Source organism: Heloderma suspectum, chromosome 2 (assembly GCF_057233095.1).
Source record: "Heloderma suspectum isolate Gila_16-S chromosome 2, 16-S_ref, whole genome shotgun sequence".
Classification (NCBI taxonomy): domain Eukaryota; kingdom Metazoa; phylum Chordata; class Lepidosauria; order Squamata; family Helodermatidae; genus Heloderma; species Heloderma suspectum.
Window position 1 is genome coordinate 139460654 of NC_139459.1, and position 274586 is coordinate 139735239.

Sequence of the window (274586 nt, forward strand, 5' to 3'; positions counted from 1 at the left end):
CTCTGTTTGTGTCTGTTAGTGGCCTGTTGCTGATGAGTACCTCTTTTTGATTAGGGGGCTGACTATAAGCAAGGACAGGCTTACTACCCTGCCAATTCTGTCCCTGATCCACTCAGGCAACTCTATTACTGGACATAATAACATTACCCATACCATCAGGGCTTCATTCACCTGCTCATCCCACAAGGTGCTGCATGCTATAATCTGCCAACAATGCCCTTCTGCATCTGCACAAGGGAATAAATAGACACAATCTAACATTAAAAACTGCAACATTTAGAAACCAGTGGTAGAACATTTTAGTCTCCCAGGTCACTGATGCTAACCTGAAAGTTGCCATTCCCCAACAGAGGAATTGCGAAGGAAGACTGCAGTGTGAAACAGCTGAGTTATAACTTACCAAAAAGATTTATTTATACATTTAAGCCTGGATTGAAACAATGGTTTCTTCTCCAGCTACAGGTGGAGCTGCATAGCAAAGCTAGGGCCAATTACTGCTGTTTTGAATGATCAGTTTGCTTATCTTAAGCTTTACATAGAGTTGTCACATACTGTACTTTTTGCATTTCATTGCAATTTTACCCCAATGTTTACATTTTTCTCTCTATACCTATGTATGTATATACTTGCCAACTGAAGATAACGCTTCATGCATCTAATGTGGAATCTAGTCCACAAAAGCTTATGCTATAATAAAACTGTTAATCTTTAAAGTGTCGAACAGTTCAGTGCTGTTTCTGTACAAACTGTTCCTTTCAGCAATGAACTTGCAGGTAGGTATGACTTTGGGTATTTTCCACAATAGGCTTTTAGGTATTAGTATGATTGTTCATTAATATTGAGCCTCAGCTCGTTGATTCACTCTCAACTAGCAGGCTAGACGTGTTGATTGATAACACTTGGAGCCAGTTCACATTACAGCAGCTTCTGTGAGAGTGCAGCAAGAATGCACAAACTCAACATTAAAAAAACGAAGATCATGGCATCTGGCCCCATCACTTCCTGGCATATAGAAGGGGAAGAAATGGAAGCAGTGACAGATTTTACTTTCTTGGGCTCCAAGATCACCACAGACGGTGACTGTAGCCATGAAATTAAAAGACGCTTGCTCCTTGGGAGGAAAGCTATGGCCAACCTAGACAGCATAGTAAGAAGCAGAGATATCACCTTGCCGACAAAGGTCCGTCTAATCAAAGCTATGGTTTTCCCAGTAGTAATGTATGGCTGTGAGAGCTGGACTATAAGGAAGGCTGAGCGCCGAAGAATTGATGCTTTCGAACTGTGGTGCTGGAGAAGACTCTTACGAGTTCCCTGGACTGCAAGGAGGTCAAATCAGTCAATCCTAAAGGAAATCAACCCTGAGTGCTCATTGGAAGGACAGATACTGAAGCTGAAGCTCAAATATTTTGGCCACCTAATGCGAAGAGAAAACTCTCTGGAAAAGACCCTGATGCTGGGAAAGACTGAAGGCAAAAGGAGAAGGGGATGGCAGAGGATGAGATGGCTAGATAGCATCACCGATGCAATGAATATGAACTTGAGCACACTCCGGGAGAGAGTGCAGGACAGGAAGGCCTGGCGTGCTATGGTCCATGGGGTCACGAAGAGTCGGACACGACTGAACGACTGAATAACAACAACAACAACAACTGCATGATTATCATGGCAGACCCCTCTGGGGTCAAACTGCTATTGTGCTATTAAGAACATAAGAAGAGCCCTGCTGGATCAGACCAAGGGTCCATCCAGTCCAGCATTCTGTTCACACAGTGGCCAATCAGCTGTCAACCAAGAACCCACAAGCAGGACACGAGCGCAACAGCACCCTCCCACCCATGGTCCCCAGCAACAGGGCTCACTGCCCCTGGTACTGGAGGTAAGCACATAGCCATCAGGACTAGTAGCCATTGATAGCCTTTTCTGCCAGGAATTTGTCTAACCTCATCTCAGTGCATGGATGAGACCATGGTGCAGGAAGGAGGGGTTCAGATTTGTTAGGCACTGGGGAACATTTTGGGACAAGCTGGGCCTGTGCAAGAAGAACGGATGCCACTTGAACCAAAATGGAACCAGACTGCTGGTACTAAACATAAAAAGGGTGGCAGAGCAGCTTTTAAACTAAATTCTGGGGGAAAACTGATAGGAGCTGGGATGCATCTGGTTCAGGTTAAATCATCCCAAGGGGATGAAAATGAAAATGTTTCTGATTTCCCAAACGAAAGGGAGAAAATAGACCAGGAGTACATGGTAGAACATAATAGCCAAAGTCCCATAGTAAAAGATGCACACACCAGAAACATCGGGGGGTAGGGCATGTATAGGTGTTTTTATGCAAATGTTAGAAGCTTCCCAGTCCAAATGGGAGAGATGAAGTATTTGGTTTTAAAGGAGAACCTGGATATAGTGGGCATTACAGAAACCTGGTGGAATGGGGAGAACCCGTGGAATACCATCATCTCTGGGTATAAACTCTACTGGAAGGACAGGGAAGGGCGTATTGGAGGAGATGTTGCCCTGTACATCAAAGAGGGCATAGTATCAAGCAGACTGGAACACCTAAAAGGGACAGGCTCTTCCACAGAAGCACTGTGGGTGACAATACCAGGCTCCAAAACTAATTTAGTGCCAGAAACATGCGATCATCCCCCATACCAGAATGCTCAGGATGACCTTTAGATGGAAAATGAAATCAGGGAGGCCTCCAAACAAGGAAGTGTTGTAATAATCGGCAACCTCAATTACCCCCAAATATACTGGATAAATGCATGTCCCAGTCACAACAAAGAGGTTACATTTTTTCATGCCCTAAACGATTGTGCCCTAGAACAGTTGGTCATGGAACTGAGCAGAGGTGAGGCGACCTTGGATTTAATCCTAAATGGTGTCACCCAGGACCTAGTATGAGATGTAAATGTTGTTGATCCACTTGGAAACAGTGACCACAGTGCTATCAGAGTTAATATATATTGAAGTGGAAAATTGCCCAGGAAGTCCAGCACAGGGGGTGTCTCCATGAATGATTTACTCTGAGCCAGCTGCATGTGGAGGTTGTTATGAATACATGACGTCGTGGCCACCCCGGAGCTTATCATGGAAAAACTGGATTTCCTGAGACTGCTTAAACTCTGATTCTTTTCCTTAGGTCAGTTTCTCCTTGGTATAGTTGCTGTGTGCCCCAACCCCTGCACGGGTATGCTAGCCCTGCCCAGGGGTGTGCCTTTCACTGTGACCCCAGTCAAGGGGTGTTTCCTGTGTGCTTCCCATCCCTGCACAAACTAGTTAGTGTCTCCGCAGAAGTAACTCCCATTGTGCTCAATGAGGCTTGTCCCCTGAATGCCCACATCAGAATTTACAGAGATCACCCTCAATTGGCACAGTTTAAAGCACAAATTCCCTAAATGCTGTAAATCTCGATGCTCCAATTCTCTGTTGTTTGGTATATTGCCTTAGGAAGTAACTACTTCACACCTTCGTTATAGAGATCCTGTGCAGCATCGGGTTAGAAAGGGGGCTGGTTTCCCATCTCTGTGTCCCCCTCATTTTTCCCAGCATAAGGATATGTGTGTCTACTCAGAAGTAACTCCTACTGTGCTCAGTGAGGCTTGCTCCTGAAATGCAGGTGCATCTGGAGCTTCAGGGGAAAGGAGAAAGTGGGGGGAGCAGTGGGGGAAATCTCTCTTATTGGTTGAGCAGCCCCTGCCAGTCAGATGACATTCATTCCACACACACCCCAGAAGTATGCTCTGTGAAGTGATTTTTACTGGTATGGAGCACTCACTCGTGGAGCCCTGCATGGGCCAAAGCGCAGCAAAGCCGATTCCTTTTTAAAAAAATCTGGTACACCTCCATTTGCTTCTCCTTCTGTTGTTGTGGAAACACCCCACAGTCACAATTGACTTCAAAAGAGGAAACTTCTCTAAAATGAGACAACTGGTGAAAAGGAAGTTAAAGGGGGGAGTCAAGAGGATTAAAACCCTTCAAAATGCTTGGAGATTACTCAAAACTGCAATAATAGAAGCCCAGCTAAAATGTATACCACAGGTTAGGAAAGGTAGCATCAAGTCCCAGGAGGTCGCTGGCATGGTTAACGAACAGTGTTAAGGGAGCTATTAGAGAAAAGAGAGCTTCCTTCAGAAAATGGAAGTCTTGCCCAAGTGAGGAAAACAAAAGCGAGCACAAGCTTGCACAAAGGCAATGCAAGCAGACAATAAGAGATGCAAATATATATATATATATATATATAGAGAGAGAGAGAGAGAGAGCATATTGCTAACAATATCAAGGTCAACAATAAAGAATTCTTTAAATGTATCAGAAGCAGAAAACCAGCTAGGGAGGCAGTTGGACTGTTGGTTGACAATGGAGTTAAAGGAGTACTGAAGGAGGAAAAAGAGATTGCAGAGAAGCTGAATGAATTATTTTCATCTGTCTTCACTGCAGAAGATATAGGACAGATACCTGTGCCTGAACTGACATTTTCAGGAAGGGAGTCTGAGGAACTGAGGCAAACAGTGGTGACAAAAGATGAAGTTCTCAACCTTATTGATTAATTGAAAGCAAATAAATCACCAGGCCCAGATGGTATCCATCCTAGAGTTCTCAAAGAATTCAGATATGAAATTGCTGATCTTCTAACCAAAATATGCAACATGTCCCTAAGATCAGGGACCAGAGGACAGGAAGATGGCCAATGTAACACCAATTTTCAAAAACGGATCTGCGGGGACTCGGGGAAATTACAGGCCAGTTAGCTTAACGTCTCTTCCTGGTAAATTGGTTGAAGGCATTAAAAAAGATAAAATTAGTAAGCATATAGAAGGATAAGCCCTGTTGAAAAAAAATCAACACTGCTTCCGCAAAGGTAAATCCTGTCTCATTAACCTTTTAGAGTTCTTTGAGAGTGTCAATAAGCTTGTAGACAGGGGTGATCCAGTAGACATTGTTTATTTGGAGTTCCAAAGACTCCTGAGCAAACTTAGCAATCATGGAATAAGAGGACAGGTCCTCTTATGGATCTTAAAGAACAGAAAGCAGAGGGTAGGATTAAATGGTAAATTCTCCCAATGGAGGGAAGTAAATAGTGGGGTCCCACAAGGATCTGTATTAGGACCAATGCTTTTCAACCTGTTCATAAATGATCTGGAATTAGGAGTGAGCAGTGAAGTGGCCAAGTTTGCCGATGACACCAAATTATTTAAAATGATTAAAACAAAAAGGGATTGTGAAGTGCTCCAAAAGGATCTCTCCAAAAGGGGAGAATGGGCATCTAAATGGCAAATGTGGGGCAAAAAATCCCATCTTCAAGTATAACTTGATGGGATCTGAGCTAGCAGTGACTGACCAAGAAAGAGATCTTGGGGCTGTGGTGGACAGCTCAAAGAAAATGTCAACCCAGCATGCAGCCACTGTACAAAGCAAACTCCATGTTACGCATAATTAGAAAAGGAATTGAGAATAAAACTGCCAACATCATACTGCCCCTATACAAATCTATGGCGCGACCACACTTGGAATACTGTGTATAGTTCGGGTCACCACACCTAAAAAAAGATAAGGTAGAGCTGGAAGAAGTGCAGAAAAGGGCAACTAAAATGATCAAGGGGCTGGAGCATCTCCCCTATGCGAGAAAGTTACAACAGCTGGGATTGTTTAGCTTGAAAAAAAGGAGAGTCGGGGGAGACACGATAGAGGTGTACAAAATTATGCATGGTGTGGAAAATAGCAATGAAGTGTAATTCCAGCAGTATATGCAAATGGGCACAAGCCTCCCACACACACACACACTACAATGTCTGGCTCACTAGCACAGCGTACTCTGCCCTCGCCAACCAGTAGTCCCTGCGTAATTTCTACCTCTATAGTCTGCCTCTAATTACACATTTTTACAAGCAAGTTTCCCTATCATAATGCATTTTTGAAAGTTCTTTTCACTAATACACAGATTTGTGAGCATACGTTCCACCTAATATATGAATTTTTGTACACATCTTTGGTGAACACCATTGCAAAATTTGTAGAAGTGCAAATTTCGAAGGACAACTGAATGTTGGTGTGTGGCTAGATGTGACAGTGTTACATTAGGTGAGTTTTCATTAAAATGAATACCAGATAAATTTCTCCCCCATCCTGAGATAACGGCAACATATTCCATTTAGTATAAGGAACTGATACTAATGTTTAGTTCCCTTTTTCTCTGCCCTGTGCTTCAAATCTGAGGAGTATGTACTTACGAGAAGAATAGTCATTCCTGCTATTTCCGGTGTTCACACTGTGTGCCATTGCTTACACAGCCAAAATAACACCACCAGTGCATAAGCAATAGTGTTTTGAAGGGGAAGGGAAGGAGTCTGGAAGAGGCTCAGGATAACTTATATCCTGGCCTCTCCAGTCTCCTCACCCACCGGAATGCCCCCTTTTCCCCCTCTCTAAGCTGAGGTGAATTTTCGGCTCAGAGCCCAGCCGGCGTGATTCATTGCATGCCAACTGCTAGAGTGGGGGAGGGTGGATCGGCTCCCCGACTCCCTGTTCCAAGGTGTGGAGCACTTTCTCCAGCCTCAGAGGGGGGATCCCCACTATCCTATGGCCCCCCAGACAATGACTGGGCCTGTAGGACTGAGCCCTAATGGTGTGTATAGCTCAACAGTTCCCCCTAGAGCATCTGGTAAGTTGGCAGCATGCAGGATGCCTGAATAGGCTTATCTGACTGTTTTAGGGTGCAATCCTATCAAGATAGGGGGCTGCCTCCAAACTCAGAGGCGACCGCCTATCCAAAGCAAGGCAGGAGAGGCATGGGCAGGATCGTTCCTTCTGTGCCTCTCCTGTCTTGCTATTTATCGCTAGACAGCCGTTTTCAGCTGTCTAGCGGCGGGGGGGGGGGGGGGGTGACGACCAGGAGAGGAAGCTGCTGTACAATACATTAGATGTGTCATATGCGCAGCTCCACTCTCCCCACCCCAGAACGCCCCCCGGAACACCCCTTTTCAATTGCTCTGCACTCCTTTTCCGAGCGCGGAGGATGGGGCTTCTCCGTGCTGCCTCGGAGGCAGCCCAGACTAGGGGGGAAGTCAGTTTTCTGGGAACCAACCTCGGAGCATGGGCTCCGAGGTCGGTTCCCAGAAATGAGCATATCCTATGGCCCTCTAGACAGTGTCTAATGGCCATAGGATTGCTCCCTTATTCTCCAATACAAACCAAAAAATTAAGCTCTATTTTAGAATAGGCTGTGTGTTTTGAGATGTATGTTTAGAGTTGTTATGAGGGTGGGTGCAACCATTACATAATTTTCTGATTTCTTGGCTGGACCACTGACATCAGAAAAGGAGACTATTGCATTACTGGACAAAACAACAGTAAGTCTCTGCTCGGAGCTGGCATTTACTGAACTCAGGTTCCCATAAAAGTAAGAGTTTGCTCACTCCTGAGGAGCCATCCATATATTTTATTTATTACATTTATATCCCGCCTTTTTTCCTCCTTAAGAAACTTAAGGCGGCATACATAATCCTCCTCCTCTCCATTTTACCCTCACACCAACAACCCTGTGAGGTAGATTGGGCTGAGAGTCTGTGACTGGCCCAAAGTCACCCAATGAGCTTCATGGCACTGGAACCCAAGACTCTGCTCAGGTAGGAAACATGTAATTAGCAGTTAGAATTACTTTTTGATGGTATTTGGAATTCTCTGTGTGTGTTGCCTTCCCTTACCCCCCCCCCCAACTCTTTTTAATATCTGGATATTTGGCTGTGTTGTTTTAAAAGAGAATTCTCACTGAACTCCCTATATGCAAAGGACTGCACAGTTACCAAACTATCATTTGTGTTTTTTAGGATTTTCACAAGATATTTGAGTCCTGTGTTTCTGGCTTTGGACAAGAAAATCCAGAGCCCCTTTTTATTTCTTCCCTGGGCTGGACAGAAGGGAGGGGTCTTTGGCAATAGGTCTCAGAAACTCCCCAAGCACCTGGACAGACTAGGGTGTATCAGAAGGTTCATTCTAACTGGTGGCAGCCTATCAGTGATCCTTGGGCGGGGGGAGGACTTGTAAATAAGAGATCCACCAGTAGGGAAAGTCAGTCTCCCTTCCCAGTCCATAACCAGGGAATCCCAAAAACAGCACAATAAGGACTGAATGTGCTTAGTGACCACAGATTACTAATTGATTGTTGCAGGGAAAACAGAAAACTGGAGCAGGCAGGGAACTGAATGGAGTGTCTGGAATTCTGAACAGTAGCACTGCAACATTCTGTTGCAGATTCCACTTGTTCCTTCTAACAGCAAATCTGCACAGTTGACTGCCTTTCAGTTTGGAAGCAGAACTGCTGTTCAGTCGTTCAGTCGTGTCCGACTCTTCGTGACCCCATGGACCATAGCACGCCAGGCCTTCCTGTCCTGTGCTCTCTCCCGGAGCGTGCTCAAGTTCATATTCATTGCATCCGTGATGCTATCTAGCCATCTCATCCTCTGCCGTCCCCTTCTCCTTTTGCCTTCAGTCTTTCCCAGCATCAGGGTCTTTTCCAGGGAGTTTTCTCTTCGCATTAGGTGGCCAAAATATTGGAGCTTCAGCTTCAGTATCTGTCCTTCCAATGAGCACTCAGGGTTGATTTCCTTTAGGATGGACTGATTTGATCTCCTTGCAGTCCAGGGGACTCGTAAGAGTCTTCTCCAGCACCACAGTTCGAAAGCATCAATTCTTCGGCGCTCAGCCTTCCTTATAGTCCAGCTCTCACAGCCATACATTACTACTGGGAAAACCATAGCTTTGATTAGACGGACCTTTGTCGGCAAGGTGATGTCTCTGCTTCTTACTATGCTGTCTAGGTTGGCCATAGCTTTCCTCCCCAGGAGCAAGCGTCTTTTAATTTCATGGCTACAGTCACTGTCTGCGGTGATCTTGGAGCCCAAGAAAGTAAAATCTGTCACTGCTTCCATTTCTTCCCCTTCTATATGCCAGGAAGTGATGGGGCCAGATGCCACGATCTTCGTTTTTTTAATGTTGAGTTTCAAACCAGCTTTTGCACTCTCCTCTTTCACCCTCAACAAGAGGCTCTTGAGATCCTCTTCGCTTTCTGCCATTAGGGTGGTATCGTCTGCATATCGGAGGTTGTTGATAATTCTCCCAGCAATCTTAATTCCGACCTCTGATTCATCCAACCCGGCATTTCTCATGATGTACTCTGCATATAAGTTAAATAAGCAGGGTGACAATATGCAGCCTTGTCGTACTCCTTTCCCAATTTTGAACCAATCGGTTGTTCCATGTTCGGTTCTTACTGTTGCTTCTTGACCCTCGTACAGGTTTCTCAGGAGACAGGTAAGGTGGTCTGGTACTCCCATCACTTTAAGAATTTGCCACAGTTTGTTGTGATCCACACAATCAAAGGCTTTAGCGTAGTCAATGAAGCAGAAATAGACGTTTTTCTGGAATTCTCTTGCTTTCTCCATGATGCAGCGAATGTTGGCGATTTGATCTCTAGTTCCTCTGCCTCTTCGAAACCCAGCTTGTACTTCCGGTAGTTCTCGGTTCGCATACTGCTGAAGCCTAGCTTGTAGGATTTTGAGCATCACCTTGCTGGCATGTGAAATGAGCACAATTGTGCGGTAGTTTGAACACTCTTTGGCGTTGCCCTTCTTTGGAATTGGAATGTAAACTGACCTTTTCCAGTCTTGTGGCCACTGTTGAGTGTTCCAGATTTGTTGACATATTGAATGCAGCACTTTAACAGCATCATCTTTTAGGATTTTAAATAGTTCGGCTGGAATACTGTCATCTCCGCTAGCTTTGTTGTTACTAATGCTTCCTAAGGCCCACTTGACTTCACTCTCTAGGATGTCCGGCTCAAGTTCAGTGACTGCACTATCATGGCTATCAGGGACATTCAGATCTTTCCTGTATAGTTCTTCTGTGTATTCTTGCCACCTCTTCTTAATCTCATCTGCTTCTGTTAGGTCCCTGCCTTCTTTGTCCTTTATCATGCCCGTCTTTGCACAAAACATTCCCTTGAGATCTCCAATTTTCTTGAAGAGATCTCTAGTCTTTCCCATTCTGTTGTTTTCCTCGATTTCTTTGCATTGTTCATTTAGGAAGGCCTTCTTGTCTCTCCTTGCTATTCTCTGGAACTCTGCGTTCAGTTGGGTATATCTTCCCCTTTCTCCCTTGCTTTTCGCTTCCCTTCTTTCGTGAGCTACTTGTAAAGCCTCATCAGACAGCCACTTGGCTTTCTTGCATTTCTTTTTCTTTGGGATGGATTGAGTTGCTGCCTCCTGAACAATGTTACGGACCTCCGTCCATAGTTCCTCAGGCACTCTGTCTATCAGGTCTAATCCCTGAAATCTATTCCTCACCTCCACTGTATATTCATCAGGGATATGATTTAGGTCATACCTGAACGGTTTAGTGGTTTTCCCAATGTTCTTCAATTTAAGACGAAATTTTGCAAGAAGCAGCTCATGATCTGAGCCACAGTCAGCTCCAGGTCTTGTTTTTACTGACTGTATAGAGCTTCTCCATCTTTGGCTGCAAAGGACATAATCAATCTGATTTCGATATTGACCATCTGGTGATGTCCATGTGTAGAGTCGCCTCTTGTGCTGTTGGAAAAGAGTGTTTGCTATGATCAGCATGTTCTCTTGGCAAAACTCTATTAGCTTTTGTCCTGCTTCATTTTGTACACCAAGGCCATGCCTGCCTGTTATCCCAGTGATTTCTTGATTTCCTACTTTAGCATTCCAATCCCCTATGATGAAGAGGACATCTTTTTTTGGTGTTAGTTCTAGAAGGTGTTGTAGGTCTTCATAGAACCGATCAACCTCAGCTTCTTCGGCCTCAGTGGTTGGGGCATAGACTTGAATTACTGTGATGTTGAATGGTTTGCCTTGGATTCGTACTGAGATCATTCTATCATTTTTAAGATTGTACCCCAGTACTGCTTTTCCCACCCTTTTGTTGACTATGAGTGCTACTCCATTTCTTCTAAGGGATTCTTGCCCACAATAGTAGATATGATGGTCACCTGAATTAAATTCGCCCATGCCTGTCCATTTTAGTTCGCTGATTCCCAAGATGTCGATGTTCAATCTTGCCATCTCATGTTTGACCACCTCCAGCTTACCTTGATTCATTGATCTGACATTCCAGGTTCCTAAACAATATTGTTCTTTACAGCATCGGATTTTCTTTTCACCACCAGACACATCCACAGCTGAGTGTCCTTTCGGGTTTGGCCCAGCCGCTTCACTCTTTCTGGCGCTACTTGGAAATACCCTCTGCTCTTCCCCAGTAGCATATTGGACACCTTCCGACCTGAGGGGCTCATCTTCCGGCATCATATCTTTTAGCATTGTGATACGTTCCATGGGGTTTTCTTGGCAAGAATACTGGAGTGGGTTGCCATTTCCTTCTCCAGTGGACCACATTTTGTCAGAACTCTCTGCCATGACCTGTCCGTCTTGGGTGGCCCTGCACGGCATAGCTTATGGCTTCACTGAGTTACGCAAGCCCCTTCGCCACAACAAGGCAGTGATCCATGAAGGGGGGAAGCAGAACAGAGAGATACTCAAAAATAAGAGAGTGGCTTTTACATTCTTGGGGGAATCCCTAAGTACACAAAACCGTATGTGTTTGACAATTAAAAAAGAAAAACACCAATGCAATTCCAGGACTTACAGGACATTGATGGCACTTGAGACTATATAAGGAGAAAAAAGGGTTTAGACTACAATCCTATACCCATGTACTTGGGAGTACTCCCCATTGAATTCAATGGAGCTTACTTGTTAGCATGTATAGGATTGCACTATAAAGGAACCAGAACTCAAGCAAGCTGCAAATCTACCAGCAAGTTTATGGTTGGGAACAATTCAGATAGGGAATATTAGGGTGTCAGCTGAAAGGGGAGGGGAGAGTGGAACAGAGGAGGAAGAGAGAAAATTGGCTTATTCAAGCCTGTAACAGCTTACTTAGTGTCTGTCCTCAGGGACAGGGAGGGGTAAGGATTGGGGGGACGTGTACTGCAGAGTTTAAAAACTCTCCTCCCTGAATTATACAAGAGATATTTATGAAGCAGGAAAGGGGAAAGGACAACCTTTCCTACTCTCCAGAGCACTTCTCTTCCCACTCTCCCGCCACCAGCAGTATAACTATAAAATGCTCAGATTCTGGGCCACAAACCCTCTAGCACTATATTGTGCAACAAAATGGCCAGGGTGAGGGTGGGAAAGAAAAAATGTATCCCTTTCCCATTCCCTCCCCAAACTCCTTCTTCTGCGAGGCGTGAACGGGACTACAGGGTCCCTGTTCCAGGCTGTTTGAAGCCTGAGTAGGAGAACTTCTCTGAGGGGTTAGAGGTACAGGGGTGGCTGGATGGTAACAATGCCATTTTGATTAGGAAAGATTGAAACAAACTGACATTTGTAGAATAAAGATGCCTTTAGAAGGATAAAGCCACACAAAACCTCCCTCGTTTACTCTCAGCCATAGACTCTAAGTAAGGTATTGGGCCAACTTTTAACATGGCTGGCACAATGCAGCAGAGCAGTTAATGGTGCCTTCAAAGGCCAAGCTTCATAATCCCCCTAAACCAGAGCTTTCCAAACTGTGTGCCGCGACACATTAGTGTGTCGGCGGCAGTGAGTAGGTGTGTCGCGTGAAATGCAGAAAATTGTGCTAAAGGGCACCGTGGAGCTCCCTTACTCGCGTTTACTTCCCTTGGCCCCTCCCCCGGAACTTCCTAAAGCAGCTGATGTTAAAGCAGCTAAGGCTTAACTGCTTTAACATTAACTGCTTTAGGATCATGTGGTGTCTTGATGTACGGCTCAAGTGATTGGCGGTGTTGGAGCAGTACGGCGAGGCAGAGGCGCGGGGCGAAGAGAGGGGAGGGGAGGCGCCGCCCTGGGAGCAGAGCTTGGCCGACACCGGCGCGGAGAAGTGGCAGTGGCCACCAGCCCTGCGAGATTTCAAGCACGCCCTTCACGGACTTCTGCACTGCACTCCTGCACGGCCAGGCCAGAGTAGCACTTGGGTGGAAATGCTGCCTGGGACTGGGACTGCACCGAGCGGGCCGTCCGCCATCTTGGCCAGTCGGAACGGAGCTCAGTGGAGGCCAGAAGCCTCAGAATCAGCGTGCTCCCAAGCACCCGGGCCAGCGCAGCTGCAGGCTGCCACCCAGTCAACCCACCTGCTGCTGGCTGAAGGGAGGCCACCCTCCCAAACCCAACGTGGCAAACAGCAAGCCACCCACCACGTGGCACTTACAATTTGATTTCTGCAATTTATTTTTATTTTCACTCTGCTGTAATTGTGGATTAACCACCCACCGGCAGTGTACCACCGGAGAGTGCTGGAACTGGACTCTGGACATAGGCATTGCAAATATTTACAGCAATATAGGCTTGTAGTGAGACATATATATTTGCACCATTTTTGTTGGACTTTTGCTTCTCTACTTCATGTGTTTTTGCAGCTGAGCTCCTACCTGAACCCATGTGTATTGTAAATACTTTAGTTAATTTTGTTTGTTTTTCACATTTTCTCCTGGTCCTGATTCCTGTCTTTATCTCACTTTGTCACTGTGGGAGTGGAGTGCAGGTGCTGTTATTTTCATAAGAAAAAACAGAGAAAGATAAGCGCTAAAAACAGTCCTGTTATTTTCAAATTTAGTTAATGCTAAAACCTAGAAATAAATTCGCATAGATTTATTCATTAAATTGCAGTTGAATTACCCATAAAATGGATACTGTCAGGAGTGCCCTAGCTGCCTCTTGCCGTCCCCACCAATAGGCAACTCAGGACACAGACAACGAGGATTCTTTCCAAGGCTTTATTCCTTTATTACTTTATGACTCTTTCAGATACTCATCGCTAGCGACTAAGCAAGGAACAGCACTGGGGAAAGATAGCTGAGTAGCCTAAGCTCCAGGTAAGGCAGTTGGTCCCCATTTGAAGGGGAACCACAGGAAGACTCTGAACTTATGGGCTATGGAGAGATCCTCCCTCTTTCCCTTGGGTCCTCGGGACGCGACCGTTGTTTGCACGCCAAGCAAGCGGAATGCCTCCTTTTGGCGCCCTCCATCTGTCGCCACTCCCTGTGTCTGCGCTGAGCATCCAGCAAGCCCCCCTCCAGCGCTCTCTCACTGCCAGGGTCACTATCTCTCCCAGGAATGCTGGCAGGAGGAATCTCTGCCAGCTGCTGTGCTTGTGACTGATGAGGGAGCTCCTCTCCCACGGATTGCTGTTCCTCCTCAGAATCAGAACTGCTCTGGGGCTCTATGGACTCAGTTTCCACCCTGACAGATACGTTTCTAATTAAGAAAAGGAAAGCTGGTGAAGATGACTTTTGCAATGAACAAAATGTAGCCGCTATAGAGGAAACTACTCAAGAATCAACTGTTGAACGGTCTGTATTAGTACGTAAGAAGTATAAAGGAAAAAAATCCAAGCCTCGTTTATACAGTAAAGATTATATGAAACTGGGGTTCACATTTTCTGGTAATGAAAACAATCCTTGTCCCCAATGTTTAGTTTGTGGGGATATACTTGCAAATGAAAGTATGGTACCAAATAAATTAAAGTGTCATTTTACCTCAAAACACTGTCATTTGTCAGAAAAACCAGTAGAATACTTTACTGAGCTTTCGAAATCTATAAAGAAGCAGTCTGCCTCATTCACAAAGAGAATGAAGACATCAGAGAAAGCTCAAAAGGCAAGTTACGTGGTTGCTCAAATAATTGCCAAAAACAAGGACCCACATGCTATTGCTGAAACCACCATAAAGGAATCTTGCTGTGCTATTCAAACAATGTTTGGGCCCAAATTTGAGATAGAAGTTAATAAAATCCCTTTGGCAGATAACATGATCGGAAGACTTATTCAAGACATGTCTGATGACATTAAGCAGCAAATGAAGGATATTTTTCAAGACGATAATATGATCTTTACATTGCAATTAGATGGAGCAACAGATGTCAGTGGGTTAGCACAGTTATTGGTTTTTATACATTTCATTCATACTGACAGAATTATTGAGCAATTCCTGTGTTGTCTAGAACTTCCAATGAGAACTAGAGGTGAAGATATATTTAAAACTTTTGATTGCTTTATGAAGGAAAATAATTTGCAATGGTTAAATTGTGTAGGAATATGCACAGATGGCGCACCCTCAATGGTTGGTTCAACAAAAGGTTTTATAGCTTTAGCAAAGAAAGAGAATGAAAATATTATAATTACTCATTGCTTTTTACATCGCGAAGCACTAGTTGTGCAAACCATTGAAAATGAATGTAGAAAAGTTTTGGACAAAGTGGTTCAAATGGTCAATTACATTAAAACTAGACCACTTCAATCAAGATTATTTGCTCATATTTGTGAAGACATGGGGGCAAGGTTTAAAAAGCTTCTACTACACACAGAAGTTCGTTGGCTCTCAAGAGGTCAAGTGCTTTGTCATGTATATGAATTGAGGGAAATGATGCTTAAACTTTTTGAGGAAAATCAGCAAAATGAATTCTGCCATCTAATTCAAAGCAAACTTTGGTGCACAAAATTGGCATATCTTGCTGACATATTTGAACATTTGAATAAAATCAACACCAGTATGCAAGGAAAAGGAGAAAATATCTTAACAGCGGTAGATAAAATTTGTGCTATGAGAGCACAATTAGCAATAGCAATTTGGAAAAGGAAAGTAAAAGAAGGAAATTTTGAAATATTTTCCAAAACTGCTGAGTGCCAGCTAAAATGTGATATGAGCTTGCTACTTGTTGACCATTTAACATTGCTCAAAGAGGAAGTTCATCATTACTTCCCAAATGTTGAAATCCAGGACTATGATAGGATCAGAAATCCATTTCTTTCAACTGCAGCGAGGAACTTTTCACTTATTGAAGAAGAATTAGCTGACATAAAAAATGATTGAAATCTGTTAATGATGCATGAACAGGGTGACTTAGACAGCTTTTGGATTCGCATTTCAAAAATGCATCCAAACATAGCTTTAAAAGCGTTAATTCTTCTGCAGTTTTCTACTACATACATTTGTGAAGTATCCTTTTCAATGATGGCAAACTTAAAGACACTGAAACGTGGAAGCTTAAAAATGCTTGATGACGAAATGCGAGTGTCTTTATCTAATATTCCACCAAATATTGAAAAGCTGTGTTCATCCCATCAACCTCATACATCCTATTAAAATGGTAAGTAGTTATTGGTGTTATTCAACTTTTTAAAATTCTTGCACATATTTACATACTGTTACTCATAAATGACAACAATGTATGTTATCTTACAAATCATATATTTTTAAAAATATAAATGAAAGGTTTTCATGAGATATGTTCTATCCCCATATATTTCGTTATTACAATTTATGTATGTGTCCATATCTCTTATAACAGGTTAGTTTAACCTCCGGTTTGCTAGTAAAACTGAATTACCATGTCACGAAATGATGCATGTCTAAAAAGTGTGTCACCAACATGAAAAGTTTGGAAACCTGTGCCCTAAATATTCACAGAACAAGCTTCAGATGAACATTTTACTTTAGCTAAGTAGATAGCACTGATTAATCCATACAACTATGCTGCCTGCTTCTTCACATTGGGCTGAATACATCAGCACACACACGCCTCAAAGAACTGAGGGAGGGCAAGAGAGAAATGTTTGCTGTAATCTACAGAATATCCCATGGGTTCATTCATGCTTTGCTGCATTTACCCATGAGGAATCATTTGTGCATCCTGATCCTATCTATGTCAGCAGGGCTTAGAAGGGATGCGGGGGGGGGGGGACTGGAGTTAAATTGGGGTGGCCATGTGTCCTGCTTTACAGAGAACCACCCTCTATTTGAAGGGCTGTTCAGTTTAAAGATATAAAGAACCATAAACAGGGGGAGCAGAGTCTTTGAAGTTGACCATCAACAGTTAGCACCCAGACAGCAGACTGAGCAGGCACCCAGGTCACCTGAACACAGTGTTCTCTACTAGGGTAAGAGAGAGAGATAATATATTGGCATGTGCAAATTTTATGCAGTTCTGTGCTTTCTTCTGCCCTCTTTTTGGAGATGTATTTCCTCTTCTTTGGCAATGCATAAATGGCCACCCTGTGTTAAATAGACAGACAAATTGTATCCAGGTGTAGTTCTCCCTTCCCTCCCTCCATTACTTCAGGACTGCCATTTGAAGAGCAGTACTTGATTCACTTAAAGGTACAGGTGCCCTTTCAGTGTGTTCACCTAGCCACTTTACTGCAGCTCTTTTGCAGAACTTAATGGGCTACAGTGCAATACAGGAATTCATGTGGACTCCTTTGAGTACCTGGAGTCTGAGACAAGCAAACAATCACAAAAAAATTCCCCTCGAGGGCTTCCACTTTCTTTTATTGCAAGGCCAGACAAACAAGGAGCTTGTTGGCCACTTCTTCCTTTGCAGTGTTTAGTTGCTCCTAGCTGGAAAAATATACCCAAAGTCTCTAGAGTTTACTAACCATAAATAGCCTCCATAGCTGAAACAGACTTCTGCAAATATATCTTAATTGGCTATAAGAGTAATTAGGTCCACCTGCTCCTAGTGGAATCGAAACTCAGGGATGACTATTGTTTTCTTGTCATTTCAGATAAAGACAACAGAGTTTCCACCTTATTTCTGTTCACTCTGCTGTGTTTTTAACAGCTGCATGAGATGCAGTAATTCCAAGGCAAAACATTCACCATCTATTTCATGCAGGTAAAAGCTCCACCAGCTTAACTTCTGCCTGCCAGATAGTTATTAATTTGTTTTATTTTAATTACTCTATATCATCTTTTGAGGCAAAGCCCCCCTCAAAGTAAACCTTGTAAAAAAATTAAAATTAAATATAAAATACAGCTAACTAAAACAGCATAAAACATTTAAAACAGCAGCAACAGTAGAAATATTATTAAAGGCACACGAGGCCTTCCAGAAAAAAGTTGGCAACCCTAGATAAAGTACTAAATGCTTTATGATCCAGTCCAGAGAGTTTGCCATAGGCTTGCAAACTTTTAAATTTGGGCTTAGTGTAAATTACAGAGCAACTTCTGACATTCTAAGAGGTTCATCACATGGAGCTTTTATCCTGCTATTGAGATGGCTCTCTCTCGGAAGTTTGCGGGCTCTTTAGATGACTCTGTGGCCCTCCAGGGTGTCTCCTGCCATTTCCTCCAGCCTATCTCGTGTTTTCCCCAAATGCAAAAGAAGTGGTATTTTTTCCAGCCCATACAACAGGAGCACCATAACCTCCCTGTGAAATTCTCTAACGGTGGGAGAAACCACTATGTCTGCCTGCTGTGGGCATTTGTTTTGAGTTGTTGGGGGTGCTGTCAGGATGAGATTTGACAGGAGCAAGGGTGAGAATCGCCTGCCGATTGCATCTCCTGCCACTGCATTTCTCAATAGGAGGGAGAAGAGAGTAGAATGCCTCCCCGTAATGAAGGGAGACACATCTGATCCCCCATCCCACCAAGCTCGGAAGCAACATCCTCTGTTGAGTCAGAGCACCCCATTAAGTTCAATGGGGCTTACTCCCAAGTAAGTATGACGAGGGTTGCAGACTTACAGGGTGGTCTTATGTCTACTCAGAAGTAAGTCCCACTGAGTTCAATGTGGCTTACTCCCACATAAGTGTGCCAAGGGTTGAAGATTTACAGCACAATCTTACATTTTATGTCTACTCAGTAAGTCAGGGGTTTCCTGGGGGCTGCAAGAAAACAGTACAGCAGAAGTTGAACTACGAAAACAAGACCCCCCCCCAACTCCTTTGCACACATGCCAGGGAGAGAGGCACTCCTTCAGTTCAAACCATGTGGCTGCCATATAAAGAAGCCCTTCCTAATCTGGCAAAGAAACCAAACGTAGGAAGGACCAGAAAGGATGTGGGGTTTTGCTTAATGTAGAAACACCCTAAGGGTGGAGAGAAGCATAGATGGTTTAGATTCAGATGCACCAGGACAAGATGCATGCTTGGTATGCCAAACAATGGTCTGAATTACTAAGGTGGTGTTGCAAAGAATGTCAGGGGTGGGGCAGTATGAACTTCTGTCACTTGAGCATTAGCCACAACTATTTATTACATACTTCATTTAAGTGTCTCTCTCTGTGCTGCTGCCTAGCCTAGTATCAAAAGAGGTAATTCAAGGATGGGTCCTGCAGCTAGGGATGTACAAAAGTGACTTATCTTTCGCGGATTATGTTGATGGTGGGGGGGGAGGTGTTCCGTCCCTCCCCCCGGAATCCTCAACGGGGGGGAAGGCGATCCGTTCCTCCCCCCTGGAATCCTCAATGGCCGGCTGTGCTCCGCAGCAGCTCCATGGAGCAGCTGGCCAGGCCCAGCCCAGCCCCGTCCGCAGCTGGATTTCCGGCCGCGGAGGGCTGGGGGGGGGGAACCGTGTACGTAAATGGCGGCGGCTACGGCTGCTGCCATTTGCGTTCCTTATTTTTCGCCGTCTGAATCTACGTAAATATTTACATAGACTATGATGGCGAAAATAAAGGGGAACGCAAATAGCGTAGCGGGCGCTATTTGCGTCCCTTTTTGATTCACCGTTTTAGCCTACGTAAATCTTTACATAGGCTAAAACGGCAAATCAAAAAGGGACGCAAATAGCGTCCGCTACACTATTTGCGTTCCCCTTTATTTTCGCCGTCATAATCTACGTAAATATTTACGTAGACTAAGACGGTGAAAAATAAGGAATGCAAATGGCGGCGGCCGTAACCGCCGCCATTTGCGTACGCGGTTGTTGTTTTTTTTAACCCACCCAGCCATGATAGGCTACGTAAAGATTTATGTAGCCTATCATGTCGTGTTTTTTTTTTTTAAACCTAGCCATGATAGGCTATGTAAATCTTTACGTAGCCTATCACGTCTTTTTTTTTTTACAAGACTGGAAATGGTGGTGGTGGCAGCCGGTTGGAAGACCAGCTGCCGCTGCCGCTGCCTGGAAGATCTGCCCCAGCTAAGTCTCGTCCCAGGGCGGATCTACGGGGGGGCGGGGGGGGGCAGGCCTTTCTGCCACGGAGTTCGGGGCGCCGAATGCACTGGCATTCGGCCTCACCGAGGTCCATGGTGGAATTCTCTGCCATCCCTACCTGCAGCAAGCTGTTTGGAAAGGGCAATAGCACCCTCTTTTGGATTGTGCTTGTCCTTGTCTATAATGTTGGTTCAAGTTTAATTCACTTTTTGTGTGTATGGGAACGAGTATATGCTAGTCCAGGGGTGGGCAACTTGTGGCCTTCCAGAAGTTTTGGCCTACAATTCCCATAATCCCTCATCATTGGCAATGCTGGCTAGGGCTGATGGGAGTTGTAGGCCAAAGCATCTGGAGGGCCACAAACTGCCCACCCTGCTCTAGTCTATTCCCTTCATTTGGGAAATGTACCTGTAGTACTTGGGGCCATTAGGGTTTGGGGGGAATTTTTCATCAGGAAAATGGCACAAGGGGAAAGTGGTAATCTGTCTCCCCATAGTACAGTCTCAATTCAAATCAGGATTCCTCACAGCTGGTATTGGGGAGGAAATGTAAAGAGTTCCTCCAGAGTATGGGTCCATTTCTTTTAAAGCCTGACATCCAAGCTTCGCATCCATCTGTCTTAGCTGTTGATGCAAGGGTGCTATAGCTTTCTGCCACTGTCTGCATATGGCTAGCTTTGACCTCCTCAAGCAAAAGCCTCAGATCCCCCTTTGTTGCCACCTCTGCCTCGAGAACTTGTGTGGAAGCCATTTTGTCTGTTTCTTCCTGCTTTTGTCCCAGTTTTCCCAGGCCCTTAGAAGCTGGGACAAGGTATTTTTTCAGATTTGTAAACGTTATGTATGTTTGTATGTATGTATGTATGTATTTAATTCAGGAATGTATACCCCTCCCTGAGTCATGTATATGCATTACTCAGGGTGGCTTATAACAGTTAAAACAATAATACCACAATATAAAAACAAAAAATATAAGCTAGAAACATGCAGCAGATAAAAACATTCATTATATTAAAAATTTACCTGCCCAGCAAGGCAAAGGCATTCCAAAATAGACAAGTCTTCACCAGTGGAGGCTGGTGGCTCCGATGTCAGTGGGAGTGTGTGTGAATCCGCTCCAAGTTCCAGTCAGTACTCTAAAGGAGCTATCCAAGATCGCACCGTAGATAGCTCCTTTAGAGTCCTGACTGAAACATGGAGCAGATTCACTGCCCCACTGACATCAGAACCACCAGCCTCCACTCGTCTTCATCAACTGATGGAAAATGGCAAGGGAGGGAGCTTGCCAAGCTTCATGGGGTAAGGTAATCCATAATTTGGGTGCAGGCACTGAAAAGTGCTTTCTCTTGTCCATATGAATTGTGCTTCCACCATAGGCAGTATAACAGAGATGAGCCATTCCAGCACGTATCTTAGGAAGTGGGCAAGCTGATATGGGAAGAAATCTAAGGTATCCAGGCCTCAACCCAAGAGGCCTTGGGGCAGGGATGGGGAATCTCCAACTCATGGGCCATTTCCAGCCTGTAAAGCCTCCCCATCTGACCCTCTGAGGGCCTGCCCCCTGCCTGAAGCCTTGTTCCACCAGGAAAAGGTGAGAAGCAAGGGAAGCCAGCTTTGTTGGGAGCCACCGCCCCAAGGCACCTGGAAGAAGTGGTTCTCAAGGGAGTACTGCTAGCCGCTTCCTACTATGACTGGCCAAAAAAGAGGATGTACATTGCCATAAAAAGAGGATGCCAATCTGCATAAAATTTGCATGTACTAATTTATATGTATGTAAGCAAATGTAGAAATAATTATTATAATTTAAATAGAAAGACTGCACATCTCACTATAGTGGAGAAGACTGTGACCAGGTGATCTGTCTGCCTGCCTGTTCAGGCACTGTTGATGGGCAACAGTTCTTATGGTTCTTTATTTTTAAACTGGAATTGGAGAGGCCAGCCCTATAAATAGAGGACTGTCATCTGTAAAAGAGGACACGTGGCCATCTAGTACCACACAGTGTTAACTGTGCTGAGAAAAGGATGCCTGAATTTAGTAAATTTAGAATTATGCCTAGTGTTAGTTTGTTTTCCTGTTGCACAGGCCTTGTTTGGATACATTTAGATCCCAGCAAGAGCATAGTATTTAACCAACGCAAGAATTTAATATGCAACAGGAAATCCAATGCATGTTGACCTTTTAAAAATGTAATCAGGGGAAAGCAGAATTCCAAACATCATTATCTTATTCAGAAATACAACCATAATAATTTTTTTTCATAAGATCCTGACTTTTAGAATGACGCTTTCCCCTGACAGATAACGCTTTGCAAACCTTAAAGCAGGAGTGTTGAACCTCTTTCAGCCTGAGAGTCAATTTCAGTTTTGGAGAAGCTCTTGGGAGCTGTATTTCAGTGGGGGGGAAAGGGGTTGGGGCCAAAGCACCAGCCTGTTTTAGTGTAATATTCTTACTGCCAGTAACGGCGCCTTAGGAGAAGCATTTCAGCCTTTTAGAATTTGGGTGGGGACATAAAAGACCAGAAAACCCAGGGAGTGGGAGTGGCAGTGGGAATGGGAACAGGAACCACCTATTCACAAGTGGAAGGAGGCATGGCCATCTCAGGAACCCTGGCAGGCTGGATTGTGTCCCCAGTGCAGGCTGGATATAGCCCCCAAGCCTGAAGTTCAACACCCCTGCCTTGAAGTATGAAAGCAGAGTGGTTTGTGTTGCTTTCCACATTCCATTATGCACTACTTCTTTGACCTTACCTTGTAGCATGCTTCGTACTAATTGTTAATCCACCATCATTCAAACATATATACTCTATTTTCTTCCTGACCAATGAGATTTACGGATTAAGCAGTGGTAACACCACTTCCTCTGCTGGGTGTAAGAAGCAAGTGCTTTGCTCTCTACTTGTTGTAGTAAAGTAGCCACAATGTTCTTTGAGTGGAGAGTGTCTATTTTTTGCTCTCTGCTTGTATGTGATGTGGCCAGGACTTCAACTGGTAAGTTCAGGAAGCAACTTTAATATTCTCCTACAGTATCTGCATCTCTGTGTTTAGTAATATCAGGTGTCAGCAATACTTTTATTTTTCTGAAGTCCAGGAAGTTGTTTGGCAGCGGGTGGATGTTGTGTTTTAACTTCAAGAATTGAGGTACTGTAAATCCTTTATCAAAGAGAGGCGGTTGCAAGGTTTCCTGGTAAAAGTTAGGCCAACTTGGGATTTGCAAATGTTTTCTTCGACAGCAGTGTTAGAGATGCCACCTCTTCTTACTTCTCTGCTCCTTTGCCTTTATTAGCGCACTGAGTCATACAAGTTTAACAGGTGGAACTTCTTCCCACCATATCTCCATGCAAGGAAAAGCTTCACCTGTTAAATGGCTGTGTTAGGCTGCTGTTAAAAGTGCAGGAGCAACGCAGAAAATGTTTTCAGATTTTGTCTTTATTCAGATGAGAATGAATACAAAAAGCAAAGTGTGTGAGGCTTGAAAATTGCCTGCTGGTAAATGAATTGATATCTCACTCTTTCCGTTGTGGTTTCTGTTTAGAGCAGTGAAGGAGCTGAGGGGAATTAAAAGTAAGACGTAACATTGGCTTTGATATTGCTTTAGTCAGTAAAAGGGAATATTTAAAATATGCAGCTATTTCAATGTCTCTGCGGGGAGGGGCACCAAAGTATATGCTGATTTTATGATAATACTTGTAGTGAGATGCCCACAAATTAGGGGTGATGTTTGACGATTGAAGCATGCCCTAGCACACCATTTAGAGCCTGGAATTTTAAGACTTGCAAAGAAGGAAAAGAACACAGGAGGCCATTGACCTACCCGCTGTTGATAGCACAACGGCCATTATGGTGAAGACATATATACATGCATTCTAAAGTGTGATAGAGGAAGTGGTTTGAACATGCACTCACAGCATGCCAAGGCATTTTGTTCTGAGGGCAGAGAAATATTCAAACTGCTTCCATCACATCCAGTTTACTCTCCTAACAGCCCAGGTGAGGCTAAACAACCCTGGGGTTGTTTGTCATGATGACCTCTGAACCCAGAACTCTGCCTTGCCTCTCCCCTGGCTTGTCCTCACAATAAACAACCCAAGGACCTAGTACCCCTGGGGTGTTTAGCTTCTCCAGCTAGCAGGAGGAGCCAAGTGGAAGCAATCGAGATGTGGGGACTAGCATGCTGGCTTGTTCACCACATTCCAGAAATGTTAACTTTTTAATTTATCTTTTCACCCCATAATCAGGTAGATAAAAAGAAATAGTCCAATTCTCCCTATTCTGTTTTAAGCTTATGTCCTTCCCTGCTTAGTATTTGTCTTAGCCTGAGGCAGTGAAAACATGAGAAATCAAATATGAAAAAAAAGAGTTATGTAAGAGTATTAGTACTGGGCTTTCTTGGGGCTGGTTGACACATGCACATGCATCACTTGATTTCTCTAGCTTTGACCAATCTGTACCTTTAGCCATCAGCTGATGAATATAAATGTATGAACCAGCCCATAGTGTTTAAGAAACAGCAATTGCATACTTGTACCATGAATTTAGCTGGATAGTTGCTTTTTAACTACACAAGTAACCAGGGGGGTTTCTTCATGAGCGATTTAGTGTGAAGTTAGAACAGCTAGAGTGCCTTTGTGACAGAGGACGTTGTCACCAATCCACTGCCAACCAGTCACTTCCCTCTTGAAAAGCTGCATTTTCTGAAACTCCCTTTACTCCGATCTTTTTTTTTTTACTGAAAGTGGCTCCCTGGCAGTTTTACCACAGTTGCTGTGTGTGTGTCCCCCACACACATTTAATCCTGGGCATGCCTCTGTGACCTGGCAGTGATGTGGTCAAGGGGGTGGGATGCTCCATTCCCTCTTGTTTCCCCATGGAAGTAGGTTTTCCCATTGAGAAAATCCCCAGGAATGCAGCAGCGACCCCTCACATTACTACAGTAGCGGGGGCACTCATTCACCTGTTTTTAAGTTTTAACAAAGCCCCTCTTTCTGTGCATGTTTACTCAGAAGTAAGAAATAAATCTCACTCCCCTGCAGTGAAAGGGTTAAAGGCTAACTTTAGTAACTTGCCCTAAAGCCTTTTCACTTCTCCAGTGCTCTATTGCAATGCTATGCTTCTTTGATGTTCTGTAGTTTCTCTGATGTAAAGTGGTTTCTGCTGAAGGGTTTTTAATTGTGCAAGAAAGGAAGAAGCTGCTGGTTCTTCCTCATATGACATCAACCTTCAATGCTGTCCATTTGTTCTTTCTAAATTCACCAAACAGCAAGTGACTGATCTGTTTTGTGAATTTAGTAGTATAGATAGGCAGTAAGTGACATTTGTACTGGGACTATTTCAAACCAGTGGCAAGCAAGCTAGCACCCTATGGACCAAATTTGTCTCACAAAGCAATTTTGTCTGGCTCTCAGTGGCTAGCCAGTTGGCTGCGGATTATGGAAGTTGTAGTCCAACACATATAGAGGGTACCGGGTTGGGGAAGGTTGGGCAAGGCTAAATGTTAACAACATTGTGATGAAATTTGCCCTACAATTTCATTAAGAGAAATAAAATGGTTTTTAAAAGTAGGAGAGAAACGAAGATTCCCTACTTGAATGGTGCAGTGCTTCTTTGGGATTGTATGTAATATGCTCCATGTCAAAGCATGTGCTCCATAAATATTAAACACTTACTGGTAAGTGGCACCAACTTTATGATATATCTTGATCACCCATGAGGGCTCACACTGTACGACAAAATATATTTCTGGCCCCTGAACCAGTGTCTAGAGAAGAGTGTGGTCTCAGGGATGAATGACTGAAGCCAGCCATCTCTTTTAATTGGGGGAATATGGGGAGATGCACTTTTGGAAGAGAGAATCTGGGGTCAGAAATTAATTTTAACAGGATCTGGAAGGTAAATGTATTTGGAGAATTAACTGGCAGGGGAATTGTTGGGTTGGTTGATCTTTTGGAGCTTAGACCCATTTCCCCCTTGTACTCAGTGTTTTGCCTTAGGCAAGTCACTTGTCTCCCAGCTGCGCTTGTTTGCCTTCTGTGAAATGTATGTTGCAGCTGAAAAATATTCAGTCAGATAAGTGCTTTGAAGTTAGGATGTCAGATTTCACCTCTGACTTATACTGTTTTTGCCATTGGGCAAGTTGCTTGTTGTCTCCATCTAGCCCAGCATTCAAGGCCAAACTGTGGGTTTGATCCAGGACCTGGCTTCTGCAACACAAAGGCTCTGTCTGCAAGAGGAAGGGCTCCACTTGTGGAAGATCCCTCCTCCCAATTTGGGGGGGTTCCCCCTCCCCCTCCCCCTCCCCCTCCCCCTCCCCCTCCACAGTACAGCTCTCCCCATTCATCAGGGTCTCCTGACTCAATATAGCCTTTTCAGGGGTCTGAAGAGGCTGCCTTTGGAAGGAGTGGGCGGGATATTTCAGTTCTGCCAGCACAGTTGATTCAGCATAAATCTGGATTCAGCCCTGTGTCTTTATATTTAATATGCATGTTAAAAAAAATTGGAAACACCTCCAGCTGGTGGGACTGATAATTGTCATGACTGCAGCAAATATGGAGGGGAAATGTAATCCTTTCCTCTCCTGCCATTGCTCCTGAGGAAAATCCCTCCTCTGAAGCAGCTATTTACATTGGGAGGAAATCCCTGATTGGTGCAGAAAAACAAAACCTGCATGTTAAAGGCAAAGATGCATTTAATGTCACATCTAGTTTGGCTTTCTGTTCCAAGCCCAGGCCAGCCATCTGTCTCCAGGAAGCTTACAAGGAGGGCATTCTCCTGTAATTTATAGTGTCTTATATTTGTGGGGGTATACTGCCTCTGAACTTCCTTTTTGGATATTGTGGCTGATGGTAGAGGCTTCTATGGAGCTTGGGTGACCAAGTATGAGGAGCTTTGGATGGGCGTAGCTGAGGGAAGGTGCAGTGAACTTGCCTGGGTGGGTGGGACTTGCAGCCCCCCAGTCTCTAATCATATTGCCACATTGTGGGGCTTCTGTCTATAGAAATAACAGGAGCCATGCAAGACCACTATAAAGAAGTGACTTCTCTGCCACTCCATGGATTGGGCTTAAGAATTTACTGATACGCAAGGAAATAAACCTTGTGTGATGTAGCATATTTCTTCACAAGCCAAAGTTTCTAAAGAACTGTCCATTTGTGAATTCTTGTCCTTGTACAGATGCAAATGGGCAGTTGTCTGATTCAACTATTAAACCTGGATTTCCTATCCCGGTCAAGACCAATGATCCAGGGGTTCAGAGAGCTGCCAGATTTGGTGTTTACAGATACAACAACAGTTCAAATGACATATTTCTTTTCAAAGAATCTTGCATAAACAAAGCCACAGTCCAGGTAAGAACCGTCTAGATATTATGGCAACAAATGTGCAGTAAATATTCTTTACTGACAGAATAAGCAAAACATCATCTGCTCTTTTCTTATGCCAGTGCAAGATGGTACATTCCCATAAGGCAGCTTATGCTGCATCTTCAGGTTGTATTATCATTCTAGTTCTTCTGATGTCCACAGTGGCAAAGTAAGCTATTGTTTACAACTTGGTTCAGCTGTTGTTGCAGTTCTTTTGATGGCTAAATAGTCCATGTGGAAGCCATACATTTCTACTGTGATCACTTCAGACAAATGTGAAACCAGAAGCTTGGTTTCCAAGCTCCATAATATCTGGCTGGAGACAGACAATAGTTTTTGAGAAAGTTAGGGCGAAGCTTATGCATGTTTAGAGAGAGAAAAGTCCTACAACTCCCAGCATGCCCCAGCTAGCATGGCTGGCTGGGGAATGCTGGGAGTTGTCAGACTTTTTTTCTGTCTAAACATGCATAGAATTGCGCCCTTAAAGATGGTATGATAGCGATGCGGCTAGGTAATTTTAGAACCTGGACTTAATGGTCTTATTGCAGTGTGTGTGCATGTTTAAATAATCATGTATATTATTTCAGTTGTAAAGAAGCACACAAGTGACACTTCTCCCACTCACACTGCCATTGCATGCTTCTTTACAACTGTTTTTACATTCCTGACTTCTTAGAGAAAACAAACACCTATTTGCCAATCACGATGAAAAGAAATACTCTATTTGCAGTTTCACATTTTAAACTTACTTAAATCATAGCACCATTACAACTACAGGTATAAAATGGAGTTTGCTTTTGCTGCCCTGTTGTTAAGTACTTGGCAATAAGCACTGTTTTGTTATAGAAAAGGATAATATATTTTAAAAATAAGAATAAAATTAGGGTCTGTAACCATGTATGTGTCCGCCTTACTGCCCTGACTATAAATTTAAAACAAGAAGGAGGAAAGAGAGATGCTGCTGCTTGCCCTGTCAGGCCTGTTTGCTGCTCCCCCCATCACCTACCTCTCTCTGGGTGGTCATCTGGGGGCCTCCTAGCTGCATCACTGGATAGAGCCATCATTGTCCATGGTGAACATGCTAATTTCTTTTATCCCAGTGTAGTCTGTGGTCAAACAAGTTTTACAGGATTCCCCCACCCCCGCCCAGTTTTTACAGAATTTGTGAACAGAGATAACAGAGGGTTTGAGTATCCGCATTACAGGCACCAATATATCTATCATATTACCCTTTGAAAAAACTATTATCTGTCCCTGGCCTCAGGCTCCTGCTGTTCTTTCCACTTTGTCCTTGCTGTGTACTGTTTAGTGATATGGCAACTGCTTTTTCTAGGTAGTTAGGGGGCTGAAATACAGACTTGATGTTGATATCCGCCGGACTGTGTGCAGCAAAAGGATGCATCCCAACTTGGACAGATGCGATTTCCAGAGGAACAAGACCTTGAGACAAGTAAAATATGTTTGAATTTCTCCCTGATTTTCTTTTAATTTTGCATGCAATAGGATCTGTTGCACTGCCCTTATAATTGACTTTTGTGTGCATGGCTTATCAATGTCAATGAGTACAATTTTACTTTTATTTTTAATTCTCATAACTCAACAAAAATGACAAAGAGCTCTGTAGCACCTTAAACACTAACCAGTTTATTATGACATAAGTTTTCATGGACTAGAGTCCACTTCATCAGGTGAATGAAAGTGTTATCTTCAGTTGGCATACTCAGAGGCGTAGAGAGAGAAAAATGGTAAAGCTTGGTTTAGGTGACAATGAAATACAACAGTCTGCAACAATAGAGCTTAAATGTATGCAATATAAGCACAGTGACCAATACAAAACATATTTGCATACATTTCAGCTCTAATTGTATTGTCCAACTGTACTTCTTGCATTTTGTTGCCATCTGGCCCCACCGTTTTACAGTTCCACACACACACACATACACACACCCGTGTAGCCTGCCAACTGAGGATAACTAAGGGCATCTCTACACCAGCATAAAATCCTGCATTTAAAACAGGGCTTTCTGCTTCCATTTTAAATGCAGGACCACAACTCCCTTTTTCATGTGCTTCCTTCTCCCCCACCCCCTTCCCCCTCCTTCTCCCCGTATCTGAGGCTTCCATTATCTTTAATTGATCTCACTGCTGTTCTTGCCGCTTTTACTCTTTTCACGGAGGAAACTGAAGCAAAACACAACGGGGTAATTTGATATCTTATTATCTGTGATCTATTTAAAAACAGAACAAAGGGCATTTCGTACAGGAGATGCCTTGAATGATCATGGCGTCATGTAAAGAGCCTGCAAACTTCCATGAAGGAGCAATCTCAATCACAGGATAAAAGCTCAGTGTGAAGGAGCTCTTAATGCATCCTATGAAGTGGATTGTAGTCCAAAGACCATATGCCATAATAATTTTTTTTAGCCATTAAAGGCGCAATCCTATTCAGATAGGCGACCGCCTCCAAACTCGGAGGTGACCACCTATCCAATGCAGGGCAGGAGAAGCACGGAGGGGATCGTTCCCTCCACACTTCTCCTGCCCTGCATTTTCAGCTAGACAGCCACTTGCTGCTGTCTAGCCGCGGGAGGACAGAATGGGGGAGGAGGCTGCTGTATGACACATTGGATGTGGCGTACGGGCATTTCCACCCCCCCTCCCCAGAACACCCGGAGACACGCCCCTTTTCCACTGCACCCTGCTCCTCTTATGAGCACGGTGGACGGGGCTGTTCCGTGCTGCCTCCAAGGCAGCGTGGAAGTGGGGGGAGGTCAGTTCTCTGGGAACCAGCCTTGGAGTGTGGGCTCCGAGGTTGGTTCCCAGAAAACCAGATATCCTCTGGCGGTCTAGCCACTGTTTAGCGGCCATAGCTACTGTTTAGCGGCCATAGCTCCCTAAGTTGCTACAAGACTTGTCACTGTTTTTGCTGCAACAGACTAACATGTTTACCCCTCTGGAAGTTATAACTCAGGACTTCTCTACATTAAAGAAAAAATTGGGAGCCCCGCAGAGCATTTTACCTCCCTTTCCGCGGTGTGTTGAAAATTGCCTCCTTAGACAGCGAACATCAGCAGCCCCTATATCCCTGAATGAAAAACAGTGCCATCTAGTGGATGAAAGATAGCAGTACAGCGCATGGTTTATTCAAACCCGATTTAAAAGGGTTTAAATTGTGATGCCTTATGCTGGGGATAGTGCAGGAGGGACCCTGGATGCTGACGATGTCATGTAATGGGCCCGCAAACTTCCGTGAGTGGCCAGTCATGAGCACACAATAAATGCCTTGTGTAGGAACAGCCTCAATTAACAAGTTATTTAGAAAATCCAGAACATGTATGTGTGTAATGTAGAGACACCGTTGTAAGAACAGTTTTCAAATGGTACTTCTTCAGGAAATACTTTCCATATTGACTGGTTTGATACAGAACTCATGCACGTTGCAAAGGATGCTTGGTTCTGCTAGAGTGTATACTCAGTTTGTGCAGGGTGTTGGCCAGGCTGGTTGGGTCTTATTTTTCCCTGTATAAAATCAAAAGCACACACTAGAACACCATACGCTCTCCTGTGGCTGGATCTTGCAGGTGGGCAGGCTGTCTCTCAGCACGGCTTGCCTCTCATTACTGTTCTTCACACTGAGGAACCTCTGGTAAGCTTCCAAGGACACATAGTTTGAAAACCACACAGTCCTAAAGAACTGTGCCTTGGATGAGGATTGCTCATGTCTGTTACATAACTTTGGGAAAAGCCTTTCTCTGCTCCATCTCTCAGTTTTCCATATATAGAAATCATAGTACAGGCTACTAATATGGATTGGGGGGGGGGGACCCAACCAACATATGCTTCCTTTCCTGTCACTGGGAGGTAGCCTTACTAAGGGAATCAGACTGTGCTGGTTTAGAGGGCTTCTACAGCATGAAGTAATAGACTCCTGGACTTCAAAATGCAGGTCAGCTGTGGTGGTTGTAATGTTTGAATTCTTCCAGATATAGTATTTGAATTCTTGCATATAGTAAACGTGCAAACATCACATCAGGAAAATGGCTACAATGGCTCTTTCTCCCAGAGTCCCTTATGTGCTAATTTATTACATGGAGGGAGCTTTTTTAATGTTTGGGAACATTAAAAAAAACCAAAAACCTACCTCTTCCTGCACTCTAAAGTAATACAGTCTGGAGTTCTACCTCCTCCCACTTAATTCTGAGTAATGTGCAGAATGGCTTTGAAGCTCCCTTCTCAAATTACTAGAGTAGCCTAAGGTAATGTGAGAAGCCCTGGATAATACTATATTAGGTGTTCCAGGACACTGTGAAAAACTTAAAATGGCAGCTTGGAGGAGCTGCTGCTAGGGAAGTCTGTGGTCCTGGCAGACTGCTGATGTAGGAAGGGGCCTACTACAGAGGGCACTTTGCTAAGAGCTGCTTCAGACCTGGAGCTTGCCCCGGTTGCTCCCATGTGGCTAGGACATGATGTTACCCAAGTGCCATGGCACTGGAACTATGTTCCAGTGGCTCCTGTGCTCACAAATACAGTATAGGAAGTGTGAGATGAATCTTCTTTTCAGATTCTGTATAGGTGGCTTTTCTGTATAGATGATGTTTATCACTTTCTATGTTTGATAATGTATGGTCGAATTGGATAGAGAAAGTATTGGAGAAAGAAAGGCAGGACATTGCAACAAACCAGTTTTACCACATTGGGCGTGAGGCTCATGTCAGAGTTGCACATGTTGCAGGAATTGTGACCACATCTCCTTACCGTAGAGTTACCCAAGAGGAGGCTGGAACAGTTATGTTCTTTTTTGAAGTCTGTTCAGAAATAATGAAAACGTTGCTGATAAGGCTACAGAGCAGCTTTCTGTGTTCCAGCTTTGGTCTGATTTAGTCTCTCTCTCTTCTCCCCATCCAGACATTCAGATGCTATTTTGAAGTCTGGCTTATACCCTGGCTGCAGAGAATCCAAGTTCCAGTCTCCCTCTGTCAATAACCTCTCCTCAAGAAAGGATATAGGTTCAACATGTTTGTTCTCAATCCGTTGTTCAATGACAAATTGTCAATAAAGACACTGGACTGTAAACAATTGTGGGCTCTTTGGTTTTATTTGGTTATTGCTAACACTCTGGCCTCATTTGGTAGCATATGTAATCCCACTTGCCCCACCAACCTTGCTATGCAGAAAATATGGGTAGATGAGATGATGTAGTTGAGGACAATAATTTTATTTAATTTACTCTATTTCTATACCACCCCATAGCCAAAGCTCTCTGGATGGTTCACAAAAATTAAAAACCATTAAAATACATTATATAAAGTATAAAAACCATTCACATAGGAAATAAAACAGATAGCATAGCATAAATGGGGGGTCACCATTGAGAAGGCCCTCCTCCTTGTTGCTGCTGTCCGAGCTTCCCCCGGAGGAGGCACCCAGAGTGTAGTGTATCCAAGAGCCTAGAAAGGCGTTCCGTCAGGTACTGTGGTCCCGAGCCATGTAAGGCATTATAGGTCAAAACCATCACCTTGGGCTTGGAAACATATAGGCAGCCAGTGTAAGCAGGCCAGAATCAGTGTTATATGGTTGGACCATCTTGTCCCTGTTATCAGTCTGGCTGCCGCATTTTGCACAAGCTGAAGCTTCTGAACTGTCTTCAAAGGCAGCCCCATGTAGAGTGCATTGCAGTAATCTAACTTGGAAGTTACCAGAGCATAGACAACTGAAGCCAGGCTATCCCTTTCCAGATAGGGGTGTTGGTGGGCCACCAACTGAAGTTGGTAGAAAGCACTCCATGCCGCTGAGGCTACTTGAACCTCAAGTGACAAAAATGTCTCCAGGAAGATCCCCCAGGTACGAACCTGCTCTTTCAGGGGGAGTGCAACCCCATCCAGAACAGGTTGAGCACCCTCTGTCTGGCCAGGAGAACCACCCACCAACAGCATCTCAGTCTTCTCTGGATTGAGTTTCAGTTTTTAGCTCTCATCCAGTCCATTGTCACAGCCGGGCACCGACTTAGCACATCCACAGCCTCAACTGAAGGAGATGAGAAGGAGAAATAGAGCTATGTGTCATCAACGTACTGATGACAGCAAACTCCAAAATTCCGAATAGCCACATTCAATAGTTTCATATAGATGTTGGATAACATGGGGGACAAAACCAACTCCTGTGGAACCCCATACTAGAGAATCCACAGGGCTGAGGAATATCCCCCAAGAACCACCTTCTGGAGCTGGCCATCCAAGTGGGAGCAAAACCACTGCAATGCAGTACCTCCCACTCCCAACTCAGACAGTTGTCCCAGACGGATACTATGGTCAATGGTACTGAAAGCTGCTGAGTATCATGCCGTGACTGGAGGAGTCCTCCTCAGAGGAGGAGCTAGAGGCCCCAGAAGCCCAGGGTACACCAGACCAGGGACTGCCACCACACCCACAGGAGCCTCAACCCTTGGGACAAGTGGCTGCAGGGCCATCCCTGCCAGGAGAAAGGGACTCTGCCTCTGAGGCAGAGGCTGAGCCACCCCCTGATCCCCAGGAGCGTCGTCACCTCAAGCAACAGGCTAGTGGGGCTCCTGTGTGAAGGAGTGTTCACTGCCAGAAAAGGTCTCAGGAGTGAGGGACTCCTCAGGAGTAGGCTCTGGAAAGAGAGCTGATTGCTGCAGCTGAGCTCTGGGTGGGGTCTGGCTGGCTTTGGGCTTAAAAGCCTTCACTGGAAACTCAGCCAGGAACAACTTGGTCCATCCAGCCTCTGCCGTGCACCTTGCCTCCTGAATTGTGCCCTGTGACTGATGCTCTGTTTCCTGACCTTTTGGACTGCTCAGCGACCCTGCTTCCGGACTTCATAACGTACCTGACTGATTAATTGCATTTCACTTCTTGCTTGTTATTTTGACCGCTCCTGCCTTAGCTTAAACCTCTTTGGACTGAAACCTGTGTGCTTGACCATTCGCTTGCCAACTTGACTACTCTATTGCATCGCTCCCTGTACTCGCTTGCAAACAGCCAAGACTCGATCTAGAGCAAGACACCAAGAGACCAAGGAGAATCCACAAAGCCACACTCCCCCTGTCTCTCTCCCAACATAGGTCATCATGCAGGATGACCAAGGCTGTTTCTGTGCCAAACCCTGGCCCAAACCCCAACTGAAATGGATCTAGATAATCAGTCTCATCCACGAGTGTCTGGAGCTGGTTGGCAACCATCTGCTCAAGAACCTTTCTCAGGAAAGGAACATTTGCCACTGGCCTAAAATTATTAAGATTTTCCAGGTCCAGGGAGGGTTTCTTTAGGAGTGGTCTCACCACTGCCTCTTTGAGGTGGCCCAGGATCACTCCGTCTCACAAGGAGGCATTAATCACCTTCCTGGCCCAGCAAGCTGTTCCTTCCCTGCCAGTTTTTATCAGCCAAGAAGGGCAAGGATCCAGTACAGAAGTGGTTGCATGAACCTCTCCAAGCACCTTGTCAATGTCCTCGAGCTGTGCCAAGTGAAACTCATCCAAGAAAACTGGATAAGGCTGTGCTCTAGACACCTCACCAAATTCACCTGCTGGAGTCTAAGTCCTGGCAGATGCAAGAAATTTTATCCTGGAAGTGCCTAGCAAATGAATTACAGTGGGCCTCAGGTGGGACTACGTGTCCTTAGGGCCAGCATGTAATAGGCCATGGATGACCCTGAAAAGCTCTACTGGGCGGTATATGGAAGATTGAATAGAGGCAGTGAAATGTTATTTCTTTGCCAACCTCACTGCACCTGAGTATATCTTACCATAGGCACACACCAGTGTTCAATTGCACCAACCAGGAGTTCTTCTCCATCTGTACTCAAGCCATCTCCTATTTTGTTTCATTGCTCTCAGCTCTGGAGTATACCGTGGAGCAATACAAGCTCTACACAGGAGATAGCACTCAGGAGCAATCATGTCAACCACACAGGTCATTTCTGTATTCCATAGATCAGTCAGGGTTTCAACATGAGAGCCATCCATACCAGCTGGAAACCTCCCCAGAACCCTCTGGATCCTTTAGTTCTGGGGGCAGACTATTTTAATAGGTCCCCCACCCTTTCAGAGGAGAAAAAGTTGTAAGTCTAAACCTCAGCAGGCAATGATCTGACCATGACAGAGGAACTTAAGCAAAGTCCCCCACCTTCAGATCACCATCTTCATGTCCAGTTGAGAAAACCAAATCTAGAGTATGGCCTGCTACATGTGTTGGGCTGAGTCCCATGGTTGTCATGGAGACCATGAAATCCTGAGGCACCCCAGACAAGGTGCCCTCAGCATGGATGTTGACATCCCCCAGAACCAACAGTCTGGAGGATCTCAGCAACACATATAAGCCCACCTCCGTCACCTGAGATAGGGAGTTTATTGAGCAGCAGGGTGGGCGGTACACCAACAGAATCCCCAGTCTGCCCTGCTAGCCCAGCACAAGATGCAAAGACTCCAGACCAGTAGTCAGATGGACAGAGAGCCTGCAGAGGGAGATGGAACTCCTATAGACTACAGCAACCCCCTAACCCTGATACTGAACCAAGTACCCCAGTAGGCAGAGCTAAGAGAGACTAACTCCTCCCTGTTCACCCACCCAAGTCTTGGTTATGTATGCCAGTTTGGCCGCCTCATCCACTATGAAATAATGGCTACGGGAGGTCTTATTCTGAACAGATCTGACATTTAACAGCAGCATCCAGAGGCCTGAGGGCAGGCTGATAAAGCAACTACCATGCCATCCGGTCGGGGGAAGGCCGGAATGCAGCATAGCTGTTAACTGCCTGGGCCGTGTTCCCCTAAGCTGGCGAGCCCTCCTCCCAATGCCATTTCTCCCTTGGCCCGTAACCATGCTAACTGGGGGCCCCTCCATGGACTTGGGCCCATACCCTCTCTCCCAGCACATAACAAATTTTTTCTGGAGAAACATCTAACACCACATGTAAAAACTGCAAAGTCTATCAGCTGAATGTTAGGGGGTGGCCCTTGCCCTTGTATCCTCCTCAAAGCAGCTCCCCACAAAGGGGTGACCTGGTCCCAGGCACCTTGAGCCCAGCTGCCCCAAATCTGCAGCAATCAGCCCAGGGGGAGTGTTTTTTTCTCTCCAGCTCCAGCCTTGGAGGCCACGTCTCTCTCAGGTAGTGACACGGTGCCAGACAGAGCCAGAAAGATGGTAAGTTGGCCCACCTGTTGCTGTAGGAGGTCCCGGCTGCCTGCCTCTCCTTGGCCCATGGCCAGATGCCCTAGATTTAGTGAGAACAGCAATGCTGGATTAGACCAAAGGCCTATCTAATATAGCATTCTATTCCCAACGTGGCCAGTCAGATGCCTCTGGGAAGCCTGCAAGCAGGACATGAGTGCAATAGCACCCTCCTGCTCATATCCCCTGGGAAAGAGTATTCAAAGGCATGCTGTTTCTGATACTGGAGGTAATATATAACTATCATGACTAGTATCCATGGATAGCCTTATCCTTCATGAATTTGTCTAATTCTTTTAAAGCCTTCCAAGGTGGTGGTCATCATATCTTGTGGAAGCAAATTCTATAATTTTAATAATTAGCTGTCTTTATTTGTCTTGAATCTCTCACCAGTCAGCTTCATTGGATGATGCCATTGGATTCCAGGGAGAAAGATTTCTCCCTATCTACTTTCGCCACACCTGGGGTCCCCAACATGGGGGGTTTCCCATGAGCACCAGTGTGCCTCAGACGCTTCTCATGGCTCCCTGCCCCTCCTCTTTTTTTTAGTCTTACCAGTTGCCTTCTGGGAAATGAGTGTTTTGTGACTAGCCATGCCGACCATGGCAGCCATTTTTTGAAAAGCTATTTTGTGGAAGTGCCCATGACAAATTCCAAATGTGTCCACCAACCAAAAGAGTTTGGGGAGTCCTGTTCAAAATCATGCATAATTTTATATACCTATATCATGGCCCCCTTTACTTGACTTTTTTCTAAGCTAAAGGGCCCCAAACATTGTAACCTTTTGTCATAGGGGAGTTGCTCCAGCCCCTTGATCATTTTGGTTAGTCTTTTCTGCACCTTTTTCAGCTTTACAATATCTCTTTTCAGGTGTGGTGACCAGAATTGTACACAGTATTCCAGCTTGGTTGCACCACAGATTTCTATAAAGGCATTATATTTTATTGTCAATTCCTTACCTGACAATCTCCAACATGGAATTTGCCTTTTTCACAGCTGTTACAGAATGGCTTAATATTTTAATTAAGCTGCCCGCCACAGCTCAAGATCCCTTTTCTGTACAGTTATCACCAGCTCAGACCCCATCAGTGTATATGTGAAATTGGTTTTTTTGCCCCAGTGTACATCGCTTTATTCTTGCTTATATTAAACCACATTTGTCATTTTGATGCCCATTCTCTCAGTTTGGAGAGATCCTTTTGGAGCTCTTTGCTGTCCCTTTTATCTTAACAGCCCTAAATCATTTGGTGTAATTAGCATACTTGGCCACCCCGTTGCTCACCCCAGCTCCAGATCATTTATGATCAAGTTGAAAAGCACTGGTCCCAACAGAGATTGTTGGGAAACCTCACTATTTACATCCCTCCAGTGCAAAAGCTGATCATTTATTCCTACTTTCTGCTTTTGGTTCTTTAAGCAGTTACTGATCCATAAGAGTACCTCTCCTCTTATCCCATGGCTGCCAAGTTTGTTCAGGAGGCTTTGGTGAGGGACTTTCTCAAAAGGCTTTTGATGAAGTCCAAGTAAATAATGTCTACCAGATCACCCCTATCCACATGCTTGTTGACATTCTCAAAGAACTCGGAGGGAGCAATCCTATGGCTGCTAGTCAGAGGCTAGACGGCCATAGGATAGGTCAGTTCCCGGGAACCGACCTCGGAGCCCGCACTCTGAGGTTGGTTCCCTGAGAACCAACCTCCACCCCCTCCCGCACTCAGAAAGGAGTGTGGAGTGGCAAGAATGGGGCATTCCTTGGGGCATGTCGGGGCAGGGAAGTCATAAATGCCAGTACGACGCATCCTACGTGTTGTCTGGCTGCTGCTTCCCACGCTCTGAGGTTCCACAGCTAGACAGCCGAAATCGGCTGTCTAGCCGTAAATGCAGGGCAGCTGAAGCACAGAGGGGATGATCCCCTCCGCGCTTCTCCTGCCCTGCATTGGATAGGCATTCACCTCTGAGTTCGGAGGTGGCTGCCTATCCTGATAGGATTGCGCCCTAAAAGGCTATTGAGACAGGCCTTAAGTTTGCAGAAGCCATGTTTTTCAGCAAGACTTGTCCTTCTATATGCTTGATAACTCTATCTTTAATAACAGTTGCCACTAATTTATCTGGAACAGATCTTAAATTAAGCGGCTTGAAATTTCTTGGATTACCTTGGATCCCTTTTTAAAAAAATTGATGTTACATTGGCCACTTTCCAGTCCTCTGATATAAAAACCAGTCTTAGGAACATTACATTTTTTTTTTTTTAGAAAATCAGCAATTTCATATCTGAATTCTTTATGATATAGATGCCATCTGGACCTGGTGATTAGTTTAATAATTGTCAATAAGGTCTAAAACTGTATGTCTTATCACTAATTTGCATCAGTTCCTCAGACTCCTTTCCTAAAAATATCAGTATAGGCATGGGTATCTGCTCCACGTCTTCTTTTGGGAAGACAAAACAAAGAATTAATTTAGCTTCTCTGCAGTCTTCTTATCACCCTTTAGTACTCTCTTGTCATCCAACTGCCTCCATAGTTGGCCTCCTGCTTCTGATATATTTAGGACGCAATCCTATTGAGATAGAAGTCAGCTGGATGCTGACACCTATCCAATGCAGGTTGTGCAAAGCACAGAAGGGATCCTCCTGTGGGAGCACTCCACCCACCCTGAATTCTTGGCTAGCTGCACGATTTTGCGCATCTAGCTGGGGCTTCAGACGGGGGTGGGAATGGGCCTGGAGACCCCATAGGAAGCAACGTAAAGGGGCTTCTGTGGTATCCTCCCCCCCCCCGGAATGCCTCCTTTTCTCCACGTTCTGTTTTAGGAGCATGGAGAGGCAGCTGCCATGGTTCTCCCCATGCAAGCTACGAGGGGGTGGCAAGCGGTTTCCTGGCTCTGAGCTCGGAGTGCTGTCTACAAGCTCAGAGCCACTAAACTGAAAAATCTTATGGCCCTCTTGACAGTGTCTAGTGGCTATAGGATTGCTTCCCCCAATATATTTTAATTGTCTTAATGTAATTAGCAATATGCTACTTAAAATCCTTTTTTTGCATTCCTTATTGTCTCCTTGCATTTCGTTTGTACAAGGTTGTGTTCCTTTCTGTTCTCCTCATTTGGGCAAGACTTCCATTTTCTTTCTTTTTTTTCTAATACTTTTTATTCTACTTTTATCTTTATAAATGAACCAAAGAACACCAACAACATAATCATCTTTTACAGTTTCTAACATTACAGTATTCTTAAGAAGACCCATTAATAATGAAATAGATAAAAAAAGAGAGGAAGAAAGGAGATAATATAAAAAGGAGAGAGAAGGGCAAAGGGGAAGGAAAGAGAAAAAAATAAGAAAAACCTCAAAAACAGAGAACAACGCAAAATATAAACAGAAGTTTACATAACAAACTTAAATTTAAACTACATTACACATAAATTTCAAATATCACTCTACTTAAAGATTGGTATAATCGTATAGGTCAATACAGCATAAGTAATCAATTTCAATATTGTATCTTCAGGTTTATAACAAAGAAGCAAGCTTAGAATTCATTTCCATTGGCCATATCATGCCTTTTAGCTACTATATAATGATAAAGCTTAAGAACAACCAGCCAAAAATATTTACTAATCCTAGTATCATAATATTGATAATATTGATAATAATTAAAAAGAAAAGAGATTATAAAGGATAAAAAATAACAAAAAATAGGACAATCACTAATATATTTTATCCTATCTATATTTTAGATAGTATCATTTCTAAATATATAAATGAGTGTGCACATTTCTGTACGCACTCACACAGAAGATTTAAATACAGTCTATCATATCCATTTTAAAAGAAGAAGCAAAAAAAAAGAGAGGATAAGGTGAAAGAAAAAGAACGGATATACACAATCAGCTGTCTCTGGCCTAGCTTGCATCTTACAGACTAAACATAGCCAAATGACAAAACATGTTTGCAAATTCCAGTTCATGGAGCTAGAGCAGAAGTCTCGTGTGTTTTTCCAATTAGCCACGCCTCTGCCATTTCGTGATTTAGAAACTTCTTCATCTGACCTTCAGAGAAAATGCAAAACGTAGCAGGATATTTTAAATTATATTGTAGATTAATTTGTTTTGCCAGATTTCTCGCCATGGTAAATAACCTTCTTTTATCAACAACCTCTTTGGTGTCATCTGGAAATAACATAACTCTATCTTGTTTTGATCCCCAAAAAAGATTTTCCCCGTCTTGCCAAGTGCAGAATATGGTTTTTTGTGGAGATTCTGGCAAATTGAACTATAATCATATAATCAGTCCCTTTAGCATTTGGCACACGGAATGTATGCTCAATGTCAAGTACATAATCAGATGACAAAGGAAGTATCTCATGCAGGAGCTTATCTACAAAAGTAAACAAATTTATGTATATCAGATAGATCTTTGATACCAATAATATGCACGTTTGCTCTACGAGTGAAAGCCTCCAATTGTGAGATTCTTGCAGAAACATTATTATGAAAAGCTTTCGAGATGGTCTCCTGCACTGCCACTCAATCTTGCAGCTCATTAACCTTTGCCTCCATTTTTTGCCAAGAGTTGTTAATTCAATCCACAGCCCCCTTGCAGGGTGGTGATGGAATTTTGGATTGTATCCAGTCTCTTAGCCTGTTCAGCAAATTGCAAAGACAACGTTTTTATCAAAGCAAGTAACTCCTCTGTATTTTCACTGCTTCTCGAAGCCTTTGCCAAGGGAGGTTTGGGAGGGGTCGACGGCACTTTTCTCCTCCTTGGTGTTGCCACCCTTCTTTTTAAACAAAACTTGTAGGTCCTCGAATATTTCTGGTATTCCTTAGTCCATAAACACTAAAAACTACGTTTGAGCACGTCAGCCCTGATTCCTCCTAATTAAACAGGAGTTTTCAAAACAACTTTGAGCGGTGATTAAGCTCCGCCAGATTTGCCTCGGAGGCCAGCCCCTCTGCTGCATTGCAGAGAGAGCTACCCTTCCAAGGCTTCATCCAGATGCTGCTCGTGCTTCCCCCTTTCATTCCAGGGAAAGATGAAAAGATTTTTCAACCTTTTAAAAGCTGTTTGAGATAGCGTCCCGCGGAGACCCTGCAGAATGCCACCAGGGCGACATTGGCTCCAACTGGAAGTCCCCAGTTCTGACTGGTTCTCAAGACTTCCATTTTCTGAAGGAAGCCTTCTTTTCTCGGATAGCTTCCTTTACACTGCTCGTTAACCCTGCTGGTTGGTGGTGACATCTTGGACTTGACATTTCCTTTCTTGACCTGCAGTATACATTCTAGCTGAATTTCTATTATTGCAATTTTGAGTAACCTCGAAGCATTCTGGAGAGATTTGACCCTCTTGACTTTCCCTTTTATCAAATCCCTCATTTTGTATGAGTTTTGTCTTTTGAAGTCAAATGTGACTGCGCTGGACTTCCTTGGCAGTTTTCCACTTATACATAAAGTAAATTTGATAGCACTGTGGTCACTGTTTCGAGTTGGTTCAAGAACTCATACAGTCAGGGCCAGGAATATTGGAACAAGGATAACTGTTTTGGCAGTTGGCCTCTGTATACCACCACATTGAAGTTGAAAGGAAACACAACCAGATGGGAGTGAAGTCAGCACTTTCAGCTGTAATTCAAGGGGTTTGACAAAAGTGGGGCACTAACCATTCAGGAAGGACAGCCAGTGGCATACACACACACCCATTGTTGGTGGCTCATAAGTAATGGAACAAACCAACATCATTTCAAACTGAAGGATCGCCTTTAATACCTGGATGAAAATCCTTTGCAGTCAATGACTGCCTGAAGTCTGGAACCCATGGACATGACCAAATGCTGAGTTTCCTCCCTCGAGATGCTTTGCCAGGCCTTTACTGCAGCTGCCTTCAGCTGCTGCTTGTTTGTGGGTCTTTCTGCCTTCAGTCTTGTCTTCAGTAAGTGAAAAGCATGCTCTAGTGGGTTGAGATCAGGTGACTGACTTGGCCATTGAAGAACATCCCACTTCTTTGCCTTCAGAAACTCTAGGGTAGCTTTTGCTGTATGTTTTGGGTCAGTATCCATCTGCAATATGAAGCGGCGTCCTATCAGTTTGGCAGCATTCGGTGGAATCTGAGCAGAAAGTATAGCCCTATACACTTCAGAATTCATCCTGCTGCTTTTATCAGCAGTCAAGTCATCATAAACACCAGTGACCCAGTTCCATTGGCAGCCATACATGCCCATGCCATAACGCTGCCTCCACCATGTTTGACAGATGATGTGGTATGCTTTGGATCATGAGCTGTTCCTTTCCTTCTCCATACTTTTCTCTTCCCATCATTCTGGTACAAGTTAATCTTGGTTTCATCAGTCCAAAGAATCTTATTCCAGAACTGGGCAGGCCTTTTTAGGTGTTTGCTGGCAAAGGCTAATCTGGCCTGTCTGTTCTTGAGCGTTACCAGTGGTTTGCACCTTGTTGTGAAGCCTCTGTATTTACATTCATAAAGCCGTCTCTTGACTGTAGATGTCGACAATGACATGCCTACCTCCTCAAGAGCGTTCTTGACCTGGCTAGGTGTTGTGAAAGGGTTCCTCTTCGCCATGAGCAGAATTCTGCGGTCATCCACTTTAGTTGTCTTCCATGGTCTTCCAGGCCTTTTGCTGTTGCTGAGCTTGCCAGTTATTTCCTTCTTTTTCAGGATGTTCCAAACTGTTGTGTTGGCCACTTCCAATGTTTTTACTCTCTCTCTGATGGGTTTATTTTGTTTCCTCAGCCTAATGATGGCCTCCTTCACTCGCATGGACACCTCTTTGGACCTCATGTGGGGAGTTCCAGTGAACAGCTACCAAATGCAAATGTAACACTCAGAACCACCTCCAGGCCTTTTATCTGCTTGCTTGGTCATGGGGTACCCAGGAAACAGGCCACACCTGGCCATGCAGCTGTTTGTCAGCCATTCGTTCCATTACTTATGAGCCCCCAACGATGGGTGTGTGTGTATACCACTGGCTGTCCTTCCTGAATGGTTAGTGCCAAACTTTTGTCAAACCCGTTGCATTACAGCTGAAAGTCCTGACTTTGCTCCCATCTGGGTGTGTTTCCTTTCAACTTCAATGTGGTGGTGTACAGAGGCCAACTGCAAAACAGTTATCCTTGTTCCAATATTTCTGGTCCTGACTGTATCTCATACTAAGTCCTGGTTGGTTCCATAACAAACTGTTTTAGAGAACAGTCATTTGGGTTTTCAGGAATTTTTACCTCCTTCTCATGACCGTAGCATGAATTTATCCAATCTATGTGGGGGTAATTGAAGTCACCCATTACAATGCCTCCTTTGGATGCCTCCCTGATTTCATTCTCCATCTCAGGATGGCTTCTAAACAGGGAGAAGAAGGAACTACTAGGCCAAAAGTTCCAGAATAGCTAAATCTGTCTACTGCCATACTCAGAGGCTTTGCTTTCCATCTGAGCTCATCACATAATTCATATAGAGCTAATGCACACAGGTAGGTGATAAGAGAGATCTAGATATTAAATGTGCTTCCAGACACGACTTTTATGGTGTCTTGGTCCTGCCTCATTCACAGAAGTTTACAGGGAGTCCAGATGTTATTGTATTCTACTTGTGACCCTCCCATGTTCTCTTACCACTTCTTCCATCTCTTTCCTTAATGCTGAAAATCCGTTAAGGATAAAAAGACCGAACAACTACATGGTGCCTTCTAACTGGTAGTGCTAGGAGCCTTCTGTCTGGAAGCACCCTAGGTCAGGCAAGTTGTCAGGGGCAAGCTGCAGCATGGGTGGTTTAACAGGATGTGGAAGTAGGAACACACCAAGTGGGATTTGGGGGCAAATGCAGATTCAGAGGAGGGAGTCAGGTGAAGGAAACAGGACCAAACAAGCAGCACCACAAGAAGCTATTAGCAAGAGCTGTTAATCATCCTGCCAGCAGCCTTTTCTTTTTTCAAGGACTGCTGGGGGACCAGAATCAATGTGACCAGGGAAGCTTATCTCAGGCTGGAACTGTATGGTGGCAGCGGCCCCATGTCTTTAATGTGAGTCTGCCCAGTCATGCAGGTGTGTGATTTAAAGCACCAAAGGATGCACAGGAGAGTGTGTGCTGTGCCCCTGTGCACTCTGTCCCACAAGGGCTTTTCCTCGCAGCCAGGGTCCAATGTTGGGAGTGAGATCAGTTGTGAGAAGAAATGCTTGGGCTCCTCCATCACCATGCTAAGTCTCATTGCCACATCCATGGCTCTTTTGCCTCTAGGGCTGGCAGATGACACCATCAGTTGCTGACCCCTACCCTAAGCATTAATCCTCTCTACTATGCTTGTGGAAAAAAAATAAGGGGGCAATCTCGGTCTAAAAATCCCAATGCAGGTTTAGACAGAGAAAAGGCCTACAACTCCCAGCATTCCCCAGCCAGTTTAGGATTGCGCCCTAAGTGTTATTTAACTTTATTTGACAAGACAAAAAGGCCTCCCTATAGTAGTAACTGCTCTGAAACAGAGGCTACTTGCCCTTGAAACAGAGGCTACTTGCCCTTGCTACCAGATTCTATACCATTCAAACATTTCACACATGAAAATAGCAACATGCTTATAATAGAAACGTATAATAGAAAAGAGTGGAAAATCGAGGCTGTCCAGAACGGAGAGATTCAACACCTGTAAGCCACTGATGTACAGTGCTTTCCAAACGGAGTGCTGGAAAAGAATTGTTAGTGCCTTGCAGGAAATAAGGTTCGTACGAACCCAAAGAATTCACCCACCGAGGAGGCTGCCCTCTGCAGGGTTCCCTGGTTTGGACTTGCCTTCTCTACAGCAGGGGTCCCCAACCCCCAGGCCGCGGACCAGTACAGGTCCATGGCCTGTTAGGAACTGGTCTGCGGGGGTCTGCAGGGGGGGATCCGTCCCTCCCCCCCAGAATTCTCGCTGTCCCTGGCTGGCTCCGCTCCGCAGCGAGTCTGCAGAGCTGCCGGCTGGCTCTGGCCGCTGGCGGACTTCCGGCCGCTGGGACGCAAATGGCATCCACGTAGCGGACGCCATTTGAGTCCCTGTTCTTCAAGTAATAGGCTACGTAAATCTTTACGTAGCCTATTACTGCAAAGAACAGGGATGCAAATGGCGTCGGCTATGCCGTATGCCATTTGCGTCCGCAGTCCAGGTGCATCTACCCACCCACCCCGCCACCCCCTGAAATCCCTGCTGGGACGGACCCAGACCAGCCGCCGCCAGGTAGGTTCTGTCTTGGGGGGATTTCGTGGGGTGGCGGGGGGGGGGGGAGGCAGTCCACAAAACCGGTCCCTGGTGCCAAAAAGGTTGGGGACCGCTGGTCTATAGGGACAGCTAATTTTGCTGCGTCTCTGCAATACAGGCGTGGTCACAGGAAAAAGAAAAGGATTGTCCCAAACAACTACTTCTGGGAAAGGGGTGGCTCCTTTAAACATATTGGAGTTTTGTGGTACCGCTAAGAATAGACTAATAAATAATCGACTTGACGCAGCCCTTTAAAAAAAGGCTATAAGCCAGCCTTTTTTTTTGGCGTAAAGAGTGATCCCAGTTCGGGGTGGGAGCATGCCTCAACGGCTAGACCCCTTGCCCGTCGGCCACAAGGCACTGAAAGCAGATTCGCGAGCGCCGAAAATGAAAGCCACCGAATGGGCGGGGCCAGCAGGGAGGAAAAAGATTTTCCGCGAAGGGCCGGAGCGTTATTCGCGTCTCCGCCCCTGGGCAGATCTTATTAGCCTTGTGCGGCTCCTTTCCACGTCTGTCTAGAGAGTGACTGGCGGCGTGGCCAACCAGAGATGTCAGAAGTGTCGCCGCCTGGCAAGGCGAGGTCCGCGGTGTGACCCGCCCGCGGCTGTGCATGTCCGAGGGAGGGGGCCGGCCAGGCGCTCCCCGCGCCCGGTGTGAGGGGCGGGATGTGGTTGCCGCGCCCGCGGGGCTGTTTCGCCACCGCTGCGCTCTTTCCCGCCAGTCGTGCCGCCGCCGCCATGGCCCAGCTCCGCGCCTCTCCCTCGTCCGCCGCGGCCTTCGACTATCTCGTGCTGGGGGGTGGCTCGGGCGGGCTGGCCAGTGCTCGGCGCGCCGCGGAGCTGGGAGCGCGGGCCGCCGTCGTCGAAAGAGGGCGGCTCGGGGGCACCTGCGTGAGTCGGGGCGGGGGGGCGGTGCGCGTGGACTTGCCTCTGTGTGGCTGCAGCCCTCTGCGCGCCTACCTGGGAGCAAGTCCTGCTGCTTGCTTGGCTTCATTCAGAGCGGTATGGCCCCGTGCCAGCCTGTTGCAGCAGAAACAACGTAGTTTTGACGTGGACTTGACGCCTCTCTTTGATGCTAGTCTCGCCACCAGGTGCAAAAGGAGGGCCGAATAATAATTGGAAGAACAATAATTTGGCTTTTATTGACTTCTTTCTGACACGAGGCACTAACATGATCAGTATGATCAACGGTTTCCTTCTGACATCCCCTTTCTTGCCTGCCCCTTCCGGGCGCTGCAACTCGGAAGAAGGGGAAATGGCATATGTACCTAAGAGGGGTGTGGGAGCGCATTGTGCGTCTCTGTAGATGCAGCCCTTTATGTAGAAATTATGGCTTAAATTTCAGGAAATGCTGTGCTCTCCTCTCTAATGCAGCAGCGCTAGTAGCGTTCATTTCAAATAACTCAAGGAAGAGAAATAAAATATCTTTAAGGGGGCAATCCCATGCATGAGTAGACAGAAAAAAAGTCTTCCAACTCCCAGCATTCCTCGGGCAGCATGGGGAAAAATAGAATGTGGCTGGCTGGGGAATGGTGGGAGTTGTAGGACTTTTTCTGCCTAAACATGCATGGGATTGTACCCTAAATCTTGCATCTGCTGAAAGCTTCTCTCTTGGGCTTGCACTGATACCTTGTAAAGATTCTCTTCAAAGTGAAAGAAAGGGGCAGGAGACATCAACCAAAAAACAACCCCATTATTTCAAAATACCATTACAAGGTCCTTAATGCACATTTTAACCACATCTAAATTTCTATTTAGTACATTTTATTTCCTGCTCTTTAAAAAACTCAGGAGAGGTAGGACTCTGAGCAGTCTGCCATCTAGGTGCTAACCAGCCTGACATCTGATTAGCTCAATAATGTTTTTGTTGTTGTTCAGTCGTGTCCGACTCTTCGTGACCCCATGGACCATAGCACGCCAGGCCTTCCTGTCCTGCACTCTCTCCCGGAGCGTGCTCAAGTTCATATTCATTGCATCAGTGATGCTATCTAGCCATCTCATCCTCTGTCGTCCCCTTCTCCTTTTGCCTTCAGTCTTTCCCAGCATCAGGGTCTTTTCCAGAGAGTTTTCGAATTAGGTGGCCAAAATATTTGAGCTTCAGCTTCATTATCTGTCCTTCCAATGAGCACTCAGGGTTGATTTCCTTTAGGATGGACTGATTTGACCTCCTTGCAGTCCAGGGGACTCGTAAGAGTCTTCTCCAGCACCACAGTTCGAAAGCATCAATTCTTCGGCGCTCAGCCTTCCTTATAGTCCAGCTCTCACAGCCATACATTACTACTGGGAAAACCATAGCTTTGATTAGACGGACCTTTGTCGGCAAGGTGATGTCTCTGCTTCTTACTATGCTGTCTAGGTTTGCCATAGCTTTCCTCCCAAGGAGCAAGCGTCTTTTAATTTCATGGCTACAGTCACCGTCTGCGGTGATCTTGGAGCCCAAGAAAGTAAAATCTGCCACTGCTGCCATTTCTTCCCCTTCTATATGCCAGGAAGTGATGGGGCCAGATGCCATGATCTTCGTTTTTTTAATGTTGGAGTTTCAAACCAGCTTTTGCACTCTCCGCTTTCACCCTCAACAAGAGGCTCTTCAGATCCTCTTCGCTTTCTGCCATTCGGGTGGTATCGTCTGCATATCGGAGGTTGTTGATAATTCTCCCAGCAATCTTAATTCCGACCTGTGATTCATCCAACCCGGCGTTTCTCATGATGTACTCTGCATATAAGTTAAATAAGCAGGGTGACAATATGTAGCCTTGTCGTACTCCTTTCCCAATTTTGAACCACTCGGTTGTTCCATGTCTGGTTCTTACTGTTGCTTCTTGACCCTCGTACAGGTTTCTCAGGAGACAGGTAAGGTGGTCTGGTACTCCCATCACTTTAAGAATTTGCCACAGTTTGTTGTGATCCACACAATCAAAGGCTTTAGCGTAGTCAATGAAGCAGAAATAGACGTTTTTCTGGAATTCTCTTGCTTTCTCCATGATCCAGTGAAAGTTGGCGATTTGATCTCTAGTTCCTCTGCCTCTTCGAAACTCAGCTTGTACTTCCGGTAGTTCTCGGTTCGCATACTGCTGAAGCCTAGCTTGTAGGATTTTGAGCATCACCTTGCTGGCCTGTGAAATGAGCGCAATGGTGCGGTAGTTTGAACACTCTTTGGCGTTGCCCTTCTTTGGAATTGGAATGTAAACTGACCTTTTCCAGTCTTGCGGCCATTGTTGAGTGTTCCAAATTTGTTGGCATATTGAATGCAGCACTTTAACAGCATCATCTTTTAGGATTTTAAAGAGCTCAGCTGGAATACTGTCATCTCCACTAGCTTTGTTGTTAGTAATGCTTCCTAAGGCCCACTTGACTTCACTCTCGAGGATGTCCGGCTCAAGTTCAGTGACCGCACTATCATGGCTATCAGGGACATTCAGATCTTTCCTGTATAGTTCTTCTGTGTATTCTTTCCACCTCTTCTTAATCTCATCTGCTTCTGTTAGGTCCCTGCCTTCTTTGTCCTTTATCATGCCTGTCTTTGCACAAAACGTTCCCTTGAGATCTCCAGTTTTCTTGAAGAGATCTCTAGTCTTTCTCATTCTGTTGTTTTCCTCAATTTCTTTGCATTGTTCATTTAAGAAGGCCTTCTTGTCTCTCCTTGCTATTCTCTGGAAATCTGGAGTTTGATATTTCTTCCCCTTTCTCCCTTGCTTTTCGCTTCCCTTCTTTCCTCAGCTACTTGTAAAGCCTCATCAGACAGCCACTTGGCTTTCTTGCATTTCTTTTTCTTTGGGATGGATTTCGTTGCTGCCTCCTGAACAGTGTTACGGACCTCCGTCCATAGTTCCTCAGGCACTCTGTCTATCAGGTCTAATCCCTGAAATCTATTCCTCACCTCCATTGTATATTCATAAGGGATATGATTTAGGTCATACCTGAATGGTTTAGTGGTTTTCCCTACGTTCTTCAATTTAAGCTGAAATTTTGCAACAAGAAGCTCATGATCTGAGCCACAGTCAGCTCCAGGTCTTGTTTTGACTGACTGTATAGAGCTTCTCCATCTTTGACTGCAAAGGACATAATCAATCTGATTTCGATATTGACCATCTGGTGATGTCCATGTGTAGAGTCGCCTCTTGTGCTGTTGGAAAAGAGTGTTTGCTACGATCAGCGTGTTCTCCTGGCAAAACTCTATTAGCTTTTGTCCTCCTTCATTTTGTGCACCAAGGCCATGCCTGCCTGTTATCCCAGTGATTTCTTGACTTCCTACTTTAGCATTCCAATCCCCTATGATGAAGAGAACATCTTTTTTTGGTGTTAGTTCTAGAAGGTGTTGTAGGTCTTCATAGAACCGATCAACCTCAGCTTCTTCGGCCTCAGTGGTTGGGGCATAGACTTGAATTACTGTGATGTTGAATGGTTTGCCTTGGATTCGTACTGAGATCATTCTATCGTTTTTAAGATTGTACCCCAGTACTGCTTTTCCCACCCTTTTGTTGACTATGAGTGCTACTTCATTTCTTCTTAGGGATTCTTGCCCACAATAGTAGATATGATGGTCGCCTGAATTAAATTCGCCCATGCCTGTCCATTTTAGTTCGCTGATTCCCAAGATGTCGATGTTCAATCTTGCCATCTCATGTTTGACCACCTCCTGCTTACCTTGATTCATTGATCTGACATTCCAGGTTCCTAAACAATATTGTTCTTTACAGCATCGGATGTTCTTTTCACCACCAGACACATCCACAGCTGAGTGTCCTTTTGGCTTTGGCCCAGCTGCTTCACTCTTTCTGGCGCTGCTTGGAAATACCCTCTGCTCTTCCCCAGTAGTATATTGGACACCTTCCGACCTGAGGGGCTCATCTTCCGGCGTCATCTCTTTTAGCCTTGTGATACGTTCCATGGGGTTTTCTTGGCAGGAATACTGGAACGGGTTGTCATTTCCTTCTCCAGTGGACCACATTTTGTCAGAACTCTCCACCATGACCTGTCCGTCTTGGGTGGCCCTGCACGGCATAGCTTCTGGCTTCGCTGAGTTACGCAAGCCCCTTCGCCACAGCAAGGCAGCGATCCATGCAGTAATCCACCTTTATGGAAGCCAGCTTCCAATATCCCATCATGACAAAAAACAGTACCTGGAATGAGGCTATGCAGATCAGGGCTGGCTTGGTTCTTGAAGATGCCAGTCACCAAAACCAGGAAAGAGGTTTGGACACAATCCCAATGGTGTCCTCAGGTTCACCTCTTTATATCAGTGGAAAGCTGCCATTTATTTCTGTGGGGAAAATTAAAATGATGCATTTCAGCACTAGTGCGGTGACAACATTTGCCTTCTGTCCTTGTTACTGGTCATCCAGGTGTTTGCAGAGATATTGCAGTGAGTCTTGGTGAGTAGTGCACAGAGATACAGTGTCCAATCAAATAAGCTTTTAATCTGTGTATGTTTTGTAAGTACTTGATTATCTTAGAAGTGCTGGCATTTGACACAGTTTATTCTTTTTATAGGTGAATGTTGGATGTGTACCTAAAAAGGTAAAAAACAACAACAACAACATCCCCAAGCTTTTTAACATGCTACATGTGATGCTATGAATCTGTCTTTTAAAAAATGTGTTGTTATCACTCCAGGAAGTGAAAACTGAGTGTGTAGTAATAGCTAGAAATCTACTAAAATCTACTCTTCAGTTTGTGTGTCTGTCCCTGAATTGGTATATAAAACAAACACTTAAAAAAGAGTATTACCGTTTAATGTTGCCTTTGCAGATAAGTACAAGAAAATCACCAGACCCCCTCCCCCCCCAAGTGCCTGCATGTTTGCTTACCTAGAACTTTGTGTCACGGCCAGGGCACTTCAACAGTGTGGCCTGGCATGCTTCTTGCCCAGAAGGGATTGTTACTGTTGCTCCTTCTGGGTGGCTAATTTCAAGACTGTTCTAACTTGAACTTTTCTGTGGGGCTGAGAAGTCACACTGCAGTGTGTGGAACAAGTGTTCTTTATTGTTAGAAAGAAAACATTGAGTTGTAGCCAGTGGTGTCATTCTGCTAGGGCAAAGTTTCTACTGCTTGCAGAAACCTTGTTTTTATCCTTGTGCATGTGTCAAATCCAATATTTTGGTTTTGCTTGTGCAATGTGTTACACAACCTATTCTGCAAATAACTGCAGAAGGCATTGCACAACTCATTATGACTTCATTAGACTAGGTGTTGCTTGTACTAGTTCTGCTAGTTCTGATAGCAGTTGTGTGCCCACTTGTTGAACAGTACCAACTTTTGCCGTTTTCCCACTAGCGTAACGCTGGATATAACCCAGAACTAGCACCACTAGCACAAGCAGCACTTGGACTAATGAAGTTGTAATGAATTGTGCAACGCCTTGTACAACAGCTTTCACAGATAGAACGAAAGTATTGGATTTGATACTTGTGTAGGGATAAAAGCAGGGTTTCCGCAAGCAGTAGAAGGTTTGCACTAATGGAATGACACCATTGGATACAATAACACATTATTTCTTAAATTTATCCCTCACCTTTTCCATTAACAAGCCTGAAGTGTCTAATGCACTCAAAATAGTATAACACAATTATACCGGATTGATTTAAAATGCTAAGAATAAAGATAAAAATCTTAGGATGACAGATCATAATAATTTAATAGAAAATTAAGGGCTGTTGCTGACAATTGATGATCCTCCTGAATGGCTACAGCAGGGATAGCAAACAGAATCTGGCCAGGGCCCATCCCTCTCTGGGAGTTGTTATCCTATGTGCCAGGTGGGATGGTCAAGGAAAGACTGTCCTGAGCCCCTCTTTTTGCTGTTGGTTGAAGATAAACTGTGCTTGTTAGCAGAGGATCTGACTTGCACAAAGACTGGGGGGAGGAGGAAAAAAGTTGGTGTAGTCAAGGTGAATGAGAACAGTCACCGTAGCAGAACCTGATGTGACTTGCTGTTTCCTTTAAAGGGGAGTTGAGGTCCTCCCAGCACCACTCATACCAGAAGTGGCTTGAAACAGTACAAGAGAAAAATGCAGTGGATGCCATGTTCAAAAGGCCTCCAGGTGCTTCCTATTGCTTAGCTCTTGCCTTTAAGGCACAAAACAGCATCTTAGTACCGGTTGAGTTTAATATACATGGAAGCACACATGGTGTGGCCTATCAGGGGTGATTTTTACTATCTTCTGGGGAATATAAAAACGAGGAGCTTGTGAAGCATTAGGCAGGCCATGGTATATGGTTGATGGGTTGCACTTAGCTTGGGTGAGTCACAGGTTGCATGGGTCTGATCTGCCCAAACCACTGTCCCCAAGTAGGATCCTCGTGCATTGCACCCCTTTCCCCATACGGCAAGTTTGCCCTCTTTGTACTGCAGGACAGAGTGCTTAATTTTTCAGTTATTTTTACATTAAATCCTGGATATCTCCCACACAAACAGGTGATGTGGAATACTGCTGTCCATTTTGAATTCATCCATGATCATGTGGATTATGGCTTTGAAGTAGCTGATGTGAAGTTTAAATGGCGGTAAGTGAGGTTAAAATCTGGAACACCTCCAGTGTAAATAAGCAAGCATCATCTATCTGTTAATAACAGTCTAAGCACTCGTGATGGAAGTTACAATGCCAGTGAGAGAACACTTCGTTTAAACCCTAATTGCCCTTTTTTTGGTTGTATATATGACGCCTTGAGGACTACACAGTTTGGTGTATTGAGACTATTGTTAATATTTGAATAGAACTTCACTTTGACATTGAGAGTCTTTCCAAAGCTCAGTCTGTGTTTACAGCTTCATTCTTCTTACAGGGAACCATCTTTGGTTACAGAGTCATCTGATTATTGTGGGGCTGACAATGACCTGGCTCGCACATCATGGTGGGAATTCCGGGGTTGTTTAACCCAGAAATGGCCAGGGATAAGCAGAGCACATAAGTCATTCCCACTTTTAATTAACAACCCAGGAACATCCTGTTCCTGGGCTGTTCTGTGATGCGTGAACCTGGAAACTCTTGGTTATTTATGGATTAAACAAAACAAAGTAAATTAAAAGTGGAAGTGGCATATATGCGACTTGCACACTCCGCTCATCCCCACAATTCCTGGGTTAAACTGTCCAGGAATTGCCTCTGTGATGTGCAAACTAGTTCATTAAGAAAAATATATTAGTTTAAAAGCTGGTTAAGTGGTGATGATGGCTAAATGTATACAGTCAGGCCGAGAAATATTGGAACAAGGATAACTGTTTTGGCAGTTGGCCTCTGTACACCACCACATTGAAGTTGAAAGGAAACACCCAGATGGGAGCAAAGTCAGGACTTTCAGCTGTAATTCAAGGGGTTTGACAAAAGTGCGGCACTAACCATTCAGGAAGTACATCCAGTGGCATACCCCCCCCCCCCATCGTTGGTGGCTCATAAGTAATGGAACGAATGGCTGACAAGTAGCTGCATGGCCAGGTGTGGCGTGTTTCCTGGGTACCCCATGACTGAGCAAGCAGATAAAAGGCCTGGAGGTGGTTCTGAGTGTTACATTTGCATTTGGTAGCTGTTCACTGGAACTCCCCACATGAGGTCCAAAGAGGTGTCCATGCGAGTGAAGGAGGCCATCATTAGGCTGAGGAAACAAAATAAACCCATCAGAGAGATAGCAAAAACAGTGGGAGTGGCCAACACAACAGTTTGGAACATCCTGAAAAAGAAGGAAATAACTGGCAAGCTCAGCAACAGCAAAAGGCCTGGAAGACCACGGAAGACAACTAAAGTGGATGACCGCAGAATTCTGCTCATGGTGAAGAGAAACCCTTTCACAACCCCTAGCCAGGTCAAGAACACTCTTGAGGAGGTAGGTATGTCATTGTCAACATCTACAGTCAAGAGACGGCTTTATGAATGTAAATACAGAGGCTTCACAACAAGGTGCAAACCACTGGTAACGCTCAAGAACAGACAGGCCAGATTAGCCTTTGCCAGCAAACACCTAAAAAAGCCTGCCCAGTTCTGGAATAAGATTCTTTGGACTGATGAAACCAAGATTAACTTGTACCAGAATGATGGGAAGAGAAAAGTATGGAGAAGGAAAGGAACAGCTCATGATCCGAAGCATACCACATCATCTGTCAAACATGGTGGAGGCTGTGTTATGGCATGGGCATGTATGGCTGCCAATGGAGCCAGGTCACTGGTGCTTATTGATGACCTGACTGGTGATAAAAGCAGCAGGATGAATTCTGAAGTGTATAGGGCTATATTTTCTGCTCAGATTCCACCGAATGGTGCCAAACTGATAGGATGCCGCTTCATATTGCAGATGGATACTGACCCAAAACATACAGCAAAAGCTACCCTAGAGTTTCTGAAGGCAAAGAAGTGGGATGTTCTTCAATGGCCAAGTCAGTCACCTGATCTCAACCCACTAGAGCATGCTTTTCACTTACTGAAGACAAGACTGAAGGCAGAAAGACCCACAAACAAGCAGCAGCTGAAGGCAGCTGCAGTAAAAGCCTGGCAAAGCATCTCGAGGGAGGAAACTCAGCATTTGGTCATGTCCATGGGTTCCAGAGTTCAAACAGTCATTGACTGCAAAGGATTTTCATCCAGGTATTAAAGGCGATCCTTCAGTTTGAAATGATCTTGGTTTGTTCCATTACTTATGAGCCACCACCAATGGGTGCGTGTGTATGCCCCTGACTGTCCTTCCTGAATGTTTAGTGCCCCACTTTTGTCAAACCCCTTGAATTACAGCTGAAAGTGCTGACTTCGCTCCCATCTGGTTGTGTTTCCTTTCAACTTCAATGTGGTGGTGTACAGAGGCCAACTGCCAAAACAGTTATCCTTGCTCCAATATTTCTGGCCCTGACTATATGTGACAACAGTGTTTGCTTTGATACAGGTATTTCCGGCAGTGTGCACTCAAAAGTGTGGCATTCATAGATACACAGTGTACAGGCTCCAGGGACTCATAGTCCAGTTGGGGTACCACAGTGTATAGAGATATGCATCTGCCACTTGTGCTGTAGTTTTTGCCGTAGGACCACATCATGTGAAAAAGCCCCAACTACTACATTTTGGATGGCACACATATCTTTAAATGGCCAGATTTCTGTGCCATCAATACAGAAGTAGGACCTTGATCCTTTCCTCTCACTCCTTCTATGTTTACTGCTCAGAAACCCAGCCATTTAAATACAAGATTAGGGGCCTGCTTAGCTGGAGATTTTAGGCACCATTAAGAGTGGCCAAATGCAGGAAAGACAAATCTGATGAATGGGGTATAATCCAGTGGGAAGTTCTTAGAGACTTGTCCCACTGAAATTAACAGGAGATATGCAAGACTTACCTTGTGCTATCACAGCAGCAGAGCCAGTGGTAAAAAGAGGCCTCTACAGCTAAAGAGCTAGTTTTTAGTCAGTAGATAAAAACACATGAATTTACTGCTTGTACCCAGCTTTGAGATTATTTTATAATGAAGAGCAGGAAAGAAATTTCTTAAACAGAATAAGTAAATACATGGAGAGAGCAATCCTCTGGCCGATAGACAGTGTTTAGCGGGCCATGGGATATGTTCATTTCCAGGAGCCAACCTCAGAGCCCACGCTGTGAGGTCGGTTCCCGGAAAACTAACCTCCCCTCTCTGCGCTGCCTCTGAGGCAGCGCGGAGAAGCTCTGTGCTCAGAAGAGGAGCGCGGAACGACTGAAAAGGGGCAGGGCTGGGGGTCGTTCCGGGGCGGGGAGAGCGGAGCTGCATGTATGACACATCCAGTGTGTCGTACGGCAGCTTCCGGTCGGCCCCCCTGCTGCTAGACAGCCGAAAACGGCTGCCTAGTGAAAAAAAAGCAAGGCAGGAGAGGCGCAGAGGGAATGATCCCCCCGTGTCCCTCCTGCCCTGCTTTGGATAGGCGGTTGCCTCCAAGGTTGGAGGCGACCGCCTATCTAGTTAGGATTGCGCCCTTAAACACTGAGTTTTCTGATTTGTTCCTGACTTTTATAAACTGTTCAGTGAACATAATGTACCTACACCTTGTTTGTTATTGTACATCTGATATGATATTCTAAACTATTCTGGAAATCTATTTGAAGGGCAGGATATAAATTCCCATAATAAATAATAAAGTAAATAATGGATTAGTCCCAGGATCTGCCTTCCATGAGAGGAAGGGTTCTACTTGCAGAAGGTTCCCCAGCCGATTTTTGAGGATCCCCCCCCCCACAGCACTACAACTTACTCCATTCAGCAGGGTCTCCTGACTCCCTGTGTAGCATTTTCAGGGGGCTGAAGGGGCTGCCGTGGGAAGGACAGTCCCCTTCTGCCAGTGCAGTTGATCCAGCATAAATCTGGATCCAACTCAATGAGTAGGGATATAACGGGAGGCACTAGTTTTGCACTGTGGTCTTACTAATACAAGAGAAAGCGAAAGAGATAACTTTATGACATAAAACTCATTTTATTACAGAGTAATTAAAGAAAAGCGTGATGCATATGTGAAGCGACTGAATGAGATATATCAAAATAATTTGAACAAGGTTTGTAAACTATCCTGTTCTGCACCTCACTGAATTTTAAACTCTTTCCTTCTGCTGTAAATTTGGTAAATTTCACAATTGGCTCAAAATTTCACCCATGGATTGTCAGACATGAGCAGGAGTGAGCGAGCACGCAGCCTCCAGCGCACTCATCACTTCTGCTTTCAGTGAACAGCCTAAGAGTGCCCCGTTCGTAGGTTGTTATCATGACATTCAAACCCAGGCACTTTGGGTCATCGGTCCCCAGTGCAGTGTGCACAGACTCCAAGACACCCACAGGGACTTCCAGCGGTGCCCACAAAGCTCTCCAGTCCCTGTCCTCGTCCTGTTCCTGAACATGCCACTGATAAGCTGTTCAGTGGGCAGGAAGAGAAAGAAAGACTTGCTTCCTGGACACGCCCAATCTTCTGCTCACACAGACCTTTCCCCTTTGATCTCTCCCCACCCCAAGGTTCTAGCCTTTCTATTTCTCTCCTTCCCCCGGCCCTGCTTCCCCCCCCACCTCTTTACCCTGCTGTTTCTCCCACTCCTAGCTTCTGGCCTTGTTCTTTCTCTCGCTACTTAACCCTCCCTCCTAGTCCCTAGCCTTGCTCTTTCTCTCCCTCTCATCCCTCTCGCTGTTTCTTCCTCCTCCCAGCCTTATTCTTTTTCTCTCTTTCCTAATCCCTTCTATCATTCCGCATGTGCTTGCACACGCACAGAGCATCTTCCCATATGGGGGCTCTGATGGCAGAAGAGGAGGTAGAAGTGCCAGGTAGGGAATGGAGTGGCTAAGTCTGAGATTGAGGTAGGGAAAAGCTTTTCTTTCCTTTTGGGATGGAGGCGTTTTCCTTCGTTTGGGGCTGGGGAAAGGTGTGTGTGTGTATAGGATGAGCAGAGCAATCCTATGTTGGCCAACTTCCAGGTAAGCATGCTTAGGCTTGCAACCTTAAATGGGTATTTTGTTGTGGGGCCAAATATTTGGATTGGCTTTGGAGTTCAGGCCCTTTTGGCTTGTATTCAGTCTCTTGAGTGAATTACTTCCTTTTGACTAGCCAGGCCCCCATAGCAGCTGTTATGTGACTAGCCACATCCTCCATGGGAGCCATTTTGTAGTGGTGCCCACAGCAGTTTCTCAAATTCCCAAATGTGCACATGGATCCAAAAAAGCTGAGAACATCTGCTCTGGGTTGTTTAGGGGTTAAACAACCCAAAGTTAATCCATTGTTTGTTATTGGGTTAACTCTGGGTTATTTAACCCCTAAACAAGCCAGAGTTTCCGGGTTCAGATGTCATGATAACAACCTGAAAATGGGGTGATTGTAAGTTGTTAATTGAAAGCAGAAGTGCCAAGCATGCCAGAGGCACCTCGCTCGCTCCTGCTAGATTTTGGCAATTCGTGGCTTTAATAACCCACACATTACCATTATGTCCAAACCAGGTCAGTGTGAAGAAGCAGGTTTTCTGTTGGTTCATTTCTTACATGCTTTGAGTCAACCAGCCTTGGCACATCAAAATATTTTATGTAGTTTTCAGAGCAAATCACTTTTGTAAACTTCTATTTTAATAGTCCCTAACTGCTTGGAATTTAAAGTGTTGCATGGAAATGATCAGAAAAAGATGATGTGGTGATGCACAGTCCCTTCTCTTAGGTTGTCTTAACCTGATATACATTGCAAAGTTGTATTGATTTCATACTGCTTTAGCTGTCATGGCTTCACTAAATAATTCTGAGAATTTTGTCAGGGTTGCTAAGAAGCCTTTGTTAGAAGTTATGACCTCCCTCCAAGAATTTTGGGGAGAGGAAATATTGAGTTCAAGTCTGTACTGTAAATATGTCCTTAGTTCTATACATTCATTTTAGAAACTTATCTAGGGGATTGATAAAATATATAGTAGCTTTGCTGCTTCAAGTGGCTCAATTATTTAAATATATCAGACAAAAAATAGATGAGAGAAGCCATATAATACCCTGATGACAAAAGAGATAGCTAAAATGCCCTGTTATATCTTTTCTCTTTCTGGTATATGAGTTAACGTATAGATTGGAAGTTCATTCTAAATTTGATTTCACTAGGCTCATGTAGAAACCATTACTGGCCATGCAACATTCACACCTGATCGCGAACCCACGATTGAGGTTGGTGGTAAAAAATACACTGCACCCCACATCCTGATTGCTACTGGTGGGCAGCCTTTGATCCCCAGTGAAAGTGAGATACCAGGTAAGACATTTAATAGAGCTGTGTTTGTCCTTTGGCTAGGAAAGGTCTGAGCTGAAAGCTGAGTTGTCACTTTAGCTGTTTACCTTAGAATCGTCAAAAGATTCAGTACTATATTCCTTGCCATGTAACATTAGTCCTTGGCAAATGCAGTTGCCTTTATTCTCCAGGCTTCCTGTCTGAGTGCCAGTCTTGAGCGTTTGTATCTTGTGTTGGGCATTTGGGACAGATTAGGGATTCTGACAGTGTAGTTCCCATCCCAGTGCCCATCAGTCTCCCTGGCTGAGCTGATGGAGATGGTCTCAGATTTGGTGTTGAGGAGTCCCAAGGCAATAGTTTTGGGGCACCTTAACATACATGCTGAGGCCATTGGATCCAGGGCAGCTCAGGATTTCATGGCCGCCATGGCAACCATGGGGCTGCCTCAGCATGTTATCAGCCAACATATGTCTCAGGAAACACTCTCTTTATGTGTGTGTGTGTGTGTGTGTTTTTCAATTGGGTAGCAGGATGGTGTTCTGAAGATTTAACATCTGTTCCCTTGTCATGGCCAAATCATTTCCTGCTGAGGTTTAGACTTTTAGTAGCTTTTCCCCCTCTGGAAGGAAAAGGTTCCCCCTCTGGAAGGGTGGGGGAATATATTAAAATGGTCCACCCTCAGAGGCTGATAGATTCCAGAGGGCTCTGGAGGATTTTCCTGAAGGTATGGCTTGCGTTCCTATCAATACCCCAGTCACTCAGTGGAATAAGGAGATTTCTCGGGCATTTCACATGATTTTGCCTAAGTACCCTCTCCCTTGCAGAGCTCAGGCAGTTCCTTGGTATATATCTGAGCTGAGGGCAATGAAGCAAGTGGGATTACAGCTAGAATGCAGGTGGAAGAAGCTCACACTGAATGTGATCAAATACAGCTTAAAGCCCATTACTGAGCCTATTTTGTGGTGGTGAGGGTAGGAAAGAATCATTTCTTTTCCACCTCCATTGCAGTTCTACAGTATTGCAAAGCTGAGCTTTACCAAGAGGTGAGGGACCTGCTATAATCAGGTACAAAAAGAGAGTTGGTTCCACTCTCAGTAGTACTTGGTAATACATTTGCATGATACTTTGAAGATAAAGTCATTCTGTTAGTGCAGTTCCAATAGTGGAGGTGTCCAGAACACCATCTAGTCCAGTTGCATTGGGTGAATTTCTCTTATTGAAGCCTGAGGATATGGACAGGGTGCTTGGTCATGTTCGGCTTAGTAGATCTTGGCTTATTACATAGAATCATAAAATAGGGTTAGAAGGGGCCTACAAGACCATCGAGTCCAACCCCCTGCTTAATGCAGGAATCCAAGTCAAAGCATCCCTGACAAGTGGCTGTCCAGCTTCATCTTGAACGCCTCCAGTGTGGGAGAGCCCACTACCTCCCTAGGTCATTGGTTCCATTGTCATGTTGCTCTGACAGTCAGGAAATTTCTCCTGTTCAGCCGGAATCTGGCTTCCTGTAACTTAGGCCATTATTCCGCATCCTGCACTCTGGGATGATTGAGAAGATATCCTGGCCTTCCTCTCTGTGACAGCCTTTCAAGGCCTTGAAGAGCGCTATCATATCTCCCCTCAGTCTTCTCTTCTCCAGGCTAAACATGCCCAGTTCTTTCAGTCTCTCTTCATAGGGTTTTATTTCCAGTCCCCTGATCATCTTCATTGCCCTCCTCTGAATCCTCTCCAGCTTGTCTGCATCCTTCTTAAAGTATGGTGCCCAGAACTGGACACAGGACTCCAGATGAGGCCTAACCAGTGCTGAGTAGAAGGGAACTAGTACTTCACATGATTTGGAAGCTATACTTCTATGAATGCAGCCCAAAAGAGCATTTGCCTTTTTTGCAGCCACCTCACATTGTTCGCTCATATTCAGCTTGTGATTGACAACAATTCCAAGATCCTTCTCGCTTGTAGTGTTGTTGAGCCACGTATCCCCCATCTTGTAACTGTGCATTTGGTTTCTTCTTCCGAGGTGCAGAACTTGGCATTTATCCGTATTAAATGTCATTCTGTTGTTTTCTGCCCAGCGCTCCAGTCTATCAAGATCACTTTGAATTTTGTTTCTGTCTTCCAGGGTATTAGCTATCCCGCCCAATTTTGTATCATCTGCAAATTTGATCAGCATTCCCTGCACCTCCTCCTCCAAGTCATTAGTAAAAATCTTGAAGAGCACTGGGCCCAGGACTGACCCCTGTGGTACCCCGCTCGTTACCTCTCCCCAGTGTGAAAAGATCCCATTGACAAGCACCCTTTGAGTCCGATTCTGTAGCCTACTGTGGATCCACCTGATCGTTGTTTCATCTAGCCCACTTTGAGCTAGTTTGCTCATCAGGATATCATGGGGCATTGTCAAAAGCTTAGCTGAAGTCGAGGTATATTATGTCCACAGCATTCCCACAGTCCACAAGGGAGGTTCCCTGATCAAAAAATAAGATCAGATTTATCTGGCAGGATTTGTTCTTGACAAATCCATGTTGGCTTCGAGTAATCACTGCATTGTTTTCTAAGTGCTTACAGATGGATTGTTTATAAACTGCTCCAGAATTTTCCCAGGGATTGATGTCAGATTGACTGGTCTGTAGTTCCCAGGTGCCTCCTTTTTACCCTTTTTGAAGGTAGGGACCACATTAGCCCTCCTCCAGTCATCTGGCACTTCACCCGTCCTCCATGATTTCTCAAAGAGAATAGACAGTGGTTCTGAGAGTTCTTCTGCCAGTTCCTTTATTACTCTAGGATGCAGTTCATCTGGCCCTGGAAATTTGAACTCATTCAAAGTAATTAGGTGTTCCTTGACTATATGCCTATCGATCTCAAGCTGCAATCCTGCTCCTTCAGCCCATACTTCGGAGAAGACTGAGCCAAAGTAGGAATTGAGCACTTCTGCCTTTTCTTTGTCATCTGTTATCATTTTGCCATCCTTATTTAATAGTTGAACTACCATTTCTTTCCTCTGTCTTTTACTATGCATGTATCTGAAGAAAGCTTTTTTGTTGCTTTTAGCATCCCTCACTAACCTGAGCTCATTCTCAGCTTTAGCCTTCCTGATGCCATCCCTGCAATTCTGTGCTACCTGCCTGTATTCTTCCTTTGTTGCTTGTCCTTCCTTCCAATTCCTATATGTGTGCTCTTTTGTTTTCAGGTCATCTCTAAGCCTTTTGTGAAGACACATTGGCTTCTTCTGTTGTCTTCCACCTTTTTTTCTTGTTGGAATTGTTTGTATTTGTGCCTTGAGAATTTCCTTTTTAAAAAACTCCCACCCATCTTGGACTCCTTTCCTCATTACAGTCGCTTGCCATGAGACCTTACTTATCATTATTCTGAGTTTATTAAAATCGGCTTTCCTAAAATCCAGGGTATGCATTTGACTACACTTGGCTTTTGCTTCCTTTAGAACCAAGAGCTCAAGTATAACATGGTCGCTTTCCCCCAGAGTTCCTGTAACTGCTACTTCATCCACTAAGTCATCTCTGTTGGTTAGGATCAAATCAAGGATAGCCAATCCTCTAGTTCCTTCCTCTACTTTCTGTAGGAGGAAGTTATCAGTAACACAAGTCAGGAATTTCCTGGAGGGACCATGTTTTGCAGAATTTGTCTCCCAGCGAATATCGGGGAAATTGAAGCCCCCCAGTACTACTACATCATGCTTCCTTGAAACATTGGCAGTTTGCTTTTCAAAAGTTTCATCCTCGTCTTCTCCTTGATTGGGTGGCCAGTAGTAGATGCCAACCACCAGGTTCCCTTTATTCTTTCCTTCATTTATTTTAACCGAGATGCTCTCAATGGGGCTACCAAGCCAATCCTCCTGTATTTCTGTGCAGAGATATGTATTTTTAACATATAGTGCAACTCCACCTCCCTTTCTGTTCCTCCTGTTCTCTTTGAAGAAGTTATATCCTTCAATTGCTGTATTCCAGTCATGGGAGTCATCCCACCAAGTCTCAGTTACACCTATCAAGTCATCATAATTTCCCTCCTGTATTAAGAGTTCAAGTTTGTTCTGTTTGTTTCCCATACTCTGGGCATTAGTATATACACATCGAAGACCATGTGCTTTATAGCCTGGCTTTCTTCCTGCGTGTTTCTGAAGACTATTATTGGGCGCTGTTAGAGCTGTTCTCTCTGTTGTGGTGCATGAGCCTTCATCCATTGTTACCCCCAACTTTACGTCCCCCTTCCCCGTAGGATTCAGTTTAAAGCCCTCCTGATGAAGTTCTTCATGCTGTGGCCAAACACATTCTTCCCAGCCTTTGTGAGGTGCATCCCATCCCTTGCCAACAGTCCATCTTGCAGGAAGTATAGCCCGTGGTCCCAGAATCCAAATCTCTCATGTCGGCACCACCTTCATAGCCAGTCATTCACCCGGGGTATTTTTCTTTCCCTTTCTATCCCTCTTCTAACTACTGGACGGATGGATTAGAAAACTACCTGGGCCCCAAAGTTCTTGAGTTTTCTTCCCAAAGCTTCAAAGTCTGATGTGATTTCTTCGTAGCTCCTCTTGGTGGTATCATTTGTTCCCTCATGGATGAAAACAAAGGGATACCTGTCAGTAGGCTTTATGAGCGTAGGCAACCCTTCAGTCACATCTCTAATTCATCCTCCTGGGAGACAGGATACCTGGCGAGTCCATGGGTCTTCATGACATACTTGGGTTCGATTCCATGCAGCAAGGAGTCTCCCACTACTACCACTCTTCTTTTCTTATTATTGTAGGCCTTGGTTTCCTTGCTTGACTGACCTTCAGCCTCTTGATCACTCTCATGCAGGGTCCCCTGTAATTCTTACTCTGCAGGCTGCCCTCCAGTCTCATCCTCAAGTACCTGGAAACAGTTCCATAGTTCCACTGGTGTAGAGTGGTTTCTGGTTCTTCTGCTCCTAACTGTCACCCTTTTCCAAGGAGTATTCTCTACTTCAGTTTTCCTCACCTCTGCAGTTTCTTCTTCTGCCTCAGCTTGCTGTTGCTCTTTTAGCTTCTGTTCTTCACTTTGCTGCTGTAGTTCCACCGTTCTATCCAAGAACTCTTCATGTTCTCTTATTCCCTGGAGGGTTGACACTTGCCGCTCCAGTCCTCTTACTTTTCCTAGTAGGGAGGGGATGACCAGCTGGGTCCAGGAGGTTATAAATTCCTCTCAGAGAGGAGGTGGTGCCAGCCACTTTAAAAGAGGCAGCAATCAGGTCACTACTTAAAAAAATTAACCCAGAAGATGAAAACAACTGTGGCCTGGTTGCTGACATCCCCTTTCTAGGTAAGGTCCTTGAGTGGGTGTTGCTCATCAACTCCAGGCTCTCTAGAAACTGATTTTCTAGATCTGTTTTGATCTGGTTTCAGGCCTGGAACTGCTTTGGCTATCCGGTAGGGTGACCTGTGCCAGGAGAGGGACAGAGGGAGTGCAACCCTGTTGGTTCTCTTGGACCTCTCAGTAGCTTTTGATCAGCTGTCTTAGTAGGGATGAGGGGGCTCTGTATTGCAATGGTTTCACTCCTACTTGGATGGCCAGTTCCAGAAGGTGGTGCTGGGGGCTTATCTCTTTGCTCCATGGCAATTGTGCTGTGCGGTTGCTCTTTTATCGCCCATGTTTTTCAACTTCTACATGAAACCCCTGGGAGAGGTTATTGGGGAATGTGGGCTGAGGTGTCATCAATATGCAGATGACCCCCAGCTCTATCTCTTCTTTTCATCTAATACAGGTGAGGCAATTGATGTTGTGAGCCAGTGCTTGGGCAAGGTAACGGACTGAATGAAGGCCAATAAATTGAGACAAGATGGAGATGCTTGTTGTGAGTGGTCTGTTTGGTTAAGTGGCATTCAACGTGTTCTGGAGGGGGTTGCGCTCTCCCTAAAGGGGCAGGTTTGTAGTTTGGGAGTGCTCTTAGATACATCGCTGTCACTAGAGGCGCACGTCGGCTTCATGGCTAGGAGTGCCTTTTACCAGCTTAGACTGATATACCAACTACGACCCTACCTGGACAGAGATAGCCTTACAACAGTTATTCATGCTCATATAACCTCCCATTTGAATTATTGCAATGTGCTATTCTTGAGGCTGCCTTTGCAAAAGGTTTGGAGACGTTTAGTTAGTCCAAAATAGGATGGCGAGACAGCTAACTGGGACTGGCTGATGTGATCATGTTATGGCACTACTTCTCCATCTGCACCGGCTGCCAGTCTGTTTCCAGGCCCAATTCAAAGTGCTGGTTTTAACCTTTAAAATCCTAAACGGTTTGGGGCCAGGTTATCTGAAGGAACATTTCATCCCACATTTACCTACCCAGACATTAAGATCATCATCTGTGGCCCTCCTTCAGGTGCCCCCACCAAATGAGGGAAGGTGGGTGGCTACAAGAAGGAGGGCCTTTTCAGCAGTGGCACCTTGTTTGTGGAACACTCTCCCCAGAGAAGTTCACCTGGTGCCTGTGTTATGGTCATTTGAGTGCCAGGTAAAGACCTTTTTATTCTCCCAGGCAGTTTAAGAACTGTTTTTAGTGTTTTTAGTATTTTATTGTGCTGCTTGTTGTTATTGTTGTTTGGTTTTATGTGCTGAGATGGTGTATTAATCTGGAGGCTTGATTTACTTAGGGCCCGGTCAGAATAGATTCTTTGGGCTACGAAGATGAAATGAGAACATTTGTGGAAGGAATGATAGTTTATTGATAGAAAATGGATGCAGAATAAAAGTACAAAGAAAGCGCTCATATTTCTTCAGCCAATGAAGCTAGCACCTTCATCACAGCTGCATGTATGCCGAGGGCCCCAATCAACAACATACGAGACAGTCCCAGGACCAAAAATTCTCCAAGCTGGTAGCATGCATACTCCCTCTTGGAACAAGACCAAATTGGTTTGGCCTTAACCCAATCTTTTATACCCAATTTTTAATCCAATTTTTTATTTTCCGATATTTTAGACCATGCAGAAAATATCAGAGGAAGGTAATGAGTTACCTTTCATATGACTAGGAAGTTCCACTATTCCATCATGGGATGGGGTGTGGGGAAACCCTCCATCTCCCCAGTGAGATAGAAAAGTAAAGCAAACAAAGGAAATTAGGGAGCTGCATAACTGTTGACTTGAGGATTACACCCTTATCAGTGCCAGACAGCTAGCAGTTGTTAACCTGTGGATTGGTGCCTGCTTGATACCAATCTCCCTGTATGAGAAACCTACTAAAAGCTGTCCAATATATGGTGGGCCTTCTCTAAGAAACAATAAAACTTCCCTTTATTCAGTGCTTTGACAAGCCCTTATACATTTAATAAATAGCATATAGTACACTGTGTCAGTTCAACACCATTTGTCAAAGTCACTACAGAAGTTTTTATTCTTTGCTGCTGGTTTTATCTTGGTTTTATTCTGGGCTGTTTTTATTTTTTATTTTTGTTTTGAAGTTTGTATTTTATGTTTTAATGTAGTGTATACAGCCCAGAGAACTTCAATTATTGGATGCTTTAAAAGTACATTAAATAAAATATTTTTCCCATATTTTAAGCTCCATAAATATACATGGTGCTTTATACGGTAATTAAGAAAAGAAACATGGTCCCTACTCCAGTGAGCTTACAACCTCAGGATTTATACAGATGTGCATGTTTTTCAGTGATAAGCTTAACATGACAGTGAACTTACCACATTTTAGACAGTACATGTTATCTTATTCTCCAGACTGAGCTTGAGGGAAACCTGTTTTTCCCTATTTGCATCAGAAACTGTATGTACAGTACTGATTGGCCCAGCCAATCATGAAGCCACTTCCCCCTCTTCTTTGAGTAGGGCTGGAAATTACTAATTGGCTTGCCCTTGTATCAGTCATGAAGTCATTTGCCCTTCTCGGAGCAGATAGATACAGGTGCTTGAAAAAAAATAAAAATAGACAGCTTGCCTGAAGCATAGGGGCAGGGTTATAATTCACATTCATTTTGTAGCCAGGAATGGGTTCCTCTGAGGAGCAAAGGTGTGGGTAAGCAGAGCTTTTCCCCCATAGCAAAAAAATTCCACACCCATTCCTGTTTCCATGTATGTAACCTAAATTTTGACAGAAAGAAGATACAAAAAAAGGACTGGAAGAAAAGGAGAGGGAATGGTAATAACAGATAAATGCAGGCAAATGCTATTACATGTGCATTTCATGTGGGGGTTGGGGCTCTGAGGGGTACTCTGGCCTGTGGGCCAAATACAATCTGCAGGGCGTCCCCATCCAGCCCTCCAGCTTGTTCCCCAGGCCCTTCCCCCTCTCCCCAGCAGGGAAAAGCTTTTATCTTTAATTAGCAGCTGATCAGAGAGAAGAGCTTTCCCCCCGCTGAGCTCTGAAAAAGGCCCCCTTTCTCAGTGCTCAGCCGTGGAAAGCTCTTATCTTCAAACAGCTGCTGACTAGAGATAAGAGTTTTTCCCTGCCAGGGAAAGGGGACAAGGCCTGTGGAGGAAGCTGCTGAATTATTCAGGCCTGCTTACTTCCAAGGCTTGTCCTGCATAGGCTTATCCTGCTTACTTGTGAGCAGATGGGCAGAGGCTTGCCCTGTTTCTGAGTTAACATGATGCTCATGCTTGTTTCTTAGTAGATGTGCAGAGGCTTGGTATTTGGTGTGCTATTTGAAACTGAAGGTTCAGGTCCAATTACTTCTGAGTGGACATGCAGAGACGTGTCCTGTTTGCTTCTGAATAGGCTTAAAATAATTATCACATTTTGGCCCTGCCCACTCTGCCTTTGGCTCCACCCACTTTGCTTTTGGCCCCACCTACAGATGGACTGTGGCCCCTGAGACTTCCCCATATTGGAATTTGGCCCTTGGATTGAAAAAGGGTCCCCACCATTGGGTTAGGCTAAAGGCATCATGAAAAAGGTGGGTTTTGAGGAGAGAAGTTGGACCATGTAGGTGTGCCAGATAGCTGAAGTTGACCCTTTTTCTTACAGTTCTTATTTTGGCTGTTGCTTATTTCTTTTTGTGACTTGGACAGGGATCCACCAATATTGACTTGGCTTCCTAGCCCACTTCTTCTTGTGCTTGCCGCGGACCTTTTCCCCTCCCCCAAATCTTCTGGTGTGAGCAGAGGGTTTTGGGGAGAATCACAGATTTCTCTCATTTGATCTGAGGCATAGAAAATGTAGGAGAAGTTTGATAAAATCCTGCCCTACCCTGTCCCCCCCCCCCCCACGGAATGGTACGTGTTTCTCTGGTGGAATACATAAAGCAGGAGACTTCTGCTCCTTCTTAGCTTCTCTAGACCACTACATATGAGAGACAGAGACAGAGAGTGTGCTCAAAGAGATGTGAGCTTTTGGGCATCCTTCTCATCAGAGGCCCTTGCCCCTAGTGAGCAGGCAAGAGTTTGTGGATGCCTGGTGTCATGGTGGTCTGGGCAGGGTTAGTAATGTGCCTCTAGTACTATATTGCTATTTTGGCAATTCATAGAGAATTCATAGTGATCCTTGATACATTCATTTCTGCAAGATTCTTAAATTATTTGATCAGATATGCAGCCCTTGACATACAGTACAGTGCACATATCCATGCCATCCTTCCCAAAGGTAACTTTGTCCTAATAGTACTTGTTACTAGGCTTGGTTTCTGATATGGTCAGTATATCTACTAGTAAGGGCCATTCCACCTGTTACATAGCAGCAAACCTAATTTTGCAACCAAGTCTACACTTGATGGGAAGCTGATACTGATCCCAACTCTCTGATGAAGGTACCCAGATGATACACGTTAGTTTCTTTTGTAATGAGTTGTCAGAAAAGTTGAATATTTGCATGAGTTTGATCTGTTTATTTATACATCTAATGAACATTCAGGGCAATGTCTCATTGCTTTGCAGGGGCGAGCTTGGGAATTACTAGCGATGGGTTCTTTGAACTTGAAGAGTTGCCCAGGTAAGTTGCAGTCAATTCTGGCCATTCTAGTGTGAGCCTGTTTATTATTTGCCACATTGTAATGGCACTGATTTTGTGAATAGAACATGTTGGTTATGAGTTATATGTACCCCCCTCCCCTCCTCAAATGTGAAGTTTGAATAGGCAGAGAAATCAGGCTAATTACTGCAGTTATTGTTGACATCTTGTCAACCCTGATGTGCTTCTTCAGGATTAGCCAATATTGGAGCTACATGAGAATGTTGTTTGCTCCTTTCATTGTTTGATAAACCATGGTCATGATCCAGCCACAGTTAAGCACATTTAGGTCTAGTTAGTTTTAATGGAAGATAGCTTAAGTAAGTGGTTATGGCTGCAGTCTTATGCACACTCACTCCCAGTTCCTATTGAACCTAATCGGCACTATTTTTGAGAAGGCAGAAGGTTGTACCATAAAAAGAGGTATCAAGTAGTTCAGGCTTCTTTACCTAACCGTTGTTCTTTTAAACTGCACCACTGTGGGATCCTTCTAGTCCCTGAGCTGCAGTTTGGACAAGGAGCAATCAGCATGAGACTTGATATGGTCCTCATGTTTGACTTGAAGGAAGGCATTGGGCAAACTCATTTGGCATACCTGACACCTGTGAAATTCTTCATTTATAAGCAGCAATAGCACATCAGAACTAAACTTTTTTTCCCTCTTTCCTCCCCCCTCCTCCAATTTCTAGAGGTTTGCTCACAAGAAAGTCTTTGTAATTTACGCTGTAGTGTATTTGCATTGTTTCTGTGTTTTGATAAGTATTTGGCAGACCTGCTGTTAGAGACTTTGTGGGGGTGAGAGGGTGGCTCATAAATTAACGCAGCAAAAATTTACGTGTAAGTAGTCAGACATTTTAATTAAATAATTAATTAAAAACATTAACGATGTTTTTAGTCAACTTTTCAAATGTCCAAGTGTGTCAGTTATCTCAGTGCCTCTACACTCACTGGCCAAGACTCTGGAAACGGAGTAGGTTTTCTTGCATATGAACATATGAAATGCCCAGCTTCCTCTGGGAAGTCCACAAGGAGGGCAGGCAGGCAATGGCTCTCTCCTGCTATGAAGAACATAAAAAGAGCCCTGCTGGATCAGACCAAGGGTCCATCCAGTCCAGCATTCTGTTCACACAGTGGCCAGCCGGCTGTTGACAGGAGACCCACAAGCAGGACATGAGTGCAACTGCACCCTTCTGCCCATGTTTCCTAGCAACTGGTGTGCATAGGCATACTGTCTTCGATGCTCCCCGTGTGATGCTCCCCAGCAACTGTCTTTGCTACCAGAGGTAGCATATAGCCATTGTGACTAGTAGCCATTGCTAGCGTTACCCTTCATGAATTTGTCTAATCCCCATTTAAAGCTGTCCAAGTTGGTGGCCATCACAACATTGATTGGTAGCAAATTTTATAGTTTAACAATGTACTGTGTGAAGTACTTCCTTTTGTCTACCCTGAATCTCCCACCTTCATTCAATTGGTTCCAGGTTCTACTTAACTATGTTTATCATCTACACCAGACACAATTTGATACACCTCTGTGATGCCCCACCTTACTAGACTTTTTTTTTTCCTAAACAGTAACCCCATATGTTGAAACTATTCCCTGTGGGAGAGTTACTCCACCCCTTCACACCCTGATCATTTTGGTTGCTCTTTTCCAGCTCTACCATGTCCTTCTGAGATGTGGCAACCAGACCTTTACACAGTATTCCAAGTATGGTCGCACCAAAGAATTATATAAATTAGCACTGTGCCGAGTATTTAGACCTATTTATTTTTGACCATTTGTTGGTGGGGAGGGGCAAAAAGAAATTGCCTCCAAAAATTGTGGGAAGGGGTGAGAACTCCCAAGAAATTTCTCTGGGTGCAGGGCTTCAGTGCTTACCTTACTTAATGGAGACAGCATAGGGGTGTGTGTCCTCTTTCTTTTAGCATTTTCTACCCCACCCCATTCTGTCCTTGCAGCCTCTCTGGCTGCTTGAGCATTCCGAGAAGCCCCTTAGAGGGCTTAGCCAGGACTTCTTGGGGCTTTCTGGTACTGCTGCCTATTAAGTGCCTGAAAACTGAGAGGAGTTGTTATTTTTGTTGTTAAAAGGACTTTTAACAACAACAAAGCAAAACCAAAATGCCCCTCTCGGTCTTCAGGCACTCAGCAGGTAGCAGCACAGGGAAACCCCAAGGGAGGAAGTCTTGGCTAAGTCCTCTAGGGGGCTTCTCAGAATGCTCAAGCAGCCAGAGAGGCTGCAAGGACAGAATGGTGGGAGTGGGGGCAGCAATGGAAAGAGCACCCCCGTCACATTCTTCCAGTACGGTATCCACTGAACCCCGCACCCTGAGAAATTTCTCCGAAATTCTCAACATTCCAATGAAAGAGGCAGCAAAACTACTGTTTTTTTTTCAGGGAAATGAAGAGGTTGTGAAAAGACAGGTAGGGTTTCAGCACAGCACTAGTATAAATGCATTATGCTATCGGCAGTTTTATTTTTGATTCCTTTCCTAATGATCCCCAACATGGAATTTATCTTTTTCAAAGCTGCAGTATACTGGGTTGATGTTTTCATTGAGCTATCTGCCATAATCCCAAGATCTCTTTCCTGGTCAGTCACTGTCAGCTCAGACCCTGTCAGTGTAGGATACAGGATTTGTTGCCCAACGTGTATCACTTTACACTTGCTTACACTTATTGTCAGACATTGGTCCATCTCATGTGGCAGTGGCCCTCCAGTGCAAAGGCGTTTCCTGTACCTGCCACCTGCTGCAATCCTTTTTACTCGCGTCGCCAGGGACTGAACCTGGGGTCTTCTGCCTGTGAAGCGCATGCTTTGACACTGATCTGTGGCCTTAGCTTAAAGAGCACTTGGGGAGTTAATATGTTCCCTCTATATTTGTTTTAGTGAAGGGCCTAAACTATTCCTGAGGGCCCCCACCACGCACAAACGGCTTTGATTGTTTGTTTGTTTTTAAAACCTATTTTGCCTTCATATGGGGCACTCAAAGCAGCTTGAGGCAAAATCGAGTTAACATCTCAGGGTGTAAATCAGATGGGGAATGGTGGCCCTCCAGATGTGTTGGACTGCAACTCCCATCACCCCTGGCCATTGGCCAGGTTGGAGCCAATGGGAGTTGGAGTCCAACAACATCTGTAGGCCTCAGGTTCTCCACCCTGAAACATTAACTTTAGATATAGAGCTGTGTGTGAGAGAGAGACACCTCAAAATCCATTATTTTTTCTCTTAGACGTAGTGTTGTTGTTGGTGCTGGATACATAGCTGTAGAGATAGCAGGCATCCTGGCAACCTTGGGCTCAAAGACATCCTTACTGATACGTTATGATAAGGTAAGGCACAGTCATTTGCTTTTTCATTGTCCTGACCTACATGCAGTGTTTTTATTTATTTAAAATAGTTCTTGGCTGCCTTTCAGGGCAGAAGCCCTCCCAAGGCGGCTTACAACAATAAAATACATAACAACAGTTAAAATATTAAAAGTGATAAAAACAACAATAAAAGCCAACAATAAAAGCAGTAAAGATGTTAACAGCAGCAACAGCAGCAGTCATATCAATAGAAGGCCAAGGTAAAATAATATGTTTTCAAGGCCTTCTTAAAAGTCTGCAATGACAGAGCATGGTGGACCTCCGATGGCAGCTTGTTCCAAAGATGTGGGGCCACTGCAGAGAAGGCCCTCTCACGTGTGTTCACCCACCTTAATGCTTTCACGGATGGGCAAATAAGAAGGGCCTCTCTTTCTGATCTTAAGGTGCGGGCAGGCTGATATGGGTGTAGGCAGTCCTTTAAGTAACTTGGTCCCAAACCATTTAAGGCTTTAAAGGTCAAAACCAGCATTTTGAATTGGGCTCGGAAACGCACCGGTAACCAGTGCAGCTGGCACAGTATAGGCATTATATGATCGAATCACCTCGCCCCCACCAATACTGGGGCGGCTCCATTCTGCACAAGCTGGAGTTTCTGAATTGTCTTCAAAGGCAGCCCCATTTATAACGCATTACAGTAGTCCATCCTGGACATGACTAGTGTGTGGATAACTGAGGCAGGGTCTGCCCTCTCCAGATAGGGCCGCAGTTGGCACACCAGCCTAAGCTGATAAAAAGCACTCCTGGACACTGCAGCCACCTGGGCTTCCCCACTTAGCTCAGAGTCCAGGAGGACTCCCAAACTGCGCACTTGGCCTTTCAGGGGGAGTGCAACCCTATCTAAGACCAGTTGTAAACCTCCATCCGAAGTAGTGGGTTCCCTACCCACAGTACTTCTGTGTGTTGAGCTGTGAGTGATGATAAAAGCAGTGCTAGCATTTGTTGGCAAAAACTTATTCCCTGGTATTAATTTGTCAGGTAAGGTAGCAAATTGCTGACCCCATTTCCTGCTCCTAGTGTGTCATGTTTATGGCTAACACTATGACCTGGTTTGCAGGTAACAGCGGAAATTTACCCATGATTTGCCAGGAATGCGTGCCACTGCCATTTTAAATACGCAACCTCCGATTGGCCCAATCAGAAGTTATTTCGTGATGTGCGAACACAGACACTACAGGTTAATCATGGGTTAAACGACCCACAGTTAACCTACAATTAATTCTTAGGTTAACTGTGGGTTGTTTAACCCACAATTAACCCATCGTGTCTTGGTTTGCACATGGTGAATTAACCTCCTATCGGGACATTGGCTGATTGGCACATGACCCAATGGGCCCTATTGTTGCAACTGGCAGAGCAAACGCTGTGACTTTTATCAGGACTGCACTACCGTTGTGTGTGTGGAGTATTAGCTCACAGAAAGGAGTAGGCAGTATGTCTCAGTTCACATCAATGTTTACAGAGAGGCAGCATTATGCATACCTTTCTTGCTTTTTAAAACCTAGAATTTCTTAAGAGTTTGATTTTATGTTTAAAACGTGTCTAGCATCTAGCAGAAATCTTTAAAATACAGCACAGTTATGGTTTAATTATTTTTGCCATAGGCTAGACCCTCTCCTCTCTCTCTTTTTTTTTAAACCAAGCTCAAAGTGTCTCCAGATTCTAAAAAGCATCTGCTGGTCATGTTCATGCCCCTCTATGCGTATCTATGAATGCATTGCTTGTTCTGGTATGTATTTTTCTTTCTCCCCTCCTGCTTATCTTTATATTCCCTCTGCTTCAAACTGTACTCTGCAGCAATCTTGTGGTTGTAAGAGCCAGTGGAGTGAAGTAGCTGGAGTGTTGAGTATAGGCATAGTGAAAACAAGTTCGAAACCCTATTTAGCTATAAAGGCAACTGTGTGGCCTTAGCAGCTCAATTTCTCAGCCTACCCATGTGAGATAACTGGATATTTGTGATCATGATGTTTTTCATATGAGCTACCAGGAACACCTGCGCATTTCAGAAGAGGTCAGCAAGAGACTGTTAAGCCTCTGTAGTAACCAGTCTTTGATATAGGCTTGTTCTGAAAATGTACAGTCATTGCATACACCTAGCAAAGTGAACGGATAGGTAATAACTAGGGCTCTCACTTGATTAAAGAAATCTTTGTTGGTTGATTAAACATGAATACAAATTCTAGCTGTGTAGTGAAAGTTGATATTTAAAAAACTCTAGGCATATTTTCCAGAAAAATATCCATAATATTCCAGAAAAGATAAAGAAGGAAATTAGTGGTCTGGCTCACAGGAGCAGATTTTCAGGGCATGCAAAGGGCTATAGAGGGAAAGGGGTAGCCATAAATTCTATTTTGTATATGGAAGGAAAATGTATTCGATATTTAGAGCATGAGAACATTTTACAATAACAAAAATAAGAGAGTACGTGGTTACAACATTTAGCTATCATTCTGCAGCCAGAATTTCACATGAAAAATTATAAAGGATGCAATACTTGGATGAGTGTGTCTTGTGTCCTTCCTTCCTTGAGAGCAACAGGGGTCTCCTTGTGGAGACATAAATCTGGAGTTATATAGTACCTCTGTACGTGTAGTTTCCATCAGATTCCCTCCCATTGTTACAATAAGCTGCTGTTGAGTACCCAGGTGCAAGAAGAGACACACTGACCTACCCGCTGGGTGGAGCCTCTCTAGCTTCCCCGCTCAAGGAACTCACTTGGTTCTCCAAAGCTGCAAGCAGGACTTTCACCTCAAATTCGTGCGAGCAGGTTGCACATCTCATCTTCCTCCTCTGTTCTTCACAAGATATCCAGAGCCCATCTGCTGCAAAACATGGCATTTCCTAGTGCTGGCTGGTTCAGGGGGCTGAGTTCTCCAGGCAACAGGTGCTGCCTCAGTGGTGCATTCCCTGGCTAGTGCAGCCTTCCTCAGTCTGGTGCCCTCCAGATATTTTGGACTACAAATGCCATTATCCCTGACTATTCTGCTTGCTGGGACAAATGGGAGTTACAGCCCAAATAGTGGGGGCCTTCCCCATTGCAGTCAGCTGCTGCAATCCTTTAGTGTCAGTCAGCTGTGCTGAGGACTGCTGCGCTGGCTTAACTTTCGCTCTTGGCTAGGTGGATAATGCTGGGGCAATCACTGATAAATCACTCAATATTTCAATTGGGAATAAAAGTTTTAATTGATGTCAGGTTGGTTAATCGATTAATGTTGCGGCCTTATTCATTTTTTGCGGAATTGACCTTCACTGTGATTTAAAATCCAAACCTTTGGCCAGGTTCCTTCTTTATTATAGACAAAAGCAGAGAAATGTATGATGTAATTATTATTTTTAACCAAAAAGATATTTCATTGCTCTAGAACCAGGACTGTGTGAAAATACAGTCTTTAGCTTGCCTTAGGAATGCAATCGGGACAAGAACAAATATGTGGCGCTTGTTATTTAAATTGCTGTACATAAGGAGGTCAGTATTAAAATCCACTTTTTGCAGATGTGGAGGGTGGGGGATGAGAGAAAATTATGGCTTTGTAGGTTTAGGTCATGCTGCTGCCATGAACCAGGGACTTCCAGGTTTATGGCTCAGTGTTGAGTCACTGTGCTACACTAGCTTTAATGAGTGACAGCGTGAGACATCATAACTTTCATGTGGATGAGCAGTGTGACTGCAGTCTAATCGAAGGGTTTTCCATACAGGTGCTGAGAAATTTTGATTCAATGATCAGTTCAAACTGCACTCAGGAGCTGGAGCATGGTGGTGTAGAAGTCTGGAAACATGCACAGGTATTATCTACCTACTACTTCCTCCTCCCTAACTTCGTGGCTTTGAATATAATTTTGTAGAGATATGCCTGATTGTTTGCCAGTGGTTTTCTACTGTTATGCCAGTTAATCTCTAGATAGGCCCGCTAGAGTTAGATTTTGGATAAGCATTATTGCTGCTGTGTTAACCTGCTCCCCTTTAGAAGTGAGCTTTGGGGAGGCAGGACCCCCCCCACACACACACACAACTCCCTCTAGGTGGGAGGGTGTAGTGTGGTGTTGCCCTTCCATGTCCATTTCCTGTAAATGCTGCAAGCATCCCGGGTCATGCTACTTGCCTCCATCGCTTCCTCAGAAGACAGCACATCTTTCCCACATCCCAAATCCACACGACAGGAAAACCTTTTGAAATGGCCCGTCTGTCAGAGTGGGCAAAGAATCCCTCTTTTAATTAACACCTTGCTAGCTTCCCCTCTCAGGCCAGCAAGGGGAGAGCAAGCATCTTCCTATGTATGTGACTAGCACCTAATTGGTGAGCCAGTCTTGCCCTCTGCCCAAACCTGATAAAATGAAATAGAGTTATGACTTTGTCACTGGGGTCCTCTGTTGTCGCTCTGAATCACCTCTGAGCCAAGGATGAGGTGCACACTGTGCTCTCTGGTGTCCTCTAAGTGTGAGTAACTTACTTCCAGGAGCTCAGAAGAGGCTAGCTACATTCATTTTATGGTTTTATTTTCTTTCAAGTATCCTTTGCTTCTTGCCTCTTTTGATATTTTCTTTGATATTTTCTATATTCTCTCTTAACTTGCACTGGAGGCATGTAGATTTCAGACCAAGATCCAAGAGAGAGTTTTTTTGCCTCCACACTTTGCCTGACTAAATACCAACATTACCAGAGTACTTTGATATGTGCCTACAGGGGAGGAGGAACAGAGCGGACTGTTGGTATGCGCAGATGAGCGCAGCCAGGCGCTTCCCCACATCCCAGGCAGATTACTGGCTTGTAGACTTAAGGTCCCCTTTCTCTAGGGTTAGAGGACAAGAAAAGGGGTGGTGGCAAAACTACTGTTCAGTGCAAACTATGAGCAATTGGCCTGGGAGGGGAGTTGCTGCAAGAGGCATAAGCCATGTGCACTGTTAGAGGTGCCATCAATAAATCACCAGCAGAGAAGAGGCTTTTGGGTACAGGAGCTAAGAAAGCATTGTTTTAAGTCAGCCATGAAGATGTTGGGGCCATATGAGTATTCATGGCAGTGCCATTGCTCTAAAGATCTATCTTCTTTCCAAAGCTGAAGAAATTGTGAGTGGCAAGAGTTTGGTGGCTAAATATGCTGTAGTATCATCAGCAGTGATAGTCCTGATGGCTTGTTGTCTGTCTTTGTAGGGGATGTTGGTATAAAGGGCCGCAAAATCCATGGTAGCTAGGATGGTGTTTTCTGGGAGATTGTCATTTCCTGACGAAGTCAGTGGTACCCCATATGTAATATGTAAAGTAATACTGGTGGCATATAGTCTGGGAATGGATTACATATAAGCAAACACCCCAACTGTGGCAGTACCAGTGCCTGAAACAATGGGGCACTCAGGGTTGCCTGGTTTGTGTATTTTTGATAGCAGATAAAATATGCCTGATCGAGGCTCTTGAGGTTTGTCTGTCCATGTAGATTTGGTCCTGCACATCTGTGGGGAATTCCTTCATCAGATTGTGTAGTTTCTTCTGGTATTCCTTAGTGGGATCTGAGGACAGGGGCCTATAAAATGTGGTGTTGGAGAGGCCCCTCTCAGCCTCTTGTACATAGTACGACTTGTTCATGATGACAACAGTGGCTTCTTTGTTGACCTCTTTAATTACAAGGTCAGCATTGTTTTTGAGGCTCTGGATAGCATCATATTCTGCATGGTTGAGATTGTGTGGTAAACAACACTTTTTGCTGATTACCTCAGCTTAGGTGCTGCACCCGACACACTCTGTGTAAAAATCCAGTCCAGGATTATAGCTATCTGGAGGCGTTCATGCAGAATTCTTCCTGTAGCATTGAGGGGTTGTTTGTTGTGTGTCAGTGCACTGTCCAGAGTTGTGCTGGAAGATGGTAGTTGTGTGTTGGCGGGGAAAGCCTCTAGGTTACTACAGAATTGTATGTGTGGATTTGGTGGGGTAGAAGGATAGATTCTGTGAAAGGACAGGCTCCACTTCCTGGCTCGATATGTGGCTGGACAGATTCACAGTATTGTTAGGTGAATTTAGGGTGTTCTTGTTGTGACCAATGAAAGTATGTAGTACTTTAGATAGTTTGGTTATCACTGTGTATACTTTCTGCTTTTCCGTTCCCTCTGAACTGTTTACTGTTCCCCCACCCCCACCATATGCGAGTGTACATGTACCAGGAGTAGGGAATATTTTTGTGTCTAGGGCTTGGATTGCCCCTGTTCCTCCAGTGGATCAGATGACATCAGGAGGTGTGATCCCATCCGTGACATCAAGGGTGGGCCTCTGCCCCCTAATATCACTGGGTCCCTGACACCTTATACATGGAGTTGGCTTTGCCCAGCTAGGGAAAGGCCAGGTGGAGGGAGGTTCACAGAGGTGCCAGCTTCACTCCTCATTTGCATTCTCCATGGGGAGAACAAGCAAAGTGGGCTCAGCTGGCTTTCTTCCTCCATCATCTCTTCTGCATGGGGAAGGGAAGGCTGTTAGAGGAGCAAAATGATCGAGCTGCTTTCCCTTTTGAAGGGGCAGGGCTGGGGGCGCAGGGGACGGAGATTGGCCATCCCTTATATATTCACTTGGAATGCAGGATAACATTTCATGCGACTGAAGAAGTGAGCTGTAGTTCACAAAAGCTTACGCTATAATAAATTTGTTAGTGCCACAAGTCTCTTTGGTGTTTTTACTGCAACAGACTAACATGGCTACTCCTCTGGAAATTACTACTTTGGTGGATTCTATGGTCATCCTACAAAAGAATAACAAGAAGCAGAGAGTTCCAATTACATTCTGGTTGTTACATTTGGGGGAATGCAGCCAGCTGTCCTTATAATCAAGGCTCTCCACTCACAAAATAACAATTCCGTGTCGAGGTCATAATTTTTGTACCAAGAAAAGCCAGATTCTGCAACTTGAATTAATGATAATAATTATCATTTGTGAAGTGTCTAAAAAAGCAACAATTAGGCACTGCAGAGAACACCCAAAGACAGACCCTGTCTAATGCGCTTACATTTTAATTTAGGCAGGTACAAAAACCTGGAGAATGCCAAAAAAAAATTAGACACAAGCTAGCAGAAACAACGTCTTGCTTTTTTAAAAAAGAGAGAAACTAGCTGACATAAGTCAGGTGTGAGCAACTTGTGGCTATCCAGATGATTTGGCTTAGAACTCCCCTCACCATTGGTTATGCTGGCTAGGGCTAAAGGGAGTCACCAGCCAAAGCATCTGGAGGACCACAAGTTGCCCACCTCTGTCATGTTATGCCTGCTGAACAAGGTTTGTGTTGTTTACATAATCTGTTCTGCATAATTTATTTCATAATTGTTATTATTTTGTGTAATTTTGCTTGTTAGAAGTAATGCAGGGCACTCAAACCCCACTGAACATCAGAAAATGTATTTGGCCGCCCCTCTGGCTTCTTGAGAATTCAGCAGGCATTGCTCACAGATTTTCGTCAAAGGAAAATGGAGTTTCTAAGGAAGCTGAGTTTTATATCCTATACAACCTAAGTCTGCTTTTATTCCCTATGGCCATGCCTTTAACTTGACAAAATGTAGAAGCTATCAAATAACAGGGTTTTTTAATGTTATAACAAATTGCGAATAAACTATATATAAAAAAAAGGTTGGAAGGAGAAAATCTGGGCTTGAGCCCTAAAATCCACCTTATTTTCAACGACACTTGGTGGTCAGTGAGTTGTACTGTCTTGCTGTCTCATTCTTCAGTTGTCTCCTGTTTTTCAACAGGTCAGATCGGTCACAAAGTCAACTTCAGGAGGGCTGGCAATAACTGTAGCATCCTCTCCTCCCAGTCAGAAACCCACAGTTAGCACTATTGAGGATGTTGATTGTCTCTTATGGGCCATTGGTAGAAAGCCAAACACAGAGGGGCTAAATCTTGACCAATTGGTGAGTAGGAATTATTTTATTTCTTTGACACCATATGGGATATTGATGCACTACATCTGTAATCATGATTATATTGTAGTTGGCACAATGTAATGGTTAAGAGTAGGGGTGCAGTGTTTAATCAGTTAAAAACACCTTTTGTTCAACTGAAAACCTGCCATAAGTAATCAGGCAGCTAACTTTTTTTTAAAATTGTGGATTGTATCCAACAATATCCTTTCACTGGCAGAACAGACATCACAGGCAGACCAAATTTCCACCAGAATTCTGGAGCAGATATGGGAGGGGTGTGTTATGGGGGGGCAAACTCCCGTTGGGTGAGTGGAAATCTGCTGGTGTAATACTGAATTTAGCTCAGCAGTAATAAAACCTGTAGATGGCAAGCACCATCTTAAGTATTCCCCCCCTTTTTTTATACAAAGGAGGGGATGCTAGAAGACATGCCTGCAGTATACTACGCTTGTTGTTTCAGAACTATTCTTTTTAATTCATCCAAATTAATAAACTGATTCGGCTGAAGCCAATATGATGAATCAAATAAAATTCTTTAGTTATTTAGTTAGACCTTTGGCTATGGGGTGGTATAGAAATGTAATAAATAATATTTAGTTGTGAGCTCACATAACTAGTAAGTCCCCACTTCAAATCTAGTCTGAGCCACGAATTCATTAGGTCTTAGACAAGCTATGAGCTCTCGGTGCTCCCCTTCCCGCAATAGTATCCTAACCTACGTTATTTAAAAGATAACTGAGATAATATGTACAAAGTTTTGAACACTTGAAAAATAGTGTTTAAAAGTAAAAAACAAGAAAATGATTTGCAGCTGACTGCCTGGCTAGTCTTTGAAACAGTTCCCTTTTTGTCCCATGTGTTTTGATCGCTGAAGCTATGCGGGGAGAAAAAGACCTGCCTTCCTTTGTTTTCATTTCAATTTTTTTTCTGAAAAGTTAAATAGCCTAGATATAAAAGTTTCTTCATTGTGATTTGTCTTAGGTATTCTTTCCTTAGACCACAACTTTGACTTTAACTTTCCCTTCCAATATTAGGATATTATGGTAGACGGCATAGGTCACATTATTGTTGATGAGTTCCAAAACACTAGCAGGAAGGGGATCTATGCTGTCGGAGATGTATGTGGGAAAGCACTTCTTACGCCAGGTAACAGTATTTTTTTAAAAAAACTATTGTTTTGTGGGAATCTGTATTCTGCACCAAAAATAAAAACTGTCTTTTGGCAAATATTTTTTGCCAAAGGCTCCTAAACTGCATAAATTTAGCAGTTCTGGGATAAGAGAATGGGCCCTCTTAAAGACTGGTAACTGGTTAAAGAATGGAACCACAGAATAGGGACAAATGGACAGTTCTTATGAGGGGGGGGTAGAGGACATAAGAAATGGAGTCCTCTGAGGCTCTGTACTGGGACTTTTTACCTTGTTCATAGCCCCAAAAGAACCTCTCTAAGCTGTGTGAATGGACAATACAAGGCCAAATGTGTTTTAGTGTAAGGATTTTTTTTTTGCCCTGATGTGCATCACTTTACACTTCACATATACACTGCTGGGGTCTAAAGTGGCAGTGACTAAACAGAAAAGATACCTTAGGGCAGAGTTTTCCAAACTGTGTGCCATGACACATTAGTGTGTCGGCGGCAGTGTGTAGGTGTGTCGCGCGAAATGCAGAAAATTGTGAAGAAGGGCACCGCGGAGCTCCCTTACTCACGTTTGCTTCCCTTGGCCCCTCCCCCGGAACTTCCTAAAGCAGCTAATGTTAAAGCAGCTAACGCTTAGCTGCTTTAACATTAGCTGCTTTAGGATCATGTGGCGTCTTGACGTAGGACGCACGTGATTGGCGGTGTTGGAGCAGTACAGCGAGGTAGAGGCGCTGGGCGAAGAGAGGGGAGGGGAGATGCCACCCTGGGAGCAGAGCTTGGCCGACGCGGAGAAGTGGCAGTGGCCACCAGCCCTGCGAGATTTCGAGCGCACCCTTTGCAGACTTCTGCACCGCACTCCTGCACGGCCAGGCCAGAGTAGCACGCGGGTGGAAACGCCGCCTGGGACTGCACCAAGCGGGCTGTCCACCATCTTGGCCAGTCGGAACGGAGCTCAATAGCCTCAGAATCAGCGTGCTCCCGATTCACCCGGGCGAGCGCAGCTGCAGGCTGTCACCCAGTCAGCGCACCTGCTGCTGGCTGAAGGGAGGCCACCCTCCCAAACCCAACGTGGCAAACAGCAAGCCACCCACCACGTGGCGCTTATAATTTGATTTCTGCCATTTATTTTTATTTTTACTCTGCTGTAATTGTGGATTAACCACCCACCGGCAGCGTACCCACCGGAGAGTGCTGGAACTAGACTCTGGACATAGGCATTGCAAATATTTACAGCAATATAGCCTTGTAGTGAGACATATATATTTACACCAGTTTTGTTGGACTTTTGCTTCTCTACTTCATGCGTTTTTGCAGCTGAGCTCCTACCTGGGCCTATGTGTCCTAATATGTATTGTAAATACTTTAGTTAATTTTGTTTATTTTTCACATTTTCTTGCACATATTTACATACTGTTACTCATAAATAACAATGTATGTTATTATCTTACAAATCATATATTTTTAAAAATATAAATGAAAGGTTTTCATGAGATATGTTCTATCCCCATACATTTCGTTATTACAATTTATGTATGTGTCCGTATCTCTTATAATGGGTTAGTTTAACCTGCGGTTTGCTAGTAAAACTGAATTACTGTGTCACGAATTGATGCATGTCTAAAAAGTGTGTCACCAACATGAGAAGTTTGGAAAGCTCTGCCTTGCCCTAGGGGGTGGTGGATAGTTCTGTGGAAATGTTAATCCAATATGTAGTTGTAAATGGCTAACTAGACACGATGGATACCACAACAGGCAGGGGCAGGATGTCTCTAAATACCAGTTGTTGGGGGAATAACACAAGAAAGCGCTGTTGCTCTCATGTCTTGCTTTGAGCCTTTCCATAGGCATCAGGGTAGTTATTGTGGAAAGCAGGATGCTGGTCCAGATGGGCCTTTTTTCTGACATAGCGGAGTTGCTTTTATGGTATCACAGAATGTATTTGATACTATTGGTGCAGGTTCCTGGCTTTTCTTATTGCCTTGTTATACTTTCCCAGTTCAAATGTATCCCTTTTGAGATTTTTCTCCAGCTGAAGGACTAAAAGCAGGCTATGAAAATATCCATGGCTTGGCTCATACGTGCTAAAATCCTCCATGTAGAGTTGTCCCCTGCTTGCTTTGGGCAAGTTACAATCTCCCTAGCATAACCCACCCCTCACGGCGTGGTGGTAACAGTGAAATTAAATACAGACTCAGTTCGTATATGCTCAGGCCTCCCACATGAAGTGATCCTGTGGCTGCATTCACATGGAAGAAGTAATGCATGAATTGATGAGATCTTGCAGCTTCCCATTAGGAATTCATGGGGGTGCAGTAGTACACCATAGTACAGCCTTCATCAATACATTACATGCATGAGAGTGGATAATGGACACCACTATATTAAGTGAACCCTGTAATATCATTTGTACAGTTGCAATAGCGGCTGGAAGGAAACTGGCACACAGGCTTTTTGAAGGTAAAGAGGATTCTAAACTTGACTACACCAACATTCCTACAGTGGTCTTCAGTCATCCACCTATTGGAACAGTGGGACTAACAGAAGGTAGGATCTTGGATCTCATCAGTTTGCTCATAAAGCTCAGTGACTAAAATATAAACCCCACTGTAACAAAATCCGAAGCGCTAGACATGAAGTATCGCTTTTATAAAATTCTCTAAGAGAGTGGTGGGGAGCCTGTGGCCCTCCAGATGATGTTGGATTCCAACTCCTATCAGTCCCACCCAACATGCCAAGTGGTCAGGGATCATGAGAGTTGTAGTCCAACATCTGAAAGGCCACAGGTTCTCAACTCCTGCTGAAGGACAATTTTATCAGAGTAGCTTGGCAAAGATTTACTTGTATGCTGGTGAAACTGTGTTAAGATCTAGCTAATGGACTTGGCTTCGCATGGGTTGGAATAGCCCCTAGTTTGACACAGGGAAGCTTTCAATCAAACGTACACAGCTGTCACCATTGGAAACTGTACTTGCCCCATCTGAGAGAAGCCATGTCCACTGGCACCCCTAAGCATGACACCTTCTTGAGAGAGGGGGTTGTCCACTCCATTCTTTGGGCAGGGGGAGGCTGCCCCACAGCAGGGGGGAGGCATATAACTCTGTTCCTCAGCCTGCTAAGCTCCCCAGGCTTCACACTGTATGGACTGCAAAGTTATGTGCTTGTTAGGGAAGTCTGCCCCTAGTTGCTGAAGGTGTTTGCAGGCTTTAACTACATGAACACATTTAAAATAATTTAAATTAATTAATGCATTTTAAAAAGAAAATCATCATGTTGCACACCTTTAGAGTCCCCTTAGTATGCATGCCAAATTCCAGGTGTCTAGGTTTCATGGTCTTGATGCTAGGGTGCTGAAGGATAGAGACGCACACTACATACATAAGCAGAGGCTGGATGGCTGTTTGGTAGGGATGTTGTAATTGCATCTTGCATGTTGTAGTTGCATCTTGCATTGAGCAGGGAGTTAAGGTAGTTTACTTCTAAAGTCCCTCCCAACTCTGATTATATAATATTTCCCAACAGCCTGTATAATTGTTTTCGATATTAGCTTCAAAAGAAGGTAAAGTTGTTTAAGCATGAAATGCTTTGGTTCCAAAGTTATATTGGTGTTGTAATGTTTGTCTGTTCCAGCGGAAGCCATAACTATATATGGGGCAGAGAATGTGAAAACCTATACAACTTCCTTTGTCCCAATGTACCATGCCGTAACTAAAAGGAAAACAAAATGTGTGATGAAACTTGTCTGTGTCACTAAACAGGAGAAGGTGAGCAAAGCCTATGGAGGAGTAAAGATTCTATGAGCAATTATCCTGCAAGTTAAATCAGCTCCCCCATAAACTCATTCTGTTGAAGATAAGGAAACAAAGATGGGATTAAATATATCTAACAATACATGTTGACACTAAGTGTTAAACACTTTCTAGATATCATTTTATGTCTAGAATTTGAGCGGTATATACAAATGGTGAAGCCAGAGTGCACAACATGGATAGAAAGCCTATTATACATACACCCCATTTTTCCCTAGTATGGCTTATACCTTTGTATAAGCATGGGGAATATGAAACATGGTAATTGATGCCCTGTGTTTAATATGTTTATGGTTCTTGTGTTTTAAGGTGGTAGGACTTCATATGCAAGGGTTGGGATGTGATGAAATGCTCCAAGGCTTTGCAGTAGCTGTCAAAATGGGAGCAACAAAGGCTGACTTTGATCAGACTGTGGCCATTCACCCAACTTCTTCAGAAGAGCTGGTTACACTTCGCTAAAAAGGTGATGCTTACAAAAATGTTTTGTGAGATGGTAAGGACTAATCTTTACAGAATCATGTTTTTTTTCTTCCTTGTGACTCAAGCCAAGATTTCAGCCATACCTCTTTTTTTTACTGCTACTGAACAGTGATGGAAATACTTCCCTGCAGACAAGTACTAGAAAACCAGTGCTGTAACCGAGACCCCTGTACTTGGTCATAATTGATATTTGAAATAATAAAGTGATTTTAAATCAGTGGTTCTTGCTATGTTGAGAGCAACTGAATGACCATTCAGTCCTCAGAAAAGCTTGCTTTTGAGCAACTATTGTTCAGTAAACTGTACATCCATCCTTTGCATTTAACCAAGTGGGAGGCCATGGAAAAGTAAAAACTGCAGATATAAGAAGTGGTGAACTTAGTGCACAATGGGACAAAGTATGATGAAAAAAATAGAGCTCTGTACACAACTGCAGCAGTGTTAACCCACATTCTGCAAGAAGCAAATCTGCAACATATTTCTAGTTTTGCTTAATTTGTTCTGATCATCGTAAGGGACTAGGATGTTAACGATACAGGGCACCAAAGCTCTCCACTCTGTGCCCCATGAAGTTGTATCGAGCCACTCTTCTAGATCTAGAATTCAGCAGACATTACCAATACACATATCTTTGCAACCATAGGAAGCTAGATTTTCATTGCAGGAAACTAGTGCTACATTCTGTAAAAGTGAAGTGAGTGAGTGCCCATTCAGTCATAAACCTTACTAGGATGTGAGAAAGGAAAGGGGGTGAGAAATGTTTACTTTAGTATGGCATTTCTGCTTCAGCCACCCCATTTATTCATTTCTGTACACAACTTGCATATCATCAAAACGTGCATTCTTAAAACACTTGCAGATACTTTTTGATGAGGTAATGAGATTAACTAGAGGAAATTGTGCTAAGAAATGTAGCCATTGCCATTATTCCAGTATGAAACTGATGGAGATCAGCATCTCTTGCTACATTTTTGTAGCTATTTAAAAAAGCAGAGTGGTGTTTACAAATGCTTTATCAGATATTTATTACAAACAAACCATGAGCCGCTATTCTGACAACTGATCATCTCCTGCAATGAATAGTGTTTGTGTGTGACAAATTATTCTATTTTAGCATACCCATCTGTTTGGAATAATGATCTGCAAGTTTATTTGTTCAAATACATCAAATAAGATGCAAGCACTTTCATGACAAATATACAGAAAAAAAGATCAACACAGAACAGTAATCTAGTTTAAATGGAGGGAAAGCTTATGACAACATACTCCCAAGAGGATTTTTTTTCTCCAGTTAAGTTACTTATGTCAATAAAATAAGAGGGCAACAGGCTTAAGAGGGAAGTTAGTTTGTGCATTTTCCTTAAATTTCAAAATGTTAATACATGCCAGTTAAACACTATAACTAAAATTTACAAGTAAGCATGAAAGGGAGATGAGAATTAGTTACCTTTCCTCTTTGAACAGTCCAGAAGAAAACAATTACTACAGTTACAGCAGGCAAACTGGCTGTTGGACTGGTTGATAAAAGGATTGATTAGTATATTGAAGTCAGTCTTAAGTTGTGCTCAAAGCTGCTCATCCTCATTATGGCACAGTTTGGTCCATGAAGAGGCTTTATGCTCAGACAGACCGCAACTTATCACATAAATTGTTGCTTTTCAAAAAAATGCCAGGTGTACTACTACTGCTCAAGGCCAGACCGAGGAAGAGATTTTTATAGGAAGTAGTCTGGGGTACGCCGAGTAACATGAGGCTCTCCACGACGAGGTGCTGGATCGAACTGAAGACTGTTGGAGGGGAAAAAGCAATTAGGTGCTTTGCCTTCAGCTGATACATTTTTTAGTAACAAAACTCCTAAGCCTACACCCACACCCCCGCTTGAATGTGTGCCATTCCTGCTGCAGGACATCAAGCCAATGAAGATATTTCAGTCTTACCAAACCTATATGGGCATGACAGAGCCAAAGCTGAAGTTTTCAAAGGGACTTAAAAACCTATGTGCTTGTTTGAATAGACAATGTGCTATTTTTTCACTAAACTTTGTGAGAAGCACCACAGTGAGAATTTCTGACTGGCAACAATGAATCATAAAGGGGAAACAGTATTGTGAACGAACTGCAACAAAAGATACTTTAATATTTTTGGTCAGTATTATTTCCCGCACTTCTCACTCTGCCTGATTTTCAGGGATCCCACCCTGAAAATTCAAGAGGGTCTCCTGATTCTGTAGCATTTTGGAGGGGCTTCTGAGGGTTGCTGGGGAAGTCAACTTCTACAAATGCCAGTCTGCCATTGGATATCACCATTATTTGTTTAGACCCAACTTCATTATTTGTGATAGACAAACACTGACAAGGGGGGAAAAGTTCTGTTCTTAGATAAATTGTTGTCTTGCCTTATCAAAGTTATATTTAAAAAAGAAGCATTTTCCAACATCCAGGTTTCAAAAATACTCATGTTTTCTTTATCTTTCCTTAGCATCCATCAATCAGGCATTCCATAGTGTTAATATTTCAAAGTGGTATACTTTCTGCCCATAAAAGACAGTAATACTTATCACAAGGGCAGAAAAATTACTCCCTTTGACCACCCCCTTCTCCCATGGTAAAACAAACTAATATTTCTTACAAGGAATATTTTAAAGTGTCATCTAGTTCCATGATAGCAGCCTGGTTCCCACAGCGATAACAGTAATTCGGCGCGCTGAAGATGGTGACCACGTTCCGATCATGACACCAATTGTAGCCCTGCAGTTGGGGGAAAAATAGTTTCAATAAAAAGAATCGGGCAATTGCTTAACTGTTCATCTACTCCTACAAAAAACCTTTAAAACATTCTCTTTATGCTCTGTTGCTAATGTCATCAGCCTTCACCGTGTGCTTATACTAGCAAATGCTTACCACTGACAATCTCTTTTAATGGGAATAGGAAAGATGCTGTTGCTCCACCTGATGTTTTCCCTTAAGGCTATACATTAAAATTAGTATAAACTAGAGTCAGCCCTATGTAGATCTGGACTTTTGGACAGATGAGCAAAGACAGATAATGAAACCACCTATCTGTGGCAAATAGAAACTTTTTAATTTACTTTGAATAGCAGCTTAATTATTGCTGCAAAATACTACACTAATTTAAATTTGCTCATATGTAGAATATTTTTTGTGGCTTACTAGCACAGAATCAAAATGCTGAGACTATACCAACTCTCTCCAACCTGGTGCCCTTCAATGTTTTGGACTTCAACTCCCATCAGCCTCAGCTAAAGCAGAAAGACATTTTCAAGGATAATCCTCAGATGGTACATACAACATAATAATTATACCTCCATTACAAGTTGATGAGCACGAGACACCAATGTAAGCCCATTGGCATGGTTAAATGTTTCAGAAATATCCTGACCAAATGTGTAACCAGCACCACGTGGAGAAATCCCCCAGCCACCACGATCGTCTGGATCTGACCATAAAAGATCACACATTGGGCCCTGTTCAAAGAAATGTATGTATATCCATTACATAAGAACAGCTAATTACTACTTTAAAAGGTAATCTAAAAATGTTTAGTCTATTGCATTTTGTATATAATATAAAAACCTTATACAGTATTAGATAAACTGGAAAACTTGAAACAAACCCAAGTATCCTTTATCCCAGAGATAAAAGCAGAGGATTGTATACAACTGTGTCCGTCAGCCAGTGGAACAGATAGAGCTGGCAGGATGGATTCCCCCTCCCCGTGCAGCGTTTTGCCCCAAATCTACTCAAGAAGGTTGGGGGAGCAAATCTGAGGGAGTACAGGGGATTGACTATAGGTGGAAGTCCACTTATGCAACACTGGATGTTGCCCAGAATGTAAACTAAGAAGTGGGCAGTTTCAACACAAAGAATGAATATTGGAAGTGCTGAGAATCTTAGAAAATTATTTTACCAATAGAATATACACACGAGGGGGAAAAAAGAGTAATTGAACCTTACATTTCAAGCAGCAGAGGAAGAAAGAGCAATACCAGCAACAGCCAGATACAAAAGGGACAGATAAACTAAGAGTTTTAGTGTGAGTAGACAGGAAAAAATATGGAAAAAGAGGAACAAAAGATCAGAAAGAAGTGTAAGTGAAAGTCAATGTGTAGACTGTGGGTGGGGAACCTCTTTCAGCTTGAGGGCTGAATTAAATTTTGGATAACTTTTTTTGGGCTGCATCCTAGTGATGGGTGGGGCTGAAGGCAAAGTGGGCAAGGCCAAAGGCAAAAGGGGTGGGGCCAACCTTTTTCAAAACTTTTTTAGCTTGAAACTCTTACTGCCAGTAACTAAGCCTTAAGGGAGCATTTCAACCTTTTCAAATGGAGGAAAAAACTGCAAAAACCAGGGATCACCTAACAATTGGTGATTGGGGGAAAGGGGGCAGGGCGGGGAAAGGGGCATGTCCATCTGGGGAACTTTGAAGGGCTAGATTTGGGCCCCCAGGCCTGAGTCCCTGCCCCCAGACCAACCTTTCCCAAGCCAGTGGGCGCCCTCTAGCTCTTTTGGACTACAAGTTTGATCAGCTCTAGCCAGCATGGCCAATTTTCAGAGATGATGCAAGCTGAAGTCTAAAACCTGCTGACACTAGGTTGGGGAAGGCTGATACAGATGATACTCAATACCAAAAATACTAAGAGGGTGATTTGTTACTTATATATTAGCTGGCAAAACATCAACCTGAACAGGAAAAAAAAAACATTGCTGTTTAGAGAGAAAATTGGTAAAGTAGTAGTAGTTTCACTTGAAATGCAGAATGAAAAATAGATTGAAAGGATGAACAAGGCAGCCAGCAGAAAAACAGTCAAGAGCTTGAGAACTAACAATGCATTCAAAAAGAACCACTGAAATTGGATAGTTAAAGAAGCAGAATTCAAGAGAACAACTGATGCCAGATCAGCTCTTGCATACAAAGCAACTGGGCACAATTTTAGATGCATGCACACAAATGCAATGTTTTATTTAAAGGCTTATACCCTTCCATTATGAAGGGAATGCACAATCTGAGAACTGACTGACTCATCTAGTAAGCTTGAGATGACATCATCCATTTATGATTCACATTCTTCCAACTCCAGGATGACTGGAAACTACCTCCAGCTGTAGGGATTCGTGCGTGTGTTACTCAAACTACCCTACTGTGTCACAGATAGAAGAATTTACCTATAATTACTTTCCAAGCTGCCATCTACTTCCCCTTGCATCCCCTTCGCCACAGCTCACACCATTCAGAAGAGTCCTTTAACCCTTGAAGGAGGTTGTGGGGAGGGTGGCTTCCAGGAGAAAGAGGGCATGTAGAATTCAGCATCTGCCATACACACAGAATGTGTGTATCTGGATCCAACCCAGTCAAAAATGTGCTGCAAACTTCATTAATAATACTTGTACACTGCTTAATATAAATGCAGGTTGCTTACCTGTAAGTGTGGTTCTTCGAGTGGTCATCTGTGCATTCACACATAGGGGCTCTGTGCCTGCGCTGAGCCTCTGTCAAGAAACTTCTAAACCCCAGGAATGGCCCACTGTGCATGTCCCAGCGGGTTCCCGACTGTTCCCTCAATTCCTTGAGACTGCCCAGTGTGGCCTTCAATCCGAGGGAAAAATCACACCTCGGTACCAACATCGAAATCGACATTGACACCGAAGTGGGGACGGTGGGTAGGTTGTGTGAATGCACAGATGACCACTCAAAGAACCAGTTACAGGTGAGCAACCTGCATTTCTTCTTCGTGGTCTCTGTGCATTGCACATATGGGCGACTAACAAACTCACTTACTGGAGCTGGGTAGGTTTCTCATGAAAAGACCCATGACAGCATGGCTTGCCTTAAAAGTACAGTCGGAACATGCTTTGACATCCAGTCTGAAATGCTTTACAAGTGTCGAGGGTTTCAATCACATTTCCACTTTAATAAACTTAATAAATAAAAATAAATAATCGCCCATCTGGACACCTGGATGTGTGACGAATGCTCCAAGGCTGGCAAGTCATAGGCTAAACCAATAGTTTGCACAATCCAGGAGGCCAGCCTTTCAGATGAAGCAGGAAGACCCTTTTTGGGACCACCACAGCAAACAAAAAGCCATTGCGTGTTACGGAACGTGCTGCCCGTGCCTTATAAAAAGCCAATGCTCTCCTTACATCCAGAGCATGCAACTTCCGTTCCAGATCAGAAGATGGGTCTGGAAAAATGGTTGGCAGTGATATGGATTGGTTGACATTGAAATCAGAGACCACCTTCAGTAAGACGTCAATGTCCAGTCTCAGGTCAACCTTGTCCTTATAAAAGATAACGTAGGGATGATCCACCCATAAGGCACAAAGTTCACTAACACGTCTGGGATGACATGATGGCAACTAAAAAGGCCAGTTTCCATGACAACAACCGAAGGTCTGTAGTGGCCAGAGGTTCAAAGGGTTTTGAAAGAAGGGCATGTAACACAACAGAGACTCCACGGAGATACTAGAGTTCTTATTGGAGGCAACAAATAGTTCAAGCCCCGCAGAAACTGATGAGTAGTAGGGTGAGTGAATAGAGAAAAACCTTGAATTTGCCCTCTATAAAAAGAAAGAGCTGCCAAATAAACCTTTATGGATTACGGTTTTAAACCTTTCTAAAACAAACGATGCGGAAACAAAAGGACATTTTCAATCAGTCCCTTAAGTGGGTCAAAATCATGGAGATCTGCAAATTTCAAAAATGATGACCACTTTGCCTCATACGATCGATGTGTAGCTGGTTTCCAAGCCTTGTCTAAAACTGCCTGAATCTCGTACAAGAGTTGGGACCCAGTACTCGCTGCCAAATCCTTCAGGCCATTAATTTCAGGGTGTTGAGATCCAGGTGCCAAATCCTGCCCCGGTCCTGCGAGATCAGATCTGAGGATTGCGGAAGACGCAGGAACTGCCTTTTTGACAGATGCAGCAGGGCCGCAAACCATGGCTGCCGCAGCCACCAAAGAGCATTTAAAAGGCAGTCCGTCCTGTCGTGTGCTAGCTTTTGGAGCACCCTTGGGATAAGAGGAAACGGGAAGAGGTAAAACAGTTCCCTGTGCCAGTTATTTGAACGCGTCAGCCAAGGATGATTGACCGATCTCCGCTCTCATGCAGAATCTCTGGCATATCACATTCAATGGGGTTGTGAACAAGTCTATCGTTGGCCAACCCCATTTCAGGAAGACAACGCAGGATGGAGGTAGACATCTGCAACTTGTGGGACGATTTGTATGACCTGCTCAGATTGCCAAAACACTGTCTTCTCTGGCAGTGTGAAGAGTGCTCAACAGAATGTCCAAATGGGTTGCCCACTGGAACACATCCATCGTGAGCTTCATGAGCTTGGACGAATGCGTGCCCCCTTGGTTTCTGAAGTACCACAACACCGCCATATTGTCTGTCAGGATCTGCACATGCCTTCTTTGAAGGTAAGTCTCGAATGCATGCATCATCTTCCAAATTGCAAGAAATTCCAGGAAATTTATGCGACGTTTCTTTTCCACTGCAGACCAGGTTCCTTGAATCCAAAGTGGACCACAATGGGCTTCCATCCCAAAAGAGAAGGGTCTGTCATCAATATCCATATAGGGGATACTTGGATGAAGGGAATGCCCCAACATAAGTTGTGTGGCTGAATCCACCACAGGAGGGAGTCTATTTTGTCCAGAATCCTCAAATGACAGCGCCGGGCATCGGTGGTAGAACTGAAGTTTCAGAGCAGCCAGTTTTGTAATGGTCGCATCCGAAGTCTCACCCACTGAGTAACAGTGACGGCTGCTGCCATATGTCCCAATAATGTTTGAAGGTTGTGAGTGGTAACCCGCCACCAAAAATAAGTGATTTCTGCAAGTTCACTCAACTGAAGTTGTCGATTCAGAGGCAGATAAGCACGTGCAACCCTCGAGTCCAGCAGCGCCCCTATGAATTGAAGCCGTTGTGTTGGCTTCAAAGTTGACTTCTCCCTGTTGACGTACAGGCCCAACAGTCCCAGAAGGTTCAGAACAATCTCAATGGCACAACAGAGGCAAACTTCAGAATCTGAAACGAGGAGCCAATTGTCCAGGTAAGGGTAGACTTTGATGCCCTGAAGCTGAAGATACAAATGCAAAACTGTCATGCACTTCCTAAAACTCGTGGGGTGGTTGCTAGACCAAAGGGCAGGACCCAAAACTGAGACATATTGGTACCAAAGATGAAACGCAGGTACCTCTGGTGAGCCTCTGCGATTGCGATATGGAAATATGCATCCTTCAGGTCTATAGTGGCAAACGAAGCATCTTTCTGAAGGAGAGGGAGGATCGAAGCCAACGTGATCATTCTGAACTTTCTGGGAGTGATAAACTTGTTTGAATTCCTCAAATCCAAGATGGGACAGAGGCCTCCATCCCGTTTTGGTATGGTGAAATACTGGGAGAAGAAACTGTCCACTAGCTAGTATGGAAGAACTCATTGAATTGCTCCAGTTCTGGATCAAGGTGGTCATTTCTATAAGGATAACCAGCAACAGAGGGGTAACACGAACAACACTCAATTGAGGAAAGGTATGAAATTCTATCCTGTAGCCCCAACTGATTATACTTAACACCCAGCTGTCCGTAGTTATTCTTTTCCAGATGGACAGGTACCGAGCCAAGATGGACCCGAAGAAAGGCTGGCTGGGAAGATGGAACGGCAAGCACCGGTGAGTCAAAGGCACCACTTAAAAGAGTCAGGCCTACCACAACCCTGAAAATATTTTGAAGAAGCAGCACACTGCTTCTGCTGAGGATGGTAGCAAGAATAATGATCACACTGCTGCTTGGTCATATATAGTTGATGGCGGAACCACCTGGGCAACTTGTATTGCTGCTATTGAGGACCCAAGACCATTTTGGGGGCGGTTGTCTTCGCCTTTTGAACGAAGTCCATTTGCTCATCAGTTTTGGCATTAAAGAGCTCTTCACCATCAAAAGGCAAATCCTCAATTTGTGATTGAGCCTCAGGGTTAAACCCGCAGACTGCAACCAAGCATGCCTCTGGAGTGCAACAGCACCCACCACTGACTTGGTGCTACAATCAGCTTCTTGCCAGGAACTGTTAATCTGCTGCCTGGACAACTTGACAGCTTCTGCATGAAAGACTCTGGCAAGATCCCTTTGGTCCTCTGGGAGATAAGCGCAAAGGGAGTCCATTTTCCCCCATAGAAACAGCTGGTATCTGGCCATCATGGCCTGATAGTTCACCACACAGAGACCAAGGGCAGCAGAAGAGTACAACCATCTCCCCAACAGATCCAATCTTCTACCCTCCTTGTCGACAGGAGAAGCATGAATTTTCTGTGACCTCCCTTGCACCTATTCCACAATAACAGAATCTGGCCGTGGAAAAAATGCTGCATCTTTTTCTTGTATGTGGTGCAGGGACTCAAGTCCCTTAGATGTTGGCACCATCGAAGATGGAGCCTTCCATGATTGCTGCACCACCTGAAGAGGGGTAGAAGAAAGGGGACTGCTACCAGTTTCAATGATGCAGTATGAACTGCATCCAAAACCAGGTCCTGAACATGCTGCTCTGGTTGCTGCACATCAATATTGAGCGACTGTGCCATCCTGCTAACTTCTCAGCAAAATTAAACATATCCTCTGAAGGAGAGGCTCCCTCTGGCACTCATGCAGCATCATCCAGAGAAGGAACCGGCGGCGGGATGGAAGAATACAAAGAAGTGTCAGACTCGTAATCATCTGCAGAATTATGAGATGAGGACAATTGAGGAGCCAGAACAGGCTGAGGATCAGGCTGCCCCCACAGGCGCAGGTGACATCTGACTTGGTTTGTCCAAAGCAGCCTGGCTTCGAAGTAAAGATGATGAGCAAGGCAGCACAGGTGGCAGTGGAACCAAGTCATCTACTGTAGGAGGAAAAAGAGTCGCCAATGCTCAAGGATGGTACCAAGGCTCTGAGTATCTTGATGGATCAGAATAATAGTCTCGATCCCAAGAATAACGCCAATACTTGAAAATATACTGCCACGACGGCAACGACCAAAAACAAGACAAGCTAATGAGGAAGGGGGGGGGGAGAGAGAGAGAAAGAAAGAACCTCAGCACCATTGTGGAAAAAAAACTCAAAATTCTCCATGACAGAGGAAGCTCCCGAAGAGGCTACTGCTAGGCGGTCGAAAGAGAACAGAGGGAACGGGCGGGAACCCGCTGGGATATGCGCAGTGGATGGTGGGGGAGGGTTCCTGCCAAAACGTTCCTTGGCTTTGGAAGTTCCCCGACAAGAAGCTTAGCACAGGCGAAGAGCCCATATGTGTGATGCACAGAGACCACGAAGAAGTAAAATCTCTAAGAGGTTTACATAAAAAAATATTTAAAATCACTGTTTAAAATATGCTATTAATAAACAATGACAGCTACAATAACAACGCTAATAAAAGAAATACCAAAAACAGAAAAATGGAGCATCATCATGATGGTTAGTTTATAAGCCAGAGGAAGCCTGCATAAACAACTACAGGAGGTGCTTAAAAGACACATTTTCTGCCTCTTGAACCACAGGGGGGAGGGTGTCCCAGAGGGTGGGCCCACTTTCAAGATCTTATGTGGTGATATTCTATTGGTCGTGGATCAATAAGGTCTCCTCTGAATCCTTGTCCCAAGTTATTTAGAGTTTTGTTCATCAATAACTTGAACATGGCTCAGTAGCTAATGGGCAGCCAGTGCAGTTCTTTTAACCAGTGGAGGCTGTTAGTTCTGATGTCAGTGTGGTGGTGAATCCGCTCCAGGTTTCAGTCAGAACTCTAAAGGAGTAATGCTCCTTTAGAGTTCTGACTGAAACCTGGAGTGGGTTCACTGCCCCACTGACATCAGAGCTACCAGCCTCCACTGCTTTTAACACAGGTGCAATGTGTACATGACCAGGTGTCCTACAGAGCACCCTAGTTGCTGCATTCTGCACCGGCTGCAGCTTCCACACACAGCTCAAGGGCAAGCTCACCTAGAGTGCACTGCAGTAATCTATTTGTGAAGTTACTAGTACATGGACCACAGTAGCTAAGCTAGCCCCATCCAGGAACAGGTGTAGTTACTGCACCAACCAAAGTTGGTAATGGGTACTCCAAGCTACCGAGGTCATGCAGTCCTCCACTGACAAAGCTGGATCCAGGAGGACCCTCAAGCTGCTCCCTCAGAGGGAGTGCAGCCCCATCCAGAGGAGGTGAACAACCCAATTCCTGGACCTAGGAACCACCCATCCATAGTCTCTGTCTTATAAGGATTCAGTTTCAGTTTATTGGCCTTCATCCAGCCCATGACTGCATCCAGGCACCAGTTCAGAATCGCCTAACTCAGACATTACAGAGAAATAGAGCTGGATGTTATCAGCATATTAGGTCAGTCACAGGCCGGTCTCTCATACAGAAACCTCACACGTGTTCTAATCCCCAGATGACAGGGCAATGCCCTTGCGACTCCCCAAAGTGGCAATGCACTTTATGCACCAATTATTATAAAAATATTAAACCAATGTTCAAGCCTTTGCACTGATGTGCACTAAAATTTCAAAGCCAGGCTACAGAACAATCCCAACATTCTAAAGGAGGGGTGGGCAACATGTAGGCCCCCCCCATGACCTTGAGTGCAGCCCCTGCCGCCACTCCCAGATTGCTGAAATTTGGCAGTGCAGCGTAACGAAAATCTGCAATTTGCTGCCAAAATTTGGTGGCAAACCAATGTGGAGATTCAGAAGTGCCAAATTTAGCTTATGTTCAAGTTAAGTGTGGTCCTTTTGACTCTCTCTAGCAGTTTTCCGCTGAATTTGTTTGCTGCTGCAGGCAATGCAGAAGTGGGAATGCAGCAGGAATGGCGGGCATTTCAGGGGCTGTAAATTGGCCCCTGGTCTACCTAAAGTTGCCCACCTGTTTTAAAGCAATAAAAGCAGCTATTTTCTAGTAACACGTGGACATCCTGGTTATAATTCATAAATGGGCAGAATAATTTAATTTGTACACGACAATGCTGCTGCTAAATGCTGATGCAAATTATTCTGAAGAAGGTTCCATGAACTTCCAGGGAAGATTTGTGAAGCCTCTACCTTCTCAGAAAGCTTTCTAAATCCTGGCCTTTGGAAAAAAAAAAAAAATCGGCTGTAGCGATGCACCAAGTACACAATAAAGTTAAGGACATTAACAGAGCAATCCTACCGCTACCACAAAGGAAATCCAAGGGCCATGATCTGCCTTGTCCAAGGTTCAGCTGGGCTCATGCCAAAAGGGAGAGAGAAGTTTTTGCTTTCCCCCACCCTTTTCCAGACATTTTTTGTTTTGTTTTAGGAATTCCCTCCCATTGGTTTCAATTGCCTGCTTAAATTCTAACAAATATATGATAAAGTATATCACACACACATACATATAAATCAAATATATGATATAGTATACAAGCACAACAATCTCTATAAAATCATAACGCATTTTCATTTATGTTACCTCGTGTGGAACTTCCTGCAGACGATCAAGAGCTCTGATATGATCCAGTGTATCTATAGATGGAGAAAGACCTCCATGGAGACAGAATATCTGAGTAAGGAAGAAAAGCAGGATAAAATTATGTGCATTGCCAATAGGCGGTATACCTCCTTCTCTGAAGACTAAAATCAGCTCTTGAGTTACTTCTTGATACCCAGAGCCAATTGTTACGCTACTTACCCCAACCTGCATTTTGACAATGACCCAGACCTGACTTGCATGTCATGGTCAATTCCTGGGCAGTTTAACTCAGGAACTGGTGGGGTCACACGGGAGCATGCTGCCTCCCGCCCATTCCCACTTTCAACAGCTTAGGAACACCCCGTTCCTGGTTTGTTTTGTGACATCCAAATCCAGAAACTCTGGGCTGCTTACCTCTCAGAGTTAACCCAACAACAAACCATTGACACTTGTCAGGTTAACTCTGGGTGGTTTAACCCCTAAAAAACCCAGAATCCCAGGTTCAGATGTCACGAAACAGCCCAGGAACAATGTGTTCCTGGGTTAACTGAAAGCGGAGGCCAGCAAGCAGGCAGGAATCAGCACACCCGCTCACAGGCACTCATAAACAACTCCATGTTTTGTTAACCATGGGTTGTTTGAGCGTCCGAACCAGGTCTGGGTGTGCTGATCTCTCCTTGAGCAAAAACTGGGAGAGAAAGTAACAAACATTTCTAATGACAATCAGAACCACCTGAATCTAAGATCTCCTGAAACAGTTTTTTCAATGGACTAGTTTGGATGTCATGCTAAACCAATTTAGCATTACCAAAAAAAGCAGCAGCAAACTTCAGTTGCATGCCCCTTGACCCCAGCCACAGCCATGAGGAATCTGGAAGCTTTCACTTCCATTTTAGATTAACTGCAGCATGCTATGTTGTTAAAACCTGAAAAATTGGTGCTTAGTATTAACTATGGTTTGTTGAAACAAGCCAACTTCAAACCATAATTTATGAAGTTGGCTTTTCCCCGCACTAACTATAGTCAAATTTTACTACAATATGTCCAGGTTCAAACAACATGGCAACCTGAGTTTCATCTAAAATGGAAGTAGTATCTTCCAATTGCCTCTTTGCAGTTGTGTCAGAGGAGAGGGGAGTGCACAAGCCCAAGGCTTGCTGAGGCTCATTCTGATACTATTAATACCATAATATTAATGACAAAACATAACCAAGTTTCAAAAAGGACATCCAATCTAGGAGCATAATGAGGAAAACGTGAAAAAGTGCAGAAATATCTGAACCAGAAGAATGATGCAAAAAATGAAGAAAACAATTTCCCTGTTCTTTTTTACTCTTTCGTGGGATTTTGACAAACTCCTTCTATTTGCATGTTCTGGTGTCCTTCAGATATTTCGGATTACAAAATCATGGAAGGTGTAGTCCACAGTATCTGGAGGGCACCAGATTAGAACGGGGTAGGCAGAGAAAGGAAGTCAAAACCCTAGGACTGTGTTAATTGTTAATTAAAAAAAAAATTCAGAGCCCCAAATCTTACATGCTACTTAATGGCTATTTTTGGTCCTGGATCAAAAAAACCAAAACACCAGAATCTGAAAGGAAGACTTTTTTTTTTTACTCCTAACAATTCAAACTTGGGACATGAAATTTAAGTCATAATACAGGGCAGTACTATTACCACCAAGCAAGCAAACCCACACATGTGATGGAATAGTGGGCTGTCAGAATTTAATTGCCCCTTCACACATCTGCACCCTTCTTGGGGAGAACATAAGAAGAGCCATGCTGGATCAGACCAAGGGTCCATCTAGTCCAGCATTCTGTTCACACAGTGGCCAACCAGCTGTTGACCAGGAACACACAAGCAGGACATGAGTGCAAAAGCACCCTCCACCCATGTTCCCCAGCAACTGGTGTACATAGGCTCACTGCCTCTGGTACTGGAGGTAACACATAGCCATCAAGGCTAGTAGCCATTGAGATCCTTTTCCTCCAGGAATCTGTCTAACTCCCTTGTAATGCCATTCAAATTGGTGGTACTTTCTTTTATCTGTCCTGAATCTCCTATCAATCAGCTTCATAGGATGACCCCGGGTTCTAGTATTTTGAGAGAGGGAGAAAAATGTCTCCCTATCCATATTCTCCACATCATGGGTAATTTTGTACACCTCTATCATGTCTCCCCTTACCCTCCTTTTTTCCAAGCTAAATAATCCCAGCTGTTGTAACCTTCCCTCATAGGGGAGATGCTCCATCCCCTTGATCATTTTAGTTGCCCTTTTCTGCACCTTTTCCAGCTCTAGAATATCTTTTTTTAGGTGTGGTGACCAGAACTGGACACAGTATTCCAAATGTGGTCGCACCACAGATTTGTATAGGGGCAGTATGATATTGGCAGTTTTATTCTCAATTCCTTTTCTAATTATGCCTAACATGGAGGGTTTCCAGCAGCAGTGAGGAAAATGTTATCAAGGTTTACAGGATGTAACCTTCATTTACTACTGTCTGGTGATATCCCACAAGTGAAATAACAATTATCTTACCTGCCCATCTACTAGAGCTGTAAGAGGAAGATAATCAAACAGATCTGTGAAATACTTCCAAACATTGGCATTTCCATATTTCCGTAGACATTCATCATAGAAGCCATATACTTGTGTGATTTGTCTGCTTTCATGGTTGCCTCTTAGAATTGTAATGCGTTCTGGGTAGCGCACCTAGCCACAGGGAATGAACACACACTGTATGTAACAATCCATCAACTGGTTATACCATTATGCTCCAAGTGATATGCAGTGTGTGCATTTGCAAATAATGTATTTTTAGATTACAAAGTTTAGTATACATCAGAGTTTAGCTTCCTTGTTTCATACCCACAAAACATACCTTTAATGCCACAAGAAGAGTCACAGTTTCCACTGAGTAGTAGCCTCTGTCAACATAGTCTCCCATGAAGAGATAGTTTGTGTCTGGTGATTTCCCACCAATTCTAAAGAGCTCCATAAGATCATGGAATTGACCATGGACATCCCCACAAACTGTAACAGGACAACGTACTTCCTGAACATTTGATTCTTTTGTAAGTATTTCTTTAGCCTAATATGAGAAAAAATAGCTGATTAGATATGAAACTAAACTGCATGAATTATATTCACAAGTAAGTTTTACAAACTTCAAGAAAAACTCCTGTAACAGAAACATTAGGGTGGTCCAGTTGATTGCACATTATACCATGTTATACTACAGGAGATATAACATTCAAATCCCTACTCAGCCAGCTAAAGACTTATTAGGTTGCCCTTCGACAACTCAATGCTCCCCCCAACCTCATTTCTTGTCTATAAATGGAAATTATGACAATCTATGACATAAGGTTATGACAATGAAAAACGTGTCATTTTAAATGCATTTTGGGAAATTTCAGAGGTGGTAAGTGTATGTTCAAAGCTGCCCTTCATTAGGAGCAAAAGGTTGAAAAATCTAAGGCACTTCTGAGATATTTTTCCAACACATACTTCTGGTAGCACTAAAATGCTTTAAACACCATCAAACCCTTGATGCAGCACTCCTACACCATGCATGTCTTTTATCCCAACCATAGCATTGTCTTAGCACATAGGGCTGGGCGCAGCTCCCAATATCAGTGCAAGCAGAGGAAGTGTACTTTCGTTCCAAGCTGGGAGCCTAGCGTCTGGCTCTACGTCAAACCATTCCAGAGGACACCACAGTGGGCCAATATTACAAATGGGCTTTGCTGCTGCTAAGCATCATCACCTACTAGGATCAAAGTAGTGTACTTTTAACTGAGGTTCAACTAGTACATTTCAGGCATATTTAGTATCTATCAGTAATAGCTCCACCACTACCTATGCTCTAGGAAACGTTAAGAGTATGAAAAGCAGGTGGCTGAATTAATAAATATAGCAGAATTAAAGGCATATACTAAACATCCACAGTTCATACATGTCAAAAACTGAAGAAAGCTTTCTAGAGTAGGGAGTGTATATTAAAGCCCAATCTCATGAGCTGCTATGCTGGCAAATAAGCAGTACCACACTGACATCCTAACCCTACCAAGGAAATCAACATGCATTAGCTACCACCAATAGATGTAATATAATCACACTGGGCAAAACCACCGCTCAGCAGAAAACTGCAAGAAGGTGGTGGAGGCTCAGCAACAGTCAGTGGGAACAACTTCTCTGAACAACATGCTAAGAACCCTTTGGTTACCATCGGCACAAATCTACAGTCCAAAGGTATGGCACTATTTTAACTGGCTGCAGGACTGATCCACCTGCACTTGCCTCACACAAGATTTGGCTGTAACTACAGCAACTTTGTAGCTGTATACTGAATGCGGTATTTGCATTGTTTTGTTCATAACAGAGATAAGCATTTTGAGAAACACCAGAGGTTCATCTACTTCAAAAAAACAAGCAAAAATAAAGAATAAAGTAAGGGATCTTCAAATAGTGGTCCAACCTGATGATATCAAAATATTCAAGCTTTCAACTTAGAAACAAGTCTACATAATTTCAAAATCTATATACTTCTACACCAAGGGACACTAGTTTAGAGAATGTTTTATTCCTTCCCTTAAAGCAAGGCACACTCTTAAAACAAATGTTACTTGATTCTTTTCACAACTACCAAGATCCAAATATCTCTAGACTTAAGTGATGGGAGAGCCACCATCAAGGTAGCTCCAATTAACCTGTTTTGTTACACTAAGGCCTGCGGCACTGACATCACAGATATGCACATACGCGCGCGCATGCACACGCACACACTCAAGCACGCTTCATTTGTCAGTTCAAGGGTTTAATCCTGGACACAGAAAGTACTGCAAGAACAGGTAGCCATGTAGAATCAGAGAGGGAGCAATCCTATGCAGATCAACGAGGAGGCGACTGCCTATCCAGGGCAGGGTGGGATCTCCTCCCCGTTCCCGCCACCCTGCTTTCATGGCTAGACAGCCAATTTCAGCTGTCTAGCCAAAGGACCTCGAAGGGCCCAGATGACACATAGGATGTATCACTTCCGACCTCCCCGCCCTGGCCCACCTCCAGGAACGCGGAGTGCAGGGCCGATCTGTGCTGCCTACGAGGTGGCACAGGAGAGGGTGGTTCTCTGGGAACTGATCTTGGAGCGCAGGCTCTAGTGGCCATAAGTTTGCGCCCTAAAGCAGTATCTTTTATTGGAACCAATCAATATTCACAACACCGCATGCAAGCTTCTGAGTTACAAGAACTATTGCTGAAGTCACATCCTTCAGTGAGGGAAAACTTTTAAACCCTGCATCATCTATGTAGACTGTAGCAGACTGAAGATGGAAATTGAGGTAATTCTTATACTTACAGCAGCATCCTGAGCATGTTTATTCAGAAGCCTACTGGCTGAGCTCCACCATGCTTACTCTCTAGTAAGGATGTTTAGGTTGGCAGCCTTAATTAGATTTAAATTATTTGTGGGGGTTTCAGATCCAGTCAGTCAGCAGGACTACAGAATACTACCAAGTGCACAACCACCTCCAGCTGTGCTTACAGGGGTGGGGAGAACAAAGGTGCCATCTATTCAGAAATGTTTCTAGTTGTTCATGCTTTTAATACTCTGCCTATAAGTAAAAAAACCCAAGATATTATGGATGGAGTTTGTTATCCATACTTTTGTGAAACAAGAAGTTTGTGTAGGAACAAACTTCAATCAATCTAGCCTTCATTTTCCACTATATATACTTGAAAGAAAGGGGAAAGGGGGGGGGGGAGATCTAGTGACAAAAAAGAGCAACAGCAAACATGCTTTCCAAAAAACTAATTAAGGGGTTTTCATAACTGTTTTTCCACATTTTTTAACCACATTTAAGTTATGTGACTTGGATTTTGATTTTAAATTATGTGACTGGACACTCATGATTATCTTGTGGCTGCAATAAGTAACATCAAAATATCTTATTTTACCCCACTGATCCAACAGATGCCAAGGCTGTTCATAAATCAGCAGTTAAGGGCTCAATCCTATGCACGTTTAGACAAAAAAGACTGACAACTCCCAGCATTCCTCAGCCAGCATGGCTGCCTGGGGAAAGCTGGGAGTTGTAGGACTTTTTTCTGTCTAACCATGCATAGGATTGCATGCTAAAAGGTGGGAACTTGGTAGGAGGAGGTGGCACACGCAGATGGAGTGGCTGCCACCCTCCACCCATCTGTCCACCACTGTAACTTCATCCTGCATGACCTCAGTCTCTCCGTGCATGCACATCAAGTGAATGACAAAACAGAGAGATAAAATTATTTAGTTAAGGATTTCCATGTCTGCCTTTATCGGTATACAGATATTCAGATAGATTTCAAACAGGCCCTAGTAACCTGGGCATACCTGTTCTAAGAACATTGAGGATGAAGAGAATGCTCTGGAAGATGTCAGCCACAGAGTAACTAAAGTGGTTTTTTAACCAATTAAAATCGTAGGTTAGAATATTATCGTAAATACCCCACAGCTTTAGCTTAAAAAAAAAACCTTCGACTGTTACCTCTGCTTTTATTTATATGTTACATGCAAAACCTTTCTTGTGCTTTTATACAGCAACGTTCCTGAAAATTCTCTCCTTCCTCAGCGTTCTTAGAACTGTTACCGTGGCTCCCGAGCCCTGTTTTAAAATCCAGATGCGTTCCTGGCAAAGGAAGAAGTCAGAACATTTAACTAAGTAGTTTTCTGCCCCTCCATCCCCTATCACTCCCTTATTTCCATATACCTATTGCGGGCTACACCGAGCAAGGATCCAGCGCGTTCTTGAACGCGGGACTGTTTACAGCCGTTTACCAAACTGCACGTTACACACCTTCTCGCAAAGGCTCCGCACTTGGCTTTCGCTCAGTTGCTTGCACTCGTTGAGCTGCTCGATCCACTGGTCCAGCTCCTTGGTGAAGCTCTTGTCCTCCATGCCGGCACGCCGCCCGCTCGGCTTTGAGGAAAGGGGGTGCTGGGCGGCGTGGCCAGGGCCGACGAGGGCGGCGCGAGAACAACTGCCGCGCGGGAGACAGGGAGGGGGAGGGGGTGACCGGACCAACAGTCAAAAGCCCAACGGCCCGCGTAGTCAGCGCGCGAGAGGCCCGGCCCGGCCCGGCCCCGCTCCCGCCCTCTCCCCTCCGTCTCCGGCACCGCGGAATGGCGGCGGTCGCAGGACTGCGCACTTCCGCTCACACCTCATGCCGTCGTTTCCGGCCAAAAAGGCTGCAGCGTCGCCTTCTGCTCGGAGGATAGAATTTCTGCCTAATCGCCCTCACGCCTCTGACGACAGCCCTTCACGTTCTTCGGTTCGTCGGGAGGGAAGCATCCCGAACACGGTTTCTAAAGAATTACCGCCGGGTAATAACCTTTCTTGACACGATTTCCTGTGAGGGCGAGCCGGGCACATGCCTCTGACGCCGCCAATCCATCCCTATTAGTATGCCCGCGATTACAATTGTTGATCCCACCTACGTGGAGGCAAGTCTCGTTGAAATCAACGGGGTTTACTTCCGCGTAAACATGGATAAGATCACGATGTGAAGCAGAGACGTTGCTAGGTTCTTAGGAGATCCGGGGCACAGGCCCATTTTACTTACACACACACGAATTTATTTGTATTTCGCTGTTAGCAAAAGTAACAAGGCGTGTAGAATGCTTTTCTTTCACCACAGCGCAAAGCAATTGCAGTCTCCTCCACACACATTTATTTATATCTCTGCGCCACCCTTCCTTGCACAACCCATATAAAAACAATACAACACATGAACGTTGCTAAAACTAAAATTACAAATACACAATAAAATATAATAAAACCATCACTCTACAACAACAGGAAACAGATAAAACACCCACAAAGCTTGTACAAATAAATTCATCTTTTAACTGCTGCCTGTAGTATGGAGGACAGCTGGATCTCTCCCAGAAAGGAATTCCACCACTGAGAAGGTCCTACCATGCGTGGTGGCCATATTCCTCAAGGACACCACAATCAAAGACTCCCTGGCTGATCTTAAACCCTGGGTTGCTTGGTATTGGGGAAGGCAGCCCTTCAAGTACTTGGGTCCTGAGCCATTTAGGACTTTGTACACTTGTACTAATGTCTTGAATTGGGCCCAGTAGCTTTGTTGTTGTTCAGTCATGTCCGACTCTTCGTGACCCCATGGACCATAGCACGCCAGGCCTTCCTGTCCTGCGCTCTCTCCCGGAGTGTGCTCAAGTCCATATTCATTGCATCGGTGATGCTATCTAGCCATCTCATCCTCTGTCGTCTCCATTCCCTTTTGCCTTTAATCTTTCCCAGCACCAGGGTCTTTTCCAGAGAGTTTTCTCTTCGCATTAGGTGGCCAAAATATTTGAGCTTCAATATCTGTCCTTCCAATGAGCAGTCAGGGTTGATTTCCTTTAGGATGGACTGATTTGACCTCCTTGCAGTCCAGGGGACTCCTAAGAGTCTTCTCCAGCACCACAGTTTGAAAGCATCGATTCTTCGGCGCTCAGCCTTCCTTACAGTCCAGCTCTCACAGCCATACGTTGCCGCCCAGTAGCTTAGTGGAAACTTAATAGCAATGGAACATTTCACACAGATTAAAGTGTCACCATTCCCTTTTTAGAGGGACCACACCTGTTGAAAGAAAACTACAACCATATCACATGCACTTTGTTCCCCCCATGCACAACAATTATGGGGGGAACAAATTTTTCCATCCTCCAGCAACTCTTCATAAAAGCAGGTGTCTTGCTTTTGTTTTTTGCAACTTTCCTCTGCCGCCTTGTTACATGCTCCTTGTCATAACTTAATTTGTGCAAAAACTTCACCAGGATTCAGCCCAGGAGTCTTTTTCAGTACTAGGACTACGTTATGGAGAAAGCATCCCTGAGCATGTACAAAATGCCTTTCCCTTACCACTGAAGCTAAAGTTCATGCAAAAAGGAAAAACAAATGAAAAACCATGCATAGGATTGGGCTGAAAGGGTAGCCACTCGCTGGAGTGGAATGGTGTGGGCAGCTTATTAAGCACGCGGGACCATGTTCACAACTCAGGACTTATTTCTGAGTAAACATAGGATCAGGCTGCAAACCTGTAAAAGTAATTTGGGCTGCAATCCTATGTATACTTTCCTGTAAGTAAGCCCCATTGAACATAATGGGACTTACTTCTGAGTAGACATGCATAGGATTAAGTGAGCAGTATTTATCTTCCGCCCTACAACCCCCAAATTAACTCCTGTTGTATGAAAGCTTGTCATTCCATTGCTGGATAATAGCAACTGACAAATAAAATAGCCCTGGATTCCTTGCTCTGTAACCATGTGAACACACTTTCCCCAGAGTTGCATGAGGAGAAAGCCAAATCCTCTTGTCCATTTGTATAAAGTCAAACACGGTTCAGAACATCACTCTTCCCTCTTGAGAATTCCCCAAGACTTGTTCTGGATGGAATAAAGGACAGAAAGACCAGCATAGGGGAGGGAAGAAGAGGAAAAGAAGAATGGTGATTGGAAATGGAAGGGAAGAGAGAATTCCCCAGGCCAAATAACTTATTTCAAAGGAGTAGCACTTCAGAGGAATTTCATGGGGTGGGATGGCTCATGGGGGTGTGAGAGAAGAGGATTATGTCCCTCCCTAAGCAGGATCCCCAGGATTCCACAGGGTGGGCGACTTGAAGACAAGGGTGGGCGACTTGTGGCCCTCCAGTTGTTCTGGTGTACAAATCCTGTAATCCCTGACCATTGGCTAAACTGGCTAGGGCTGATGGACATTGTAAGCCAAAACACCTGGAAGGCCAGAGGTTGCCCACTCCTGCTTGAAGGCAATCATTGTAACAGATTTATTTTATTATTAAGCTTATTAATCGCTCATCTGGCTGATCACCCAGCCACTTTGGGTGATGTACAATGTACAATAAAACAATTTAAAACAATAAAATTCTACAATAAAAACATTTTCTAAAATACCCTAACCCACCCCAAATGCCTGCCTGAACAACCACATTTTTAATGCATGACAGAAGCTCATTAAAGAGGGGGCATGGCGGAGTTCCCTAGGGACGGAGTTCCACTGAGTGGGGGCCACCACAGAAAAGGCCCTCTCCCTCGTCCCCACCAGTCTAGCTGTCCTGGCTGATGGGACAGAGAGAAGGCCATCCGAGGCTCATTTTGTTAAGTGGCCTGTCTGGTGCTGCTGGAGACGCTCCTTAAGATAGGCTGGGCTGGAACCATATAGGGTTTTAAAGGTCAAAACCAACACCTTGAATTTGGCCCGGAAAACAACTGGTAACCAGTGCAACTCCTTCAGCACTGGAGTGATGTGATCTCGCCAGCGGCTGCCTTTAATCAGGCGAGCCGCCGCGTTCTGTACCAGCTGCAGCTTCTGAACCGTCTTCAAGGGTAACCCCACGTAGAGCGCATCACATTAGTCTAAACGAGAGGAGACCAGGGCATGTACTATGAATGGGAGCAGATGGTCAGGAAGGAAGGGGCGCAGCTGCCATATCAGATGGAGTTGATACAGCGCTGTCCGGCTCACAGCTGACACCTGAGCCTCCATGGACAGCTGGGAGTCTAAAATGACCCCCAGGCTGCGGACCTGGTCTTTCAAGGGTAGCCGTACCCATTTCAACACCAGGTCAACATCCCCCAGCCTCCTCTTGTCTCCCACCAAAAGTACCTCGGTCTTGTCAGGGTTCAGCTTCAGCCTATTCCTCCCCATCCAGCCACTCACCGTCTCCGGACATTTGGACAGGGATTCTACGGCCAACCTTGGTGAAGATTTGAACGAGAGGTAGAGCTGTGTGTCATCCGCATACTGATGACACTGCATCCCAAACCTCCTGATGATAGCCCCCAGTGGCTTCATATAGATATTAAATAGCATCGGGGAGAGGATAGAACCCTGTGGCACCCCACAAGTGAGTGGAATAGGCTGAAGCTGAACCCTGACAAGACCAAGGTACTTTTGGTGGGAGACAAGAGGAGGCTGGGGGATGTTGACCTGGTGTTGAATGGGGTACGGCTACCCTTGAAAGACCAGGTCCGCAGCCTGGGGGTCATTTTGGACTCCCAGCTGTCCATGGAGGCTCAGGTGTCAGCTGTGAGCCGGACAGCGCTGTATCAACTCCATCTGATACGGCGGCTGCGCCCCTTCCTTCCCGACCATCTGCTCCCATCGGTAGTACATGCCCTGGTCTCCTCTCGTTTAGACTACTGTAATGCGCTCTACGTGGGGTTACCCTTGAAGACGGTTCAGAAACTGCAGCTGGTACAGAACGCGGCGGCTCGCCTGATTAAAGGCAGCCGCCGGCGAGATCACATCACTCCAGTGCTGAAGGAGTTGCACTGGTTACCAGTTGTTTTCCGGGCCAAATTCAAGGTGTTGGTTTTGACCTTTAAAACCCTATATGGTTCCGGCCCAGCCTATCTTAAGGAGCGCCTCCAGCAGCACCAGACAGGCCACTTAACAAAATGAGCCTCGGATGGCCTTCTCTCTGTTCCATCAGCCAGGACAGCTAGACTGGTGGGGACGAGGGAGAGGGCCTTTTCTGTGGTGGCCCCCACTCTGTGGAACTCCCTCCCTAGGGAACTCCGTCATGCCCCCTCTTTAATGAGCTTCCGTCGTGCATTAAAAACATTGTTGTTCAGGCAGGCATTTGGGGTGGGTTACGGTATTTTAGAAAATGTTTTTATTGTAGAATTTTATTGTTTTAAACTGTTTTTATTGTATGTTGTACATTGCCCAGAGTGGCTGGGTGACCAGCCAGATGGGCGATTAATAAATTTAATAATAAATAAATAAATAAATAAATAAATAAAACCACCACCACCCGCTCAATCACCTTGCCCAAAAATGACAGATTCGAGACTGGGCAAAAGTTGTTCAGAACTTGGGGATCCAAGGAGGGCTTCTTTAAGAGCGGTCTTATCACTGCCTCCTTGAGGGCTGATGGCATCACTCCCTCCTCAAGGGAGGCGTTCACCACTGCCCTGATCCCCTCACCCAGTCTCTCTCTGCAGCCCATAATGAGCCAAGATGGGCAAGGATCAAGTAAGCAGGTGGTTGTCCTTACAGATGAAAGCACCTTGTCCACTTCATCAGGAGGAAGAAGCTGGAACCGATCCCACAAAACCGGTTTGCCACAGGCCGCCTCTTGCTCACTAACTGTATCCACAGTGTGCAGAGTAACACACCTAATCTGATCAATTTTATCTGCAAAGTGCCTTGCCAAGGCCTCACAGGAGGCCTTAGAATGCTCCAGTGATTCAGGAGCCACAGGACCGACCAGGCTCCGGACCACTTGGAACAGCCTCCTGGGACAGCACTCTGCAGACCCGATAGAGGCAGCATAATATTCCTTTTTTGCTGCCTTCACCGCCACGTGATAGGCTGAAGATACAGCTCTAGCCCGTGTCTGATCGTCTTTGGAGTGAGACTTCTGCCACCGGCACTCTAGCCTCCTGTTTCAGAGCTCGTAACCGCGGACTGAACCATGGTGCAGTCCGAGCCCTGTTCAGGGGGAGAGGGCGTTTCGGAGCCACCTGATCTAATGCCCCAGTGATTGCGGCATTCCAGCCACCCACCAGGGTCTCGACCGAGTGGCTGTTGGCGTGCCCCAGAGAATCTCCACGCGCGTTCAGGAATCCATTTGGATCCATAAGACGCCTGGGGCGGACCATTTTAATGGGTCCTCCACCCCTGCGGATGGGTTGTGGAACCGAGAAGTCCAACGTCACCAGATAGTGATCTGACCATGACAAGGGGGTGGTGGATATACCCCCGACTTCCAGATCACTCCCTGCTTCTCCAGAAACAAACACAAGGTCTAGTGCATGACCGGCTACATGGGTGGGCCCAGTTAGAATATGGTGCAGCTCCCAGGAGGCCATGGTCTCCATGAAGTCCCGAGGTGCTCCTATGAGGATGGCCTCCGAATGTACGCAGAAGTCCCCCAACACCAATAAGTTAGGGGACTGCACACGCACATCAGAGACCACCTCAAGCACCTCGGCCAGGGAGTCAGTCGTGCAGTGGGGTGGACGGTACACAAGCAGAATCCCCAGACTGCCCTTCGGGCCCAACCTCCAGTACATGCACTCAGCAACCTTGGTCTCCCAGAGAGGGGGTCTGGTGAAGACCAAGGACTCTCGGTAGATAGCAGCCACTCCCCCTCCCCGATCCCCAGCCCTCAGCTGCTGTGCATACGAAAATCCATATACGAAAAATACGAAAGGTGAGAATGCTTTAACATTCCAATTATAAAATCGAGCATATTTGTTCGTTTTATGAAACACTGCACAGAGGGTCACCATGGTGAGAATTATAAGATGGCCAGCTTTCAAAGTATCAGGTAAGAAATGTCTGAGATAAAAGAGTTTAAGTATTTCCCCATAAAGAAGGGTTTTCACCTACATACAACCACTTTTTACATGCCCTTCTTATTTTTCTCTTTGCTAGCTTAGATTTTATCAAAATATCAGGGAAATTGTACAGATGCACTTCCTGGTTTGATGAAAACCCATTGTGAATAGACACTTTTCATTTATGTACAAAGTACAACCAAAAAATCAATCCATTGCTCTGCAGTGGACTTCATGCCCCCAAACAGCATCCTAAATAGCACCTTACCATTAGACTGTGAAGCAACTGCCTCAGGCAGCAAATGCTGAAGAGCACAGAGTAGACAGAGCTGTGTGCACCACATGACCTGCCCTGCCCTGGAAGATGCTTTTGCATTGCCACTGCTGAAGTAAGGTTTAACTACCAGTCTGGTCAGTTTTTCTACATGGAATGAGAGGAGGCAGCATCTTGTCCTTTACCTTGGCCAGCAAAATGACTTTGCCTCTGCCCTCCACCCTCACCCCTCTTTAACTCTTGGCTTGACCAACAGCCCTATAAGGGGCATCCCACCTCCATACTTAGGCTCTCTTCACACCTGAGGTTTTTAGCAGGATCTTTCTTCTTTAATCACTGGTTTCCACAGGAGCTTTAGATGATGCAGCTGCTCTCCTGCTGCTATCTCACAACTTTCCTTCCCTCTTCCCGTGTTAGCTGAGAATAGGGAAAACCCGGCATTTTCTGTGCTTGCGATTGAAATTGTCATTTCCTGCTCTATATTTCCTGCTCTATATTTCCCCTTTAGTGCTTCGTGTGGGTGTGTGCTGGGTGGTGTTGAATCACATTGTCATGACAACAAATTGGTGGGAAGGGGGGGCAGGTCACTGACCGGGCTTCCAGTGACAGTTTGTGCCTCTGTCCCATTCCACTACAGGTTCCGAGATCCCCTTGAACACAGCAATGCTTACTTCTGAGTAAACTCATTTGCTTTAAGGCTTTCCTTTCCTGGGAGTAAGTGCCACTGAAGTCTGTGTGGCTTGCTTCTGAGTAGGCATGCATAGGAGTGCACTGTAAGTCTACTTAGAGTAGCAGTCTGAAGGTCTCCCATCCCCTTCAGTGCATTAACTTTGAACCTCCCCCTCCCATTGACTTCACTGACAGCTTCTTCTCCCTTTTGCTCACCAGACTGATGGGCTTTTTTCCTCCTAGGGTGGATGGGGGAGTCTCCCTTCAGGAGAAAGCCTTGACAGTTAGGATTTCAATGGGTATTAAAAGTGCCTTTTCTCCTCCCCTGAATAAATTCATCATGCAGAGCTTGGAATGGTCATTTTTAATAGTTTCCTTTAAAAAAATACTTTTTATTCTATTTTTTATCTTTATAAATGAAATAAACAGTACCAACAGCCTAGTCATTATCTACAGTTTCCAACAATACAGTATTCTTAGGAGGCCACGGCAGTGATGAAAAGGGGAAAAAAAACAGGAGGAGGAAAAGGAAGAAGAAAGCAAGAAAGAAAAAGAAAAAATATTAAAAAGTTACTTAAAAGGATTAAATTTAAATTCCATTACAGACAAACTTCAAATACCATTCATACACACCTATAACATTGCCAATATTACAATTCAGTACAGCATAGATAATCAACCTTACATTCAATATCACATCATCAGTCTTACAGCAAGGGAGCAAGCCTACAATTCATTTCCAATAACCATATATTGCCCTTCAGTTAACGTATAATAGTAAAGCTTAACAATTTAATCAGCAAAAAATATTACTAATCAAAGTCTCATAATAATTATAGTAATAATAATAAAAAGGAAGGAAATTAAAAAGGATAAGTAATAATAATAACAACAAATCACTAATAAATGTTATGCTATCTATATTTTAGATAGTGACATTTCTAAATCCATATATGAATGTATACATATCTATACAGACACAAACAGGAATTTTATTATACAGTATATCATGTCTAATGTAAAAAAAGAGGAAGTAAGAAAGAGAGAAAAAAGGGGGTATATGTAAACAGCCATCTGGACTGGCATACTGCCTGGACCTTATAACCCAAACCGAATTGAAAAGTTCCCAGCTTATGAGGCTGGGTAAAATGTCTCCTGTGCCTTACTCTGAACGCCAGCTAGCCAAGCCTCCGCCATTTCATGATTTAAAAACTTTTTCATCTGGCCTTCAAAAAGAATGCAAAATATAGCAGGAGATTTGATATGATATTGCAGATTCATTTGTCTTGCCTGTTTTCTCCCTTTGGTAAATTGCCTTCTTTTGTCAGCGATTTCTTTAGTGTAATCCGGAAATAACGTAACTTTGTCTCGTGTTGACCCCCCCCAAAAGTTCTCCCACTTCTCTTGCCAAATGCAAAATATGATTTTTTTGTAGAAACTCTTGCAAATTGAACTATAACAGTATAGGCAGTCCCTTTGATGCCACAAGCTGGACCTGGAACATGGTATGCATGCTCAATATCGAGTAAATAATCGGATGGCAGAGCGAGTAGCTCATGCAGAAATTTATCCAAGAATTTAGACAGACTTATATCAGCAAGTAAATCTTTGATACCAAGGATATGCAGATTCGCTCTTCGAGTATATGCCTCCAGATGGGAAATTCTCCCAGACAGGATATTATTGGAGGCATGCATAGCCGTCTCTTGTGCAGACACCTGGTCTTGGAGAGCATTAACCTTCAATTCCATCTTTTGCAAAGAGCTATTAATTAAATCCACAGCCCCTTGAAGGTTAGTAATAGAATCTTGGATTGTATCCAGCCTCTTAGCCTGTTCTGCTAATGGAGAAGACAAAGTTTTTATCAGAGCCAGCAACTCCTCTACATCTCCGGCATCTCTAGAAACCTTTGCCAAGGAAGGGGTTGGGGGAATTGGCGGTGGTCCCACGGCTTTTTTCCTTCCCCTTGATGCTGCCATCCTCCTCTTCCATAAAGAAAGCAAGTAAGTATAATTACAAACAAACAGTCACTTCAACAGATTTTGCAGGTCCTCGGATATTGTTGGTATTTTTAATTCATAAATACTTTTGGAGCTCGTCAGCCCTGAAGTCTCCTAATTGCATAGGAGTTTCCAAACAGCTTTGAGTAGATGACGCTCCGGAAAACTGACCTTAGAGTCCAGCTCTTCTGCTGCTCCGCAAAAGGAGCTGTTCTTCTAAGATCTTATCCAGATGGTACTCTAGCTTCCCGTTTTAATTCCAGGGGAAGATGAAAAGGTTTTTCAACCTTTTAAAAGCTGTTTGAGGAGGCATCCCACGGAGCCCCCGCAGGACACTTGCCAGAGCGACATGGCTCCTACCGGAAGTCCAATAGTTTCCTTTTGAGGTGTGGAGTTGTTTTAGACAAGGCAGTAATGCTGAGGTGGTTTTCCATAGTACTCCCTCCCACCTAGCCAGCCACAATCTCTTCTCCTAGCCCACCTTGCAGGGTCGTTGTGAAGCCAGAATATGGAGGAAGAGCAACAACAGTGAGGGGGGGGAAGCAAGCTGGGTCTAATGAAGGTGTCCCCCATGAATCAGTCGCCCGGGGGGGGCTGCTGCTAGGGATGGCTTGGTGCATTGACTGTATACAAATCTGTTTGTGGCTTTCTTATTTCTGTTGTTGGGAACCGGGAAATCGGTATACCCTTCAAACTCAGTAGCGCAAGCAATACACTGCATTTAATTCCATCACACACTGAGATATTTAGCAGAGAAGGACTAGCAGTGCCAGCAACCTCAGGGTAAGCCACTGAGAAGACTCACTCTCGCTCAGAGGAAGGAGGGGATCAGCTCCCATAGCCTGCTACCCAGATCACTAGAGGGGCTTCCGACTTACCTCCTGCTGTGGAGAAGTGGAGGGATGGGGCGGAGCCATCGATCATGTTACAGGAACCAATGATCAGGGGAGGGGAGGGGGCATGGGGCCAGCAGCCCCCTTCTGTCCTGATTGTTCCATGCAATTCGGCCCAGCCATGAAAAGATATAATGCAGAGGGACGAGGAACGGTTTGTAGTGGAATAAAATGCCAGGTGTGAAGGGAGCCTTAGGGCATCTCTACACCAGCCTAAAATCCTGCATTTAAAACTGGGATTTCTGCTTCCATTTTAAATGCAGGATCACACCGACTCCCTTTTTCATCCACTTCCTTCTCCCCCCCACCTCCTTCCCCCCTCCTTCTCCGTGTACCTGAGTCTTCCATTATCTTTCATTGATCTCACTCCTCTTCTTGCCACTTTTACTCTTTCCATGTAATTTGATAGCTCATTATCTGTGATCTGTTTAAAAATGGAACAGGGCATTTAGTGCAGGAGATGCCTTGAATTATCACGACGTCATGTACAGAGCCCGCAAACTTCAATGAAGGAGCATTCTCAATTGCAGGATAAAAGCTCAGTGTGAAGGAGCCCGTAATCTCTCTACCACTCCCTCCACCCACCCCCCCGCCCACACAATGGAGCATTTCTTGCAATTTGTATAGCCAATGCAAAGACGGGAAAGAAAGAAGTTTCAACTTGTCTATTACAATCTGTCCAGTTAATTGTGGTGTCCATGTGTCATTTCAATCTCCAGGAAGCTTTGCCAAATACTGTTGAACTTTTCCATGCATTCTCCTATTGTAAGCTAATAAATGCCAAATCCACTCGTCTGTTTTTGGATCAATCTGAGACTTCAGTTATTTACAGAACCAATCTTTTAAGCCATCAGTGCCACTTTTTGAAACCAAATAACTTGACTTTTGTTACGTACCCATACAGTAGAGGAAAATGAAACGAGATGGGACTTCTTTGATGGTGGCCCCTGACATTACCCAGTGAGACAAGCCTAGTACCAATTTTGCTATCTTGGCAGCGTGGGGTGAAAACTTAGTAACCCAGACTTTTTCAATGTTCCAATATCTTTTTAAGTAGTTTTAACATCTTCCATTGTTGCTAATGTGCTGCACCTCCTTCCTGGGTAAGGTACTTGGGAGAGTGGTGGCGTCTCAGCTGCAGGCACTCTTGAATGAAACTGATTATCTGGATCCAGCCCAGATTCAAGCCCAGTTTTGAGACAGAATCAGCCTTGGTTGCCCCGATTGATTATCTCTGTTGGGAGAGAGACAGGGGAGTGTAACCATTATTTGTTCTTGAACTCTCAGCAACGTTTGATACCATTAACCACAGTATACTCCTGGACCACTCCATGAGTTGGGAATTGAAGGCACTGTTCTACAGTGGTTTGGCTCATTTGCAGGCTGAGTTCCAGAGAATGTTGGGTGACTGTGCCTCAGCCCCATGGCAGTTGAACTGTGGGGTGCCACAGGGCACTATCTTGTCCCCCATATTATTTAAAAGCTATATAAAGCTGTTGGGAAAGGTAAATGGATTTGGGGTAAGGTGTCACCAGTGTGCTGATTATACCCACCTTTATTTCTCTGTGGCATCTGAATCGAGAGGCTGTGCACGTTCTGAATATAGTTATGGCTTAGATGAGGGCTAATAAATGGAAGCTCAATCCTGATAAGACAGACCTTGTGTGTGGGAAGTTCCCAGATCCAGGAATTAGGCAGTTTGCCTGCTCTGGATGGGGTTGCACTCCCTCAAAAAGAACAGGTACACAGTTTGGGGGTGCTCCTGGATCCATCTTTGTCGATGGAGACTCGGGTGACCCAGAGAATGCATTACCAACTTCGGTAGGTCCACCAACTATGCCCGTTTTGTATGTATATATGTGTGTGTGTGTGTGTATATATATATACACACACACACACACACTTCATACGTATGCACTGAAATGGATATATTCACATCTACATAGCCAATTTTTTCCTGTCAAAATTTTATAATAAAAAATCAATTTTAAAAAACTACACCTGTTCTTGGATAGGGACAACCTAGCCATGGTGATCTATTATGCACAGAGAACCTCATAATATACGAATGTAATGCACTCTATGTGAGGCTGCCCTTTTGCCTGGTTTGAAAGCTGCAGCTAGCACAGAATGCAGCAGCTAGGCTGCTCAGTGGGACACCCAGCTATGTTCACATAACCTTTGTTAAAAGAACTACACTGGCCTCCTATTAGCTACCAACCCATATTCAAGGTTATGTTGTTGACATACATACAAGCCCTAAACAAGTTGGGAACAGGATACCCAGAAGATTGCCTTGCCTTGCTGGTCATTCCAGAACCAACAGGATGTTGCCACGTAGTATCTCAAAGGTGGGCCTTCTTGGTAACAGCACCAACCCTCTGGAAAACCTTCCCCCATGCAGTTTGGGTGGCAGAAAATGTGGTACACTTCAAACGCCTCCTGAAAACCCACTTGTTAACCTAGGCTTTCTCTGGCTTGTAATTAATTGCAATTGATCATAAGCTGCTCTGTCTTACTGTTCCCTGTATTGGCATGTATTGCTATTGTAGATGATACTTTTAATACTGTGTTTTGTTACTGTAGTTGAAATTGTTTTTAGTAGTGTATTTAAATGTGATTTTTAATATTTACATGTGAACCGCTTATAATTTTATTATATTAAATGGTATTTAAATACTATTAATAAAAAGTTTTAATTTTTCAGGTTTCAAAAGTAATATAACAGAATGCTTGGACCTGCCTGTCTGACCACCTGTGTTCTTGATCCCTGCCCTTCTTGGCTGATTACAAACAATAGATCTGGCCTGAGGACCTGGGTCCAGGAAGCCATCAACACTTCCTTGAGACATGGCCAACTACCAATCTCTTTAAAAGAGACAGTGATTCAGCCTCTCTTGAAGAAGCTGGGGTTAGATCCAGAGAACCTTAACAATTTTAGACCAGTGGCCAATCTTCCATTTTGGGGCAAGGGGATTAAGTAGGTGGTTGCTGGCCAACTCCAGATACTTCTGGTGGTACTGATTATCTGGACCCATTTCAGCCAGCTTTTAGGTCTGGTTTTAGAGTGGAGACTGCCTTGGTTGTCCTGTGGGATGAACTTTGCCAGGAGAAAGGCAGAGGAGCGTGTCCCTATTTGTTCTCCTAGATCTCTCAGCAACTTTCAATACCATTGGTCATGGAAGCTCTCTGAATCGGGATTTGGAGGCACTATTTTACAGAGGTTCCACTCCTATTTGGATAGATGGTTCCAGAAGGTAGTCCTATGGGGTTATAGTTCTGCCCTTTGAAGACTATATTGTGGCTTCCCTCAGGGCTCTATTTTGTCCCCTATTTATTTTTAACATCTACATGAAATTGCTGGCGATAGTTGTCCAAAGGCAAGTGTCAACACGCAGATGACAGCCAACTCTACCTCTCCTTTTAATCAAATGCAGGTGAGGCAGTGACTGGCCTGAACTGGTGCTCAGACTCAGTAATAGCTGGGTAAGAGCCAATAAATTGAGATTCAACCCAGAGAAGACGAAGATTATGTTAGTAGGTGGATCATCTGTCCAGTTAAGTGGCATTCTAGCTGTTCTAAACGGGCTTGCACTCTCCCAGAAGGCGCAGCCTGGGGATGCTTATAGGTCCAACTCTGTCACTTAAGGCCCAAGTGGCTTCAGTGGCACAAAATGACTTTTACCAGTTTCAGCTGATATACCAGCTGGACAGAGATAGCCCGGCTAGTTATCCATGCACTGGCAGCCTTCTGGCTGGGTTATTGCAGTATTGTATATACATGGGGCTACTTGAAGATGGTCCTGAAAATTCAGTTAGTCCAGAATAGAGCAGTGAGGCTGCTTACTGGGACTGGGCGTTTCAAACATATTATTCCAGTGCTGCAACTACATGGGTTGTGAGTTGGTTTCCAGGCCCAATTCAAAGCATTGGTGCTGACCATTAAAGGCTAAATGCGTTAGGGCTAGTCCACCTGAAGGAGCGCCCTCTCCCTTATGTTCCTGTCCAAGATAGTTCTCGAAGGCTTTTCTCCAAGTGCCGCAACCAAGAAGCTGCCTCTGTAGTGGAATGTGTGTGGAATGCCCTTCCCAGGGAGATCCACCCGGCATCTTCACTGCATACATTTAGATGTCAGGTTAAGACCTCCGCTTTAAGAAGGCATTTAATCCTTAATCTGTTGCTTATTAATTTTACTGCTGAGTCCTTGAGTGTTTTTAGTATTTTTAAAAATGTGTTTAATATTGTATTATTTGTTACTTTGTTGTTGTTAGTTTTGATTGTAAACTGCTCCAAGGATTTTGGGCAGTTTACAAATCAAATCAATAAATAAATATTTGTAAAACCAACAATGTAGTATATAGGCCAGGCTCACTTGTGTCAGGTGTGGGATGTGCACCAAATGTAGGCCAATGCACATGCAAGTCAGCACACCTCACAGAAAAGGTGCAACTATAGCACAGCTCCAGAAGAGATGAAGCAACAGCCCCAAGCATTCCCTAGTGCCACCAACTGTCTAATGATGTCATACCCAAAGCATAACAATTGATGGGGGTCTAGTGGACCTGAAAGAGTACTTTCTGTTGAATTAATCCAAGTCTCAGCCCTGGAGAGGAGGATTTAAAAGTAAGGCTGTGCACGGACCCCCCCCCCCCACATTTCTGAGGCTGATGCAGCTCAGCCTGCTTTGGACCTCTGAATCGCATCCTGCTGAGCCATGCAAGCTGCCCACCAAGCAAGCCCCCTGCTCCTTCCCAGACTCATCGCAAGCGCCCACAGCTGTTGGCCTCTTAAAGGGAGTCACCATTTTCTTTTAAAATGGCAACTTGTCTAATTCCATATATTAAATGTTGAGTAAACGCCGTAAAGCAGTCAATTTGCACATTACAGGCATAAATGGGCCACTTACATCTGTAATGTTGCTTAAATGACTGCCTTGTGGCCACCATTTGCACAACATTTGATACACAGAAACAGACAAGTCACCATTTTAAAAGAAAATGGTGACAAAAGGCTGACGGTTGCTTGCACTTGCAATGGGTCCAGGTAAGGAGCAGGGAGCTTGTGCAGCTCATTGGGCACACATGGGAGCAGCTGCTCGACAGGCACCCAAGAAAGCTAGCAGCGAGGCCAGCTGTCTTGGCATCAAAATCATCCGGATCAGTCCAAAGCGATTTGGATCAATCCAATACCCTTTGGACGGATCCCAACCCACTTCAGATCCAGACTGATTCGGGCCAAATCACCCCACCACCTCAGAATTCGGATCTGAAGCAGTGCACAGCCCTATCTAAAAGCCGCTAGTGCTGCTTTCCATTATAGTGACTGTGGGGGCGGGGGAGCACACTTTAATATATTTTAATTCACTCAATAACCAACATTCTCTGGGCGGATTATGAACTAAAAGACTAAAATGCCATACAAACAGTTAAAATATCAAATATTAAAAATTTAAAGAATGCAATACAATACAAAACATTTAAACTCTCTATTCCCACCCAGTTGCACCTGCAAATTTTTCCTGAGAAATGAAAAATTTCTCACCTCAGCCAATTTATTCTCAACCCTTCTAAGGTTCCAGAAGAGTGGTCAGATCTTTGTACGATTTTGTAAACTGATCAGAATCCCAGTATTTTGCCTCAGGTATGTTTTTATAGCGATGATTTACAAATCTGAACAGCTGGGATTAAACTCTGTCATTCCTAGAGACTGAAACATCCAGATAAAGGACACACCATCATTCCAGTCCATTAAGATTTGTTTTTATTCTAAACCATTATTTACAATGGACAAAAAACAGAAGGTTAACTTTATGTAGATATATATAGATTAATTAAAGTAACCTTCCCCAACCTGATGCCCTCCAGATGTGCTGGACTACAACTCTTAGCATCCCCCAGCTGGGGGGCACCAGGTTGGGGGAGGCTGAACTACAGAGATTACTTGAAATGCTTGAGTGTTCATTTAACAATGTATAAAAAACTAATAAAACTGACTACAAAACATGTAATGTATTATAATTAGTTAACATGATATATGGCCCTCTACTTTTTTATTAATGCAAACATTACTATTTTTAAAGCAAAACATAATCTGGATTTTAAAATAGCAGAAGTAACAAGTATTCTGAATGACAAAACCAAACACAAAAAAGGCAATGTGTACACAGAAACAAGTTGTGCAATTTAGGATTAAAATAGACTGAATTTAGGTGGATTGAATAAGACCAAATTTGTTGACATCTAAGAAGTCCAGCATTACGGGTTTGTGAATCACTTAAAACACAGGAATCAAAACAAATCCAGGAGGTTGGCTAAAGAAGCAAGATGATAAAGCCACAAGTCAGGACATACACATTTATTAAATCCCACTGAAATCAAATGGGACTTGAAAGCATGAACCTGATTGACGAGTTTGCCAATCTGAAGCCCCTGTTATTTCTATTATGTTTAACTAAGCTCTGATTCCAACCTTACTTCAATTGTGATGTGGCCCAGTATTAATCACCAATAGTTCTAAAATATTTGGATTTGGCCTCCTTGTAAGTTTTAGTCACAGTTGAAAATAATAGGTAGCAGTTCCTAAGTCATCCAAACAGGTCTAAATAAATAGTTTAATGGAGTATTCACAGCAACATCACAGGTAAAAACAAATCCTGGACAAAAAGGCTTCCATGTAAAAGATTCATCCCAGGATAACATGATGACTGCTGCCAGGCAGCTGCAAATAATAAAAAAACAGACTTTAGACTTCTAAAAATTGCAACGTAACAGTATTTGCTCCCTCTGTAACATCACAATCCTTTACACTGTTGTGGTAAGGCAGCAGCACATGTGACCCACTGTAAGAGTTCCACGAGTATCTTAGGGCACAATCCTATGCATGTTTAGACAGAAAAAAGTCCTACAACTCCCAGCATTTGCCAGCCAGGCACACCCAGATTCTGTCCAGCAAATGTCTGCCTATAGAGCTCCACTGTGGAAAAGAGGGTTAAGGAGTATCTGCAGTGGAGAACTGGAGGACCGGAGAAGTGTTAAGAACCCTCTGACTCTCCCCTGCAAATACTTCCCCTCCCCATTAGCACAGGGAGGCAAATACATAGTAGAAAACCCTGTGTTCCTTGTAATATGTAGTCCCACACTCTATTTTTAAAATAAAAGAATGAAACCTACGAATAGTATAGAACAATACTGGTGGTAACTGGCTTCCAGTTTCTGGCACACCTCTGAGGGTTCATTCAGATACTTAAGATTCCTCCAGACAGGGTAGCCACATGAAAAAATCTTGCAGCTTGTCAATGGTACAGCTGCCACTTCTGAGTAGCAATAAATATACATTCAAGCAGTGAAAATGTGCTTCTCTGTGCATATGAATTGCTGCTGGGGACTGGCTCCTGTAGCCATGCATGCATTAGCTCAGTATTACCTGTTCCACAAGATTGTCTGTTGATCCATAAGAATGAATTTCAAGCATCTGAACCAGCCCCGAGTCACACCAACGTGCCATAACTGGATTTTGTTTTAGCCTGTTAGAGGCACACTAACAGCCAAGTAATTGTTAGCAAAAGAAAGAAAGACAAAGCTGAAACATTATCAACACTTACTGTAGAGCCACAGTCTCACAGGCCAATATTGGAAGGATATGGAAAAGCATCTTGTGCCAAAGGCTGACATTCCGTGTACCACGATGACTGCTGATGATAACTGAATGGAAAGGCCACTGCAGAACTGTAGTAACCATGCATTGGATAGGTCTGGGCAAAGTTAAAGCTTTGTGATTCCCCAACACCAAAAGTCTGTGAATAAAATATACTGGACTGTGTGTTATACACTATGCTTGCAGCTGTAGATATGCCAGGAGTCAGCCAATGCATTTGATAGGAATTGAACTCCTGGTATGTCTGAGTTATTGAGTGAGAATTGCTATCAGTTTGACAGAAGTACCAAGAGTAATCAGGATACACTGTCTTGCATATGTGCACAGAAGAACTCTGCATCTGAGATGTTTCCTCAAGATACTCGTTTTGACTGGAAACAGAACGTTCAGCAGTTTTTTTGGTATTTTCACTGAAAGATGGCTCAGAGTACAAACACTCCAGTTCCACGGACTCATTTACTTTTGTCAACACTGAGGAATCTGAATTATATATGGGTGCGTAGTTGGGAATCTCAGATTTCCCCCCATTTCTATCGGGTTCTGGAGATAACCTACTCGCTGTGCTACATTCAGGCATTAAATGTGAATCATTTCCCAGAACATATGATTTTAAGTCATGGTGCTCATTTACTGTGCGCAACAAAGAACTACCACCATCTAATTTTGCCACTGAGCTTAGAGAATCTTCAAGAGATCTTTGTGGTGACTGAAATTTCACTGAAGATACAGAAACACATTTGCCTCTACCATAGCAGGCAAAATAGTCCTGGTCATGTTCTTTTGCGCTCTGACAACTCCTGCTGCTCTTGTTGAAGTCTTTTAGATCTGCTAGATTTTGCTGACTTGCTAACATGTCTGAATTAATGAAACTTGAACTGGAGGCATTTGGTGAAGATGCAATACATTCAAAAGGATAAACAGCTTTCAAATCTTTTAACTGTGAAGGTGAGATTGGTGACCTTTCTGTTAAAACCTTAATGTTTTTATTCCAGGTATTATCTGTTAAAATGCTTAATTGTAGTTCTTTGCCTTTGGGGAAATTATATTTTCCACTCTTTCTGCAAAACAAAAATCAAATTATTTTTTTGCCATGTTTTACGTAAGTTTTGTAACATCAGAATATTTATTAGTATTTGGGACTTTACTTGAAGAGACAGCAGTATAAATTGTATTTATGTATTTGTTTTTAAACATTGGCTTGATCCATATTTATAACCTTGTGATATACTATAGATGAATAGTAACATATGTTTGCAACAGCATCTCTATTCTACAATTATCTTAAGTTGTAGAACTGCATATTTTGCATATTTTGTCAGAGAGGAATAAGCTGTTCTCAGTACAGAAATCCTGTTCTGAGCCCACCTAACATCTAGGCATTGGTCATCATGGTCAAATAAAAATCTACATGTATAGGCTTGATCTGTACCATCTTTATCTCTCAAGATGGGGTGAGTGTGTTTGTATTACATATAAAAAAATCACACTTACATGTATAGACACTGTTCAAAATGTTATGTCCAACACCCAGAAGGCAATCTTAATCCATCACAGTATGTAGAGAACATTTGCACAGAACTAATGTTTATCCCGCATGAAGAGGGATTTTTTGAAAATGGAACTTAGCAGATGGAATTTAAGCAGCTAACTCAAGAAAAACATAGAAGGGCAGATTGCTTACCTGTAACTGTAGTTCTTCAAGTGGTCATCTATGCATTCACACCTATGGGTTCTACGCCTGCGCCTCTGGGAACATTCTAAAAGCTGAGACACCTTTTCAATGGGAACCCAACCCCACTCTACTGTGCATGCTCAAGGGGCAAGGTTCTGTTTTCCTGCTCAGTTCTGAGACTACCAGTAATCTATGCAGAAAATGCAGAACTGGTAGCAGGGATGGAAGGTAAGAGGGAGGATAAAAACCAGCACTTTAAATTGGGCTCAGAAACAAATTCAAAGCTACTACTGCTGGTTCAAGACCAGTGATATATGATCTCTAAAGCACACACCAAACAATCTGGCTGTCACATTTTGCACTACCTGTAATTTCCAAACACTTTTCAAGGACAACAAAGCAACTAGCTTATAGCAGAGTTGGATCATAGTAACTACCCATTTCACAAGCTGTTGGGAGGAAATGGGATAACCCTTCTTTGGGATGTTGTAAGAAACGAGCAGGCCTAAGTGATGGGGAAGGAAGCAGCAGCAACGGAGACAGGAGCAGGCAAAGAAAACATCAGGGCCTGCTCCAGCTGGCCTATCCCCACCCCCAGGGCTAACTGACATCAACTGCCCTGTGGGAAGGATGAAGGAGTGAGGGAAACAGGAACAGGCAAAGGGAACATCAGGGCCCATGCCACTTGGATGCCCATCATCCCCAGGCTGACATCAACTGTCCTGTGGGAAGGAACATCAGTGGAACTGGTTGTGATGTTCAGTTTTGTTTTTTGAGCATACATTTCTTGCTGTATCTATTGTATTTTAGAAATCTTTTAAGCCATTTTGAGGACTCATCAAAAAGTGCGATATAAAACTAATAAACTCTTGTGATAGAGAACAGTCCAATTCTTGTAAAAAGTGAGAGCCTGACAAACTTTCAGAGAGTGAAGAGCAGCCTCCACCTATGAAGAGGAGTTAAGGAAAAAGATGAACCACACAACAAAGATAACCAATCTGAGCATACTGAAAGGAACAACCTCAAAATATACTCCTAGACGCAGGAAAAAGGGTTGATACCTTGCAAAGCCATGAACTGGAAAAAATGAGCCCAATTCACCACATAAGACCGCCTCACTGGGGGCTTCCTAGCAACCTCAAATACTTTGGAGATGTCCAGTGATAACTGCATCCTGGGAATATCCATGAAGCCATTAAACAGAATGTTTGTAGGTCTGGATGGTGAATATGGCCCTGGGATGGGCAGTCTGGAACTTTCAGAAGCTCAAAGTTGGACATGCACAGAAGGGTCATAATCAAAGGTTGGTTCAGCCACCAGGGGGTCACTATAATACAGTCTGCATCATCCTGTTGGATCGTCACAACTATTCTAGTGATCAGCAGGAATGGGTGGGGGAGCAGGTAAGGGAACAACCCTGTCCAGGAATACACTAACATAGTCCACAGAGAGTTGCCATCCATCCCTGCCCTGCTTCAGAAGTGCTTGTATTGACAATTCAGAGAGGCAATTCAAACAGGTCGAATTTGAGGTGTGTCCGACTTCCAAAGGAGTCAACGTGTAACCCTGGGGCCAGCCTCCAATGGTTCTGCCAAAAGGCCTTAGATGCTTATAAGAGAGCAAGAAGATGGGGATGGTGTGGAGGACTCTAGAGTGAACCAGCTGGAACATGGGGTTCCTTAATAGCTGGTGGCAGCTTTCAAATCTCCAAGCCATGGGATCAGATTCTCAAATCTTGCTCCAAATATGGTCTATTGGGTGGTGGGTTTTGGTCTCCAACTGCTGCATCTGGTGGTGATGTGGACACAATGACAGAGGAAGAAGAAACAAAGTGAGATTGGTAATCCTACAGATCAGAGGATGGCTATAACTTGGACTGCTCGACATGGCCATAGCGGGGCAGAGGTCTTCAGTACAGAGGCCTGCATCTGAACACATGAGGATATGGCAGGTGCGACAGAGATGGTCTGGACCAAAGCAACAGAAAGTTGAGGAGGTTTCAGAGAGTTGCTGGGAGGGTAACCAATGTTACTGGTACCAACACTGTCGGTGTTGCTGGGTATGATCGCTGCTGTGATCAACTATACTAATGTGGTATCGAAGTAATCGTCAGTACCAAATGAGTGACTGTACCAATGAAGTAGATGTCACTAGAATTGAAGTCATCATCAGAACTGAAAAATATACTACCATTATTGGTGTCACATAAGATGAAACAACAAGCCCCTATAAGAGGACCAAACAGATTATTAGTTATGGGCCTGGCCTAGGTGAAAACATGACATAAAAACCAGACAGGCATCTGAAAGCAGGGAGGGAGGAAGCTGACTGAATAGTCCAAAACAAGGAATCCCACAATGTGGGTGCCATCAGCAAGAAGGTCCCATCCTGTGTATCCACTAGCCATACCTCAACTGGTGATGGGATATCAATAAAGGTAGACAGCTTGCTTACCTGTAACTGCAGTTCTTTGCAGTGGTCATCTGTGCATTCACACGTATGGGTTCTGCACCAGTGTGGAGCCTCAGTTCGGGAACCTTCTATAGCTGAGGCGTCCGTCCACTGTGCATGTCCCTAGCGGCTTCCTGCCTACTCCCTCAGTTCCTTGAGACCAACATTGTGGCCTCAGAACTGAAAGGGAACAAACAACTTCAGTACCAAACATCGAACTCAACCATGACACCAAAGAGGGGATGGTAGGTGGGTGTCTGAATCCACTCAAAGAACCACAGTTACAATTAAGCAACCTGTCTTTATTCTTCATGGTCTCTGTGCATCACACAAATGGGCGAGTAACAAGCTGACATGCCAAAGGTGGGTCAGTGTCCTAAGTAAGTATCAATGAAAGGACTGTGTGCCTGAAAGAACCATCAGCTCTAGCCCTGACATCAAAGTGATAGTGCTGGATGAAGGTCAATGATGTAGACCATCTTGGCAAAGGTGTGAAAGCACTGTTCTTCTGCTGAAAGCAACAGACGTCACCATCACTCAAGTAAAATGTCATAGAATCATAGAATAGTAGGGTTGAAAGGGGCCTATAAGACAATCAAGCTCAGTGCAGGAATCCAAGTCAGAGCATCGCTGACAGATGGCTGTCCAGCCTTGTCTTGTACGCCTCCAGCATGGGAGAGCCCACTACCTCCCTAAGTAATTGGTTCCACTGTCGTATTGCTCTAACAGTCAGGTTTTTCCTGATGTTCAGCCAGAATCTGGCTTCCTGTAACTTAGGCCATTATTCCGTGTCCTGCATTCTGGGATGATGGAGATCCTAGCCTTCCTCTCTGTGACAGCCTTTCAAGTACTTGAAGAGCGCTATCATATCTCCCCTCAGTCTTCTCTTCTCAAGGCTAATCATGCCCAGTTCTTTCAGTCTCTCTTCATAGGCCTTTGTTTCCAGTCCCCTGATCATCCTCGTTGCCCTCCTCTGAACCTTCCCCAGCTTGTCTGCATCCTTCTTAAAGTGTGGTGCCCAGAATTGGACACAGTACTCCAGATGAGGCCTAACCAGTGCTGAGTAGAAGGGAACTAGTACTTCCTGGGATTTGGAAGCTATGCTTCTATTAATGCAGCCCAAAAGAGCATTTGCCTTTTTTGCAGCCACATCACATTGTTGGCTCATATTCAGCTTGTGAATGACAACAATTCCGAGATCCTTTTCGCTTGTAGTGTTGTTGAGCCATATATCCCCCATCTTGTAACTGTGCATTTGGTTTCTTTTTCCTAGGTGCAGAACTTGGCATTTATCCCTATTAAATGTCATTCTGTTGTTTTCTGCCCAGCGCTCCAGTCTATCAAGATCACTTTGAGTTTTGTTTCTCTCTTCCCAGGTATTAGCTATCCCGCCCAATTTGGTGTCATCTGAAAATCTGATCAGCATTCCCTGTACCTCCTCCTCCAAGTCATTAATAAAAATGTTGAAGAGCACTGGGCCCAGGACTGAGCCCTGCGGTACCCCGCTTGTTACCTCTCCCCAGTTCGAGAAGACCCCATTGATAAGCACTCTTTGAGTCCGATTCTGTAGCCAACAGATAGTTATTTCCTCTAACCCACTTTGAGCTAGTTTGCTCATCAGGATATCATGGGGCACTTTGTCGAAAGCTTTGCTGAAGTCGAGGTATATGATGTCCACAGCATTCTCACAGTCCACAAGGGAGGTTCCCTGATCAAAAAATGAGACCAGATTCGTCTGGCAGGATTTGTTCTTGACAAATCCATGTTGGCTCCATGTCCATGGATCGGACCTGATAACTCGAGTCCAACTAACTTGTAAGCCAACATATGGTTTTTACCACCCAGGATGTGAAATGCTACAAGGAGAGGACGTCCACCTTACAATGTCCACCATAACATACAAACAGATGAGGTGACTTGCAGAACGATTTAGTCCTGGCCTTGTAGAAAGCTAATGCCTTCCGGACATCCAAGGTACGCAGAGTCGATTCCAAGGGAGTGGAAGGAAACGGAAAAAACACTGACAGGACGACATCCTGGTTAACATGGAAGTCGGATACTACCTTCAGTAGAAAGTATCGGGACATAGGACTACCTTGTTTCTGTGGAAAACAAGGTGAGGGGAATCCACACTAATGGCACATAACTCACCACCTTGATGAGCAGAGGTGATTGCTATGAGGAAGTCTTAACTTCCATGAAAGAAGCTGTATATCTAGTGTGGCCGTAAGCTCAAACAGTTTTGATGATAAAGCTTTAAGGACAACAAAAACACTCCAGGGCAGTAGCATCACATGGATTGGAAGCAGTACGTTGCAAACACCTTTGAGAAACCTCTTAGTAATCAAATGCAAGAACACTGAAAAATCCTCAACAGGAAGGTGGACAGAAGAAATAGCTACTAGATAAACATGAAAAGATGAAAGCATGAGACCTTTTTTGAAGAGGCAGAGTAAAAACTCTTCTCTGGATTAAGCTTCAGTTTATTACCACCCTTCTTATCCTTCACTGCTCCCAACCAATAGTTCAGGTCTTCCATTACCTCCCTCGAATCTGATGAAATCTCCCTGTGATTTTGGTCCCATTTCCATGTAATGGTGGCAAATCGTCAGTTAATTAATCAAGCCACAATCTGCTGGGGTTGCATGCTGCCGCCATTTTTAATATGCAACCTCTGATCAGCCCAAGTAGAGGTTGTTTCATGACATCCGAACCAGGACACTCAGGGTTAACTGTGAATTAAATGACCCAAAGTTAACCTAACAACTAATTTTAGGTTAACTTTGGGTTGTTTAACCCATGATTAACCTATAGTTGTTCTGGTTCAGACATCACAGAGTAACCTCTGATTGAGCTCACTGGAGGTTGCATATTCAGAATGGCAATGGCAAGCAACCCTGGCAAATCATGGGTTAATTAATGAACCAATGATCTGCTGCCATTATGCATGAACCAAGTCATAGTGTACAGTTGGGGACAATCTGGGTCCATGCAGGACCTCAAAGACCGAAGATTTAAGTAGCAGTCCTGCAAGACCATCTTCTGGGACCTGTCTCCCAGAAAATAATCCCTGTAAAACAGAGCCTCTGGCCACATCTATATGGGGCTTTTACTCCGGTTCTACTCCACCCCCAAATCCATAGTGTCAGATGACACACACTGCTCTCCGTAGCTAGCCCAGCATTTCTTGCCCTAAATCCGTTTCCCCCCCCGCAAACTCATTTTATGTTGGATTTTCCTGTCACAGCGGCTTCAGTGCTGTTCAGGAGTCTGTGTGACCTCAGCTGGCTTCAGCATGGGCTGGTGGAAGTGGCGCTGATTGGCAGAAGGCAAAGTAGTGTGGGGTGGGGGCATGGGGAGAGCAGAGGGGTAAACATGTCTACTTGGAAGTAACTCATTGCCTTCAGTTCCACTTCACTGCCTCTCACTTTAAATAATCGAGCTTGGGGGTGGGGGAGCCAGCCCTGTTTTAAAACTGTGCAGCTATGAAGGAGCACAGCTGAGAAATGGTGGCTGAGTCACTGCCTCTCACTTTAAATAGTCATTCAGCTTGGGAGTGGAGATGGGAGCCAGCCCTGCTGTTTTGAAACCGTGCAGCTACGAAGGAGCACAGCTGAGAAACAGTGGATGCCTGTTGATTCGAACCTCCACAGCTAAGAAAGGGCGGATAATTTCCATGAACATGTATTCAGAAGCACTACATTGAGCCCATGTTTGTATATGTGTGTGTGTGTGTGTGTGTGTGTAAGTCTGTTGATTGGGCAGTTAATATAGATCAAAGACTATGTGCTAATTGCTCTCCTCCTTGCCAGCTCCACGCTCTCTGCTCTCAGCGCCTCTTGCACTCCTGCTTATTCTGCTCAGTCTCCGGGCAGCAGCGCTGCCTGCTTGCCCTCCTCATAAATGTGTGTATGTGGGTATGCAGGGTTTGTTATGAACATCTATTCGTAAGCAAGTCCTCCACTGCACTTCGTTGAACACGCGAGGGATGGGGAGCAAGCCTCCACTCATTGGCTGCCCTGCACCTATGCAACTGCTGACATTCATTTCTACTTGGGGCGGGACTCACCTACCCCACCCCAACTAATGCAGCTTCAGTTCCTGTATACTCTTCAAAAGCGGAGGAATACAGCACCACGGGTACCGTGGAAAGAGCTAATTCGATTCTGTGAAAATGCAGATTTTGCCCAAATTGCTTTACAAAGCGTTTCTATTTAGATTGGCCCTCTGAGTCCCAAATAGGCCAGGCACACCAGCAATACGGTTTATGGTACTGAAACTGGTTGGAAGTTCAGGAAAAAGAAACCCAACAGAGATGCATTCCCATTGTCAGCTAATGGCGAAGGTCATCAAACCAGGGTGACCAAGGTTCCAAAACCAGATCTGAAATCGGACTAAAAGGGATCCATATAATCAGCATAATCCAGAAATAATTGAAGCTGTGCCACTGGCCAAATGGTTGAGCATGTTGCCCTAAGAAAAGCTAATTTGAAACTGCAAAATAATTATTAAATTTGGATAATTATTAAGTTCGGAGAAAAAGAGGGCTTTCTTTCAGTGAGTCAGTTACTACTCTATTTAAGATCTCAATCCATCTGGCCAGTTCCCCTTCTATCTGATTCATGATAACTGATTTACACTGAAGAGTCACCACAATGCTGCAGATCAAGTGATGAGCATGGGCATTTCAACCAACACTTTGAACTTAGGACTTCTACCCATGATAAATCAAAACACCTTTTTGATGTGAAAGGACCACCACCCTCAGAGATTATTAGAGCAACCAAGGCTTGACCCACAAAATTTCTATGCTGGCATGACTCAAATGAAGTCAAAACAAAATAAAATTAGGTCTAACAGGCATTTATTCGTTTACTGTTTTACTGATTTATACCTCAAGTCTCTGTTAGCTTCTTTTTCATGTATCTTTGTGGTTGTCATCAATGAAGCAGCAACCTAAGAGGTTAAAAGCAGCAAAATAAACTGAAGTTTATTATGCTCAATGTTTTCTTTAACAATATTCTATACATGATTTGTTTGTGATGAAAACAAATTTACATTTCTGTTTTACTAGTCACCCTAATGCATCTTCACAAGGATTAATGACTGTTACACAAAAGCAGTAACAATTGGAAAACATTTTGTGTTTAAGGATAAGACTTTAGATTGGATCTTCCAAAAGGAAGCTTGCAGAAGTAGACTTTCCCACCCCCACTCCACCTTCTCCACTGAAGACCCATATAATCTGCCCCCCAAAGGCTTCAAAGGGCCAGAGGACCCCTCCTCTAAAAAGGATCAGATAGGGCACAGCGAATCCCTGAAGGAGGGGAAATTGTCCAAAATTAAGTGGACACATCTTCTGCTTATAGGTCTAGGATCCAACCTTTTGTGTTTACAGAAAGGATTTTCCTACTGAAGAGTTAAAGACTGGATTCACACGACACCTCGCCATAGGCAACCAGCCATGGATTGTTGTGTTGTCCAAATCCAGAGCGTTCTCCGCAAGGTATCTTAATTTTCAAGAACAAGCCACCCTTAAAACCCACGGCTTCTTGTACAGCTGTTCATTGTGGGTTGTCCTGTCATCCCAACCTGGAAGAGTGATTTTATTGTGGGTTGCCAGGATCAGTTATACAGCCACTTGGCATGAACTGCAAAACAGCCCATGTTGCTCTTCACAATCTCACTAGTGCCACCTCTGGCCCCTTTCACCAGGGACTGCCCTTCCACCAATGCCCAAACAGCACTTTGGAGGAACTGTCACTTCTTCTCCACCATTTTTCTGGTCAGGAGTATGCAAATGCATTCATAATTTTTTATTATTCCCCACCCCTTTGTAAGTGCACAGTAATGCATGTTCGCCAGTCCGATATCTGTAACCTAGCCTTGTCAATTTCCTTGTATATTTCAGATGTCAAAGGGAGCGCCAAAGTGAGAGAAGGTGCAACAAAGGGCCGGGGGGATGGGACAGTATCTCCCATTTGGCAATGTAATTCTCTCACTTTTAAGTGTTGGACACTTGTCAGCATCCTCCTCCTATTCAACACTACCCCTAGTCTCCAGCAAATCCAGAAAGGGGCGTTATTGACTCCCCACCCTGACAAGTGATAACAGATTTGACTAGCCAAATATTCCACAGCACCAGCAATGCCTTACCGTTTCCTTCGTTTGATAGCCCCATCTGAAAGCAAACATAAGAATGAGGGCTCTTTGTTACCAAGCCTTCTCAATATATGAAAACAGGGTCTTGGTGTGCATAGTCCAAAGAATTACAGCTTCAGAACAGATTTTGCAATTTCTGTAATTGTACATGCATTTTAGAACTCAGGGCCAATTAAAATCTTATGTTCCCCATATGAAGGGTGCCTAAATCTGCTTCTGCATGGCAGATTTGATGCCAAATATTTGCTGAATTTACCATGTATTGTTTGTTGTGCTATAAGGGATGGGGTGGGGGATTACAGTACCTGAATGCCAGAAAGGTAGAGGGGTCCTTACTGAAATTCAAAAGCCTCACCCTCAACTCTCCTCAATGTTAGCCAAGCTGCACAAACCTTTTAACCCAGGGGCAGGCAACCTTTCTGGGTCATGGGCCCTTCTGGCAACTTGAAAAACAACCCTGAGCACCACCACAAAATGGCTGCCATGGGAGGAGTAGAAAATAACAACACACCCAGAACACTTAGTAAAAGGTAGAGGAAAACAATACACTAAACAACTTCTCTGAACCCAGTGGGAGGGATAAGGCGCCTTGGCAGGCACCAAGAAAGGAATCTGGAGGCACATTGTTACATGCAGGTACCTCGTTGCTTACCCCTGCCTTTTAAAACAATAGCTAAAAGGGTCATCAAAAAAATGTAAGGAGGCTGGACCCCTTCTGTCTACCCCCTGGTAATTTGACTATCAACATTTCCTTGAGAGAGGATGACCAACTGTGTTGAAGGAAGACCTTTGTTAAGAAACCCTCTTTGGATCCCACCATTTTAGAGAACTATCAGCCCCGTCTTAAATTTACCATGACTGCACATGGCTTTTAACTAGGCAGTGGGAACCCAACTCCAGGCTTTCCTGGATGATGCTGATTATCTTGATCCATTCTAATCTAGATTCTGACTTGGGTTTTGGAAATGAAAGGTCAGGTTGCTTACCTGTAACTGTAATTCTTCGAGTGGTCATCTGTGCATCACACATATGGGCTCTGCGCCTGCACGGAGACTCATTCGGGAAACTTCCAAGCTGCATAGATTTTTGGTGGGAACCCATCCCCCGCCATCTCTGGCATATATCGCGTGGGTTCCCACTTTCCCCTCAGTTCCTTGAGACCACAAGTAGTCCCAGACCGAGAAGAAGAACACCTTGGTGCCATCAGACCAGTTGACACCAAAGTGGGGATAGTGTGTGTGTGTGTGTGTGTGTGTGTGTGTGTGAATGCACAGATGACCACTCGAAGTACTACAGTTACAGGTAAGCAACCTGACTTTCTTCTTCGTGGTCTCTGTGCATCACACACATGGGCGAGTAACAAGCTAACTTACCGGAGGTGGGTCGGTGTCTCAATGTAGTACCGACGAAAGCACAGCCCTGCCAAAGGTACAGTCTGCTTGAGCTTGAACGTCCAGTCTGTAGTGCCTAATAAAGGTAGAAGGCTTAGACCAGGTGGCCGCCTTACACAAGTCTACGATGGGAACCCCTCTCGCAAAGGCTACGATGGGAACCCCTTTTGCAAAGGCAGTGGAAGTCGACACTCCCCTTGTTGAGTGCACTCGGATTCGAGTTGGTAGGGGTTTCCCAGTGACCTCGTACACCAGTGAAACAGTGTGTACGATCCAGGATGCCAGCCTCTGAGAGGAGACTGGAGAGCCCTTATTGGGTGCCCCATAGCACAGGATGAGCTGTTGTGAGTTGCGGAAAGGCTCAGTCCATGACTTATAGAAAGCCAGTGCTCTCCGGACATCTAGAGTGTGTAGCCTTCATTCCAAATCAGAAGTTAGGGATGGAAAGAAGGTAGGGAGCACGACCGGTTGATTAAGATGGAAGTCCGTGACCACCTTTGGGAGGAATGCTAAATCGGGCTGCAGGACCACCTTTTCCTTGTGAAATACGGTATAAGGTGAGTCTATTCGCGAGGAGAGTTTGCTCGCTCTCCTCGATGTCGTAATGGCTATCAGAAAGGCAACCTTCCAAGACAGCAGCCTCAAGTCCACTGTAGCAAGTGGTTTGAATGGTAGCAATGTGAGGGTGTTAAGCACTGGGGTTAGGTCCCACTGAGGAACGAAGTCTCTCACTGGAGGAACCAAGTTTCTGAGTCCCCGCAGGAATTACTTGCATAAGGGGTGGCTGAATATGGAGCACCCGTCAATGTTGCCCCTCATAGCAGAAATCGCTGAGTACTTCAGGCCCTTGCTGAAAAGATGTTGGAGGAAAACCAATATGTCCACTAGACAACAGTAATTAGGGTTACAGTTGTTGTCCGACAGCAGTAATTAAGGTTACAGTTGTTATCGGTCACAAACCGAACAAATGAAGCCCATTTTGCTGAGTACAAGTGGCGCATGGATGGTTTCCTCACCACATCAAGTACAGCCTGCACTGTCAGTGGAATCAGTGGGAAAAAGTGGTGGGTGGTTGGATCCTCCATGCTGTGAGGTTCAGGGTGTGTAGATCAGGGTAAAGGATCCCGCCTCGGTCCAGGGAAATCAAGTTGTCTATCTGCGGTAGGAGGCATCCGTGCATTAGGTTCAACAGCATTGTGAACCAGAGTTGTCTGGGCCACCAAGGAGCAATCAGGATGCAGTTCATGGCGTCCTGTGTGATTTTGGAGATCACCCTCGTGAGGGGTGGGAAGGAAGGGAAGAGGTAGAATAGGCGATCCTTCTATTCTAGGAAAAAGGCATCGCCAAGTGATCCGTGGCAGACTCCGGCTCTGGAGCAGAATTGTCCGCAGGCCATGTTCGCTGGATTGGCTGACCAGGTCAATCTCTGGTCGGCCCCACTGGTTGAAAATTAGTTGCAGGACTGTCTTGTCCAGCTGCCATTCATGGGAGCACCGGAGGAAGCGGCTGAGAGAGTCTGCCAACAGGTTGTCTTGTCCTGCTATATGGAGAGCGGTCAATCAAATGCCCTTGGCAACAACCCAATTGTAACAGTGTAGAGTGAGAAAAAGGAGGCGGGCAGAGTGTGTTCCGCCTTGCTTGTTTAGGTACTAGAGAACTGTGTTGTCCGTGAGGATCTGGATGTGTCGATGTGGGAGGTGCTGTTTGAAGGTGCGGTGAGCTTGCCAAACTGCCAACAGCAACAGGAAATGTGTATGGTATAGTGTTTCTTTGGAGGACCATCGACCTTGTGCTTGAAGGGGACTGCAATGCGCTCCCTAACCTAGGAAAGAGGCGTCTGTGGTGAGAACCCTGGATGGAGGAGCAGGAAGGAATGGCATCCCTTGGGTCAGATGTCTAGAGTCCATCCACCAGTCCAAGCTGAGAGCAACGACCTCCGGTATCGAGAGTGTCACAAAAAGAGGGTTGTGGGTTAAGTCAAAGTTCCGGATGAACCAGTGTTGAAGTGGTCTCATTCATAGCCGAGCCCATTCCACGGCCGATACCATGGCTGCCATGTGGCCAAGGAGGCACTGGACATTGTGTGCCCTGGCACGGCAGGCAGAGAATATCGATGTGGCTTGTGCGACGAGGTTTGTGACACAAGTCGTCGGTAGGTATGCCTGGCCCGATTTGGAATCGAGGACGGCCACTATAAATTGAACTGTTCAAGCGGGGATCAAGTGAGACTTCTCCTCGTTGATTTGTAGACCCAATGCCTGAAGAAGGTCCAAGACGATCACGATATCGCACAATACAGCTTCTTGGGAGGAGGCCACCAGTAGCCAATCGTCTAGATACGGGTAGATTTCTACTCCCTGAAGACGGAGGTAAGCGCAGACAACAGCCATACACTTGGTAAATACGCATGGGGCTGTTGAGAGGCCAAACGGCAAGCCGTTGTACTGGAACAGTTCCACTCTGATCACAAAGTGGAGGAACTTTCTGTGTGAGCATTCTATGGCTACGTGGAAGTACATGTCTTCGAGAATGATTGTGGCAAACCAAGAGCCCTTCTGTTGGAGTGGGAGAATTGTGGCTAGAGTTGTCATCCTGAACTTCTTGGGGGTGACAAACTTGTTCAGGTCGTGAAGGTCAAGAATGCGCTGAAGGCCTCCGTCCCGTTTCGGTACCGTGAAGTACCTGGAGAAGAACCCCTCCACGCCGACGGTTGGATGAACGCACTGAATGGCGCCCTTTCATAAGAGAGATTGAGTTTCTTGGTGGAGGACCTCTGAAGGTGGGGTGACCCAGACTGGACCCAAAGGCGGGTGTGTGTTGAATTCTATTCTGTACCCGTGATGGACAACAGTGAGCACCCAGTAGTCCGACATCGTTCTTGCCTACGCCGGGTAATATTGGCTCAGGAGGTCTTCGAAAGGTGGACTGTAACTGTCAGTACGGAGAGGAACAGAACTGAAGGTGAAGACGACGTTTATAGAATCCCTCACCCTTCACCTTTTGTTGGAACCTGGGGAAGGAGTAGCTTTTTCTCTGCTGGTGCTGGTGCTGTGGGAATCTGGGTGTCCGGTCCCCAGATTGCCAAGGTGGATAGGTCTGGTTTCGGTACCAGCGATGCTGACGGTACGGAGGATGCTGCTGCTGTTGCTGCTGGGCTTGACCGATGCCCATCTTACAAGCAGTCGTTCTGGCGTTCTGCACAGAGTCCATCTGGTCATCCGTGCTGGCGTTGGATAAACCCTTGCTGTCGAAGGGTAGATTTTCTATCGGCGAGCGTGCTTCAGGAGTTAGGCCCGCAGAGCAAAGCCAGGCATGCTGCCTTAGGGCAACAGATCCCATCATGCTCTTAGCACTGTAGTCCGCTTGATGACGGGCAGTATTGATTTGTTGACAAGAGAGCTTGGATGCCTCAGCATGAAACATTCTAGCTAAGTTGCGTTGATCCTTGGGGAGGTATGCAATGAGGGGGTCCATTTTCTCCCAGAGGAAGAGCTGATACCTGACCATCATCGCCTGGTAGTTGGAAATTCTAAGCCCCAATGCCACTGAGGAGTAGAGACAATGTCCGATATCAAGTTTGCAACCCTCCTTATCCACAGGGGAGGCATGTGCTTTTTACGAGTGACCTTGGGCAAACTCCACAATTATGGAGTTTGGTTTCGGATGTGAGAAAAGATGTGTCTGTCTCTTGAACCCTGTACATCGATTCCAGCCTCTTGGACAATGGGGTCAAGGACGAAGGTGCTTTCCATGCCTGTTGGACTGCATTCAGCAGGGCTGGAAAAAAAGGAATGGCCACTGGTGCGGATAGGTCCGTTGCAACGGCATCCAATCCCGGGTCGTGAATCTGTTGGACCTCGACGCCCAATGACTGCGCCATCCTCAGCACTTGTTCGGAGAAGTGGGCCATGTCTTCAGAAGGCGAGGCTCTATCTCATGTCCCGATGACATCGTCCGGTGATGAGAGAGGTGGAGGAACCAAAGAATATGAGGAGGAGTCAGACTGGCAGTCCTCCCCAGATTCTTGCGACTGAGTAGGTCGTTGAACCACAGCAGAAGCATGAGGTGGAACAGGAGGTGGTGGGACTTGATGGTCCCAACTGGTTTGGTGTATCGCTAGGGACGTCGAGCACCTCAGTACCAGAGGAAGAGGGCAGAAAACGTCCTGGGTGTCGAAGCCGGAGCATTGTCCAGACTGAAAAGGAGCAGCAATGGTGAAGTAGCTCCTAGGTAGCGGGAGCGATTGAGGAAGAGATCGCGGTCCCTACGGAGTCTCCAATCCGCATCCAAACGCTGTCAGTGGGGGGGGGAGATGACGAGGCCGAAAAACGGTCCCAACCTCGGGATGGAGAACCTGAGTGATCATGGTCATATTGTCCCATCCAATGATCCCTATGGTATTGATCTGGAGATCAGTATCGAGAAGGCTGTGGAGGGGAATGCGTGGGTCGATACCGAGGTGACTGGATGTCATAACGACGCTGTGTTGAAGACCTGGATCTCCGTCCCATGGCTGTCTGAGTTGGACGGGGTAGTGGGGTTGGTGTATCCCTCAACTCACCCTCTGAGACTGTAGAGGCCGGTTCCAGAGCAGTTGTGTGTGTGGTGGGCACAACACGAATAAGGTGGTGGAAGATTCCACTCCTTTTCCTGTTATTTGGAGGATTTCTTTTTCCTCTTCTTTCCGGTGCATCCGCTGCTAGTTTAGGGCGTTTCACCCATTTTGAGAGCTTTTTTTGCCACCGAAATGGCCAAGCACCTTCCCAGAGTAGGTGGGTCTACTCGCACCGGCTCAGTGGTGGGCGGGGGGGGGGGCAGATTGGATCGCAATGACCGCTTCTGTACTTGTAGAAGGGGTCATGGAGGGCTGGTCCCTGAGTGTTTGTGCCTTAGGCATGTCGACCACCTGAAGGGCCCATTGCCACAGGATCACTTTTAGTCAATCGGACCTGTTCTTGTGAGCCTGTTTTGATAGTGATTGGCAGTGGTGGCAAGTTTATTTATTTATTTATTTATTTCTATACCGCCCAATAGCCGAAGCTCTCTGGGCGGTTCAAGTTTCAACTTTGTGGGATTCCCCCAAAGAAAGAAGACATAAGGAGTGCCAGCCCTAAGAGGTCACGTTACTACCACAGGCCGTGCACCTTCTAAACGGAGGCTTTGGGGTCATAGGCCGAGGAAGAAAAAAATGCATCGCTGCTCAGGCGAACAATACTCCCCAACACCACCAAAATCTCTGTTTCTCCTTCTTGTCTCTCTCTCAGGCTCTCTTATTGAAGATAAAGAAGAAAAAAGATGAAGGAAGAAATGAGGTTTAGATAAGAAATACAGCGTCACAGAACGTTGAAAGACGTTCCCCACAGAGTAACGTTAAGGCGGTCAAAAAGCAACTGAGGGGAGGGCAGGAACCCATGCTATATATGCCAGAGACGGTGGGGGAGGGGTTCCTGCCAAAAATCTATGCATCTTGGAAGTTTCCTGAATGCGTCTACGTGCAGGCACAGAGCCCATATGTGTGATGCACAGAGACCACGAAGAAGAAATGTCTTGATCACCCTGGTGAACAACTTATAGCAGGAACTAGAGAGGGGGAGTATGTCCCATCTGATTCTGCTGGAACTCTCAGTAGTTTTCAATAGCATAGACCAGTGTACCTTCTGGACCACCTGATGGGGCTAGGGAGCAGTTTTATAGTGGTTCTGGTCCTACATGGAGGGCAGTTCCCAGAAGGTGGTGTTGAGGGACTTAGAATCATAGAATAGTAGGGTTGGAAGGGGCCATCGAGTCCAACCCCCTGCTCAATGCAGGAATCCAAGTCAGAGCATCCCTGACAGATGGCTGTCCAGCCTCGTCTTGAATGCCTCCAGTGTGGGACAGCCCACTACCTCCCTAGGTAATTGGTTCCATTGTTGTACTGCTCTAACAGTGAGGAGGTTTTTCCTGATCTTCAGCCAGAATCTGGCTTCCTGTAACTTGAGTCCATTATTCCGTGTCCTGTACTCTGGGATGATCGAGAAGAGATCCTGGCCTTCCTCTCTGTGACAGCCTTTCAAGTACTTGCGCTATCATATCTCCCTTCAGTCTTCTCTTCTCAAGGATAAACATGCCCAGTTCTTTCAGTCTCTCTTCCTAGGGCTTTGTTTCTAGTCCCCCGATCACCTTTGTTGCCCTCCTCTGAACCCTCTCCAGTTTGTCTGCATTAGGGATGTACGAAAGTGACTTACCTTTCTGCGGATTATGCTGATGCTGGGGGGGAGGCATTCCGTCCCTCCCCCCCGGAATCCTGGCTGGCTGGCTCCACTCTGCAGGGATTCTGCGGAGCCGCCAGCCGGCTCCACCAGCGGCCGGACATCCGGCCACTGGCTAGCAGGGACGCAAATGGCGGTGGCCATAGCCACCGCTGTTTGCGTCCCTGCAGTCAGCCGTGATAGGCTACGTAAATGTTTACGTAGCCTATCACGGCTGATTTAAAAGAAGGAAAAAAAACGCGCATATGCAAATGGCGGCGCCCATGGGCGCTGCCATTTGCGTATGTGCATTTTTTTCTTTTCTTTTAAATCAGCCGTGATAGGCTATGTAAACATTTACGTAGCCTATCACGGTGTTTTTTAAAAATTTAGCTGTGATAGGCTACGTAAATCTTTACGTAGCCTTTCACTTTTTTTGTTTGTTTTTTGTTTTAACTGGAAATGGCGGCGGCAGCAGCCAGTCCGAAGACAGGTCACCACCGCCGCCGCAGCTGCCACTGCCAGGAAGATCCGCCCAAGGTAAATCCTGTCCCGGGGGGGGCGGGGGGGGCAGACCGTTCCGCCACCGATTTCGGGGGGCCGAATGTCCCCGAGATCCGTGGCGGAATTCTCTGACATCCCTAGTCTGCATCCTTCTTAAAGTGTGGTGCCCAGAACTGGACACAGTACTCCAGATGAGGCCTAACCAGTGCTGAGTAGAGGGGAACTAGTACTTCCTGGGATTTGGAAGCTATGCTTGTATTAATGCAGCCCAAAAGAGCATTTGCCTTTTTTGCAGCCACATCACATTGTTGGCTCATGTTCAGCTTGTGATCGACAATAATTCCAAGATTCTTCTCACTTGTAGTGTGGTTGAGCCATATATCCCCCATCTTGTAACTGTGCATTTGGTTTCTTTTTCCTAGGTGCAGAACTTGGCATTTATCCCTATTACATATCTGTTTTCTGCCCAGCGCTCCAGTCTATCCAGATCACTTTAAATTTTGTTTCTGTCTTCCAAAGTATTAGCTATCCCACCCAATTTTGTGTCATCTGCAAATCTGATCAGCATTCCATGCACCTCCTCCTCCAAGTCATTAATAAAAATGTTGAAGAGCATTGGGCCCAGGACTGAGCCCTGCAGTACCCCACTCGTTACCTCTCCCTAGTTTGAGAAGATCCCATTGATAAGCACTCTTTGAGTCCGATTCTGTAGCCAACTGTGGATCCACCTGATCATTGTTTCCTCTAGCCCACTTTGAGCTAGTTTGCTCATCAGGATATCATGGGACACTTTGTCGAAAGCTTTACTGAAGTCGAGGGATATTATGTCCACAACATTCCCAGAGTCCACAAGGCAGGTTCCCTGATCAATACATGAGATCAGATTCATCTGGCAGGATTTGTTCTTGACTAATCCATGTTGGCTTCGAGTAATCACTGAGTTGCTTTCAAGGTGCCTACAAACTGATTGCTTTATAATCTGCTCCAGAATTTTCCCAGGGATTGATATCAGACTGACTGGTCTGTAGTTCCCAGGTGCCTCCTTTTTACCCTTTTGAAGATAGGGACAACGTTACCCTCCTCCAGTCATCTGGCACTTCACCTGTCCTCCATGATTTCTCAAAGAGAATAGACAGCGGTTCTGAGAGTTCTTCTGCCAGTTCCTTTATGACTCTAGGATGCAGTTCATCTGGCCCTGGAGATTTGAACTCATTCAAAGTAAGTAGGTGTTCCTTGACCATATGCCTATTGATCTCAAGCTGCAATCCTGCCCCTTCGGCCTGTACTTCGCCTTTGCCAGGGGGGTCATAGACTCTCTTTTGGGAGAAGACTGAGACAAAGTAGGAATTGAGCACCTCTGCCTTTTCTTTGTCATCTGTTATCGTTTTTCCATCCTTATTTAATAGCTGAACCACCATTTCTTTCCTGTCTTTTACTATGCACGTAGCTGAAGAAAGCCTTTTTGTTGTTTTTAGCATCCCTCGCTAACCTGAGCTCGTTCTCAGCTTTAGCCTTCCTGACACCATCCTTGCAATTCTGTGCTACCTGCCTGTACTTTTCCTTTGTTACTTGGCCTTCTTTCCACTTCCTATATGTGTCCTTTTTTGTTTTCAGGTCATCTCTAAGTTTTTTGTGAAGCCATATTGGCTTCTTCCGTTGTCTTCCACCTTTTCTTCTTTTTGGAATGGTTTGTAATTGTGCCTTGAGAATTTCTTTTCAAAGCTCCCATCCATCTTGGACTCCTTTTCTCGTTAGCGTCACTTGCCATGGGACCTTACTGATCATTGTTCTGAGTTTATTAAAGTCAGCTTTCCTAAAATCCAGGGTACGCGTTTGACTACACTTGGCTTTTGCTTCCCTTAGAACCAAGAACTCAAGTATAACATGGTCGCTTTCCCCCAGAGTTCCTATAACTGCTACTTTATCCACTAAGTCATCTCTGTTGGGTAGGATCAAGTCAAGGATAGCCAATCCTCTAGTTCCTTCCTAGATGCTCTCGATGGAGCTACCAAGCTCCTCCTCCTGTATTTCTGTGCAGAGATATGTATTTTTCACATATAGCGCAACTCCACCTCCCTTTTTGAACAAGTTATATCCTTCAATTGCTGTATTCCAGTCATGAGAGTCATCCCACCAAGTCTCAGTTATACCTATCAAGTCATAATTTCCCTCTGGTATTAAGAGTTCAAGTTCGTTCTGTTTGTTTCCCTTACTCTGGGCATTAGTATATAGACATCGAAGACCATGTGCTTCATAGTCTGGCTTTCTTCCTACATGTGTCTGAAGACTATTATTGGGTGCTATTAGAGCTGTTTTCTCCGTTGCAGTGCATGAGGCTACGTCCATTGTTACCCCCAACTTTACATCTCCCTTCCCCGTAGGATTCAGTTTAAAGCCCTCCTGATGAAGTTCTTCATGCTGTGGCTAAACACATTCTTCCCATCCTTTGTGAGGTGCAACCCATCCCTTGCCAACAGCCCATCTTCCTGGAAGTATAGCCCATGGTCCCAGAATCTAAATCTCTCTCGTCGTCACCACCTTTGTAGCCAGTCATTCACCCCGGGTATTTTTCGTTCCCTTTCTATCCCTCTTCTAACTACTGGAAGTATGGATGAGAAAACTATCTAGGCCCCCAAGTTCTTGAGTTTCCTTCCCAAAGCTTCAAAGTCTGACGTGATTTCTTCGTAGCTCCACTTGGCGGTATCATTTGTTCCCACATGGATGAGAAGAAAGGGATACCTGTCAGTGGGCTTTATGAGTGCAGGCAACCTTTCAGTCACGTCTCTAATCCATCCTCCTGGGAGACAACATACCTGGCGGGTCCATGGGTCTTCACGACATACTTGGGTCTCGATCCCACGCAGCAAGGAGTCTCCCACTACTACCACTCTTCTTCTTGTTGTAGGCCTGGGTTTCATCGCCTCTGTTTGACTGACCATCAGCCTCTTGCTCACTCTCATGTAGGTTCCCCTGTGATTCTTCCTCTGCAGGCTGTCCTCCAGTCTCATCCACAAGTACCTGGAATCGGTTCCACAGCTCCACTGCTTCCACTGGTGCAGAGTGGCGTCTAGTTCTTCTTCTCTGAACTGTCACCCTTTTCCAAGGAGTATCCTGTACTCCATTTTTCTTCTCCTCAGCATTTCCCACTTCTGCCTCATCTTGCTGTTGCTCTTCAAGCTTCTGGTCTTCCCTTTGCTGCTGTAGTTCCCCCATTCTGTCCAAGAACTCTTCGTGTTCTCTTATTCCCCAGAGGGTCGACAGTCGCCACTCCAGTCCTCTTACTTTTTCTTCCAGCAGCATGATCAACTTGCACTTTTTGCAGGTGTAGGCCATGTTATTCTCAGGCAAGAAAACAAACACTGCACACACCTTGCAGGTCACCACCGCTGAAGAGTCTTGTCCTTCCATAGCTTCTTTTCCCTTTCTGTGTCTAGCTTTGTGATTGTTCTAGACTAGCCTGTGCCTGCTCCTCAGTAGAGGTTAAAAGCAGAGTCCCACTGGTGTGAAAGTGTGTGTTACAAGACAAATAAATGGAAAAAAAGTTAGTTAAAAAAAAGAAGAAAAAAAAAAGAAAAAAACCTCTTGTTTTACCTCCTGGCCATGGGGCCTATGGGGTCCCACAGGAACATAGGAAGCTGCCTTATGCTTAGACAAACCATTTGTCCGCCTAGCTCAGAACTGTCTACACTGATTAGCAGCTCTCCAGGGTTTCAATTTCCTGGCCCTTCCTGGAGATGCCAGGGACTGAACATGGGACCTTCTGCACACAAATCATGTGCTCTACTAATGAGCTATGACTACTTCTTGTCCTCCATATTATCTACATAGAACTGTTGGGAGAGGAGTGTGTCCAAGGATTTGGAGTGTGGTATCCCCAATATGTGGAGGAAACACAACTCTTTTCCCTTTACACCCATTAAGGAAGGCAGAGAAGATCATGATCCAATGCTTCAGTGCAGTAATAGATTAGATGTGGGCTATTCAGCTTAGACTTAATCCAGATAAAATAGAAGTGCTGCTGGTCATTAGACAATCCAACCTGGGGTCAGGTATAGCCTGTTCCTGATGGAGATGCACTCCTTTTGAATTATCGGGTCTGCAGCTTGGGAGTGCTTTTGGATCCATCTTTGCTCCTGGGTAATTCAGTAACAGCTGTATTCAAATGTGTTTTGTACAGCTTCACCCAGTATACCCACTGTGCTCTTTCTTGGGAAAAGCAGACCTGACTGCTGTCACACATAACATGGTCATATCTAAACTAGATTACTGGAAAGTCTTCTACATGGGACTGTCTCTGAAAAGTGTTTAGAAACTAGAACTGGTGCAAAATGTGGAAGCTACTTTTTTTTTCTGAAGCTTGCTATTCAGAGCATTAAAATCCAAGGTTGTTCGATCTACACTGGCTTCGGGTCCATTTCCAAGACAATTCAAAGTACTGTTATTATTTATAAAGCTCTAAATGGTTTGAGGCCAGGATATTAGAACTGCCTTTTCCAATATGGGCTAGGGATGCTGGAGAAATATGAGATGGACTAAAATGAGCTCAGATTTCTAGAATTCCGACATGCAGAATCCGCTGCGGAGTGACCCCCTCAGGCAGCATGGCATCCATGGACTTCTGGATTATTTTTTTTTTACTTTTCTGAAATTTACGCATATAAATTCGTAGGAAAATACATACATTTCTGCTGAGGAAATGTTGAATGGAATGAGGGACAATATGCTAAATATTACATACTAAGGTAAATAATGTAAATACTTACATAAACACTTACGTAATTATTTGCGTATTTTTCCGCACGACGAAAAAGAATATTCACATCCATCTGTGGGCCGTCAACGGAACAAAAAGCACCTGACAATCCACGAAACACACATGGAGCGGATTTTACAGTCCGTACATCCCCAATATGGGCTTGCCTGCCCACTGCAATCAAAGGCCAGGTTTGTGTACCTTTGTCAGAAGCTTCGCTCGCTAGGACACGGCACAGGCCCTTTTCATTTGCAGTGCCCGGATTATGGAACTCCCTACCCAGGGAGACTCAGCCGGCACCCTCTTTATTGGTGCTCTTGACATACCATTAAAGCCTTTTATTTAGTTTAACTTTTTTCCTCCTATTTTGTCATCTTATTATTAGACTGCTGTTTCTTAGTTCAGATTTATTTTATGTTTTAATTTATCATTTATTTATTGTAAAATGGCAACAAAACAAAAATGAGGTAAAGAAAAAATGTAGCTACATAGATTTGAATATATTAATTTCAATGCATAGATATGAGGTGCGTGTATGTGTGCGTGTATGAAAAACAGCTAAGAATTCTACATATACTTCAACAAAAGCAGACCAAATATCCATACAGGTATCCATTCACAAATGGCTTCTATATGCCACCTGTCCAAATGCTGAAAGCATTGTTAGGTCTTCAGTCCACCGCATTATAGGAGGTGTGATTATCCTTCCAGTCTTTTAGCTGTCAAAATCTGTTTATCATATATGGTTTTAATTATATTATGAGCTGCCTGGGGATCACATTATGGAGCCAAAAGGTCAATATTTTAATGTATTTTAAACAAGAGAGACCAAACTGGAGAAACGAATCATACTCTAACGTTACTTGCAGACCATTATTTCCTGAAGAGATTATTAAACTTGTTATTAACTGAAATAATAAAAATAAGCTGCCAGCACTACAATCCTATATAGATCTACTCAAAAGTAAGTCCCATTGATTTCAATGGGACTTACTCCCAGGTAAGTGGGTATAGGATTGCAGGTTGAACGTATTCTATTCAACCTGCTTTAGCTAAATCTGATGGCTTTAAAATGATTTTTGTTCAATGATGTGGTGACAGCAGCCTTGGAAAAAAATGGCATGAGTTTTTTATGTATGAGAAGCCAAAAGCAGCATTATTGAAATTACAGAAACCTTACAATATAGGGGGGACAGAGTTTACCAAATATTGTAACTAGGGATGTTGCAAGTATTTAAGCAGAAAAGCTTGCAAGAGCACAGTATTGAGGTCAGCAGGGCTGTTGCAGCCTCCCCCTTGCTTACATGCTACCCCTAGAGCCCAATAACTAATGGGACAAAGAAGGAGGCAGGCAGCAGTAGACATATCCCAAGCCCTGGCACAATGCCTTTTCCCACAAGGGTGGAACTGGGACTACTACAGTGGTAGAATTGCAGTCCCATTCCCACTGATAAAAGACATTCTGCTAAGGCCTAGGGAATAACTCCTTGCAAAACTACCCTGCCCCAAGGCAAGTTAAAGGGTGCTGGGGAAGGGGAAAGGATGAAGAGAATGCTTTGTAAGTGCCCTCCAAACTTTTTGTGAGAGTAAAAGCTGAAGCCTTTGTGAGCATTTAATTTCAACCTTTTTAAAGCAATTGCACAGTGAATGAATTTTGGTCTGAACCTACCACTGATAGTTAATGGAACTGTGTAAGATCACCATTAGGAGCACTGCTATGGTTTTGTAAAATTAAGTATGAAAAGTCATCTCATTATATCTAACCCATGTTATTACTGCTATTATGGATGTTTCGAATTTTAAAGAAGAGTCCTCCTACATTACTATGATATATAATGACATTTTTGTATCAGCGGAGATGCTACTAACTGAATCAAGCATGGTGCTATTAGGTTTGAAGTTGTTGTTCCAGAAGGGAGATGTATGCGCAATTTGAATTGGCAAGGAAACTGAAGAATAAACACATCCCAATGGTATTAATACTTCCAATGTTTTGCAGAAATTAAATAAGGAGAACTATGATACTCTATTTAACAAGATTCAGATCAATCATACATGATAGAAGAGGGATTTACAGTTTCAAATTTATCAGGTTTCTGTTTGCTCTTGAAAACGCTAAAGGATACATAATTTACAACCAATAAGAACCTGTATCGCTAAAAAGTTCTTTAAAAATAAAGCATTGAATGGACTTACCTTTTTCTTTTTACTATGTGAAGAATCACTCTTCTCTTCAGGAGGACAGGGGTTGTCTTCTACATTTACATTAACAGGCCTTTTGTGTTGAGTCTTGGAACCCCGAGGGCGTTGTTTGATGCTGTATCTTTTACTGGTATCCAGATGTGTTTTCATATCTTGTCTTTTCAACTGACAAGCTTTTCTCCAGTTTTTTAGCATTTGATATATAACCAAAGGAAGAGGTGATTTTCCCTGTTCAGAACATACGAACTTCATATGCTCAATGGTTTTCATTATTTTCATAATGTGAGCCATTTTTCCTAAATCCTTCCTTTCAGCCAACATCAATTTTTCAAGAAGTGAAGAAAATTGGTTGTAGTTACATTCTAGTTCAGACACGGTACTCCCATAATTTAAACATATGGTATATGGTACCAAGTCGACACACATGGAGATGGGGGACTTGGATTTTTGTAGCAGGTTTCTAGTTTCTGAAAGTTCTGCAAGCTCTCTTTTGAGAAGATGAAGCGCATATGAACAGTTTAAGTTTTCAGCATAGTCATAAATAACATTCAACTCATCTTGAAGTTCAGAGACTGAAGACTCTATCATTTTTAAAAGGCTATCTTTCCGGTATGACAAGGAAGCCATTTTTTCTTGGCATCGAAAAAGTTCAGGTAGAAGTGATAAATCAAACCATAATAAGCTTCGAAATCTTGGTTTATCTACTTTTCTTGCTACTGAGTTCTTAAGGAAAGAAACTGTTTCATATATCATTGCAATTTCAGTATAAACCTCAACAGCTTCTGGTTTCAAAATGACAGAACTTATGCCACCAGTTTTCATGAATCCCAGAACATTTTCTTTTGTGATAAAAACATTGACATCCTCTTCCTGTAAAATCTGAAAATATGTTTTCAGCATTTCCATGTGCTCTGTACATCTGCACATGAGCTGTTGTAACCTTTCGGTGTTTGCAGACTGTGCTTCATCCAGTATTTCACCAATACAACAAATATCCTGATGTAAAACTGGAGAATTAGTAACGAAATAGCTTGCCTTTTGTTTCCTGTCTGGATTTTCCCAATTACAAGATTCTTCTGCAGACTTCCTTGTGATATCTTCTTGAAGAGCACTGTTAAAGGTTCCACTTCCACACTTCTCTACCATATTCTCATAAATCTCATAGAGTTTAGACAGGGCAGCTTCATTGATTTCAAACATTTGTCGTTCCCCATCTTTTAAATCTCCATTTATACACCCCACCCCCCTCTCTCTCCAAGCAAGACTTTTAGCAGCATCAAAAAATATATGCTCAAGGCCAAACAGTGATGCTTTTATATTCACTTCTTCACAGGTCTTTATAAATTCTATCTTTGTAGCAATAATCTCCATTATAACCCAAAAATGTTCTTCTTTTTCAGCACTCAAATTAATTCCTGGAAGACTTTTAGATACAGTTATTAAATCCACTGTATTTTTTCTTGTATTTTCTAAGTCTTCCAGAGTATCTCCATAGTTAGCTCCACAAACATATGGTATAGAAAGAAAAAAATCTGAGAAAAGGGAATTACTTTTCATTGCTGCTTCACATTCCTCTATTTCTCGTCTTGATTTCAAGAAGGAATAGTAAGAATTATTTTCCCATCTTGTGTTCTCAAAAACTTCCACCAATTGTTTGTGGTAGCTTTGTAACTCATTATGTGTATTATATTTTAATCTCCTCTGAAAAGCAGGATAGAAATTCGACTGTTGTTGATAACCTGACTGCCCACCAAACAACTCACCACGCAGTGAATCATCATACCAAAGCAAACTTCGGAAAGTTGGCGCACCTTCTATAAGTCTTTTCTTATTTTCCATGAATTCAATTGTTTCCATTATAATTTGTAGTTCAACCAGCAATTCTATAGCACAAGGTTTTAATTTACAACTGGCTGGCATGTTTCTTTCAGCATTCCCAAGTATCTCCCTAGAAACCAAAACATGTTCAAGAGAGCAACCCTGCTTTTTCTCAAAAGCCGTAACAAACAAAGGAAGACTGCTTCTGCAAAATAGAATCTTTTCATGTAATATATTCAAAGATGAGGTTTCATCTGCTTTTTGCAAGATCTCTGATATTTTAACTTTAAAATCAAGAGATTTTGGTTCCATTTCTACTTTTGTACATTTGATTATACTGCTGAGGTCTTTGCAGTTGTTAGAAGGTTCACCTGAGAAACAGTTTTCATTGAGTCTAGTCCCAGCAGTTGTAAAGTGCTTATTTGTTTTTGTTGGCTTGACACTGTAACGGGCAGGAGGTAAAGGGGTGGTTACAGTATTAGCTTCAACCTGTTCTGAAACAGTTCTTAATAGTGAGTCAGAATGAAGCTTAGTAACTTGATTAATGTTGTTTAAGGAAGTCTGTCTGCAGAGGGACTCCTCATTAGGTGAGAAATGACTTGTTTTACCTTTCTGTTCAAAGCCTATCTTTGCCAATGGCTTCACAGGAATGTTGTTCATGACATTCAGATTTATATTTGAAAAATCTTTCTTGGTTTCCAATATCCCTGTTTCCTCTATTTTTTCCCCTTCGTGTTCCTGTAATGTATAATGATGAGATGACAGGAACAGGTTATTATCTACCAAAGGCATAGGAGATGGTTTATAACCACTGGATGATACTCCCTCAGTATTATTTTCTGGTTGTTTCACAGATACAGTCAATGGCTTATATTTCCTATTTGCAGCAGTATACAATTCCTGTTCAGCTGCTTCACTAAGTTTATTGGGGCAATATTGTTCCGGTTTTAAATTATTATTTTTATTATGAGAGTCTGCCTCTTGCTTCTGTTTGTTGAAAGACTTTGTAAGCTTTTCGGAGCAGTTTCTCTCTAAATTTTCATTTGATGAATTGTTTGATCTTGTTTTCAAAGGCAATGATCCAGCACCATGCACCTGGGGAGTTAAGTGAACTTGACACACTCTGACATCATGTTTATCTTCTGCTATAGGTAAGAATGCTGATGAGGCAGAACACCTTCCAACACCATTTCTAATGCTTATGTTTTCTTGGTGTGCAGGGGATTTTTCCAGAGTTTCTTTTTCACTGGAAAAAACATTTTCCAGAATTGTGAAGATGGGAGATAACATAGAAATATCATCTGGTTTTAAAACTTTTGCAGAAGACTCTAAAGCTGTAAACTTACAAGTAGATTCAACTTTTCTTTTGTCTGCTTGACAAACAACTAATTTCTTTTTCTCAATAGTTGAATTCAAATGTTTTGCAGTATTTTTACTGGTACATGTATTAGTTTCAGAGCTGAGGTTTTGCTTTGTATTTCCCATGATAGTAGTTACATTTTCTTGGATATTATTTCCAGAAGGGACTTTTAAATAAAGTTTCTGCTCATCACTCATAATGTGTTTGTCATTTGTTTGGTTCATGTTTTTTAGTTCCATGATATGTAAGTTGGTAGGTTTTTCAGAGACTGTTTCAAGTTCTTTTATTTGTATATTTCTCACATTATCACTTCCAGAAGATATATCTGAAATGTAACCAGATGCTACAGAAGAATCCAAAGGTAAGGGTCTACGGTGTAGGGCTTTGTATGATTTTGATGAGTCTCTTGGATTTTTCCTTCCAACCGTTGCTACAATTTTCAAGGCTTGAACTCTCCTTCGAGCTTTCCTTAAGTGAAACATTGCTCCATCTATTTTTTGAGACAGACATTTGTTTTTACACAGCAATGCTTCAGTGTTAAGTGTATTCAGAATATTCTTAATATGCTTTTCAGATTGCACAATTTTTTTAAATTGTCCCTTAGACAATGAACACATTTCAGATGAACAGTGTAGATTAAGTTCTTTCTTTTTGTGATAAAGTTTGAGTTTTTTCTGACCCTGTGTGTATTTCTCCATTTTTTTCTCTTGTATACATTTAATACCCATTTTTTGTCCAGAATATTTAGCTGAACATTTCCCCATTTTTGCCTTCAGTTTTGACTGAAATACATTGTTTATTGTAATTCTTAAGTCTGGACACACAAATGTATTAAATGATTCAGTTTCTTCATCTTCCACACCAGATTTCCCCCCATTTTCATTCATCTTCATAGAGGAATTTCCTGAAACCTGTGTCTTCAGACTAGATTTTCCAAACAAATTATCCCAATCCATACGCTTCTGCAGATAATGATATTCATCTTCACTAGACACATTTCCATGACTACATAATTTCTGCGGAACTATGAGACATTTCTTACACCCTTCCAATGCATTTTTGTACTCATTAGTAACTTCTAAATCCTGGATATTAGTGTCCACACATTTTACCTCTAAACCTTGTTCAAATATTTCTGGAACACTATCTCTACAAGAGAAGTTATTGTTCAACATTTCAAAATTTGCATTTGAAGAATTCGTGTCCTCAGATTGCGGCGTTTTAATTTCTGTATGCTCCATATCCCCCAAAGGTACAGGAGTAGAGGTAAGTAATATAGAGTCCATGTGATTTTTTTCCTGATGAGTTGTCAGATCCACACATTTAGTAAGCAATGCCTGTTCATGCAAGTTTTCAAATTTCCCTTTGCCATTTTCTATGCTCACTGACTGTGTTTCTGTTAATGAACATCTTTGAAAATTCAGGTTGAGAACACAAGCTGAGCTTTCTGAAACCAAAGTATCAAAATATTCTAACTTTTTCATGCAGTTTTTAATATCATCTATACTTTTCAAGTTCTGTTCATTTTCTGATGTTTTCTCTGCTGTATTTTCTGAAGCACAAAGTATCTGTATTTCAGGGGTATACCTTCTACCTTTTTCCCCCCAAGGAGACCCCTCCTCCAATTGGGTTGTGTGTATTTGATTTAAACACTGGGCACCTGCTATGTTTGTTTCATGACCCCTTTGTCCATCAACAAATATTCCCAATGAAAGACACTCTCTCCTATCCTTAAAAATGTTTTTGTCCGAAGATTCTGACTTGGGAAGACACATACTTTCTTCATTGAAGTCTCTCATTACTGTATCAGTTCCTGAGGTATCATGAGAGTGATACATATTCCCTATATTGCTAATTCTCTCTTTGACAGAACTCTCTTCTCCTTGATTTATTGTATATTCTTCCCTTACACAGATGGAGTTATTTGCACTTTCCATGCTGGAGCTTTCAGATTGCATCATTTCTTCAGACTTATTTTGTTCAAAATTATTTGCACCCGTTTCATCTGAGGACCATTCAAAGACATAGTTATCTTCAGTCCAAACTTCTCTCATGTTTTCAGAAGTATGTACCTTTTTACAAAATCCAGACTGTAATGTACGGTCCTGGACACTGTAAGTTTCATCATCATCATTACCTTCTCTCTCTGATGAAATACAATTATTTATAACACATATTCGATCAAAATCAGTTGAACACTCTATTTCAGACATATAACCATCATCCCCTTGTAATTGGCTACCCATATCTCCTCTATGATCCATCTTATCTTTACCAGATGTTACACTTTCAGGATTTTGTTTGCATTTACTTATGTCAGTATCATCATAGAAAGGTGGTTCAATAATGGTTTTTTCTTTCCTGTTATGCACTGTTATGCTAACTGGCTGGGAATCCAGGGATTTCCACTCTTTAGCCAATTTTATAGAAGGGTGCAGTTGTGATGAGGTCATTTCTGAATATTCAATTCCTTTTTCTCCTTTGAGGTCTTCTCTAAGGATACTACTTGAATTGTTGTTTTTAAAGGCCTTGGATTTTAAAGAACTATCGCTTACATGGGTTTTTAAAAAGCGCTCCATGTAAGTGTTATTAGAAGCCATAATTTCTTTGTTTGTATTACTTAGCAACTGTTCATTGTTCTCTTTGTAATCTTCATCTCTGTTTAATACAGATGGTGATACACACTCTTCTGAAGTACTTTCTTTCCATGCTGTTTTCTCCACATACTGCCTTTGGCTAAATTCATGTTTGGAGTCCAGAAGAAAAAATTCCTTAGGCACATTGTAAGGTATGCTTACATTAGCAGATACTTTCATTTCACTCTCATTCTGTGAACTCCAATGAAATATTGCCTCTCTACTTTGCCTCCACAGATTTTGTTCCCTTTTTGTTAACCTTGGATCCTTAATGAGTCTTGAAGTAGTTACAGTAGTTGAGCCACTATCACAGACAGGAGAAATGCCAGGAAATGTTTTCAAAGGATTTTTATTAGAGTTTCCTATGTGGTCCCTTCTAACATCCTGACCAGGTATTTGCTGAATATTCACTTCATTTGTTTCCATCAGTGCTGAATCCCATCTTCTAACTGATTTCTGTTTAATTTTTTTACACTGGGCTTCAGCTACAGAGCCATTCCAGTTTTGTATGCTTCCAGAAAAAGAAGAAATTTCTGCAGATGTATTATTGTCTGAGTTTACTGCACAGCTTTCAACAGGCTTTCTGAAATGCTCATAAATGAGCTTGCTTTTACCTATCCTTGTTACTCGTGTACAGTTTTCCAGTGGGAGACCTCTTCCTGTGAACGAAAGGAAAGAGATGAAACTACATCTTTTTGAAGGTTATAAGAGCTTATCTAGGAAAAAAATCTATTTTGACCCATCTATATTGTAATATTCTTAGACAAAATGTGGCTGTAGTGGTGATGTCTCCCTGGCTGTTGACCAAGGTCCTACAACATCAATGAATATTAACATTCTAACTGCTGAGCAAATGAAACATTAGAAGACAAATTTGTATTTGTATGACAAATATTTCATCAATTATTCTTTTAAAAAACAAACTATTGAACATTCACAATGTTGTGTGAGGGAAAGATCAGTTTGAATGGAAAATAACCTTACATAGACTTAAGGACAGGAAGAGATGCATGAGCAAAGTAGGGAGTCGGAAGAGAAAAAAAAATCTATGGTCGGGGGCTGTTTCCACACTGGACATTTAGTGTAGAATTTCTATGCCTTATTCACTGACTTTTTATGGGGCATCCAAATGGAGGTAAAATAGTAGTCATCCTGTGTATTCTCTGTGCTCCTTCCATTTTTTTTTCAGACTGAAGAAAATCCAACTTTTAAAAAAGGACAGAACAGTAGCACAATCTCCCCTGAGGTGTGTTATCACCTTAGTGCTACTTCTCTGTCTTTTCAAAGAGGCATAGTTTCACTGTAAGTGGTGACACAGGAAGCAGGTCTTCCTATCCCTACTTTCTACATTGTCCGCCTTGGTATCGATTGTTCATCAGGGTGTGGGAGAGGAGAACAAAGCAGGGAAGGAAATCTTATAGAAAGCTGGCATGGCGTTCCATTTGTGTATTCAGAAATGCCACATTGGAAATAAAGCAGCTTCCTCACCAGCAGGGGATTAAGATGATCCATGACCAGAGTAAGCTGAACAGGAGGATCAGTGACAGGAAGGTGCATTTTTGGCTCTTTCTTCTTAGGCTATGGAGTCCCCTAAAAGCTACTGCAGTACTTTCCACCAGCCCTTAAATTCTGAAGTAATCAGGTTGGGCATCTCTCTGCCTCTCTCCCCCCTCTCTCACACAAACACACAGTTCCTTAGATTGTATGACTGCATTTTCACAGCTTACCCAGCATTAATTACCTGCCATTACTAAGGACAACACAGCACAATAATCCCTGAATGCTTCCATTTCATGAGTGAAAAGCAAAGGGTTGGGGGGCCATCTCTGACACATACAACACAAAAACAGTCATTTGAGCCCACATTTGGTCTGCTCCACAACCACCTATTTGCACAGAAAAGATAAACTGAGGCATACAAGTTAACTCGCGGATCATAAGTTCAAAGAAGAGGATTGGGAAGGGGTGTCTCTGATTCATAAAACAACATAAAATGAATCCTTTGAGGCCACATTTGTCTGCTACAGCATCAACCCACTGCACAGAATGGACAAACTGAGGCACATAACTTCAGCATAATGGGCAGTATCCAACCCTGCCAGTCCGCTTACACTACTGATGAACTGTTAGCATAGGCGAGCTAGGTGTGTGCGTAGTGTTAACTGGCATGATGAGTTTTCCAGGAAAACCAGTCACATCACTTACACTATTAGCATGCTGCGAGAGGTTGCTTATGCTAGCGGTACATCAATAGCATGAGTAGACTGCAGTGCTGGATACTGCCTGAACAGTGCAAACTCAAATGTTGGGAGCAGGGAGAGATAGCAACACACAAAAGTACTGGTCCTGGAGCAACCCATATGCAGAAAAGGTAAACTGAAGCCAGTAAATGGAACAAAGTCCCTGTATGCCAGGGGGGGAGGGAGAATCCACTTAGCAACCCTGAAAAATGAGGAAAAATTGAAATAAGTCAGAAAGAATAAAACAAAAAATTTAAAGGGTTGGGGGCTCCTCCACGCAATCTCTCCTGGACTTCCAGAACAAGAGATTTTAAAAAACAGATGGAAAATGGGGGAAATAGGAAGAGGTTTGTTTTAAAAACAAATGGGAAAATAGGGGGGGAGGATTGGGTGACCCCCTATAATCACTCCCAGGCCCCCATGATGCCAGATTTTAAAAATAGGAGGGAAAAGAAGAAAATTAAAATACTGAAGAACTAGCAGGAAAATCAGGGAGGAAGTGAGGATTGGAGGTTCCTGGAATACTACCCACACACCCTATGATCACTCTCAAACCCCCAGGAGGCCAGATTTTTAAAAAAGAGAAAAATACAACAGCAATGGTTGGGAGTTCATGGGACCCTCTCAACACACTCCACAATTGCTCTCAGATTCAGGACATATAGATTGTGAGGAAGCTGCTGAAAAGAGAGTATACCCAGAACTTTAGCCAGCCCAGACACCCAAACTGGAAGTGAAACTTAAAGCTTTGCAAGCAGCTAATAGACTGAGAGCAGGTAACTTGACTAGATGTAGCAGCAGAGCACAGCACATCTAACTTGCAAGTTGCTGGGGCTGGGAGGAGGACTTCTCTCTTTGTGACCCGGGGCTTTGTAGGCATTGCCTTGCCTACACAAAGCAAGAGGCTGCCCTGCCTCATTTACAGAATTTTTATGGATGACTAGATAGTGACCTGATTTGCACAACTGCCAGAGCAGTTAACCATAGCTTGTTAACCACGCTGCAGTGCCACTCACACACCAGCCTGATTTGCTTAACTACCCTCACTGGTGCAGTCTACTGTGTCATCTGAACCTGGCGAGGGTGGGTTGCTGCTGTGGTTAATAAATCACCCAGAACCCATGGGTCTTCCATTTGTAACCCTCCAGTATCTCCCACCACTTCTGCCATGCTTTTTCTTAGCACCAAAAATCAGTTAGTGGGGAAAGATGGAATAGCTACACAATGTCTTGAAACTGGTTGCATGAGGAGTTGTCCAGCTGGAAGCAACCTTAGAGAAAAGCAGCAACGCCAAGAAGATCCCTGCCACATCCTGAGAGGTTGGGCTCAGGCAGGGTTAACCAGTGGAGGGGAAAAGGCAGGGCAGTGTCTCAAAACAGCAGCTTGGGGAGGGAATTTTCATGTTAAAATATCCTTGTCAGATCCTACCCTGAAGACCACCACCACCACCCCGCCAACTCAGCAGTCTACTCCATTTCTTCCCTCCCCCTTGCTGGCTAGCCCAGGTATAGAAGACTCCTTTGTTTCTCTACCTCAGGAGGAGAGAGAGGGTGCAGGCTCCAGGAAGCCAATTAATGAGCAATTTCAACGACAATGCTATAGCATAGTAGAAGCATTTAAATGTCAAAGGAGAAACCTTTGCTGACTGAGGGCTGCAACTGAGAACGGGACTTACTTCTGAAGAAGCATACCAGAAAACAGAAAATAAAACTATACTGCCAATCCCAGCTGAGTAATGCCAAAGCATTTTTGCACTAGCATGTGGACGCAGCACTCAGAAACTGCAATGAAGGTAAAAACACTACATTAAGTGTGGTGTGGACCCATAGTTACAATGCCACCTTAGGTTTATCTTGCAAAAGCAACATCTCAGCAACACTAAAGAGGTTTAGTCTGGAAGCACCCAGGGAATCAAGAGCAGAACAGCTATAGGAAGAAGCAAGAATAGGCAGCAGCTGAGAAACAGGAACATGAGGGGAAAAGTAAGCTGAGAAAAAGGATAAATCTATTTTCCATGGGACTTGCTCCCAAGTAAGCGTGCACAGGACTGTGGCCTAAAGGAAAGAAAAGAAAGGTGGGAGCTATGAAAGGGGAAGATTTTTTAAGCATCAAAAGATCAAAAGATTTTTTAAGCATCGAAAGATAGCAAAGGCTTTTGTAGGAAGAGAGGTGAGAATAGCGACCAGAGTACTGGGTAAGCAGAAGAGTGGCAGCGAAGCAGAGTGGGATTGCAGAAAGCAAGAACAAGTAGACAGTGGGATAAAAGCAGAGATTTGTGGAACTGTGGAGGCATGAAGTTGAACACAGCAGCCAAGAACAAAACGTAGTTTGAGACTACTGTCGTACAAAATGTAGACATGGGAGGAGACAAAAGGAGCTGTGAGTATATTAATGGAAGGGAACAGGATATACATTTTTTAAAATAGCTTACCCACATGCTTAGGCAACCTTTTAGGTTTACATGTCAAAGATGTTACAGGGGAGTCAGCAACCATCTTGTGATTAACACATTTTACTTTTATGACTGCATATGGAAGGCATTGCCTAGGCTTATCCACAGGTTTTGAAAGTTCATTGTATTCATAAAAATATACCTGCAAACATGAAAATATCACAAGAGTGTAACTAGCCTGCTGAATTTATTAACTTACACAAAGATGGCTAAAATAACTTCAGAATTTGATATTTCGTCAAAACTGACTCAACATTCACTATTTCAAAAAATCTCTCACCATTTATAAATTCATTGAAAACTATCTAACATCAAATACAACTGTTTTTATGGAAATATTCAAGTATCTAAAATCACAGGGCAGTACCCAGTGGGGTAGCAGTCCATAGGATACTGCCCACAGTTTGAGTCACTGGTTGTTGTATAGCAATTATAATATTTGATTGTAAGACTGCCTTACAAAAAAAAGTACTGGCAATAAAAAGGTATTTAACACCATCACAAAAGAAATGCAGAAGAGGCCGCCTTCAAATACTAAGGCCATGATCCAGTTGTTCACCCTCTCCTACATGCACTGCTCCACATAGCAGAATGTTGTGCCCCTTGCCCCTCCCCCATTGCCAATGTTGCCAACAAATAGAGAGCTGCACTCTCAGGACTGTATACAGCTTATGGAGGACAGAAGGGTCCAACTAGATCAGTCCTTAACAGTCTTTAGAAATTGTACTTTTTTTGTCTGTATGAACTTTACAACTATAAAGCAAATCATTACCAAAACCATGAGAAGCCATTCTAAAAGCAAGCTGATTAGAAAGTAGAAAATCATCAGTCCCCAAGCCATTACCACTGTCATATTAATACTGAAACGTACATCTCTTTTGTCCAGGGATGCAAAAAGTGAGGCCTACAGGCCCACCAGACCCCAGCTTTGCATCTGCTGTGGTGGTGGCACTGCCTGATGTTTCCCCAAGGATTTCATTGCTAGTGCTAGCAAGGAAACATTCACCCAATGCAGCCCTCAGGGCCAAAAAGGTTCTGCCCTATGCAGACATTCAGATCCCATGAGTGATGGCAGATAGAGATTGTGCTGGCTTGGCCCTGTCTCATCCTGCCCCATCTGATATTTGCATATTGGACTTCACATCTGCCAAGGAGCTTACACACAGATCCTACTCACAAAATCTATACCCCTTGACACTGGAGTCCCACTCTATGGATCTATGTCTTATTTTTCTTCTCTCAGCCATCAATCAGGATTCTCAACTAATTTTCCCACCTGCTCCCTCAACTTGCAACTCCCAAATTGGCTTCAACTGGCTACAATCTAATTTGGTACATGCTGGTTTCAATAAACCAAAGCCAAAGCAGGATTTGCCTTTAAAGGGGAATTCAGGGTGTTTTACAGACTGTGGTGACATGGTTTGATTCAATGCTGTATTTTGCATTTCAATACAATGTAGTTTCATTAAAGCATTAAGCAATCTGTGCACTAGAAACCTTAACATTGTATACTCACAATCTGTCAAGGTCACTCATGCAAAATTATGTTTGGCACTCTTATTGAAGATCAGCAGTATGCAGATGATGTATAATTTGAGGTAGGTTATCTATTTTACAGAAAATAACCATATCTCCAAAGGACAACAGAAAAGGTAAAAAAAAACTCTCTCTAAAAGTGGGGTAGCCATAATAAATAATGAATTGGCTGTTGCCCATCTTCTGTGAGACTCTTACCACTGGCTGAGTTACTGTGATATTAGATGTTTATGAAAATTCTGAGTTCTGAGGAACAAAGGTTATAATCTTACAAACAATACAGCTGTTTTGTTTACTTACTTACTTATACACCTACGTAAGATGTCAGCTGTTGGAAAGGAAAGTGAAGCAGAGATCACAGGCATGCATGCTGAGGTTTAGGGAGATATCTACTGAGGGATGGGGGACTAAATGTTAGAATCAGGAGTTCTACAGGACGGTGGACCCAAACAGGTGAAGAAAGAGGCTACAGAGTAGGAGCAGTTGATTGATCAGTGGAGAGAAAAGGTGGAAGACAACAGAAGAAGCCAATGTGGCTTCACAAAAGGCTTAGAGATTACCTGAAAACAAAAAAGTACACCTATAGGAAATGGAGAGAAAGCCAAGCAACAAAGGAAGAGTACAGGCAGGTAGCACAGAATTGCAGGGATGGTGTCAGGAAGGCTAAAGCTGAGAACGAGCAGAGGTTAGCGAGGGATGCTAAAAGCAACAAAAAGGCTTTCTTCAGCTACGTGCAGAGTAAAAGACAGAGCAAAGAAATGGTGGTTCAGCTATTAAATAAGGATGGCAAAATGATAACAGGTGACAAAGAAAAGGCAGAAGTGCTCAATTCCTACTTTGTCGCAGTCTTCTCCCAAAAGAGGGTCTATGGCCCCCCTGGCAAAGGCGAAGTACAGGCTGAAGGGGCAGGATTGCAGCTTGAGATCGACAGGCATATGGTCAAGGAACACCTAATTACTTTGAATGAGTTCAAATCTCCAGGGCCAGATGAACTGCATCCTAGAGTAATAAAGGAACTGGCAGAAGAACTCTCAGAACCACTGTCTATTCTCTTTGAGAAATCATGGAGGACGAGTGAAGTGCCAGATGACTGGAGGAGGGCTAATGTTGCCCCTACCTTCAAAAAGGGTAAAAAGGAGGAACCTGGGAACTACAGTCTGACATCAATCCCTGGGAAAATTCTGGAGCAGATGATAAAGCAATCCATCTGTAAGGGCCTTGAAAACAATGCAGTGATTACTCGAAGCCAACATGGATTTGTCAAGAACAAATCCTGCCAGATGAATCTGATCTCATGTTTTGATCAGGGAACCTCCCTTGTGGACTGTGGGAATGCTGTGGACATCATATACCTCGACTTCAGCAAAGCTTTCGACAAAGTGCCCCATGATATCCTGATGAGCAAATTAGTTCAAAGTGGGCTAGATGAATCAACGGTCCGGTGGATCCACAGTTGGCTACAGAATTGGACTCAAATAGTGATTATCAATCTTCTCAAACTGGGGAGAGGTAACGAGCGGGGTACTGCAGGGCTCAGTCCTGGGCCAAGCGCTCTTCAGTATTTTTATTAATGACTTGGGGGAGGTGGTGCAGGGAATGCTGATCAAATTTGCAGATGACACAAATTTGGGAGGGATAGGTAATACTTTGGGAGACAGAAACAAAATTCAAAGTGATCTTGATAGACTGAAGTGCTGGGCAGAAAACAACAGAATGACATTTAATAGGGATAAATGCCATGTTCTGCACCTAGGAAAAAGAAACCAAATGCACAGTTACAAGATGGGGGATAGGTGGCTCAACAACACTACAAGCGAGAAGGATCTTGGAACTGTTGTCAATCAGAAGCTGAATATGAGCCAACAATGTGATGTGGCTGCAAAAAAGGCAAATGCTCTTTTGGGCTGCATTAACAGAAGCATAGCTTCCAAATCCCGGGAAGTACTAGTTTCCCTCTACTCAGCACTGGTTAGGCCTCATCTGGAGTACTGTGTCAAGTTCTGGGCAACACATTTTAAGAAGGATGCAGACAAACTGGAAAGGGTTCAGAGGAGGGCAACAAAGATGATCAGGGGACTGGAAACAAAGCCCTATGAAGAGAGATGGAAAGAACTGGGCATGTTTATCCTTGAGAAGAGAAGACTGAGGGGAGATATGATAGTGCTCTTCAAGTACTTGAAAGGCTGTCACAGAGAGGAAGGCCGGCATCTCTTCGCAATCATCCCAGAGTACAGGACACGGAATAATGGGCTCAAGTTACAGGAAGCCAGATTCAGGCTGAACATCAGGAAAAACTTCCTGACTGTTAGAGCAGTACAACAATGGAACCAATTACCTAGGGAGGTAGTGGGCTGTCCCACACTGGAGGCATTCAAGACGAGGCTGGACAGCCATCTGTCAGGGATGCTCTGACTTGGATTCCTGCATTGAGCAGGGGAGTGGACTCAATGGCCTTGTGGGCCCCTTCCAATCCCACTATTCTATGATTCTATGAGAAGAGGTTATGATGGTAGGTGATTAAAGAAAGGTGCCCCAAAAGGTCAATCGTATGTAGGTGGATTGGAAGAGGGAATTCCCTAATAGGCAAGTCATGGCAGGACTATTTAGGTCTGTCTGGATTATATAAGAAGAGGCCAAGTTGCCCTACCTTACCACTATTACTATTAGTAGTAGTAGAAGCAGTAGTGATATAGCCGTCAGCAGATCTACCCACCAAAAGGCCATGGGGAAGAAAGTCTTTGATCGTGGTGAGCAAGAATGCTCAGAGCAGGAGGTTGCACAGACGCTAAATTAGGCTCCCGCAAAAACCTAAAGTTGATTTTTGAGAGGAGTCTATTCTCTAGTTCTGAAGGGCATTGGCATTCCCTTTCCTCAATGGAAATACTGCAGAACAAAAAAAGGCCAACTCCCCTTGTTTTGTCCTCTGGAAGTTGATTAAAAAAAATACTGGTTCTGAACAGGAGCTGCTGCGGAGAAGGAACTGGTGTGTTTTGGGAGATTGAGGAAGACCATGACTTCATTCACACATAATGACAACCCATCCCTTCTAAAATGGATGGGCTGCTGTGCATGAGCGGGTGCGCTCCCTGCAGTGCACCTGCCTCTTCTGCTTTGCCACATAACCCACAATCGGCCCCTTCGTAGGTTGTGCAGTGTGACATGCAAATGCTGGGTTGTCCCTAAACAACCCACCGGTTAAACCAACAATGAACCATGGGTTATCCACTGGGTTGTTTCACCCCTACACAACCCAGCGTTCGCACGTCACACTGCACAGCCTACGAAGGAGCCAAACATGGGTTGAGCTGTAAAGTGGAAGAGGCGGGTGCACTGCAGGCAGCGCACCCATTGTTTTGGGGCGAAACAACCAGCAGTCTGGATTTGCGCGTCACACTCCACAACCTACAAAGGAGTCGATCATGAGTTATCAGGTAAAGCAGAAGAGGCAGGTGCACTGCAGTAAGCACGCCTGCTCATGCACAACACTCCATTGGTTTTTAAACTGATGGGTTGTCATTATAGGGAACAGGGCCTATGTCCACTAGTGTTTTTAAACCTAATTTTGAAAATAGATGCTTGCTGGGCAGAACTGGGGTTTGGCGGGAAACTGGTGGCAATGTTGATTTTTCAGAGAGAGGCTTGTAGGGGATTCAGGTTTATGGGGAACAATGCCATCTGCTCTATTAGCCCTTGCCCTTAATGCTGTGGGATGGGGCAAGCTACCACATGCTGGGTGGAAAGGGAATAATAGAATCAGGTACTCTGCATGTGTTCAGATGCACTTTTACTATATTATTGTTGTCTAGTAGAAATGTTTTTCAATAGTAAGCCCATACATAATTTGTGGACCCCTGTACTAACAACATTGACTGTTTGATAGCAGTCTCTTTGTGGAATTGCCCTTATAGTTCTGTTACCATAAGCCAGGGCTGTGGAACAGCTTCAAGATGAGGGGCTGGACTGCTCTCCACCAGGCCCTCGGCAGGCTGGATGACATCAGTGGGCATGGCCACTCTCAACTGCACTGCCATTTCACCATTTCTCCGTAGCTTCACTGAGATTTCTCACACCACCATGAAGTGACTTGGCTACCACTCTTCCCCCAAGCAGTGGAGTCCCCTGCTGCCTGCATCCTCCAGTCTCAGATCAGAGATAACAATGGGAATTCTCTCCAGGGGACTCTGTGGGCTGGATAGGGAGCTCAGTGTGCCAGATCAGGCCCACGGGCTCTGCAGCCCTGCTATAAACTGACAAAATAAATTTGGTTTCAAAAACACAAACAAGGAAAGGGAAATGTATGGCACTTTATTAGATCATCTGTAACAAAGTTATAGTAACAAAATTGCCTACCAAAGAACCAATGGCCTGATCCTCCAATGAATCCTTAAGTGAAGGATGATTTCTGGACATATGGCAATCAAAGTTTGGAGTTGGATCCAAAGCAACTTTCTTTTTGCCCTTAGGAGGTTGGATTTTCTTCACTTTCCCTAAGAGAACCTGCTCAGATGAAGCAACAGAAAGATCTTCAAAATAACTTTACACTGAAAGGTTTCCATTTATTACATTTCTATACCACCCAATAGCCAAAGTTCTCTGGGCAGCTTACAAAGATTAAAACCTTAAAAATACAATATTGTAACGTAACATAAAAATTTACATTTACATACAACATATAAACACACTAAATAAATAAACAAACACACACACACACACCATTTTTAACTATCAGCTATAAGAAATCCCAGGACCTGTTAAAAACATATGCTGTCAAATGCCTGTGAGTAGAGGTATATCTTAACCTGGTGCCGAAATAATGACACTGTTGGCACTAAGCAGGCCTCACAGGGGAGACTGTTCCATAATGGGGGGGGGGAGAACAACGAGAAGGCCCTCTTCCTTTTTGCTGAGTGCCTCCCTCAGACGAGGCACTCAGAGGAGGGCCTCAGATGATCATCGTAGTATATGGGTAGGTTCATGCTGGGAGCGGGCACTCAGTCAGGTACTGCAGTCCTGAGCTGTGTGAGGCTTTATAGGTCAAAAGCAGCACCTTGAATCAGACTTGGAAATGTACAGGCAGCCAGTGCAAGCAGGCAAGAATTGGTGTCATATGTTTGGACCTTCTAGTCCCTGTTATCAATCTGTCCACCACATTTTGCAGTGGCAGCCCCACATAAGCCAGGTTATGCCTGTCCAGATAGGGGCACAGCTGGGCCACCAACTGAAGCTGATAGAAGACCCTCCATGCCACTGAGGCTACCTGAGCAAAGTGGCAAACAGGAGACCCCCCTCAGCTACAAACTTGCTCCTTCAGGGGGAGTGCAACCCCTGACTGAAATGGATCCCAATAATCAGTCTCATGCAAGAGCATCTGGAACTGGTTGGCAACCACCCGCTCAAGGATCTTGTCCAGGAAAGGAACATTTGCCACCCACCTAAAGTTATTGAGATTTCTGGGTCAAAGGATGATTTCTTCAGGAGTGGTCTCACCACAACTTCTTTCAGGCAGCCCGGGACCACTCCCTCTCACAAGGAGGCACTGATTACCTCCCTAGCCCAGCAAACTGTTCCCTCCCTGCCAGTTTTTATAAACCAAGGGGGGCAAGGATCCAATAAGGAAATGGTTGCACTAAAGTTCAGCAAAATGGTGGCAACATTATATTCAGTTCTCTACCTGGACACTTTTTTTCTTCTATGGCCTAATTCTAGGGAACAAAGTATTCTTACCAGTAAACAATAGCCTCTAATTATTCTCAATCATAGCACCTTATACCAAGAATGATTTCAAGAGAAGGATTAAGGTCCAACCCAGAGATAGCTGTACCTAATTAGTACCTTGTGGTTGCAACCCTATACATACTTACTCTGGAGTAGTTCCCACTGTATTCACTGGGATTTTCTTCTAAATTAGGGTTGGCACAAGACACTGCAGCGCATGACATGGACCTCTCCTCTTCCTCTCTGCCCGCTTGCCTGCCACCTTCTCTTAACCCAGTTTGCTTTTGCTGCTGATCCCCTCTGTCCCCCACCAAGCTGTGTTTTCTAATTCGTTTTTTTTGCCACCACATGATCCAAGGTGTTCTGTTTCCACCTTTCCCCTCAATGCACACTCTGAGGAAAGGATCTTTTATAGAATGAGGCGTTACGAGTGGGGTAGCTCTGGAGAGCACCTGTGCCACTGCTTTGCCTTGATGGCAACAAATTATGTCTAAAGCTTAAGCTGAAGTTAAACTTTAAATTTAACTCAAAACTTTAAACCATATTTTTCATGGCAAAGCAACAGCAGTGCAGGTGCACTCCAGGGCCGACTAACCCATAATGCCTCACTCTGACCCCTTCCTCAGAATGAGGTGTAGGGAGATCAGTAGAAGTGGCAGCACTCCATAAATGGTAATCAGGCAGCAGCAGAAGGGGGCCTGCAAGTAGTGGATATGGGGCACAATCCACTACCACCCATGATCCACCAGCATGGCTAATGGTAGGGCTGGTCCTTGTAGACAAAGACAGGATTGGTCTGTGCATTGAAAAATCTATTCACAGTAGCATTTAGAAGACCATGTAGTTGTGCATTCCCATCCAGTTAAAGAGACAGATGGTAAATTTCTTGCAGTAAACTTCTATCCTCTGTATTAAACAGTTTGGGACCAAGTTATTGGATGGACCACCTTCACCCACATCAGCCTGCCCACACTTTTAAGATCAGAGAGGCCCTTCTCACTTGATCACCTCTGAGAGCAGTCAGGTGGGTGACCACATATGAGCGGGCCTTCTCTGCAGTAGCCCCACACCTCTGGAACAAGTTGCCATTGGAGGTCCACCATGCTCTGTCATTGCAGGCATTTAAGAAGGCCTTAAAAACGTATTATTTTACAGTGGCCTTCTCTTGAAATGACTGCTATTGTGCTGTTATGGCCGTTATCGTTGTTGCTGGTTTTATTGTTTGCTTTTATTGTTTTTAATATTTTAACTGTTTTTATGTATTTTATTGCTGTAAGCCACCTTGGGAGGGCTTCTGCCCTGAAAAGTAGCCAAGAAGTATTATAAATAAATAAATGGGCATAGAGGATTGCAGCACTCTGGTCAGATATGCATGCAGATAACATCAGTGTGCACGTGCACATCAGTGAATCCACACTTGCATCTGACATCCAGTACAGACCTATGCAGCTATCTTTTTTGCCACCATGTAGCGACATCCAGTGTGGATTTGCACGGCAGAACAGCCATTCTGTGAGCCTAAGGACCAAACAACATGAGGAAACCTGTTGCTGGATCAGAGCATACAAGCAGAAGACTCCATGGCTATAAATAGTCCACTAATAACATTAATTTGCAAATCAGAAGAAAATTTATAATTATTAGGTGGCAAAACATTCTAGAATAACCCCCTGGAACAGTCAAGGGCTTTGCATTTCAACCCTGATAAAAAATTTATCTTCACACTTTCTTCAACTTTCACATGCCCATTTTATATCCAATTTTAAATCAATTTGGAAAAGATTTCTTCCATAGGATGAAAACAACTTTTGGATCCAAACAAGGACTCTGCAGACAACAGGGTAGTTTCCTGGCATTCACAATTTCCTTATATAACACTTACCCTGAAAATAATGATATTTTCTATTGGGATTGAGTGCGTGGATGCATAATCCAAAGCGATATCAACATATCTGAATAAATATACTCCAAGATGAGGATTTCCTAGCTCCTTCATGATATTTAGTTCTTTCTTGGAATGACCAATATGCAGACCACTCTGACAAATTTTTGAGACTTCATCTTTAGACGCAACTAAAAAGCTAGAGAGTTCTTTATCTTGTCTTCCTTCTTCACGCAACTTAGTCCTAACAATTCAAAAATAAAGAATACATGTTTGCAAATAACAATTTATATAAATTAATTGTAGCAGTTAATTACTTTGCTCAATGTCCTTAGGTCTCAAACTGTTTCATAATATTTAGTAATTTGTTTGCGTTATACCCAAGGGAACAAAATAACTATCTGGACCTGTCTGTTAGACACCTCAGGATGCATCCTGACTTGTAATGGTTCAAGACATCTTCCTAAAACAACACATAACCATTTACACTTAAGAGTTTGTCATTACTGTAGCCCTAGATAGCCACCTCCTCCTCCTCCCTCTCTCTCTTTCCCCCTCTCCCTCTCCCTCCCGCTCTCTCCCCCCTGGAATCCTTCCTAAAGGGCAGTTGGCTTTGTGGGGTGATGGTCCAGCTGAAACTGGATCATATCCAAACTGACAAACTATAGTTTACACTTCCTCTGACAACCAGAACTGTAAACCCCACAGTGCCCGATTCTGGTTTGAAAGGCAAATGCAAACCATAGTTTGCTGGTTCAGATGTAATAGCAAACCATGGCTTCTGCTAAACAGGAAGGAAGAAAGAACAGGATCATTTGAGGGGACAGCATTCAAGTCTGAGGCTTGTTCATGTTATACCAAACTAGGATTTGGCATTAAATGTGAACCAACTCTGCAGTTTTCAAGGTGAGTCACAGGGATTGCAGAGATCCCAAGCTGGTTCAAGATCTAGTCCAAGGGAGAACAGGCTTTCCAAAAAATATAAAGGATTTAATGCCTGAGTACCCCTGAGGCCAAGGAACCCTAAGCAAGATACCATAATCTACAGTTCTGGAACCTTATCAGCTACTCCTCAAATCCCTGAAAGTTTCTGGAAGAAAAGAAGATGGCATACTTGGAGGCCACCCAGTGATGCCAGAAGCCAGGTCTGCAAGCTATTTTAAATTTCTGCTAACTCTCAGCTATGGAGTGTGTCCTGGGCGTCACCTGACCTGCAACTGAGGCATTAAATTGAACACAAATTCTTCTTGCTGAAACAATATCAATTTTCCCCAAGACAGTTGGGGTTAGGATTTCATGGGGGGGGGGGGGGGGTTAAGAGTGGTCATTTTCTTGATTTCATTTTTTTTGGTTATTTTTAGTGTGATATTTACATGCTGTGTGCTGCCAAGAGGATATGGGTTAATATCCAAAGAAATCAGTTTTACTGAATGAAGTTCTATTACCCTAAAGAATTCCGTGAACTTTGAAAATGTCTACACCAGTAGGCTATCCTGACAAAAACTTATCATTGTAAGCCTTTGGTATACAGATATAATCGCACATATTGTGTTGGAAAATGGCTTGCTGCTCACGAAGGGAAGTGTTGCCTACCTCTGAAACTGTAAAATGATGCAATATATGTTTATCTATCCTCTATGATCTGCTAAACCTCCTAGTCTCAAGAATGTAAATGATCCAGGAGGGGTGCACATATGTTTGCTGCGGAGCCACTTAAATGGAAAGTAGAAGCTGCATGGAGTTGGGGTTATGTGGTTCAGGATTAAAGGAACTGTCTGGGATAATGGAGGAAGAGCAGGTGGCTTGGTGAGTTGGAGTTGACTGGAGCCAGGTGTGTAAGGTTCAGGACTGGGGAAAGAATTACTTAACTGGACCTGGGGAAGATTAGGACTAAACCCCAGGATCTGAGCTCAACTCTGACCACAAGTCACTTGTTCTGTGTGCATTTTATTTTTCTGGCAGGGTTCCTACACATTTAACATGCTTAATGGACAAGAGTGCTAAATTTGGACTAGAGAAGACTTGAGTTCAATTCCTCACTCAATTATAGAGCTTACTAGATGGGTCTGGACAAGTCACTCTCTCTCAGCTTAACCTACCTCACAGGATTGTTGTGAGGATACAATAAGAGAACTGCACATATGCCACTTTAAGGGGGAAGGGTGGGATACAAATGTGATAAATAAAACATAATGAATTGGATCTTTATCCAAACACAATTCACCTCTTTGCAACAAATTCTTCTTCTAGGAATTTATTGTGGAGAATTTCTATTTTCTCAATCTCCCAAAGACACTCCAGCTTATACTGTGTGTCAAGACAACTTTGACTCAGACGTTGTTTAATCTCACTGTAATCCCTCTGATTAATGGAACACTCTGTTAGAAGACCTAAAAGGAAAGAGAAAGAAACAGTCAAATAGAAGTGTAAAGAAATCTATTAAAATTCTGATCATGGCAAATAACCAACTCTTGCCAGCAGAGCAACTGGACAAACACAAAATGTTCGGACGCAGTAAATGGAACCTTCCAAAGAGAATAGGTAGAACAGTTAGGGAAAAAGATGACTGACCCCCTTTAAGACAGAAGATCTTGTATGAATTAGGAGTTCCTGGAAATAATTCATCACCAGTTAAAGCAATATTTCCTTTGTACCATGAAGTAATATTTATATTGTAAAATGAAACCTCCAACACTGATTGGCTGAGCAGGTGTGGTGGCATGAAATGTTCAGTTGCTAAAGAACAAAACAATTTCCACTTCAGTTGCTTTGAGGGAATGGAAAGTTGTCAGTTTTGCTAGGCAGGCCAATGACTGGGAAGGGATCCCAGTATGCAAAGAAACAAAGGGACTTCCTTTCCTTCCCTTCCCTTCCCCATATATGTACGTATACTTGTATGCCTACTTGTGGGAAGAGGAAGTTGGTGGGATGGGAGAGTAGAGGGCAGCAGGACTTTTTATATTGTTGTAATAGTGTAAATTTAGTATTTTGCAATATTGTAAATATATTTTTATATTGTTGTATTTTATATTGTTGTAATTTTAGTTAATAATAATAATTTAAATAAAAGGAAGGTAAAGGATTGGGAGCTCAGAGGCATTTAGAAGAAAGTAGGCAGAGTAGGGCATGAACCAAAAAAGAGGAACCAGAAGGAAGGGTAGCTTGTGTGTGGGAAAATGGAAAGTTGGCTCCTTACTGTGAAGTTCCATTCTGATACAGTATGCAGGAGACATCCATCATGGGTAAATTCCTCCCACTGCCCAGGACAGGCAAGGAATATGTGACCATGCTTTTTGCCTTGGTCCTGGTCTCTGTGGTTCCTCCAAGCCAGTTCTTTTCTAGCCGAGCATTTGGTCAGAGTCGCTATTGAGGAGCCATTAATGCAGTAATTCAAAAACCAGAAGGTAAAATGGAAAAAGAGACCCCCCCCCCCCGGGTATTGGCACACTCCGTGAGAAAAATTGTAATAAATGCTAGTATCAACAGGGTTGGTCAGTCTGCCACAGGGTACAGTATGGATGTCTCCTGCACACTGAATCAGAATGGAACTTGACGGTAAGTACCCAACTTTCCCCCCTTCATGGATCACTGCCTTGTTGTGGCGAAGGGGCTTGCGTAACTCAGTGAAGCCATAAGCTATGCCGTGCAGGGCCACCCAAGACGGACAGGTCATGGCAGAGAGTTCTGACAAAATGTGGTCCACTGGAGAAGGAAATGGCAACCCACTCCAGTATTCTTGCCAAGAAAACCCCATGGAACGTATCACAAGGCTAAAAGAGATGACGCCGGAAGATGAGCCCCTCAGGTTGGAAGGTGTCCAATATGCTACTGGGGAAGAGCAGAGGGTATTTCCAAGTAGCGCCAGAAAGAGTGAAGCGGCTGGGCCAAACCCGAAAGGACACTCAGCTGTGGATGTGTCTGGCGGTGAAAAGAAAATCCGATGCTGTAAAGAACAATATTGTTTAGGAACCTGGAATGTCAGATCAATGAATCAAGGTAAGCTGGAGGTGGTCAAACATGAGATGGCAAGATTGAACATCGACATCTTGGGAATCAGCGAACTCAAATGGACAGGCATGGGCGAATTTAATTCAGGTGACCATCATATCTACTATTGTGGGCAAGAATCCCTTAGAAGAAATGGAGTAGCACTCATAGTCAACAAAAGGGCGGGAAAAGCAGTACTGGGGTACAATCTTAAAAATGATAGAATGATCTCAGTACGAATCCAAGGCAAACCATTCAACATCACAGTAATTCAAGTCTATGCCCCAACCACTGAGGCCGAAGAAGCTGAGGTTGATCAGTTCTATGAAGACCTACAACACCTTCTAGAACTAACACCAAAAAAAGATGTCCTCTTCATCATAGGGGATTGGAATGCTAAAGTAGGAAGTCAAGAAATCACCGGGATAACAGGCAGGCATGGCCTTGGTGTACAAAATGAAGCAGGACAAAAGCTAATAGAGTTTTGCCAAGAGAACATGCTGATCATAGCAAACACTCTTTTCCAACAGCACAAGAGGCGACTCTACACATGGACGTCACCAGATGGTCAATATCGAAATCAGATTGATTATGTCCTTTGCAGCCAAAGATGGAGAAGCTCCATACAGTCAGTAAAAACAAGACCTGGAGCTGACTGTGGCTCAGATCATGAGCTGCTTCTTGCAAAATTTCGGCTTAAATTGAAGAACGTAGGGAAAACCACTAAACCGTTCAGGTATGACCTCAATCATATCCCTGATGAATATACAGTGGAGGTGAGGAATAGATTTCAGGGATTAGACCTGATAGACAGAGTGCCTGAGGAACTATGGACGGAGGTCCGTAACATTGTTCAGGAGGCAGCAACGAAATCCATCCCAAAGAAAAAGAAATGCAAGAAAGCCAAGTGGCTGTCTGATGAGGCTTTACAAGTAGCTCACGAAAGAAGGGAAGCGAAAAGCAAGGGAGAAAGGGGAAGATATACCCAACTGAATGCAGAGTTCCAGAGAATAGCAAGGAGAGACAAGAAGGCCTTCTTAAATGAACAATGCAAAGAAATCGAGGAAAACAACAGAATGGGAAAGACTAGAGATCTCTTCAAGAAAATTGGAGATCTCAAGGGAACGTTTTGTGCAAAGACGGGCATGATAAAGGACAAAGAAGGCAGGGACCTAACAGAAGCAGATGAGATTAAGAAGAGGTGGCAAGAATACACAGAAGAACTATACAGGAAAGATCTGAATGTCCCTGATAGCCATGATAGTGCGGTCACTGAACTTGAGCCGGACATCCTAGAGAGTGAAGTCAAGTGGGCCTTAGGAAGCATTAGTAACAACAAAGCTAGCGGAGATGACAGTATTCCAGCTGAGCTATTTAAAATCCTAAAAGATGATGCTGTTAAAGTGCTGCATTCAATATGCCAACAAATCTGGAACACTCAACAGTGGCCACAAGACTGGAAAAGGTCAGTTTACATTCCAATTCCAAAGAAGGGCAACGCCAAAGAGTGTTCAAACTACCGCACAATTGCGCTCATTTCACATGCCAGCAAGGTGATGCTCAAAATCCTACAAGCTAGGCTTCAGCAGTATGTGAACCGAGAACTACCGGAAGTACAAGCTGGGTTTCGAAGAGGCAGAGGAACTAGAGATCAAATCGCCAACATTCGCTGCATCATGGAGAAAGCAAGAGAATTCCAGAAAAACGTCTATTTCTGCTTCATTGACTATGCTAAAGCCTTTGATTGTGTGGATCACAACAAACTGTGGCAAATTCTTAAAGTGATGGGAGTACCAGACCACCTTACCTGTCTCCTGAGAAACCTGTACGAGGGTCAAGAAGCAACAGTAAGAACCAGACATGGAACAACCGATTGGTTCAAAATTGGGAAAGGAGTACGACAAGGCTGCATATTGTCACCCTGCTTATTTAACTTATATGCAGAGTACATCATGAGAAATGCCGGGTTGGATGAATCAGAGGTCGGAATTAAGATTGCTGGGAGAATTATCAACAACCTCCGATATGCAGACGATACCACCCTAATGGCAGAAAGCGAAGAGGATCTCAAGAGCCTCTTGTTGAGGGTGAAAGAGGAGAGTGCAAAAGCTGGTTTGAAACTCAACATTAAAAAAACAAAGATCATGGCATCTGGCCCTATCACTTCCTGGCATATAGAAGGGGAAGAAATGGAAGCAGTGACAGATTTTACTTTCTTGGGCTCCAAGATCACCACAGATGGTGACTGTAGCCATGAAATTAAAAGATGCTTGCTCCTTGGGAGGAAAGCTATGGCCAACCTAGACAGCATAGTAAGAAGCAGAGACATCACCTTGCCGACAAAGGTCCGTCTAATCAAAGCTATGGTTTTCCCAGTAGTAATGTATGGCTGTGAGAGCTGGACTATAAGGAAGGCTGAGCGCCGAAGAATTGATGCTTTCGAACTGTGGTGCTGGAGAAGACTCTTACGAGTCCCCTGGACTGCAAGGAGGTCAAATCAGTCCATCCTAAAGGAAATCAACCCTGACTGCTCATTGGAAGGACAGATACTGAAGCTGAAGCTCCAATATTTTGGCCACCTAATGCGAAGAGAAAACTCCCTGGAAAAGACCCTGATGCTGGGGAAGACTGAAGGCAAAAGGAGAAGGGGACGGCAGAGGATGAGATGGCTAGATAGCATCACGGATGCAACGAATATGAACTTGAGCACGCTCCGGGAGAGAGCGCAGGACAGGAAGGCCTGGCGTGCTATGGTCCATGGGGTCACGAAGAGTCGGACACGACTGAACGACTGAACAACAACAACAACAACAACAACCCAACTTTCCATTCCCATCTGGTCTGAAGGAGACATCCATCATGGGATGTACAAAAGCTACTATTCCCAGAGGGTGGGTCCCAAAGTAGGTTGACCCTATGCATGAGGTAATACCTGCTCTAACACTCTACATCCAAGACTGCTTTGGCATAAGCCTATATGTCCATCCTATAATTCCTTATGAACGTATGGTGTGAGGACCACGTGGCTGCCCTATGGATCTCTGCTAAGGGGGTGTTCACAAAAAAAGCCGCTGAGGCAGCCGTGGCCCTGGCGGAGTAACATGTGCGGGTTTAGAGAGTTTTTTTATCCTCATAGGCCGCAAAAATACATGTCTTCAGACATCTGGCAAAGGTAGCAAAGAAAGCTTACTGCCCTAAGGCTGTTGGGTGAAGGGAAACAAGGAATCGGAACGGTCCTCTTAAGGTAGATTTTTATGGCCCTTCTAACATCCAAGTTGTACCAGACTCGCTCAGAGGGGTGAGAAGGATTAGGGCAGAAGGAGGGAAGAACAATTTATTGAGTTCTGTGAAAGAGAGTATTAATGTTGGGAATGAAAGATGGATCCAACCAGAGTGTGACAGAGTCCTTGCAGAACGTGCAGAGGCGAGTCCCTCATGGAGAGAGCCGATAACTCTGAAATTCTTCTGGCAAAGGTTATAGCTACCAGAAATAAGACCTTAAGTGAGAGGAAACGTAGAGTTCTGAGAGGCTCAAAGAGTGGAGCAGTGAGAACAGAAAGGACTGAATGGAGGTCCCATGAAGGGAAACTATATATAACTGGAGGGGAAATAAGTGATGCTTCTCTGAGGAATCGTTTAATGTGTGGATGAGCACTAAGTGGCTTGTGGCAGGGCTTGGAAAGGACAAAAGAAAGAGCTGTGGCTTATCTTCAAAGCGTATTTGCTTTGAGTCCCATATCTAGCCCCACTTGCAGGAACAGGATGATTCCTGCCATCTTGTGATCTATGTGTTTCCCCTTGCACCAACGAATGAACGCCTTCCACATTGTTTTGTATATTCAATTGGTAGATGGTCTCCTGGAAGACAGCATGGTGTTTATTACTTCAGCTGCACAGCCTAGGGAGAGGAAGGTGAGGCGTTCAGTAGCCAGGCTGCAAGCTGCAGCCATTCAGGGTCTGGATGCCATGCAGGGCCTTGCGTGAGAAAGTCAGGTGTCAATGGAAAGAACCAGGTCTCTGACTCCACCAGCTGTAGGATTTGGGAGAACCACCGTCTCCTGGGCCAAAATGGTGCTATGAGTATTACAGTTGCCCGTTCCTCCTTGATCTTCCCGAGGACCCTGGCCAAAAGTGGAAACTGCGGGAATGCGTGAAGTTTGCCCTTGGGCCAGGGGGAGTGGAGAGCATCTGTGGCTTCTGCTGTTCAAGCTAGATGTCTGGAGAAGAAGCGAGGTAGTTGAATGTTGAGTGCAGAGGCAAATAGGTCTACCAGGGATGGGCTGAAGTGATGGCAAAGACTCTGAAAAACTGTTGGATTGAAAGTGGGTCAAGTTGTTGTCAACTGAGAAACTCAGCTTCTGTGTTGGGAGTCCCCTGGATGTTCTGTGCAGTGATGGTCAGGATGTTGTGTTCTGCCCAGTGAGGACGGAAGAGTTTTCCTTGTGAAGAGATTTGGATTTCATTCCTTCTTGATTATTTATGTGGGCTAAGGCTGTGGTGCTATCTGTTCTGACTAGGAAATGGACAGGACCCATGAGCTGGACAAAATGTTTGAAGGCAAGGTGGATTGCTCGTAACTCCAGCCAATTGATACTGTGGTGTTTCACCTCGGGAGGCCAGATCCCTTGAATGGGAAAGCCTGGCACTGAGCTCCCCAACCCTCCAAGCTGGCATCTGTGGCCACAATGATGTGACAAGGTTCTTGGATGGGTGTGCCCTTTGCTATGTTGTGTGGTGTTCTCCACCAGAGGAGAGAAGTTCTGATTGATTGTGGCAGAATGACTTTGATGTGGTGTCTGTGGATTATTTTGGACTGAAAGGGGAGAAGCAGCCACTGCAAGTGTCTGGAATGTAACCTGGCCCATGGGACAATCCCTAAGCAGGATATCATGAGACCCAGCACTTGAGCAAGGAACATGGCATCTCCTGAGTGAGTCAGAAGAAGGGACTTTGCTACCTGGTGAATCTTGGATAACCTGTCTGGGGCCAGGGAGATTATTCCTTTGGAGGTGTCTAAAGCTGCCCCAGGTGGATGAGTGATTGGGAGGGCTGAAGGCGGCGCTTTTGGAAATTTATCAAGAACCCGTGGACTTGAAGACAAGACAGAGTGATCTGTAGATCTGCACAGGCCTTTGACAGTGATGGAAACCTTAGAAGGTCGTCTAGATAGGGATGGAATGGCCTTGAGTCTGAGGTGGGCTACCTCTACTAGCATTAGCTTGGAAAAGACTCTTGGTGCTGATGCAAATGGCACTGCCCTGTACTGAAAATGGTGTCCCTTGTTGAAGAAGTGGAAAAAATCTCTGGTGTTGTGCAGCAATAGCAACACAGAGGTAAGTCTCAGTAAGTCTATTCATGAAAGGTAATCCCCCTGATGTAGAGCCTCCTTGATAGTCTGGCGGGTCTCCATCCTGAATTTGCAGTACGCCACAAACCTGTTGAGATGTTTCAGATCCAATATGGCATGCCAGGAGGAGCCTCCTTTCTTGGGAATTAGGAAGAGAAGGGAGTAAACCCCTTGGAACTGCTCCGGAGGTGGGACAGGTTCTGTTGCCCCTATTTCTTAGAGGCGAGCAATTTCTGCTGCTATCAGTTGTTGTTTGTGAACAGACCTGGACAGAGAAGAAACTCGTTCCTGGGAGTGGAGTGAAACTCCAGGAAATAGCCATGTTGAATAATGTTGAGAGTCCAGGTGTCCGGGGCTGTCCATTCCCACGTGTGAAGGAAGTGTTATAGCCTTCCTCTGACATGTGCAGGAAGGGAGTCAGAATTGTTGGCGAGGAGATTTGGAGGACTGGGGTAGGCCTGACCTTCTGAGGTTGGAAGTCTGGGATCTAGGCTGGAACCTGGTTCTGGACCATGTGGGCTTTTTGAACTTAAACTGCATGGCCAAAAGGATGAACTGAACGGAGATCTGAAGGAATGAAAGGAAGACAAAGAAGAAGAGGAGGAGGAGGAGGACGGAGCTCGGTTAGAGAACCTCCTCTCATCCTTCTTTGATGAAGAGGGCATAGCCCTCTTATCATCTTTGGTTTCTACTAGAATGTTTTTGAGGGCTTCCTCTCCAAAGAGGTGTGCTCCTGTGATAGGAACTGTGCTTAGGTTTCCTTTGGAATAAGCATCCAGTGTTTCAGCCACAGTTCCAGTGTTTCAGACACAGTGAATGTCTTGCCACTGTAGTTGAAGCAATGGAATGTGCCACAAAAATCATGGAATCCTGTGTGGCATCTGAAATGAGGGTGTATGTCTTCTATAACTGAGGAAGGCTCCTAAGCAAGGAAAAACTATCCAGCCCTCCTGACGCTAATATCTTCAACCCACAGAAGAGTGACTCAAGGAAAAAAGGAAGCTGTACAGGAAGCATGGAGAATGAAAGCTGTTGCTTCATGAGCTCTTTTCAGTGCTGCTTCAATACGTTCTTCACTAGGATCCTTGAGGGGGGAGTCCGCATCCTTAGGATTTATGGCTCCTGAAAGTAAGGCTGTCATTGGAGCATCAACTAAAGGAACTTTAAGTTCTTCAATAATCGGCTGTGGTAAGGAGTAAAAATTTTGAGCTATGTTCCTTTTGGCTTGGCAAGGGACCTTCCATTCAGCTTTAACCAATTTTTCAAAGGAGGAAGGAAAAGGTATCTCACGGTTAGCTGGCTTAGGGTCTGGGAATAATGCTTCACTCCTGGAAGGCTGCTTGGTTGTTTCCTGAGAAGAATTAATGTTCAGCGAAGCCATAGCTTTGGATAGAATCCAAAGGAAGAAAATCATCATTGTTAAATAATCTTACACTGGAAGGTTCATCCACTGACCCAGGTCTGACCATTCACTGGACCATTCATCTAGCAAAACAAGAAAATCTGAGTCAGAAGGGTGCTTGGGCAAGATTGTCTTTGACCTATGATGTTTTCCCTTGACCATGAGGCGAGGGCCAGGAGAATCAGGGGAAACAAAAAAATTAGTTTTATCAGGTCTTGGTGCTTGGCTTGAAGTGCCCTCTTTTGTTTTGTTTTTTCTTTGGCTATAGGAAAAGAGAAGAACTGGAGGAAGGCGTCCTTCCCTGCATTTTTTATATCCCCATCATTGATCAGGGAGCTGAGCCAATTCCCTTCTAATGGCCTGTTGAATTGTTTTCAATAAAGCCTTATCCTGGGGAGGGGAGGGCTGTTGTTCAGCTGAATGTCCTATGTGGGAGGAGGGGGCACCTAGGGGTTGCTGTGCCTTCATGGAAAAGACTGTGTTTGCAAAATGCAGGCCGCACAATCCTGGAAAACGGAAACTGGTTTTTGGCAGGAAAACAATGGGCGTGTCCCAGCTTCCTCCAGCTCCCAGGGCCCCAAAGCATGCTTACGTGCGCAAACTCCTCTGAATTTATGTCTGGGTTGGCCTCTTCTGAGGCAGGAACTATGGAGAGGGCGCATGATCCCACATCATCTAGTTCCACAAGGGCTCCTTCCGATCTGCCTGTATTTGCGGAGCTTGGATGCTACTGGCCCTCTTGTAAACTTCTCACTATCAGAGCCAGGAGTGATCCTCAGCTCCTCAAGTTCAAGCGGGGGTGGTGCCTTACGATCTGGATTCCAGATGACTTTGATATGCCCTACCAAAGGCGCCCTTCCCTTTTCTTACTAGGTCTGGCGCTCTTCTTGGTAGGTGATGCCATCTTGTGGTGAAAAGGCAGAAGAGCCAGAGAAAGGTCAGCAAAAACTTTTCTGTTTGTTTTCAAAAGAGAGAAAAGACTAAACTAGAAAAAGAGAAAAGTTGTTAAGAGACAGAGCTGAGGAGAGATAAGAACAAGCTCTGTCCCGGGCAAGGGCAAAGAATGAACTGGCTGGGAGGAGCCAAAGAGGCAAAGACCAATGCAATAAGCTTGGTCATATGTTCCTTGCCTGTCCTGGGCAGTGGGAGGAGTTAACCCATGATGGATGTCTCCTGCACACCACATGGGAAGGACAGAGATTGTTACTGTTGTTCAGTTGTTAAGTCATGTCTGACTGTTCGAGACCCCATGGACCATAGCACGCCAGGCCTTCCTGTCCTCCGCTCTCTCCCGGCGTGTGCTCAAGTTCATATTCATTGCATCGGTGATGCTATCTTGCCATCTCATCCTCCGCCAACCCCTTCTCCTTTTGCCTTCAATCTTTCCCAGCATCAGGGTCTTTTCCAGGGAGTTTTCTCTTCACATTAGGTGGCCAAAATATTTGAGCTTCAGCTTCAGTGTCTGTCCTTCCAATGAGCACTCAGGGTTGATTTCCTTTGGGATTGACTGATTTGACCTCCTTGCAGTCCAGGGGACTCATAAAGAGTCTTCTCCAGCACCACAGTTTGAAAGCATCGATTCTTCTGCGCTCAGTCTTTCTTATAGTCCAGCTCTCACAGCCATACATTACTACTGGGAAAACCATAGCTTTGATTAGACGAACCTTTGTCGGTAAGATGATGTCTCTGCTTACTATGCTGTCTAGGTGTGCCATAGCTTTCCTCCCAAGGAGCAAGCATCTTTTAATTTCATGGCTACAGTCACCGTCTGCCGTGATCTTGGAGCCCAAGAAAATAAAATCTGTCACTGCTGCCATTTCTTCCCCTTCTGTATGCCAGGAAGTGATGGGGCCAGATGCCATGATCTTCGTTTTTTTAATGTGGAATTTCAAACCAGCTTTTGCACTCTCCTCTTTCACCCTCAACAAGAGGCTCTTTAGATCCTCTTCGCTTTCTGACATTCGGGTGGTATCGTCTGCATATCTGAAGTTGTTGATAATTCTCCCAGCAATCTTAATTCCGACCTGTGTTCATCCAACCCGGCGTTTCTCATGATGTACTCTGCATATAAATTAAATAAGCAGGGCGACAATATGCAGCCTTGTCATACTCCTTTACCAATTTTGAACCAATCGGTTGTTCCATGTCTGGTTCTTACTGTTGCTTCTTGACCCTCGTACAGGTTTCTCAGGAGACAGGTAAGGTGGTCTGGTACTCCCATCTCTTTCAGAATTTGCCACAGTTTGTTGTGATCCACACAATCAAAGGCTTTAGCGTAGTCAATGAAGCAGAAATAGACGTTTTTCTGGAATTCTCTTGCCTTCTCCACGATCCAGCGAATGTTGGCGATTTTATCTCTAGTTCCTCGGCCTCTTCGAAACCCAGCTTGTACTTCCGGTAGTTCTCGGTTCACATACTGCTGAAGCCTAGCCTGTAGGATTTTGAGCATAACTTTGCTGGCATGTGAAATGAGCACAGTTGTACGGTAGTTTGAACACTCTTTGGCATGGCCCTTCTTTGGAACTGGAATGTAAACTGACCTTTTCCAGTCTTGTGGCCGCTGCTGAGTGTTCCAAATTTGTTGGCATATTGAGTGCAGCACTTTAACAGCATCATCTTTTAGGATTTTAAAGAGCTCAGCTGGAATACTGTCATCTCTGCTAGCTTTGTTGTTAGTAATGCTTCCTAAGGCCCGCTTGACTTTACTCTCTAGGATGTCCGGCTCAAGTTCAGTGACTGCACTATCATGGCTATCAGGGACACTAAGATCTTTCCTGTATAGTTCTTCTGTGCATTCTTTCCACCTCTTCTTAATCTCATCTGCTTCTGTTAGGTCCCTGCCTTCTTTGTCCTTTATCATGCCCGTCTTTGCACAAAACGTTCCCTTGAGATCTCCAATTTTCTTGAAGAGATCTCTAGTCTTTCCCATTCTGTTGTTTTCCTCGATTTCTTTGCATTGTTCATTTAAGAAGGCCTTCTTGTCTCTCCTTGCTATTCTCTGGAACTCTGCATTCAGTTGGATATATCTTCCCCTTTCTCCCTTGCTTTTCGCTTCCCTTCTTTCCTCAGCTACTTGTAAAGCCTCATCAGACAGCCACTTGGCTTTCTTGCATTTCTTTTTCTTTGGGATGGATTTAGTCGCTGCCTCCTGAACAATGTTACGGACCTCCGTCCATAGTTCCTCAAGCACTCTGTCTATCAGGTCTAATCCCTTAAATCTATTCCTCACCTCCACTGTATATTCATCAGGGATAGGATTTAGTCATACCTGAATGGTTTAGTGGTTTTCCCTACATTCTTCAATTTCAGCCGAAATTTTGCGGTAAGAAGCTCATGATCTGAGCCACAGTCAGCTCCAGGTCTTGTTTTTACTGACTGTATAGAGCTTCTCCATCTTTGGCTGCAAAGGACATAATCAATCTGATTTCGATATTGACCATCTGGTGATGTCCATGTGTAGAGTCGCCTCTTGTGCTGTTGGAAAAGAGTGTTTGCTATGATCAGCATGTTCTCTTGGCAAAGCTCTATTAGCCTTTGTCCTGCTTCATTTTGTACACCAAGGCCATGCTTGCCGGTTATCCCGGTGATTTCTTGACTTCCTACTTTAGCATTCCAATCCCCTATGATGAAAAGGACATCTTTTTTTGGTGTTAGTTCTAGAAGGTGTTGTTGGTCTTCATAGAACCGATCAACCTCAGCTTCTTCGGCATCAGTGGTTGGGGCATAGACTTGAATTACTGTGATGTTGAATGGTTTGCCTTGGATTCGTACTGAGATCATTCTATCGTTTTTGAGATTGTACCCGAGTACTGCTTTTCCTACCCTTTTGTTGACTATGAGTGCTACTCCATTTCTTCTAAGGGATTCTTGCCCACAGTAGTAGATATGATGGTCACCTGAATTAAATTTGCCCATGCCTGTCCATTTTAGTTCGCTGATTCCCAAGATGTCGATGTTCAATCTTGCCATCTCATGTTTGACCACCTCCAGCTTACCTTGATTCATTGATCTGACATTCCAGGTTCCTAAACAATATTGTTCTTTACAACATCGGATTTTCTTTTCACCACCAGACACATCCACAGCTGAGTGTCCATTCGGCTTTGGCCCAGCCGCTTCACTCTTTCTGGCGCTACTTGGAAATACTCTCTGCTCTTCCCCAGTAGTATATTGGACACCTTCCGACCTGAGGGGCTCATCTTCCGGCGTCATATCTTTTAGCCTTGTGATACGTTCCATGGGGTTTTCTTGGCAAGAATACTGGAGTGGGTTTCCATTTCCTTCTCCAGTGGACCACATTTTGTCACAACTTTCTGTCATGACCTGTCTGTCTTGGGTGGCCCTGCACAGCATAGCTTATGGCTTCACTGAGTTATGCAAGCCCCTTTGCCATAACAAGGCAATGATCCATGAAGGGGAGGACAGAGATAGGGAAATATAATAAGAAAGGGCTAATAAAGGGAACTTCAAATAAGCTTCACAGCGTTTTTGATCAGGACAAACTGTACGGTATGGAAGGGAGACAGAACTTTAAGAAGCCTTGTCAAGATGCTAAAGGAGTTGCTGAGTCTGTATCCCTGAATTCTCCCAGTTGTCACTGAAGCATTGTGACCTGGCAATTTAAGATGATGAGAACCAACAAGCAAGGATGGGAGATGAATTTCACATATTGATTTTAACGAGGTTTCTTCCACCTGGTCCCCTCCTCCATATGTGTTTGACTACGGCCCACATCGTCACCAGCCCTCATGGCCATGCTCGGAGGGGGCAACAGAGCTGCAGTTAAACACATCTGGAGGGGACCAGGCCAGGGAAGGCTGTTAAAGCTAATTTTGATTGCAGGCTTCTTGTCAATGTTAATTTGCAAAAGATAATTCCTTTCACCTACACTCCTTTTCTAAAGTATGGCCCTGTCTTTTTGGGACTCAAATGCTGTATCCTTTCATGTATAAAGAACAAGACTCTGAGATCCCAGTTTAAAAGAATTCCTTATATTGATGAAGATGCACAACTCTTAGTCTGTTGTCAAATGTCAATCTGTGGGTTCCTTAATGATAAAAGTATGAGGGAGGTACCAATCCTCTCGCTAGAGCATGGGGAATCAAGTTTTGAATGGTGAGATACTCAGAACCTCTTTATTTACAGGGAAAAAACAAAATGGCTGTCAGAAATTTTAAAAAATTCATTAATTGTTGCTGGAAAATAGTTATTGCAGCCTATTCTTGTTATTCTTTGCATTGTAAATTGTTTGATCTCCACAATTGAGATTTTTACCTACTCTGACATTGTTTATTCATATTTTCCCTCCTTTCCTTGATGAGAGCATTTCTCAGATTCTGATTATTTTTTCTTCCTTCCTTTGAGGCCGTTTTTAACCGCTCAGATGCTTGTCTTTCTGCTTTATTCTCTAATCAGAGATTTATGTGGTTACATTTATCAGGCTTTAACTTGTTATTCAAATGGTCCTCTAAGCCAGTGGTCTCCAAAGTGGGGTGTGTGCACCCCAGGGGGCACGCAAGACGATCCATTCGGGAGTGTGAGCCGCCTGATAATTGAGCAGCCTCCTGCTGCCCCAACGAGCTGCCATCGTCGCAGTGATGGTGGCAGCGGAGGCAGCAGGATGGGACAGGAGCCGAGAGGGAAGCTCCATGGCATTTCTTTCTCAGCTCCAGTTCTATCCTGCCTCTGCCGCAGCCATGGAGAACAACTGCGCCAGTCTCTGCCAGGCACAGCAGAGGAAAGCAAAGTTACTTGCTCGGCCGCAACCCCAGAGCACTTAATCTATCCCTTCAAGGTAAAGGTGATGTTTTAACAATGAGTGAGAAAGTAACTGCTTTTCAAAAGAAACTCATGCTATGGAGAGAGCTTTTTGAAAACGGATGTTTGGAAATGTTTCCACTGGTATGTGATTTTGTTGCCAAAAACTATGTAAGTATATCTATCACCTATAAACATTCTCATATCTGCACATTTTAAAAACTTGAGAAACAGAATTTTCTAACCTGTGTAAAAATCTTCCAAACAAAGAGTTTCAGTGGGTTTTGAACCCATTTGTTAAAAATATAAAAATGCAACACCTTCCGATTAGTTCACAAGAACTGATTGACATCAGGGAAGATGGAAATTTACTACCTGGATTTCAACAAAAACCTTTGCATAATTGGTGGATGGAATTGAAAAATGAGTATTATGATTTAGTAGGTGCAGCCAAAGATGCTCTTATTCCAATTGGATCTACATATCTTTGTGAGATGTCTTTTTCAGCTATGACAGCCATTAAAACCAAGTATCGAAATAAACTGAACTTAGAACCAGACCTTCAAATCGCTGTATCACAAAGTGTTAAACCAAAATTTTGAAAAATAATGAAGCATATTCAGTCACACTGCTCTCACTAAAATTGTTATTTTTGTACCATTTTTGTACCATTAATAAATAAAATAAATGATTTTTAAACATTTTATTTCATCTTTATCTCATCCTTTTTTAATTTCCATTTTTGTGTATGTTTTACAATGTACATATTACTACACTAGTACATGTGTATCATTTATAAATAAATATACACATATTGGGGGTACATGCTCAAAAATGTTTTACTGATAGGGGTGCACAATCAAAAAGGTTTGGAGACCACTGCTCTAAGCAATCACACATACAGTTTCTGCACTTGTGCAGACAAGCTACATAACTCTTGGGGAAACTTACTACCCTAAGGAAATGTTGTCCTACCACATCATTTCCATATAACCAATGTACAAGGCCAATCTTTCTGACAACCTCAGCTGAACTAATTTTCCATCAGCAGGGATAAATGACTGACTGCACTGCTCACCTGAAGAACAATTACAGCTAAGCACAACTCTCTTCCCTTCTTTGTAGTTGCTGTGCAGTCCAACAGATGGGATATAGGTCTATAAGTTATCTTAACTGGAAGCTTATACAGGAACATGTCATGTCTGACCATGCACCTTTTTAATTCCATATTAAGGCAGTGGCTGTTGACTATGTGGCTATTGCAACGTCCCTGCCCCTGAACTCTGAATACCTCAGAGTCAAGGTCACAATCAGGGACTCCAGGTTTTGAACCAGGAGCCTCCTAGCCTGAGCTTGAGAACTCGGGCTTTTCTACATTAAGCAAAAATCCCGCATCCTTACCAGGGCTTTCTTCTTCCAAAGTCTCTCCAGATTTACGATGGACTCCTTTAGATGGCGAACACCTGATTTGGAATTGAAAACTTCTCTTCTCGGCAATTCTCTGTACGTTCAATAACACAGCACCATCTAGTGCTGAATTATAGCTCTACGCCAGCTTTACACGATGCCGATATTTGTGCCATTTCCTTTTATTACAGCTTATCTCAGATCTTTTTGAAAGCAGGATAAGGGGGGGGGAATAAAGAGGGGACCGGGCAGGAGACATCCTGGAGGTTGACAATGTCATGTAAAGGCCCCACAAACTTCCGTGTGACCAATCACGAGTGTGCAATAAATAGCTCATGCAGAGAAGCTCCTAACCAAGGGAACTGAGACTGTGTGCTCAGGCTTCCGAGCCATCTTCAGACAGAAAATGAAAGTAAGGCTAGGCAACATCAGCCTCTGCAACTGGCAGGCAGCCTCTGGATTGATATGATAAATACTAAAAACCTGGACTTTTGCCCTTCCCTAGTCAACTAGGCAACACCTTCCATCTCTTCCACTTCAGGTTCCAACTTTGCCAGCTTCCAGAAACTGCATGTTTCCTCCAGAACTTTGGGCTGTAGAACATATAACCACCCATGCCCCAGCCCAATCTTCTTAGTCACAGACAGCTGTAGAGGAACAAATATCATTCCTAGCCAAGTGCTCCTCTTTCTCCCATTACTATAGTGTGTTTATGACATCCACAGAGACTAGTATTCAAGGTTATTTAAATCCTTGATTTAAATCATCAAGAGATACCCCTGATTTAAAACAAATATGCTACTGTTGGTTCTTCACATATTTCTTAATCAATGGTGTAAATATGATTAATAAAACATGTAAACTAACAATTCAATACAGCATTTTATGACATCAAGGAAGGTATAGTTAATGTTTTTCCCTGACGACTTGATTTTTATTAATTTAGGTAATAGTACATAATATTCATTATCTGTCTCAAGCTGCAGATTCAGTGGCAGCACATTAGGAATTGTACAACCAAATCACACACAAACACAACAGCCCTTTTTCTTTCTAGCCACTCCACTTCCTACTTTGCCTTCAGTGATGCTTTCTTATGTTCATAAAAAATGTCCAAAATCCATTATCACTATAATACCTTCATTAAGCTAACTCAATCATCACAAAATATTATGCAAGCTTTCAAGCTCTCCAGAACTTTTCATCAGACAACATGGTAAACAAAGTCCAAGGGGTACAAGTGCTTCATGTTCAAGCCATACAGTTTGCATTTGGTTACAGTGGGAGGAAGCTACAGACATTCAAATTAGGCTCTACCAAGTACAAAGATAGCTTCAGGTTGTACCTGGGACCCTCCCAAAGGCTGTGATGAAGAATCAGTGCTTGAAGCTCCATTTTTTAAAACAGTATCATTCAGCTGTTTCTCAAAAATTATTCTTCATCCTTACACAAAACACAGGTCCTTCTGTAGTGGAGACAGAAGTAGAGAAACTCAACAGTTGTTTTATGAACATCTTGCCAGGTGAAGAGCTCTGGAGAACTCAGAAGCTTACATTGGGGGGGGGGGTAACATCTGAGTTGGCCTAATAAATGTATTATGGTGATAAGGATTTTGGACATTCTCTTTTGGACAACGAAGTTACCTACGCTTTGTTTGCCTTTCCAATATGGTCTCCCTAAATTAACTAACTCCTCTACCTTGCTTGGCCCAGCTCCACCACCACATAACCACAGAACAACTATCCTACCCAGCCTGTGTCTTTAGTCAGAGAAACAGAAACTGAAAACCCAGAAGTTTCGAGAACCAAGATCCATTTTTGTGAAATGAAAAACTGAAATGAAAGTCCATGTTGATTGGTAGGCAACTTCATTTGGATATGACTATAAGCGTAAGTTTAGCATATTTGTGATGAGACTTTATAATTATGCTACTTTTAAACATTTAAAGAATTGAAAGATCTAATTTTAAAATTGTAATTTTTGATTTAAAAATCATTGTTTTTTATCCACCCTGCTAATACTATTCTTGAATAGGGGATTGAACTAGTTGATTATCTGTGTTTAGAATAGTCACAAGCAAAGTCTTCAAAATCAAGTGACCACTACTGTAGTTACCATTATGCCCAAGAAGCAGATCTGCTGTAGTTGTACCATTGTGACTATACGCCCGGTTCGTATCTAAGGCTGCCCAAGTGGGAGCAGCTCAGCAAACCATACATCATTTTTTTTCTTCAGTTCTTTCTCTGGCTTATTGGGGAAGAGACAAGCCAGTGTTCCAGGTTTGCAGGTCCAGTAAACAAACCGCAGAAGGTCCATGGTTTGTTGAGCCACTCCTGCAGCTTGTAAATGGCACGCCAGGATTTCTGCAGAACACTGGCTTACTGTAATGTCCAAAACTGTCCTATATATCATGGTGCAAACACCTGGTGGCTGCAAACAAAGACACAGTGAAACATCAGTGGATGCAACAAAGACTCTAAACCCATCCACATCTAGTGTAGCTTTTATGAAAGAAATTCATATGATGGGCTCTAGCTTAAACCTTGTCTATGACGAACAACCCAAACTCCGAAAACATTTTTTACATAAATACAATGTATTTATTTACCTTAGTAATTCCCTACTACCTTTCTAACATAGATCACCCAGGGTAGCTTGCAATTATAAACACTATTAATAACAAAACCTGACGTAACAGCCACACACACAAATTACAGAAACAAAATTTATTCCAAAATGGGAACAAATCCTCCGTAAGTAACAAATAACAGAATAAAAAGGATGAATATGACAATTAAAACATGGATAAAACTAGAGATGCACAATTTCCAGAACTATTGAAGGTGTGGGGGAAAACCCGTTTTGTTCCCATTTTCCCCCTGAGGGAAAACAGAAATTTTGGGGAATTGGGGGGGGGGTGCAATTTTTTAGCTCTCTTTAAAGATCTAAGGTCACTTTGTCAGCTTTAGGAACATGAAATATATTATGTATAAATTGGCTTGCTCATAAAAATTATCATTAAAATTTAAAACACATTTAAAAGTAAACTCAGTAAATTTTTAATGATTGTCTGAATAAACTATACTTTTAAATTTAAAATACCAAAACATGATAATGTTATGAGCAAGCCAAGTTATACATAATACAGTTTAGTTTCTTCTTTTATGTCTGACCAGAGAGAATTTCAGCAAGTAGTGCATCAAACATCTGAATCATCCCAGAAGCCAGAAGAAGGAGGAAGAGCTGGAGGCACAGGAAGAGCTGTTACAACATCTGCTACTGTTTGTGAGGAATTGGTTGAGATAGAGTTTAGGGAAATCTGGTCTACAGGACCAGAGCTTTTGAGAAGCTTGTTAGATGGAGAAGGCTCTCATACCTATTTGGAATGGTAACCAGGCATATTTCGTTTAAGATCCTTTAAACAATCTCAACCTATTATTTGAAGAATGACATTTCATTCCCTTTTGTAAATAAGTCCCATTAATAAACAGATTAATTTTTGTTCATTTTAAACGGTCTCTACTGGTAGTGTCAATCCCACAGGAACCAGGCTGCTGAGTTCCTTTTAGGCATAAGAGGATTTATTTTGGTGACAGTGGTTAAATATTTTACTACGGAGGCAGCATTCCCTAATTTTTATTAAAAACTGCTGCAATGAGTTCCACAAAGCCAAGTCTCAACTTTTTTTTTTAGAAGGAACATAGGTGGGATAACGCACACAGGCCCAGTTCACGCTAGCCTTTGATGAGTGACTAGCCATGAAGGGTGGGGTGTTTTGCAAACAACCCACCCTGCATGGGTAGTGCACCCACCAGACAATTGGGCAAACAAGCCACTGTGTGTGGCTTATTTGCCCCCTTGTCTCTCCTCCCTCCCCCTCGGTCCTCCACCCGGAATCTTAGGGGACCTGGTGGCAGACCTATCTTGTCTGCAGCCAAGTCCACCCTCCCAGCTCCAATGATGATCTTGCTTGACCGCAGTCGGAGCCCTTTTTAAAAAATTTCCTGATCCCATTTTTGTGCAAAAACATGTAGAAACATTTTCCGGGTCCATTCCCCATGCCCAGGGAATATGCACAAATGAGGGGTTTTTTTAAGCCTTCAGTTTTCTGCAGATGCTCACGTGCCCAACAGCGGGAAACCGAAGGATACTGGCCTGCCCGTCCTGTACCCCTGTATGTTGCATTTGCCAAACATACAGGGATGCAGGGGCAAACTTGTATCAAGTCCCCTTCCCCATAAAGATCCCTCCAGCCGCCTCAGTTTTGAGAGCTGTCAAAACAGAGGGGTCGAGAGTGATCTTTAGGGTACTTTTAAATTCCTATAGGTTTCTACAAGAATCTAAAGGCACCTCGTGCTAAAAATCGGGGTGGGAAAGATACAACCCCCGCCAGGACTGTGTTGCTCCAACAGCCCTTGGCAGGGGTTGGATTTCACCCCACCCCCTCTGATTCTCAGCAACCAGGCCCATGGTGGAGAATTGGATCCCCCCATCCAATTTTCAGGATGGGGCACTTTTTAATTTTCCCGGCCCTCTTTGTGCACAAAACAGGGCCAGGGAAATTTTTTAAAAGGGCTCTGACCACAATCAAGATTGCAATTAGAGCCAGGATGGGGACGTGACAGCCCCTCCAAGGTGTGATTTGGGAACCATTGGAGGAGCTGTCACTGGCAAGGGGAAAGGGGCATGGGTAGTGGCTGCGATCGTGGATGGCAGAGCTGCCCCACTTGGCAAGAGCAGCAGGGGTTTCTGCCGCTCTTGTCAAGCGGCTCACTGTCCTTTACATACGAGTTGGCATGTCTGGGTTCACAACAACCCATCGTGGATAAAACAACCCCTACTGCAGATTGTTAGTTATCAGGGTGGGTTGTTTGAGAAAAACAACCCGCCTATATGGGTTAGCATGTCATATGAACCCAGTCACATTGTTCAATTGCATGCAGTGGCAGCTATAACTTCTACCCAGAACAAGGTCAGAAACATGGGACTCTAGAACAAAACCCAATCAGGAATGTACATTTTTCTTCACATATTATATAATATGGTGACTCTAGTCACATGTTGGAGCGGTGACCATGACATGGAGCTTCTCTAAATGTCAATCAAATGTAAAAGATACATTAGATCAAAGGGCCGGATCCAACGGGGGCCTTCTGTGTGCAGCCAGCCCCCACTGGTCCCAGTGTGCACATGGCTCCTACTGCTGGCGGCCAAGATGTAGCACTTCCAAGGGCAAGCCCCAAACAAGCAGAAATGCTCATTTCTGGAAGGGGCTGGCCTCGTGCAGTAGACCTCTGTTGGATCCTATCCAATAATGTTAATAAGAAATGGAAGAAATAACTATGCCGAGAATCATACAGAAAGAATCACAGAATAGCAGGGCTGGAAGGGGCCTACAAGGCCATCGAGGATTAAAGAAACACATTTTTCCTTATGGCTTCAACATTTCCAGAAATATCTAGTCTTACATAAAATTCTTCCTATTCCATAGGTTTTAGAAATAATTTTGCGGGGAGTAAAGGCTGGGTAGCAATATATGAAACCTTGTCTTAAACATTTTATTCATCATTCTAAAAAAAATTTCATAATCCAAAGTTGTTCATTTTTTCAGAAAAAGCAAAACAGTTCCTTGGGGAAAAAACCATTTCCGCCCTAATTTTTCTGTTTTTCCCCCAGGGCTTCCCATTTGCAGATAAAACCAGAACAGACTAAAAGCCAGACCTGAAATTCAAAGGCCCGGCGGAATAGGAAGGTTTAACAAGACTCAATGCCAAGAAGGTCTTTCTAGGGAGGACAATCCAAAATTGTGGTGCATCATAGAGAAAATCCTGCCCCCCTATACAGCCACAGATTTTATTTCCTCCAAAGGCGGGAAGCCACTACAACAATTCACACTGGAAAACTCTGAAGTACAAATAAGAGTCCAAAGGCTGAAGTAGTGCTCTATCTCTACTATAAACCTTAGAAACAGTCTGGATACAATTGAAATGGGAAAGTAAAGACCAATGCCATGAACAGGAAAAGGTGTCTAAAAATGGCATGATTGCTGCTATGGAGATCATGTGAAACTTCTCAGTACTTGCTTGTTTATCACCTCAGATCCATAGTACATTGCAAAATAAACAGTTATGTTTTGTTGCATATCTACTGTACCTTTATCAGGAGTTCTTTTAGGAATGGTAAAATGTTTTAAACTATTTTGTTCTGGCAAAAATAATCCCTTTGTATTCGATACTATGTTTTTCCGTATTGCTTCCATCTTTGGTTCCATTTCTATTTTGTCTTCAACCTAAATCAGGAATGAAAGGCAGAATGTTATGTCTACCTCTGCTCAACCACTTTGTTGTTTTTGAATTTTGAAACACCTTTGCCAGTTCTGCTTGCCCGTTTTATCCTCCTCCTGCACTGGAGGAGGATACATTTTAAACTGACTCTAAAGCATATACATGAAAACATTTAATATATTATGCAAATTTCCCAAAACTACTTTTATTCTTGCATTTTTTTATCTGAACTATCAGATTTCAAAACTGTAGCTTTAAAATAAAATAACCATCAACTAAATCCTACTCTTAGACTTATTACAGTATTAGTGTTTCAGTAGCAACTCTATATTAAGTTTAACAGGTCTGAACTTCTGTAGGATCTTTAAAGCAGGAACTTCTTCAGCTAAAGAATTTGTAGCTGGCTGTTGTTTATGAACCAGTCACCAGGGGGAGATACAATACACATTGCCCAATCAGAAGACAAAATATCTTCTTGCAGTCTATCCCTTCAGAGGAGTGCTCCTGTTCAGTATTTCAGCCAGCCTCCAACAAGAGCTTTGTAGTCATGTTTAGGCCTCAAAGGGCAAAGGGAGTTTCAGAAGCAGAGAAGGGATAAAAGATACCTTTTCCCCCCAGACCACCTTCTGCTGTGCTATATAGTGCTACAGGGCTTCAAGACCCAAACCGTATAATGTATAGCTATATAGCTGGGGGGGACGGGACAATTCTGGACACCGATCATCCCTGCAGAGTGTGCAATTTCAGTTTTTTAAACCACACAGCAGGAATCCTCCCCAACCCTAATCATCCCCTCCAGGATACTTATCAAAAACTGTCAGGAGCCTGAACAGATTAATTCTCCCTCTTCCTAATGCCCTCTATGTTCCTTTCAAGAAAGGGTGTTTTAAGTGACATATAACTTCTGTGTCTCAACTGTTCACAACCATGCACTTAGAATCATAGAATAGTAGGGTTGGAAGGGAACTATAAGACCATCGAGTCCAACCCCCTGCTCAATGCAGGAATCCCAAGTCAGAGCATCCCTGACAGATGGCTGTCCAGCCTCATCTTGAATGCCTCCAGTGTGAGAGAGCCCACTACCTCCCTAGGTAATTGGTTCCATTGTTGTATTGCTCTAACAGTCAGGAAGTTTCTCCTGATGTTCAGCTGGAATCTGGCTTCCTGTAACCTGCCTTCTGGGATGATCGAGAAGAGATCCTGCCCTTCCTCCCTGTGATAACCTTTCAAGTACTTGAAGAGCGCTATCATATCTCCCCTCAGTCTTCTCAAGGCTAAACATGCCCAGTTCTTTCAGTCTCTCTTCATAGGGCTTTGTTTCCAGTCCCCTGATCACCCTCATTGCCCTCCTCTGAACCCTCTCCAGCTTGTCTGCATTAAAGTGCAGTGCCCAGAACTGGACACAGTACTCCGGATGAGGCCTAACCAGTGTTGAGTAGAGGGGAACTAGTACTTCCCGGGATTCGGAAGCTATGCTTCTATTAATGCAACCCAAACTAGCATTTGCCTTTTTTGCAGCCACATCACATTGTTGGCTCATATTCAGCTTACTTAATTGATAGACCCACGCAGTCTGCCTGATATCTGGGTTTTAGACCTTTTTCTCTAGGCTCAGTTGCCACCAGCATTCTTTAAGCTCACAGGTTCTTGCCAGGCAGTTTTTTTTTAAAAAAACTTTTTCTTTTAAAGTTTACTAACTTCTATACTTCTCCATACTTAAAATGGAGTGTTTGGATGATCATGAGGGTAAAAGAAGCCATCATGGTTTCTCCCTCCACCCCTGCCCATTGTTTGTATTGGTTACCTGCACTGCAGCACCGGTTGCCGTGTTGTCCGAACCTGGCGAAACCCATGGCGGGGATGGCTTTGTACCCTCCCTATAACCCCTACCGCAAGTCATGGGTTGTAGGGTAGATACGAAACCACACCCGGGGTTCGGACAACATGGCAACCTGCACTGCAGTGCAGGTAATTATATGAATGACACACACATGCGCAGCTCTCAAAAAGGTGTGGGGGGAAGCCATGATGGCTTCTTTGGCCCCCTTGACAAGAGACCCCAGAGTACGCAGTTCTTCACATATTTCTTAATCAATGGTGTAAATATGAAAATCTCTACTTTATTTTTTGGCAGCCCTGTTGCGCTTCCAAATTTGTTGTGCTTCCAGCCACCTGAATTTGCTATCAGAGAGAAAGATACCCTGCTAATATTATTAGCTAAAAGCTAGAACAGCTTTTGCAAATAGTAAAAACAATAAAGCATAGAAATCGATATATAATATATTACAGAACAGCAATGAAAAAAACAGAAGGATTAAAAGATCAAAACTGCCTAGGGCTGCCATCAAAGAGATATCAAACTCAGTAGCCACGTTCACATGTCATAATAATTTAAAGAATTCTGGTTTATTGTGAAAGAGCATGCATGCTGGTGTAGGCTGCTAAACCAATCACATAATTTCTGTCCACGGTTTATCATAACGTGTGAACTGGTTACTCTGGCTTATCTCTCCCCAGACAAGCCAGAGTCATAAGCCAAGAACCATGGTTTAGGTTTTTTTTAACTGGTCCTGCTCGCAGGAGGAGCCATTAAGCAGCATGCAGCAGCACACACTGGCTTGTCCACAATAAGCCAGAATTCTTTACAATTCTGACTTGAATTCTGGCTTATTGTGTCATGCAAATGCGGCCAGTGTTAGGCAAGTCTCTCTGGAAGACATTCCCAAGTCAGGATACCACAACTGAAAGGGTCCCATCTCCAATCATCACCTGCCTCACGTTAAAAGACAGGAGGACTTGGAGAAGTTTCAGACAGGAAGCATGTAATCCTTAAGGTACCCAGGTCCCAAGCAGTTTAAGGCTTTGAACATCAAGACTACAATCCTAAGAACTATAAGTGCTACTATACAAGTAGAATTTCTCAGTAAACATGCGTAGGATTGCACTGTGCTCAGATATGGACCAGAAACAGTTCTTTTGTGTATTCCATATGCTTGATCCATTCAGTGATCTAGCAGCTTTATTTTAAACCAACTAAAAGTTCCAGTTTTCAAGAGCAGCCCCACATATAAAACATTATAGTAAACCAAATGGAATGTTACCCATACATAACTCATATTCTAAGTTTCTTAATACTAATTAATTACTTTAATGAGCTTCCACCGTGCATTAAAAACATGGTTTTTCAGGCAGGCATTTGGGGTGGGTTAGGGTATTTTAGAAAACGTTTTTACTGTAGAATTTTATTGTCTTAAACTGTTTTATTATATGTTGTATTATATGTTGTACATCGCCCAGAGTGGCTGGGTGACCAGCCAGATGGGCGATTAATAAATTTAATAAATAAATAAATAATATCCCTGAAAAAGATTATTTCTAACCATGATCTTAAACAGGCTCTCTCTCCTTTCACAGATTTCTTCCAGTTATTTAATATAATTTTCACAGCTTCATCAATCATTACATTTTTCATCCCCAACACTGTTCTTCAGCTTTCTTAACATGCCATCTTTCCAAACTCTCACCTAAAACCACAATGTTTATTCAGTCCACTTAAAGCAGCAGTAGGGAACATTTTTCAGCCCCAGCCTAGGGCCAAGCTGCAAAATGGGAAAGGTCTCAGGTTCCACATTCCATCTGTGAGTGGAGCCAAAGGCAGAATGAGCAAGGCCAGATGTGATTATTACCATTTTTAGCCTACTCAGAAGTAAGCAGGACAAGGCTTCTGTATGTCTACTCAGTCAGAACTAAGGACTGAATCACTCAGTGGCACTTTCAAATAGCATCCCAAATAGCAAGCATCTGCATGTCTACTCACAAGTAAGCAAGTCTCCTCCCTGCAAAATGCATACCTCAGTTCTGTGCAACAGGTCTCCTGTTTGCAAAAGGCAAACTCAAAGTCTTTGCAACAGCTCCATACTTTGCAGCATATTTAAACATGAATTGCCTTTAAATACCCTCTTTTCTCAATTCAGCAATGGGAGTTAACATCAAAAGAAGCTTGTAGGCTGGATGGGGAACCCAGAGGTTCCCCAACCCTAATTAAAATTTTATTATTGGGAGGTATGGAAATTAATCTCACTTGTGGGCATGTTGATATTTGGTACGGAAAGGTCGGAATTAGTCATTCAGCTGAAAAACTCCCCCAACCCCAATCCTACATAAGATCACATTTTAGGCTATGAAATAACATTTAAATTGCAATACAGATCAATAACTGTAACTTTATTTTTGACAAACATATTTTAAGTTATACTCTTAATAACATTTCACCACATATTACCCCAAAATGTGAAGTTTTATACCATGCAACGCAAAATATGAAAGCAAGTCCAGAAACGTATCATGTGGGGAATGATAAAAGTAGTTACTGTTATTTAAAGTAAAATTAATTATTGTTTCATGTACATGTGTGTTGGTGTGTGTGCACATGCAGCAGAGATTCAGTTAGGATTCTATTTTCAGTTTTGCCAGATGGGTTTCCCCATCTTTCCCCACTAAGAAGTGACACTAACACAGTTCCCTAAGGAATTACATGATTAGAAAGCTAGACAATCTATAAGAATTTACAGATTTTAAAAGGCAATCGTTTATGTATCTTATTTGCTGGTAAGATGAGGCATCATGCTTTTGTAAAGAAACCACCTATACTTGAAAGTGCTATTGCAAAACTGTAGCATTTTGTGCCTTCTGTGTACTTTATAACATCTTCTAAAGCAGGGTTGGGCAGAAGATATGTCTCCAGATGTTTGGGACATCAACTCCCAAAAGCCCCTCCCAGCATCTCCAATGGTCAAGTATGCTAGGAGTTGAAGCCCAAAACATCTGGAAATCTACATTCTGCCCATCCCTTTTCTAAAAGTGCTTAATTAAGATCAATTTTTTAAATTATTCCTTTTGCTACACTGATTATTTTCCTCCCTACTTATTTTCAGTACTGGCTGAACTGTTCTTAAGGGTCACAATGAAAATATACTCGCCATAAAAGCCATAATCAAGCAGAAATTCCTCTTATTTCCCTTTCTTAGCAACAAAAATCATAGTTTAGTTGAAGTAAGCCCCAATGAGTTTAATGGACCCTACTCCCACATGTATACGGAGGATTGCACTTAAGAAAATATATTTTTGTCCATCATACAGTGTTTGCTATGCAAACTAAAATAGACCACAGCACAAAATCTAAAGTAGAGGTATCTCAAGAGATCTACAGCCTGGTTCTGAACTTACTTCAGAAGTAAATTCCACTAATTTCAATAGGATTTTCCTAATGTGATCAGTGCTTCAGCATTTATTTATCTTCCGCTTACTCTGTTCTAGCAATAAGAATCCACAGTATCAGCAATGGGGAGGTGGCGGGGGGGGGGGGTTATACTTTTTTTTTCTTGATTAGAATTCTGGAAAACTTAAATGAAGCATAAACTAATGAACAGCACCAATCAGCAAAAAAAAAAATTTGAAAACAAGCCACTATACTTTACATAGGTACACACAGTCATTATGTTGAATCATTGAGAATAAAGTATCAAAAGAGGATTGACAAGGTGATCACTTTGTCCATTTCAGTGACTACCTATGCTTTCAGATTAAGGGTGCAATCCTATGCCTATTTCAACAGAAAAAAAGTCCTACAACTCCCAGCATTCCCCAGTCAGCTATACTGGCTGGGGAATGGTGGGAGCCGTAGGGCTTTTTTCCTGTCTGAACAGGCATTGGATTGCACCCTAAAGGTTTTAAAAATACTTTACCCCGAGCAAGCCAGTTACAATCCTAAACCCACTTACCAGGGAGTAAGTAAATGGGCCCTACTTCTGAATAAATATGCACGTGATTGCCCTACACAAGCTTCCTAAAGGCAATGGAGCAGTTCAGTAATAAAGCAAGGAACAAAATACATGGTGTACAACATCACATCTCCGATTAGTTACCTTAAAATCAGTTAACCACCTTGTTATATCCACCAAAGTAAATGGGTAATTTCCCCTGTCATTCAATATATCTATGGGTGAAATTTAGGTTTTAATCTGTGCACTACTGGCTGTATGTTCAGGACCAAAGGCATGCCAATTATTCCAAATTACATAATTTGAGAATACCAAAAAGTGAGCTGGTTGAAATGACCAAAACCTAACAAGATAGACAGATAGATAGATAGAGTATAGACAGAATGAAAGTAAGGGAAAACTAATGGTTGAGAGAGAATTGAGAAGGTGGGAGAAGCTAAAGAATGAGGCAAAGCAATTAAAGTGAAATTCTCCAGTTTTTTAAATGAACAAACAAGAAGCTGGACAGCCATCTATCAGGGCTGCTTTGACTTAAGATTCCTGCATTGAGCAGGGGGTTGGACTAGATGGTCTTATAGGCCCCTTCCAACCCTACTATTCTATGATTCCATAAAATCTGGCCTAACCATACTCCTGAAAAAAAATTCTCTGTCATGCAATTTCTCTAATGTCTAGAGAAAAAGATGGCTGGGTTTTGAGCCTGTTCGGAAACCTCACCTCACAAACCGTTTTCCCCAATAATCCCCGATGCACTGGACTCTCCGCAATTACTCAGCTGCTCCTACTCAGGAGCACCGTCCTTTATTCATACCTCGTATTAGTACTGAGCCCTGCCATTGACAAGAGAACCCAGGTCGAAAACTCGGGGCACACACTAAGCATCCCCTCTGCTACTCAACAACCAAAAGGGAAAAAAAGAAGAAAAAGCGGGACTGTGGCGTGAGGACCTCACACGAGAGAATCACACAAAATAGCCGGGAGTGGACTAACAACAGCAACCACCCGCTTTGGTGACATCGAGAAAGTAGAGAGGGTAGGGCAAAAATAGGGCCCGGATCTATGGGAAAGGACATAAGCAAGAGAAGATCGATTGTCGGCTTGCTTCATTCCCTTCATCGGCATAAAGCGCATTCATCGAATTTGCTCCCGCAAGTGGCTAGCGGCCACGAGTTTAGCTGGCTTTAAAATGGGGATTACGCAAATTCACGGACGACGTGAATTCTTACAGAACCACCTGCACGACCATCGTTTAGACCAGAAGGCCGGACAAGGCAAATGCAGAAGGGATTACAGGTCTTGCGCTTCAAGAGAACGCCGCTCACGGGGCACCAGGGGGGCTCTTCAGAGTAAACCTGGGGCGGGGGAGAAAGGGAAGGAAAGGGAGGCACTACTTTCCCATACCGTCGCCAAGCTACACCGACCCCGTGAGGTGAGCGCGGAGGGACACCACCTCCCCCCGCCCCACAACACAGTCTGCTGGTCACTCACTATCGGCCCCTGACCGCTTCTGTCTTCCCGACTAAAAAAAGCGTCTTCGTCTTCAGAGCGCCGCATTCTTCTTCCTCCGCCGTTTCCATCACACCCCCTCAGGTGCGGCTCTTGCCTCCCCGTTAAACCCGCACCCCTTAAAGCCTCAGCCCCGGCAAGTCCGCCCATCTGCTTGGGCTGTAGCCGCCGCCGCCCGCTGAGCTCGGGCTGCTGGCGCGCTACTACGACCATCACGGCCGCTACCGAACCCAACAGCCGCGCACGCAGCCGCCTCCTCTAGGCGCCCCCCGTCAGTCGCTCGCCACGTGCGCCGCGCGGTGAGAGGGAAGGGACCGGAGGGGCGGGGCCAAAGCACGGAGATCCCGGCGCTCGAACGGAGGAGGCGGGCAGCGGCGCCTTTCCCCGCCCGCGCTCGTCCTCCTCCATCCCCGGGGGGAGGGGCGAGCGCAACGGCAGTTGGCTCGATCCCTGCAAAACGTTCACCTCCACATTTATTTATTATATTTTTAAACAACCGTTCTTTCGGTGGATTACGAACAGTTCAAAGAATAACGTAATACGCATAGTTCAAATAATAAAATACTTGCCATCAGATAAGTCTTATATTGATCCAGAAGACGTTTTGTTTTTGAGTTCAGTATTTCCCAATTTTCCGACCTGTTCATCACCCTATTTCTCTTCATAGGTCTTTCTCTAATTTTAATAGTTATTTTGTTGTATGAATGTTCTAAACTGCTTTGGAGGCTCAGGCCAAGAAGCAGGATGCACATTCAGGGGCAATCCTATGCCTGTTTAGACAGAAAATTAATTACAAATTAGACTGCAATCGTACACCCACTTACTTGGGAGTAAGTCCCAGTGAACTCAATGTGGCTTACTTCTCAGTAGACATGCATATGATTGTCCTGTTAGTAAATACATGACAGAATGAGAAAAAAAGAGTTTGAAAAGAGCCTTAATGCTGAAGTCTCAGGCAAGCATGCATTGAAATTAGCCCCACTGAACTGAGGAAACGTGCATGGGATGAGACTGTATATGCTCTGTATCAAAATGTATAGAATCAATATATCTGTTGACACCTTTCAGAAGTTAGTAACTCACTCCAGGCAACTTTCTAGTGGCTGCAGGCACTAAGGAGACCAGCCCAGGTCCAGAGATTTCAGTGGCTCTCCTCACTGTGCAGCACCCCCTTTTCAGCTAGCTAATTTTAACTGTTAGGATCCAGTGGAAAGGGGAGATTTCTGAAGACATTTAACCAGTGGCATATGAAGCTGACATCGGAATCACAGGAAGAAAAAAGAAGATACTATTTTATATATCAGAACAACAGCATGCACCAGACTTCTTCCATAAACTCAGCTATTTATTATGACAGCTAATTGGGAAAACCTTGGGCAGAAAAACTTGGTTTGAAAGAAGGAAAACAAAACAAATGCAACTTAACTGAGAATTGCCCCTGGTTACTGGTCCATCTAGGCTCAGGAATGTTCTGGCTCCTCAGGAGGCTATGCGGGCCCAACCACGCATTCAGGCTTCTGCTGCTGGTAACATCCCCTCAGCTTGTGCACTTCCCCCTACACATCACTCTTGCACATTCCCAATCCTCACCCCCTTTCCTTTTTCAGAGAATCAGAACTAGCTATGGTACAGCACTGTGACATCTGCACTGATGTTAAGGAAGCCAGAATCTGAAGCCATGGTTAGAGACAGGTTATTCTATAGGTGGCTTCATAGAGCCCAGGTACTGCTTCGTTGTCCAGACATATGTGTTCTTCTCTCCTCTAATTAACAGCTGACAGAACCAAAATTAGGCTAATTCTCCTACAATGCTGAATTTATCATCTTGCTGGGGAACAAAAGACAAGACATGCATTTCTCAGTCATCATCAGGAGGGCACATTCAAGTACACAGGGTGCTCCCAGTCATGCTTAGAGAACTGGGAAATTAAATCTGCACCAAGGCCTTAGTAGACAAAAATAAAAAAATATTTATGATGTAGAATTGTATTAATACAAATTTTAAACAAATATAAAAACACAACTCACCTTTTCCTTCCAAACGTACTATACAAGATGTGATAGCGGCCAATAAGAGACCCAGGTTAAAAAAAATGATTCGGTAGGCATATCTACTGCTGTTAATCAAAATGATAAAGTTTGCATAATCCTTCTGACAATATTTGACATATTAAAATGTGGAGGCTGACAGAAATAGCTGTGTATCAGGGTATTTTAGTGTCCTGCATTTTTACAGACATCCTTCGCCAACAGCCAGAATCACTGGGTGTTACCAACCAGGCTTAGATTCTTAAATCCATTCAGTATGGAATTTCTTGTGGTATTAAAGTTTAATTAAGAAAAACATGCGTTCACAGCTCCTAAGAGCATTCCAAGTGTAGCACATATACATGTTTTGCTCCTACCAAAGTGCTTTCTCTTTCCCCATGGAAATAGCAGCCATTCATTTATAAGAAAGTAAGTAAAGTCATGCAGTTGAGGTCACCATTTGGGTTTGGAGTTGTCAACTGATGGGGGAGGGGAGGAGATCCTGGGCTGCTTCAGTACCTATAACAACAGTTTGATCTGCAGAAATCAGCAGGTGAAGCTTTCCAGGTCATGGAGGATACCATTATCATCTGTAAATTGCTGAAGATCAAGTTACTTTTAAAATAAGAATTACAAAGCTGGTTCAAATGTAGTCAACCCTATTTAGAACAGGGCTAAACTTGACACAGGCCCCTGGCGAGTCCCTTGTATCCCTTCTTAACTGTGTCCCAGATTGCAGCTTCTTTGTTGTTGTTGTTGTTCAGTCGTTCAGTCGTGTCCAACTCTTCGTGACCCCATGGACCATAGCACGCCAGGCCTTCCTGTCCTCCGCTCTCTCCCGGCGTGTGCTCAAGTTCATATTCATTGCATCGCTGATGCTATCTAGCCATCTCATCCTCTGCCGTCCCCTTCTCCTTTTGCCTTCAGTCTTTCCCAGCATCAGGGTCTTTTCCAGAGAGTTTTCTCTTCACATTAGCTGGCCAAAATATTTGAACTTCAGCTTCAGTATCTGTCCTTCCAATGAGCACTCAGGGTTGATTTCCTTTAGGATGGACTGATTTGACCTCCTTGCAGTCCAGGGGACTCATAAGAGTCTTCTCCAGCACCACAGTTCGAAAGCATCAATTCTTCGGCGCTCAGCCTTTCTTATAGTCCAGCTCTCACCGCCATACATTACTACTGGGAAAACCATAGCTTTGATTAGACGGACCTTTGTCGGCAAGGTGATGTCTCTGCTTCTTACTATGCTGTCTAGGTTTGCCACAGCTTTCCTTCCAAGGAGCAAGCATCTTTTAATTTCATGGCTACAGTCACCGTCTGCCGTGATCTTGGAGCCCAAGAAAATAAAATCTGTCACTGCTTCCATTTCTTCCCCTTCTATATGCCAGGAAGTGATGGGGTCAGATGCCATGATCTTCGTTTTTTTAATGTTGAGTTTCAAACCAGCTTTTGCACTCTCCTCTTTCACCCTCAACCAGAGGCTCTTTAGATCCTCTTCGCTTTCTGCCATTAGGGTGGTATCGTCTGCATATCGGAGGTTATTGATAATTCTCCCGGCAATCTTAATTCTGACCTGTGATTCATCCAACCCGGCGTTTCTCATGACGTACTCTGCATATAAGTTAAATAAGCAGGGCGACAATATGCAGCCTTGTCGTACTCCTTTCCCAATTTTGAACCAATCGGTTGTTCCATGTCTGGTTCTTACTGTTGCTTCTTGACCCTCGTACAGGTTTCTCAGGAGGCAGGTAAGGTGGTCTGGTACTCCCATCACTTTAAGAATTTGCCACAGTTTGTTGTGATCCACACAATCAAAGGCTTTAGCATAGTCAATGAAGCAGAAATAGAAGTTTTTCTGGAATTCTCTTGCTTTCTCCATGATCCAGCGAATGTTGGCGATTTGATCTCTAGTTCCTCTGCCTCTTCGAAACCCAGCTTGTACTTCCGGTAGTTCTCGGTTCGCATACTGCTGAAGCCTAGCTTGTAGGATTTGGAGCATCACCTTGCTGGCATGTGAAATGAGTGCAATTGTGCGGTAGTTTGAACACTCTTTGGCGTTGCCCTTCTTTGGAATTGGAATGTAAACTGACCTTTTCCAGTCTTGTGGCTGCTGCTGAGTGTTCCAAATTTGTTGGCATATTGAGTGCAGCACTTTAATAGCATCATCTTTTAGGATTTTAAATAGCTCAGCTGGAATACTGTCATCTCCACTAGCTTTGTTGTTAGTAATGCTTCCTAAGGCCCACTTGACTTCACTCTCTAGGATGTCCGGCTCAAGTTCAGTGAGCGCACTATCATGGCTATCAGGGACATTAAGATCTTTCCTGTATAGTTCCTCTGTGTATTCTTTCCACATCTTCTTAATCTCATCTGCTTCTGTTAGGTCCTTGCCTTCTTTGTCCTTTATCATGCCCATCTTTGCACAAAACGTTCCCTTGAGATCTCCGATTTTCTTGAAGAGATCTCTAGTCTTTCCCAGTCTGTTGTTTTCCTCGATTTCTTTGCATTGTTCATTTAAGAAGGCCTTCTTGTCTCTCCTTGCTATTCTCTGGAACTCTGCATTCAGTTGGATATGTCTTCCCCTTTCTCCCTTGCTTTTCGCTTCCCTTCTTTCCTCAGCTACTTGTAAAGCCTCATCAGACAGCCACTTGGCTTTCTTGCATTTCTTTTTCTTTGGGCTTGACTGAGTTGCTGCCTCCTGAACAATGTTACGGACCTCCATCCATAGTTCCTCAGGCACTCTGTCTATCAGGTCTAATCCCTTAAATCTATTCCTCACCTCCACTGTATATTCATTAGGGATATGATTTAGGTCATACTTGAATGGTTTAGTGGTTTTCCCTACGTTCTTCAATTTAAGCCGAAATTTTGCAAGAAGCAGCTCATGATCTGAGCCACAGTCAGCTCCACGTCTTGTTTTTACTGACTGTATAGAGCTTCTCCATCTTTGGCTGCAAAGGACATAATCAATCTGATTTCGATATTGACCATCTGGTGATGTCCATGTGTAGAGTTGCCTCTTGTGCTGTTGGATCAAAGAAGTTAGTGAAAGCTAGCCAGTATTTTAGCAGGTGCAACCATGCCTAGGGGACATCACCCATGTGGACACTGTAGGTATTGCAAGTGTATGTCTGAAATTACCATATTTGAAAATCCCTCCAATCAAAAAACATACACTTTACAGCAGCTTACCACTTATAACAGCAACTTTGTGGTCTATGCTATCCAATGCAAGTGCCCAAAAATGTATGTGGGGAAAACTACCAGACCCCTAAAAATAAAATAAAATAGGGGAACACCTGAGCAACATTAAAAACAAATGGCCAGGTGCTCCATTAGTATGTCATTTTGGGGAAAACAAACACGTTCCAAAGGACTTTAAATTTTGGGCACTGGAAAAACTTAACAAAAAGGAAGAAAAGCAGCTGCTGAAAAAAAGAAATCAAGTGGATTTTGAAATTAAACACCCTGCCTCCATGGGGTCTAAATTAAGAGCTAGAATTTTTACCACTCCTGTAACTACTATGTCGTTTTGAGACACTCCCTGGTGTTTGTAGCTCAGTTCAGTCCAGATATGACAGACCTTGAGTCAATTGTCTTCTCACTGTAGCACCTTTAAGAACTTCTACGAAAAAAAAAGTTGTCTAGTAGTATAAAAACACAGCCTTCAATATACTCTTTCCAGTTGCCAGTGATTTACAGCACAAGACATTCTGTTATAAGAATCTCTGCAGATATTTTTATAAGTCAGTATGGTTGTACGGGAATTTTTTATGGTATGGAATGTTTTAGTTGTGTTATATTGATTTACAATATGCTTTAATGTATGCATAAGTCTTGTTGCAATGTGCCTTATTAATTTTTTTTAACTCTTATGTATTCTATTTATGTGTTGTCCCAGCCTTATTCTATATTATTGTTGTTACAGCCACTTGAAGAAGGACTAACAACAACAACAACAAAAAAGAGTCCAAAACGCATCAGGCTTTTAACAGATAAAGCATTGTACAGCATCTTGAGACAAAAATTAGTTAAGGGCATCACCCCCTGCTTCTGGCCTGAGGAGAGAGAAGTCACAGCCTGAGAGGGCTCTTTAGAAAAATCTTTTGTTTAAATAAAACTTCAAAAGGTGTTTATAAAGCAGAGTTCCTGATTCTGTAAGGTGCAATCCATCTTGAAACATGGTAGCTGCAGTGAATGAATCCTAGACAAAAGAAGAACAAAGTGCAAGTTGGCAAAAAAACCCAAAGCCCTTTATTTAATGCACCAAAGAATCCAGAACACATGACGATGCATCTGCAGAAGTATGATATACAAATCAACTACTGCCCTGGTGGAGACCTAATGTTAGCAGGTACCCTGAGCTGGGCATACTTACCAGAAACTGGCATTGAAGCTGGCAGTAGAAGCTGAAGTAGAAACCATCAATGCAGTACATTACTTACCCATATCTGAGGAAAGACCGAGGTTGGGTTCAGACAACACTCTAACCCATCATGGGTTGCATTTGGGAACAACTCATGATAGGTTATCATGTCATGTAGGGAGTGTTTTGTCCACCCACAATTGGTAAGTTACCCACCCTTGTTACCCACCCTCTGCAGAATGGATATGAGGCTCCGGGGTGGCTTACTGTGTTGTCTGTCAGGTGTTCCATGGGTAAATTTGGCCGCTCCATTGGTGAAGCTGTAGGCCACATGGCTGAACTCTATAGCTGCGTAGTGACAGCTGGACCAGCTGGCACAATCCCATTCTTACTGTGGTGGCCACTGGGATATGTGGCCACAGTGACAGGAAGACAACAAGGGACCACGCTGCAGGGATGGGTAAGGGAACCACACTGCCCTGCATGGTTCCATGGTCATGTGTGGAGTGCATGCATCATGATTCCTTTACCTCTCCTGCAGCATGGTTCCACTACCCACCCTCCCCCCATGATCGTGTCAATGCGACCTGAGAGACATTCAGCAATGAACAGAGGAAGACAACATCCTCCAGAGATTAAAACTCATGATATTACAAGGTTGGCCAGAAACAAAACATCATGTACCATGAGAGATAACACCATTTTTCCATATATGGGATGTACTTTGTGTACAGAAAGGCATAATCTTCTGGGAAGAAAGAGTCATTATACCAGAAGCCCTTCGGACAGAAGTCATGCACAAAGTGCATTAATCACATTTGGGAACTGAAGGATGCCTATGACGGGCCAGGGAAGCAGTCTACTGGCCAGGAATGAATGAGCAACTGAAGACATTTGTGGGGAAATGTGAAGTGTGCAGATCCTGGGAAGACCGCCAACCCAAACAAACACTATTACAACATGACACTCCAGAGAGACCTTAGGGAAAAGTAGGCATGGATTTGTTTAGCTGGGACAAAAAAATACATGATCATTGTAGATTATTTTTCAAATTTTGGGGAGATAGACTACTTGACAGTGATCTCTTCCAGAACAGTCATATGCAAGATAAAAGCATACTTTGCACAATATGGGATACCAGACACTGTATGTTCAGATGGGCCCCAGTTTGTTGCAGCAGAATTTTAGAAATTCATCAAGGACTGGGATTTTGAGCATACCATTTCATCATCTGAATATTCTGAAAGTAATGGCAAAATAGAATCAACAGTAAAAATGTCTAAGAAACTCTTAAGAAAAGCAAAAGGGGCAGGGGCAGATTCATAACTAGCACTCCTAGATCATCAGAACACTCTATCCCAAGTCCTACATTCAAGTCCAGCACAAAAAATGAGCTATAAAACAAGGACACTTTTATCAACAAGTGGGAGGATATTAGCGCCAGGGGTTACAGGAGCATCCATTGGTGAACTGAGGAGACAGCAGCAACAGAGACAGGCCCTGTATTACAGCCGATCAGCCAGAGATCTTCTAGGCTTATTGCCAGGGAACACAGTGAGAGTCCAACCCCTAACAAAACAAGACAGAGTCTGGAACAAGGCAACCACAATTCAACATAACCCATGATCATATAAGGTTTAGATGGACAGCTGTTGAATACCAAGATGTAACAGAATACATCTAAGGAAAACAACAGAAGAATCAGGTGATGCCATGAATTCAAATGAGGGGCAAGTATGTAACCAACAGAGGATCCTGCAGGATGAGACAAGCAGGGAATCCTTGCCATATGCTGACCAGGGCAGAGACGCATCAGAGGATAGTCCAGGGGGAGATGAATACAGAAGAAGAGACTGCAACAAAAACACCCCCTGAGTCTACAGGGGAGCAGAATAAAAGATGGCAGCTGAAGGATGTCATCACTGAACCCAGACATACTCAAAGTGGGTGAGTTATTAAGAGACCTGCACACCTGAAAGACTATGTGTACAGTTCCATTTCATTTTTTCTTTTATTTTATTTCTCAAGACAGAAGGGATGTAACAATATGAAGGAACTACTGGGTCCAGCCTGAATGGGTTGTACTTCCAGTGAGGAACCAGGAAGTAGTTAAGGACAACACCCACTGCTTCTGGCCTGAGGAGAGAGAGGCCACAGCCTGAGAGAGCTCTATAGAAAAGCCTTTTGTTAAAAGGTTGCTTAAAAGCAGTGTGTCCGATTCGATAAGGTTCAATCCACCAGCTTTGAAATGGTGGTATAACTTTGCGATTCAGAATGTAACTACCAACATTTGTAAAATGCCATTCTGAAATAGAGCACCCAAAATATAATGGAAGGGAGAAACCATTTGCCAAATGCTTCCAGCCTTCTTCTATCTTGTAAGGATAATCACTTCAGCCCTGTTCACACATTATGCTAAGCTATGATGGTTAAGCACTTTGAGCTAACTATGATGGCTTAGAGTGTCATGTGGAGGGCATTTTTCCCAATGACGGTGGCTACATAACCACAGTGTAAAAATGCTCACAAACTATGCACTGCAGTAGGGTTAACTGCCCCTTCCATGGCTTTCTGTGTTGTCTGTTGGGCCCCTGTGGTTAACCCAGTGCCACTGTGAAGGTCTGAGGCCTACAGAAACAAAGGGGGTAAAAGGTCAGTCTTAGAGGCCTGGAGTTTTTGTTGGGAGGGGGCATCCCTGAGAGGAGTAGTTTCATTTCCTCAGTCAAGTTTAATTTCTTTAGGTTTGAAGCAGTACTTTCAGTTTTGAGGTAGGAGGGTATATAAAGAGTACAGCTAGGGCAAAGGAACTTGTGCTTTGCAACTTTTATTTTCTCTTAATGGCTTTTGTATCACTCAGCTCTATTGTATAAATACCTTTAGTTGTGATTTGATTGCTTTAATTTACCAGTAAACTGTTGCGGTTAAACCCTGTGTCTAGGGTGTCAGTCACCTCACATCTACAGCCTAAACCCCATGTTACTAGAGAGGGGAAGGTAAAAGAAGGAAGGTGGGACTCTTAAGGAGACAAGAGATCCTTAAGAAGTTGCTTAGGGGGTACAGGTCATAAGGGGAACCCTGACAGAGCTCTGCAGCAAGAACAGCCAAAAACGGTGCCACCACTCCTGCCAGCACATGAGAGCGTCATGCTCGACATCTACCTAGCAATACATGACATGACAGCTGAAAGCCAGCCCCAGTGCTGTCCATTCCCACCTGCCATACACAATCAGAGGAGCGTGGCAGGCACAAAGATGTATTTGCTCTCACGCTGCTGTTATCAGCACATGATCTTGTGCCAGGTTCCCAGGCACAAGCAGCTGTGGCTATCGTGGAAAGTGAAAACACCTCTGCCTGCCCAGCTGCCAGCCAAGCTGCTGCATCTCTGGCCAAAATCATGCCCTCTCCCCAGCGGCAGCCCCCCCCCCCCACCGCAAGGCCCCACAGCCACTCCAGCTGAGCCCCAGTATGCGGAACATCTCTGCTGACTGTGCACACACACCCCGCATGCACCAACCCCTTTGGGGGAAACGGCCCAAACGCTGGGGAATGGGGGGAGGGGAGAGCCCCAACAAGTGTGGCAGGCAAACACCAGTACAATGCATGCTCCCCAACAAGGGGCATCCCAGTCTTGCATAGTCCCATGGAGGTCCAGCCCGCACCCCCCATCACCACCAGAGTTTTCCACCAGTGTCTGGCACACCCAAATTACAAGGAGCACCATGTGGCCCAGGCACAGGGGGAAGGACAGACACCCCAGGTGCATCACTCCCGCAGCATCACGCAGGCACTCCAGGTTGAATGGCAGGCCCAGGAAGCCCTCCCCAGTTTGATTCTATGGTGAAGGGTGGCAGCAGTGACTCCCCAACCCTATACTCAGATGACATCTTCATGGAGACCTCCCAGGCCCAGTGCAGCACCCCCGTTCTGACCTCAACTGGGTGCCCCTCCCAGGATGAGGGGGAGAAGAAGCTCAAGAGAACCAGGGTGCATACATGGACCAAGCCTAAGGTGGGTGCCTTCACTGCAGTTTGGGAGAGCTCAGAGGCCCAGGGCATCCTCAGCACTGTCAGGCATGAAAACCTCTTTCCATGGTTCTCCAAGCAGGTGCAGAAATGCCACTACCCCCGCACCCCCCAGCAGTGCAAGGAGAACCTGCTCATGCTTAAAAGGAAGTTCAAGGAAACCATCACCCACAACAAGCAGTCGGGGGTGGAGCCACACACCATCCCCTTCTACAACGAGCTTACACAATTACTGATTGATCAACAGGACATCACCTTGGGATACACCGCAGCGAGTGGGGTGGCAACCAACCAGGCCCTCTGGCTGTGCCCATGAGCCATTAAGGGTTGTGTCCCAACCACCCAAGAGACTTTCCCAGCCATCCCCCATGGAACCTGCCACTGGCAAGGGGAAGGGCAAGAAAGTGGCCCAGTCATCACTGCACCTAGCCTCCAGCCCCTCACTTCTGTCCCAAGAGGTGCTGCTACCACCACCAAGACTGCTGCATCTCATGCCAGTTACCAGCTCGGCCACATCCATCTCCTCAGATGCCAGTAGCCTACTCTTCTTTGCCCACAGGAGGCCACTACAGGAGGACCCACAGGAGAGCACCTCGCAGTCACAGCTTAGGCTGTAAGAATAGCCTTGTACCAGGCCATCTGCTGCCGTCCACAAGGCGGCAGTGCAGGGTCAGGATAGACACTGCCAGAGGCAAATCTCAATGCCCTAAAACTGCAGCCCCTGCACCAGATGGCCCACAGACAGCTGATAGGGGCTGAGGAGCAGAAGAGGTCCAAGCACACCTCCTGGATTTGGACTGCTGCATGATGGAGACCCTTACCACATGATGGGGAGGCCCCTGCCAGACCTGAGAGGGGAACTAGAGAGGGCACTCCAGCTGGAGCTCTCCCAGGTGCGCCCAAGAGGCCAGTTTCTGCCCCCACCTGAGCCACCATTGCCCCCACAGCACCCATGGTGCCTGAAGATCCTATATGCCCACCCTCGGATGGTGATGGGCAGAGGCCCCTGCAGGAGGAGGAGGGGGACAATGACCTAAGTGAACTGGAGGAACAGCATTCACCTGCCCTGCCACAGTGCCAGGAGGGGAGGTGCTGCCCAGGCAGCCAGGTGATGACACCATGATCCCAGATGAAGACCTGCCCATGCTGTCCAGTGCCAAGCAGGCAGCCTGACTCCACAAGAAGTACAAGGCCTACAGGCTGTAAGTTGTGCAGGACCTGGTTGCAGCAACGAAAATGTACACCCATGCTCTCTTCCGGGATATGGCCAAAAAGGAGAACAGAAGACAGGCCAGCAACCACCTCCTCACCATGTGGTCCACCCACTTGATGGACAACAGTATCCAGGCATATGCACAAGCCATACACAATTCCAGGGAGTCTGTGTCCATAGGGATGGCAGCCCCCAACCATGTTTACAACCACACGATGGTGGGTTGCATTGCTGCCCTGGAACACCAGACCGATGCCATAATCTCCTTGACGGCAGCCATCCAAGGGGCTGTCCACCCACAGCACATGTCTGCATCATGTGTACCGTACTCTTACCCCTCTCCCCACCCCTAGCCCCCCATGACACTAGCAGGTGGAGCCCCCACACCAGCCTATCCCTTTGATCCCCTCAGGGTCCCCCTCCACCGTGGCCTGGACCCATGCAGCCACCAGCTGAGAGCAGTGACAGCCCCTCTTGGCATCCTGGGCCCTGTGCATGGCACTGTGAGAAAGGCAGGGATGAGGAGGAGGGGGCAGGACAGGGTGACTGGGCCTAGAAGCACCTCTGCTGCAGCAAACTGATGCCAGACTGCCACCCCCATGCATGCTGCCTAGCTTACTCCCTTGCACCATCTCCCGCATCCTTTGCCAAGTGGAATGCCACATGGACTGTTAGGCAGCTGCACCATCAAGGCCACAACCAGCCTCCAGAGTGGAAACAAAGTTGTAGCTTTTGGGGAACCTGGCTGGGGTACATAGGGTAGTCCACAAGCCTATTCCTGGCTGCCTGTCCCAGAGGCATGGACAGGCCCCGGTGCCGCAGATGGGCATTTGCCCTACTGTGCTGCCTGTTTCTCATAGCATTCCGCAGGCTCCAGTGCTTCATTCTATGAGGAATATTGGGAGGGAAGGGGGGCCTTCCCCTGCACCCCCATGGACCCCCAGGTCATGTCCAATCACTCCCCTTGCTACCCCTCCCCCACTGCCCTCAACCTCCTGCCCCTGCTGTTCTAACCACAGCCTGCTCCATCCACCTCCACTGCATCATTCTGTGCTGCCAAGTTGCACGTGTAGCAACACATAGCACAATGTGTGCAAGGGCCATGAGGACACGCCTGCTTACTGCCATGTGCTGCTTGCACCAGTTGGAGCACACGGTGTTCAGAAGCAGCCTGTCCAGCCCCTTCCACCCCTCAGGGTCCCCCCTCATAGGGGCTCATACTAACACACCTGCTAGCATATTTGACCCCCCTTGCCCCTTATTGCATGTGCCTCTGAGCCTGCCGCTGCCTATGCCCCCCCTTCATTCCCTGCTGGTCTGCGCTTTCCCATACCTGCATGTGCTCTGCCCCCCTGCTCCGCCCCATCTTCCTTTGTCTTTCTGGCACGGGAACCCTCGGCCCAGTCAAAGGAGGTGATAGCTGCTATATTCCTGCTGTCGGTGACGTGCTAAATGTCCCTACAAGCTGTAATTGCTGGCCTGGCAGAAGAAACCAAGGACCATCTGCGCTGGTGACTCCTGGGTGCTGGCCCCATACTGCTCTCCATGCTGGACCTCCAGGGTGCGCAGCTGTATGCCATATCCGCAGTGGTGGGGGCGACATGCCTCCACATGCCTGCTCTTTCTCAGACCGGTGAGGCCCCATTCTACACACTAGTGGAGAAGTTGATGGTGGTGGCCATGAAAGATGAGGGCGTGCACTGCCTAGAGAGGGCAGCCAAAGAAGACCTGTGTGAGCTGAGATGGGTGGGACGCTGGTGGGTCCTCCCATGCACCAATGCTGTGTAGACCAAGATGCAGGACTTGGAGTATTGGGACAATGCCCCCTTCAGGGCCATGTTCTGCATGTCATGCAGCACCTTCGACATCATTGCCTCTGAGATTGATTCCATCATTGGGCACTGCAACACCATCAAGCATCCTGCCATTGGGGTGAAACACCAGCTGTCTCTGACATTGTACAAGCTGGCATTCAACATGGGCTACCTGCTCCTGAGCACCACCTTTGGCATGGGGAGGTCCACTGCCTGCAAGACCTTCAAGGAGATGGTGCACCTGCAGAATGAGCTGTACCTGTCTGACATTGTAACGGTTGGTGACGAGGGGGAAACATGAAGGGCTCCCATGACGTCAGCTTCCCATGGGCAGTGGGGGCACTGGACCCTACCCACATGTACATCCTTGTGCCCCACATGCACAGCAATGAGTCCTACAGTTGAAAGCAGTACTATAGCATGACCCTACAAGTGCTCATGGACGCCAAGGGAGGTATCCTGGATATGTATGCGAGGGTGTCCAGAAGATGCCACAGCTATCTTCTGGAATTCCCCCCTGGCCAACAAGCTGGCGATGGCGAAATTTCTCTCCAGCCCCCACACATAGGTGTCTGGCCTGCCCATGGTGTCTGTGATCCTGGGGGACCAGGCATTTGCAGTCCAGATGTGGCTGATGATGCCCTACCATTCTCCCTGCTTGCCAAAGCAGAGGAGCTACAACCACTACCACAGTTACATGAGGATGGCCGGGGAGCATGCCTTTGGGTGGCTGGCACTCCCATTACACCTTTCTCAACATGGAAGAGGACATTGTTCTGGACATGATCGTAGTCTGCTGCATCCTGAACAACATATGCAAGTTTCTGGGAGACGTGCTGCTGCAGGACCACCCTGACCTGCCAGGACCAGAGGCTGATGTCAAAGCAATGCCTGTGGACAGGAGTGGTGGTGGTTGGGCCCCTCTGCCCTGAACCCTCCTCCCGCACTTGCCACACAGAATGATGCATGACAGATCCATGCTGTCATTGTGGACTGGATCTGGGATCACTACCCCTGCATGTCCTGTGGATGAAGGTTCCACCTTTCAGCCATGCCTCAGTCACCCATCTAGCACCATGAGCGCCCACTTCCCTGTTCCAGCAGGGGCCTGTCCACCCCCTTCCCCCCCCCCCGGGTTCCTGACCTGATGCCCCCTTTCCTCATTTGAGTCCTGGTAATGTTTTTGCATTTTTATATGCCTTCTGTATCACTCGCCAGCAAGGTTGGGTTTCTACATCCCCACTCAGCTGCTTTGTACACAAATAAAGCATTACTTCGCACCCTATGCTGCTCCATTGACTTGTGGGGGCTCTGCCGGGGGGCCTTGGGGAGGGGAGGGGTGGGGCATGGTGCTGAGGGGCATGCTTTCCTCCTTCTGCAGCAGGGGATGGTGCCAGGGGGCAGGAGCAGTGGCAGCCAGATATTCTGTGTCTCCGCACTGTAACGCGGTGAGGGAACCTGGGGGTGGGTGGGCTGGGGAATTACATCTCCTGCAACAACACCAGATCCTAAGCTGCATTTTTGGTCCACAAGAGGGAGCCACCAGCAGCTCGGATGTGTGGCTTCCTCACTGGAACGGTGGTGGCAGACAGGGCAGGGATTGGTGGCTGCGGTGGAGCAGGCTGGCCCCCCACTTGCTGTGGACTAATGGGGAGGCAGCTGCTGCCACGCCAGCTCTATGATTGCTGCCCATGGCAGCATCTGCCGCATGGGCCGCTGGGATGTGTGGTGCAGCAGCCTGGAGGACTGCAGTGGTTAGCGGTGGAGAGGGTGGTTAGAGGAACCACACTGTGGACTTTGGTTCTGTGATTGTTTGGCAGGAGCACGTGGTGTGGTTAGCGGTAACTACCCTGCAGCGTGGTTACCCTAACCACCCTGTCCCCCTTCGCACCTGAATAGGGTCTTTGTCTGATGTTGCTAACTCAGAAACTATCAATTTTCTCTGCTAAACTTTGTTAAAATCTCTAAGGGCGCAATCCTATGCATGTTTAGACAGAGAAAAGGCCTACAACTCCCAGCATTCCCCTGAGGAATGTTGGGAGTTGTAGGCCTTTCCTCTGTGTAAACATGCATAGGATTGCGCCCTTACAGCTGCTACTTGAGATCCAGCTAGGTTAAAGATACTAATTGGTTAATACTGAAAGGTACACCAACTCAGAAGCTGGGATGTTTTGACTTAAATCTTTTTTGCAGCCTCAGTAGCCATAAATACTGGGTTGAATGCATCATACTTGGAGTAGATGCATTGAAATCAATGGGACATATTAATTACTAAGCTACATTCCACTGATTTCAATGGGTCTACTGTAAGCATGATGAAGTCTGATCCAACCCATTGTCCAGGAATTTTCCTCGCCATCCAGTGGAAGCAATCTTGACCTCACTTGGGATGGGAAGTGGCTAGCTAGTCCATCAAAGCTTATGCTGCAATAAATATATTATGGTGCAATTCTATGCATGCCTACTCAGAAGTAAATGGCATGGAGTTCAATGGGACATTCTCCCATGTAGAGGTGTATAGGATTGTAAAACAAGTCTTTAAGGTGCCCCAGATTCTTTGTTTTGTTTTGCTTTGTTTTAATTACAGTGAGAGCCAGTGTGGTGTAGTGGCAAGAGTGTTGGACTAGGAGCTGGGAGATCCGAGTTCTAGTCCCCACTCGGCCATGGAAGCTCACTGGGTGACTTTGGGCCAGTCACACACTCTCAGCCCAACCCACCTCACAGGGTTGTTGTTGTGAGGATAAAATAGAGAGGAGGAGGATAATGTAAGCCGCCCTGGGTTCCTTGCAAGAGGAAAAAAGGCGGGGTATAAATGCAATAAATAAATAAAAATAAAATAAATAATTATATGGATTTTTCATGGGTTCTAAAGAAATTAATTCAAGTTAAAGAGCAGTTGTGCTCGCTGTGTCTCATCATTGTCCTCTTAAATTAATTCAGTGCTATATTAGTTAAGATGAACTAACTGGAAATAAACATATATTGAGCTGCCTTTTTATACACTTGAACAGTCTTAAACAAGTTAGAATTATTTTCCTCATATATATTAGGGAGCAATCCTATCGGGATAGGCAGCCGCCTCCAAACTCAGAGGCGACCGCCTATCCATTGCAGGGTAGGAGAAGCGTGGAGGGGATCGTCTGCTCCCTTCAGCTACCCTGCATTTGCGGCTAGACAACTGCTTTCGGCTGTCTAGCCACAGGAAGTCGGAGTGTGGGAAGTGGTGGCCAGACAACAAGTTGGATGTGTTGTACTGGGTTTCTGACTTCCCCGCCCCAGCACGCCCCCAGGAATGCCCCGTTTTTGCTGCTCCACGCTCCTCTTCGGAGCGCAGAGCATGGGGCAGTTCAGCGCTGCCTACAAGGGAGCACAGGAGGGGGTGAAAGTTGGTTCTCAGGGAACTGACCTATCTTATGGCTGTCTAGCCGCTGACTAGCGGCCATAGGATTGAGCCCTTAATGTTCCATTTAATACTTTGCCTGTGTCATATAAATATACATTCCTATTCCTAAATCAAACTATGTTTAAACAATGGCTAAAAATCCAAACCTCTTAATAAGATTGACGACTACAAAAGCAGGTTTATAATATTTACGCTTGTAACAACAATTATTTATCTGAAGACACGCTATTTGTGTTTTTGGTGTTTTCCAAAACAGATCCCCTCTATTTACAATTAGGTAAACTCTTTTTGGGTCTGTTATCTGATCACATTCCCAGTTGTATGCTTCTTTTTAGAACTTAATAGCACTGTGGTTGTTGCGGTTTACTGCTCTGGTATCTTCTTCTATCCAATAAGAACACCAAATGGTAGTTATTTGTTGCCTACATCCAACATGTGAGCCACATGTCTCTACCTAGAAAGACTCAGAGAAAATGCATGTTCTCATTCTTGTTTTAACAACTCTGCCTGGGTAATGATGGCCCTTGGAATCAAATCATTCTATTTTGATCCAGAACTTTCTTGGAGACTGATTATTGAATTTCCTAATTGCATAGCTGGGACAAGGTGGCCCTGATTTGCCAGTTTTGCCTCAGAGGATTCCCATAGGTTCAATACAGCCATATTCTGCTCCTGTTGTCAGTGGGAGGAGGAGGAGATCATGAAAAATAGTTAATGCTGCTAGACCAATTAAAGTGATTTACTGGGAGAATTCACAATGATTTAGTGTAACTGGTGAATCATCCAGAAGTCTTCCTTGCTAGCAAGGGACCCTTTGGAGGTATTAATTGACTATCATGGTATCTTCAAAGGATGACATAAACAAAAATCCCTAATAATCTGCAGTGGCTTATGTGCTAGGCACTTTGTAGATAAAGTTGCTCACATCCACCTCAATTTGGATAAAACTTGGGATGCATTTAATTGCTGAATGTTGCCAGCGAGCCAGGTTGTAATTCTATGGATTAATTTCAGTTGTTGGAGCCTGTGGCACTGCAACCTACCACAACCTATTTGCTTATCCTTGCCTAGGGATGGCAGGGAAATCTGCCACAGACTCCAATGAGGCCAGATTCTTTAGAATCCAGCCCCCCGGAGTCCGTGGCGGAATGGACTGCTCCCCCCCCCCGCCACCCCGTGAACTAAGGTCGGGACGGACCTTACCTGGCGCCATCAGTATGCTGGTGACACCCAATTGTGTTTTCATCTGAGATGCTTCCAGACTGGGAGCATTTGGTGCTACCCAGTCATTGCTCATATGCTATAAATTATGTGTGAAATTGCAACTGGCTTTCCACACTTTGGCGGGTACCATCCTTTTTGTGTGCATACATCTTGCAATGCTCCAGGTTTTTCTGGATGATATGGAAGATGATCTAGATCATAGAATCATAGAAACATAGAATAGTAGGGTTGGAAGGGGCCTACAAGACCATCGAGTTCAACCCCCTGCTCAATGCAGGAATCAAAGTCAATGCAGGAATCCCTGACAGATGCCTGTCCAGCCTCATCTTGAATGCCTCCAGTGTGGGAGAGCCCACCACCTCCCTAGGTAATTGGTTTCATTGTTGTATTGCTCTAACAGTCAGGAAGTTTTTCCTGATGTTCAGCTGGAATGTGGCTTCCTGTAACTTGAGCCCATTATTCTGTGTCCTGTATTCTGGGATGATCAAGAAGATATCCTGGCTTTCCTCTCTGTGACAACCTTTCAAGTACTTGAAGAGCACTCTCATATCTCAGTCTTTTCAAGGCTAAACATGCCCAGTTCTTTCAGTCTCTCTTCATAGGGCTCTGTTTCCAGTCCCTGATCATCCTTGTTGCCCTCCTCTGAACCCTCTCCAGCTTGTCTACATCCTTCTTAAAGTGCGGTGCCCAGAACTGGACACAGTATTCCAGATGAGGCCTAACCAGTATTGAGTAGAGGGGAACTAGTACTTCCCGGGATTTGGAAGCTATGCTTCTATTAATGCAGCCCAAACTAGCATTTGCCTTTTTTGCAGCCACATCACATTGTTGGCTCATATTCAGCTTACTTAATTGATAGACCCACACAGCCTGCCTGACATCTGTGTTTTTGGCCTTTTTCTTCATCTCTCTAGGCTCGGCTGCCACCAGCATTCTTTAAGCTCACAGGTTCTTGCCAGGCAGTTTTTTTTTTTTTTAACTTTTCCTTTTAAAGTTTACAAACTTCTATACTTCTCTGTACTTAAACGGGGTGTTTGGATGATCATGAGGGTAAAAGAAATCATCATGGCTCCTCCCCCCACCCCTGCCCATTGTTTGTATTAGTTCAATCTGGCTTTAGAGCCAGTTTCGGATGGAAACAGTCTTCATTGCCTTGGTGGATGACCTACACTGGAAACAGGACAAGGGAGTGCACCCCTCTTGGTTAAACACTTGTGTAAAGATTTGGTTCTTCAGCTGTACTACAAATCCTGGCAGAATTTATCTCAGCTAGGGAACAGCTCAGCTGGAGGTTTGTCCAGCATAGAAATGGAATTCTCAATCAATTAGAGAAGTATCCAGTGTACTTCACCAACAAAGGCTGTATTTCTACGACAATGGAAGGAGAAGCTAATGGAGGAATACCAGCGTTTTTAAAAGGAATCAGCTTTGCTGCAATTTAGTCCATGCAGGGTTCCATGAGGGAGTGCTCCAAACCAGTAAAAATCGCTTCACAGAACATACTTCCTCGTGGGGGTTGGAGTGAATGTCATCTGACTGGCAGGGGCTGCTCAACCAATAAGAGAGGCTTCCCCCCTCTCCCCCCTTTTCTCCTTTCCCCTGAAAGTCCAGATGCACCTGCATTTCAGGAGCAAACCTCACCGAGCACAGTGGGAGTTACTTCTGAGTAGACACACATATCCTTGTGCTGAAGAAGGGGGGGGGAGAACACAAAGACAGAAACCCAGCCCGCATTTGAACCCGCAGGATCTCTATAACGAAGGGTCGAAGTAGTTTCTTCCTAAGGCATTAAACCAAACAAAGGAGAATCGGAGCCTCGAGATCATGCTTTATCGCACTTAGGGCTTTAAACTGTGCCATGTCAGTTGAGGGGGATCTCTGTAAGTTCTGTGGGCATTCAGAGGGCAAGCCTCATTCAGCACAATGGGAGTTTCTTCTGAGGAGACATAGTGGGTTTGTGCAGGGACGGGAAACACACAGGAAACACCCCTTGGCTGGGGTCATGGTGAAAGGCACACCCCTGGGCAGGGCTAGCATACCGGAGGTCAATACGGGGGTTGGGGTACACAGCAATTATACTGGGGAGAACCCAACTTAACAAAAAGAATCAGACTTTAAGCAGTCTCAGAAAATCCGTTTTTTTCTGTGATAAGCTCTGGGGTGGCTGCTGGATGACGTATGCCCCTGCCGTGGGCTGCTAAGGTTTGGAGGTGCCGAGATAATGATAAGCCAGACCCAGGTTTGCTTACAAAGAGCCTTTATTGAGTACTTACAGCACACAGGTGTACCCAATGGTTGGATCAGACAGCTTCTCTGAACCCAGAGCCATGGGGTAAAATGGGTTTTATACCATACACGTTAGCAGTGAGGCAGCATGACAGCAGCAAGCATTAATTAGTGTTCATCTGCAACTTTCCCAGTATAGGCTAACAGTGCTTGTTCAAAAGGAAAACAATCGGAACTTTCCCAGCACAGACACGTGCAGCTTTAAGACAAACAAGCTTTACTTCTCAGGCACATCCTAGGCCCTGATAAGATACTAGCCTTTGTTAATGTGGAATATGCTGAGGCCACGCTATTGACCTTTGACACATCTCACATGCTCAGAGGCCCACTAGCAAGGAAATTGCACCAGTAATGAACCTAAGCAAAGCATTATGGATCTCTAGGCCCCTCTAAAACTACAGGTGGCTTGGTTACAGGACTGGGGCCAATACAGATGGCCATGGCATCATGTATCCCTAACAACCTCCACATGCAGCCAGTTCAGAGTAAATCACTGGTGGAAACAGGCCCAAGGACTGCCAGGAATGAGACTTCTTATATAGGAAGGGGAAGTGTCATTATTCCTCCCAGATTACCAATTTTGCACAGCCCCAATCAGGTCTCAGGGTTTGACCTAACCCTTCATGGTTTGAACCTCCTCCTTAGGGTCCCCAGACAAAGGGCTAAAATCTTAGAGTAAAGGTGCAGGATCAAGAGGATAGGCTATTTCCTGCTTGAGACAAAGGAAAAAAGGAAAATCTAAGTCCATTACAAAACTAGACAATGTCAAGGTGTGCTTTCAGTACAGGAAATGAAGCACCCCAGCCCTGAGAAAGAGTCATGGTGTGTTTAACGGGCTTTCTGCTGCATGTGCAAGATGGGATATTCCTCCCTGAGAGGAGACATAGGGCTATGGGATGGATATGTGAATAGAAAGAACCATGAGTAGAAGTAAAATAGCTTGGTTTAATGCTTTTAAAATGTGTGCTTCTAACTATCAAGTGCTTGTTAATAAAATCTTAATTAAGGTACACATCTAATTGTGTGAAATACTCCTAAGCATTTAAAAACAAATAAAGCCTTATACTCCAATGCAGCTAAAATAGCTGTGACTTGCAACAGGATCCTAGGATTGTTTACTCAGTTGTAAGTCCCATTTGTTTTATTGGTTTCAGTGAACTTATAGTGCAAATCTGTGCATGACTATTCAGAAGTAAGACCCAATGAGTTCAATTGTAGCTTTAATAATTTTAGCTGGATTGGGGCCATGAAAACATATCCCATGTTTTCAGAATGCCTAGTTATATGGCAGTCTAATAACAAGGCAGCAGGAGATGATGGTATCCCAGCTGAACTGTTTAAAATCTTGCAAGATGATGTTGTTAAGGTGATGCATGCCATATGCCAGCAAATTTGGAAAACACAAGAATGGCCAACAGATTGGAAAAAATCAACTTATATCCCCATACCAAAAAAGGGAAGCACCAAAGAATGTTCAAACTGTTGAACAGTGGCACTTATTTCACATGCCAGTAAGGTAATGCTCAAGATCGCAAGGTAGACTCCAACAATTCATGGAACGAGAATTGCCAAATGTACAACCTGGGTTTAGAAAAGGCAGAGGAACTAGAGACCAAATTGCCAGTATCCGCTAGATAATGGAGAAAGCCAGGGAGTTTCAGAAAAACATTTATTTCTGTTTTATTGAGTACTCTAAAGCCTTTGACTGTGTGGATCATAACAAATTGTGGCAAGTTCTTGGTGGTATGGGGATACCAAGTCATCTTGTCTGCCTCCTGAGGAATCTGTATAACGAATAAGTAGCAACGGTAAGAACAGACCATGGAACAACGGACTGGTTTAAGACTGGGAAAGGAGTAAGGCAGGTTTGTATACTCTCACCCTACCTATTCAACCTGTACGCAGAACACATCATGCGACGTGCTGGGCTTGATGAAGCCAAGGCTGGAATTAAAATCGCTGGAAGAAACATTAACAATCTCCGATATGCAGATGATACCACTTTGATGGCTGAAAGCGAGGAGGAGCTGAGGAACCCTATGACGAAGGTGAAAGAAGAAAGTGCAAAAGCTGGGTTGCAGTTAAACCTAAAAAAAACAAGATTATGGCAACCAGCTTGATTGATAACTGGCAAATAGAGGGAGAAAACGTGGAGGCAGTGACAGACTTTGTATTTCTAGGTGAAAAGATTACCGCAGACGCTGACTGCAGCCAGGAAATCAGAAGATGTTTACTTCTTGGGAGGAGAGCAATGACAAATCTTGATAAAATAGTTAAGAGCAGAGACATCACACTGACAACAAAGGTCCGCATAGTTAAAGTAATGGTATTCCCCGTAGTAACCTATGGCTGCGAGAGCTGGACCATAAGGAAGGCTGAGCGAAGGCAGATAGATGCTTTTGAACTGTGGTGCTGGAGGAAAATTCTGAGAGTGCCTTGGACTGCAAGAAGATCAAACCAGTCCATACTCCAGGAAATAAAGCCAAACTGCTCACTTGAGAGAATGATATTAAAGGCAAAACTGAAGTACTTTGGCCACATCATGAGAAGACAGGACACCCTGGAGAAGATGCTGATGCTAGGGAAAGTGGAAGGCAAAAAGAAGAGGGGCCAACTAAGGGCAAGATGGATGGATGATATTCTGCAGGTGACGGACTCGACCTTGGGGGAGCTGGGGGTGGCGACGGCCGACAGGAAGCTCTGGCGTGGGCTGGTCCATGAAGTCACGAAGAGTCGGAAGCGACTGACTGAATAAACAACAAATAATGGTGATCACTCTAGTATCTCCAGGCTGAGAACCTGGGAGGTATGCTGATGTGGTGAGAAAGCATGGAATATGACGTATCATATAATTTCTGTTCAAAGCATGCCACATCCCAGGTAAGAATCTCTTCTTAGCTGGTTATGAAGATACACTAAAAAGTTTGTGTTGGGAAGGTTTTGCCTCTTCTGCCAAACATCCAGTGGAGAGGCCACCCTCAGCATGTTATGAATACACTTGGAGTGAAGTGGCCAAATTTGCGGATGACACCAAATTATTTAGGGTGGTTAAAACAAAAAGGGATTGTGAAGAGCTCCAAAAGGATCTCTCCAAACTGGGAGAATGGGCATCTAAATGGCAAATGTGGTTCAATGTAAGCAAGTGTAAAGTGATGCATGTTGGGGCAAAAAAATCCCAACTTCAAGTAAAGCTTGATGGGATCTGAGCTAGTGGTGACTGACCAGGAAAGAGATCTTGGGGTTGTGGTGGACAGCTTAATGAAGATGTCAACCCAGTGTGCAGCCACTGTAAAAAAGGCAAACTCTGTGTTAGACATAATTAGAAAAGGGATTGAGAATAAAACTGTCAACATCATACTAACCCTATACAAATCTATGGTGCGACCGCACTTGGAATACTGTGTCCAGTTCTGGTCACCACACCTAAACAAAGATACTGTAGAGCTGGAAAAGGTGCAGAAAAGGGCATCTAAAATGATTAAGGGGATGGAGCATCTCCTCTATGAGAGAAGGCTGCAGCAGCTGGGATCGTTTAGCTTGGAAAAAAGGAGGGTCAGGGGAGACATGATAGAGGTCTACAGAAGTATGCATGGTGTGGAGAATGTGGATAAGGAGATATTTTTCTCCCTCTCTCAAAATACTAAAACTCAGGGTCATCCTATGAAGCTGATTGGTGGGGGATTCAGGACAGATAAAAGGAAATGCTTCTTCACACAGCACATAGTTACACTATGGAATTCGCTAACACAGGAAGTAGTGATGGCCACTAGTCTGGATGGCTTTAAAAGGGGGTTGGACAAATTCCTGGAGGAAAAGGCTATCAATGGCTACTAGTCTTGATGGCTATGTGCTACCTCTAGTACCAGAGGCAGTGAGCCTATGCACACCAATTGCTAGGGAACATGGGTGGGAGGGTGCTGTTGTGCTCATGCCCTGCTTGTGGGTTCCTGGTCGACAGCTGGTTGGCCACTGTGTGAATGGAGTGCTGAAACTAGATGGACCCTTGGTCTGATCCAGCATGGCTCTTCTTATGTTCTTATGAGTAAAACAATAATAAGTCGGAACAGGAAATTATAATTATTTTCACAAAGTGTCTTTTGCAACAGCCAGATATGATTTGTCCCATAGGGCCATAGAAATAGCAACATAAAATATGTTTTTGTAATAACCAGTCTCCCTGCATGTGTATCTGAACCAGTGCCACTCTTCCAAACGCTTAAAAAACACATGAAGAACTCTAAACTCACACTGCATCATAGCCAACTTGCTTATTGTTTTAATAAGCCTCATACAGGTATATGACTGCTAAAGTAGCAATCCAAATGGCAGCATGTTTGTACCCTCACAGGGTGTGGGAGGTGGTCTGCAAAGTGGTGCAGCTGATGGCACTCCTCCCATTGGTCTTGGCTACATCACCTGCACTGACTTCGCCCAGTGCTCAAACTGGCTGCAGTAGGGAGGCAGATACTGACTTGAGACGAGACTGGTCTACACACAACCCATTGAAGCCTCTCACAGGCCCTATTTTTTCATCATCAGCTTTCCTTCCTACTCTTCTTCTTTGTGTTGTATTTTGTCCAATCATGTTCTTGCTTGGCTTTCTATTAACAGCTTGGTGGCTTGTTGCACGGCCAGGAAGGATATTTCTTTTTCTTGGTGGGACATTAGACTTGGCATTAGGGGGTCCAATTTTATTACTTTTTCCATGGTGACTGATTTTTCTGTCACTGCTTGCTGTTGCAACTAGCGCTTTGCTTCAGGCAGGGAGCTGGGACTTAAGCGGGACTGGGCACTTAGTGTTTACTTCTTGGGAGAGTTAAATTGCATCCCCATGTGAATGAAAAGGACAGCAAGATCTATCTGTGTCAAGCCTCTGTTTGAACCATTCTTCCATCCAGGTTCCCCCAGAATCCCTGCTTCATACACTGAACTACTGGATGTCATAATATAAATAAAGGCCTAATTCTCACTAAGGTGATAAACCTGTGATCTGAGCTATACCACTTAAGAATATAGATGGAGGCTTATATGACTGAATCCTTTTGCAGTAAAAATCAAATCAAATCCTGTACAGAGAAAACTAGCATATCAGGAAGAAGGCTAAAATAGGACCCCTCTCCCTAATGTTTTAGTTTTTTTTATGAGAAAGTAATTTTTTGTATGGAGGAGCATTTAGTCAGATCAGGATCCACTTGAAGTCTGAAGTGCTACTGCTCAAGCAGTACTGTTTTCAACTACTATTGTTATCAGGAGCATTTCCTAGTTATTGAAGGGAAAGCATACAAATCAGCACAGACACAGATTGCTCTGTCAGGCACTGAAGCTTCTGTTTATTGGTTACAATTTACAGTGATCTTACATCAATTGCAATCAGTTTAATCTTTCCTTCGGGATCAGTCCCACTGGCAAGAATGGCATCCTTGGGAAGGCACAGCATAATCCAAAGTCGGTCTCAAAGATGCAGAATGGGTACAAGCAAAAATCACCCAATATTTATTTAAAACAAGGAATAAACCTTGATCTATAGTGTTGCCTAAATGTTTGTTAAATGCTCTTTCAACACCAGTCATTCCTCAAAGAAAGTTTTCTTATTATTTTTGGTCATGTGTAGGTGGGTTTGAAAGGCAGGAAGTGACCCTTTCTGGATAGTGATAGCCTGGCCACAGTGATCCACACTCTAGTAACCTCCTCATTGGATTACTGCAACGTGTTGTTTATGGGACTACGTTTGAAGACAGTTCAGAAACTTTGAAGATGGTTAGTTCAAAACAAAGCTGCTAGTCTACTAACTGGGACTGGTTGACATGATCATGTGATGCCAGTACTTTGTCAAATCCATTTCCAAGTCCCACTCAAAGTGTTGGTGTTGACCTTTAAAGCCTTAAACAGCTTGGGACCTGTGTGTCTAAAGCAGGGGTAGGCAACATGGTACCCATGGGCACCATTGCACCCCCAGACACTTTTCTTGGAGCCCATCAAGGTGCCCTACACCTCCCACTTTTTTCTTTTGATTCACACATTTTCTCATTGGCAGCTGGGATTACTGTGAAATAAGTTTCTGTTTGTGCTGAAAACTGTGGGTTCAAAGGAGTTGTTTAATATGTTGGAGCTCAGACCCCACTTCTACCTTGTACTCAGTCTTTTGATCAGGTTACTTGTCCTTTGTGATTAGCCACGCCATCCATAACAGCCATTTTGTGGTGATTCCCAGAACAGTTTCTCAAATAGCCAAGTGTGCCCAAATGTTTACCCCTTATCTAAAGGAACGTGTCCTACAATATATAGCTGCTCAGCCCCTTAGCTCATATTTGTCGGTTCTCCTTCAGGTTCCCCCATCAAAGGTATTTAGGCAGGTGACTAAAAGAGAGAAGTCCTGATCAGTTGTGATGCCCCCTTTATGGAATGCCCTTCCCAAAGAGGCTGACCTGGCACCTACATTGTTAGCTTTTGGGCACCAGGCAAATACTTTTTTTTTCCTCCCAGGCATTTTATTTATTTATTTATATATATATATATATATATATATATATATATATATATATATATATTAGTTGTTATGGCTGTCTTTGTATATTTTATATTTAGTCCTCTGCTGGCAGCTGTTTTGTACTGTATTTTATTCTTTTAACTTTTGTGATCCACACACAGAATGGCTTTTATTTGGCAGATTAAAAATATGATAAATAGTATGTCCCCAGTACTAAATTACTTTTGGTGCCTGACATTGTCTCTCACAGAGATTCTGTAGAGGAGTCTTCCCCTTTGGAGGTTTCTGATTTGTTTCAGTCTACCCTCTTTGACATATGGGGTGACACTGCCCCGGTACGCCCTTCCCTCTTGTTCATATAGAGTTCATATCAGAGATTACCATATCCCAGCTAGGTCTCCATTCCACCAGGTTTTCATTATGCCTGCTATAGCTATATTCTCCCTTTAAAACCAAGCATTCCAACTTTCCCATCTTGTCTCAGAGGCTTCTAGCATTACCATAGAAACACCTATACACATTTCCCCTCTCCAAATGTCTCTGGCATGCACATTTTCCCTTATGGCCCTTTGGCCTCTTTGACTAGCTATCATGTTATACTCTTGTATGCTTGTGGTGTGTTACTCTCCCATCCCCATTTTGCCAATCAAAACCTGTTTTACCCTCATCTGGTAAGGATTATTCATTCTGAACTAGATGCTCCCCAGCTTCTGTTGGCTTTCCCCCAGGGGTCAATTTAAAAGCTACTCTGCCACCTTTTTGGATTATTCATTCTGAACTAGATGCTCCCCAGCTTCTGTTGGCTTTCCCCCAGGGGTCAATTTAAAAGCTGCTCTGCCACCTTTTTGATGTTAAGCACCATCAGTCGGGTTCCATTCTGGTTCAAATTGAGCCTGTCACTTTTGTATAGACCTGGCTTGTCCCAAAATGTGCTCAAATGTGGCAAATACTGGAAACCATATTGCCCAGCCTGACCTAGCTAAACAGTTAGGAGAGTTTAGATCATTAATGATCAATCATTAAACATGATTCCATGTTCAAATGCATCAAATGATATTCTGCATTAAGATGTAATTATTTTAGCACAGCAAATAATCCCATGCAGCTGGGTGTCTTGGGCTGACAGCAAGCATCTCTCCAAATACAGTCCTGTTGGAATCTTATTGTCATCCTTAACATTCTAGAAAACATCTGTGCCAGGATGTGGAGTAGTAAATAGCTGACCATGGAGTCAAAACAGGCCAGTGTAAATCAAGAGGGTTGCAATTGCATTATGGCATGTTAACAGCCATTAACTGGAAATATTATCAACCAGGAAGGGATGTTTGAAATGGGAAACATTGGTCTCCCAGGCTAAGACACAAATAGAACTATTTTGAGACAATGGATGCATTTGTCACTGACATATCTATTGCATGTTATGATATTCATGGATGTCTTAAATAGACATGGTTTGGTAGCTAGAAATCCAGTTTTGAGACTAGGAGACAGAGATTTATCTACACATGGATTTAGATTAAGATAATGTTTTGATATTTCTATTGTATTGAATGTATGTAAGCAGATGAGCAGGTGTAAAGATGCTTATCATGTATCAAAAGCAGTCCAGTGGTCACAGATTTAAATTCTCCCTGAGAGAACTCGTTTTCTTTTATTTGGGAACACTGGTAAGATACCTTAGGATGAAATCCTATGCATGTTTAGACAGAAAAAAATCCTACAACTCCCAGCATTGGGGAAATTGAGGGGGAGTGGCTCCCTGGTGGTCTAGGACCAACTAAATGCAGAAATTCCATCTCCTAGAATCCCTGGGCAAAGACAGATTTGTCACACCAGTGCCTAAGAAATCTAAACCATTCCTCCCTACACCACTGTCTCATCCATGCAATGAGACCCCTCAGCTTCACCTGTCTAGTTGGCCTTGTGCGTGGAACAGGTAGCATTTCAGAGGAAGAACCTTGGAGATCCTGGATTTCAACCTCCTACTTAGCAAACTAAATTTGCCTTCTAGGACCTCACAGGACTGTTTCTGAGCCCAATTCAAAGTGCTGGTATTAACCTTCAAAGCCTACATGGTTTGGTGCCAGGTTACTGGGGGGATTGTCTCCTTCCACATATAACTGCCCAAACCCTAAGATTATCTTTGGAGACCCTTGTTCATGTGTCTCTGTCAAATGAGGTGAGGCAGGTGGCTACTAAAGAGAGGTCTTTTCAGAGGTGGCACCACAGTTATGGAATGGTCTCTCCAGAGAGGCTTGCCTGGCGCCTATATTGTAGTGTTTTTGGCACTGGGTGAAGAGCTCTTTATTCATTCAAGCTTTCCAGTCCTTCAGTTTTTAACAACTGTGCCAGTGCTTTTTAGATCCTTACACTATGCTGGTTTTGCTTTGGCTTCATTTTACTTTGGCATTATTTTGTGCTGTGTGGCATATGCCCCGGTTCAGAGGTTCTCTCAAATTGTATTGTCAGTATGTCGTGAGTATCAATCAGCTGTCTACTGTTTATACAATCAGATTCCTCTTACAACCAGATACCATCTAGAGCCAGTTCAATACTTCACTCAGATATAGGTAATACAAAATTCTAGTTCTCAAGAAGCACTCTCTCAGACAAGATTTTGTCTTTTTGTCTTTTACTCCAAAGTATTAGGATAGCAGTGCTGCAGGTGGTCAAACACGAGATGGCAAGATTGAACATCGACATCTTGGGAATCAGTGAACTAAAATGGACAAGCATGGGCGAATTTAATTCAGGTGACCATTATATCTACTACTGTGGGCAAGAATCCCTTAGAAGAAATGGAGTAGCACTCATAGTCAATAAAAGGGTGGGAAAAGCAGTACTGGGGTACAATCTCAAAAATGATAGAATGATCTCAGTATGAATCCAAGGCAAACCATTCAACATCACAGTAATTCAAGTCTATGCCCCAACCACTGAGGCCGAAGAAGCTGAGGTTGATCAGTTCTATGAAGACCTACAACACCTTCTAGAACTAACACCAAAAAAAGATGTCATCTTCATCAAAGGGGATTGGAACGCCAAAGTAGGAAGTCAAGAAATCACCGGGATAACAGGCAAGCATGGCCTTGGTGTACAAAATGAAGCAGGACAAAGGCTAATAGAGTTTTGCCAAGAGAACATGCTGATCATAGCAAACACTCTCTTCCAACAGCACAAGAGGCGACTCTACACATAGACATCACCTGATGAGGCGTTACAAGTAGCTGAGGAAAGAAGGGAAGCGAAAAGCAAGGGAGAAAGGGGAAGATATATCCAACAGAATGCAGAGTTCCAGAGAATAGTAAGGAGAGACAAGAAGGCATTCTTAAATGAACAATGCAAAGAAATCGAGGAAAACAACAGAATGGGAAAGACTAGAGATCTCTTCAAGAAAATTGGAGACATCGAGGGAATGTTTTGTGCAAAGACGGGCATGATAAAGGACAAAAAAGGCAGGGACCTAACAGAAGCAGATGAGATTAAGAAGAGGTGGAAAGAATACACAGAAGCACTATACAGGAAAGATCTTAATGTCCCTGATAGCCATGATAGTGCGCTCACTGAACTTGAGCCGGACATCCTAGAGAGTGAAGTCAAGTGGGCCTTAGGAAGCATTACTAACAACAAAGCTAATGGAGATGACAGTATTCCAGCTGAGCTATTTAAAATCCTAAAAGATGATGCTGTTAAAGTGCTGCACTCAATATGCCAACAAATTTGGAACACTCAACAGTGGCCACAAGACTGAAAAAGGTCACTTTAGATTCCAATTCCAAAGAAGGGCCATGCCAAAGAGTGTTCAAACTACCATACAATTGCGCTCATTTCACATGCCAGCAAAGTTATGCTCAAAATCCTACAAGCTAGGCTTCAGCAGTATGTGAACCGAGAACTACCGGAAGTACAAGCTGGGTTTCGAAGAGGCAGAGGAACTAGAGATCAAATCGCCAACATTCGCTGGATCATGGAGAAAGCAAGAGAATTCCAGAAGAACGTCTATTTCTGTTTCATTGACTACGCTAAAGCCTTTGATTGTGTGGATCACAACAAACTGTGGCAAATTCTGAAAGAGATGGGAGTACCAGACCACCTTACCTGTCTCCTGAGAAACCTGTACGAGGGTCAAGAAGCAACAGTAAGAACCAGACATGGAACAACCGAGTGGTTCAAAATTGGGAAAGGAGTATGACAAGGCTGCATATTGTCGCCCTGTTTGTTTAACTTATATGCAGAGTACATCATGAGAAATGCTGGGTTGGATGAATCACAGGTTGGAATTAAGATTGTTGGGAGAATTATCAACAACCTCCGATATGCAGACGATACCACCCTGATGGCAGAAAGCGAAGAAGATCTAAAGAGCCTCTTGTTGAGGGTGAAAGTGGAGAGTGCAAAAGCTGGTTTGAAACTCAACATTAAAAAAACGAAGATCATGGCATCTGGCCCCATCACTTCCTGGCATATAGAAGGGGAAGAAATGGCAGCAGTGCCAGATTTTATTTTCTTGGGCTCCAAGATCACCGCAGACGGTGACTGTAGCCATGAAATTAAAAGACACTTGTGTCAGGATGTGCCTTAGCGGCCTCTTTCAGTAGACTCCAATAGCCAACTCAAGACACAGATGAAAGGATTCTTTTCAAGGCTTTAATCCTTTTACAACTTAATGACTCTTTGAGATGCTAATCACCAGCGACTAAGCAAGGAACAGCAGAGTAGCCTGTGCTCCGAGTAGGTAGTTGATCCCCGTTTGAAGGAGAGTCACTTGAAGACCCTGAACTTATGGGCTAGGGAGAGATCCTCCCTCTTTCCCTTGGGTCCACAGAAGGCGGCTGTTGCTTGCTTGCCAAACGGGTGCTACGCCTCCTTTCCGCGCCCTCCATTGCTCGTCTCTCCCTGCGTCTGTGTCAAGTGTCTAGCAAGCCCCGTTCCTGCACTTTCTCACTGCTAGGATCACTATCTATCTCAGGAATGCCGGCAGGAGGAATCTCTGCCAGCTGCTGTGCCTGTGAGGGATGAGCTGGCTCCTCTCCCACGGATTGCTGATCCTCCTCAGAATCAGAAATGCTCTGGGGTTCTATCGGCTCAGTTTCCACCCTGACAGCTTGCTCCTTGGGAGGAAAGCTATGGCAAACCTAGACAGCAATAGTAATAAGCAGAGACATCACCTTACCGACAAAGGTCCATATAATCAAAGCTATGGTTTTCCCAGTAGTAGTGTATGGCTGTGAGAGCAGGACTATAAGAAAGGCTGAGCGCCAAAGAATTGATGTTTTCAAACTGTGGTGCTGGAGAAGACTCTTACGAGTCCCCTGGACTGCAAGGAGGTCAAATCAGTCCATCCTAAAGGAAATCAACCCTGACTGCTCATTGGAAGGACAGATACTGAAGCTGAAGTTCAAATATTTTGGCCACCTAATGCGAAGAGAAAACTCACTGGAAAAGACCCTGACGCTGGGAAAGATTGAAGGCAAAAGGAGAAGGGGACGGCAGAGGATGAGATGGCTAGATAGCATCACCGATGCAATTAATATGAACTTCAGCACGCTCCGGGAGAGAGCAGAGGACAGGAAGGCCTGGTGTCCATGGGGTCACAAAGAGTCGGACACGACTTAACGACTGAACAACAACAACTAAATACAAGAGTTTATGCATGCATAACACAGCATATTGACACTGGAAGCAGCCCAAGAAAGAAGGAAAGCAAAAGGCAACAGTGATAGGGGGAGATATGCCCAATTAAATGCAAAATTCCAGAGGTTAGCCAGAAGAGATAAGGAATTATTTTTAAACAAGCAATGCGCAGAAGCGGAAGAAGATAATAGAATAGGAAGGACAAGAGACCTCTTCCAGAAAATTAGAAACATCGGAGGTAAATTCCAGGCAAAAATGGGTACAATCAAAAACAAAGATGGCAAGGACCTAACAGAAGCAGAAGAGATCAAGAAAAGGTGGCAAGAATATATAGAAGATCTGTATAGGAAGGATAATAATATCGGGGATAGATTTGACGGTGTGGTCAGTGAGCTAGAGCCAGACATCCTGAAGAGTGAGGTTGAATGGGCCTTAAGAAGCATTGCTAATAACAAGGCAGCAGGAGATGATGGTATCCCAGCTGAACTGTTTAAAATCTTGCAAGATGATGCTGTCAAGGTGATGCATGCCATATGCCAGCAAATTTGGAAAACACAAGAATGGCCAACAGATTGGAAAAGATCAACCTATATCCCCATACCAAAAAAGGGAAGCACCAAAGAATATTCAAACTATCGAACAGTGGCACTTATTTCACATGCCAGTAAGGTAATGCTCAAGATCTTGCAAGGTAGACTCCAGCAATTCATGGAACGAGAATTGCCAGATGTACAAGCTGGGTTTAGAAAAGGCAGAGGAACTAGAGACCAAATTGCCAATATCCGCTGGATAATGGAGAAAGCCAGGGAGTTTCAGAAAAACATCTATTTCTGTTTTATTGACTATTCTAAAGGCTTTGACTGTGTGGATCATAACAAATTGTGGCAAGTTCTTGGTGGTATGGGGATACCAAGTCATCTTGTCTGCCTCCTGAGGAATCTGTATAATGAACAAGTAGCAACGGTAAGAACATTTCGTATGCACAGCAGCTGAGGGCTGGGGATCGGGGAGGGGGAGTGGCTGTTATCTACCGAGAGTCCTTGGTCTTCACCAGACCCCCTCTCCGGGAGACCAAGGTTGCTGAGTGCATGTACTGGAGGTTGGGCCTGAAGAGCAGTCTGGGGATTCTGCTCGTGTACCGTCCACCCCACTGCACGACTGACTCCCTGGCCGAGGTGCTTGAGGTGGTCTCTGATGTGTGTGTACTGTCCCCTAACTTACTGGTGTTGGGGGACTTCAACGTACATTCGGAGGCCATCCTCACAGGAGCACCTCGGGACTTCATGGAGACCATGGCCTCCTGGGAGCTGCACCATATTCTAACTGGGCCCACCCATGTAGCCGGTCATGCACTAGACCTTGTGTTTGTTTCTGGAGAAGTGGAGAGTGATCTGGAAGTCGGGGGTATATCCACCACCCCCTTGTCATGGTCAGATCACTATCTGGTGATGTTGGACTTCTCGGTTCCACAACCCATCCGCAGGGGTGGAGGACCCATTAAAATGGTCTGCCCCAGGCGTCTTATGGATCCAAATGGATTCCTGAACGCGCTTGGGGATTCTCTGGGGCATGCCAACGGCCACTCGGTCGAGACCCTGGTGGGTGGCTGGAATGCTGCAATCACTGGGGCATTAGATCAGGTGGCTCCGAAACGCCCTCTCCCCCTGAACAGGGCTCAGACTGCACCATGGTTCAATCCGCGGTTACGAGCTCTGAAACAGGAGGTGAGACGGCTAGAGCGCCGGTGGCGGAAGTCTCGCTCCAAAGACGATCAGACACATGCTAGAGCTGTATCTTCAGCCTATCACGTGGCGGTGAAGGCAGCAAAAAAGGAATATTATGCTGCCTCCATCGCGTCTGCAGAGTGCTGTCCCAGGAGGCTGTTCCAAGTGGTCTGGAGCCTGGTCGGTCCTGTGGCTCTGGAACCACTGGAGCATTCTAAGGCCTCCTGTGAGGCCTTGGCAAGGCACTTTGCAGATAAAATTGATCAGATTAGGTGTGTTACTCTGCACGCTGTGGATACAGTTAGTGAGCAAGAGGCGGCCTGTGGCAAACCGGTTTTGTGGGATCAGTTCCAGCTTCTTCCTCCTGATGAAGTGGACAAGGTGCTTTCATCGGTACGGCCAACCACCTGCTTACTTGATCCTTGCCCATCTTGGCTCATTATGAGCTGCAGAGAGAGACTGGGTGAGGGGATCAAGGCGGTGGTGAACGCCTCCCTTGAGGAGGGAGTGATGCCATCAGCCCTCAAGGAGGCAGTGATAAGACCGCTCTTAAAGAAGCCCTCCTTGGATCCTCAAGTTTTGAACAACTTTCGCCCAGTCTCAAATCTGCCATTTTTGGGCAAGGTGATTGAGCGGGTGGTGGCGGTGCAGTTGAAGGCACACTTGGAAGAAACTGATTATCTAGACCCATTTCAGTCGGGCTTCAGACCTGGGCATGGGACAGAAATGGCCTTGGTCACCTTGGTAGATGATATGAGGAGGGCTCTGGATAGGGGTGAATGCTCCTTCCTTGTTCTCCTCGACCTCTCAGCAGCTTTCGATACCGTTGACCACGGTATCCTCCTGGACCGCCTGGAGGGGTTGGGCATTGGGGACACCGTATTGCGGTGGTTCCGGTCCTTCCTCTCCGGCAGGTACCAAAGGGTAGCACTGGGAGAGGAGGTTTCGGACCCGTGGTCACTTACTTGTGGGGTGCCACAGGGTTCCATCCTCTCCCCGATGCTATTTAACATCTATGTGAAGCCACTGGGGGCTATCATCAGGAGGTTTGGGGTGCAGTGTCATCAATATGCGGATGACACGCAGCTCTACCTCTCGTTTAAATCTTCACCAAGGTTGGCCGTAGAATCCCTGTCCAAATGTCTGGAGACGGTGAGTGGCTGGATGGGGAGGAATAGGCTGAAGCTGAACCCTGACAAGACCGAGGTACTTTTGGTGGGAGACAAGAGGAGGCTGGGGGATGTTGACCTGGTGTTGAATGGGGTACGGCTACCCTTGAAAGACCAGGTCCGCAGCCTGAGGGTCATTTTGGACTCCCAGCTGTCCATGGAGGCTCAGGTGTCAGCTGTGAGCCGGACAGCGCTGTATCAACTCCATCTGATACGGCGGCTGCGCCCCTTCCTTCCCGACCATCTGCTCCCATTGGTAGTACATGCCCTGGTCTCCTCTCGTTTAGACTACTGTAATGCGCTCCATGTGGGGTTACCCTTGAAGACGGTTCGGAAACTGCAGCTGGTACAGAACGCGGCGGCTCGCCTGATTAAAGGCAGCCGCCGGCGAGATCACATCACTCCAGTGCTGAAGGAGTTGCACTGGTTACCAGTTGTTTTCTGGGCCAAATTCAAGGTGTTGGTTTTGACCTTTAAAACCCTATATGGTTCCGGCCCAGCCTATCTTAAGGAGCGCCTCCAGCAGCACCAGACAGGCCACTTAACAAGATCAGCCTCGGATGGCCTTCTCTCTGTCCCATCAGCCAGGACAGCTAGACTGGTGGGGACGAGGGAGAGGGCCTTTTCTGTGGTGGCCCCCACTCTGTGGAACTCCCTCCCTAGGGAACTCCGTCATGCCCCCTCTTTAATGAGCTTCCGTCGTGCATTAAAAACATTGTTGTTCAGGCAGGCATTTGGGGTGGGTTAGGGTATTTTAGAAAATGTTTTTATTGTAGAATTTTATTGTTTTAAACTGTTTTTATTGTATGTTGTACATCACCCAGAGTGGCGATGTACAACATACATCGATGTACAACATACATACAGATGGGCGATTAATAAATTTAATAATAAATAAATAAATAAAAACAGACCACGGAACAACGGACTGGTTTAAGATTGGGAAAGGAGTACAGCAGGGTTGTATACTCTCACCCTACCTATTCAACCTGTACACAGAACACATCATGCGACGTGCTGGGCTTGATGAAGCCAAGGCTGGAGTTAAAATCGCTGGAAGAAACATTAACAATCTCCGATATGCAGATGATACCACTTTGATGGCTGAAAGCGAGGAGGAGCTGAGGAACCCTATGACGAAGGTGAAAGAAGAAAGTGCAAAAGCTGGGTTGCAGTTAAACCTAAAAAAAAACAAGATTATGGCAACCAGCTTGATTGATAACTGGCAAACAGAGGGAGAAAACGTGGAGGCAGTGACAGACTTCGTCTTTTTAGGCGCAAAGATTACTGCAGACGCTGACTGCAGCCAGGAAATCAGAAGACGTTTACTTCTTGGGAGGAGAGCAATGACAAATCTTGATAAAATAGTTAAGAGCAGAGACATCATACTGACAACAAAGGTCCGCATAGTTAAAGCAATGGTATTCCCCGTAGTAACCTATGGCCGCGAGAGCTGGACCATAAGGAAGGCTGAGCGAAGGCAGATAGATGCTTTTGAACTGTGGTGCTGGAGGAAAATTCTGAGAGTGCCTTGGACTGCAAGAAGATCAAACCAGTCCATACTCCAGGAAATAAAGCCAGACTGCTCACTTGAGGGAATGATATTAAAGGCAAAACTGAAGTACTTTGGCCACATCATGAGAAGACACGATACCCGGGAGAAGATGCTGATGCTAGGGAAAGTGGAAGGCCAAAGGAAGAGGGGCCGACTAAGGGCAAGATGGATGGATGATATTCTGCAGGTGACAGACTCGACCTTGGGGGAGCTGGGGGTGGCGACGGCCGACAGGAAGCTCTGGCGTGGGCTGGTCCATGAAGTCACGAAGAGTCGGAAGCGACTGACCGAATAAACAACAACAATGCATGCATAAATTCAAACACATTAAAACATCTGATTTCATTCTTAAACAAGGCTTCTAAGCAGAGTCAAGTACATCTGCTAATTCTCAACGATAATCAATATCATGCTTACCAGGTTGATTCTACAGGCAACACGTTGGGGAAAGCTGATCTCAAAGGATAGCTTCCACTGTTGCGTGTTCTGAGTCTCCTTTATATATTTTTTGGATGCTATAAAATATGTCTAAACTATTTTTACCATGACTATGTTTCTTATCCAAGAATTCCAGAGATAACCTTTCTACTCTAAATCTCCATATGTCTACATAAGAGTATTGAATTTTGAAGTTTCTTATCTAGATTAATGTGCGTACCAACATACTTATCTAAACATCTTAACCTTCCCTGACATAGTAAGTACCCAAAACAGGAACTCCTGTCTGCTGCCACATTTCTGAGGGTCAGTGGAGAGACATGTGCTGTTAAATCATTAAAATCATGTGCTGTTAAATCATTATCTGTTGCTTTCTATAGACAGTTCTCACTTCCACCCAGGGAATTAAAAAAAACTCTAAAAGGAACCATAAATTGGGTAGCCTCTGTGAGTCTGGAAATAAAGTCTATAGCTGAGAGCAAGTGAAAAACAACAGTTGTATATAAAAAGGGGGAAATAGAGAGAGGAATTTGCCTGCTTGAGCTCCTATCAGCTTATATTATTCTGGAGATGACCATTAGGTTCAGTGGGATTCATACCAGGAGGTTAAAAACCTCTCCTCTCCATCCTATACCCATCCCACACCTATATACTGGTAGTCAGCCTCAACCCTGAGCCCTTTAGTACAATATAGCACACTGAGGGAAGGTTTCAGGAGGGTGGGAAAGAAAAATGGTACGCTTTGTCAGCCCCAAACAGCACTACAAGGCTCCTGTTTCAGGATGGCTGGAGCCCTGAAGAGGGCCACTCCTGTAGAGACTGGGGATACACTGCAACATCATACTGTATGTCCCACTTGTGATTATCTTTAAACTAGCACATGGAACCAGTTTCACATGGTTTGGATCAGCCCTTAGTTTGATACAGTGAAGCCTTCAAGCAAACTTACGCAGCTGCCAGAGCTGGACACGTTTTGCTTGTTCTGGCCCTTAGGTGGGGGCGGGGGGGGGGTGTCTGTCCATTTTATTCTCCTGAGATGGGGGGGGGGGCTGCCCAGCAGAAGAGGGGAGGGGACAAGGCGTATAACTCTTTTCCCTCGGACTACTTCCTCCTGGCTTCAAATTGTATGAACTGCAAAACTATCTCCTGGTTTAGAAAGTCTGCCATGTACTGAGTGAATATGGTACTGCAGTCTTCAACCTCACAGACACATTTAAAGTAATTATAATTAATGTGTTTTCTTCTTTGTCTTCTGAAGACTGCCTTGAGCTTCCCTCTCTATCAGCCATGACTCCCTTCTCCGCTCTTCCTTCTCTCTGCTCCTACCACATCAACTGCCAACATTCTTCTTCCGTTACCTGCGCAACCTGCTCCCTTCCCCCGTCCCCTGGTTTTGCCCTTGCAAATTTGTAGGTTGAGTATCTGATGGTGGACAAAATTTTCAGTAGGCCTAAAACCATTCCAGGTATAGGTACAACAAATCCTGAAATTTTCACAACAACTGGATGTAGTTTTTGAGTCCATTGAGAACATACAGACAAACACTTCTGTGTGTGTGTGTGTATGTATATATGAAGAAGATAAATAGGAAAGGGAACAATAGTGCTTTGGTTTGTCAGTGTCAGAACCTAGAATAACTGTAATTAAAACAAGATTCTCACACATGAGTGTCTAAACATATTTATTTGGAGAGTATGTTTATATGAAATGTTGATGCACTGACTGTGTTCTCATCAATAGACATTAAGCCGGTTCCCATGAAGGTGGTTAATAAGCCACAGTGGCTTGTTAACCATTGCCACACGTGCTGGCTGATTTCCCTAACTACCCACGCCAGGCGTAAGTTGTTGTGAAGTATGAACCTGGCAAAGGCAGGTGGCTGGGGTAGTTAACAAACCAGCCATCAACCCTACAACAGACAGTGGGTTGTGCCAGCACACACGCCACTTTGGCTTATTAAACATCCTTGTGTTGTGGGAACCCAGTCATTATTGTGGGCCCCACTTATACCTTGTAGTACTGAACCTGGTGGACTGGGCAATGACACAGGCCCCCTTGCAGACAAAGTAGGGGTTTCTGCATTCTTAGGAGACTCCCTAGGTATGAAGAAATACAAGTTTGTAGAGTAAAGGAAAAAATAACTAACCCTGATAGAACCGAAGAGGCACCATCTTGAAGTATTGGCAGCCATCTGAGGCAGCCTCCTACAGTGGAAAGTCCCAGAGGAAGATAGTCTTATCAACTGCCTTGTTGAAACCAACAGTAACAGTCTGTTTCATATTGGATACAGCCAGAGGAGCCCCCCCCCCCCCCAGTAGCCGCCACTCCTGCAGCTGGTTAGAATCAGTTCCAGCTAGATCGCTTCCTGCCCAGCTTGCAAGGACAGGTCAGCCGTACAGACATGTCAACTACGCATGCTTAATGAAATTCATGAATATTATGTGGCCCACCCTGCATAGCTAATGAGGTCATTATACTGAATGTATATAAGCTGTACCAAAACCATCTAGGGTGTGGTTCTCCTTTGTGGTGTTAGCCGCGAGAATCCACCCAAACAGCACTGTATGTCTCCTGCCAAATAAAACTGCGTTGGACTGAATCTCAGAGTTCTGTGTGTCTCTAAGGGGATATTGGCATTCCCCTCCTAGAGGGAACAAACTTAAGCATAATTTGTGCAACAAATGGCAACTCAGCCGGGACTTTTCCTCTAGTCAACCCCCATGGCCAAACGACCTCTGATGGCAAGGAATGAAGTGCACACCAGAAGCCTGAATTAGGATCCGCCATTCCCCTGCTTCTCGGATGTGTGTCGAGTGGCGCTGGTGACCCTAGAGGGGAAGTCCCTTTCTGGATACAGAACAAACAGTCCTCCGCTCAGAGGTGACAGTCTGAAGCAGCTGGACGCGGCTGTCAGGAGCGCCTTAGCTGCCTCTTGCAGTCCCCACCAATAGCCATCTCAGGACACAGACGATGAAGAATTCTTTCCGAGACTTTATTACTTTATTACTTTATGACTCTTTCAGAATACTAGTTGCTAGCGCCAAAGCAAGGAACAGCACTGGGGAAAGATAGCTGAGTAGCCTAAGCTCCAGGTAAGGCAGTTGGTCCCCGTTTGAAGGAGAATCACGAGAAGACCTTGAACTTATGGGCTAGGGAGAGATCCTCCCTCTTTCCCTTGGGTCCTCGGGATGCGACCGTTGTTTGCGCGCTAAACGAGTGCTACGCCTCCTTTCGGCGCTCTCCATCTGTCGCCGCTCCCTGCACCTGCGCCGAGCGTCCAGCAAGCCCCCCTCCAGTGCTCTCTCATTGCCAGGGTCACTATCTCTCCCAGGAATGCTGGCAGGAGGAATCTCTGCCAGCTGCTGTGCTTGTGAGAGATGAGCGAGCTCCTCTCCCACGGATTGCTGTTCCTCCTCAGAATCAGAACTGCTCTGGGGCTCTATTGGCTCAGTTTCCACCCTGACAGCAGCCACCTCAGACGAGGTACGAGTGTGTTTCTCTTTCAGAATTCACATTGGAACAGAGGCCAGGAGAGCCATGGCTTCTGCCTCTAGTAAATGTTCTGAGGGCACACCTCTGGGGTGTATGCTTCAACACTGGAAACAGTTTAAGGGTGATTATGGTGTTAAAATGTCTAGAGAAACTTTGTAGAAATTTTGTAATCGCAAGTAGCCAACATTTGGCGTTGGATGGCCCGAGGGAGGCTCTTATGACCCTTCGCTGGTCTCTTCTGTTTACCAAGTAGTCACCAGAGACGGCCATTTAGACCAACTTCCATATATTGATTCCCGGGAATCCTTGATTACAAGGAGACCTTCGCCATCATGGTTATTGAAATGTAAAATGTCTCAGTGTAAAATGATGATTGTCCGCAGAGGTCCCCCGAAGGCTGCAGCTTCGGACAGCCTCTGCCCCCCATCAGCCCCCGTTATTCCCCCGGCACCTGAGGACCTTTTAGACCCCACCCCTTTATATCCCAGCCTCCCACAACCTGTGTCCTAGGAAATTCAGGCCGAGATTCAGGCCGAGAAAAATTTTGGGAGGATTTTTGGAAAAAGGAATATGAAGAGAGGGAGGTGGCCGCCGCCAAGGCTCAGTTAGAGTCTCTCTGGAGCCACGAATCAGACCCTCCCCCAAACTGACCCTGAGGCGGCACCAGAAACATCTCTCCAAGCTCCCTTAAGGGAAGTCCTTGACTCAGAGGGACACACAGCCTATGTGTATGTTCCCTTTACTACCAGCGACCTCTGTAATTGGAAACATCAAAATCCTATATTCTCCGAAGATCCGGGCCAAATGGCTGGGGTCTTCGAGACTATCATTGACACTCACAAGCCCACTTGGCAAGACATGCAGATTGTCATGTGCACCCTATTGACAGCTGAGGAGCATAGGCTAGTAAAAATGAAAGCAAGGGAATGTGTTTTTGAGACGGCTCGAGCACAGGGCGAGGACGAAGATAAGATTAGCGGAGCCAAGGCCATCCCTGACACCAACCCCGGGTGGTCACATGGGACTGATGCGGAGCACAAGCAGCATGCCAGCTGTGCTAATCTGCTTGTAAAGGGAATGAGGAAGTGTATTAGAAAGACAGTCAACTTATCCAAACTGTATGAAATAAAACAGATAAAAGAAGAATCCCCAGCGGGATTCTATGAAAGGTTGTGTGAGGTGTGTCAGAAGTATACTGATCTGGATCCTGAGAACCCCGACAATCGACGGGTTCTGGTGTCCCTATTTGTGGGCCAGTCATATGATGACATTAGAAGAAAATTGCAAAAGGTAGAAGGAGTAATGGGAAAGGGCATTGAAGAGCTTATTGAGATTGCTATGAAAGTCTATGATAGGTGGGAAGAAAAAGAGAAAGTCAAGGGGACCAGGCTCCTTGCAATGGCCATCCGGGGTGAAGATCCTGGATGCCGAGGAAGGGGCCGCGGGGGATGAGGAGGGTCCTTGCGCAGCGGACCAGGGCACGGTGAGGGTAATAGAAACACAGGCCGCTGTTTAGACAGGAACCAGTGCGCCCGCTGCAAGCAGCATGGCCATTGGAAGAACGAATGTCCCCATAACCAGGCCAATGGTGCGCCCGCTGGTCCTGCGCAGACACCCCCCCCCAGCTCCCCTGTTCTACACTGAAAATCACTTGGAATAGGGGCGTCAGGGTGCCGGGTACCTGTCAGGGTGGAAACTGAGCCCATAGAGCCCCAGAGCAGTTCTGATTCTGAGGAGGAACAGCAATCCTTGGGAGAGGAGCCAGCTCATCCCTCACAGGCACAGCAGCTGGCAGAGATTCCTCCTGCCGGCATTCCTGAGATAGATAGTGATCCTAGCAGTGAGAAAGTGCAGGAATGGGGCTTGCTAGATGCTCGACGCAGACGCAGAGAGCAACGGGCGATGGAGGGCGCGGAAAGGAGGCATAGCGCCCGTTTGGCGTGCAAGCAACAGCCGCCTCCCATGGACCCAAGGGAAAGAGGGAGGATCTCTCCCTAGCCCATATATTCTGGGTCTTCAAGTGACTCTCTTTCAAACGGGGATCAACTGCCTATTTGAAGCTTAGGCCACTTTGCTGTTCCTTGCTTTAGTTGCTGGTGATTAGCATCTGAAAGAGTCATTAAGTTGTAAAAGGATTAAAGCTTTGAAAAGAATCCTTTCGTCTGTGTCTTGAGTTGGCTATTGGAGACTACTGAAAGGGGCCACCAGGGCACTCCTGACAGTACCCCCTCTTGGCTCAACAACGAGCACACCTGGACCCTGTAGTAAAAATTGAAGTAGGGGGCCAGACCATGCCTGCCTTAATTGACACTGGGGCTATGCTTAGCCTCATCCCCTTTGCAAGGGCTCCAGGGGGCTCAGGGGGAAGTGCACAGATCCAGGGTGTTGAGGGTCGTACGACCCGCCTCGAAAAGACCCGACCCCTCCTCACTAAAATTGGTAACACCCACCTTACTCATCAGTTCGTTTGCAGCCCTGCGTGCCCTGTAGCACTCCTGGGAAGAGACATCTTGACAAAATTACAGGCCAAGATAAGCTTTTGCAATGGCCAAATAGAAGTTAGAATTCCCAAACAACAGTGGTCCAACTACCAGATGGCCTTGTTGACTTATATGGTCAGGGCTCCTGAGGGGAGTCCTGAGTGGTCATGATTCCCGGGTGTAGACCCCTCCGCCTGGGCTGAGAATGGAGGATGGGCCTGGGCAAAGACTGCAGCCCCCGTTGTTTTTACTCTAAAGCCCGGCCACGGCCCTGTCAAGGGCTACCCGGCTTGAAACTGGCTACCCGGAAAGGCCTGAAACCCCTCATTGAGAAATTCAAGGCTTGCGGCTGGCTCTGTGAAGGAACTTCCCCATACAATACCCCCATTTTGGGGGTCCCTGATCTGGGAGCTCCAGATTTCAGGCTTGTGCAAGACTTAGCTTTATCAACAAATTAATTATACCTCCCTATCCTGTCGTGCCGAACCCCCTCACGATCCTGACCCAGATCCCTCCAAAGAGCACCTGCTTTTCTGTCTTAGACTTGAAGGATGCATTATTCTCAATACCCCTCCATGAAACGGCCCAGCTCCTGTTTGCCTTTGAATGGGAAGACCCTGACACCCACCACAAGACCCAGCTAATGTGGACAGTAGTGCCTCAGGGGCTCACATGCGCTCCTGAGATTTTTGGGTCCCAACTGCAAAGAGACCCGGCTGCCTGGAAGGGGGGCCTCAAAAAAGGCCAGGTCATACAGTATTGTGACGACCTGTTGATCGCCGCCGAGACCCCGCAAGACTGTGAACGATATACCTGCAAATTGCTCAATTTGCTGGCCACCTGCGGGTACAAAGTCCCTGGCAAAAAGGCACCACTTGTAAAAGCTGAAGTCACCTTTTTAGGCTATATAATCTCAAAGGGCCAGCGCCGCCTTGATCATAGCTGAATATAGGCCATTCAAGACTACCCCTCCCCAAGCTGTCTACGTGAACTTCGGGAGTTCTTGGGCCTCACTGGATTCTGTCGCTTATGGATTGCAGACTATGGTGGCAAGGCTAAGCCACTCTATGAATCCTTGACAAAAGAAAGGGCACTCAATTGGGCTTGGACCAGGGATATGGAAAAAGCCTTTCAAGAGCTTAAACGGTCCCTAATGTCCCCCCCCGCCTTGACGATCCCAAATCCTGCCAAGGCCTTCCACCTCTTTGTGCATGAGCGAAGGGGGGTGGTGGCAGGTGTGCTTTGCCAGGAGTATGGGCCCTTCCTTTGCACAATAGGATATTACTCAAGGTTGCTGGACCCCGTTGCTCGATCATGGCCCGCCTGTTTGCGAGCTGTTGCAGTCTGTGCACTCCTCGTTCAAGAGGCAGAAAAGCTAACCTTAGGAGGAGACATGGAAGTGGTTGTTCCCCATGGGGTTCCCCAGATATTAGGCTTGGAGGGCGGGGAAATACCTTAACCCTGCCCGGCATTCGCGCTATGAGATTGCCCTTCTGCTTGCCCCAAATCTCACCTTCAAAACTCCACAACTCTGAATCCGGCAACCCTCTTGCCAGGGCCAGGCCAGGGAGCCGCCCACGACTGCTTAGAGGTCCTCAATGAAGAAACCCTGGCTCGACCAGACCTGCAAGACATTCCCTGGCCTGACCCCGATGAAGAATTCTATGTTGACGGGTCCAGTTTTATGAAAAATGGGCATCGACACACTGGAGCAGCTGTGGTATCCAGCTCAAACCTCTGGCTATACAAACTCCCAGCCCACTTTTTGGCCCAGGCCGCTGAAAGGGTCGCGATGACAGAAGCTTTAAAAATGGCCTCCGGTAAGCGGGCAAACGTTTACACTGACTCAAAGTATGTATTTACGACAGTGCACGCACACAGCAAGCTATGGAGAGAGCGAGGTTTCATAACCGCCTCCGGACACAAGGTGGCTCACGGACGTCTGATCACAGCCCTCCTTGAAGCCCTGATGCTGCCCAAGGATCTAGCAGTTGTGCATGCATATGCACATGGACGGGCCGAGGATCCTGCTCAAAAGCGGAGGAATCGCCAAGCTGACATCGCAGCCAAAGAAGCCACCAAGTATGGGATGACCTGGATATGCCTAGCCAAGCCTGTGCCAGTAACAAAGCCCCAATATACTGAGGAGGAAGAGACACAGGCCAAGATCTGCGGAGTTCAAAAGGGGCCAGATGGGTGGTGGGTCCTGCCCTATGGAATCATGTACACCCCTTTAGTAATTTTAAGGCAGATCTTGGAAGACCTGCACAATACCCAGGGCCATATGGGAGCTGGACCCCTTGTAGATTTAGCTAGACACACCATCCTGGGCCCGCCATGCACACGGAGGCACAGAGAATAGTCACACACTGCCCTGTTTGCCTAAAAACGCACAGCAAAGGGAAACCGCCTCCTGCCCCGAAGGGAGGGAGACCGTGGGCTCACTATCAATTCCAAAGGCTTCAAGTTGACTTTGCTGAGATGCCCCCATGTAAAGGTTTTAAGTATATGCTTGTGTTTGTTGATCAGCTCACTGGATGGGTTGAATGTTTCCCAACCCATACCTGCCAAGCCCAAGCTGTGGCTAAGGCCCTACTCAATGAAATAATACCTCGGTTTTCCCTCCCTGAGTCCATTGAAGCTGATATGGGGAGCCACTTTGTCTCCCAAGTTACTCAGAGAACTGCCCAGGCTCTGTGGATCCAGTGGCACCTTCACACACCCTGGCGGCCCCAAAGCTCTGGCCAAGTCGAACAAATTAATAGGACCCTAAAGGAAACTTTAGTTAAGATCAGTGCTGAAACTCACCTCAAATGGGTTGAGGCCCTCCCCCTCGCCCTAACTAAAATCCGGAAAACACCCCGCAAAGGGATTAAGTTGTCCCCTTCTGAGCTCATGTTTGGGCGGCCATCCCGCGTTTTGCCCCTGGGACAACGCAAGGGAGCCACTTGGGAAGTGGGAAAGCAAATGTTGTGGGACCATGTTACTGGTTTGCAGTCTGTTTTGTTTCAGTTACACTGCCACGCCGCAGAGTTCCAGTCTTTGCTGCTTGACTAGACCATCCACCCTTTCTGCTCTGGAGACCAAGTCCTGGTCAAAAAGTGGAAAAAGAAGCCCCTGACTGCCAGATGGGATGGACCCTATACTGTGGCCCTGACTAGCCACACAGCAGTAAAACTTTTGGAGTGGGATAAGTGGACTCATTATACTAGGATAAAAAAGTATCCAGACCAGATCTCTGCATCCTGTCCCCAAGGAGACCCGGGGTCCACAAGCAACAACCCTTTGCCCTCCCCGACCCCGGACGCTCGGGGAGACACAGGGCAAGATTTAGAGACGGCTTGGGACTATCAGGCTCTTGAGGGGCTGAAGGGACTTTTTCACCGAAAATGAAGTAGCTGTGGGTCCTAGCACTACTTTCCAATGGACTGGTGGGAGCGGGGCAATCTTGTTGTCAAGAAAATGGCCAGTTTTTAGAACCTCTTTAGGGGCAGAATATTATAAATCCATGAAGTCCATCACCTGCCTAGGAAAAAGGGTTTTTGAGGTACAACTGATTAAGCCTTACACCTACTACACCGGCAGCCAGAAAAGCCAGTTACCATTAGGGACCAAGGTCTGCCTCACCAAGGGAGGACAGTGAGGATTAGATCAGTGGAGCCCGCCGCGGATCCATAAAACCATCAAGCAAGTCATACAACAGGCCAGATTAATTACAAAAGCCCCTCCCAAGACACCTTTAGTGCAAATCCCAGAAATAAAAGACCACCCCTGGAGAGCCCGGTTAGGGATCCCAATGACAAAAGAAACTGATAATGTATGGCTAGAGTGGGTAAAATACACAGCCAAGTCCTTAAACAAATCTGATTGTTTTGTATACGCGGCCGGAAGATCCGTCGCCAAAGTATTACCTTTTCCCTTAGGATGGGACCAGCCTTCCCTCCTTACTTGCATGATCCATCTGTTTCAACATCCCGATGCGTGGGGCGATGAGAGTTGCCAAGCCCTCAATAAACTCTACCCCCCCTCAAAATAGAAGGTTGCATCCTACCCCCTGTGTCTTCCATGGAGGGATGGAACCACACCGGATGCATCTACTGGTCCCTAGAGCAAGATAGTACCCCTCTGGGCAATCTCTCAGCCTGCCTCAACACCACAACATTCCATAATAACTCTCTGCCTGTTCCCCGAGCCGACCTCTGGTGGTATTGCGGAGGCCTGGAGCTCTTTGAAACCCTTCCCTCAAAGTGGTCTGGGACCTGCAGGCTGGTTCAGCTTGCGGTCCCCTTTTCCATTGCTTTCCACCCACCCCAGCAGCCTGCCCGTTCCCGCCGAAGGCAAAGTGCGACCCCTTTTGACAATCGAATATATATAGATTCAATAGGAGTGCCAAGAGGAGTCCCTGATGAGTTTGAAGGGCGAAACCAGATAGCTGCGGGATTCGAATCTACTCTGTTTTGGTGGACAACCATTAACAAAAATGCAGATTGGATTAATTACATCTATTATAATCAGCAAAGGTTTATAAACTATACCCGAGATGCTATAAAGGGATTGGCCGAACAATTAAACGCCACTAGCCAAATGGCCTGGGAAAATCAGCGTGTTCTTGACATGATGTTAGCAGAAAAAGGAGGAGTACGCATTATGTTAGGCGGGAGATGCTGCACCTTCATCCCCAATAACACCACCCCTGACGGCACGGTAACGAAGGCATTGCAAGGCCTCGCCACCCTATCTGAAGAATTAGCCAAGAATTCAGGAGTTAACAACCCCTTAACTGTCTGGCTGGAAAAATGGTTCGGTAAATGGAAACATTTGGCAGCCTCTATCCTTATCTTGCTTGTAGTGGTAGTCGGAGTTTTGGTACTGTTTGGCTGTTGCACCATCCCCTGCGCTAGGGGTCTGTCCCAAAGATTAATTGAAGCTGCCTTGTCAAAACAAATGCTTTTGCTTTATGACAAAGTCGAGATGGCTGACTAACATGTTTAATGCTCGATGAAAGGCTTTTAAGGGGGGATTGATAGAACCAAAGAGGCACCATCTTGAAGTATTGGCAGCCATCTGAGGCAGCCTCCTACAGTGGAAAGTCCCAGAGGAAGATAGTCTTATCAACTGCCTTGTTGAAACCAACAGTAACAGTCTGTTTCATATTGGATACAGCCAGAGGAGCCCCCCCCCCCCAGTAGCCGCCACTCCTGCAGCTGGTTAGAATCAGTTCCAGCTAGATCGCTTCCTGCCCAGCTTGCAAGGACAGGTCAGCCGTACAGACATGTCAACTACGCATGCTTAATGAAATTCATGAATATTATGTGGCCCACCCTGCATAGCTAATGAGGTCATTATACTGAATGTATATAAGCTGTACCAAAACCATCTAGGGTGTGGTTCTCCTTTGTGGTGTTAGCCGTGAGAATCCACCCGAACAGCGCTGTTTGTCTCCTGCCAAATAAAACTGCGTTGGACTGAATCTCAGAGTTGTGTGTGTCTCTAAGGGGATATTGGCATACCACTCCTAGAGGGAACGAACTGAAGCATAATTTGTGCAACAACCCCAAAATGGCTCGACAAGGACCAATGCTAAGTGGCTTCCAGTACCTATGGAATGTTGAAGATCTCAGCTGGAGAGAGAGAGACTGGGTTTGCACGCCACAGCAAACTATAATTGGTTATAGTGTGAAACAACTCACAATGGATTGGCGTGTCATGCAAACCTGGACAGCTTTCCATGGGGTGGGTTAATTTTTTGAAACAACCCACGACAACAACCAATGGATTGTTGTAGGAGTTGTTTTACCCATGATGGGTTGACATGTTATCCGAACCATTTACACCCAATCCATCATGGGTAGAAGGCATCGGGTAGTGAGCCGCTTGGCGAGAGTGGCCACAATCACTCTTCACAATTCCAGTGCCCCTTTCTCCTTGCCAGCTACAGCCCCTCCAACTGTGCTGAAATGGCACTTTGAAGGGGCTGTCACTAGTCCCCTTTTGTGCTGCCATTCCCATCCCCGCTCCAACCATAATCCTGGTTGCAGTCACAGCCTGTTTTTATTCCTTAAAAAAAAACAACCCAGTTAGCCACTGTTTCGCTAAAGCGGCTGTTCAAAATGGAGAGGCTTGACTTAGTAAGGTTATCCACAGGGTTCAAGGGCTTCCTCTAAACTTTGGGAATATCCTGCTTCAAATCCCCACTTTCCCAAGACCCCAGTAACTGTTTTACAGGGTGCCCCACACGCATGCCCATTTTTTGATCCCTTGCGCTTTAACGCTCTTAAAGTGACAGGGAGCAAAGAGGAGGAGGTGTGTGGAGCAACAGTTGCTGGGAACTCAGGCAAGTGGGGATTTGAAGCAGGGCACTGGTTTTTCGTAGGATAGTAACTGCTCCCTTTGTGGATGTATCTTTATTTAAAAAAATTCTTCATGTCGCTTATTGCAATTCCACTGGAGCAACTGACAGCAGCCAGGGCCATCGTATTCCTGTTAAATTCCCCTAATGATGATGATGATGGTAGTGGATGAAGAAGGCTATTAATGCCTACTACGCAGGATTATATAGTACAGTGTCAGAGGCAGTATGTCAATCTACACCAGTTGCTGGGGAAATACTAATAGCACTGATGATGATGATGATGATGATGGTAGTGATAGCAGTGGATGGGGGAGAAGGCTTTTAATGGGGTGGTGGGATTTAAAGTATCCAAACCTTGGACAAATGAGATGAAACCTGGCATGCACATTCCTCTTAAGGATGTCCACAAGATGCAGGGCCAAAAAGATGCAATTCCTTATTTTTGAAGTAACTGGGGGGGCTAGACACAAACACCTAAAGAGGGGTGGTGGGATTTAAAGTGTCCAAACCTTGGGCAAATGACATGGAACTTGGCATGCACATTCTTCTTAAAGGTGTCCTCTCGCTGTTAAGTGTTGAACTGACACTTCTCAGCGTCCTCCACCTTTTCAATACTTTCCCGAGCCTCCAGATAGTCCAGAAATGGAAGTTACTAACTCCCTCCTTTTCACAGCTCCTTTTCAGAGCAGTTACTGCAGGTGTGCAAATTTCCCCTCCATTTACTTCCCAGGCTTTAAATTTGTGCAAATATTCCCAACAGTTTAAAAACAACCCTTAGAGGGTGGCTGAAGAGGACAGAGCAAATGGGGCACCTGCACCAGTGGGTGTTGAAAAGTCTCTTGCATTGTAGAGATATGGGGCTTTTCTATATGAGGCTTTGAACCCACCACTTTAGCGAGGCTTCTGCTTCTGGATTCTTGGTGGGATTAAGCTCGGCTCCTTTACACATGTTTTTCCAGGGTTTTTCATTCTCTGCCTTCCTATACGTTTTATTACACAACCGCTAGGTGGCACTGTGGTATAGCAGAATTGCAGAAATACACTAGGTTTCATGTTTCCACTCAGGATATACCAGACCTTCCTTGTTAGACACCCCCTCCCATCACTAAAATGGTTGCAAATGATGGGAGAGGCCCTGGAGGATGACGATGTAATGCACCTGCAAACAACTGTGACTGAGGAATCATGACCACACAATAAATGCCTCATGTAGAAAGGCTCATAGTGCAGGGGTTATTTCTGGGACAAAAGAAATCTCCTGCAATGGGGATGAATCCAGACTGAATGGTATTGTATGTTTTTATCAAGAAAATGTTACACTGTATTTGGGTGTAGTCTTAAGAAAGGATCTATAATTGTGTGCATCTGTGCATGCATACACATGCACACAGTAATGCACAACATTCACTAGCAGAATGCCACACGGGGAAAAACACAGAGATGTCCCAGCTTAGATAACCTACAGCAGTAGTAGTGAACTAAAGAATCACCTGTAAGGGCTGAACTATGTATTATGGTGATGCCCTGTATCTTAGATTGAACAATTGAACAAGTGACTACATAATACTCATATGATTTCAAGAAAGGGCAGGCAGAGTATGGTGCTGAGCCCTTCCCACACCACTCTGCAATTACCCCCATCTCAATATCCTCCTGCTAGCTGCCATTAGTTTCCTAGCTAGGCTTTGAGACTGGAAATAAGCCCAGCTGTGAGGAATATGGCCTTGGGAATAATCGTGGGTGAGAAAAGGTTTCACTTAATTATGTTGTTTCTGCCTGCACCAACATGCATTGGCACTACACCACTGCTGCTCACCCTTCCCTCTGACAGTATGAGAAGGAACCCTCTCTTTCCCAACATATGTGGATCCTCTTTCCAGATGTTACCAGTGAACCTGGGAAAAAACCACATAAGAAGAGCCATGCTGGATCTGACCAAGGATCCATCTAGTTCCAGCCCTCCGTTCACACAATGGCCAACCAGCTGTCAGCTGGGAACACTCAAGCATGGCATGAGTGCAACAGCACCCTCCCATCCATGTTCCACAGCAACTGGTGTACATAGGCTCACTACCTCTGGTACTAGAGGTAGCACATAGCCATCAGGACTAATAGCCATTGATAGCCTTTTCCTCCAGGAATTTGTCCAACCCTCTTTTAAAGCCATCCAAACTGGTGGCCATCACTACTTCCTGTGGTAGCGAATTCCATAGTTTAACTATGCACTGTGTGAAGAAGCATTTCCTTTTATCTGTCCTGAATCCCCCACCAATCAGCTTCATAGGATGACCCTGGGTTCTAGTATTTTGAAAGAGGGAGAAAAATGTCTCCCTATCCACATTCTCCACACCATGCATAATTTTGTAGACCTCTATCATGTCTCCTCTGACCCTTTTTTCCAAGCTAAACAATCCTAGCTGCTGCAGCCTTGTGTCATAGGGGAGATGCTCCATCCCCTTGATCATTTTAGTTGCCCTTTTCTGCACCTTTTCCAGCTCTACAATATCTTTGTTTAGGTGTGGTGACCAGAACTGGACACAATATTCCAAGTGCGGTCGCACCTTAGATATGTACAGGAGCAGTATGATATTGGTGGTTTTATTCTCAATTCCTTTTCTAATTATGCCTAACATGGATTTTGCCTTTTTTTACAGTGGGCACACACTGGGTTGACATCTTCACTGAGCTGTCCACTACAACCCCAACATCTCTTTCCTGGTCGCTCACCGCTAGCTCTTATCCCATGAAGCTATACCTGAAGTTGGGATTTTTTGCCCCACTGTGCCTCACTTTACCTTGCTTGCATTGAACTGCATTTGCCATTTAGATGCCCATTCTCCCGGTTTGGAGAGATCCCTTTGGAAGACATAGAAAGCAGGTCTCATGTTACTTCCATCTTCAGTTCAGTTTTGTTGATTTTTATAACATCATGCAGCAGGATCCATCCCCACACTTAAACGTCTAGCACAGATGTACCTTTGATCCCTCTACCTGTTAGAAATCCCTACTACTAAATGTAGGGAACATTCTTCTGAACATTAGCTACAGCAGAATGGCCTGGTGCAAAAGAAGAGAGCGCACCATCTTCAACAGTTGTATAGAAGAGGGAATTCCAGCACAATCATTAAAGATGCAGGTGCCTTGTCCTCTTTTGCACCTGGCCACCTTAAACGATAGCTTTTCTTAATAAGCCATTATCTTAATTCCTGAGCAGTGTTGCTTCCAGCCTACTGAGATAGCATGTTATTGCTAAAACAAGCCCAACTGTTTTGTCAGCTCCTCAGGTTAATGAAATTGCTTAGAGATAAAAGAGATGGCAAAGAAGTAAAAATGTAAGCTGTGTGATCTTCAGGTGAAATTCTTTCTTCTCAGAGATAAGAAACACATGCTTGGGTAAGCATCTGGGTTAAAGAAAAAAATCATATCAGCTGAGGAAGGTTATTGTATGCTTTTACAAATGTCAGTGAAATCTGTACATTCAAAATTAGGCTAAAAAGAATAAATGCTTAAGCCTACACAAGTAAGCAATTTATTGTAAGACAGAACAAACAGTGGCAAACAACAATATGTAAATTCAGTTGATAATGGGGCAAATAGACTTGTGAAACTGACAAATATATATTTATGAATTCCTCCAAAAAGCAGCTCATTATTTAAAAAAATAATTCCAGCAGAACAAATGAGAATTTAGGAAATCCAGTAGATAAAGGTGATCTTTAGCAAATGAGCGCAGCACCAGAGAAGACATGAAGCTGTTTTTTAAAGTGCCGAGACCTAGACAGTTTTACATGTTTATAGCTTATCGTCTTATACCTTCCATTCATTCTTTAATTTCTTTAACTACAACACCTCATGAAGGTGTTGTAGAGACGTGAATAACTGGACATCACCTTTCATAGAATAAGAAAGTATTTTCTACACATGAGACAAAATGAGATGGTGGAGCTCTGGACAATATTTAAGAATGCAAGTGGAGGAAGTATATTTTTGAATGCTCTCCCCTGTAAAGTAAAAAACAGAGAAAGCCAATTTCCAACATATAGTAAATAAGTACACAAGGAAGAAAGGTTTCACATATCTCTCTCCCAGCTGTGTGAATTTACCATATTCAGGGAGGTTTTTACATGAGGTAGCATTAATAAATGGTACACTCCCCTTGCCATCTGCAGTCTGAAATGGTACAGAGCTTTTTCACCTCTATGTCTTATGTAGAATGGTTCTAAGATAGCGAGCACAAATGTACTTCCAGAGTTATTTAACAATTTCAGAATTTATTTTGATACCATTACATTTGAAGGAGGGCCGTATCATATTTTCTCCTCTTTCCAGGGACATGGATCGTCACTTCTCTGTCTCTTACTAGAATCTCCATTCACAAAGCTTTGTGCAGTCTCCCCTCATTTCCACTACATTTGGAAATAGAGCCATCTGTATGCCAGTCTTGTCAATTGACAGGCCAGCTCTGAGATATTTATAGCTAGAATTTGGGGTAGGTTTTACTATGGTATTTTACAAATCTTAAGAGGTGTTCTGAGTTTGGCTTTTAATGTGTTGCAATCTGCTTAAAGCCTTTGGGGTAACATGGAGCAATTCTACATACATATAAATAAGCTATGTTTTTTTTTTAAAGTACATTGTTGATAAAGAAGGAATATTCCAATCTCTTCAAAATATAGGTGATCTATATAAGAAACAGAATTATAGTATTTTGATTTGCCAGAACTCTAAATTTTAGGTCCTCTACTGATTGTTCACAAACAGGTCAAATCATGATATCCACCTATTCCCATCCTTTAGTGAAATAAGATACTGGGAGAAATGTAGAATTAGGCTTTCTTTTTTCATAGGAATTTGAACAACATTATAAATAGGACTGCAGCATGTATAGATTTGTGCAGCCTTTTCTTACATACATGGATGCAAAGCAGCATTCAAAAACTGAGTTAGTTTGAAGTGAATCCAAATTTTTACATTAAATTTTGTTCCATTTTGCCTCACAGACCATGCTGAGATATGTCAATCAGTATTCCTTAAAATGTCTACCTTGTCCTGCAAAGAACATGGTATTGCTCACCTTGAAAAATGTTCCTCTTCTACTGCAGGCCACTTCACATAGTACATTTTTAGGTGTACACTTAAGACACCTTAGATGTATATCTAAAACTATTAAGCATGAATGCAACAAACATTCATATTATATGGGTATACTAATCAGGAAGCCATGACTGGCTGCGGACCCCTTAAAAGTGTATGTTCAGTGGCAAAGCCAATATTTGCCTGTTTAATGTGTGAAATGGCCCTGTGGTTCATGATCAGCACAATAAGCAGAATGATCAGAGTTAGCGGCACTACAAGATCCTGCTTTAGTAAAGGTATTTCAATGATGGCCATCAGGTCTCTTCCACACTATATCTGTGTGAATTAAAGACAGCTATTGTGACTTGTTTTCAAAACACATAAGCAGGTCCAGTATTCACCAGATTCAAGCAGAAATTCAGGGACAAACAATGAGTAATAAGTCAACATTAAGAAACTATTGTCTGAGTGAAATATAAATCCATTCACAGCAGAAGGGAGAGAGCTGCTTTTTGAAGAATCAGTTGAAAAACTCAATAAAAAGTATGCACATATAAAACACTGGATTGTCAATGGTACTGTGAAACAATTCAAGTTTAAAGAATGGTTTGTTTTTTACTTTTACAAGCAGATGAGACACTTTTCAACTTCAAACTTTCCCGCCCTCCCCAGCATGTCAGCAGTTAGCATCCACAAAAGCACCATAGGATATGGAAGAGTTAGCACCACATAGTTTTAGGACCTAACTGGCAACATGCGTTACTGACAAACTTGGAACGTGGAAATCTGTGTGGTACAGTCTTATTATAAGTGATACAAGGCAATTTATGATTATTCATACAGTACAATACAGTCACTGATCAATGAACCTTTGAGTACAGTACATGACAGGTCACATCTGAACACCCTGTTAATACTAGAGTAAGCTGCAGATTTTAGAAGCATCTTGAGAATAACACAGGGACTTTCTTGATTGGCTTACTCCATCTCACTTTGAAATTCAGGGTCTGATATTTACATGGCCTCAACAAAAAAATTCTAAGCATTGTGTGAGTGGTTGGGACCAATGCCAAATACTAGATGCGTTTAAAAAGATAGATTTAAATGTGAGATGAATTATTAAGGGGCTTAAATACCCAATTATACAAGCTCTAGATACCCAATTATACAAGCTCAACTTCATCTTGTGTTTTTACCCTTACCTACTTTGAAACTGAAGAAATGCTATGGATCAGTTGAAGAGATACCTGAGAGCAGTAATCAATCTGTGAATAAATTTGCAGTAGGCTACAGGATAATTTAACATATGGGTGCTACTAGGTTTTTAGCATATAGGGCTTAACACTGCCAACAGAATAGAAACCTAGACTGTTCCATTTTCACAAACCTCCTCCCTGCAAATAGCAGCAGCTTTAAATTGAAGAAAATCCATACAACTAGGATTTAAGAAGAGCCAGATCACGAGCCATAGGCTTGAATCCAAATGTTGCTTTTGCTTGGGGAGAGTGAGTGTGTGCGCGCGAGTACAAGCAAGCGAGAGACTTCTGCTAATCCCCCCTGCAACCTCTTGTGGCCTCTGAAAATATGCTTTAGAGCTGGGGTCTTGAACCTCTTTCAGCCCAAGGGCCGAATTCCATTTCAGAGAAGCTCTCCAGTAATGCATTCCAGTGATGGGTGGGGCCAAGGGGTAGGGACAAAAATACCCCAAATGCCCGCATATTTTAGCTCAAAGCTCTTACTGCCAGTAACTACGCCTTAAGAGAGGCATTCCAACCTTTTAGAAGGGGGGCGGAGGAATGTGCAAAGCCATGAAACCACCAAACAATCTGCAGTCGGGGGGAAAGGGTGTGTGACCATCTGGCGAACCCTGGATTGGGACCCCAGATGGGCCAGATTTGGTCTGTGGCCCTGAAGTTCTGCACCCCTACGTTAGAGAGTTGGAGGACCCTCCAGAACAGTGTGAGAGGCAACCTTTGCCAATTGCCACCTGTCTCCACCTTCTACCAGCAGGATCCCTCTGCTGGATCAAGTGCCTTCCAGAGATGGAAGAAACCCCTCCATTTGTGGAAGACAATGTTTGGATCCAACCCACAATGTTTCCATCCCATTGGTTAATGCCTCCATCATAGCTCTAATCTTCTTAGCTCAATGCTCTCACCAATTGTTCCCCTGGAATCCTTCTCAGTCTCCCTACTCCCTTTCATCCCAGAATTACACAAGCCAATTCAGCACCTAAGCCCACACTATCTTATTTAACCCTGTGCCTGCCGTTGTCATCTGATTCTCTGTGCCATCCATTATGGCCCTATTCATCTCACTGCTTTGATATTCCTACCATGTTTCCATTACTTGTGTTTAGACGGGCAGCTTATACCAAACTAGATCAGACAATCAGAACTTTCAGATCACTTGATATCCCCTCAAAACATAATCCTTCAGTGGAGACAATTTACACATTCAAGCTGTGTGTCATCACAGTGACCAGTTGAGAGCTTACCCACATATTCAGAGAAAGCATGTAGAACCAGGGACCACAAATTTGAAAATGTGCCCATGTTGAAAAAAAATCCTGCATTTTAATGTGAATATTCAAACATGCTCTGCAATGTGACACTGAATGCATGCATATGTGAATCCTCTTTAAGGCTCTTTCCTATTGCAACATAGCCAAAATCCACACAACTGGTGATTTGTATTCCTTCCTCTTTAACTCGCCATTCTTTCCCTAGTGACCTATACCTGTCTGCACTCAGTATCTTGCTCTTTGAGAAATACAATTCTCTTCAATCAACAGTGTCTCCAGTCTTTAATGTAAGAACATAAGAGCAGTCCTGCTTGATCAGACCAAAGGCCTATCTAGTCCAGCATTGTTCCCACAGGGGCCAAGGAGATGCCTCTGGGAAGCCCCAAGCAGGACATGAGTGCAACAGCAACCTCCTGCAAGTGTTCCTCAGCAACTGGTACTGAGAAACATATGCCTCTGATATTGGAGGTAACATACAGCCACCACAACTAGTAGCTATTTATGTGCATGTGCCTGCTCTTCCATTTTTGTGATTACCACAAGTGAACAGAGTCTCGAGTCCAATTCTTACCCTGAGGAGATACCAGCCTCAGTGTTGTGAGTACAACTTGAGAAGTCTCTTCACACTCTGCCTCATCTATTGTTTTGCAATACTTGCAATGGAATTATGCTAATTTACTGTGTCACTTATGTGTAGCACTGTCTCAGGGTAGGTTCACATATGCCTTTAATGCTGAAGTCAACTTTTTTTTGGTAGGAATGGCTTCCTCCTTTGTATATGGGCAGACAAGCAGAGTAGTAATTACTGGTAAAGCAACTAGGATTCTTTTTGTTGGCATGACCTCTCTGTGCCTGATAGCAAAAGACCCCTTTCAAATATGCACTTGTTTAAGGGCATGTGTGGGGAGAACACAAATACAAAGCCCCTACATTTTATTGTGTTATAGGCATATGTGGCACCATCATATGCCTATAACACCATCAGTGTTATATGATAGGCACCATCAGTAGAGAATTTAAGAGCTGAAATGACATCACCTATGCCTTAAGCTAAACATTTCTTGCAAGATCTGCTCTTGAATTGTTATTACTTATCTTTTAGAAAAGGAGATCATGTAAGAAGACCCTGAATTTTAAGTTGCTTTAAAAACAATTCTGATATCCTGTAAGATAACGGAATAAGCCAACGGACAGAGGGTTTTGCACTTAAGATGATGTCTACGGAGACCAGTCTTGCACATCAAGAAAAGCACAAACCCTAAAGTATTCATGCAGGCATGGTTACATGTTCCACACCTATGCCATTTTGTATCTCTAGTATAGTGAGAGAACAGGGTACATAGGAAAAAAGTGCTAAATTACAGTACATTTGCTTTTTTAAATATATGTTAACGACAGAACAGCAAAACAGATTGTTTGAAAACAGAGTCAGTATTGTACAGTAAGTTCACATTTAATTCTTTACCATGTCTACAATTGAAACACATGCATTTTATTTCCATTATTTTTATTCCATAGGACCAACATCCTTCAGAACAGTGATCTACCTTTAGAACAAAACTTTCTAAGGAAAATATTAAGCATCACATAAGTTTAAGAAAATTCCTTTAATTAGCATTACATGTACTCATTTACATTTACGATTTTTCATGCCATGACTAACACACCTTTTGGTTAAGAATATCCTACTGAAAAATAGTACCATTGGGGAAGAATACACACACAGGATAAACTGCTACCTGCTATGCACATGATTTTTATTTACTTGACTGCTGTTATGCCGTACTCCGATTTATAGGTGCAGTTGTGAAAATACAGTTACACATTTATGGAAGAATACTAAAAAAATGGTAATTAAAATGACTACACATGCTGTTAAAAAAGAGAAAAAAACACCACTAACTATTGTTAAACACTGCCTGTGTGCCAGTACAATTGCTTTCTGATCTTGAAAAAATCAGCATATTATTCCTTTGAAATATTTTTATATGAAAATTAACTGCAGGTTAAAAAAAGAGCAAAATGGAAACAAGATGTCTAATTGAAGATGACCATTTTTTTTAGTTTATCTTCTATTAAACTTCTAGAATGAAATACACCCTGCAGCTTACTACAGACATGATCCACAAAACTAGGTTAGCAAACTGCCTGGATAAAACTATCTTGGATGGGATACAAAGAGGCACATACATACACATTTTCGGATGGTCCTGTAGGGTCCCCCAATCTTTGGGAGCAGCTTTTTAAGGGAGCTGCAGCAAGAAGGCAGGACATGGGGCAGGGGATACCATGGATTCTGCCCTTACATTTAATGCATCACCTTAAGCTATTTGTGAATCATACTATATTGTAAATGTTCTAGGGGGAGGGGAAATTGTTAGGATTTTTAGTAGATTTTACACTGACTCTAGAAGCTGCTCTTCGTCTCTCTCTCTCTCTCTCTGGAACAACCCTAGTCATGTTTAGACAGAAAATGTCGTAAAACTCCCAGCATTCCCCAGCCACCATGGCTGGCTGGGGCATGCTGGGAGTTGTAGGACTTTTTTCCATCTAAACATGGCTAGGTTCATGCCCATAGGTTAGTTCTTTGTTAAGATAAATGGTGACATTCTTATAATAGAATGCTCAGAATTTGGAAGAAATTATTCAACTCTAAGGATATCATTGCTGCAGTAGAGTCAACAGATTTTAGTCCAAATAGAAATATTGAAAGCTTTTAAAGGGTTATTTCTACTATGAAAATGGGTTGTGCAAAACTCAACTAATCCACTAGTTTAGACTGAGTGCACAACACAGGCCCTGTTTAAACATTTTAAGAGTAAGGCTCCAATCAAGATGCTCTGTGTTTGGCCCCATTATCCTTGAACAAGCAATTGGCCAGGGCTGCACTCAGGGCTTAATCAAGGCTGCACTCATGGGTCTTGATATAGTGGCAGGAACTGTATATGGCAGTCTTACAAGCTGGACCTTGCCATGAATGGAACAGGTAACACCTATTTGTGTGTGCAGTTCTCAATCCAACAAGGAATGCACAAACAGAAGCCAGCTTCTGTATATGCATTGTGCTAGCTGGATTAAGGTGCAGGAGTACATTAAAGAGTATGAATATTTTGGGATCTTTACAAATAATCTCATTAGCGCTTAGAGACTGACATTTAGATACCAGCTGTACTCAGAGGTAAAAAATATCTACATAAATCAGCTTACTTTATGAAAACTGTTCCCTTTTCATATTTAATTTCTTTAACAGTATCTAGCAGCATGAAGTAAACCTGGGGATACCACATTTAAGGTTTTCAGGTAATGTAGAGCTAATACGATTGATGGTTGATGGCAAGAATGTAAGACAAACAAAGCATCTTTCAGGTCAGAGTCTTTTACAGCAGAACAGAGATCCTGATTTCATGATGGAAATCATACCTGAAAACTCCTCCCTGCCTCAGTGAAGTTTCCATAAGCCAAGAGTACTCCACAAAGGGAGCAGTGAACCTGGTGATTGCTATGTCTTGTCCTTTCAAATGCATTTTAGTTCTATCCTGCTTCAAAAAAAACAAAGTTGAAACTACAATAAGTAAAACTGATTTACAGACACAGGGACACTATTTTATTGCCATGGCTCATGCAGTGTCTGCACTGATGCAGATGCACACAGTGAACTGTAACTTCTGAGTCTCTCTCTCCTTTCTTGCCTACCTGTGATAACCCCCATGGTAAAAAAATCCCCCTTACCAAATGTACTATGTGCAGAACTCTACATTTGAAACCACATTAATCACGTCATACTCTGCTGTCAATATAGTTCAGAGTTTAAAATATAAGCTCTTGTGCTGTTCTTGTCCATTTGAAATGTTTTTCTGATGTCTTTGTGTTTTTCAAAGCCTATATGTGTGTGGGTGTGCATGTGCACATGGTTGGGGCTTTTTAAACATCAGATTTGTCTAGATGTCATGAATCTAGGATATTTTTTAAGTTACAAAATATAGTTTAGATCCATCCCCCTACCCTCTTTTCATCAGTTTATAAAATTCTTAAACATATAGCTAAGTAAGAGTTAGGCACCAGGCAGTGGCCACATTCATGAAAAGCTATCCTCATACAGCTGCTTCCTATTTTAAACATACACCCTGTAAAGACTAGACAAAAATGGGTTGGGGGAAAACAATAGGTTTAAAACTCAGTGCTAGTAGTATTTATAAAAGTGCGGTGCTCCATATAGTAAGAAGAAAAGTGACTACAAGTACTTAAAGTGCTAGCTTTGATCATGGTTTAGGTTAGTATCCCAAACCTAATTAAACTGTTATGGTACTTAAGAGAGTAAAAGTAAGAGCTGGGAGCACAGGTGCTGCACATGCCATGGCAAATATGCTCCACATTACAATTTGCTATGTTTAAAGAAATATGCAGTGCTATTGTCCAGATTGCAATTATGTACAAACAACTTACATCGTAGATAGCTTTACAATATAATACAGGTCCATAAACCATCATCAGAAGACAATTTGGAAAACAAAAGTACCAGTACTTATTACCAGTCTTCCAAAACAAGTATTTCTGGAGCATTCACCAACATGAAGTCAGAAGTCTAGCTGAAGGATCCCTAAACAATTTGCCAAACATCGGCAAGAGACTAAGGGCTGGCTTCATCAATGCCTCAACATGCAGTTTGCAAGAGAGTCATTTTGAGATTATGCTTTTTAAGAACAGGCTCACGGCCATCCTTACAAAATATTTCTTTGCCTATTATACATTAAGTTTACTTTGCAATTACTAGAGCAATTAATTAAGTGACAATTAATGTATTAGGTTATGAATGCACTATTACTGAACTTCATGTTGTATTTTCATTCATATAAAAATGAACCAAACTACGATTTCTTGTATGCAGGCATTTTCTTTACATTCCCTGTCCTTCATTCCATAAAGGTATGAGAAACCAAACTGGCAATGCACAGGAAAAACATGAAGCTATATGAAGATCTTGGGAAACCAAGTCTTCAATTATCGTTATTTTAGCTGATTTGTTGTACACCACCTTGGTGACTCTTGCGGAAAGGTGGTATAAAAATACTAGTACTAATAAATAAATAAATAAATATAAATAAATAAATAGCAGTGAAATGTGTTAAAATATTTCATGCCATTATCTAGAAACACCATGCCCATATTTTTACATCTTTTGGGAAGAAGGCTGAAAACAGCATCCCTTTCCACCATGGCGCAATGGAGATGGAGAAGAAAATGAAGATGGGCTACTGAAAGTGCCAAGTATAAAACTGAAGCCCACCAAAAGCTCTTGTCTTCCTGCTCTGTGGGCATGTAGAGTAGATCTGAGAATGCTGTTTCCTGGGATGAACAAATCAGCCCTGTCCTTGTGATCTAAGCGATAACCATTCTGGCATTGCCTGGGATGCTAATGTTATTGTTTCTGTATGTTAGTTACTCATCTGTTATACTAGACAAATCTAGAGACATTAAAGCTGAGAATTTGTGTAGCTTGGAAAATCTTGCCTATATAAAACAAATCACCCCTTACCCTGAACATATTAAAAACCAACTGAGAATGAGAAAAGCAATAGGCGTAAACAAAATAAGACAACTGCAACCAAAAATAGCAACTTCCAGAAGTGTTTGGAGAGCTGTAATCATACTTAGCTTTGCATTTAAAAAATGCAGAAACTAACAGTGTTAGCCTAACAATTCTGTTTAACAAAATAAATAAATGTGTTTCTAGCATTATAGGTGCCATAGTACCTACCTGAGCCTGGAATTTACACCAAGTACGATTCCAGAAGGGTTACTTTGCTACCCTATGCTGCCACAACAGTAGTAACTTTAGCAATGGCATTCCATACCAGCTGGTATATCAAAACAACTGTGGGAAGTCTCCCATTAGACAAGCAGCATTTTTTGCATCAGCTGGGTCTCCAGGCAATGCAACCATCTTGTGTAGCTCTACCTTGGCATCATTTTGGAAAGAAGTAAGTTGAGTAGTATTGGGGACTCTTATTTTTTAGGAGGAGAGTACAAGCTCAGAGCTAGCCTGATTCTCATCTCCCTGGCTGTAATATGGTTTGGCAAAGGGAAGTTAGTCACTGAACACTCCCACTTCTTTCAAGGAAGAAAATGCTTCCCCCATCACCAGCCCCCAATTTAAGTGGGTGTTTAAAAAGGGGGTTAGCTACTAGTGCATATACATACTCTCTCCCCACTCTCACTCCATTATTTCTTTCTGTCTTTTGAGAAGAGCTTCTTACTGTGGAATTGCATCACTTAATTATTGAGCATTTGTTTCAAGCATTTGTTTTCTGGGCAACTTTTTCTAAGCGTCTGGAACAAAGCAACTGGTTTTGAGCAAAACCTTCTGGGCAACTGGTTCTGAGGGGCCAATTGGTTCTGAGCAATTGATTGCCTCCTGTTCTGAGCAATTAATGTTCGGACAACTGATACCGAACAATTTGTTAGTAGGCAGTTGGTTACTTTTTGGATTACCTTGTTCAGTCTTTAGAGCTTGATGATTTCATAGAATACTGTCCTCTCTAAGAAGGGCAGCAAGCCAGTGCCTTCCCCTATCCAAACCCATGGGGACTGGCTGTGGCAGAGATGCACATTGCAGACCACATGCATGCAAGCAAATGAGTCACGGTGCAGACCTATGACTGATGAGGCTGGCACAAGTGCAACCCTGAATGTGGCAAAGACCGAGCTACTGGCAACCTGGTCCAGGCAATTCTTACAACTCTGGCAGCAAGTGTGGGCAGCTGAGCAGAAAGAAGGCAGCCAGAGGCAAAAATCAGAAGGCATCCAACAATAGGTGATTTGAAAGCAGAGGCACAGGAAACAGCAGGTGGTGGTGGTGGGGATATCAGGTGACAGCTTTTTCTCTGAGGTAAGGTCCCCTGTAAGGAATTATTGAGTGGTTGGGGCCCACTTGGCAGGCTTACTTAGTTAGGCTCCCAAGAAAAGGAAGCAGGGGTCTGTCTGTCTGTCACATGCGTGCACACACACAGGCAAACACACTGGTGGATATAATTTTCAATGTGTTTTAAGGAAAAGGTTTAATGCTACTTAAAATTTCTTGTGACAAATTTTCTGCTGCAGCTCACTTAAGCAGTCTGTGTAAGGAACTATATTAGCCTGCACAGCTGTCTTTTTTTTTTTTGGTTTGGTTTGGGTGTCTTTTGACAGCTATTATTGGTTTTCTTTTTTGTGTCTGACATGAACGCAGGGCCCAAGGAGATGTTAGAAAGTATGCTGACATTGACATGGGGGATGCAGTTTTCTCAGAAAGACCTAAAAAGGAAAGTATGTGGATATCTTTTCCCTAGCGTGAAAGAGATCAGAAAAGTAGGCAGTAAGGACATTAAGGAGGGAAGAAAGGACTCTATAGAGAGCAACTGAAGAATTAGTTATGGGGGTTCCCTATATATATGGGACTGAAGGCTAGACAGGACCTGGCAACTTGTTAAATATTTTAAAATTTCAAAATGCTGTAGGAAAGTGGGACAGCAGCAGCACTGACATACAATGAACAATTCAGGCTCTGGGCTATCAGCCAAAGTTTGTGACACAATGGCTTCAGCCCAAGGCCAACAGCAATTCTTGAAAAAATAGGGAGTCACCAAAGGCAAAATTTCTTTTTTTAGTGTATGCTGAGAATATAGTAAGAGGAAATGTTTTGGGTGCAATGTAAATCTGCATGACTATAATGCCTGTCTGGGGCCACAGTCAGGAATGTCCTGCCCTTGGGCACAAGAATCCTCTAGTTCCTCCTGAAGGGGCTGCTAGCCAAGGTCTCCCAAGCCCTTTGCCCACAAAAAAGATGGCTAGGCTTAGCAATCTGCCCTGGTCATCAGTTGAAGCATGACTGTGCTTCTCAGAGCTCATCCCCACTTGAAGTGAAGCTTGCAGCGTACTGGCTCCTACTTACCTTAAGGGAGGTATTCCAATACCACTGGGATAGCTTAATGTAAGGTTTTTGGATTCTATATAATTAAAATTCATAGAATAGTAGGGTTGGAAAGGGTCTACAATTAACAAGTCACAGGGCATCCACTCAAGAATTCTTTAAAAACTCAAATGCAAAACTGCTTATATCTAAACAGAACTATGCAACTTGTCCCTAATGCTGGTCTCTGTACAAGGGGAGTGGAAACATAACACCTTTTTTAAAAAGGGGTGGCAGGGGGAAATCCAGGAAATGACAGACCACTCAGCTTAACCTTTGTTCTGGACAAACTGGTGGAAAGCATTATTAAAAGATATTATTAAACATACAGAAGAACAATGTGCCTTTTTGCATGATTCTGCAAACAAATGTACAGTTGTCATTATTCTTAAAGGTGGTGTAGTATCCAACAGGGCAAGTTCACTTTTGCTAGTTCCATTGTGTTTACGGGAATAACCATTTGCACAATGAGGCTTTCACGCTGCTAAAAATAACCCCATATATTAGTGGAAACACTAGTTTCCAGATTGGGATAGGTCAGTGGAACTCCCTTCTGCAAGTTCTGCTGACCTGCCCCATTCTGGAAATAAGTGTTTCCACTTGTTTCAGGTCAATTTCAGCAGCGGAAAAGCCTCACTGCATGAGTGGTCATTCCACGAGCGCACAGGCACAAAAGGATTCTACCCAAATAAATTATTCTGATGTGTTCATGCACTGGCTCTCCAACTATGTTATACAGAGTGAAAATATACACCACACTACGGTAGTATGAATGCTGCCAGTGGTAGAAAAGGAGGATGGGCAGGTGATTTTAGTCCTAGCTGTTATACTCCAATAGTGCATTGCCTGATCGTTGTATAGGAAGTATATTATATTTGCATTGAGACAGCCACCTAGTTTGAAGCAGCTACCTAGTAGTAATCTAACAGATACATAAAACCAAAAACAAGTACCTACAAACAAGCCTGATTCCAACCCTGTCCCATATCTACTCAACTGACATTACCATTGGACCAAAATCACCAGGGGTTCATTCATCTGGACAACTTCCAATGTGACGTATCTCAGAATTTGCCAACAGTGCTTTTGGCAAATGATGGAGAGCCAAACAGATCAGTCTCAACGCAAGAGAAGAAATGGCTACAGATCTGACATTAAAAATGCTATCACTCAAGTCTGCCTGTGAACATCTCCTAGGATATTCCATAGCAATCCATACTTTCCATACTCCAAGCAAAATGTTCTAAAGGAAGACTTTAGCATTAAGCTGCCAAATTAGAATGTATTAGCAAATTTGACACTGTGGAATTTGGTCTCAACAATTTCTTGGAATGGCTAGCTCACTACAGAAACAATTGTCTCTCTTTAAGTGATTACTTGTGCTGTTGATCATGCTGTGCCTATTTATCACCAACAGTCACTAGTCAGGAGTGGCACTGATTGGAACTTGTGATTGTTCAACTGGTTTCTGTATTCATTTGTGATCTCATTATACTGTCATACACCTACTGCTCTTTCTTGGATTGTTTGAACTGTTGGTCTCACTCTATAAGACTTTGTACTCAGGATATATATACCTAACCATTCAGATGACTACTACTTCATTCATTTGATGCAGTGGGCTCTCCCATGAAAGCTATGCTACAATGTGTGTTAGTCTTTCAGATGCCACAGGAGTCTTTGTTGTTTTGGTGTAGCAGACTAACACAGCACCTTCTCTGCTCTAGAATTGTATATAGTTACAGTTAGGATGATCAATTAGGTCTAAATAAAATTAGTAGTAGCAAAATTACTGCTTCTCACATTCACCTGTCCAGACATACACTGGGAAACTGTGGGGGAGGAAGAGGGGAAAAAAACCCCTCCACCTATTTATACTTAACTACACAGAAAAAGTAACGGCATCCAATAATCTTCATATGATGCTATCCGACATTAGAAAATGTTTTGATCTGCCATCTAGTGAGGAAAAAACATGCACATGCAGAAGTAGAATGTTAAAATAAAAAAAAATGCAACTGGGTAAATTAAATATTTAGAAGTCAGACTAGTTAGCCACATTCTGTAGGGAAATGTTTGTCATAATTTGCAACCTCTCCTATACCAAGGTAGTTTTCAAAAACAAACTGATCCAACGGAAAAAGAATGGGCCAAAGCTAATTTTTATTACAAGATTGACAGTTTGCTTATCATTCACCTCACCCATAAGGTGTGCTAATCTAATGGAGCGGAAGGGGGATTATATTGTACTCTCTCTATATATAAACAAGACAAAATGTGAAAATTCTTGATTAAAAATGCAATTTTATATTTAAGTACAAGCATATTTCAGTTTTCTTCAGTTTTACAAGCCTGTTGCCACTATGGCCAATGCAATTTTTTTGGTGGAAAGGCAGGATATAGATTATATTTAAATATATATATATATATAACCTACTGCCTAGAATTAAAGAACTGGGCTGAAAACTTCAGTACTGCTTCACTCCCATCTCACATAAAGGAATCTCCACTCTATTCTACCCAGGTTCATTTTTATATCTGGTTGTTGCTATTCCTGATGAATGCTACAAACTCCCTTTCAGAAGATTCTGAAAGGCTGAGAAAATACTAGCTTGCCTAAGGTCACTTACTTTCTGAGATCTGAACTGTACTTTCCAGACCACAGCTAACAGTCTTGAAAGTTGGGGGCCTCAAAAAGAGCCTAAGGGACTGTAGTAGGAATAGGAAAACTGGAGAAGTCCTGCACACATTTGATAACTAATGACATTTTAACCAAAACAGAATCTAATTGAATTCAAACATGTTGTCCAAACATTTTATTGCATTTGGCTCAGTGCTAGATTAATTATATTAATGGCCTTTTCCAACACTGCAGGGAGAAATAAAAAAAGCAAGACGTAAGCAAAAAGACATAAGCAAAGAGAAGATACAAGAATTAAAGGATCAAATCCCATATAATGAGTATATAACAGATGTGTGAAAGTATTCAAAGACATAACATTCATTCAAATTTCAGTACATTGCCTGGCTACTTTACATAGGTATAGAGCACCTATTTTACCTACTTTCAGTAAACAAACAACTTACCAACATTTATACATTCTACTTAGGTATGCCCTTATAATTAATAGCTAGAACAGTGTCGCATTTCTTAACATTCTTTATTGTTAGTTTGTTACCCAGCTACCTTAATTTCAGATATTTTAAGGCCTGTTGATGGCTGAATGTATACTGGGGGCAGGATCTTTTCCTCCCACAACAAAATATTCAAGTTAAAACAGCCTTTAGATGGCAGAGAAGAAAACACATAGCATAGAACTAGCATATTGCAAGCTAACAAAATGTTTATTTGGCTAAATCTAAGTATTCCCTTGAGACGTTGAGAATGGGTACTAATTCACATTTTTGCTATTTGGGGGGGTAACATCCTTACCACATCAGATTTAATGGCAGTGCTTTCAGATGGGCCATGAACATTATTTTTCTGTATCCTGTCATAGTTCAATATTGGGGTAACTTTTTCTGATGTCCATGCCATCAGATTTCCTTGGTGGGGGTGGGGGGAGAATGTATTAGGCTAGGCACACCTAAACAGTTCTGAAGGGCAATGTTCCATGATGGCCCAGCCATCAAATTCCTGTATTTAACAGAAGTTGTTACTCCCTTTCTTGCATGTAGTGTGAGGCTGGGCACACCCAAACAATTCTGATAAGGCATACTTATGCACCATCCTCTGCAGTAGCCATGATCCCTCCATCTATAGCATACATCAAATTCCAAACCAAAGAATTGCCAAACCTCTTCTATGCCCACAGCTGCAGGCACAGCCTCAGAAATATGGAGGTAACAAGTCTCCCTCTCCTCAGGTGAGTTAAATACCAAACAAATCACATGCATGGACATCACCTAACTCCTGTTGCTGTTTTGGGATAAACATAACTTTATTTGATAGCAGTATAGGCAGGGTAAGAACAGATCTTTTGCAATAATGGAGATTTCCCTTCATAAACATAGTTGTAATCTTTCAGCCTTATTTGTGTGCTACATAACACATGGAAGAGAATATGATCCTTTTTCAGAATTCAGATTTACCGTGTCCATCTTTTGAGTATAATAATGAAATCTGATAGGAAGTATGGGCAGAAAAAGGGAAGCAAACTTTATTTTGTAGTACTGAATGGGTAGTGACATTCCTTAATATGCATGTATGTGCTAGAGTCAATTCATATGCAAAATAAGGGAAACGGGAAAGAAAATATACAACCTTGCCTAGCAATGTTCCTGCCAAATGCTAAATCTACAGTTTATATATTTCTAAATGCTATACTGGTAAATACACCTTGGATTCTGCAAGAATAAGAGATATTCCTAGTCATCACTAGAAATCCCCACTCTTACCCTAATCCAGGGTTGGTTGCTCCATGCTGAACTGTAGCACTGTTATGAAAGAGACTATGCCCAACATTTTTAGGAGAGGCATATAAAAGTGTGTTTTCAGACTTTAGCAATCAGCATATGTAGTATGTTCGTACTAAATCTCAGCTATGCGTTGTGGAAGTACTTTACCATCTCTGAAACAACCAAGGCTCAAACATACTTTTATATAGATTATTTCAATACTATATATGCATCTAAATTAGAGACCTGAAGTCACAACTGTAGCCGATCACTACCTCTTAGACTCTTTCTTAAGGAAATCTCCACTTCCATTTCTCCGTTCACAGGGCCACTGCTTCTAAGATTCCTTCTTCGGCATCTCTCCTCTTCTCCTGCTCCCTGTGCAGAGCTCCCTCATTCAGTCTTCCTCCCCTTGGTCCCATTTCTTTTGGCCTCCTGATTCTCTCCTGGGGCTTTCTAAGAGTCACGTTCCTTCCTAATCACCGCTTCTTCAGACCATCTTTCCTTAAAATATTCTCTCTCAATAAGCTCCCCCTCCCACTTTCTCCCCTTTACCTAGATGTGTTTATCATCTGCTGTCTACTCTCCTTCTCTCCTTCAGCAATCCTGCCTCAAAATTCACTTGTCCTAATGCCCCCTCTGCATTTCAGTCTGCAATATAATCACTGCTCAGCAAATCAGTGCCAGAGGCTTCACTGTTGCCACAAGAACCATTAGTTAATACTAATGTATTTACTCTGATCCAGAGCCCTGTGTGCTCTGATGTTCACATGGAGCAAAAATGCAGCAGCAGACACTTGTATTCACTTTACAGCTGAACTGCTTTTTCTTTTAACTTCTGAAGCAGGGAGAAAGGCAGGTGGAAAACTAAGGAAGGGTTACTATTTTTCTTTCAGAATAAAGTTCCCATTTATTTTGCAAATGTAAGTTAGCGTGGATCTGCCATTTAGATGTTTTAATAATTTCATCTTTTGTTCTTAATTTTTTTCAGAATCTAAAATGAAATCAGATATACTGAAGTTACACAGCAACAAATGTACAAACTGCCACTAAGACTTGTTTATAATGTTTTCACCTTAAGTGATATAGCCTATATTTAAAAAAATTAAAGAAACTCAACCTATCATTTGGGGCAGCTTTTGTGTTGCATTTGAAACATATGAATGTTCTCTCAAGAACGTTCATGCTTTTAAAAGTGAAAATATCAGAAATATATTAAATGTATCTATCTTTGAAAGGAGATACACATTTGCAAAGATTCAGAGTGCTCTGACAGTAGGGTTAGTGTAAAAACTTACACATCAAATTGCTCTCAAAATGAATTGCATTTTGCAAGACCTTTACAAAATCCATTTGTGTGAAAAGCAGTAATGACAGAAACTGAAGAATTTCAATGAAATGGTCAGGATTGAAAATTTCATGTAGATGTAAGAACTACATCATTGCATATTTTACTGTTAAACTTGAGTTGGTTTTTGCTTGATCGCAGGTTCAGTTGTAAAATTTCTCACTCTAAATCACAATTTGGACAATTGGGAGAAACCCTGTGCTTCGTCCTCTCACTTCTCTTTGCAAGTTTGGCTTAATGAGTACCTTCCTAGTTTTTGACAAACTACAATTTGCTGTTGCACCAAAACCAGCAAGCAATGGTGTGCATGAACCCTCAAATCAGGATCAAACCTTTGGCAATAAACCAGGAAGTTACTCATTAAGTTGAACACATAATGGGAGGAGGGAATGTGTGAGCACAGCTTGTTCCCAAACCTCTAAACCATCTTTCCCCAGCCTGGTGCCCTCCAGATATATTGGACTGCAACTCCCATAATTCCCAACCAGCATGGAAAATCCAGTCCAACACATCTGGAGGGTGCCAGGTTGGGGAAGGTTGTTCTAAACCACGGTTTAGAGGACAGGAAACATTACATCTGAACAAGGCCTATCCGCACCAGGAAAACGTACTTAGAGAGAGCCCTACAGATTCTTGAACTAGCATAATATCACAAATGCTGATGTTATATTGCCATCAGAGAGGGGTGTACTGTAGAGAAAAAAAATAAAAACAAGCATATGGCCACTGCACAAATTGCTATAGTTTCAATTAACAGGGTTGTCAGTAATGATTATCAGTCCCCTGAACCATGCTGGTTCTCTTCCCTATGAAGTTTTAAAGCCATTTCAATAAACAACAAAGAATGCAGACAATTTCACTAAGAAGCATATTTCATCAAACCCTTCTACCAATCCCCATCACAATAAATACTATGTGGATATTTTGAATAATTTATGAAAAGGCTAGTTTTAGTCAGTGGTCTGGTTTGCATGATCAGAACAAACCATGGTGGCTTGTTGTGAGCTGCAGTGCATGCTTGGCACAATTTGCATAATCATTGCCCAGGCGCAGCTTATCCTATCATCTGAACCTAGAAAGCACGGCTTGTTGTAGGGTTATTTGAGGATTGTTTAACCCTTCGGCAGGTTACATGAAGGTTGTTTAACACTCCAACAAGCCATGCCACCCTGGTTCAGCTGACATGGTAAACCATGGCAGAGTGGTGATTATGCAAATCGTGCCCAGCATCTGCTACAGCTCACAACAAGCCACGGTAGCTTGCTTAAGCTACTGTGGCTTGTTTTGATCATGCAAACCAACCAGCCCTATGTCTATTTTTGAGCTAGGTTTGTTTCACATAAATATCAGTGCCAGTTTGAAACTTGCAATTCAACTATTACATGAAATGCTATGGTATCCAATGTTACACCTTCATACTGTATTTTACAACCCTTATTTCACCTTTTAATGAGACTTTTTACCTTCTCCTGCTTTTTTTCTTTCAACTTTACAGAGAGGCCTGCCTCTCTGTGTTCTGTACCAGAATCCAATAATATTTTTAAAGCATTATTTTGAAGATGCGGGGTAACTACTAGATTAAATAGCTCCATGAACTAAATATTTATCTGATATTTCTGTTTATCAAAGCTTGACTTTTAGATTGATTTTTTTTAATTGAGGGATTCAGGTAGAGGTACTTCATGGAGAACTGCTTAACATACAATAATAGGAATACAATCACTGCAAACATTAATCTCTCAAATCAGCTATATTAAATCTTAGGGTTTACCAGTCCACACTGTCCTTTTCCTTCAGCATGCAAGCAGTCTCAAACTGCTCTGGGGTAAACACATGTGGAGAAATATAGAGGTGGCAGGAAAAAGTGATGCTGTGACCATTAGCCATGTTTGCGTACTGTTGGTGTATATGTTTCTTTTCACTTAGCAAGTTTGAGCAGGCATCTGGAAGTCAGAATCCAGCTTCAGCCATTTAAAGGAAAGACTCATTCCTTGGACATGGAAGATCATATAGCAGATAAGTGGAGGATATAATAGGCTACAATTTAATTGTCTGAGAACAGCAACACAAAGGATATAATTCCCATATAATAAGGACATAGTCCTAATAATATATTAATCACAAGCCTACCTAAATAAAAATCATGTTAAGAAAACTTAAGTGGAATATGATTCATTAATTGCTATTCAGAGAAACAGGTCAAGGGGTAGCAATTGTCCCCCTACCCCAGGAAGAGGAAACATATAAGGGGTTAGGTTAGTAGAACTTTCTATTTACCTGATGCTTTGAAGATGCTACGAGAGTAAACTGCTCACGTGTAAGAGAAAAGAAAAGAATGAACTGACCCTTAGAAGAGCATATCCTTAAGAAAAAAATATGTTTTAACATTAATAAAGCACACATTACATTGTTGCTAATATAAAATAGTATCTTTATCTTCAGTTCTAGTTTTTAAATCTGTCAGGATTTGACAGATTTGATGCATTAGCTTCTTCTGAGAGTAGGAACAAATATGCTTTTCCTACAAATTTTTAATCTAAAGCTTCCTTGGTTTTACACAGGTGGTATGACGTGCTGTATAAGGTAATTCCTAATTTTAAATGTACTACGGAACTCTCTTATATCAATATTCTATTGTAAGAATTTTCTACATTTGTACTTTAGCAAAAAAGAAAGGCTACTGTATAGGAGATCAGTTAGCACAAATGGCCTGCTACCAGCCCTGTGTAAGTCACATAAAATCTAGTCCCCTAAGGGTGCAGTCCTATGCATGTTTAGACAGAAAAATATCCTACAGCTCCCAGCATTCCCCAGCCATATGGCTGGCTGTGAATGCTGGGAGGTGTAGGACTTCTTCTTTTTTTTTTTTTTGTCTAAGCACGTGTAGGATTACATCCTAAATTAACTTTTTAGGGGAAGAGAGAGGTTACGTGGCAACATTGCAGAACTACAGATAGGCAGTTATTTAACCCATATCTGCATCATTTGCAGGAATATTTAAAAGTCTACTTGAGCTTCAGAAATGTTGATTACTCAAATCCAGTATAATCCAGAGCTGGACTCAACGTTTCTGAAAACACAGGTCCTTGATATTTTGAAATTAATTTCAATATAGTGCCTGTTCTTCTCCATCATGCCAATGTAATTTGATCTAGTCCTTGCAATAGATCACTGACAGACATGCATGCAGAAGGCCATTTTATACTGATTTAGCATATATGTTATACTGAAACACACTGTACCAAACCAGTAGCAGAAATGTGCTTCTATTATTTATAAAATATAAAGTGCATTATTATGAAATCACAAAACTGACAGACTTTCTGTCTGGACCATACAGTTTTAAAAGAGAGGTCAGGGCTTTAATGCAAAATTCTCTCATGAGAACAAATTATTCAAGAGGTACAAACTGATTTTATTCACCCTGCCCTCCTACAATTGTTTTTGGCCACGCTTTTTAGTGCAAATAAGCTTGGGTTTTTCTCAAGTTTAAGGGACATGGCATTTTTGGGGTGCAAAGAATATTTCTTTACATTATAACAGACTCTTCTGCAAACACTCAACATGTTATTGCCATTCTCCAAATATATGGATAAACTGCCAGATGTAAAGAGAAACTCTTTCCCAAATTACCATTTAAGCTCTTAGCATTGTGAATCTGACGATATAACCCTTGGATTTGAAGATATGAACAAAATTAATTACTTCCAGTGGATAAGTCAAAACCAGTATATCCACTATATATAGCAGGTGACAACTTTAAGGCTCATGTGCAGTCAGTCTCAG

The 274586-nt window shown here is 44.1% G+C and overlaps 5 protein-coding genes across 8 annotated transcripts; 3 read left to right on the forward strand and 2 right to left on the reverse strand.

Annotated features, from left to right (window-relative positions):
- Positions 1-22875: 22875 nt before the first annotated feature.
- Positions 22876-32405, forward strand: CST7 (cystatin F). Its single transcript, XM_084835022.1, has 4 exons — positions 22876-22962; positions 27142-27314; positions 28663-28779; positions 32235-32405. The coding sequence occupies exons 1-4, from the start codon at positions 22893-22895 to the stop codon at positions 32310-32312; spliced, it is 438 nt and encodes a 145-aa protein (XP_084691148.1). The 5' UTR covers positions 22876-22892; the 3' UTR covers positions 32313-32405.
- A 13845-nt stretch (positions 32406-46250) lies between these two features.
- On the forward strand, positions 46251-87677 carry GSR (glutathione-disulfide reductase). 4 transcript variants are annotated; one of them, XM_084835027.1, is made up of 14 exons: positions 46251-46321; positions 51083-51112; positions 51231-51257; positions 53155-53243; positions 57166-57235; positions 59292-59439; positions 69269-69323; positions 72576-72675; positions 76408-76494; positions 80428-80589; positions 81636-81747; positions 84152-84283; positions 85367-85500; positions 85855-87677. In XM_084835027.1, the coding sequence occupies exons 4-14, from the start codon at positions 53158-53160 to the stop codon at positions 86002-86004; spliced, it is 1236 nt and encodes a 411-aa protein (XP_084691153.1). In that variant the 5' UTR covers positions 46251-46321; positions 51083-51112; positions 51231-51257; positions 53155-53157; the 3' UTR covers positions 86005-87677. The 4 variants fall into 4 exon arrangements, with proteins under 4 accessions (XP_084691153.1, XP_084691151.1, XP_084691152.1 ...); XM_084835026.1 differs by lacking the exon at positions 46251-46321 and adding an exon at positions 46338-46631; XM_084835025.1 differs by lacking the exon at positions 51083-51112.
- On the reverse strand, positions 87152-105703 carry PPP2CB (protein phosphatase 2 catalytic subunit beta). The gene is made up of 7 exons (XM_084835028.1): positions 105342-105703; positions 101387-101596; positions 101044-101217; positions 98502-98591; positions 89348-89509; positions 88654-88772; positions 87152-87812 (listed from the first exon to the last, which is right to left on the reverse strand). Exons 1-7 carry the CDS (start codon positions 105441-105443, stop codon positions 87740-87742), a joined length of 930 nt encoding a protein of 309 aa, XP_084691154.1. The 5' UTR covers positions 105444-105703; the 3' UTR covers positions 87152-87739.
- Positions 105224-118517, forward strand: LOC146352841 (uncharacterized). The gene is made up of 2 exons (XM_084835029.1): positions 105224-105868; positions 118406-118517. The coding sequence occupies exons 1-2, from the start codon at positions 105442-105444 to the stop codon at positions 118447-118449; spliced, it is 471 nt and encodes a 156-aa protein (XP_084691155.1). The 5' UTR covers positions 105224-105441; the 3' UTR covers positions 118450-118517.
- Positions 118518-121437: 2920 nt separating this feature from the next.
- On the reverse strand, positions 121438-200227 carry TEX15 (testis expressed 15, meiosis and synapsis associated). Its single transcript, XM_084835023.1, has 10 exons — positions 199805-200227; positions 192406-192541; positions 170577-170742; positions 168353-168596; positions 165106-165252; positions 159199-159361; positions 148708-155186; positions 132369-132430; positions 123299-124409; positions 121438-122415 (listed from the first exon to the last, which is right to left on the reverse strand). The coding sequence occupies exons 1-9, from the start codon at positions 200033-200035 to the stop codon at positions 123314-123316; spliced, it is 8724 nt and encodes a 2907-aa protein (XP_084691149.1). The 5' UTR covers positions 200036-200227; the 3' UTR covers positions 121438-122415; positions 123299-123313.
- Positions 200228-274586: the final 74359 nt, after the last annotated feature.

Bases quoted from the DNA above. Each gene is read 5' to 3' on its own strand.
- GSR (XM_084835024.1), top strand. From the start codon at position 46,407: ATGTGGTTGCCGCGCCCGCGGGGCTGTTTCGCCACCGCTGCGCTCTTT. The intron at 46,632-51,230 runs GTGAGTCGGGGC...TTCTTTTTATAG, and splicing joins GGCGGCTCGGGGGCACCTGC to GTGAATGTTGGATGTGTACC. The intron at 59,440-69,268 runs GTAAGACATTTA...ATTGCTTTGCAG, and splicing joins CAGTGAAAGTGAGATACCAG to GGGCGAGCTTGGGAATTACT.
- CST7 (XM_084835022.1), top strand. From the start codon at position 22,893: ATGTTCTTTGAGTGGAGAGTGTCTATTTTTTGCTCTCTGCTTGTATGT. The intron at 27,315-28,662 runs GTAAGAACCGTC...TGCTTTTTCTAG, and splicing joins TAAACAAAGCCACAGTCCAG to GTAGTTAGGGGGCTGAAATA. The intron at 28,780-32,234 runs GTAAAATATGTT...CTCCCCATCCAG, and splicing joins GGAACAAGACCTTGAGACAA to ACATTCAGATGCTATTTTGA.
- LOC146352841 (XM_084835029.1), top strand. From the start codon at position 105,442: ATGCCGGCACGCCGCCCGCTCGGCTTTGAGGAAAGGGGGTGCTGGGCG. The intron at 105,869-118,405 runs GTAATAACCTTT...TTAATTTTTCAG, and splicing joins TTCTAAAGAATTACCGCCGG to GTTTCAAAAGTAATATAACA.
- TEX15 (XM_084835023.1), bottom strand. From the start codon at position 200,035: ATGGTCGTAGTAGCGCGCCAGCAGCCCGAGCTCAGCGGGCGGCGGCGG. The intron at 132,431-148,707 runs GTAAGTCCATTC...TTAACCTCTTAG, and splicing joins CACATAGTAAAAAGAAAAAG to GTTGCTGCTTCATTGATGAC. The intron at 124,410-132,368 runs GTATAAATCAGT...TTTGTTTTGCAG, and splicing joins GAAGCTAACAGAGACTTGAG to AAAGAGTGGAAAATATAATT.
- PPP2CB (XM_084835028.1), bottom strand. From the start codon at position 105,443: ATGGAGGACAAGAGCTTCACCAAGGAGCTGGACCAGTGGATCGAGCAG. The intron at 101,218-101,386 runs GTATGTTTTGTG...CCCTGTGGCTAG, and splicing joins CTCTTCTTGTGGCATTAAAG to GTGCGCTACCCAGAACGCAT. The intron at 98,592-101,043 runs GTAAGATAATTG...TTCCTTACTCAG, and splicing joins CAGCTCTAGTAGATGGGCAG to ATATTCTGTCTCCATGGAGG.